At 43.9% G+C, this 238,654-nt stretch overlaps 16 protein-coding genes and 2 long non-coding RNA genes across 35 annotated transcripts; 10 read left to right on the plus strand and 8 right to left on the minus strand.

Annotated features, from left to right (window-relative positions):
* Positions 1-7,752: 7,752 nt before the first annotated feature.
* Positions 7,753-26,661, plus strand: LOC133499712 (apoptosis-inducing factor 3). Of its 4 annotated transcripts, XM_061818006.1 has the most exons (19): positions 7,753-7,933; positions 11,664-11,877; positions 13,502-13,611; positions 13,684-13,793; positions 13,879-13,923; positions 13,993-14,089; positions 17,418-17,530; positions 17,703-17,789; positions 19,045-19,136; positions 19,218-19,348; positions 20,196-20,311; positions 20,432-20,503; positions 21,486-21,549; positions 21,798-21,874; positions 23,357-23,474; positions 23,548-23,646; positions 23,723-23,798; positions 24,847-24,951; positions 26,264-26,661. In XM_061818006.1, the coding sequence occupies exons 1-19, from the start codon at positions 7,903-7,905 to the stop codon at positions 26,304-26,306; spliced, it is 1,800 nt and encodes a 599-aa protein (XP_061673990.1). In that variant the 5' UTR covers positions 7,753-7,902; the 3' UTR covers positions 26,307-26,661. The 4 variants fall into 4 exon arrangements, with proteins under 4 accessions (XP_061673990.1, XP_061673989.1, XP_061673992.1 ...); XM_061818005.1 differs by lacking the exon at positions 7,753-7,933 and having other exon boundaries at positions 11,477-11,877; XM_061818008.1 differs by lacking the exons at positions 7,753-7,933; positions 11,664-11,877 and adding an exon at positions 11,893-12,178.
* A 140-nt stretch (positions 26,662-26,801) lies between these two features.
* si:dkey-98f17.5 (uncharacterized protein LOC569123 homolog) lies at positions 26,802-42,760 on the minus strand. Its single transcript, XM_061818010.1, has 12 exons — positions 42,631-42,760; positions 41,902-42,013; positions 41,472-41,565; positions 37,914-37,968; positions 35,324-35,464; positions 35,093-35,253; positions 34,928-35,026; positions 33,319-33,464; positions 33,087-33,258; positions 31,309-31,421; positions 30,994-31,081; positions 26,802-29,870 (listed from the first exon to the last, which is right to left on the minus strand). The coding sequence occupies exons 1-12, from the start codon at positions 42,740-42,742 to the stop codon at positions 29,817-29,819; spliced, it is 1,347 nt and encodes a 448-aa protein (XP_061673994.1). The 5' UTR covers positions 42,743-42,760; the 3' UTR covers positions 26,802-29,816.
* A 6,542-nt stretch (positions 42,761-49,302) lies between these two features.
* slc2a11b (solute carrier family 2 member 11b) lies at positions 49,303-63,430 on the plus strand. Its single transcript, XM_061817501.1, has 12 exons — positions 49,303-49,407; positions 53,389-53,487; positions 53,656-53,816; positions 55,024-55,148; positions 55,856-55,985; positions 56,763-56,911; positions 57,124-57,317; positions 58,307-58,417; positions 60,454-60,555; positions 60,658-60,733; positions 60,821-60,948; positions 63,182-63,430. The coding sequence occupies exons 1-12, from the start codon at positions 49,366-49,368 to the stop codon at positions 63,377-63,379; spliced, it is 1,515 nt and encodes a 504-aa protein (XP_061673485.1). The 5' UTR covers positions 49,303-49,365; the 3' UTR covers positions 63,380-63,430.
* Positions 63,431-64,601: 1,171 nt separating this feature from the next.
* Positions 64,602-75,283, plus strand: rbm19 (RNA binding motif protein 19). Its single transcript, XM_061818264.1, has 24 exons — positions 64,602-64,761; positions 64,840-65,022; positions 65,115-65,228; positions 65,344-65,382; positions 66,398-66,614; positions 66,726-66,991; positions 67,070-67,129; positions 67,217-67,295; positions 68,623-68,694; positions 68,777-68,983; positions 69,869-69,999; positions 70,088-70,215; positions 70,301-70,397; positions 70,512-70,622; positions 70,700-70,900; positions 71,007-71,076; positions 71,985-72,160; positions 72,257-72,317; positions 72,458-72,537; positions 72,632-72,687; positions 74,246-74,362; positions 74,460-74,565; positions 74,669-74,789; positions 74,882-75,283. Exons 1-24 carry the CDS (start codon positions 64,726-64,728, stop codon positions 74,962-74,964), a joined length of 2,811 nt encoding a protein of 936 aa, XP_061674248.1. The 5' UTR covers positions 64,602-64,725; the 3' UTR covers positions 74,965-75,283.
* A 434-nt stretch (positions 75,284-75,717) lies between these two features.
* Positions 75,718-81,185, plus strand: plbd2 (phospholipase B domain containing 2). The gene is made up of 12 exons (XM_061818354.1): positions 75,718-75,969; positions 76,061-76,154; positions 76,270-76,428; positions 77,897-77,997; positions 78,075-78,289; positions 78,371-78,465; positions 79,383-79,543; positions 79,657-79,752; positions 79,848-79,919; positions 80,007-80,159; positions 80,249-80,411; positions 80,487-81,185. Exons 1-12 carry the CDS (start codon positions 75,764-75,766, stop codon positions 80,655-80,657), a joined length of 1,686 nt encoding a protein of 561 aa, XP_061674338.1. The 5' UTR covers positions 75,718-75,763; the 3' UTR covers positions 80,658-81,185.
* Positions 81,186-81,324: 139 nt separating this feature from the next.
* Positions 81,325-87,090, plus strand: zgc:158398 (uncharacterized protein LOC568894 homolog). 3 transcript variants are annotated; one of them, XM_061817355.1, is made up of 7 exons: positions 81,326-81,486; positions 81,749-81,938; positions 84,883-85,147; positions 85,249-85,342; positions 85,437-85,578; positions 86,596-86,735; positions 86,820-87,090. In XM_061817355.1, exons 2-6 carry the CDS (start codon positions 81,777-81,779, stop codon positions 86,707-86,709), a joined length of 777 nt encoding a protein of 258 aa, XP_061673339.1. In that variant the 5' UTR covers positions 81,326-81,486; positions 81,749-81,776; the 3' UTR covers positions 86,710-86,735; positions 86,820-87,090. The 3 variants fall into 3 exon arrangements, with proteins under 3 accessions (XP_061673340.1, XP_061673339.1, XP_061673341.1); XM_061817357.1 differs by lacking the exon at positions 81,326-81,486 and adding an exon at positions 82,153-82,402 and having other exon boundaries at positions 81,798-81,938; XM_061817356.1 differs by lacking the exon at positions 86,596-86,735 and having other exon boundaries at positions 81,325-81,486.
* Positions 87,091-87,607: 517 nt separating this feature from the next.
* Positions 87,608-102,987, plus strand: morc2 (MORC family CW-type zinc finger 2). Of its 2 annotated transcripts, XM_061817864.1 has the most exons (28): positions 87,608-87,696; positions 88,204-88,303; positions 89,156-89,209; positions 89,283-89,317; positions 89,389-89,457; positions 89,582-89,672; positions 89,759-89,867; positions 90,064-90,223; positions 90,640-90,751; positions 91,521-91,646; positions 91,722-91,801; positions 91,901-91,983; positions 92,069-92,154; positions 92,264-92,404; positions 92,512-92,666; positions 94,414-94,542; positions 94,622-94,727; positions 95,029-95,161; positions 95,237-95,323; positions 96,683-96,928; positions 96,996-97,241; positions 97,492-97,566; positions 97,847-97,973; positions 98,943-99,081; positions 99,164-99,331; positions 99,535-99,628; positions 100,970-101,158; positions 101,861-102,987. In XM_061817864.1, exons 2-28 carry the CDS (start codon positions 88,236-88,238, stop codon positions 101,927-101,929), a joined length of 3,177 nt encoding a protein of 1,058 aa, XP_061673848.1. In that variant the 5' UTR covers positions 87,608-87,696; positions 88,204-88,235; the 3' UTR covers positions 101,930-102,987. The 2 variants fall into 2 exon arrangements, with proteins under 2 accessions (XP_061673848.1, XP_061673847.1); XM_061817863.1 differs by lacking the exon at positions 97,492-97,566 and having other exon boundaries at positions 87,615-87,696.
* A 127-nt stretch (positions 102,988-103,114) lies between these two features.
* LOC133499964 (acyl-CoA dehydrogenase family member 11-like) lies at positions 103,115-113,154 on the plus strand. The gene is given in 16 exon segments (XM_061818447.1): positions 103,115-103,156; positions 103,931-104,235; positions 104,366-104,495; positions 104,498-104,567; positions 104,667-104,766; positions 107,019-107,136; positions 107,219-107,361; positions 107,471-107,623; positions 108,410-108,504; positions 108,583-108,682; positions 110,313-110,453; positions 110,525-110,617; positions 111,534-111,641; positions 111,741-111,912; positions 111,974-112,040; positions 112,125-113,154. Coding segments are annotated over 15 exon segments (1,884 nt in total). The 5' UTR covers positions 103,115-103,156; positions 103,931-103,962; the 3' UTR covers positions 112,246-113,154.
* A 192-nt stretch (positions 113,155-113,346) lies between these two features.
* slc8b1 (solute carrier family 8 member B1) lies at positions 113,347-126,035 on the plus strand. Of its 6 annotated transcripts, none has more exons than XM_061818449.1 (15): positions 113,355-113,742; positions 115,059-115,211; positions 115,396-115,448; positions 116,032-116,089; positions 117,554-117,659; positions 117,742-117,909; positions 117,991-118,104; positions 118,165-118,239; positions 119,731-119,861; positions 119,940-120,081; positions 120,271-120,392; positions 122,235-122,388; positions 122,472-122,552; positions 122,668-122,732; positions 124,321-126,035. In XM_061818449.1, the coding sequence occupies exons 1-15, from the start codon at positions 113,551-113,553 to the stop codon at positions 124,501-124,503; spliced, it is 1,797 nt and encodes a 598-aa protein (XP_061674433.1). In that variant the 5' UTR covers positions 113,355-113,550; the 3' UTR covers positions 124,504-126,035. The 6 variants fall into 6 exon arrangements, with proteins under 6 accessions (XP_061674436.1, XP_061674435.1, XP_061674432.1 ...); XM_061818450.1 differs by having other exon boundaries at positions 118,168-118,239; XM_061818452.1 differs by having other exon boundaries at positions 113,347-113,742; positions 117,991-118,239; positions 122,664-122,732; positions 124,321-124,459.
* LOC133499975 (uncharacterized) lies at positions 119,946-122,066 on the minus strand. 2 transcript variants are annotated; one of them, XR_009794795.1, is made up of 3 exons: positions 121,017-122,066; positions 120,189-120,443; positions 119,946-120,079 (listed from the first exon to the last, which is right to left on the minus strand). It is a non-coding gene; the product is annotated as an uncharacterized LOC133499975 (long non-coding RNA). The 2 variants fall into 2 exon arrangements; XR_009794794.1 differs by having other exon boundaries at positions 120,618-122,066.
* A 146-nt stretch (positions 126,036-126,181) lies between the features above and the next one.
* Positions 126,182-142,567, minus strand: tpcn1 (two pore segment channel 1). Of its 2 annotated transcripts, none has more exons than XM_061818443.1 (26): positions 142,023-142,567; positions 138,882-139,018; positions 137,338-137,514; positions 137,145-137,258; positions 136,306-136,436; positions 135,919-136,007; positions 134,962-134,996; positions 134,784-134,842; positions 134,604-134,703; positions 134,290-134,406; positions 134,054-134,178; positions 133,914-133,962; positions 133,777-133,840; positions 133,641-133,685; positions 133,516-133,572; positions 133,382-133,435; positions 130,739-130,811; positions 130,497-130,604; positions 130,241-130,402; positions 130,050-130,165; positions 129,149-129,195; positions 129,002-129,070; positions 128,832-128,928; positions 127,757-127,896; positions 127,580-127,666; positions 126,182-126,810 (listed from the first exon to the last, which is right to left on the minus strand). In XM_061818443.1, the coding sequence occupies exons 1-26, from the start codon at positions 142,114-142,116 to the stop codon at positions 126,679-126,681; spliced, it is 2,478 nt and encodes an 825-aa protein (XP_061674427.1). In that variant the 5' UTR covers positions 142,117-142,567; the 3' UTR covers positions 126,182-126,678. The 2 variants fall into 2 exon arrangements, with proteins under 2 accessions (XP_061674427.1, XP_061674428.1); XM_061818444.1 differs by lacking the exon at positions 142,023-142,567 and adding an exon at positions 139,302-139,424.
* A 255-nt stretch (positions 142,568-142,822) lies between these two features.
* On the plus strand, positions 142,823-148,133 carry iqcd (IQ motif containing D). The gene is made up of 5 exons (XM_061818462.1): positions 142,823-142,834; positions 143,352-144,000; positions 145,095-145,316; positions 145,425-145,496; positions 147,210-148,133. Exons 2-5 carry the CDS (start codon positions 143,359-143,361, stop codon positions 147,495-147,497), a joined length of 1,224 nt encoding a protein of 407 aa, XP_061674446.1. The 5' UTR covers positions 142,823-142,834; positions 143,352-143,358; the 3' UTR covers positions 147,498-148,133.
* A 173-nt stretch (positions 148,134-148,306) lies between these two features.
* On the minus strand, positions 148,307-152,181 carry cfap73 (cilia and flagella associated protein 73). Its single transcript, XM_061818466.1, has 6 exons — positions 151,804-152,181; positions 150,698-150,790; positions 149,122-149,307; positions 148,819-149,040; positions 148,570-148,728; positions 148,307-148,495 (listed from the first exon to the last, which is right to left on the minus strand). The coding sequence occupies exons 1-6, from the start codon at positions 151,930-151,932 to the stop codon at positions 148,415-148,417; spliced, it is 870 nt and encodes a 289-aa protein (XP_061674450.1). The 5' UTR covers positions 151,933-152,181; the 3' UTR covers positions 148,307-148,414.
* Positions 152,182-167,611: 15,430 nt separating this feature from the next.
* tbx5b (T-box transcription factor 5b) lies at positions 167,612-183,762 on the minus strand. 3 transcript variants are annotated; one of them, XM_061818454.1, is made up of 9 exons: positions 183,703-183,762; positions 180,999-181,151; positions 180,794-180,888; positions 180,484-180,603; positions 179,152-179,299; positions 177,015-177,167; positions 174,601-174,692; positions 171,245-171,492; positions 167,612-169,340 (listed from the first exon to the last, which is right to left on the minus strand). In XM_061818454.1, the coding sequence occupies exons 1-9, from the start codon at positions 183,736-183,738 to the stop codon at positions 168,763-168,765; spliced, it is 1,623 nt and encodes a 540-aa protein (XP_061674438.1). In that variant the 5' UTR covers positions 183,739-183,762; the 3' UTR covers positions 167,612-168,762. The 3 variants fall into 3 exon arrangements, with proteins under 3 accessions (XP_061674438.1, XP_061674440.1, XP_061674441.1); XM_061818456.1 differs by lacking the exon at positions 183,703-183,762 and adding an exon at positions 181,682-181,982; XM_061818457.1 differs by lacking the exon at positions 183,703-183,762 and having other exon boundaries at positions 180,989-181,081.
* On the plus strand, positions 175,823-185,401 carry LOC133499976 (uncharacterized). Its single transcript, XR_009794796.1, has 4 exons — positions 175,823-176,317; positions 177,031-177,179; positions 183,638-183,834; positions 184,083-185,401. It is a non-coding gene; the product is annotated as an uncharacterized LOC133499976 (long non-coding RNA).
* A 3,123-nt stretch (positions 185,402-188,524) lies between these two features.
* On the minus strand, positions 188,525-203,930 carry plekha2 (pleckstrin homology domain containing A2). The gene is made up of 12 exons (XM_061818461.1): positions 203,662-203,930; positions 198,557-198,710; positions 198,417-198,473; positions 195,634-195,682; positions 195,356-195,453; positions 193,572-193,703; positions 193,402-193,461; positions 193,247-193,315; positions 193,096-193,166; positions 192,790-192,853; positions 190,638-190,715; positions 188,525-189,735 (listed from the first exon to the last, which is right to left on the minus strand). Exons 2-12 carry the CDS (start codon positions 198,704-198,706, stop codon positions 189,301-189,303), a joined length of 1,263 nt encoding a protein of 420 aa, XP_061674445.1. The 5' UTR covers positions 198,707-198,710; positions 203,662-203,930; the 3' UTR covers positions 188,525-189,300.
* A 3,436-nt stretch (positions 203,931-207,366) lies between these two features.
* si:ch211-113d22.2 (uncharacterized) lies at positions 207,367-209,612 on the minus strand. The gene is made up of 2 exons (XM_061818467.1): positions 209,082-209,612; positions 207,367-207,880 (listed from the first exon to the last, which is right to left on the minus strand). Exons 1-2 carry the CDS (start codon positions 209,239-209,241, stop codon positions 207,654-207,656), a joined length of 387 nt encoding a protein of 128 aa, XP_061674451.1. The 5' UTR covers positions 209,242-209,612; the 3' UTR covers positions 207,367-207,653.
* Positions 209,613-212,746: 3,134 nt separating this feature from the next.
* Positions 212,747-236,374, minus strand: LOC133499968 (transforming acidic coiled-coil-containing protein 1-like). 3 transcript variants are annotated; one of them, XM_061818459.1, is made up of 13 exons: positions 236,133-236,374; positions 226,307-226,398; positions 222,497-222,878; positions 220,372-220,429; positions 220,212-220,290; positions 219,113-219,165; positions 216,693-216,827; positions 216,524-216,600; positions 216,419-216,462; positions 216,162-216,322; positions 214,871-214,977; positions 214,656-214,776; positions 212,747-214,573 (listed from the first exon to the last, which is right to left on the minus strand). In XM_061818459.1, the coding sequence occupies exons 1-13, from the start codon at positions 236,186-236,188 to the stop codon at positions 214,505-214,507; spliced, it is 1,434 nt and encodes a 477-aa protein (XP_061674443.1). In that variant the 5' UTR covers positions 236,189-236,374; the 3' UTR covers positions 212,747-214,504. The 3 variants fall into 3 exon arrangements, with proteins under 3 accessions (XP_061674443.1, XP_061674444.1, XP_061674442.1); XM_061818460.1 differs by lacking the exon at positions 236,133-236,374 and adding an exon at positions 228,098-228,585 and having other exon boundaries at positions 214,652-214,776; XM_061818458.1 differs by lacking the exon at positions 236,133-236,374 and adding an exon at positions 228,098-228,582.
* Between the last annotated feature and the right edge of the window lie 2,280 nt (positions 236,375-238,654).

Here is a 238,654-nt window from a genome sequence, read left to right on the forward strand (position 1 = left end):
CATAAAGACATCCGTCCACCCCATGCAATCAGTAAAAACATGGCCAAGACCAAAGAGCTGTCCAAAGACGCCAGAAACAAAATTGTACAACTCCGGAGAAATTGGCAAGCAGCTTGGTGAAAAAAGGTCCACTGTTGGAGCAATCGTTGGAAAATGGAAGAAGCTAAACATTGACGGTCAATCTCAAATCAGAGTGGAGCCCCAAGCAAGATATCACCTCATGGGGTCTCAATGATCCTTAGAAAGGTGAGGAATCAGCCCAGGACTACACTACAGGACTTGGCCAATGACATGAAAACAGAGCTGGGACGACCGTTTCCAAAGTGACTGTTGGTAATACACTAAGACGTCATGGTTTGAAATCATGCATGGCGTGCAATGTTCTCCTGCTTAAACCAGCACATGTAAAGGACCGTCTTGAGTTTACCAATGACCATTTGGATGATACAGAAGAGTCATGGGAGAAAGTTTTGCGGTCAGATGAGACCAAAAGGGGACTTTTTGGTCATAACTCCACTCACCGTGTTTGGAGGAAGTTCCATCCCAAGAACACCATCCCTACTGTGACGCATGGGGGTGGTAGCATCATGCTTTGCGGGTGTTTTTCTGCACATGGGGCAGGACGACTGCACTGTATTAAGGAGAGGATGACGGCGGCCATGTATTGTGAGTTTTTGGGGAACAACGTCTTTCCCTCAGTCAGAACATTGAAGATGGGTCGCGGCTGGGTCTTTCAACATGACGATGACCCGAAGCACACGGCCAGGAAAACCAAGGAGTGGCTCCGTAAGAAGCATATCAAGGTTCTGGCGTGGCCTAGCCAGTCTCCAAACCTAACCAAGAGAAAATCTTTGGAGGGAGCTGAAACTGTGTTTCTCGGCAAAATCGATCTAGAGAAGATCTGTGTGGAGGAGTGGTCCAAAATCCCCCCTGCAGTGTGCGCAAACCTGGTGAACAACTACAGGAAACCTTTGACCTCTGTAATTGCAAACAAAGGCTACTCTACAAAGCATTAACATTGGTTTTCTCAGGTGTTCAAATACTTATTTGCAGCTGTATCACACAAATAAATCGTTAAAAAAAAATCATACATTGTGATCTCTGGATTTTTCTTTTTAGATGATCTCACTCACAGCGGACATGCACCAGACCCCCCTGATGATTTCTAAGTGGGAGAACTTGCAATACAGCAGGGCGTTCAAATACTTCTTTCCTTCACTGTATGTGTGCGTTTGGGAACGAGGAGAGCTGGAGGGAGGTGGGCGAGAATTAAATGCTGCGTTCGCATCCCCTCAGCAACTCCCATCAATACTGCATACAGCGAAGAAACCGGCAAAGGTCTTTTGTGCTGCATTTGCGGGCTCGGCCAGCGAAAGAGAGCAACTCCCACGACCGGTCGGCTCAGTCTGCCGCCGCCGCCGCCGCTGCTGCTGGGGGGTGGGCGGGGGGGGGGCACGCACTCAGAGCCACTTTTTGCATCAAGAGGGAGCGAGGAGGGACACAAGGGCTGGGAATACTTGAAGCAGCAGCACACAGGAAACAGGATTGTTGGAGGGCCTGCCGCAAATATGCTCGCGTGTTCCGCTTTGGTCCTCTCCGTGCACCTGCTCCGTGACCGCGGCTCACGCTGGTAAGCCGCTGGACACCGTCGGCGCTTTTTAATCAGAGAGTTTTTGGGGAATAGGATGCGAGCCAGGCAAATGAAGCACGGGAGAGCGATTGATCGAGAGCTGGTAACACTTTGCCATGCCGGAGAATTTGACTTGTGTGGTGTGGAGGCAGAAACCGGGGATCCGAATGTCACGTTTTACTTTTCCGTTACGTCACACTAAGTTTGTCAGGAAAAGTTTGTCAGGAAATTATGAATCAGGATGAAAAGTGTGTGTGTGTGTTGGGGGTCATGATAATAAGTACAATGATGACAATTATTTTGAATTCAACGTTTAAGTGTTATGCTTTTGTCAACTGAAAAGACATTCGGTGTATTATTACTATAAAGTTTTGATGTGCAATTGACAAAACTGGAGTTAACGTGCAGTTGTTGCGTCGTGCATTTGTGTACGCCACCCCGATTAAGTCACGAGTACAGCAATCGTGTCGCTAAAGGTTTTCTCTCCAATTTTCTGCTTTTGTTGTCTGTCCTCCCGCCAACGGGGGGCGCTCTATTCTCGGCAGCGAAGATTGGATCCCTTTTTGGGATTTTTCCCAATCCCAAATTGTTTGGGGGGCCAATGTTGAGTTTACTTTGGTAGGTTGTGCGCTCAAATGTTGCACCTCTTTTCCGTGAAACTCCCAAGAAAACGCCAGCTTTACAGATGCCACATCTACTTCGCACGTGCTCTCGGAAAGAAGTCCACCATGACAGAGGACAGGAAAAGGTGTCATGTAGATTTGTTTGTTTTTCTTCCTCTTTTAGGAAAATTGGCTGGCATTTGTTTGCGGTGTGAGGTTAACAAACAAAAATTTGAGATACAAGTGCCGTAAAAGTGGCAGTGAACTCATCTCAGTGCACAACAAGCAGCAGTTTGACAGATTGTTCGAACTGTTTCTTGTTATTCCCATCTGAAGTTTACAGTCACACTAAAAAAAAAAAAAAGTACAGGTTGTGTGTTTTAAACAGCCACATAAATAATTTGAGTAGTTCACGAACTTAATGCTAACACAAAATGGGAAACGTCATTGACTGGCTAATGAATAACATCGGCGTCACCGCGACTTGCTAACCAACCGTTATTTGAACACAAACGGTGAAACAACACGAAGGAATAATATAATCTTCACAGGCATATCTTCTTTTTCCTCTGTAGCGAACAACTGAAAATACTGAGGAGCTGCGACATTTCCGTGTATGCACATGCTGTACGTCTTTATCATACTGCCCCCAGGCACCCAAGGCGCACAGACAAGTAGGCGCAGCACAATGTCCATTGAATTGAAGCAAAAAGTGGCCAAAAATGTTTTTCTTTTTATTATACAAACCCTAAGTCCAGCAAAGTCCGGATCTCGCGTAAAATGTAAATTCAAAACTCAGTATGATGGGCAAATCCTTTTAAAGCTGTATTCAGTTGAATATATTCCTGATTGTCATTAGCAAGGCTTGGCCACTGCCGAGAGGGGCGTCGCCACGCCACTGCTCTGGGCAGTGACACCTGTCACCACTCACAGCTGTTTCACATGGGGACTGTCAAGGGACATTTAAGTTAAAAGTTTTCGTCACTGGCATTTGCCAGTTCTTTGCCTTGAGTTAGTGAGTTGCGTTCACTGACAGTAAGAATCTCCACCACTGAGAATAGTGTACTGCTGAGCTATCCTCGTCACCTGTACCTCTGCCTTGTCGGACTGCTATGACCCAGTTTCCGGAATAAACTACATTGAACATAATGCCTATGCCTCGAAGTCCTGCATTTGCGTCCACCCCTGTATCGGATGTCCGTGACACTGATTGGTTTTTTTTTTTTTTTTTTTTTTTGCAAATAATCCTTTAAATTTGATGTCTACTACATGTTCCAAAAAAGATGGGGCAGCTGAAATAAAAGAGGGAAAAAAAGGGATGCACCAAAAAAAAACCACCTGCTCGAAACGCGCCTTTAGTCTGGCATTCGCACAACCAGGCAAACTGGAACAAATTCACGGCATTTACATTCATTTCAAAGATGAGTTCATTAATAAATTGATTAATTCATTCATAAATTATCTAGCAACAATACAATATTCACTATCTACCAAAAGAAAGGGGGGAAAAATGGCGGGGACGGGTTGAAGAATCCGCGCTAAACACTAACAGAACTTATCTGCTTAAGATAAACAATGTCTGACCATTTTAGTTTGTCGGGACAGGAACAGGAACATGAGCGTTGACTAGCGCGCCGATGTTTTCAAGCTCTTATTTGAAAGGTTAAATGACTTTGCTTAACCTGCCATTCTTCTGCCTCTCGTATTAAACCCTTAATAAACAAAAAAAAAGGGGAGTGTAGCGAGAGGGCCCGTTTGCTCAACAGATGGTTCGAGCGATCGACGGATGATTCCAGCGCCTTATCTTGCACTTCATGAGCTAATAGGGAAACACTGAGTGAGGGAAACGGGCGTGGTGCGCTATTAACAAGGTGGCTAGACTGCAAAGGAGTTTTTATGATGTCAAGCTCAGACGGTTAGGACACTAACTGAGTCTTGGACCAACATAGCAAACAACTAAAGTGCATTTCAACTCTTTAAAACGAATCATTTTAACAAATTCCCCGTTTGTTCTTCGCAAATATGAGTTTTATCCATGAAGTGACTGATAAATTTCTGATTTCACTCCATGCTGAAATCTGAACCAGAAGCCCAATGACCCGTAGATTTTTTTGTTTTACGCCCTGCTCGACTTTCCCGCTTTTCTCGATCCCAGTCAGGTTATGGATCGCCCGGCCGAGCCGCTAACGCTCCCCCCCCCCCCGACATTCCTGTAAGGGGAAACGAGCGAAAGTGACAACTTCCTTTGCGAACCGGATTATTGGCATCGCTCGGGGACAAGCCCAACCGACGGCCGGCCGCTGCCATTTGCGTCATGCGTTGTGACGGACAAATCTGCTTAGCCTACTTTACTTCGGAGGAAAATATCTCGGGCTCGCCGGAACACCCGGGTGGCGTGTTCTTCATTAGAAGGAACGACAAGTGCAGAAATCCAAAACAAAGTCATTTCTACTCCAAAAGCAAGAGCTGGTTTGGGTGATTTTCACTTGTTGATGTTTGCCGACAAAAGTGTGATATTTGTCCCGACTTTTTGGTTTCTGGGTCAAGCTTCAAGGTCAAGGCCAAAAACTGCAAAAGGAGTTGGCCACAGCTAAGAGATCCAGCCAGCCACCCCCAAGCCGTACTACTCGGTATAGAGTAGAGCCTCGGTTGTCGACCACAATCCGTTCTCGAAGGGAAACCGAAAACCGATTTGTTCGAAAGCCGAATCAACCGCCGCGCGCGTTCTGTTATTTCCGTGTTTTTTCAGTGGTGTGGGAATTCACAACAAAGCGTGTCGCAAGCCCGCTTACTAATTAGCATTAGCTAAATTCTGCTTCGCCATGTTTGCTTCAGATTCCACACCACTATTTGACCTGAGTCAGTCGATCTCAGAGCTCTCCTGGGTTTGTATTCCGTAAGCATTTCTTTCATGTATTCAGGACTAAACCATTTAGTGATTGATAGACCAGGAGCAGAACTTTATTCTAAAACTGACTGGATGCCAGTGTAACAACAATAGAGTTGGAGTTTTATGTGCCGAACTCTTTGTTCTGGTCAAAATCCTAGCTGCAACATTCTAAAAGAAATGCAGCTGTTTAATGCTCTATTTGGGGACCCCAGTCAGAAGACCATTACAATAGTCAAGTCTACTGGAGATAAAAGCACGGATGAGCTTCTCCTGGTCTGCTTGACACATACAAGACTTCACTCTGGATATGTTCTTCAGATGGTAAAAGGCAGTTTTAGTAATTGATTTGATCTGATAACCCTGTTGAAGGTCAGGTCGGAATCTATCAGAACACCAAGGTTTTGGACTTGGCCATTGCTTTTTAAAGATAGCGAATCCAGGTATTTACGAACGGCAATCCTTTTTTTTCCTTATTGGCAAAAAAATTGATCTCAGTTTTGTTGTGGTTTAGTTGAAGGAAATTTTGGCTCATCCAGTTATTTATCTGCTTTAGACAGTGGCACCACACCTCAAATGAACTGTAGTCATCCAGCGAGACTGCTACGCATAACTCTGTGTCAAAACTAAAGTTCTGGAAAATTTGACCCAAGTGTAGCCTGTACAGGCTGAACAGGAGGAGTCCAAGATCTGACCCTTGAGGGACCCCATATGTCATTACCACTTGTTGAAATTCAGCACTTGTAACCATGGTTACAAAATATCTCTGTTCCTCCAGGTAGGACCTGGACCATGTAAGGACTGTTCCATTTAGTCCTACCCAAGTTTTCAATCTGTTTAGCAGTACATCGTGGTCTACCGTATCAAAAGCCGCACTGAGATCCAACAAGGCCGAAATTGACACATTTCCTGAGTCAGAATTCAATCTAAAGTTCTAGATATTTCAGAATTGATTAAAAATAACTTTCTCAACATATTTGGCTTTGAAAGGGAGATCAGAGATGGGTCTGTAGCTTGCTAACACGGAACCGTCCAGTACTCTGTTTAGGACAAAAGACATTTATCACCAGTAACTTTGCAAAGTTCAACTCTGGCGACTCAGTCTTGGAGGTAGCGAGGCCGAGGCCAGTCACGGTGGGAATCTTTCCACATCTCATCACGCAGTCCGCACACGGTCCCCCCACCCACCTCCTGTTCCTTTTTTCCAGAAGTTCAAGGACATTAAGATGTGCTCAGAATAGCAAGTAGCTACGACCAACTTCGCTAGCGGACGGCCGCGCGCTACATGACAAACGCGCGAGTTCCTAGCGGGCCGAGCCCGGCGGGGGTAGTCGCTGTATGCACGTCAGGCCCAAATAGCTGCGAGAGATGTGGCCGCAAAACAAGCGAGACTTGGAAACTCCGGGGGCCCCTCGCTTTCCCCTTCCATGTGGACTGTGACAAGAAAGTTAATCGGTGTCGAAGTGCGGTTAAAATATAACCGTTCCGCTGTGCGATATGCAAGAACAGAACGGTAAACCGTGTGAGGACTAATCTGGTCAATTAGCGGGATTGCTTCATTTTAACAAGCACAAACATGACGCAAAACAAACGTCGGTGCACTGAAAGTACAGATAAGTGCGGAAAAAATTGGGATGTTATCCTTTATTTCATAAAGGGCTGTGGGGGAGACAAATTCAGTACTTGGTCAGTACTTGAGAATACCACCGTTTTGCCATTTTTTTCCCCCCACAACTAACAAATTAGCATGCGCAAAGAAAATGGGGGAAAAAAAAACGTTTGCAGAGGTGTGAGAAAAACAAACGTTTTAACATCGACCCTGGGAATTTATTGCAGTTGAAAGGTGCAGAGACATACAGCACAAAAACTATAGGGCAGATGTCAGGTGTTTGTTTTTTAACAACATTACTTGAAAAAATTATACATTGTAATTTTTATTAGTTATATTCTAATTTTTAGGGGGTGGCACATTTTCTGAGTGTCTTACACAGTTGTTAATGTTACTACTATGACTAATAATAATAATAACCTCCAACTTCCCCCTGAAACACTTCAAAAACATACAAGTTACAGAAAATGGATGCATGAATAAATAATAATTAAACTCATCCATATGTTTGATTTCAAATGGCACATGTTGAAAAAAGAACTAAAAGAAGTACGCACTGAACTAAATGGACTTTTCTGACTGGTGATCTTAAGCTCCGCCCCCTTCGCTACACGTCCCACAAGCTTCCAAAATGGCGACTGAACCGAGCAGGTTTGAAGTCGATTCTCGACGCATATTCCAGATAATATTGAAGGTATGTTTTTTTGCCAAATGAGCCAGACTTGTCCGAGAGAATTCTACAGAGAGGTCTCAAATATGTCACGCAAGGATATGGACACAGAATTAAGATTTTGGACGGAGCAGGACGCAATGTCAGAGTTTTTCAGGCGAAAAGTTGGCGATTGATGCAAAAAAAAAAAAAAGTTTGACGCCTCACAAACTTCATATTCATGTAATTCACATTAAAAAAAAAAATCCCAACCATAAGAACTGTAATAGCAATTTGACAAAAATGTTTCGCAGACGTGTTCGGCGGCCGCGTTCGCCGTTGACGTGATGCTTTCTTGTGTTCGTGCAGATGATGCGGCGGGACTGACGTTGCACGATGTCCGTTGCGGACGCGCAGGTTCTCGCCCCTCCACTCCCGTGACGTCGCCGCATCCGAGGATCCCGAGGCCACAGGACCTGAGCCAACGTCGCCGGCCCTCATCTCTCTCCCTGCCCCGAGCCCACCATGGGAGGATGCTTCTCCAAACCCAAACCGGGTGACTCACGCCTCTTTTTTTTTTTGTTTGTTTGTCAAATCGAGCCGAGAGTTACGGATAGGAGAGTTAGTGACGGACCATTTGAACATTGAATCATTCTGGACTCAGCTAAAGGATTTTTATTGTCTTCAGAAATAATACCGGTAGTTGCGGGGTGGGGGAATTCTTGACTAAGCGGTAAAAGACCACTGATTAAAAAAAAAAAAAAGACCACATAGCGCAGACACATCAAGCAGTATGTATGTAATTGGCCACCATTTTGGTACTCCCAAAATGTGGGGAGGACATGGTTTACAGGTTGGATTATGGCGGCGTTTTTCTTCAAAGTTTGGCATGTAAAATTAAAACTGGTCGTGTGAGCTTGACATTTTTTCCGTTCTGGTACTATGAAGGATTTTTAATTCGACTTGCTAGACCAAAAAAAAAAAAAACCAAAAGGCTATGTGCAAAGAAAAGACGTAGAACACCGTGACTAGCAAGAAATGTTGCCTATTACCTAGGGCCCGATTTCCGTGACATGTTAACTTTTCCCAAAATACGCTGTAAGGCACTATCATCCTAACATAGCAAAAAAAAAACAAAGCATATTTGTCATAAAAACATTCAATTTTAAGTCAATCAGTTAGATATATTTTTGGAAATCAAGACTCGCAATTGGAAAATAAACTAGCTCAACGCATTGTTCATTAGTTGTCTTTGTGATGTCGTATTTCAGACAGAAAATTTAAACTTGTTTCCTCACATTTGAAAATCAAATTCAATTTGCAGAGTTCTGTATTATGAAATTCATCAAAAAATTTCACAGAAAATGTGTTTTTTTGCTTATCCACTGGTGAAGTTTGGGAAAATATTGACATCGCTTTTTTTGCGAAAAACCGGCGGCCTATAAAGTTGAAGCAGAGAGTGAACGAAAACAACCATAAAGAAAACTTTGTTCACGTGAATTAAGCTAAAAAAAAAAACATCTACAAACAAACTTTAACAGTGTCAAAGTAAATCTTTCCAACTTACCTGTGGAATGTTTTCTCACAGCCACGAAACTGGCGATTAACGCAGAGGTCGGCACGGTTGTTTTGGGAGTATCAAGATGGCGGATGGATGGCGACTTCGGTTTTGGTGGCCAATGAGCCACCCAGTCTTCCTTTTTTTAGATCAATGGGCTAAACCATCAAAAAGGGTTTCTGGAGTGGTTCTTCCCCCCAACAAATAGAACAAAAAAAAATCCACTACCAGGTGACTCCATGGGTGCTAAACTGCAAATATTCGGGGGTTCACTGCGTTATCAAAGATAAAGTAAGGAAGGAAAAGGTCGCCTGTCGATCGGAGGGCATTTCCAAACAATCAATTGGATCGATGGACAATTAAAACTGCCAAAATGCCATCATGCAATATTTTTGAGGACCTTTTTATCAATTGGATACTCTTTGTACGTAGTTTTGAACGTGAGCGGGGATGCGCAACAAGTCCAGGATGTAGTTTACTTACCTCTTACTCAAAGTCAGCTGGGACCGGCTCCAGCTCACCTTTGACCCTTGTGAGGAAAGGCAGTACAGAACTTGCATGTACAATCTCTTTCAATTGCCACTTTTTTCCCCCGTTAATAATTCGCCACTTTTGCACGATATACTATATTTTTATATCCCCAATTCTGTCCCATTGAAGTCATCGCACCCGTAAAAGCGCAATAATGCTGCGCTTATTCATCCTCCTTTGCTAGCGAGACAAACAACATGACCTTGAGCGGCTAACATTATAGAGGTATGATTATAGATCTTGCGGCGCTTTTTTTTTTTTTTTTAAGAACTCCTTTTGTGAACGTGCTGAACGTTTATAAAAGAAATCACTCGTTTTGAGTGGCTGTGTCGGCAGGGAGGTCTTTTTTTTTTTCCATTTCGCAGCATTTTGTTTATTTTTTTTTAATAAATGCGAGCGACCCGCCTTCACGCGGGGTTATGTTCACCCTGCTATGTCCAACCTACTCCGCTTGCAGTGCAGTGTTACACGGAGGAGGAATTTTAATGCTATTGTGGCATCTTACTCAAGAGGATTACGTATGCATGAATACAAAAACGTGACATTGTGTGCGTGTGTTTAGCCACTTCAGTGCTTGCGTCACTGCAGCTAATAATAACGACGTTGTAGCTTTCGCATTAAACATCAGGTTAATGTGTTGCATGTAGGAGGTAAAGTCATGTGGGGGAAAAAAAAAAATATATTGACAAAAACAATGCAGGAATAAACAACTTGAGTTTCCCCTCAGCAAATTCTTCAAAATACAGTCCCATTTGGAACACAAAAGACAATTCTTTAAAAAAAAATAAAAATAAAAGTTTTTTAGTGCATCAGCGTCAAGATATTGGCCGCGACCACACTCAGCAGAGCGTTTTCTTTCGCTTCCTCGCCAATTGCCCGCACTATTCCCATTTTCCATTAGTTTTAATTAAGACTTACTCAGCGGGAGAAAATTCCAGCCAGATTATAAAACCTGGACAGTCAGCACATTTTCCCACAAAAAAAAACAGATAGACTGCTGCAGTAAGAAAAAAAAACAACAAAAAAAAACATACATATATATATATATATATATATATATCCATCCATGCATTTTCTGAGCCGCTTATCCTCAAAAGGTTCGCAGGATTGCTGTTCTGCATGTTCTCCCCGTGCCTGCGTGGGTTTTCTCGGGTCACTCCGGTTTCCTCCCACACCCCAAAGACATGCAACATTAATTGGACGCTCTAAATTGCCCCTAGGTGTGATTGTGAGTGTGTTTGGCTGGCAACCAGTTCAGGGTGTACCCCACCTCTTGCCCGTTGACAGCTGGGATAGGCTGCGGCGCCCCCCGCGACCCTCGTGAGGATAAGCGGCCAAGACTAAAGACTAAAATGCTTTTAATTCCATTTGACATGAATGGGTTTACTGTACTATATATATTTTAAAAATTCTCTATATACATTATTATATATATATATATAAATGTATATTATTTATTTTAATTTGAATAATTTTTTATTTCTTGTGCAGTAAATCTATTCACGTCAAATGGAATTAAAAGCATTTTAGTGTGTACACACCTGTTGAGGAGGTAAATTGAAAATATCACCCTAATTTGTGCCGTTTTGAGTACCATGTTTATTTACTAATTTGTCTTTATTCTTTACCTGAAAGAGAAGAAAACAAATCCATTCACGGGACGATTGTACTGTTTTACTTTAATATTCATCCACCCATTTTCCAAGCCACTTATCCTCACAAGGGTCGTCATAAGTGACTATAATTGAGCGCAAGAAGTATCGCTAAATAAAGTGTTTTTAGTGCAAAACGATTCAAATGACATTCTTCAAATGATTATTGACGAATGAAGGGAAAGGAAAGGACTCGTTTTTTTTTTTTTTTTTTTCAAATATATCATTAAGGAATGAGTTATGGCAGCCAACAGAAAGAAAAGCAAAGGAAGTAGTTGGCCAGTTTTGCCCTTTAAATGAGCCCATTCACCTTTTTTCCTGCTTTCATTTGTTCCACTCGTGGAGATGTCAGACTTGATTTGTCTTTAATTTGCTTTCAGACGGGCCCCTCTTAGCCAAAAGCTGCTCCTCAAATTAGAGAAGACGGAGGGGGAAAAAAAAAAAAAAACGTGGCACAATGCGATGTTAACCAATTGCATGAAAAATGCTAAGTCAGCGCTGTTTAGTATTTCCTCCAGTTGACGACGTGCGTCTGTGTCGCGCAGTGGAAGTCAAAGTGGAACTCTCGCTCCTGGAAAAAGAAAAAGAGGCGGACGGCCTCTCGCCCAACGGCAAGGCGAGCCCCTTTGCCGACCGCAGACCCAACGGGGCCCTCGGACACAACTCGGACGACGACTCCGCCTTGCTCCGCGTTTACCACAAGTCGCGCGACTACGTGGAAGCGTCCGTCTGTCACGTCAAAGATCTGGAGAACGGACAGTGAGCAAAGGGGAATCTCACGTTGCGTGCAAAAATTTAAAAAAATGAAAACGTGATGCAGTATTGTACAAAATCTGGTCACGTGCTGCTTTTATTTGCCAGATTATCTGCCTGAATTTCAAAAGCATTTTAGGGTCATTGACCTCAGGGTGTCGGTTCTAATCTGGAAACCAAATACCGTAATTTCCGGCCTATGAACCGCGACTTTTTTCACACGCTTTCAACCCTGCTGTTTATGCGGCGATGCGGCTAATTTGTGCATTTTTTCTAACGGCCGGAAGGGTGCAATTGAGCGGAAAATGTAAGGGTGAGACAGAGTTAGCGTAGTGTTAGCGTAAGCGCGTGACGCTAGTGTGAGTGTTAGCGTGGCGGCACTAGTGTTAAACTCTCTGTGTACTGTCTTTCTTTGTATATAGCGCTAGCGTTAGTGTTAGCGCGGCGCCGCTAGCGTTAGCATTGCGGCGCTAGCATTGAAATCTGTGTACCGTCTTCGTAAATATCTCTCGTTTCAATGTCGGTTTCAATGTGGGCACTTGCGGCTTTTACACGGCTGCGGCGTATGTATGTACCAAACGGTATTTCCTTTACAAATGTACTGGGTGAGACTTATAACCGGGTGCGCATCATAGACCGGTAATTACGGTAATATGTAATCACGAGGTAGTGGCCGCAACTCACAGTTCGGTGCTGCCTCGGTTTTAAGTTTACACTGGATGCAGTCAGGGAACAGAAAACAGACAACTTCACACATTTTGTGTACAGAGGAATAACGAGATTTTAAATGAGAGCAATAATCTTTTTTTTCAAGTCCAGCATGAATACATTTCTCTTTTTGAGGAAATGACAGTCACAACACCTTTTAACGCAGCTGCAAATTGTGTTTGTACCGTCTTGTTACTTTGAAAACAAAAACAAAAACCCCAAGGAGCTTGTGGCTAGAGCACGAAACAATTTTACGCATCTTGTCACTGAGCTAAAATAATTGTACCGTAATTTCCGGCCTATAAGTCGCTTCCAACCCTACGGTTTACGCGGTGATCCGGCTAATTTGTGCATTTTTTCTAATGGCTGCAAGGGGGCACTCGAGCGGAAAAGCTAAGAGTGAGACCGGTGGAATATATGTGCCGAGGAAGTGACTTTTATAGGTTCGGCCTTGTTAGCGCTGCGCTAGCATGTTACCGCCGTGTCCCAGTGATTTTTACCAGTATGTATTTTTTTTAACCGGCCCTGTTAGCACGGCGCTCGCGTTAGCACAGTGGTGCTAACGTTAGCGTTAGCACGGCGGTGCTAGTGTTAGCATTAGCGCGGCGGTGCTCGTGTCAAACTCTGTGTACTGTCCTCCTTTGTAAATACTTAATGTTTCAATGTGGGCACTTGCGGCTTTTATACAGCTGTGGCCTATGTATGTACCAAACGGTATTTCCTTTACAAATGTACTGGGTGAGGCTTGTAACCAGGTGCGCTCTGCAGGCCGGGAATTACGGTAATGATTTTTATGGCTGGTTTGGAAAAAGAACATTTTACAGAGCACCCAAAAATCACGCGTGAGGCCGGATCTGGTCTGGAGTTTGGCACCTGCGAAGTATAACGGAAGTGAGTACTGTGTACGACGCTCGTGTTCCAGGATGCGGGAGGTTGACCTGGGAAGCGGCAGAGCGCTGCTGATTAAAGAACACGGCGAGTTCTCAGCAATGGGCCACAAATGTCCGCATTACGGCGCACCGCTCGTCAAAGGTAACGCCGCCGCTTGAAAACCTGAATTTGATTTCTCGGGCCCTGAAAAGGAAACGTGTCGTGCCCTTAAAGGCGTGCTGTCGAAAGGACACGTGCGCTGCCCGTGGCACGGCGCCTGTTTCAACACCGCGACGGGCGACATCGAGGACTTCCCCGGCCTGGACAGCCTGCCGACCTTCCAGGTGACCTTTCGCAAATGTTCATGAACGCACGCCCCGCCTTCTCGGAGCGCGTGCGGACGCGGGGCTTATCCTTTGCTCTCTACAGGTCAGAGTTGAGAAGGACAAGGTCGTCATTCGGGCAAACAAGCAGGTGAAGCCGAATATCAACAAAGCGGGAAGCGATGCGGCGAAGTGATCGAGAGCTTTCCGACTTTTGCAGGCGCTTCAGTCGCAGAAACGCTCGAAGGCCATGGCCCGATGTTCCGCAGTCATTAACTCCAACACGGGCTTCACTCATGTTTTGATTATTGGATCAGGTCAGTGACACGCATTTATATCCATCCGTCCATTATCTACCGATTTTTCGGGTCGGGTCGCGGGGGAAGTAGCTTCAGCAGGGATACCCGGACTTCCCTTTCCCCAGCCACTTTTTCCAGTTCTTCCGGAGGGATCCCGAGGCGTTCCCAAGCCATCCGAGAGACATAGTCTCTCCGACGTGTTCTGGGTTTTTCCGCTTGGACATGCCCAGAACACCTCATCGGGGAGGCTTTGGGAGGCATCCGTATCAGATGCCCCAGCCACCTCATCTGGCAACTCTCGATGCGGAGGAGCAGCAGCTCGACACTGAGCCCCTCCCTGATGACCGAGCTTCTCACCCCGATCTCTAAGGGAGACCCCGGACACCCTGGGGAGGAAACTCATTTCGGGATCTTGTTCTTTCGGTCACAATCCACAGCTCGTGCCCATAGGTGAGGGTAGGAACGTAGATCGACTGGTGAATTGAGAGCTTCGCCATTCGACTCAGCTCGTTGTTCCCCACAACGGACCGATACAAAGTCCGCATCACTGCAGACGCTGCACCGATCCGTCTGTCGATCTCCCGCTCCATTCTTCCCTCAAGAACAAGACCCCAAGATACTCTTAACTCCTCCACTTGGGACAGGATCTCATCCCCGATCCGGAGAAGGCACGCCACCCTTTTCCCGACTGAGGACCATAGTCTCGAATTTGGAGATACTGATTCTCATCCCAGCCGCTTCAAACTCGGCTGCGAATCTCTCCAGTGAGAGAGCCGGAGATCACGGCTTGATGACTGCGACAGAACCACATCATCCGCAAAGAGCAGAGATGCGGTGCTGAGGCCACCGAACCGGACACCCTCTACGCCTCGGCTGCGCCTAGAAGTTCTGTCCATAAAAGTTCCGAACAAAATCGGTGACAAAGGACAGCCTTGGCGGAGTCCAACTCTCACCGGAAATGAGTCCGACTTGTTGCCGCCAACGCGGACCAAAACTCTTGACGGCGCTTGAACAGGGACCGAACAGCTCGCATTTATACACCACTCAAGTCAGTCTAATGGCGGAAATTACAAGTGAACTCAAATTTTGAATGCACGCGTTCCACTTTGCTCAGATGCTTTTCTGTGACTCCTCCAGTCTCACTGCTGCCGATCACCGTCGGCTTTTCAGAGCATCCAGTTTGAAAAACCTCCCACTGCGACGACGACACCCAATAATCAACTTTTAGATGTCGCTGTGGTGTCACAAACTGCGTGATGGAATGTTTTCACCAATCCGGGCAATTTATTGGTCAAGCAAATGTTGCGAACTTTGCCCTTCAGTCGACCTTTCCGATGGCGATCTTAAGCTCCGCCCCCTTAGCCATGAAACAGAACATGTTTGAAGTCGATTCTCTATCGCGTATTCCAGATAATATTGGGGTATTTTTTTTTTGCCAAATGCGTCGGACTTGTCCAAGAGAGTTCTGCAGAGAGGTCTCAACTATTTCACGCAAGGATATGGACACGGGATTAAGATTTTGGACGCGGCAGGACGCATTGTCAGAGTTACAGCGAAATGTTGGTGATCGATGCAAAAATGTTGACGCCTCACAAACTTCATATTGAAATCCAGCAGGATGAAATAGTGGAATCGTACTACGCATGTAAAGCAGAGTGAGTACGTTTTACTTGGAAAGCTCACGAGAAATATCATTGTACTATTTATAAGTGAGTGAGTGTATTCATTTGACTTGGCTCGTCATGGAACCCAGTGCTCTGTCTTGAAAGTCTGATGTGACACATATAGGCAAATAGACATTTCTCTTGCATGACATGGCGCATTTACGTATCACTAACCCGACTCTTCGGCATAAAACATGACACACTTCGTTCAGCAGGTCAGTGATACGCTAACAAAGTGAAAATTTTTCTCCTGCAATGTGTAAAGTACTGATAATAATTCAATCAAACTCAGAGAAGATACTTCTCCCTCACTTACCTTCGAACATACAGCCTCGTGTTTGTTGATGTCGTCCACATCAACGTGGAGTTACGTACGCACGTGCGCTCTTCTGCGACCCTTAATCCATCGTAGACACTTCGTCAACTGTGTTTTAGGCTTTGGAAAATGAATCAATCTAGCAGGATATATTTCATCAGAATTGCACGTTCCCCAAGCCCATCTGAGGACCATTTTCTTCGTGACATTAACTTTTCCAAGCGCCTGCTACTGACAACCAGCATTGCTTGTGGGACAATATGGCGAGAGGGGCGTGTCAAGACAATGCTGCTATCTGATTGGCTATTATTGCACGAGTGATTGACAGGTGGGAAAGGTCCATTGTTCATCTTGACATTAGATTCACAACTGTTACAGATATTTGTGCGCAGAACACATTTGGAAGTTTTGTTCAAATCCCGTTCAAATGTTACGCATTTGCAAGTCATTCTGATCCCGATGTGGGCCAAAAATGTGATCTTCAATTTTGATTAAGTTATGCCGTGTTTTCCTCATGCATTCATTGTCATTGTTACCGGGTTCGCTTGAGCTGAGCTGATTATTGATTATTTTGCACAACAACACATTTTCTTCGTAACATTAACTTTTCCAAGCGCCTGCTACTGACAACCAGCATTGCTTGTGGGACAGTACAGCGAGAGGGGCGTGTCAAGCCAGTGGTTAAGACAATGCGGCTATCTGATTGGCTATTATTGTACGAGTGATTGACAGGTCGGAAAGGTCCATTCGAGAAGAGCAAGTTGTGGACAAAAAAAAAAAAAAAAAAACTATTGGATGTGTGCATTCAAAAGTTTAGAGAAGGTCAAATTAGGTTCATCAAATGAAAGGTCATTTTCAGTTCATCGTGAAATTTCAGCCGAAAGCCAAATATTTGTTATCATTTTACTCCTGAAGTATTAGAATACACTCCACGTGTACGGTCTATTCTTCATCTCTTGTCCAGGCTGGCCTTGCTTTTGGGACAAAAAAAAAAAAAAGTGTCAAAGAAAAAGAAGAAGAGGCAGAGTTAGCACTTTGCTACTCGCTGAACTGAAGCCTCAGGAGACGCGCCGATGTCTCCGTTTGACGTCAGCCGTGACGGCGGCTCAGACTCTGAAGCGCTGTGCAAACTTTGCATGCATATTTCACATTTTTGTTTGCGTTCCAAATCGTGGAACCTCGTGCGTGTTCCCGCTTAAGACCTTGCACTATTTATAAAACGTCCCATCAGATTGCTCTGACGTCACCCTTTTACTGCTCCCAGCCACTAGGGGGCATATGTTAGAAAATCATATACCTGCACTGCACCCACAGGTGCATCTCGTAACGTTACGACCTGTGCGGTGGTCTCTGGGTGTGCGTGCAGGTCCGGCTGGTCTGGTGTGCGCCGAGACGCTGAGGCAAGAGGGCTTCGCCGACCGCGTCGTCATCTGCACCATGGACCGACATCCTCCCTACGACAGGCCTAAACTGAGTAAGGTTTGTACACAGACCCCCCCCCCCACCAAAGTCACGGGTTCCACCACAGACACCTCGATAATTAATGTTCCCACACTGTTTATGTTGGACTCCATAATAACGGGAGGGTAGTTATTCCTCTTTTTTTTTTAAACTTGAGATATGTATTTAGCGCTAACGTACTCGCCCTCAGTCCCTAGACAGCACAGCGGAGCAGCTGAGGTTGCGCTCTTTGGACTTCCTGCAGGACCACGACATCGAATTGCTCACAGAAAAAGAGGTGAGAGGTGACGGGCTCGCGACCAATTTTCATTTAATTGGCCGGCATTTATGAATTATTGACCGCGAATAATGCATCCTAGTTCCGCTATCTATGACAGCAACGTATAGCGATAGGCATGACAATTAAATGCACTTCCACTAGATGGCAGTAGTTGCGGTTAACCTGTGTAGCCGCCAGTGGATGGAAGGAAATATGTGCCACCAGGATTTGAATTTTATTTATAATGTGATCACATTTTCAATATTTCAGTGGGCGGCACGGTGGAGCAGCTGGTAAAGTGTTGGCGTCACAGTTCTGAGGTCCCGAGTTCAATCCCTGCCCCGCCTGTGTGGCATTTGCATGTTCTCCCCGTGCCTGTGTGGGGTTTCTCCAAGCACTCCGGTTTCCTCCCACATCCCCAAAACGTGCAACATTAATTGAACAATCTAAATTGCCCCTAGGTCAGCCGCACTCACAATCACACCTCGGGGCAATTTGAGTTTGCATGAGTGCGGCCGTTTGTCTCCATGTGCCCTGCGATTGGCTGGCAACCAGTTCAGAGTGTACCCCGCCTCCTCCCCGTTAACAGCTGGGACAGGCTCCAGTACTCCCCGTGACCCTTGTGAGGATAAGCGGCGAAGAAAATGGATGGATGGATGGATGGATGGATGTATTTCAGTGTAACTTTTCAATGTAAAAATTCAGCCGGCTACGATTCGCTGCCTAAATTTCACCGTCTGTGCCTCCAGGCAGGGTTACTTTAGGTCAGAAGCAAACAGCTAGCCAATCCTGTTCCGCTTTTTTAGTCACATGATGTCACACCCTAAGAAAGCGGAACAGGATTGGCTGGCTGTTCGGTTCTGACCTGAATTAACCTGCCTGGTGGCACAGACGGTGAATTTTAGGCAGCGAATCGTAGCCGGCTGAATTGTTAACATTGAAATGTTGCACAGAAATTCAAATCCTGGTGGCACATATTTCCTTCCACACCGGAGTTGAAAACCGTCAGAGTTACGGTCCCACAAATCGCTTTGAAGTGCTGAAATTGTGAATTTTCCTTTTTTGTTCATAATTGCCTTTCATGATGCTTTTGCAATTCTTTGTAAATGTTGCAAGAAGAGTAAATCAAAACAAATGATCATTAAAAGAATCAAGTTTACAAGAATGTGTGATAAGCGATATGACTTTATGTGTACTTTTGCCCTTTTTCCATTCAAATCAGATGACACCTGCAGTGTTTTAAATAGTTTTTAAAGCTGAAACCCGTTTGCAGGTTGTGGCAATAGATGTGAAAATGCGCTGCGTCACCTTCGAAGAAGGCTTGAGGATGGAATACAGAAAACTCTTCATTGCCACAGGAAACAAGTTGGGGAAAAATATGTCACCCCATTTTCATTTTTATTTTTGCTTGAAATAACCAAATGCTTTCAACTGCTCATTTAAAAGACCGAAAGCGCTGAACTACAAAGGCGGGGATGTCAGGAACGTGTTCCACCTGCGGACGCCCGAGGACGCCAACAGCATCGCCAGGCTGGCCAACAACAAGAACGCCGTGATTGTGGGAACCTCTTTTGTTGGTAAAAAAAAAAAAAATATATATATATATATATATATATATATATATGCATCCATCCATTTTCTTAGCCGCTTGTCCTCACAAGGGTCGCAGGAGTGCTTTAGCCTGTCCCAGCTGTCAACGGTCAAGAGGTGAGGTACACCCTGAACTGGTCGCCAGCCAATCGCAGGGCACATCGAGACAAAGCGCCACGCTCACAATCACACCTTGGGGCAATTTAGAGTGTCCAATTAATGTTGCATGTTTTTGGGATGTGGGAGAAAACCGGAGTGCCCACCCGGAAAAAAAGCCATGCAGGCACGGGGGAGAACATGCAAACTCCACACAGGCGGGGTAAGGATTCGAACCCGGGTCCTCAGAACTGTGAGGCCAACGCTTTCCAGCTGTTCCACCGTGCCACAGCCTATATATATATATATATATGTTATGAATCCATAAATAATGTGGGGGTGGCATGGTGACGTAGCTCTAGAGCGTTCAAATCCCGGCCCCACCTGTGTGGAGTTTGCATGTTCTCCCCCGTGCCCGCGTGGCTTTTCTCCGGGCACTCCGGTTTCCTCCCACATCCCAAAAACATGCATCAATTGCAGACTCTAAATTGCCCCTAGGTGTGATTGTGAGCGCGACTGTTTGTCTCGATGTGCCCTGCGATTGGCCGGCGACCAGTCCAGGGTGTACCCCGCCACCTGTATGTCGATAGCTGGGATTGGCTCCAGCAGTCCCGCAACCCTTGTGAGGATAAGCGGCTCAGAAAATGGACGGACGGACGGATGGATGGATAATGTGCTGAATGCTGATTCATGCATATACGATGTGATTTAATTTTTGTCCATTTGTCCCGTGCGCAGGGATGGAGGTGGCCGCAGCGCTGACCGACAAGGCCCACTCCGTCTCCGTCATCGGCATCGAGTCCATCCCGTTTAAAAAGGCCCTCGGTGACAAAGTCGGGAAAGCCATCATGAAGGTGCGTCCGCACGCTCAACAGGAAACGACCTGCTATTTAAAATGCAAAAACAATCATAATAATAATAATAATAATCCTAATTCCTTTTCTTGGCCTTGTTTCTGTCGATTGGGCCTGCAGCTCTTCGAAGCGAACGGGGTGAAGTTCTACATGCTGAACGAGGTGTCGGAGATGATCGGCCATCACGGACAGGTATTCGCAAAGTGAGCGACACGGCACGATGCTCAGACCCGCACTCGCACAAACACAAAGACTGGAACTTGAAATTCTCATACAGCAGTCACGTCATTCTCACAATTATTACCTCACCCTGCCTTTTTGTTCCGAACCTTGTTAACGCCTTAAAGTTAAGTGCAATATTTATTGTTGAAAAATATTATTAAGGGCGGGGGCACGGTGGAGCAGCTTGAAAGCGTTGGCCTCACAGTTCTGAGGACCCGGGTTCGATCCCGGCCCTCCCTGTGCGGAGTTTGCATGTTCTCCCCGTGCCTGCGTGGGATTTCTCCAGGTGGGCATTCCGGTTCCCTCCCGCATCGCCAAAACATGCAACATTAATTGGACACTCTAAATTGCCCATAGGTGTGATTGTGAGTGCGGCTGTTTGACTCCATGTGCCCTGCGATTGGCTGGCGACCAGTTCAGGGTGTACCCTGCCTCCTGCCCCTTGACAGCTGGGATAAGCTCCAGCATTCCCCGCGACCCTTCTGAGGATAAGCGGCTAAGAAAATGGATGGATTATCAAGAGTGGCGGCACGGTGACACAGCTGGAAAGCGTTGGCCTCACAGTTCCGAGGTCCCGGGTTCGATCCCAGCCCTTCCTGTGTGGAGTTTGCATGTTCTCCCCCGTGCCTGCGTGGGTTTTTTCCGGGTGGGCACTCCGGTTTCCTCCCACATCCCAAAAACATGCAACATTAATTGGACACTCTAAATTGCCCCTAGGTGTGTTTGTGAGCGTGGCTGTTTGTACCCCGCCTCCTGCCCATTGACAGTTAGGATAGGCTCCCGCGACCCTTGTGAGGATAAGCGGCCAAGAAAATGGATGTTCGATGGATGGATTATTGTGTGCATTTATTACATTGTCATCAAAATCTTGCTGCCCAGTTTTGACAAATCAAGACACGACGAGAACAAAAAAGCGGCTCGTAAAAACTTTGCCTGTGTCCCATTCCCGTAGCTGAAGGAGGTCGTACTGAAGAGCGGCAAAGTCCTGAGAGCTGACGTCTGCGTTATCGGCGCAGGTGAGCAGGTCGAAATTCTGCACCTATTTCAAGAGATCAAAAAATGAATTACTAACACGAGCGGACACCGGGGTAGCCAGCGGCAGCTCGAGTCGCCGCAAACGGGCACGTTTCGGGACGCGACGTTCATCTCTTTGCGGCCCTTCGGCCGAGTACGCGCCTCATCTCGACGTGGCAAAACTAACAGGTTGAAAATGGGAAGTATTGCGCCTGCACGTGAGCGCGCTCAGCGCTCTTCTCGCCCGCAGGATGCGTCCCCGCGACCGCTTTCCTGAAACAGAGCGGCATTCACCTGGACTCAAAGGGCTTCATCACTGTCAACAAGGTATTTTTGCGACGCGTACGTCCACCTGCTACACGGCGAAGTTCTTGAAGATATTGATTTCTCTCAAGTAATTTTTTTTTTTTTTTGTGTGTGTGTGTGTGTGTGTGTGTGTCCATCTGACTTTCACTGCTATTCATGCAGCTGGAATGTTCAATTTTTCCATGAACTGGTCTGGAATTCATCCCAGAAGCATATCGGAATAATAAAAAAATAAAATAATAATAAAATTAAAGTAAGTAAGTAAGTAAACCAATGGTCTAACCACTGAGGTATGGGGGCCTCCTCCAGAAACATTTCGGAAAAATAAAAATATAATAATAATAATAAATAATGTAATCATAAAAAATAAAAGTAAGTAAACCAATGATCTATCCATTGAGTTATGGGGGCCTCCTCCAGAAACGTTTTGGGAAAAATAAAAAATAAAATAATGTAATAATAATATAACAAATAATAAAAAATAAAAGTAAGTAAACCTATGCTCTAACCACTGAGCTATGGGGGCCTTCTCTAGAAACAGATCAGAAAAATAAAATAATAATATAATATAATAACAAGGAGTAATATAATTTAAAAAAAATGAAAAAATAAAAGTAAGTAAATAGACTAATGCTCTCACCACTCAGCTGTGGGGGCCAGCTCCAGAAACAGATCGGAAAAATAAAATAATAATATAATATAATAATAATGAATAATATAATCAAAACAAGATAAAAAATAAAAGTAAGTAAATAGACCAATGCTCTCACCACTCAGCTGTGGGGGCCACCTCCAGAAACATATCGGAAAATACATAAATAAATGAATAATAATAAAAATAAACTAAGTAAGTAAACCAATGCTCCAACCACTGAGGGGGCCACCTCCAGAAACGTATCGGAAAAATAAAAAAATGAAATAATACTAAATAATATAAATAAATAAATAATATAATAATAAAAATAAAAGTAAGTAAACAAATGTTCTAACCACTGAGCTGTGGGGGTCTCTTCCAGAAACATATTGGAAAATAAATAAATAATATAATAATAATAAAAATAAACGTAAGTAAACCAATGTTCTAACCACTGATGGGGGCCACCTCCAGAAACATATCGGAAAAATAAAAAAATAATAATATATTAATAATAATAATAATAATAAATAATATAAAAGTAAGTAAGTAAACCAATCCTCTAACCACTGAGGGTATGGGGAGCCTTTTCCAGAAACATATTGGAAAAATAATTACAGCAATTTGTTTGAGCTATAGTACTGTGTACCTAGCAATTAAACACACACACACAAAAAAAAAAAAAATCTTGTGCAACATTCGATAAGAAATCTTGGCCAGTGCAGCAACATCATAAACCGCCGTGTATGAATCAGGGTTTCCTTGGCGACGACAGATCTCCCTCTGCCCGGAATGATCGCTTTTCAATGCACCGTGAATCCGATTGTGAAGTTGTTACAAATGTACAATCTGTCGCTGGCGCCTGTGAGATGATGCAGACAAACGTGGACGGCGTCTTCGCCGGGGGAGACGCGGTGACCTTTCCTTTCCCGCCGCGCAACAATAAGAAGGTCAACATTCCTCACTGGCAAATGGCTCACGTGCACGGTGAGTGTCGCCTCGATTAGTTTGGGAGTTCATCCGTCCTTGAGAGTCGGGGCTTCGTGCTCGCCGGCGACAGGAAGAGCGGCGGCTCTCGGCATGTTGGGCCGGGTCGCGGAGATGAAAACCGTGCCTTACTTCTGGTCGGCGATGTTTGGGAAGACGATGCGCTACGCGGGTAAGTTTCTTCTCCCGAAAGCCGTAAAGGGGCATTGATTGCGCTCCTTGGAAAGTGTTTTTTTTTTTTTGACAAGGATATGGCGACGGATTCGATGATGTCATCATTCAAGGCGATCTCGACGAACTGAGATTTGTCGCATTTTACACAAGGCAAGTGTGTTATTTATTTCAGTTGTGCAGCAAATCATGAACTATAGGCCTGAAAAATGATTTATGATTATTATTCCAAAGTATAATTTTTCTTTCATTTTGCTATTTTGTTTAATACCTAATCTTATGTTAATCAGGGAATCAAGGATTACTGTAATTTACGGCCTATTTTTCTCACGCTTTCAACACTGCGGTTTATGCGGCTAATTTGTGCATTTTTTTCTAACGGCCGCAAGGGGGCACTCGAGCGGAAAAGGTCAGAGTGAGACCGGTGGAATATATGTGCCGAGGAAGTGACTTTTACCAGCCCTGTTAGTGCTGTACTAACGTGTTGCTGCTTTGTTACTAGCGTGGCTCAGTGATATTTACCGGTAAGTTTTATTTTAAGCGGCCCTGTGAGTGTTAGCGCTAGCTTTAGCATGGTGCTAACGTTAGAGTGGAACTGGTGGAATATATGTGCCGAGGAAGCAACTTTTACCGGCCCTGTTAGAGCTGTACTAGCATGTTGGTGCTTTGTTACTGGTGTGTCTCAGTTATATTTACCGGTAAGTTTTATTTTAACCGGCCCTTTTAGCGTTAGTGTTAGCTTTAGCCCGGCGCTGGCATTAGCGCGGTGCCAGTGTTAGATTGGGACCGGTGGAATATATGTGTCGAGGAAGTCACTTTTACCTGTTAGCGCTGCGCTAGCGTGTTACTGCTGTATCTCAATGATTTTTGTAGTTTTTTTTTTTTTTTTTTTTAACCAACCCTGTTAGTGTGGCGTTAACGAGGCGCTAGCGTTAAACCCTTTCTGTGTACCGTCTTTCTTTGTAAATATCTCGTGTTTTAATGTGGGCACTAGCGGCTTTTACATCGCTGCGGCGTATCTATGTACCAAATGGTATTTCCTTTACAAATGTACTCGGTGAGGCTCGTAACCAGGTGCGCTCTGTTGGCCGGGAATTACGGTAAAATAATTTGATTTCATTTACCGCCGCATGTACAGTATGAGTATATTTGTATACTGCTTTGAAAGCGCTTCTTTTGACCTCCGTCGGGTCACCCGCAGGGGCGAGGAGGCGGTTGCCGTGGCCAGCATGAACTATGACCCCATCGTGTCCCGAGTGGCCGAGGTCTTAGGATCCGGAAAGAAGATTAAGAAACGAGATGTGGAGTAAGTTGCTTCGACCCGGTCGTGCCTCCGACAACGGTCTTTGCGTGCTGTTGCGGTTCTCGGGCTTTTACTTTGAAGGGAAACATGACAAATGTTGGCGAGGGCAACACAAAAAAATGGGGGACTGAAGCTGACTTATCGAAAACATTTTGAGTTCTTTCAGTCGATGGTGCGCGACTCGATGTTATTGATCGCACTGGGTGGAAAAAAATTCCAACTACAAGTATCATAAAATATTTCTCTGGATCCAATATGTGTAGTCAAGCGTCGCCTTCGGCACTGTTACATATTTTACAGGAAATTACCGGAATATATCAGTCTTCAGGTCTGGAAAAAAAACATGATCCTGACAATCATACAATAATTCGCCTGTTGGCCAAGTGTGTAAAAACGCACAAGGAATAGATGGAATTTGGAGCAAATACAATCTGCTAATTGTCGTTCAAGTTTTGCCTCCCAATGAATTTCATCCATCCATCCATTTTCTTGGCCGCTCATCCTCACAAGGGTCGCGGGGAGCGCCGCAGCCTATCCCAGCTGTCAACGCGCAGCAGGCGGGGCACACCCTGAACCGGTTGCCAGCCAATCGCAGGGCACATCAGGACAAACATCCGCACTCACAATCACACCTATGGGCAATTTAGAGCGTCCAATTCATCTTGCGTGTTTTTGGGATGTGGGAGGAAACCGGAACGCTCCGAGAGAACCCACACAGGCATGGGGAGAACATGCAAACTACGCATAGGCAGGGCCGGTGTGACATCACACAGGGATCGAACCCTGGACCTCAGAACGGTGAAAATTGGGGAAAAAAAAGTCATGCACGAACTTGGTAATGAAGTGCTGCCTTCACATATGAAAATACAATACGTACGCTTCGCAGTTCTGATATACTTTTATGAGACTCTGTGCTCAATATGTATTCAACCCCCAAGCTCCGACCTTGGTCTGGAAGGTGATGAAAACAGTTTTCATCTTGGCTCCCCCCGCAGTCGAGGGGGTTGGGCTGTCCAGTGGCTCATTTGAATGACACAGGACCGCCCACTCAAAACAGGCTGATTTCAGAAGTGTGCTCTAAATATTAAATGTTGTTTCATGTACTTTGATGCAAGCATGTTACAAATATTTCAATATTTTTTTTTTTTTTTTAATTTCATAATAATGCACTCAAAAATTGGAGGATCTTCTTGGCAAGTATGAACAAGTAACCCATTTGTTATTTTTGGAGACTTTATTACCGGACCTCTGCTGACTATCACAAGATGGCCGACACGTAACGACATTTCGTGTGTGCCTCCGCCGACTCACGCAGGACTGGAGACATTTCCTGGTTGATCGACAAGGGCGCCCAATAACTTAATTCCGGATCCAGCCGCTACCCGGTGCCGAGACCCAAGGCAGCTAACCCTCGTGAGGCGACTTTTTCACTGTTCAAGACGTGGAAACCCGCCACTGAGACGCTCGCTGACCCGAGAGCGCCGAGTCAGCAGGACTTTGGTGACCCGCGTTGTCACGTTTCAAGCAGTAGTGGATTCAGCTGCAAGATGTCATCCACATGTACATTTTGTACTTAAAACAAGCCATGCATGGGCATTGTCGGGGTTTGAACTAATAATGTTGTATATACAGTGAAGAAAATAAGTATTTGAACACCCTGCTGTATTGCAAGATCTCCCACAATCCATAAATCACAATGTATGATTTTTTTTTTTGGGTGATTTGTGTGATACAGCTGCAAATAAGTATTTGAAGACCTGAGAAAACCAATGTTAATATTTGTACAGTAGCCTTTCTTTGCGATTACAGAGGTCAAAGGTTTCCTGTAGTTGTTCACCAGGTTTGCTCACACTGCAGGGGGGATTTTGGACCACTCCTCCACACAGATCTTCTCTAGATCAGACAGATTTCTGGGCTGTTGCTCCCTCCAACGATTTTCTCTTGGGTTTAGCTCTGGAGACTGGCTAGGCCGGGCCAGAACCCTGATACGCTTCTTACGGAGCCACTCCTTCTTCGGGTTCGGGTCATTGTCATTTTAAAAGACCCAGCCGCGACCCATCTTCAATGCTCTGACTGAGGGAAAGAGGTTGTTCCCCAAAATCACACAATACTTGGCCGCGGTCATCCTCTCCTGCGGTCGTCCTGTCCCATGTGCAGAAAACACCCCCAAAGCATGACCCTACCACCCCCATGCTTCACAGTAGGGATGGTGTTCTTGGGATGGAGCTCATCATTCGTCTTCCTCCAAAAACGGTTAGTGGAATTATCACCAAAAAGTTCAAATTTGGTCTCATCTGACCACAAAACCTTCTCCCCTGACTCGACGGGCCTTGACCCGTGCTGGTTTAAGCAGGGGAACCTTCCGTGCCGTGCGTGATTTCAAACCATGACGTCTTAGTGTATTACCAACAGTCACCTCGGAAACGGTGGACCCAGCTCTTTTTTTCAGGTCATTGGCCAAGTCCTGTCGTGTAGTCCTGGGCCGGTTCCTCAGCTTTCTAAGGATCATTCAGACCCCACGAGGTGATATCTGGCTCGGGGCTCCACTCCGATTTGAGATTGATCGTCATGTTTCGCTTCTTCCATTTTCTAATGATTGCTCCAACAAGTGGACCTTTTTGGCAATTTCTCCGTAGCCCTTTCCAGCCGTGTGGAGTTGTGCAATTTTGTCTCTGGCGTCTTTGGAGCTGCTCTCTGGTCTTGGCCACGTTACAAGTTTGAGTCTTACTGATTGTATGGGGTGGACAAGTGTCTCCATGCAGCTAACAACCTCACACAGGTGCATCTGATTCAGGATCATACATGGAGTGGAGGTGGACTTTAAAAGGTGGACTAACAGGTCTTTGAGGGTCAGAATTCTAGCTGATGGACAGGTGTTCAAGTACTTATTTGCAGCTGTATCACACAAATAAATCGTTACAAAAAATCCTGCATTGTGATTTCTGGATTTTTCTTTTTAGATCTCTCTCACAGTGGACATTTCAGACCCCTCCGTGATTTCCATATGGGAGAACTTGCAATATAGCAGGGTGTTCAAATACTTAGTTTCTTCACTGTAGCTACATTCCCAAATGCACTGTAACTAAATAGAACTACTATTTGGGATGCCTTTTTTTCCCCACCAATGTAATAATGGCGCATGATAAAATTTCAAGTTTTCTGCGTACTCCACTGAGATCCAATTGCTGGATCGAATAGCGGTGCCGATCTGAGCTGGTTGTGCAAATGTTACCGTGGCTCGTGACTGATTTGAACGAAACAAAAGATGAAAATTTACCTCTTGCTATTGGCTGCCTTACTAGATAGCACAAAAAGTTTGATCCCTTTGATTCCATATTCATGCTTGTATGCTCGATTTAAGTACTGTATTGTCAAACACAATACAGAGTGATGATTATGATGATGCTAATTGCTAATTGCGGTCTCATCCGTCGGGATTTTTTATTACTAACTCAGGGAACTGAGATTTGTGGCCTCCATGGATACCCTGTACTTCTTCAAGAAAGAAATTTCTTGCACATATATATATATATATATATTTAGTGGTTCTGTCGGCATAAATTAGAGAAAGCGGTGATGTACAGTGCTTCAGGGTAAAACAATGTTCAAAAAAATATATGTATATTGTTCCTCCGACAAAAGGAGCAAGGGTGGGATTTTTATAATGTTGAAATAAATGAAATGAATGAATAAGCTGAATCTTTCATTGTTCCACGTGCTGCTTATGCAATGCCACACAAATACTCGCTAATCAGCAAAACACAAAAAATAAAAAGGTCAGTTGGAAACATTTCATGAATTTTCAGATGTGACAAAGTTCACGTGTGCGTCTGACATGTTACAAATATTTTTTTTTGAACTCATTTGGACACCAGCACAACGTAACAAAATCCAGAACACGAATTGTTGTGCTTTTCAACACGCTGCATAATAAACGGGACTGTACAGTACATTTTACATTATATTAAAATACATATATTTTAAGCAAGCATCTTTATCTGTGGAAAATATTAAAATACATGTAATAAAATATGGCCAAAAAATGTATACAAATACAGGCCTCGATTTAAAAAAAAAAAAAAAAAAAAAAAAACGGGTTACCTGTCAGGTATATGACAAAAAAATCAACCCTTTATATTATGAGAATATACGGAAGTACTAATTTAAAAATGTAGCAGTTGTGTATAGAACAACACTGCATCGCACTGAGAGCTGTTCCTAATGTATTGTCACGTCACGGACCTCAACAAAGTAACGAAAATAATTTTTCATGAAACAGGTTTCAGGAAAATGCATCACTGCAATCTACAATCACACAAAAACATTTTTAACCAGTCTCCGAGTGTCAATGAAAACTGCGTATTATTATTCACTGCACTGTATTGTATACAATCATCGAGGTAAAACCAACTACGGTGGCGTTGCTTTGCTTTGTTGTTTGTTTTTAAATATACGTATAAAGGTTTAAAAAAAAACAAACACGTGTTAAAATAGCACATTGTGGCATCTTCCAGAGACAAAATATGGGGACGGTGCAGTCAGGTTTAAGAACACAGATTTCGTTGTTTTTTTGCAGTCGGTAATAAGTTAAGAATTAAATTTGCGAACCAGCTATATTTATGAAATAAAAGAAATAAATGACTACAATCACAGTCTCTTGGCTATAGTGAACAAAGGCACTTTCTAATAGCTAGAAAACAATAATCATCACTCTTAGCTGCATTATTTGGTGAACGATTGTCAGTATCTTCACAAACTTCCCAGTGTTTCATCGTAGATTACAGACTATCTTTTGTCCGAACATCTGAACTTTCAACGCTGTCCCGACGTACGTACATATATGAAGTACAATCGTCGAACCCGGGGGGTCAGAGGTCGTACTCTGCGGCACACTGCTGGAGGTACCAGTCATACAATTTACCCTGTGGGATGAATGAAAAGGCTTAAATTCACAAATTATCAGCAGAAATTCAAAGGAATTAGCAATGTAGTAATAGACGAGTATATATATATATATATATATATATATATATATATATACACACACAACGTAATTTCCGGCCTACAGAACGCACCTGATTATAAGCCTCACCCAGTACATTTGTAAAAGAAATACCACTTAGTACATACATAAGCCGCATCTGTGTATAAGCCGCAAGTGCCCACATTGAAACAAGACATTTACAAAGAAAGACCGTACACAGAAAGAGTTTTAATACCTTAGCTTATCTTAACATAGCAACAACACGGTAGCTCGAACAGGGCTGGTTAAAAAAAAAAACATACCAGTTAAAAAAAAAAAAAAAAAAAAAAAAAACACAGCCGCAGCAGCTACTCGGTACCAGCACAGTAGCACAGCGCAAACAGAGCCAGTTAAAAAAAAAAACATACCTAAATCACTGAGACGCGGCAGTAACACAGGAGAAACACACTAGCACGGTGGTAACGTGGCGCTAACAGGGCCGGTAAAAAAAAAAAAAACAAACAAAAAAAACATACCGATAAAAAATAGCAGATATGTGGCATTAACACAGCAGCAACACGCTAGCACAGTGCTAATGGCTGGTTAAAAAAAAAAAAAAAAAAAAACATACCGGTAAAAGTCACCGAGAGGTGGCAATAACACAGCAGTAACACGCTAGCACAGCGCTAATGCTAGCGCAGCGCTAACATAGCCGGTTAAAGGAAAAAAAAGCATACCGGTAAAAATCACTGAGACATGGCAGTACCACAGCAGCAACACGCTAGCACAGTGCTAACGCTGGTGCAGTGCTAACAGAGCCGGTTTAAAAAAAAAAAAACATACCGGTCAAAGTCACTTCCTCGGCACATATATTCCACTGGTTGTACTCATACCTTTTCTGCTTGGGTGCCCCCTTGCAGCCGCCGGAAAAAATGCACAAATTAGCCGCATCACCGCATATGCCGCAGGGTCGAAAGCGTGTGTGGGAAAAAAAGTTGCGGCTTATAGGCCGGAAATTACGGTGTGTACGTGTTTTTATAAATATATACAAAACAAGTAGCCAAAAATGGGAAGATTCTTACCTTCTTGGTTTTGACGATATCCAGGATATAATCACTGAACTCTTTCATGGCCCTCTTCTCCTTCTTGGTCAAAGTTTTGTTTGTTTGACTACAAGGATGAGACAGATTTAGAATTATTACGATACGTGATGTGGGGATTAAACAAAAAAAAAAAAAGAGGACTTGGATAGATTTGTTGACTTTACTACTACACAAATAATGTTCAGAGTATGATATCGACTAGTGGCTAATCATGTGTTTTTGGTTTAAGAAGAAATCATATATCATTTAAAAAATACATATATTTCTATTCATGATGGAGCTTGTGACACTTACCCGGAAAAATGTTTGGCTAGGAAAAGTAAGAAGTAGCAAAAGGCTCCAAAAAATATGATAAAAACAACTTGTCCGTCTTCCGGTATCCAATCCCACACGTACATGACGAGTCCCTGTGAAGCGATTTGGGAAGGGAAAGACAGTGGGACAAATATTTGAATGAGCGACTTTGCAAAACCCAAGTTTAGTCCTGATTGACAATGTCAGAGTGGTATGAATTGAACAAGATGTCGGTTATTGTGGTTGAATTGAACTGCATTGTAGCCTTCGTTTCGTCAGATTTGTATTTTATTTTTTCAAGCCCAAGTGTCACCCCTATAAACATTCTAAAGTAGATATTGAAATGAAAAATACATATAACGTTATTCACTTCAATGTCGATTCGAAAAAATAAATATGAGCGGAGAGCGCGTCATCCGTGCGCAAAGTTGCCGAAGTCTCATTCGGCTTCGGCGGCGGCTCGTCCGCCCACCTACTATGGGACACGGAAGCTCTTTTCGAAGAAGAGAACATCTCACAATCGAGTGAAGTGACTGTGGCAATATTACACTATTGTTTCGAGCCATATTTAGATGATATGCGGATCACTTCTAACTAACAACAGACTCCCAGACAGTATGTACGAGCACGGCTTCGGCGGCGGCTCGTCCGCACACCTACTATGGGACACGGAAGCTCTTTTCGAAGAAGAGAACATCTCACAATCGAGTGAAGTGACTGTGGCAATATTACACTATTGTTTCGAGCCATATTTAGATGATATGCGGATCACTTCTAACTAACAACAGACTCCCAGACAGTATGTACGAGCACGGCTTCGGCGGCGGCTCGTCCGCACACCTACTATGGGACACGGAAGCTCTTTTCGAAGAAGAGAACATCTCACAATCGAGTGAAGTGACTGTGGCAATATTACACTATTGTTTCGAGCCATATTTAGATGATATGCGGATCACTTCTAACTAACAACAGACTCCCAGACAGTATGTACGAGCACGGCTTCGGCGGCGGCTCGTCCGCCCACCTACTATGGGACACGGAAGCTCTTTTCGAAGAAGAGAACATCTCACAATCGAGGGAAGTGCCATATTGGCAATATTACACTATTGTTTCGAGCCATATTTAGATGATATGCGGATCACTTCTAACTAACAACAGACTCCCAGACAGTATGTACGAGCACGGCTTCGGCGGCGGCTCGTCTGCCCACCTACTATGGGACACAGAAGCTCTTTTCGAAGAAGAGAACATCTCACAATCGAGGGAAGTGCCATATTGGCAATATTACCCTATCGTTTCGAGCCATATTTAGATGATATGCGGATCACGGCCAAACCACCTCCCCGTCCGATCCAACTCTAGGCAGCGTAGATGAGCCAGATCAGTCAATATCCAGCAATGCAACGAGCCGGCATTTTGGCTAACATGAAGGAACAACGAGCTACCTTCCAGCAGGTAAAACGCCTATAAACAGACGACACCGCTTAAGTGCCCTGTTCCCTGTACTTCCTGCTTCTTCTCGAAACAAAACAAATCCCTCGAGAGGATTTTCATGGCAGGAGTTATAAAGAGCCACACACGTCAAAAATCATGTTTTGTGGTGGAAAAAAAAACGGATGGGTCCATACCGACTGCCGTTTTTTTTCATTAATAGCATGCTAAAAATCATGCATTTCATGACAGTGGCCCTTTAAGATACGTGACCCCGCAACTGAGGTCATTCGATTTTGTCGGCATACCCGATAAATTTTCTGTTGAATAAGAGGCCGAAGACTCACAGTGCAGATGGTCAGCGTTTGTGCAGGCCCCTCCCCCACCAGCTCACTCAGCTGCTCTTTCGAGAAGGCGCTCACTACGAAACTGAGGACGAAGAAGAGAGGGAGGAAGACTCCCAGAGCGCCGCACGCGAACGAGTTCAGACGGGCATTTTGGCTGGAAGTGGCATCGGACCTGCGGATTCGATATAAATTGGAACTTGGACCCAAACGGTTTTTCACGATGTCGTTTTACCTGTCCTGTTGCAGTCTCTTGCTGATGGTGGCGCAAATTAAATCGCAGTCTTTCTCCAACTGGTCTAAAGTCCTCTGCACGGCCTGGCCGATGGTCTTTTCGATGGTCCGACACACTCCGTCGATCTGGTTCACGCAGCGGCTTGGCTGAGGGAGGCCAAAGAAAGCCGATGACAGCGCCGGCTTGGGGGTGGGGGGTGGGGGGTGGGGGGGGTGTTCATTTGCATATGCAAAGTCACAGAGAGCCGTGTACAATTTTCACGGTCATTAGACGAGTGGTCCGGACTTGAGATGGACTACGTTCGGTGGATCTCTGTGCTTATAAATCAGCATGGAGCAAATACCTCTACTGGACGACCCGCTACGCTCTGATCCTATGGCAAAATATGAATTATCTTCTTCCGGGCATCACATGTGGACAGGAACTAGATTTTACGTTCCGGGATTATCAATGGTTGTCTGACCTCGACGACGACTGAACAATGAGACTGAGCAAGACCAGGATCTGACATTTAAACCAGCACCAAACACAAAATCAGTCCAGAATGAAAGAATACTAACAGATTCCCGATTATGCAGGTTATGTGACCGATTGGTCTAGAGTACTGTCAAAAACTATTTGCCCACTCTCTCAAATTATTTTTTTAATGTAATTTCTTTTGAAAAATTTCCAGAGTTGAATGTTTAGGGTCATCAAAGACAACCCGCTAACCTAACCCAACTCAATGGAAAATGCATTTTTTAAAATGATTTTATTTCTGAAGGAGGGAAAAGAACTGGCGCAGCTGGTAACAGCTCACAGTTCTGAGGTCCTGGGTTCAATCCCGGACCCGCCTTAAATGGACACTCTAAATTGCCCCGAGGTGTGACTGTGAGTGCGGCTGTTTGTCTCCATGTGTCCTTGCGATTGGCTGGCAACCGCTTTAGGGTGTACCCCGCCTCCTGCCCGTTGACAGCTGGGATAGGCTCCAGTACTCCCTGCGACCCTTGTGAGGATAAGCGGCGGAGAAAATGGATGGATGCGAAAATAAGTAAAGTTGAAATAATACCCCTCTTGGTTATATCAGGAATTTACTGTGGATAATACATTTTTTGGGGAAAGTTTATTTTCACTGACCACACCCAAGCCTGATGAACTCCAGGTCTGTTCAATCGAGACTCAAGATCTCAATAAGCTGCAACAAAATACCACGGTCCAAAGAAATTCGAGAACAGACAAGAAATCAAGTAATTGACATCTAAGAGTCTGGAAATGGTTTTGAAGCCATTTCTAAAGCTTTAAGACTCTAGAAAACCACAGTGAGAGCCATGATCCACAAATGGGAAAACACTGGGAAACCTTTCAAGGAGAGGCCGGCCTAGAAATAATTACCCCTAAAGCACAGCGACATTTGAATGATTCTCGAAACTTTTTGGAGAAGATTCTACAGACTGGCGAGAAGAAAGAGTAACTTTTGGGAAGGCACGACTGTAAACCAGCATTTCAGAAAAATGTACGTATGAATATCTAATGGTCAGGGGCTGCCCCGGCCTTGCTTCTTCAGCCCCTGAAGCCTCACTGCCGGTTTTAGAAAACAGACCAGTAGAGAAGAATACAGATTGAAGTTTACCTTCTGTGGGTTCGGGATGTATATCGTGGGCATTTCAAAACCACATTTGTTGAGACCCGGGCGGCGGCACAATTCCTGGACGATCTGCATCATCACTCTCTGCAAAAGAATATCGTATGTATATAATTTGCCCTGAAAACGGAGACGGGAGAACGTTCGCGATACCTGCCGATCGGTTTCCTTTCCAGCTTCATCGGCCTTGCTGAGGTAGAACAAAAGCTTGTCCCCGCATTTCTCACTCAGTCTCTCCACAATGTTGAGTGTGCGCTTGCACAGCGCCTGACCCATCGGGTCGAAGAAGACAAATATGAGATCGGACTGTTCTCCTGCGGGGGGAGCCAAACAAACGGCGTCGGCTTAAAGACACGGTGAGGACGTGCCGCTGCGCGGACTTACCCATCCATGTGATGGCGCTGTTGACGTTAAAAGGGTAAACCATGTCCCCGTCCACCAAGCCGGGTGTGTCCACAAACGTCACGAGGCTGAACTTCTTCTGCTTGGAGGTGGAGATCTCCGCCGACAGGTAGTCCATAACGCCTGCAATTTAAAATATGTAAACAGTACTATATAGATGATACACACCACAGATGGCCAGATTTGCCTCGCCACGTGACTTCATGTGTTCGATTTCATCATAATTCATGGTCAAATCTGGAGTACCAAAAGTGCAAATTATCATCACTTTTAATAACGTTAAGATATTGCACACATTTTTGTTAGACATCACCTTATTAAAATAAAAGTGATGATGACTGAAAACAATTTTGGATTTTTGATCTGGCGGCACGGTCTGTCAGCTGGAAAAACGTTGGCCTCACAGATTTGAGGTCCCGGGTTCGATCCCGGACCCGCCTGTGTGGAGTTTGCATGTTCTCCCCGTGCCTGTGTGGGTTTTCTGCGGCCACTCCGGTTTCCTCCCACGTCCCAAAATCACGCAACAATAATTGGACACGCTAAATTGCCCATAGGTGTGATTGTGAGTGCGATTGTTGTCTGTCTCCATGTGTCCTGCGATTGGGTGGAAACCAGTTCAGGGTGTACAGCTGGGATAGGCTCCAGCACTCCCCACGACCCTCGTGAGGATAAGCGGCTAAGAAAATGGATGGATAAATTGCCCCTAGGTGTGATTGTGAGTGCGGCTGTTTGTCTCCATGTGCCCTGCGGTTGGCTGGTAACCAGTTCAGGGTGTACCCCGCCTCCTGCCCGTTGACAGTTGAGATAGGCTCCAGCACTGTCGTGACTCTTGTGAGGATAAGTGGTGAAGAAAATGGATGGATGGATAAATTGCCCCTAGGTGTGATTGTGAGTGCAGCTGTTTGTCTCAATGTGCCCTGCGATTGGCTGACAACCAGTTCAGGGTGTACCCCGCCTCTTGCCCGTTGACAGCTGGGATAGGCTCCAGCACTCCCCGCGACCCTTGTGAGGATAAGCGGCAAAAAGAAAATGGACGAATGGATGAATTTCTGATCTCAAAAGTACTTTTCCACCTATGTATTGTCCATGTTTAATAACTGGATGAGGCATTCACACAATCATATGGCTTCAGTCACAACGGCCTTCTGATGGAAAACATAACTCCAGAGGATAAAAATGAGCCAAAAATGAGCCACGAAAATTTCAATTTTCATTTTGATGAATTTGCTCAGCCCCCCCCCTGTCGAGAAGTCTGTTGTCATGGTTACACACAACAGCTCTTCAACTGGCAGCTTTAGCGTAGGGCGTGGGACATAAAGCTAGCCAGTGAAGAACGACTGTGAGGCAACGCGCTGCGAGATTTCTCGACTCCCACCAGAACAGGACCACCGTTGAGACGTTACCAACCACAAACACGAACACAGCAGAGCAAAGCCACACAAATCGCATCCTTGCGCTACACACACCGGCGACGCTTGCCGTGGCACATTCACATTCCTTTATATTGATCACGTCAGTACGCCTCCTGTATCAATACATCCGTCAGCTACCCCGGAAGCAAAAGATGTATTTTGCCTGCGATATTCCTCTGATATGCGTCACGGCGAGACGATTGCGCCTCTCTAAGAAATATCATTCAAGCTGTGTCTAAAATATGAACGAAAAAAAAAAATTACAAAATATATCAGGCGGCACGGTGGGTGAGCTGGTTAAGCGTTGGCCTCACAGTTCTGAGGACCCGCGTTCAATCCCGGACCCGCCTGTGTGGAGTTTGCGTGTCCTCCCCGCCCATGCGTGGGTTTCCTCCGGGCACCCTCGTGAGGATAAGCGGTGAAGAAAATGGACGAATGGATAATAGGAGAAACCCAAAAAGGATCAACGGCCTCTACTTTTCTCGAGCGCTTGCAAGTGACGAAGTTCGCCCGCAGATCCCGGGTGCAATGGTTGCAATAACGCCGAGAAGAGAACTTCTTGGACAAGGCAAGGTCCAACAAGATCCAAACCAAACTCCCGAATTCACGATTTAAAAGAATCTCCCAAACAGAATAATCATCAGCTTCTCCCGTGAGGACCTCCGCTGCATTTCTGATGAGTCATCCACAGTCGCTCCGCAGGGCGCGCGTAACAGCGCGTTTCCGAGCGTAACGTCAAAGGCGAGCTCGTATTCCGGAGCGGATCCGCCGGCGCGGCCGAGTTCCGACCCGCGGCGCCGTCGCCCTGCCTGACATTTTTCAGCGGCTCGCCCCGTTTCTTCCGCCCAACTCCCAGCACCCTGTGAACCTTCAATCCCACCGCACGGACATACATCACCCCCCCCCCCCCCCCCGCCTTCCTTCTACCCATCCCTACCACGTCACTCCCTGACACGATCGCCTCGCCCCCCCCCTTCCCCCGGGGGGGGGGGGGGCCTCTGGACCGCCGCTGACTCACGGAGAACAATCGCCTTGATTTATTTAGATGCTAATCGGCGCTATTCTATAATCACCGCAACTCGTAAAAATCCGTCACGTCTGTCAATTTAACCAATTATCTACAGTAGGAGTTGCATTTATTAGCGCGATAAAAGGCTTACCTCTGAACTCAAGGAGCGGTCGAAAATGGGGATAGAGATGTAACGTTGCATTCCCCTGTGAAAGAAAGAAAGAGAGTGTGTGAGAGAGAGAGAGAGAGAGAGAGAGAGAGAGAGAGAGAGAGAGAGAGAGAGAGAATTGATCTTCAGTAGTTTTCTGAGCAGCCGGCCCTCTCCGCTGTGAGTGCTTGCGCAACTAATTATTCGTTTTCATCTTATAAACCGCAGCAGGAGAACACGTGCACGAAAGGAAGGTGCCTGCTGACGCGGTTTGTACAGCTCGAAGTGTGAATAAGGGTGCCCAGCCTTTTTTTTTTTTTTTTTTACCCCAAGATCTACTTCTCAAGCATCCAGCCTCTCGCAATGTATTTAATTTTATTTTTGGAATGACCAATGATGAAATAGAATGGCCAAGTCACAAAGATCTACCCACTACAAAAATCCATCCATCCATCCATTTTCTTCACCGCTTATCCTCACGAGGGTGGTAGGGAGTGGTGGAGCCTATCCCAGCTGTCAACGGGTAGGAAGCGGGGCACACCCTGAACTGGTTGCCAGCCAATCGCAGGGCACATCGAGACAAACAGCTGCACTCAGAATCACACCTATGGGCAATTTAGAGAGTCCAATTAATGTTGCATGATTTTGGGATGTGGGAGGAAACCGCAGTGCTCGGAGAAAACCCACACAGGCACGGGGAGATCACGAAAACTCCACATAGGCGGCGCCTGGATCGAACATGGGTCCTCAGAACTGTGGGGCCAACGCTTTACCAGGTGAGCCACCGTTCCACCTGAGCCAATATTACACAACATATTCAACTTTCAAACATTTTTGCAACTATCCGAGTTCATGTTGATGATCACTCAACGCCATACGCCATATTGTTATTTTCAGAATGACCAATGATGAAATAAAATGACCAAGTCACAAAAATCTACCCACTACAAAAATGTAAAACACATTTATTTTAAAGTATATTGAGGATTATTTGTGTGTAAATGTATGTTTGTGTGCCTTGCATTACCGCATGATCTAATATTACACAACATTATTAACTTGAAACATTTTTTTTGTAACTATCCGAGTTCACGTTGATTTCATTGAAGATAAAATTTCCGCCTTCTTGTCATCAGCGATGATGCGACGAACTCCGAAAACGACGTTTCGGCGGCGGCTTTCGCTGTCGAACTCTATTGCGCGAAAAGTGACGTTCGGGATTTGAGTCCGTTCACTTTTCTCATTCTCTGCTTGCTTTTCGGAGGAATGTCGGTGTCGCATTTTCCATCAACAGATCGAAAATGCCGCTCGGCATTTCACAAATTTCAAAATGACATCGTGAAAAATAAGTCCGCCTCCCATTCCGTATGAAAGTGACACGTTTTTGTCTTCTTTACCGCAGCATCCATATTCACGTTTAAGATTTCTTAAGTAGGGGGGAACTCACTGACAGCGTGTTTATTGTACTGTCGTTGTTTTCACATGCGCGGTGAGCTAAAGTTAATGTTGAAAAAAATACGGTTGATGTCTTTTTTTTTTTTTTTACTTGGCACGACATCGTCATCGACCGAAACCCCCCCCCTCGACCAGTCGATCGCCATCGACGCATTGAGCACCCCTGTTGTAAGCACACCAAACTGTTTAAATCAGCCACGCCGTGGTGATCGCCACCTTTTACGTACGCGGGGGAAATGTGTAAATCAGAAAAAAAAAAGCTTATTAAAAATTTAAAAAGGATTTGCGGTTTGTAACACTGCCTTGCAACGAGGAGAATAGCGTCGCTCTCATTTCTATGCCAACCTCAAATTGTCTCCTTTCTGACAATGACGGGCGTCAGTGATGGAAACCTTTCTTGTGGTCTTGTCGCGAGCCTCCTGAATACTGATAAGCGATGAGCATTTTTGTACAAACAGTGGCGTGCAGAAACGTAAATACATTCATTCATACAGATTACAAAAGGCAATTTGTGTAAGCATGGTTGCGCTTCACCAGAATGGAAAAAGCCATTATTCATCCTGCAATGGACACATTTCAATAACAATTTCGGTAAGAACATCATCATAAATACAAGATATGTGTATAAATCGTGGCTATGTAAATTAGGAGTTCGACAGCAAAAACAGAATGTATATAATTGATGCAACTTTGACCACTGAGTATTTCCAATTGTATGAAAAAAATTAATTGTGGCGGGGTGTGTTTGTGTTGAGATTTTTCTTGGGCTTTTTGCAGCGCATATTGCAAAATGCAAAAGATAAGAAGTCATAAAAAGTCATGCTCAAGAAGACCGAAGTCTACCTCAAGAGAGCTTCAGTTCAGTGAGCTTTGTATGACTTTTTTGGTGGTTTTCTGGCAACAAAAAACAAAACCCCACCACAACAAGGGGTGTTAAAAAATGAATCATATATATTCAAACTCACATTCAATGTAGTATTAAAACACAGACTTCACTTGCTGTTACCACAGTTATAATTGTTGTTTTTAAGATTTATATCACTGAAGTGATGCGAATGGATGAGAATCAGCACCTCCAAATCCGAGACCAAAGGGTGGCGTGTCCTCTCCGGGTCGGGGATGAGATCCTGCCCCAAGTGGAGGGGTTCAAGTATCTCGGGGTCTTGTTCACGAGTGAGGGAAGAATGGACGGATCGGTGCAGCGTCTGCAGCGATGCGGACTTTGTATCGGCCCGTTGTGGTGAAAAGGGAGCTAAGTCGAAAGGCGAAGCTCTCAATTTACCAGTCGATCTATGTTCCTGCCCTCACTTATGGGCATGAGCTGTGGGTCGTGACCGAAAGAACAAGATCCCAGATATAAGCGGCCGAAATGAGTTTCCTCCGCATTGTGTCCGAGCTCTCCCCTAGAGATAGGGTGAGAAGCTCGGTCATCAGGGAGGGGCTCAGTGTCGAGCCGCTGCTCCTCCGCATCGAGAGGTGCCAGATGAGGTGGCTGGGGCATCTGATCCGGACGCCTTCTGGACGCCTACCTGGTGAGGTGTTCCGGGCACGTCCCACCTGGAAAGAGACCCCGGGGACGACCCAGGACATGCTGGAGAGACTATGTGTCTCGGCTAGCTTGGGAACGCCACGGGATCCCTCCGGAAGAGGTGGAAGAAGTGGCTAGGGAAAGGGAAGTCTGGGTATCCCCTGCTGAAGCTACTTCCCGAGCCGGAAAAGCGGTAGAAAATGGATGGATGGATGGATGGATGGATCACTGAAGTGATTTTTACACTTGCATGACAGTTACTGTCAAAAAATATTACTAATCTGATTCTGAGGTGGATTTCCTATAGGACAAACTTTTGTTTCAGCCTCAATTAATCACACATGAACAAGCGTCCCATTGCAAACATTTGATGTCATTTTGCTTATAATTGCATGTGTGTGTGTTTAACAAAGACTCATTGGCATGATGAAATATTAAGAAATGCTTCTATACAAGCAATTATCGAATGGATCTCTTCATCGGCCTTCACACGAGACGTACACACTTCACAATAACAAGCCGGAAGCGTTCTTTCTTTCGTTCCTTTGTACTCGCGAGTGTTTGCACGTACGTCTTACCGTCAACGATTCTCTTTTCCGCCCGCTCGTGATGAATGTGAAGCCCTGCGTCTCGATGGCGACACCCGTTTTTTGGATGTGCTCTTCGACGTACCTTGAAAAGACAGCAAATAAACACATTGGGTACCGGATACACTATGCCTGCGTTGCATTTAGCAGGATTTGCAAGCATCGTGATTGAATATAAGTTCAATTTTAATTATGTATATTTTCATTCTAAATGTCAAGTTTTTTTGTTTGTTTTTGCGATTGTGTTGCACTTTTGGATGGCCGTCAGTAACATAAATTTATGTTTTAAAATTAACCCAAACAAAACTGAGGTTAATTTTCTTCTTTAATAGCAAACAAGTCGAGCATGAAACGAGAGGTTATTTTGCGTTTCGTGCTTGACTTTCAAGTTTTCATGCACGTGGTTTAACTTTAATCTTACCAATTGATGAAGGAGCTCTTTCCTGCGGAGTGGTTCCCCATGATCATCACGATAATTTTCTTCCTGGGGGGCAGCAGACGCACGCCTAAACTGCTGGCAATCTTGACCAGGCCTGGAAGATAAACGTTCAAATATTCAATCGGCATCGGGAACGCGGAGCAACAAGTGAGCGTCTCCATTGGATGCGAGCCGATCAACAGTAAAATTACAACTACATATTATTTTTTTAAGGCCATAAGTACATCCAAAATGATTTGTGTATGTGTACGAGCCAAATTTGGATTGCGAGGCCTTGGTGGACGTCTTTATTACACTGTACTAATCTGTATTTATTACATTTCAAGTGAATTTATATATTCAAATCTCTTTTATTCAATACTTTCAAAATGGCTGAATACACTTGTCTTTATGCACAAAATTCCCATAGAAGTAAAAAATAAAAATGAAAAATACAGTTACTGACAGGCGAGCCCCTGAAGAGGACCGGTATCCAATGTCAAATGTCACATGCTGGCACAGTTGCAGATATCAGGCTATAGTTTTTTTTTTTTTTTGTAATTTCATATAATAAGTACACTAGAAACTTCTGTCGTTGAATGCTTTTTTTTTTTCTTTCCCAAAATAAAATATCTAACATACCATCCTAATCCGACTACCTGTTTCTATTTATTGAGCAAATTTATCGGGAAAACTCCCGCTCGGCCACGGCGCTAATATGTTATTATTTACCGTTTTCGCTGTCGACATACAAACTGTGGCATTCTTTGAGTATCCTCTCGCTAGGTGAAGTGATAGCGGACTCCAAAGGGTTGGCCACCGAGCGAGGCTTTCTGGCCGCCATGACGAAGCGGCTCACCGGCAGGAACTTATCTTTCACGCTCGGCTCACCCCGCGAGGACCGGGGGAAGACTTTCGGTGTGACACCACCAGGAATTTTCAATAATGACACAGCGCCCCTGTGCGGTTCTAGACTCTCATTACAGCCCCCCAAAATTTGTTCCCGTGTTGCGTGACCACATTTCAGATTAATTACATTTCTACTGCTTTATTATGCCCTGGTTGTTGGAGTTTTTATGAGCCAAAAATAAAGAATCACACACAGATAGTTATCATAATAATTCATCGAATTAGTAAAATGGACGACCAATAGGTCCATTAGCACAAACGTGAACAGATGGTGAGATTTGACTCTCAATTTATATTTATTTAAAAGTTGTGGATTCAATTCATCCTCCCATTTTTTTTTTTTTATAGACAGAAATTTTCACTTTGTGTGGCACGGCAAATCAGTCTGCTTCTGGAAGTGGTCCAATTTTCAACTGTATTGAACTTTATAATAATATAATAATTAATAAAGAACATGTGTATATTTTACTCAAGATAAACTAATAATAATAACAATAATAATAACAACAACAAAGCAATTGTAACACAATGCATTTTGAACATTTGATGTCATTCTTTCATGTTCTTTATCTTTTTCTTTTTTTTTTTTACTCTGCTGTCTCCATGTAGGTCGCTATTAAAATAGAGGATCAATGTTGTCAATTATCTTATGAGCATAAAGGTTCAATAAATAAATAAATGTACGACGAGAGGAAGCCCACATGTGAGTGGTGAGAGCCGCTAAATGTATTGACTTTCATAACGTGAAGGGGAAATGTATGTATTGCGCTTTACATACTTTTCCTTTAATTCGACTGATTCTATAGCAGTCTTTATGGACAATAATGGCCTGAGATGTTAAAAAAAATGATTAAAACTAAGTTATATGTATGAGGGCAGCAGAACAGCGGCGAGATGTGCTGTAGGTGCGTCAGAAGAATTTAAGGTGGAGGTGGGACTGCATCAGGGATCCGTGCTGAGCCCCTTCCTGTTTGCGGTAGTAATGGATAGGCTGACAGATGAGGTTAGACTGGAATCCCCTTGGATCATGATGTTCACAGATGATATTGTGATCTGCAGTGAAAACAGAGAGCAGGCGGAGGAACTATTAGAAAGATGGAGGCACGCACTGGAAAGGAGAGGAATGAAGATTAGCCGAAGTAAAACAGAATACATGTGCGTGAATGTGAGGGGCAGAGGAGGAAGCGTGAAGCTCCAGGGAGAAGAGATGGTAAGGGGGGATGACTTCAAATAGTTGGGGTCAACAATACAGAGCAATCGAGAGTGTGGGAAGGAAGTGAAGAAACTGGTCCAAGCGGGGTGGAACAGTTGGCGGAAGGTGTCTGGTGTTCTATGTCACAGAAGAGTCTCCGCTTGGATGAACGGCAAAGTTTATAAAACAGTGGTGAGATGTGCCGTAGGTCTGTCAGAAGAATTTAAGGTGGATGTGGGACTGCATCAGGGATCCGCGCCAAGGCCCTTCCTGTTTGCAGTAGATATAGCGCTAGATACAGGTTAGGGATCGCAAAAAAACGCTTACTTTCATAAGCGGTTTTAACCTAACAGCTGTAGCAAAAAAAACGATTTACCGGTTTTAAAACCGGTTCCACTGTGGTGTTTACATAATTCACCCGCGGGACCTCGAGTTGGGGTGCGGGGTTCCGCACGGACTGTTTTTGTTGTTGCTCTTCCGGAGTGATGAGTTCACAGATTTCCCCCCGTTATGCGAGTAGTGTTTTGATGTCTGCCAATAAAACAAGTTTTGTTCCTGTGTCCGACACTCCGCCTCCGACTCCTTTTCTCCGGCGCTGTACCATCGATCGTTAATTTACTCCGCGGTAATGGGGTAGTTTGTATACAATATTAACAAACAAGCTCGTTGAATGTGGCTTTCAACAACGCACTCGTGTAAGTTAAATTTTTGTTATTTTTTTTGTAAAAAATGTTTTAATGTTAACATTCTTCTTTCGGACTTTCAGAAAGGGCATGCAAGTATACCGAGCGTTTCCTCGATGCCATGTTTGATGTTTCTTTGATTTAACTGAATGTTCTTTTGTGTCCAACTTTACTCTAACAGCGAAACTTGAAAAAAGTGGAAATGATGTTGAAAAAATAGCGCAATGTGGAGTACCGGAACCGGAAGAAATGATTGGAAATTTTAACCGATTTCGAAAGTCCGATTACGGTTTCGGTTTTAAAAAAACGAAAACCGGTTATAACCGGTTATTTGTAATCGGTTGCGATCCCTAATACAGGTAGATGAGAGATAGCGAGGGTGGACGACTTCAAATACTTGGGGTCAACAATACAGAGCAATGGAGAGTGTGGTAAGGAAGTGAAGAAACGGGTCCAAGCGGCGTGGAACAGTTGCCGGAAGGTGTCTGGTGTTCTATGTGACAGGAGAGTCTCCGCTAGGGTGAAGGGCAAAGTTTATAAAATATCGGTGAGGCCGGCCATGATGTACGGATTAGAGACGGGACAACAGGAAGAAGAACTTGAGGTAGCAGAAATGAAGATGTTGAGGTTGTCGCTCGGAGTGAGCAAGTTGGATAGGATTAGAAATGAGCTCATGGGAGGGACAGCCGAAGTTGGATGTTTTGGAGACGAGGTTCGAGAATCCAGACTTCGATGGTTTGGACATGTCCAGAGGCGAGAGAGTCTGAGGATGTTGGTGGAAGGGTGCTGAGGATGGAGCTGCCAGGCAAAAGAGCGAAAGAGAGGAAGACCAAAGAAAAGGTTTATGGATGTGGTGAGGGAGGACATGAGGACAGTGGGGGGGTTAGAGAGGAAGATGCACGAGATGGGCTTAGATGGAAACTGATGACACGCTGTGGCGACCCCTAATCGGGACAAGCCGAAAGGAAAGGAAGAAGTCAAAAGACTGACTAAAATTACACGAAAATCACTGAAATTGTACCATTTAGTTTTGAATGAACCGAAGATACCCGCGTTTGAAATGTGGGAATAATCCAGAATAACTGCAGAAACTCCTGAAGAGAACGTCCCATAAAAATACTCCACAGAAAGGCCAGAGCTATGATTCAATCTGTAAACCTCATTTATTGAATCAATGCTTTTATTTTTGTTAACTCGCCTTTATTATTCTTAACATTATCATCTCTGGGGGGGAAAAAAAAGTCACAAATTGGATGTCAGGGTTGGGGAATTTATTGGACACTTTGTACTTGATTAAGGAAAAACAGTAACACGAGAAGTGGCTGGAAAACAAACGCCGCAGGGAAGAGAACAAAAATGCACAAATTCCGTTGAGCTCTCGTTAGACGTCTTGTGATTCTCAGCTGTTCTTTTAGAACAGATACAATAATTTATTGTCGCTTGCGAGCTGTCGGTTAATTACTCAGTTTTCCTAAAGCTGTTTTCATCCACGAGAGTTCGTCCCTCTGATCTGCTGACGGCCCTCAAAGTCTCTTTGTTTGCGGGCAGAATCATCAGACCATTTCTAAGTAAACGTCTCTGGAAAGCGCTGCAAATGAATTTGATGCATCTTTAATATTTTGGTTTGGATTTTAATTGGAAACAATGAAATAACCGTCGGGATTTAATTATGAAATGTCCGTGTGGGTTATTTTTGTGAGCTATTTTCCAAAAAGGTAGCCATCGCAAATGCAACACAAATGATCGCAAGCTAATTCATCGACTGCTTCTCCCGTTTGTGGCCAAAAAACTAAATAACCAAACCGTCAAACTCGGGTTGAATGAAAACACAAAGAAAGTTAAACGGAAGCAGCCAGAAAACTAAATGCAGCCACTGTGATTTGACAGCCTCCGCAGTCGAACACGAAAAATCACGCGCGTCAAATTTGTTACTAGTAGAAACACATAGATATTGAAAGACGTCACTTATTTTGTGCAGTCCTGACCAATGTTACCTCTAAGCTGCGCCACTGCGCAATTGCGCACTTGTCGCACACTCCCGGCGCACATGAAAACCGATCCAGCGCAGTGAATCACAGCCTGACGTCTTTGGTTTTTTTTCAAACACGGAAGCACACGGTCTATAAGAGGTTTACCTCAAACCGGCCCCCTCTGCTCTTAAAGGGATAAGATTTAATTACAATTACAAACACAACACACACCCACAACTTTATATCCGCGGGCATGACTGGTGGAGCACACCCGTAACGTTATATCTGCGGGCGTGACTGACCACATCCCGTACGTTTTTGAAATGTGAGTGACTGGAAATGGCAACACGGGACACTGAAGTGAAAAACTTCATCATTTCTAATTCCCGTACTGCCGCCGACGAGCAGGACTTCCAGAAAGCCAACACGTCGAATCCAATTTGGGAAAACGCTTCGCATTTTTGCCAGTTTTTGGGTATGTTTTGAAATCCAACCCTGGCCCAGTCGTAGCCCAAACTTTAAAGGGCTACTGACACGTAAAGCATGATTTTTTAGTATGTTTTTAATAAAATTTGTTTTAAAAAGGCAGCCGAAATGGACCCATCTGTTTTTCACCACACGTCATGATGTTGTCATATACAGATTTTTGCATGTCCCGGCATTGAAATCCTCTTAAGGGATTTGTGTTGGAGAAGAACCAGGAAGTGACATTTTTTGCAGTAGCGGCGGTCCGGTGTTTATATTGTACCGGCGAAAAATTACTTGTTTTTTTCATCGTGTTAGCCAAAATGCCGGCTCGTCGTATTGGTGGATTGTGCTCGAACACTCGGGAGGATGGATTCACTCTTTATCAAAAGACCTGGTTCGTCATGAAAAATGGATTGCACGGGTGCAAAGGACGAGAGCTTTGTGGGTTCGAAATGAGGTGTGTATAGAACTACTAAAAAAACTAATAGCCGGGGACGACGACGTAATCCTTCTCTCAGAACGTAACAAAAGATTCGCGTCATAATAATTTAATAAAGTACGGAAGTAGAGGGGTGCTAAATGTGTTCATCGCCGGGGACGGCGTCAGCCCTGCCGCGGAGGTGGTTTGGCTGCATGCGGGAGGAGAAAAGAGCCCCCCCCACCGGCCACTGGTGTCTGGGTACCCCTGAAGTAGTTACTTCGCCAGGCATTGGTCCTCCTGAGTATGCTACATACTGTCGGGGAGTGTGTTGTTAGTTAGAAGTGATCCGCATATCATCTAAATATGGCTCAAAACAATAGGGTAATACTGCCCCAGTCACTTCACTCAATTGTTAGATATTCTCTTCTTCGAAAAGAGCGTCCGTGTCAGATGGGGTGTCGGAAAAATCCCCAAATCTCTCTTGTTCCTCTCCCATAGCTGCCATGAGCAAGGCGTGGCCACTGCAGTGGGCGGTGACACCTGTCACCGGTCACAGCTGTTTCACATTTGGACTGTAATTAGACGGGCATTTGAGTTGGAGTTTTTGTCACTGGCATTTGCCAGTTTGGTGCCTTGCGTTAGTGAGTTGATCCTGTTCTGCTGAGTTTGATAGTTTGCCCCATAGTCATCGGACCTTGCTGTACTGTATGTCTTTTGGGTCCTGCCTATCCTAGCGTTTCTGTGCCTCTGCCTTGTCGGACTGCTACACCGTGTATGACCCAGTTTCCGGAATGAACCACACTGAACATTATGCCTCTACCTCGAAGTCCAGCATTTGGGTCCGCCCCCAGTACCGGAGGTTCGTGACAAAAGCAGGTACCACTACGTGTTTTCTATGGCGACTGTCCCTTGAATACTTGTCTACACCGACTGTTGATGTGTTTCCCCAACCGATATCATCCAGGATTTCATCGGTTCGCATCCACGAGTCCATTTCATGCTCCCCTCGTTGCGCTCCAGTTGAAAAACACGTGGCGATATGAACGAAACCTCCCAAAGGATTATGGGGATTACCGGGGTAACTCGACTGCCTTGCAGAATTTTCGCTAATGGCGTCCAGATGATCGTTTAGGATTGTGGAATGTCTTTGTGAATGCTGTTTGCGTTTTTTTTTTCTTTTCGTCAGTCCTCTTGTTTTGCCAGCTATTTGCTGTTCCTTTGAATTCTTTTGTCACTAACTTATTGTCAATATTCCTGCCCTCTTGTCTGTTCTTTTATCCCATTTTGTTTTACGGCCTTGTCTTTTCTTTGTCGTTGGCTTGACTCCATCAGTTTTTGTAAATTCTTAAAGCACATAGGTTTTTTTACTGGGAAATAATTTTCAGTTTTCCGTAGATCTCCCTATGGGCTTTGCTCCACCCAAGTTTTCCACGTCTTCCATTTTTATTTTTATAATAGGAAGCAGATTGATCTTTTTTTGCTGTTGATTGTGTCTGTCCAAATAACAATTTTATTGGCATCCATCTTTCCAAATAATCTGCAGCACAGATGTTTAACATCAGGAACATCTTATTACATCCCTCCACCGCTGAAAAGTTTTGCAAAGCATCTGGTCTTGTATTGTTCCTTTTCTGGGTCAGAAATCCTGAGCCCAAATTGCAGCTTGAGGGGTTACTGAACCACTCCGCCCCCGCCGTCTCCGTGGAGCAGGGATCATATGCTGCACCTTGCGGCAGCATTCCATTACGCAAGGTTTCGGTCTGAAGCGGTACATTCATGATCTACGCTTAATTTAAAAATAGTTGCTCTTTTGGTGCTTTGACCATGGAGCTCAGTGAGGACTCGCCTGTTACATCAAACAAAAGGGTAAGTCAAAATTTCCAGATGGAGTTGCTGAATGATATTTAATTTGACGTATTTTAGACACGGTTTGCTGTTTTTAGAAGTAAAAGAATTGTAATTCACTTGACTGAAAGTTATTGATTTTTGTGGATCAGACACTTGTCCTTCCCGTGATCAGCTGACTGTAGCAATTCGTCGGGAAATATTCACCCTGCGTTCGTTTGGCAGTGATGGATTGGAAATTCCAAACGAGATCCGGTCTGTGAACAAAAATATGATATCTTTTCAAGTTGTGTGATAACAGAACGTAATAACTGCAGGCTCTGTGTTCATTTTTTTATTCAAGGAGTCGTCAATTTAACTCCTGGATGCGAAGCGCTCCAAAATGCTTTCGTAGAATTTTTTTAAGCAATTGAAAGGAATTTGATAGGATGAAGTTAAATACATATTTTGCGTGTTTGCGTGCAATTGGTTTTAAGGAGAGGTGACCTTCAAAATAAGTTGTATAAGCTAATTAGCTTTTAGCTAATAGCTAGCTAATTAACAAATAAGCTAATTAGGTAGGTCATCATGAAAAGCTATAATAAATAAAACATTTTTTAAAGAGTTGCTTTGATTAACTGGGAATTCTGTGGGAGATCCATCCATCTTTTTTGTGCTGCTGATCCTCACAAGGGTCGCAGGGAGTACTGGAGCCTGTCCCAGCTGTCAACGGGGAGGAGGCGGGGTACACTCTGAACTGGTTGCCTGCCAATCGCAGGGCACATGGAGACCAACAGTTGCACTCACACCTACGGGCAATTTAGAGTGTCCAATTAATGTTCCATGTTTTGGGGATGTGGGAGGAAACCGGAAAACCCGGAGAAAACCCAGGCAGGCACGGGGACAACATGCAAACTCCGCACAGGCGGGTCCGGGATCGAACCCGGGACCTCAGAACTGTGAATGCTTTACCAGCTGTTCCACCGTGACGCCCACGCTCCAAAATGTTTCTGTATAATTTTCAAGCGATTGAAAGGAATTTGCTAGGATGCAGTTGAATGCATATTTTGTGTGTGGGGGGTGTGGTGGGAGGGGGGCGGGTGGTTAATGTACATCCCAAATCACTTAAACCAAATAGTTTCTGCAAATTTTGTGTCAGGCAAAGACAAGAGGATCTGAAGATGTGTCCTTCAAAATAAGTGAAAAGCTAATTAGCTAATTATGTAGTTCATCATGTAAAACCATAATATAAATATTTTTTTCCAAAGAGTTGCTAAAAAAAAAATCATACAGGAAAAAAAAAAGTGTTTCCAGGACGTGGGAGTTTCCTTTGTCGGTGGTCTTCTTTAGGGATGGACTGGCGGGAGGAAAAGGTGGAGGGAGGGGGGCACCACACATTTGCCATCTGACAGCCATGTGAATTCTGCTCAATTCTGCTTCTGTATGATTTTGGAAGTTTTATTTTTTCAACAAAGGCTGAGATCAGATTTAAATTTAATTAATTAATTAATATTATTATTTTGATTTGTGTTATTATTGATTAATTTTGTATTTTTTTTACAATTAATTAATTTTATTTAAATTTACAGAATATTTCTTTATATTTCTATATATTTTCTTTATATTATGTTTCTTAATATTTCTTTCTCCTTAAGTAACAACGGATTGGACCACTCCTGACCAATTTTTTTTAGTCAGGTGTGAGTTCACTGCGGAAATACTTTTTACATTTTTTTTTTTACATTTACACCCAGTAAGATTCATCCAAAGCTGTTTTTTTTTTTTTTTTTTTAAATCTACATAATGTCATTAACTAAATTTGCAGCTATCGCTCACCCATTCAAATTCTGGCACATATTGGACTATCGCGTGACGGCGGCCGGGACGTTTCATCCAAGTTTGTTATGTACATCAAATACGAAAAGTCTTTCAAAATCATTTGTGCATGACTGTCATTAAATTGATAATAATTAAGGGTGACATAACCAAGAGACCCAAGAGGTCCAATTTTACCGGCACTCAAGCATTCCTAGACGTCCCAATTCTTGCGTTGCGTTTCGAAATATCTCAAGGTGAGCGCCACAAACTACAAATTCAGAGTCACAAAAAGAATCACTTTTTTACTCCTCAGGTCAATTCACATTTTGCATGATAGAATTTCTGAATCGGGCGGCACGGTGGCTCACCTGGTAAAGCGTTGGCCTCACGTTTCTGAGGAACCGGGTTCAATCCCGGACCCGCCTGTGTGGAGTTTGCATGTTCTCCCCGTGCCTGTGGGTTTCCTCCCACATCCCAAAAACATGCAACATTAATTGGACGCTCTAAATTGCCTGTAGGTGTGATTGTGAGTGGGGCTGTTCGTCTCCATGTGCCCTGCGATTGGCTGGCGACCAGTTTAGGGTGTACCCCGCCTCCTGTCAATTGACAGCTGGGATAGGCCCCAGCACTCCCCGCAACCCTCGTGAGGATAAGCGCCAAAAAAATGGATGGATGGATGGATGGATGGATATTAGAGTAAAACAAAAAGGTGTTGCAATCTGACTTTACTACTTGCATCAGGATTTTGGTTCGACTGTGTATGGCATTTGGGTAGAGCACAGGTGTCAATCTCGAGGCCCGGGGGCCAGATCCTGGCCCGCCGCATGATTTTATGTGGCCGGCAAAGGCAAATCATAAGAATCAACGTTCATGACTTTTGTTCAAATCTGTACCAAAATATCAACTTGTCATATCATATATGGAAGCCATGGTGGGTCTCACAGTTCTGAGGACCCGCATTCAATCCCGACCCCGCCTGTGTGGAGTTTGCATGTTCTCCCCGTGCCTGCGTTGGGTTTCCTCCGGGCACTCCGGTTTCCTCCCACATCCCAAAAACATGCAACATTAATTGGACACTCTAAATTGCCCCTAGGTGTGATTGTGAGTGGAGCTGTTCGTCTCCATGTGCCCTGCGATTGGCTGGCGACCGGTTCAGGGTGTACCCCGCCTCCTGCCCACTTTAAGCTGGGATAGGCTCCGGCACTCCCCGGAACCCTGGTGAGGATAAGCGGCAAAAGAAAATGGATGGATGGATGGAATTTCTGAATCAAAACTTGCAAATGCATATGTCAATGTTATAAATTTTACATTTTGTTGTCAAATACAATTAGTGACCGATGACTTTTATTCTGGATTTTAATGTATTATTTAGTTTTTGGCCTTCCTGGATGTCATTCTGGAATGATTATTATATGCCAGATTTTTCATTTTTTTAAATCAGAGGAAATGACACCGGTATGCAGTTTCCCAAAGGCTTTTATTCTGAAATGTTACATCAGTTCAGGATGAAACCTCGCGGGTGGTACCCTGGGATGGTCCAGTCCAAGTTGCGATACGTTGAGCGAAAATTAGGCCGATGAGGGGCAGTCAAAAGCGCACGTGGTTGGTTGTCAAACGTCGCTCATTCGGCCCAGCGGAGTACCGGAGCTAATCTTTCCGAGGAAATCCATCCACATTTCATGGCCTCGTGCGGGACATCTTCATCAAGCGGGAAGATATGTTGGATCGTTCCGTTGCGCTCGCATTTCACGCACAAGAGAACTTTGTGTTGTTGCAGGATAAAAGCGGCCCCTTGTTAGATTCAAACTCCGCATGAGGAGGGACGCTTGCGGCGGGAGCGCGGTTGATACTTTTGGATATTGCTTTTTTTTATTTTTATTTGGATACTGCCACGAAAATGAACGATCAAAACTGGGAAAATAACTCTGAATATACCCCTTTGTTAATTAAAGAGGCTGGAGAAACAAAGGTATGTGAAATATTTTGTTCCGGTATTCGAGAGTTTGCATTTTAATGCTTAACTCTGAGGAAAAAAAAAAACATATATACGCTATTCCAGTGTTATGAGAATCAATAGGGGGAATAGTTAATATTATGACAAAAAACACAGTTGAAAAAATATTCTAATAATTGTGAGCCTGTTTTTTTTTTTTTTTAAATTTGACATCTTAGTCTTCTCTCGGGTTTCTGCCCTTTCTCTGACAGGTCCCAAACAAAATCCTTCTCCTGGCTACGTTTGCCGCTTCCATCGGTGGGACCTTCCAGTACGGCTACAACGTCTCCGTCATCAGCGCACCCACCGAGGTAACCCTGCTGTAGTATTATTATTATATAACAATAATTACATTTTCACATTTTTTTTGGGGGGGATGAGGGTTTTTATCCGCATCACCTGGCTGCAACATTCATAATGAGGATGGATGTTTTTTTTTTTTTTTTAAATTTCATTTTTTTGTGCCTGGTGTTTTGTAGTATGTGGAAAGTTTCATCAACCAAACATGGACGGAGCGGTACCAAATCGACATCTCACCCAATGTTCTCACGTTAATGTGGTCCACTATTGTGTCCGTATTTACCCTTGGAGGACTCATTGGGGCTTCCGTTGGAGGAACACTGGCCATAAAGTTGGGAAGGTATGTTGTTGTTGTTTTTTTTTCTTTGTTTATTTACTTTTTTGGGGGTTGGGGGGGTTGTTGTTGCTTTTTTAAAAATGTTTACATTCACTCATTTATGTGTACCCTCAACTTGATCCCTCCGTACAATGGATCCAACTCCAGAGTCGGATAAATATTTCCACCTTTACCAGGTGAATAATGTTAACTTTTGTTTTTTTTGCGTGATTGGCAGCACGGTGGAGCAGCTGGTAAAGCGTTGGCCTCACAGTTCTGAGGACCCGGGTTCAATCCCGGACCCGCCTGTGTGGAGTTTGCATGTTCTCCCCGTGCTTGTGTTGGGTTTCCTGCGGGCACTCCGGTTTTCCTCCCACATCCTGAAAACAAGCAACATTAATTGAAGTTGATATCCATGACTTGCCCTTGCGGGCCACATAAAATCGTGCAGCGGGCCAAATCTGGCCCCTGGGCCTTGAGTTTGAAATCTGTGCTCTAAATTGAGCGGCTTGAGAGTGCGGCTGTTTGTCTCCATCTGCCCTGTGATTGGTTGGCAACCAGTTCACGGTGTACCCCGCCTCCTCCTCGTTGACAGCTGGGATAGGCTCCAGCAGTCCCCCCGACCCTCGTGAGGATAAGTGGCGAAGAAAATGGATGGATGGATGTTTCATAATTGCTCCCATCATTAGATGTATGAACAGCATATTAGGGCCACTATGGAAGTAAATATGTAATATGTATATGTATAACCCTAACCCTATGAAATAGAGCTCACAACAGAACGTCCATGTTTACGTAAATCCTCTTAATTCCTGCTACGGTAGCTTTCCGTTTTCAGATTTTGCTAGCGCCGACGGATTTGGACCTTCACACAGCTCACAGCAATTGTGACTGCAAAAAAAACAAGTTCCCACGTAGCTGCAGATGAGTCCAATCGTAATCAGGCTTCCTGCGGCTCATCAGTGGAATTTCACTTATCTGGAGGGGGGAAAAAAATGATGTGAACGGGGTAAAAAAAAAAAAAAAACCTCCAGTTTTAGAATCACATGCCAATTTTACTTTGAATCAGGATCAAAATCTGACTCAGTAGAATTAAAAAAATAAAAAATTGCATATGGTTTCACGGTCATAACAGCCCTCCGAGGGAAACCACAATTATGATTTGACCTATTTGTCGGCCATTTTTAGGCTAATTATGTCGTGTAAGGTCAAATGTCTGTGTTGTTTACAGGAAAGGGTCGTTGTTAGTCAATAATTTGCTCGCCATAGCGGCTGCCTTGCTGATGGGTTTGAGTCACCCGACCGGAACATTTGAACTCCTCATCGTCGGACGTCTTCTCATTGGATTAAATTCTGGTACGGTAAACTGTACTCACTTACTGTAGTTGGAAATCAATGTTCCCTCTAAGCTGCGCAACTGCGCATTTGCGCACTTGTCGCACGCTCTCAGCACACATGTAAAACCGATCCAGCGCAGTGAACCACAGTCTGTGATGTCTTTTTTTTTTTTTTTTTAAACACGGTTCTAACAACCAGCTGCTGCTCGGCCACTCTGGGCTACACATTCTACTTCCTAGTTTACCTGACACCACCCCCTCCGCTCTTAAAGGGGTACACTCATAAACTCTGCCCACCACCGGTGCTTTAGTAAGCAACACATTCTGGGCAACGTGAACCAAGAAGAAGAGATGGGGATATCATTGTGGGTTTAAAATAAAAAATGAAACAAAGTTGGAAGCGATCGTTCAAATTCATAGTTCATAGCTTGGTTTGGTTATCAAGGTATTTTTTTGTTTGTTGACATTTTCATTGTGAGTTTGCAAAAACACAAAATTGCTCTTAAAAATGTTCTGATGGGAATGTAAATGCTGTAATCTGAATCTGTTAATGACGCTGATCCGACCACAGTTCATACGTCCGATGTTGCTCACAGTGGTTAAAGGGGGGGCTCACGGGCTTAGTGTGTTTGCTAAGACGCGTCAAAAAATTAGAGGGAACATTGGTCGGAATGCAAACAAATGATTTTTATATGAAAATTTTATCCGTGACTTTTATTTTCACAGGTATCGGTCTTTGCGTCCAACCTTTGTACTTGGTGGAAATTGCTCCAACATCCGTCCGCGGCCTGATGGGAATGGGAACGTCTTTTTTTCTGACTGTTGGGATCTTCATCGGACAAGTGATGGGCCTCAAGTACAACATTTTGATTCAATTTTTTCTCTTCATTTTGAGTGGAATATATTTAATATGTCTTTTAAAAAGCGCGTGAGAATACAGGGGTGCCTTGAGATAAGAGTTTTCTCTAGGTGGTTTTTGTCCCCACGTTTGTATCTATAAACGCTAGGATCTCAAATCATCTCTCCCCATTAAAATGAGTGTAAATACCATCAGTCTTTCCAGCGTCCCAAAAAAAAATACATTAGTAATGTTTTTAATTGGAAAAATAACACTGTAAAATTGTCCTTAACAAAAAAACTCATTAATAATGATAATTATTATCATCTTTCTTCATCTGTTAGTCCAGCATCGGTTTTCACACATGGGTAGCTTCAGGCGTTATAATTACACGACACTGACGCTATTCATTAGCCCGTCTATGGCGTCTCCTTTTAAGTGTTCGCGTCAAGCTAGCAGACTGTCAGGAAAGTTATGTGGTTGCTGTAAATCCACAAAATGTACTGTAATATTTTTTGTTTGATATTTACTTTGACAGTAAACCTCAACTGGTAGTGGAAATAAAACCCTTGTTTGTTTTGTTTACGCTATTTTTGAAATATTTACTCATTACGAATTCAGGGGGATGAGTTCACAGCCACCCCACAGCACTCATAATTCAAATATTGGCTTGCAATTCAAAGCAAAAAAAACAATGAATTGAGCCAACTAATAGCTCGTATCTCAAGGCACCGCTTTGTGTGTGATGTAGTGATGCAAGAAGGTTGTGGCTCCAACATTTGTGTGATTGAACAGAGAGCTGCTGGGTAAAGAAGAGTACTGGCCCGTTCTGCTCAGCACCACGTGCATCCCGGCGCTCATCCAGCTCCTGATGCTGCCCTGGTTCCCGGAGAGTCCCCGTTTCCTGCTCATCGACAGAGGAGATTATGAGGGGTGCAAAAAAGGTGAACGGGACACTACAGACGCTCTGTTCGGTTCTCTCTTTGTCCTTCAAAGTTCTTATCTAGTATACATTCCTCTGGTTTGAAAGATTAGATTTAGACCTGGGGCGGCAGAGAGATGTTGTTTCCCGATCATGTGATTTGATGCAATGAGGCTTTTGTTGCAAACGATGCGGTCGGTTAGCCTTCGCCGCATCATCTGCTTGCATGCGCAGCGCTCAGGCAGCTCCACGGGGCGGCCGATTGTGATCGTGAAATGGAGGACATGGTGAAGGAGAAGAACAACCAGGACCAGGAAAGCTTCAAGGCTAAGACGCCGTGGGAGGTGATCGCCGACCGCAGCGTACGCTGGCAGCTTCTCACCATCGTGCTCCTGAATTCTGCTCAGCAGCTGAACGGAATCAACGCGGTACGTAACGGACTGCCTCTTTCACAACTCTGGGCCCGCTCCGAAATGGCCCGCAGACTTCGGACTGAGAATTAGATCTTCACTTAGCTGATGTATCCCTGAATGATGAGAGTCACTGATAATGTAGTGGTACACACTCCTTCCTTGGGTGCGGGCAGCGTGGGATCGATTCCCGCTCAATGTTGGTGTCGATATCGACAGGCGACCAGTTCAGGGTGTAGTCCGCCTTTTGTCCGAAGCTAGCGTTGGGCTCACAGATCTGAGGTCCCGGGTTCAATCCCGGACCCGTCCGTGTGGAGTTTGCATGTTCTCCCCGTGCCTTTGTGGGTTTTCTCCGGGCACTCCAGTTTCCTCCCACATCCCAAAAACATGCAACATTAATTGGACAATCTAAATCAGGGGTGTCAAACTAATTTTTCTCGCGGGCCACGTTGTAGTTACGATTCCCTCAGAGGGCAGTTCTGCCTTTGGATCCATGAAAATCTTTCGCCTCATCATATTTACACATGAAATTTACTAGTTTTGGAATCAGAAATCAAGCACAACGGGTTTTTTAACTATCGTTCACGTTTGGTAACACAAAATGTTTGCAACATCTCAATTTATCACTTATGACAATTTCAAATTTTGTTACAGATTATCACAAAAATCATGGAAGTTGATACACATGACTTGCCCTCATGGGCCTCATTAAGATCTGGCCCCGGGCCTTGAGTTTGACACCTGTGCTCTAAATTGACCCTAGGTGTGATTGTGAGTGCGGCTGTTTGTCTCTGTGTACCCTGCGATTGGCTGACAACCAGTTCAGGGTCTGCCCCGCCTCCTGCCCGTTGACAGCTGGGATAGGCTCCAGCACTCCCCGCGACCCTTGTGAGGATAAGCGGCTAGGAAAATGGATGGATGGATCCCTGAATGAAGGTCCATTTGAGGTTTTCAACTGTGGACTGTGGACTTGAACTGTGTTCAATGGAATCTGTTTTTTGTTGCAGATTTACTTCTATGCAGGTTACGTCTTTACGCAAGCGGGAATTCCCAGCGAGAGGATACCATATGCAGCAGTCGGCACCGGTGCCTGTGAATGCATCACTGCTTTGACCTGTGTAAATACCGTAATTCCCGGCATAGAGGGCGCACCCGGTTATAAGCCTCACCCAGTACATTTGTAAAGGAAATACCATTTGGTACATACTTACGCCGCAGCTGTGTAAAAGCCGCACGTGCCCACATTGAAACCCACATTGAAACACGAGATATTTACAGAGTTTAACGCTAGCGCCACGCTAACGCTACTGTCACGCAAACAGGGCCGGTAAAAAAAAACATACCAGTAAAAATCACAGTAACAAGCTAGCGCAGCGCTAACAGGGCTGGACCGGTAAAAGTCACTTCCTCGGCACATATATTCCACCGGTCTCACTCTTTGCTTTTCCGCTCGAGTGCCCCCTTCCGGCCGCGAGAAAAAAATGCACAAATTAATCGCATCACCGCGTAAACCGCAGGGTTGAAAGCGTGTGAAAAAAAGTCGCCGTTTATAGGTCGGAAATTACGGTATTTTCTTCTCCGTAGTTCCAGGTCTAATGCGCCGGCACGGAAGACGAGCAGTTAGCGCATCCGCGTCACGGTTCCGAGGTCGGGGGTTCAAATCCGGCCGACGAAGCTTCCGTTGCCATGGCAAACAATATCGTCTACTATGGTGCTCTCTATTTTTGGTGGACACCACTCGTGGCCTTAGCATTAACGTTAACGCTAAGGGTGTTGTTCGGTCTTGTGCATAATATTTGACATGACTCCATAACAGACCCATTCATTCATTCAGTATATTGATAACTAATTCAGCTTGTGACCTAAGGATGAAGTTTATTATCATTATTATTATTATTACTTAAAAGACTGACAGAGAATTATGACTGAACGAAACACTCGAAGGCAAAATGTTGGCTTTTGGCCTTTCTGCCGCATGCCTCTTGAAAGCGATTAGTCACAGCGAGTCACAAGGCATCGTTTCGGCACTCGCTCTAATATCCGGCTTAATCGCAGTTACTGTGGAGAAGCTGCGCGACAACCATTTCAAAGTCATATTTTGATATTATTGACTCAAAAACAAATATTGCTTATGTTAAAAAAGTAAGCTTCTAAGCATTTTCTCCGGTAACACCATTTTCACAATTCATTGATTCATTTCATCAATTCACTCTTAGCCTTTTTTTTTTTCAAGTGTGAGTACTTTGTAGTATTCTAACGATTCTATGAAATTTGTTTCATTTATCATGACCAAGTGAACCAGTCTGGACGTTAACGGGATTTTAAAAGTCTGGTTCCCTTCTACCGGCAAAAATACATAAATAAATGTTAAAACTGTGCATAATGTTACAGTGGATTAAACTTTTTTTTTAATTAAGCTACATTCTATTTGTGAATAAGAGTTCAGTTGAATTTTACTTTTATATACAAAACATTCCATTGAGGGGGAAAAAAAAAACAATTTTTGATAAACACTTGACCCTACTAGTCTACTGTCTTTTAATGATGGGCATTATTGTGGTGCACAAGTACTTTTTAGTTGGTACTTCATGTAAAAGGTATGATAATCACGAGTAAAAAAATAAAAAAAAAAGATTAATGACGTCATCTCATTTTGCTCTTCTTATTAGCCATTAAAGTGTAAAAAGAAGTAAACAAATCAGAATGGTAAAACATCTGACATGTCAATTTAAACTGCTTTAAATGTTACTTCACCTCAAGAATTCCAGTATACATAACAGGTATTCTTCTTCCTGTTCACGCATTCTTCTCTGCGACCGGACCGGCTCATCTGACGCGAGCCGAATTCCTCAGTTACACCGCCTTCGTTTTTTTTTTTTTTTTTTTTTTTTCCTCCTAGTTGGACTAATACGGACTTAAAATGGAAGCACTGATATCCATCGGAGAGCGAACGTAACTTTTGATTCAACGTCATTAACTAGCGTCAGCACTGACGTGGGCGGTAAAAAAATGAATTGTATCACCAAAATACGGCCCTGTAGTACAGTGGAACGACACGGATATGAGTAGTAGCACGAAAGGTCAGCGAGAGACTGCGATTAAAACCCTTTCCCGACGGGTTTTCCGGCTTGTCATGTGCTTGCGTGTCTCGCAGGGTTTGCTCATCGAGCATCTGGGACGGAAAGTGCTCATTACCGGAGGCTACACGCTCATGAGCGTCTGCTGCATTTTGTTCACTCTGACCATGACCTTTCAGGTACTGAACCGCACGTTGTAAATAAAATATATCGTACAGTATTTGTGTCATGGCGCTTTCACTCCTGTATGTGACCTCCATGACTTCTTTTATACCCCTCAGAACGTCAGTCCAGTTTTTCCCTACCTCAGCATGGTGTGCGTGTTTGCCTTTATTCTGAGTTTTGGATTAGGCCCAGGTATGAAATTGTATTTTTGTCAGTTCCGTCCTTGCCAGAAGATGTTCATAGTTTTTTTCCCTCATTTTTCTTCTTTTTTTCCCTAAGGTGGCGTGACTAATATCTTGACAATGGAACTGTTCACGCAAAACGCACGTCCTGCGGCCTACATGATCGCCGGCTCCATAAACTGGATTAGCTTCTTCTTTATTAGCATGGTGTTCCCTTTTATTGTGGTAAGTCGCCAACATGCTGTTGTTGTACTACATTGGAACCCCCGAGGTTAAGCAAAATATCGGATCTGTTCGGATTTCTTTCAAAACCATCGTAGACGCGGCAATGTTTTCGACTGAGGTCCCACACCTTCCGGTTTAGAACGCGGGCGCCATTTTGGTGGGGTGAATTCGAGTAAACAAACCGTAATTAAGAAGGAATTATTTCAAAAACAATATATGTAAGCCTCACCCAGTACATTTGTAAAGGAATTACCATTTCATACATACATACGCCGCAGCTGTGTAAAATCCACAGGTGCCCACATCTAAACCCACATTGAAACACGAGATATTTACAAAGAAAGTTTAACGCTAACGCTAGCGCCCCGCTAACAGGACCGGTTAAAAAAAAGAAAAACATACCGGTAAGTATCACCGAGACACGGCAGTAACACGCTAGCGCAGCCAGTCCGGTAAAACTCACTTCCTTGCTCTTACCTTTTCCGCTCAAGTGGCCCCATGCGGCCGTTAGAAAAAATGGACAAATTAGCCTCATCACCGCATAAACCGCAGGGTTGAAAGCGTGTGAAAAAAGTCGCGGCTTACAGGCCGGAAATTGCGGTATTTTCTTCTCCATAGTTTCAGGTCTAATGCGTGGGCACGGTTAGTGCATCCAGGAATCATTTCAGAAAGGCGTATTAACGGGGGCGCACTGCTACGTAATCGGTTGCTCAAACGAAAGTGGCCGTTGTAAAGCATCTTTCTTTCGACTGCCAGCTGTGATCAAGAACCAGTGCGAGAAAACAGAGCAGTTAGCAACCGAACGGCGACAACCGCGGCTGAGCCGATCTAGCAGCCAAGCACAATACTCGAGTGTGAATGCAATGGATGTCTCCCAAAATCTGTATTTTCTGTTTTATTATCATAAGTTTGCAAAAACGAGTTACCGCACCGCTAGCTGTTTCGTGAGTTGAGTTAAAAATGTAGCCGTGGAAGTGGGGAAAGGGGTGCGAACTCCACTTGGGACTCGTCCCGGTCGAACCTCTCTCTCTTTTCTCTCTCCCTCTCGGTAACAAAAATGTAAATAATAATCTACACCTCTTTCGTTGGTATAATCCACATAATTTAACACAACGCTGACTGTAATCACGCGGTACATATTTAAATTGCATTGTGTGGTACACTAACCTTGGCAGAATGCTTCCACTGGATACCGCCGCATGACGAACTTCGCCAGTGATGAATTGGTTGTAGGCCTCCAGACCTTTTTAATTCTTTAGTCGGTCCACGGTATAAGCGCTTGTCGAGAAGAGGAGATAGTTGACGATGTCTGGATAGGTTATCGACGCCCACATTTGTGTGCTCCATTTGTGTTTCTCCAAGGCATATGGGTCGATATTGTCGATCAAAGCGCACTTCTTGTCGTAACGGTTTCTTGAAACAACATCTAGTGAGCCCCGATAACCTTCCAAAGTCTTTTTAGCCGTCAGGCGTCACTTTTAACAGTCGTACGAACATTTGTGTAACTCCGGTCTGTATGCAAAAGCCACAGAGTGAACGGCGCGTCAGTAGCATGAACCCATCCAACATGGCCGCGTGCCCCGAATGTTGTCACGTGGTTGAAAACAGTCAATAATCTGTACTATGGCAATTGTTCATTAAAAAATGACTGAATACAGACACGGTACAGATACATTTGAATTTTCGTACGTGTCTAATAAGTGTAAAAAGACTCGTAAAGCATAAAAACAAAAGAAGAGTAACGTGTTTTAATTGTCAATGGACCTTTTGCTTGGCCAATTCTTGTTCCGGCCTCAAAAAATGTTTTTCAACAATTCTAATTTGAGTACTCGGATGTCATGTTGGTATCGGAGCTCAAAGACGAGAAATATATGTTGAAATAATATTATTTTCCATGGAAATGGGAGCACGCTGATGGAGGGCAATAACAGAGTGGATACATTTTTTTCACTAGTGTTAGCAAATTGTGAGCACATGGTGGAGCTTCACTTAGCAACATTATTAAGTTAGCACTGCTCTATATAACAAACATTTCGAATTTCAAAGTTTTTGTTACGTAGTTGTTACGTTTGTTATGTAGTGTATTGAAGAAATGGTGCCAGCCAATAACTGGATTAATAAATCTGGGTTTTACTACCACAAAGATTATTTTAGAGCTATGCGACTGTGCTCTTATTTTGCTGAATTGCTCGTGATGTAACGTTTGAAAATGAATCTCGTATTGTTTCCACAGATCGGACTGAACCAGTACTGTTTCCTGGTTTTTATGTCCATCTGCACCCTGGTAGCACTTTACATATTCTTCGTCATTCCTGAAACCAAGAACAAGACCTTTCTGGAAATCCAGAATGAGTTTAAAAGGGGGAAAGAAAAAAAGAAGGGCCAAACCACTGATGGCTCCGGTATGACGCTGTTGGCAACTTCCATGTAATTTTTATGTACTGTACCTCATTACCCTCAAGTGAAGAACCTTTTTTTTTTTATTATTTCTTACGATGGTGCCTTGTTTGTATTGTTATATAAAATTCAACTTTTTGTTACTGAAATATATTCTCGTTTACTGCAGCTTTTAAGAAGTGGACAGAGATTTGCCAATAAAGTTCTCCTTTTCAAAACGCATCAAAACTGGCAAGAGATCATTGAGTTGTTGTTTTTTTCGTGCTGAATTTAGGAAAACAAAATAGGACCCTGCTTACGAATGCATCTTCAATTTATATGAAGGAAACAAAAATCATTCTACACATGTGGAAGAGTGGAGCAACTGGAGTGAAACCTGGGACTGAAGTTTGGCGAAAGATATTACAGTTTCTAAGAGGTCCATAAATTAAAAAAAAAAAAAGATACAGCGGACACTTTATTACGTTGTGAGGTGAAATTAGGTTACATTTGAATATTGCTTGCAGTTTGGAATCAGCAGCATGCCTGGCCTTATCTCCTGCAATCTGCAATATTTGTTGTATTCAATTCTATTATTTTAAAATTGGACATTTAAAATGTCTTTATTCGTGTGTTTTAATTATTTCTTCGATCATGTCATTAAATAGTGGATTTATGACTATATTCTAAATCAGTGATTGCCAAACAGTGTGCCGGGGTACATTAGTGTGCCGTGAGTGCTCTTCAGGTGTCCAATTTTATGTAATTGCTAAAAAAAAAAACAATTATTCCAAGAAATAATGTATCTTTATTCATCTATTGATGTCAGTAAGGCACACTGACAGACAGAACAAAAAAATCCTCTTCTATTAGATAGCAGGAAGTACATACAGTAATTAATCGATCCATTTTTGGTGACATTTCTTTTTGTTGGTGTGCCGTGGGATTTTTCAATTGTAAAATATGTGCCTTGGCTCTAGAAAGGTTGGAAATCACTGTTCTAAATAATGAAATGGAACTCTTAGTCAGTTTTACACATTTCAAATTTTTATATTTAATTTATTAAATAAATACAGTAAAACATGAACTTACATGCATTATTTGGTCTTCATAAAAAGAACGATTACACATATTTTACTTACTTATTTAAACTTTTTCTGTACGAATGACCGGACCTATAGTTTCACTACATACTCAAGTCCGCTAGATGGCGTTATCACAACGAAAGGCAAAGAAGGCGAACGCGAAATAAAGGTGAATGTGAAAGTGAAGAAGAAGAAGAAGAAACAGAAGAAGAAGACTAATTCAACATGGCGACCTAGTAGGCTGTCCACGCTCGTTTGTTGACAAGTCTCCATTATCGAAGTTTTTGTTTCATTTGACGGTTTGTCGAGCCAAAGCATGTCGAGACTCATCATTAAAAACCTCCCAAATGGGGTAAGTAGTCTGCATAGATGGGGGGCGGTGACATTACGTGCGCTATTAGTCTATTTGAACGTGGAACTTTGTCCTCAGATGAAGGAGGAGAGGTTCCGAGAGATGTTCGCGGAATTTGGGACCGTCACAGACTGCACGCTCAAGTTCACCAAGGACGGCAAATTCCGCAAATTTGGATTTGTCGGGTTCAAAAGCGAAGAAGATGCGAATACTGCCTTGAAGCATTTTAACAAGAGCTTCGTGGACACATCAAGAGTGACCGTATGTTGGCAAGGGCTTGTCGTCAGCCTCACGAGCAATTTAGCTTTTCCAATCCGTGACTGTTGACGTGACACTTGTCCGTTCCGTTGTAGGTGGAAATGTGCAAGTCGTTTGGTGATCCCACCAAAGCGAGAGCCTGGAGCAAACACACGCAGAACTCTGAAGCAGACAAACCAGTCGCAAAAACTCAAACTGTTGATAAAAAGGTGGGAAATTCGTGGCGTCCAACAGTTGTGGAAGGAAAAATTGAACTGTTGCTTTAAAATATTGTTTTTTTTTCCCCATCTGTATTGTACTGTAACTTATATAATGTCATTTTAGGAGAAGAAGTTGAAAAAGAAAACCACTGCACTGGGAAATGTAAGTTGCTTTCAATTACCTCTGCTCCTTTTTTTAAATGAGGTTGTCACCAAAGCAAAATTCATTCATTCATTCATTGGGCAATATTAAGTACACCTGCACAGTCTAAAGTCCACTGAGTGATGCAACTGAACACCACTAGACTATCGTGCAATATGCACGCATTGTGGAAAAAAAATGTTTTTATATTATAAATACTTTTTGGTAATTTAAGATTGAGAAGAATAATTCCTACCTGAAATGAAGTAATCGTTACACAGGCATCTGTATTTTGGTTGGGCACCATCCATCATGTTTAACTACCGAAATCCATCAAATATTTTCTGGTCTTTTCAGCTGCTATTCCATAGAATGACCTCTTTGAATATCTGTCTTGTATGTTGTGACAACCGACAGCACAACAGCTCTCGGGTATTGTAAATATTCTGCCCCGGTTCAGTGTCCCCCACACTGTCGACGAGCTCTGTTTGACCGGAAATATGGCGCCGTGAAAACGCTGACGTCACGTGCACGAGCTCTATAGCTGCTAGGGCAATCCGTGTTTTCCTCGACAACCATGTTATGTTGCATGTGATACAATTAAATTCAATTTAAAAAAATGTAGTGGATGTGGTGCTTCAAAAACTTTGTTTCACCAATTCATATTCAGTGCCCTGGCTACATCCCACTTTAAAAAAAAAACACGCTTCCTATTTTGACGACCCTAAATTGTTGTTTTGTGACATTGTGAGCGTTGTCTTTAACGGCTTTACCCCGTTTGTATGAGCAGTGCAGTTGTCTGGCGATAGCCCGGGGTGAATCCTGGTGAGGATAAGGCATATAAAAGATGGATGTACTTGAAAGGTGTACCTAATGTTGTTTCGATGAGTGTGTTACAGAATTAAACGTTAAATCTTAAAGTTAAATGAGTTATAACCAAGTTTTGCCGAAGCATTGTTGGTTTAAACTACATCATCATCACCTACATTTGCTCTAATTAGAATTCTAATCTGTCTGTATCCTTCACGTCCGTCAGCTGGAGGAGGACGAGGGCTTCAAAGAGTTCCTGTCGGTGCATCAGAATCGAACCCAAGTGCCGACGTGGGCGAACGATACGGCGCAGCAGACCGTCGACCCGAGCGGTGTGAAGGCGAAAAGCAAGAAGCAAACGGCTGCAGATGATTACCTCAACTTTGACTCGGACCAGTCAGAGGATGAATGTGAAGAAAAAGAGGAGGGCAGCGAAGATAACTGTAAGTTTTCCCCAACTGTCATCATTTTTGTAGGCTGCGTCCTTCGTAGAGTAGTTATGATCTGCAACAGTAACGTACTGATGTAGTAGCAATGATGTCTTTTTTTTACAGGCACCGCGAAAGAAGCTCTGAAGTCCGGCTTGTCGGATATGGAGTATCTGCGCTCTAAGGTGGTGCCAACTGAGGAAGACGTGGGGGAAAGTGAAGAGGAGGATGATGAGGGAGAGGGAGAAGAAGAGGAGGAGGATCTCGGACCTGCACAGCTCAACGACAGTGCTTACGAGAGCGGAGATCGAGCTAAAACCCTCAAGGTGAAAACTCCTACTTCCCCTGAGAGCAAGACGGAGGGGAAAGCCGAGAAAAATAAGAAGCTGGAGGTAATAAATTTGTTTAATCTACCCTTACATAAATGATCTTTATATACGTCATTGTGGAGTTTTCCGTTTTGGTTCCAGATGGAACCAACAACAGAGTTCACGGTGAAACTGAGAGGAGTCCCGTTCAATGTCACCGAGGTGATTACACATTCGATATTTCCGAAAAAAGCAATCATGGCACTCTGAGATTAACGCCGCCATGCCCATGTGTGGTTACGCAAATAGCAACAAATTCGAGAGTTCATGACGCCACAGAAGCCGGCCGCCATCAGAATTGGAAGAAAAGAAAGTGGCAACAGATCAGGTATTCTATGCCAAGCAGAGTTTCTTTGCTAATAGAGCTCATGCACGTGACGTCGCCATTTTGCCATATTGCCTGTCAAAAAGAGCTGCTCGGCGGTGTGGGAGACATTGAACCGGAGCAGAATATTCACAATGGCCGAGAGTTATTCAAAGAGGTCATTCTATAGAATACCACCTGAAAAGACGAGAATAGATCGATGGATTTTGGCGATTTAACGTGAAGGATGGTGCCCAACCAAATACACACGACTGTGTAGCGATCACTTCACTTCAGTTAGGAATTATTCTTTTCAATCTCAAATTCCAAGGAAGTATTTATAATGTCAAGTTGGCTCATTTGAGAACAATGCATTTAAAAAAAAAAAAAAAAAAAAAAAACGACAGGGAGTTGTCTCCAACGTACACTGAAGCGTGTTGCGGCCACGCGTTAAACTTCGGTAAACCTCTCACCGACAGATTTTTTTTTTTTTTTTTTAAATATGCATTGTTCTCAAATGAGTCCAATGCCTTTTTAAAAAAACAAAATAAACCGTTGGTCACACAGAGGTTTACGTAGGTTAACGTGTGGCCACAACACGCTTCCGTGTACGGGGGCTGAAGCCTATCCCAGCAGTTTATTTAAAAATTATTTAAAAAAAATGTCTGTCACGGAGAGGTTTCCCGAAGTTTAACGTGTGGCCGCAACACGCTTTCTGTACAGAGGAGGTGACTTGCTGTCTTTTTTTTTTTGTTTGTTTTTCAATCATAGTTAATGAATGCGAGTTTGTGTAAAACCAGGGGACATTTATTTAAATATTGGTATTTGTATTGAAAAAATCCGAGTGGCTCCATCACTATGTGGGATTTATTCTTGATTGAGAACAGATCCAGCAATAAAGTATTTGTATGCGTCCAGACTTTTCTACACTTTCAAATTCTTCCATGTAAATCTCGGTGACTTACTCACCAGATCCACGTGTAGATCCAGTTGTCCAAGTCAAGTGGAAGCGAATTAACAGTCCAATTTCTTATCGGCGAAAACATCGACTTCTACATTAAATATGGGTCCTATTTGCCAAGTGTGTCTCATTTTTACCTTTGCTTATTATCGCCTTCTACATGTTTAACAGTATCAGACAAAAGTCTGGGAGTAGCGCTATAAGACATATTTTCGTGTCGTCTCCAACCGACTAAGCATTGAGCAATGCTTTGCTTGCCCGGCAATATGGCCAGTCATGTGACTTCGGTGACGTCGGTGCACGAGCTCTATACACATTGTTTATTTGTCTTATGTTTCCATGGATATACAAAGCACCCTTATCTACATAAAGGTCTTCTGTGTGCTTTAGGCTACGTGTATGTAGATCTTCATTCTGAAGAAGAGGTTGAAAAGGCCTTGAAGAAGAATAAAGACTATATAGGTGAGCGCTATAATCTCATGTTGCGAGGTAAAACAGTAAAACATATGGATGTGCTTTTACGCTTCCGCTCGTCCGTCTTTAGGACGGCGCTACGTTGAGGTGTTCCGTGTTGACGCGTCAGGATGGAACAGGACTAGCCGAAAGGACGACACAATTGACCGCAACTTCACCAGGAAGCTGAAGGAGGACGAGGAGGAAGAGGATGTTGCGGAGTCAGGGCGACTCTTCGTCCGAAACCTCCCGTACACCTGCACGGAAGAAGAAATCAAAGAAATGTTTTCTAAGCATGGCAAGTTAAATATCTACACAGATGACCGGTAATCAATGCTCCCTCTAATTTTTGGCGCGTGTGAGCAAACACACTAAGGCCGTGAGCGCCCCCTTTGACCACTGTGAGCAACATCAGACGTTTGGACTGTGGTTATCCATTGAAGTTACACGGCTCATTAAAAAATTCAGATCACATTCCCATCAGAACATTTTTTTAAGAACAATTTTGTGTTTTTGCAAACTTACACTGAAAATGTCAACAAACACACAAAATACATTACAATACAAATACATACCAAGCCAACTATTAACTATAAATTTGAACTGTCACTTCCAACTTTTTCTTTTTCTTTTTTTTTTTTTTTTTTTTTAAAACACACAATGATATCCCCGTCTGTTTTTCTTGGTGTAAAACTGAATTATTGCTTGCAGAATATCTTTAGCAATGCATGATGAAAGCTGAATGATGCTCCCAAACCGTTTTAGGGTTAATCTTATATTCCCTCCTATATTTAAAATACAGAATTAGCTTTTTGGGCACTGTATCATCTGTGCTTTCATCCTCAGTCAGGTTGTGCCAAGGTAGAATTTTAACATTATACACCATCTCATCCTGCACTTTCTACTTTGGCTTTTTTTACTCAAAAAAAGAGAAAATCTCGTCTGGTTTCACCACTTTTTCTTTTATTATCAGCGAGGCAGTGTGCTGCTGTGTTTAAAAAAAAAAAAAAAAAAAACACGTCAGGCTGTAGTTCACTGCGCTGGATCTGTTTTCCTCTGCGCTGAGTTTGCGACATGTGCGCAAATGCGCAGTTGCACAGCATAGAGGGAACATTGCCGGTAATAGATTTCTGTTGGCACTTTCTCTGACAAGAATATTAATGCATTTTTTAAATCATTGCAGGACCTTTATCTGAGGTGCTCTTCCCCATCGACAATCTGACAAAGAGACCCAAAGGTTTTGCTTTCGTAACATTCATGATTCCAGAGAATGCTTTGTCGGCTTTGACGGAGCTGGACGGACACGTATTTCAGGTATGTTTGATGATGATCTGTAATATTCTATTGTTGGTGAATCACAGGAAGGTTAAAAAATAACTTTTGTTTATTCTTTTTTTTTCAGGGCAGGATGCTTCACTTGCTCCCATCCACAGTGAAGAAGGAAAAGAGTGAATCTTCAGAAGCTGGCGGTCCGGGCTCCTCGTCTTACAAACGGCAAAAGGATGCGAAAAACAAAGCTTCGAGTTCCAGGTAAGCCATTTGTAATTTAAAAAAAAAAAAAAACTCTTCTGCTCTTGCGGTTTGCCATCTTTTGATTTGAATTCTTTGCCTTTAGTTCACACAACTGGAACACACTCTTTCTGGGCACGAGCGCAGTGGCTGACGCCATCGCTGAGAAATACAACACCACAAAAAGCAAAGTCTTGGACCATGTAACTCGATCCTGTTTTTTTTTCTCACAATGACACTCGAATATGTCGAACTTTTGAACCCAACCTGTGCTTAACTGTGATTTTCTTGGTCAACTTTTGCCGCCGTCCTCGCAGGAGACGAAAGGCAGCGTTGCTGTGCGAATGGCTCTGGGAGAGACCCAGATTGTCCAAGAGACTCGGCAGTTTTTGCTGGACAGCGGTGTGAGTTTGGATTCCTTTAGTCAGGTACGTTTTGTAACGTAAGCACTTGCCGGATGTCGGTCACGTTTCTTCCATTTTAAGTTGCGGTCTCTGCCGTGTAGGCGGCGGCAGAGAGGAGCACAACTGTGATTTTGGTGAAGAACCTCCCAGCCGGAGTGACCGTGTCAGAGTTGGAGGCCATCTTCTCCGCTCACGGCTCTTTGGGGCGAGTGTTGCTGCCGCCCTCTGGCCTCACCGCCATCGTCGAGTTCCTGGAGCCCACTGAAGCCAAGCGAGCGTTCACTAGATTGGCCTATAGCAAGGTGTGTTTTGATTGGTGTGTGTGTGTGTGTGTGTGTGTGTGGTGTGTGTGTGTGGGTAGCATGTGGAGAAAACGGCTGAAAGTTTGTGCGTTTGTCTCTACCGCAGTTCCAACACGTCCCGCTGTATTTGGAGTGGGCGCCCACGGGGGTGTTCGTTGCAGTCAAACCTGCACCAGGTATCATACCACACTCTCCCATGGAGACACTGTTTATAATTACAGTGATGCCTCGGTTCTTAACCACAATCCGTTCCAGAAAATGGTTCGAGAAGTGATTTGTTCGAAAACCCAATCAATGTTTCCCATTAGAATTAATGGAAAAAGAAATAATGCGTTCCAAGCCTAAAAAATTGGGCTTTTTAAAGCATTCTTTTTAGCTTTTTCCTGATAATAAACTGCATAGTAGAAATACATGTATAGTTTAAATACTTTATATAATAAAATAATTTAAGAAATGTTTTTATTTTTTGCTTAAAATGTATGCTTTAGTAGTGGAGTATGCTCGGCTGGGAGTGTATTGGCATATCTGTAGCGACTCGGCCCCCAGCCTTGTAAACCTTTTTTATTATCAAGAGTGCAGAATAACTTTAAACAAGCAATTTGCCTTCTTTGGAGCCATGATTGGGCGTTAATACTGTAATCCTCGATAAGAAAAAAAAACAACAGTCACTACCGGGACACGTCTGTGTACAGAGGCTGTTATACAGAATAACAAAAGTGCGGTAGTTGCGCTGCGCACGTTATGTCATTTCCGTTTTTTTTTTTTTTTCGGGGGCACATTAATTGACAATAACAAAAAGCATCGTAGGTGGGTCAACTGCATGTGCCGCGCGCATTATGTTATTTCCGTCTTTTTTTCAAGGAGCATTCGAATTGACAATAACAGTGCGTTGTGGGTCAGCTGGTCTTATTTCTTATCTTATTTCTTATTTCCGGGTTTTGTCGGGGGCGTTTGAGTACCGATTTTCGTTCGAAAACACAAGCAAAAAAAAATCTCAATTTTTGTTCGAAAACGGGGACGTTCGAGAACCGAGGCTTAACTGGATTTTAAATGAACATTACTCCTTTGTCTCTGCTTAACCAAGTGAAAGCAGAGAACGCAGAAGAGGAGGAGAAGAAGAAGAAACAGAAGAAAGAAAAACAAGAAAAGGAAGAAGAAGAGGAGGAGGAGGAGGAGGAGGAGGAAGATGAACCTCTTCCAGGTTCCACACTTTTCATCAAGAATTTAAATTTCAACACCACAGAGGAAACACTTCAGGAGGTACACTTTCTTTTCTTTTTTTTTTCCCCAAAGATTCATAATAGGGAAGATAATGTCAATGATACAAAATGGTGCTTCTTTGTTCGGTTCTTACAGACCTTCTCCAAATGTGGCAAGGTTAAGTCGTGCACAATCTCCAAGAAAAAACAAAAATCAGGTATTGCTTTGTTGTATACTCCTCACTGTCAAATCGAGAGAAAAAGTGGTAAAACATAAACAGACTGAACCAATAGAACAGTGTAGAAAGAAAACAAAGTTGAGGATCCGCTTGAAACAATATTTTTTTATGAATTGCAGGCACGTTGCTTTCAATGGGCTACGGTTTTGTTCAGTATCGTACGCCCGAGGCAGCGCAGAAAGCCCTGCGGCAACTTCAGGTATTTGGCCTCGCTGTCCCGTTGCCGTTGAAAAAATTTGCCATCATTGAGTCCGTAGGTCACATGACTTCTTTTTCTTCTGCACTCCAACCAGCACTGCAAAGTGGACGAACACTCGTTGGAGCTGAAGATTTCAGAGAGAGCTACCAGGTAAAAAGAAAAAGTGCCTTAAGATTTGCGCACGTGTCGGGACATGGGAGCTGATTTTGACACCAGCTGACGTAAGATTTACCCAAATAAAATGAACATGTAGACAAAATTGTTGTTACCGTTCCATTAAAAAAAAAATAGCGATGTTTTCATAAAAATGAAGGATACAAAGAAAAGAAAGATGCGTTTTGAATGAGAAACATTGAGGGTTACTGAAATGATTTGATCACTGTGATTCGTTTTCTTAATTCAATATCTTGGAGCCCACACGTTTCATTAATTGGACCCTTTTCAATTTTTCATTAATTTTGTTCGTTTCAACTTTTCAGTGAACAATTTTGAGTTCCCCTTCTTTAAACGGAGAGATTCAAACAATTTTCTTTGTGACTTTGTTATATACAGTATAAGTAATAAGATGCCCGATATACAGCTGTTGCGTTTCAACCATCGATATCAGGGGTCTCAAATTCAATTTACGTTGGGGGACGCTGAAGGCGGAGTCTGGCTGAGGCGCACATGGATTTATGTGGAATTAATATTGGAAATTAAAAACAATCCTATATTCTCAAACATCTTTTTTTTTTAAACACAAAATTAGATGAAGGATGCTGATGTTTAAAACTTGTGTATAAAACGGTGCTTGGCAACGCTGGTGTAGCTTTCTCATTGAAAATATTGTTTCTTTGCTTGCATCAAGGCCGGTCGATGTCACACGCCTGGTAGCCCTCTACCCCACCGCGATTGGTCTGCTCCGCACACAACACTGTAAAAGTGCCATCCATATAAAACTCAAAAGGCGCACCGCCATTGTACTTTAATATTAAGGTGGGGGGCGCAAAATATCATCTCGTGAGCCGCACATGGCCCGCAGGCCGCATGTTTGAGACCCACGATCTATATTAATGTAACAATAACTAAACCCATCCATTCATTTTCTTTGCCGCGTATCCTCACGAGGGTCGTGGGGAGTGCTGGAGCCTATCCCAGCTGTCAGCGGGCAGGAGGTTGGGTGTACACCCTGAATTGGTCGCCAGCCAATCGCAGGGCACATTGAGACGAGCAACAGTCGGTCACAATCACACCTAGGGGCAATTTAGAGTATCCAGTTAATGTTGTATGTTTTTGGGATGTGGAAGGAAACCGCAGTGCCCGTAGAAAACCCACGCAGGCACTGGGAGAACATGTAAACTCCACACAGGCGGGTCCGGGATTGAACCCGGGACCTCAGAACTGTGAGGACAGCGCTTTACCAGCTGAGTCACCGTGCCGGCACAATAAGTAAACCCTTTCATGAACTCCAATAAAATGTATGGCGTTCCTATACCCTTAAAAATTATGAAACAATTTATCTTATCTGAGAACCTAAAATATTCGGATGCGTAATTTTTATTTAGGATAGCACTGTCCGGTCTTTTAAATAAATAGCTACTGTTGTATACAATTCTATACAGTGCGTATAATATGGCATTAATTGTTTAGTTTGTTTTACAATTGTGTAATATTCACCCATGGCTGCTTATCAGACGTCGTCGTTGTTGTCGTCTTTGGTTTTGTGCAGGACGTCTGAAGTGTCACGCAAGAAAAAGCAGGCGGAGAAGAAGCAAACGGGATCCAAGATCCTCGTGCGAAACGTCCCCTTCCAGGCCAGCGTGAGGGAAATTCGAGAGCTCTTCTGGTAGCGGGCCACTTTCACTCCCAGCTTCTGCGAATGACTCACTTTGGAGAGGGGCCGAGGAGTTGAGCCCACTGATTGTTTTGTTTCGTCCTTTCAGTACATTCGGAGAGCTGAAGACGGTCCGCCTTCCCAAGAAAGCGGCAGGAACGGGGAAGCATAGAGGTTTTGGCTTCGTTGACTTCATCACCAAGCAGGATGCCAAGGTTACTGCCTTTATGTTTTAAAAAAAAAAAAAAATCACTCTCATAAACTGGTGTAAATGACCCTACATTATTAATAATAATATTCCGTTTTTTTTATGTTCAGAAAGCATTTGCCGCCTTGTGCCACAGCACCCATCTTTACGGGAGGCGCCTGGTCCTGGAATGGGCCGACACAGAGGAAACGGTGGAGACATTAAGACGGAAAACAGCTGAACATTTTCACGGTCAGTTTATTTTAACTACCTGCAAGGTGCGTGTGATGATTGCAATCAAAATAATTATTGTTATTACCCTTCTCGTTTATTGTCAATTTTAGTGGCCAGCAAAAAGCAACGCAAGGCTGAGGTTCTGGGGGCAATTCTGGAAAACATGGAAACGCCGGATGCCGCGGAGGACTGAAACTGCTGGTCTTGGCTAAACAGTGGACAGCAGGAATTGAGGGGTTGAGATGACTGGTTGTTGCGCAAGTTTGATTCCAGCTTCCTCACAGCCCTGTTGAGGTACCCTTGAGCAAGAACTGAGACCCTTTTTAGTTTGAAGGTTATGCCATCAGTTTGTGAGCAAGCAATTTCAGTCCATTACTTTACATGCTATGATCATAAATCATGGTATGTTACTGTGAACTTGTTTTTATTTAAAGAAAAAAAAAGTTTTTTTTGTAATACAGATGTTTTATAGAATGATTTAAAACGTGTTTAAAATAAAAATGCACAATATGTGTTCTGCGTGCTGTGTTTTTCGATCGAGTCGAGACCGGAATGTTACGTTCTGGTACCCACAGAAGTGAAAGCGCTGAAACCAAAGACATTTTCGTAGCTACCTCGTTGAACAGAATAAAAGCATCAGAAAAATAAACATTGGTTTAGTGTGTACTTTTATGTGAAACATGGAGGAAACAATCATCATCAAAAGTAGCATACGATGCTTTAGGTGCCTCTCAGTTTTCCAAATATATTAATGTGTATGAATGCATAAGGGACATTTAATAACTGCGCCCTCGCTAGATTGTCATTTATGACGTTCAGTCTGATAGTTTGTAGAACGATTTGCCACATCCAACATGGCGGTGTGTAACTTCACGCTCCACGATGTATATAGAAATAAAGGTCTATGGTTTCGTGTGGAGACGTCATTTCCTACCACTGTGGTGATCAGGTGATTGCCCCCCCTCTTACACACGTGATTTGTCCGTTCAAACATGGGTTACAGCTGCATCAACATGTCTTCATTGTGCAGGTTTTTTCTCGCTTTTACAATTAGTTGCGATTTATTCAAAAACTCAGCTGTAGCGGAAGTAAAAACGGCGGTGATCGACCAAACTACGGGGCAACTGTCTCTCTTGGATGGATATAGAGAAGATTTTGTGGCCTGGGCTAACTTCACCGACGACATTCAAACATCCGGGTAAGTTAATAGTGTTTTCAAAAACGCGTATAGTTAAAAAGAATGACATTGAATGAGGTTCTGCATTCACCGAGTCCAATGTCCTCGTCAGGTGGTCTTTCTTGGAGGTGACCACTAGTAGTCAATATAATGACAGCATCCAGGCGTATGCTGCCGGAGCAGTGGAGGCTGCAGTCACAACTCAGGTCAGCCTGGAAAAAAAACATTCATCTACAGATTCTTGATTGCTCTTAAGATGTGACATTCCGTTTGCTGTAATGGTGTTATTAATTTTTTTATTTTTTTTTTTTTTTGTCTTAGCTTATCTACAAGCACTGGATGAACACTCTGGTGGGATACTGTGGACCCTTCTCGAGAGATTCCGGTTACTGTGATCGTCTTAAAAATTTCATCACAATCAACCTGCAGTGGATTCAGGAGCAAATTGAGAAGGAGCCAAATTCCCCTTACTGGTACCAGGTATGTTACATTTTTCTTCTGTGGATAAAATGTAATGTCCTGTTGTGCTGTGTGTCAAAACTGATCAGTTTTAAAGAAGAAGGAAAAAAAAAACGAGGTAAACTTTTTCACTGTCGTGAAATCACTCTTAGTAATGACTTTTTTTTTTTTTTTTACACTTTTTCTCTACATTTTCAGACTATTAAATATACCACGTAAGATTCTTGCCATCCTTAGAAACAAATGTAAGAGGAGGGTGAAAATAAAAACCGTAGGAAATGAATAGACTGTTTTCGACTGATTCCAGTTGAGAACGCGGCTGCCATTTTGGTTGGGTGAATTCCAGTAAACAAACCGTAACTCAGCAGGAATCATTTCAGAAAGGCGTATGAACGGGGGCGCGCTGCTACGTTATCGGTTGCCCAAACGAAGGTGGGCGTTGTCAGGCGTCTTTCTTTCGACTGCCAGCTGTGATCAAAAACCGGTGCGAGAAAACGGAGCGGTTAGCAACCGAACGGCGACAACCGCGGCTGTCTCGTATTAGCAGAGCCGATCTAGAAGCCAAGTCATTCCCTGACGTCCGAGTTTGCTCTGAGCATTTTGTTCTTGGTAAGTATTGGATACCTTTTTAGAATTTCACACCTACTGAGCAAGAGCTAAGTTCGGTGAAGGAGAAATATTTTTTAAGGCCAAGGGCCTACATAATACTCGTGTGTGTGAATGCAATGCATGTCTTCCAAAATCTGCATTTTCTGTTTTATTACAAAAAGTTTGCAGAAACGAGTTACCGCACCGCTAGCTGTTTCGTGAGTTGAGTTAAAAATGTAGCCGTGGAAGTGGAGAAAGAGGTACCGGCTCCACTTGGGACTCATCCCGGTTGAACCTCTCTCGTCTCCCTCTCGGTAACAAAAAATGACAAATAATAATCTACACCTCTTTCGTTGGTATAATCAACATAATTTAACACAACGCTGACTGTAATCACGCGGTACATATTTAAATTGCTTTGTCCGATACATTAACCTGAGCAGTGTAGAGACACAGGTTGCTTACAATGGAGTCCGCCGCATGATGAATTGGTTGTAGGCCTCCAGACGTTTGTAATTCTTTAGTTGGTCCATGGTACAAACGCTTTCCGAGAAGAGGAGAAAGTCGATGTCTGGATAGGTTACCGACGCCCACAGTTCGAAATTCTTGCTCCATTTGTGTTGTTCCAAGGCATATGGGTCGATTATTGTCAATCAAAGCGCACTTCTTGTCGTAACGGTTTCTTGAAACAACATCTAATGAGTCCCGATAACTTTCCAAAGTCTTTTTAGCCGTCGTGCGTCACCTTTAACATTCGTACGAACATTTGTGTAACGGCGGTCTGTATGCAAAAGCAATAGAGTGAACCCATCCAACATGGCCGCGTGCCCCGGATGTAGTCACGTGGTCGAAAACGGTTTATAGGGCTCTTTTGAAACGACTGTTTTATTTTGCATTGCAGGTCCGTCTGGTTCTGCTTCAGCTCAAAGGTCTGGAGGACAGTTACAACGAAGACGTGGCATTTCCTTCTGGCCCAATATCCTTCAATCCATTTGGTTTCATGTAAATAGATGTCATTTAAATGAAATCCCAAATCAATTCTTGACAAATGACTTGCCACGCCTTCTGTTACCAATCAGACTCTTCCAAATGACCGGAGATCTGGAGGACTTGGAGTCAGTTCTGAATAAATCCAGACTCAGTCAACCACTAGGATCTGGCTCTTGCTCGGCTCTCATTAAGCTGCTGCCGAATAATAAGGACCTTCTGGTGTCACAAGACACTTGGAGTACCTACCAGTCAATGTTGCGCATCATCAAGAAATACTCCTTTGCCTTCAGAGTTTCACCGTTAGGTACTTCCTTCACTCCTGTTGTGTGTTTTTAGTAAGAGAAGTCATGTGAATTGTTTTCAAAAACATCATTTTTGTCCCCAGACAATCTTGTCCTTCCTGGTCAGATCCAGGCCTTCTCTTCCTACCCTGGATCTATTTATTCTGGAGATGACTTTTACATCCTTAGTAGTGGCTTGGTAAGAGCGTCGACTCGCAGTCATGACACATGATCCTTTTCCAGGGTACTGGTTTTGGGGTTGGCAGTTTAGCCAGCAATAAATGGATGTTAGTCTTCCTACTTGAATGGACCTTAAGCTCCGCCCCCTTAGCCATGTCCCACAAGCTTTCAAAATGGCGACCGAACATAACATGTTTGAAGTCGATTCTTTGTCGCGTATTCCAGATAATATTGGGGTATGTTTTTTTCCAAATGCGTCAGACTTGTCCAAGAGAGTTCTACAGAGAGGTCTCAACTATTCTACGCAAGGATGTGTACACGGAATTAAGATTTTGGACAGAGCAGGACGCAATGTCAATCGACGCAAAAACATTTGACGCCTCGCAAACTTCATATTGAAATCCAACAGGACAAAATAGTGGAATCGTACTGCGCGTGTAAAGCAGGGCGAGTACTTTTAACTTGGAAAGATCACGAGTATTATCAATGAAGTCTTTATAAGTGAGTGGGTGTATTCATTTGACTTGGCTCGTAATCGGACCTAGTCCTGTCTTAAAAGTCTGATGTGATCCAAATAGGCAAATAGACATTTCTCTTGCATGACATGGCGCATTTACGTATCCGTAACTATCCCTGTTGATATTGCTCACATTTAGTTGTACGTGCGCTCTTCCCCAAGCCTTAATCGATGGTAGCTACGTCGTCAACTGTGTTTTAGACTTTGGAAAATGAATCAATCTAGCAGGATATCTTTCATCAGAATTGCACATTCCCCAAGCGTATCTGAAGACTATTTTCTTGGTAACATTAAGTTTTCCAAGCGCACGCTACTGCCAACCAGCATTGCTTGTGGGACAACATGGCCACGTGATTGGCTGTCATTATACGAGTGACTGACAGGTCGGAAAGGTCCATTTATTCATCACGTGGCCGCAGGTTACCCTGGAAACCACCATTGGAAACAGCAACCCCGGCCTGTGGAGGTTTGTCCGACCCACAGGCACAGTAATGGAATGGCTCAGGAACATCGTGGCCAATCGTCTGGCGGTGACCGCTAAAGCCTGGGCGCAGTTGTTCAGCAAGTACAACAGCGGCACGTGAGTTTCGACAATTCTTCAGATCCTTAAATGCACAAGTCGCGAATTCCAGAATCGCACAAGTCTTAAATCTTGAATAAAGGTGTTCCATTTGGACTGTGTATGCTTGACAGCTACAACAACCAGTGGATGATTGTGGATTACAACAACTTCGCTCCGGGCAAGACGGACATCGTGGAGGACCTTTTTGTCGTGCTGGAGCAGATTCCGTAAGTCTACAAAGCTTTATTTTTTTATGCTTTTGTCATGTTTGGTTTTAAATAAGACATTACTCCTTTTTTTTTTTTTTTTTTAAACATTCCAGGGGTCAAATTGTTTATACTGATAAAACAGAAGAATTACTTCAGAAAGGATACTGGGCAAGTTACAACATACCGTAAGTGTGGATCCATAATATTTATGTTTAATGTGATTTTACTGTGTTTGGACACTTGCGTGTATTATTTTTTTAAACCTTATGTAGGTACTATGAGGACATATTTAATGCCAGTGGCTTCAACGAGCTGGTGGAAAAGTATGGCTCGTGGTTCTCCCTGCACCAGAGTCCCAGGGCTCAGATATTCAAGAGAGACCAGAAAACTGTTACAGATGTTGCCTCCATGATGCGCCTCATGAGGTCTGGATACCAGCTAATTTTTTGCACGGTTTAACATATCCTAATCTCTTTATGATTTCATTTATATATATTTTTTGTTGTCTGTTTAGATATAATAACTTTAAAGAAGACCCCATGTCACGGTGCCAAGCTTGCAATCCACACGAGAACGGCGAGAACGCCATCTCGGCTCGCTCGGACCTAAACCCGGCCAATGGCACGTACCCGTTTGGCGCCTTGCAGCAAAGATCCCACGGAGGAATAGATATGAAGGTATTTATTCGTTACACAATCTACGACTCTATTTTTAGGGCTTTCCTAAAACACAGCGGTAACTGTTTTGGGCAGCTGACCTCCTACGGGATGTTTCGCCGGTACGAGATGCTCGCCGTGAGTGGGCCGACGTGGGACCAGGTACCCCCATTCCAATGGAGCACATCTCCATACAAGGACGTGCTGCACATGGGTCAACCTGATATTTGGGCATTCAAGCCGGTTAAAGTCACCTGGGCTCCCTGATTGCAATATTGGCTTACGGGAATAAGGGTGGAAGGAAGCACTGTGGAAATTTTGGCAAAGGGAAACAATGCGATACCATAAATACTTTTTTGTTTTCTCAGGATTTTCTGTCTGAATGGAAATTGTATTCTGGATATTTTTTGCACTACAGTATTTGCTAAATAAAAGCATAGAAGGGAGATTTCAATGTTAGGTAATATGAAAGACAACACGTTGCACGTGCAATTGTAAAATCACACTATTATATTGGTTTTATGTTGGAATTATTTTATACATTTGAAATGATTGTGTAAATCTTAACTGTTTAACAGATATTTTGATAATCATATGCATCTTGAGTTTTTTTTAAACTTTTAAATAAACTGTCATTATTGCCTTGTTGTGATAAGGTTACTTTCTATTCATTCTTTTTGATTACTGTATGGTTAAAGTATATTCTGACTAGGAAATAGATCCTTCAAATTAAGATGTTATTATGATTTTATTCTGGTGATAAATTTTGGATAATAAATACAAACTGCACAGAAACAGATCGACTCTTTCCTCTTCTAAAACCCAAAAAAAGGAAAAATACCCAATAATTATTGAATCTTGATTTAATTTGCAGTACTGTTATATTGATTTGTACTGTGACGAGTTTACCACCGGTCACGTGGTTGTAATCGCCCAACCAGATCACAGCCGTAAAACGGTGAAAGTGTCGCAAAGACGTTTCAGCCTGTCAGTACCCGAACTTTTGAACTTTTTATCTAAGATTAGCAATATGCGCTTTATTGAGTACTGTATTTCGCAAAAATGACGCGTTGACGGGAACCTGCTTGATAGTGAGGTATGCAATATACTAGACATGTGTCTACATATTATCTACAATTAGCTGATACAGGCGTAATATTTTTTTTCAGAATATACTGTATTTACAGCCTCTTGCCTTTGCAAAACATGTAACTTCTTTTTTTTTTTCATTTTTTTTGCTACATCATTGCTGTATTTTATTTTATTCTGAACACTGATGAACCCGGACAAAAGTAAACATATGGTCATTTGACTAGAATCTCCATAATAAGGTGACGTGTTCTTCTTCTGTTTTTTAGCCTTTTTTCCCAGGTTTAACAGTGTTCGATGATGGCCTCTTGGCAGCCGGTTAGCAATGTAAAAGATTTTGTGTCCCAGAACCCACCGGCCGTCACATTTTTCCTGTGTCTCCTGACACTGGCAATTTCGTTCATCTGCCTCGGCTCTTACAGCAATAATCACACTCTGCCCAATCCTGACACAGTAAAGGTAAGGAGTCTTTTTTTTTTTTTTTTTTTTTTTTTTTTTTGTCGTCTGTATGCAGAATGAATCATGTCATATGGGCAAATTGCAGCTAGCATGACTGAGTGGCAAGCAATGGCATTGAGATACACAACACACAATTCATTAAAATCCTTTTAATAAAGTACTGGAGGGGGAAAAAAAGATGGAGTAATATATTGTTTTTCTGTTTCTCGCACAGTTACAATAGTGTGGAGTTTCCCACTGTGAAGGAGGCAAGTTTTTCTTTGAGCAAGGAACTAGAGGACAGTGAAATATGCAACCTGTTGCACATATTTAAAGTATGTGATGAATGGAGGAAAAGTGTGCTAGTTCACATTTCTAAGAACAAAGGCGATGTTCAGAACTGTGGAAACTACAGAGGAATAAAGATGATGAGCCACGCAATGAAGTTATGGGAAAAAGTAGTGGAGGCTCGACTCGGGACAGAAGTAAGTATCAGCGAGCAACAGTATGGTTTCATGCCTAGAAAGAGTACCACATATGTATTATTTGCCTTGAGAATGCTCGTGGAGAAGTACAGACAAGGTCAGAAGGAGCTACATTGTGTCTTTGTAAACCGAGAGAAAACCCATGACAGAGTACCAAGAGAAGAACTGTGGTACTGCATGCGCAAGTCTGGTGTGGCGGAGAAATATGTGCAAATAGTACAGGACATGTATGAGGGCAGCAGAACAGTGGCGAGATGTGCTGTAGGTGTATCAGAAGAATTTAAAGTGGAGGTGAGACTGCATCAGGGATCCGCTCTAAGCCCCTTCCTGTTTGCGGTAGTCATGGGTACGCTGACAAATGAGGTTAGACTGGAATCAGGGATCCGCTCTAAGCCCCTTCCTGTTTGCGATAGTAATGGATATGCTGACAGATGAGGTTAGACTGGAATCCCCTTGGACCGTGATGTTCGCAGATGATGCTGTGATCTGCAGTGAAAGCAGGGAGCAGGCGAAGGAACAATTGGAAAGATGGAGGTATGCACTGGAAAGGAGAGGAATGAAGATTAGCCGAAGTAAAACAGAGTATATGTGCGTGAATGAGAGGGGCAGAAGATGTTGATGTCGATGTTGTGAGGGAGGACACGAAGGCTGTCGGTGTTAGAGAGGAAGATGCACGAGATAGGCTTAGATGGAAAAAGATGACACGCTCCAGCGACCCCTAACGGGACAAGCCGAAAGGAAAAGAAGAAGAAGTTGAGTATTTAATTGAAAAAGTCTGAAGCATTAAGAGCAGTTGTCAAAATATTTTGCACCAGGTACCACCTAAAAACATACTTGATACGCAACGTAAAATTACAGCAGTTTTAGGAAGACCGGAGTGTGGCAGGCGTTTTGCTGCTTAAAAGTGTATTTCATCTTATTGTAAGACAACATTAAGGACACTTTGAACATTAACACTCTACTTAAAAAATAGGGAAACGTAAATAAATGTGCTCAGTGATTTAATCAGATTATATTTTGCGTCAAAGTTAAAATTGCACTTAAAGAAATCTTTCAAAATAATCAGTATTTTAAAGCTATAACCTGCGAGTTTTAGTCTCCCCTTCATTCAGTATTACAACAGAGCCTTCGTCGCTTTGATGTGACGTTCACTCGATGCTTGTGCTCAGTGCTCTCCACCAAGGAAATGCGAAACCAAGACAAATCTGTTTTTTGTCTAAAATGTTGGTCACTTTCCCTCTTTGCTAATAATCCTTCAGCGGGACGATAACTTGTTTTTTTTTTTTTTTTCTGTGGTAGGATCTACTACCGCAACCTTGCTGGATCTGCCCGTTCGTAGGTAAAATAAATCGTTTTAGTGCTCCATGGTGGGAATGTATTAAAAAACGTTTCCATGAACATCATCCAACTGGTGCTGAACTCAATGACAAGTTTACCAGATCCAACTTCTTTAGAAGTCCTCCGGAACTGTTGGGCATGTAAAACCCATGTCATTTCTCCCGACTGGTCAGCACACAAAACATCTGATAACGATGAAGACGTGTTAAAGGACAAACTCTAACTCTTTAGTAGACAAAAGACAGGACAAGCACTTTGAGAATAATAAGACCCGTTCAATAAAAAGCATGCGTGCAAGTAAACAGTTCAAATACAACCCGACGGCTGGTCAATAAGTGTCAATGTATTTTCCCTGAGACAAGAAATTGGTTATCATCTGCTTCATGTAACGACTGAGCAGCAGAAATATCGCTTTGTCTCGCAGCAAAGCGATAATACAACGTCAGGGAGATAGAAAGAAGTCTACTTTCTTATCCTTACTCAAAAGATCATGAGGCTGAAAGCAATATTGTTTCACAAATATATATTTTGTCAATATTGTAAATACAATATAATGTGTATGTACATATTAAGTGCTGTCTGACGCCTCTCCATTCTGTAACTTGAGTCCACTGCTGAAATCGCACGTGGACGCGACGTCATTCATACACCGTAATTCCCGGCCTACAGAGCGCACTTGGTTACAAGCCTCGCCGAGTACATTTGTAAAGGAAATACCATTTGGTACATGCATACGCGGCAGCTGTGTAAAAGCCGCAAGTGCCCACATTGAAACCCGCATTGAAAAACGAGATATTTACACAGAAAGAGTTTAACGCTTGCGTTAGCGCTGCTAAAGCTAGTGCTATCGCTAACACTAACAGGGCTGTTTAAAATAAAACTTACCGGTAAATATCACAGAGACACGCCAGCATCACGCTAGCACAACGCTAACGCCAGCGCAGCGCTAATAGGGCCGGTAAAAAGTCACTTCCTCGGCACAAATATTCCACCGGTCTCATTCTTACCTTTTCCCCTCGAGTGCCCCCTTGCGGCCCTTAGAAAAAAAATGCACAAATTAGCAGCATCACTGCATAAACTGCAGGGTTGAAAGTCGCGGCTTGTAGGCCGAAAATGAGTAACATTGCAGTTTTGTGTCTTAGGACTGGAACCATCTCCTCTCTGCTTTGGCACACTTCCATCTGTGTGTAAAAAGCAACCGGAGCTCAGATGAGCCAGTGGATCCGTTGCCGTCTCCTCTTCCACAGAAGAAAGCAGAAGTGGACGCTTCGCTCGGCTTGCCGTCGCAACCCACAACTGTCGACAGTTTGCATCTGAAGGTTCCCGTGGCGGTCACGAGCAGCAACGGCCTTCCCAAAAACGCTGACCTGTTCACAACCTTTACAGCCAGGCAGTTGAATCTTGGGGGTTGGTATCGCGTTTGAGCAATTTAGTTTGCAGATTTAAACAAAACCCCAAAAAAAACGTCTTGTATTGTTAATGTTGAGCGAGTGTTTTTTTCTCTACAGGCGATGAAATTGTGAGCGTCCACATCCATTCTGAATATGATACGTACACCTGCCTCAGCATAAAAGCGCCAACAGCTCTCTTCCCCATGAACCAGTGAGTCCAGTTCCCCTCAAGTGTCTTAACTCGTTACTTCATCAACTCATCTGTTTTCTTAATTATGCCCTTGTTTTTTTAATTTTAAATGTAGACTTCCCCCAGAGTGTCCTGCATCCGGTAATACCCTCTCATCCGTCCACGTGGAGGCAATCGACCAGACGCCACCGGCATCACGAGCCTGCTACCGCCTACTCTCCAGGAACGACCCCAGTTTCGCGGTCATGTTAACCAAGGTACCACGTGGATGAAATACAGTCAAGCTTCGGTTCTCAAACGTCCCCGTTTTCGAACAAGTCGGTTTTCGAACGAAAATTTCTAGATTATTATTATTTTTTGCTTCTGTTCTCGAACGCCCCCGACAAAACCCGGAAATAACATATCGCGCCCGGCCAGACCAGCTAACCAACGACGCGCTTTGTTGTGAATTCCCACGCTGACGAAAAATCCCGGAAATAACATAGCTGACCCACCCAAGACACGTTTTGTTATTGCGAATTCGAATGCCCCGTGAAAAAAAAAAAAAAATGGAAATGACATATTGTACCCGGTGTGACGGTTTGAGTGCTCCCCCATGCTGAAAAATCCTCTTGGGATTAATGCGCATGCTTGTAGAATTTTCGGATTTTTTCTACTTTTTCTCCATTCGTGCCAGTCTGAAACTTCCCCATCCATGTTTCTTCCGCGTTTTCATTTTCGCTCTGGTTCCGGTTTTTCATTTTCACTCCGTATGCATTTCGCTATGGACATCTCACAAAGCCGAACACAGCGAATGAAAGAATACAGAAAGAAATGCGAATCTATTGTTCGTTATTTACCAACTGGAAAGAACATTCCAGCATTGAACAAGAATCAACAGAGGATTGTTCGGGCTCAGTCATTAAGGCACAATTGGGATGGTGAAAGTAAGCGTTATATCACCCGAGCCCATACCTGAAAAATCCTCTGTTGATTCTTGTTGAAGAAATTATTTTATTATATACATTATTAAAACAATACATATATTTCTACTATTCATTTTATTCTCAAGAAAAGCTAAAAAAAAATGCCTTAGCCTAATTTTTTAGTCTCGGAACACATTATTTCTTTTTCCATTCATTGTAATGGGAAAGATTGATTTGGTTTTCGAACAAATCACTTCTCAAACAGTTTTCTGGAACGGATTGTGGTCGAGAACCGAGGCATCGCTGTATAAATAACGTGCTCTGCCAAACAACACGCTTCATCTGCCAATTTGTTTTCTTCATCTTTAGGAAGAGCAGTGGGTGGCAGTGAGACATCTCATAGAAGTCAGCGTGTGTCTCATAGGAGTTTGTTTAATACTTTGTTTAGCTGCGAGCTTGACACATTCATTGATGCGCAACTAGCACAGGAAGACAGGATCTTTGACAATGTAAATGTTTCTTTTATTACTATAATTTGTGAAGTATGCCCAACTTTGTTTTGATTCCAACACCATTATTGTTGTTTGTTACAGGAACATTTTATTGAGAGTTGAACACTTCAGATCCTGCCCAAGGTTGTAAGGAAAAACTGTTCTCCCGTCCATTTGGATCCTAATGAGAACTTTTTGTGTAATGTGTACTTCTTGACCACTTTTCTGTTAACTGTAATCCACTGTCTCAGATATTTGCACCATGCAAATGTTTGCCAGCTTTACAATAAGGTAGTAGCAATTAATTTAATATTTAATATATTGTTACATGTCCTTAAAACGATTTCATGACAAATAAAGAGTTTTTGTCAGAGTTAGCCTTTTGTTTTTAATCAGTTCATGTTCGGTCACACACACCAAACATGGACAGTAATGACATTGAAAAACAAAAATGATTATTTTTTTTTTTTTTTGCACAGGGGTGTCAATTCAAAGACTATGGCTTTCTGCTATGCAAGATAATTGCTGAGAAATCTGTTTGGGTTTTTTTTTTTTGTCTGAAATGAAGTGACTTTAAGGACTTGAGCATTAGAACCAGTGGAGGTTGATGGGTTGAGTCCCACAGCAGACATAAAAATAGCAACAAGATGTCGGAGAGATGCTATTTTCATTCTTGACCACTCTTGCGCCTTAAACAAGGCACTGACCCCATCCCCCCCAAGCTGTGCACTTTTCACACTGACATCTCTCGTTGCATTCCCACGCGAGTGAGAGATCACCCCCACCCCCCAAAAAAAATACTTTACACGGTAACTTTTGAGTCTGTAAAAAGGCTTTCTAACTCCAAAGCTGAAGGTGGCAGCAAAGCACCTTTGTCACTCGTGCCCAAGTACAGCACGACTATGAAAGTTGAAGAAGAAGAAGAAGAGTAGAGGCGTGGCTCTTGCAGGCCAGGAGGAAGCCAACTTCTAATCATTCGGTAAGCATGTACTTCCACTATTTACCGATTTACCGGAAATATGAAACACTTTATACCGGCTAAAGATAAGCCAAACGTAGCACAAGTTCATTTGTCGCCCCCTGTACAAATTGACACAACGTACAGACTATCATTCTTTTAACGCCCTTTTATACCGCTAACGTTAGCTACGAAGCTACTGCTACTTCGTAAACAATGTACAACTATGCTAACGCCGGCTAATATGCTACCTGCATATTACATGCGCGTAATAGTATGTTCCCCATCGCTGTCTGAAACATTTGAACAGCGAATGTGTTCGTTTGGCTACACATGAGAGCTGCTCACGAACCTTCTCAATGTATGTGCACAAGTACCAATCGTGTGCTCGAACATAAACCATAACAATAACTTCCCTCCGTTTTCATCGCATTGCGTGTTAGTGCGTAGCGGTTTCTGACGCTACGAAGGATGTGCAGTGTCAGTGATGAAACCATAACGAAACATTTTGCTTATTAACTGTTATAGGACTTAAGCCTGTGGAGTAGCTATCCGTGCTCATGGCCTACTCCAGCTACAGCAACCTGAGCAGGGCTCAACTTACTTTTGAATACCTGCACACTAACTCGTAAGTACACGTTCACTGGGTTACAGCGGACAGGTTTCAAAACGTCGACAGTCACTGTTCGGACTTAACATGCCATGCTATGTGGTGTCCACATTGTGATACATCAGTGATTCCCAACTACTATGACGTGCACGTTAGTGTGCTAAGAGGAAAAACATAAAGAGATGTATTATTATCCATGTATTACAGGTAGTATATCTTTGTACTTTCATCTATCCCTGCGACCCTTAGTATCTTTGTTTTCCATCCATGCCAGCAACCCTTAGCACCACGTATGACATCAGAACCCATATTTTGGAAATTTACATTATAGCATTTCATCTTTTGAAACTGACCAATTGCCGCTGATTTGTAATGTTACACTCGATTAAAGGCGTGGGTTATATCTTGATAAAATCAGTCATCATTAACCAAAAGGGGAAGCAACTTGTGATTTGATTGTATCATGATTTTTTTTTTTTTTTAAATATTGGGCTAGGGTTAGTAATTGGTTAATAGTGTTAAAAATCGCTTTGTTTTGTACCAATAACCAAGGATGACAAACATCCTTAACCTATGTCTGAGAGATGTCAGGGCTGGCAATCTTACATTAAAATCTATTATGTACTACACCCCAAAAAAATCAGGAGCACTTGATTGGTGGTGAAGCAGAATCTTTATTTATGTGGTGTGCTGTGTTGAGATTATGGGAGCACACGGTGAACAGTTAAATGGCTTGATTATTAAATGAAAACTCGTCAGAGCAGGGTACAATTTGAATCGTAGACAACATTCAACTTGAAATAACATCACAACACACTTGTGAACATTTTCATTTTTTTGATTGATAACTTGAATGACGTTTGGTTCTAGGACAACCCACGAGTTCTTATTTGGAGCCTTAGCAGAGCTCGTGGACAATTCCAGGTATTTCTGTTGATTTCATCACCATTATGAAGATCGTTGTTTTTGTAATTAATCGGGGGTCTTCCTTTCACAGAGATGCCAACGCCACGCGAATTGACATTTACACAGGTACATTTCAGCAACGAATAAACTGAAGCGTGCGCTTTGCTTTTAACTTGTCTTTCATAACTTGTTGACAGAGAAAAGGCCTGAGCTGCGAGGCGGCTACATGCTGTGTTTTCTCGATGATGGCATTGGAATGGAACCAAGTAAGTAGCAATTCACAATGCCACCGACCTTGACGTTCATGTTTAGTTCATTGTTGTTTTATGTGGAAATGCATTTTTCAAGTTTTGCAAGTATTCACATTGACTTTTCTTTTTTCTTTTTTAGGTGAAGCAACCCATGTGATCCAATTTGGAAAGTCGAGCAAACGATCCCCCGAGTCCACACAGATTGGCCAGTATGGAAATGGACTGAAATCGTAAGCTCCTTCAAAAACTTTTATGATAAAATTGCTTGCGTAATGCAGGTATTGATGAGTTTCTCTTTTATTTTATGTCTTGATAGGGGATCCATGCGAATAGGGAAAGACTTCATCCTATTTACAAAAAAGGGGAACAGTCTAACTTGCCTTTTTTTATCAAGGACTTTCCATGAAGAGGAAGGTCTTGATGAGGTTAGGCTAATGAATATCTCTATTTTGTTAGATGACACATTTAGTTATCATGGGCTTACCCGTGGGAAAACAAACTCTTCAAATATTAATGATTTGCAAAATATTTAAACTCTTAATATGTCATGTTTATGTTGTATTTACTGTGAGCTGATGTCTAAATTTATTCAAAATCACTCATGTAACTTCATGTCCACAGGTAATAGTGCCTCTCCCGTCCTGGGATTTGGTAACTAAAGAACCGCTGACATCCGACCCAGAGAAGTACGCCATCGAGACTGAGCTGATATTCAGATACTCGCCTTTTAAAACTTTACAAGAGTTGTTGGAGCAGTTCAGCAAAATCGAAAGTGTCAGCGGTGAGTAAATGTGGGCATTTGCCTATGTGACAACCTCACTATCTGCCAGTGTTCTTGGTTTTTTTGGGAGTTGATTAAACAATTTTTTTTTTTTTACACACACAAAACACCATTAAAAACTCTTGTTAGATATGTAGCCGGCCCAAAAATACATTTTCACACCCATTTGTCCTTCTGGTCATGGTATCCTATGGACAAAAAAAAAATGATACAGAAAAGGTTGAACTAGAGCTGTCCCTGTCACGTAGAGCCTCATTCAAATTATGGCCTAATAAATGTTGAACTACACTTCACCACAACATGGACTTACATGGCTTTCTGTCAGTGACTACGCAATTGAACTACTCGTGGTACCCACGTGACTTCTTATGAGCCAAGACACGTCGCTATTTTTTGTCACATTTGTATCTGTCAAGGTACCCTGGTGATCATCTATAATCTGAAGTTGATGGACAACAGAGAACCAGAGCTGGATGTAGAGACGGATCACCAAGACATACTGATGGCTGGAATCCATGCAGAAGGAGTGTGAGTCCACGCAGTTCTCATTTAATCAAAACCGGAAAGCAGGCTGGCGAAATAATTCTCAATTGATTCATACATTTCAAGAATTGATTGTTATATAGTAATATGATGGCGGAATGAAAAAAGTGTGGCTGTGGAAGTTCAACATTTGTAGGACAGACAAAAATACTGTTGTTTTTGTTATTTTTTTTATATATGAAAATGTAATGTCACTTCACGATAATGGTATTGTGAGCGAAGAGCACATACTGTACACACGTTCTTGTACTTGCACAAACCAATATTTTTGAGCACAACTATACAAACTTGTTTTTCTCGACTCCGACATGAAATCAGGTCAAGGCTTTACTGTTTTAAGTCAGTTAAAATTACCATCTCATTTTTATTTGCCAAATGGCAGTGAACAATATATTCGTGCTCAAAAATATTGCCACCCCAGGGGGTGAGACTTGAGTCTTTTTTTTTTTTTTTTTTTTTTTTATAAATCCGCTAGTTACACTCATCCACAAAATTAAAAAGACTCGGTTCAACCCACCTCCTCATAGAGTTACTCCAAGCTCGGCGCTGGATTTGCGCTCGGCACAGTAATTGAGCCCCGGGTGAGATTGAATCGCAATCAGTCCCAAGGTGTACGCAACTCCTTGTATCAGGTCAACTTGAATTGCCTCGTCCTTCCCTGTGACCCCAAACAGGATGAATGTAAGAACATGAATGGATGAAAGACGTCAGACCGTGAGCAAATGATAATGGCTCTGAGCGCCTTCACTTGCAGGAAACCAGAGAGGCGGTCATTTAGAGCATACGCTGCTGTGTTGTACATCGACCCCCGCATGAGGATTTTTATCCAGGGACATAAAGTGAGGACCAAGAGGTTGTCTTGTTGTCTTTATAAACCGAGGTAATGGAACACACGCACTTTATCAACCCTTCACCAGGTGCCAGGTTCTCATCTGTTTCCTTCCTCCGCTCGCAGGGTTTATAAGTACTCATCAACTCGTTTCAAAACACGGGCCGAACAGGAAGTCAAGAAAGCAGATCACCTTGCTAAGATTGGTAAGTGGCTGATATACTTCCAACTATTTGATAATATATCATGCCCCCTCTGCGCTCTTGTATTGATTTCCTTCCTTGGATGCCTTTTACCAATTCAAGCGGAGGAGAAAGCCAGAGAGGCGGAAAGCAAGCGGTTAGCCATGGAGGCAAGACTCGGAGACGATGTGTCGAAAGATTCTCGGGTAAGCAAATTATTGCTTCGCTTTGGCCGCATACGTCCGACAGCTGCTAGCAGCTTCCCACCACTCCCCCTTTCCTGTCTTTCAGACGATCCTGAGAAAGGTCCAGGATTCGGCTATGATGCTTAGACGGGATGCTGACATGAAGAAAAGAATTCTAGAGTCGAAACAGAAGTATGATAGCCCACTAATAGTAGCAATAGTAGCTTTTTTTTTTTGGTCCTGACAGGAGGATGGTGTGTGGAATCATAAAATCCCAAATTCCTTTTCTCTCACATCTCAGAGCATTAAAAGAGCCCAAGGAGCTGAACTTTATCTTTGGAGTGAACATTGAACAGAGGGACCTGGATGGGATGTTTGTGTACAACTGCTCTCGTCTCATTAAGATGTACGAAAAGACGGGGCCTCAGCTAGACGGAGGCATGTGAGTAGTGTCCGCACTGGTTGTCATGAGGATCAGCATGATGATCATGTTTGAGGGGTTTGACAATTGTCTCTTTTTTTTTTTTTTTTTTTTTGTTTGTTACACAGGGCCTGTGGAGGTGTTGTGGGGGTGGTGGATGTCCCTTATTTAGTTCTCGAGCCTACACACAACAAGCAAGACTTTGCAGATGCAAAAGAGTATCGACATTTGCTGAAGTCCATGGGGGAACATCTGGCTCAGTACTGGAAGGACACTGGCATTGGTGAGTAAACACCTTTCCACATTCATCTGCTCTAATTATAAATACTACAATTTATCCATTATTCTATTACATTCTATTTTATTCTATCGTAATGCTGGGGAAAAAAACGCTCTGCCTGGACAAAACCCCAGATAATTTCTACAGCTAATGTTTGACTCCTCCAGATATTTGATTTTTCCGTTTATAGACAGAATTCCGTCTTTTTAAATTGCATAGATTCAAAAAAATGAAAAAAATCAGTTTTTTTGCAATATTCTGACCGTAACCCGTGCCAGAATCCACACGCGTTCATTTTCTAATCCGACTTTTGCAAGCGAGGTGGAAAATGTGATATGCGTCTGTTGATCGGTCAAATGTGGAACAGGCAGGTAGTGGGCCCATTTTTTGCAAGTGAACAGAGTGGCGGTGCTCAAGAGGAAAGTCCTTACGCGAGTGAAAGAAATTGATAATGTCAAAAATAAGTTTGGATGGGATTGGTAGGAACGAGAAATCTTCGATACCGTTTGAAAGAATTAAGTTACCACTCTGTTAAGCGACTTGATCCGCAAAATCGATCGACCTGGTAAAGCGTTGTGCACGTGACGTGAGGATACTATTGACTGTGGATCAAGAGGTTTCAAGGCATTGGAAGTTCACGCGAAACGACAAAAACACGTCAACAACTGGAAGCAAGGAAAACGAACTTTTCCATAGCTGGTACGTTCGGATGTCAAACCAAGGCCAACAAACCTTCCGAACTTCATCTCTTGTTACACAAGCAACCCTAGTTGCAGACGGGGGCGTCAGTAACGAGGTGACGGTTCAGAAGCATTTACTTGTAAAAAATGTCTGTATTATTTACTGATAACGAAACATGATGTGAACAATTGTTGTCAAATTCGTGCGTTTCAATCATTTACGAAAACAAGAAATTAAAACGTTTTTGAATGGATCCAATAAACACGTTATGAAAGTACGCTTGCATGCCACGATGCATATCTCAATTCAATTTAGTTTCACATCTTGTAGTTTACTTAGTTGAATTTGAAAATTTTGGGGGTAAAGGTATGCACCTAAATAATGAATGATCATATTGTGTAAGTTTTGAAAACAGAATAGCATTTATTTAAAGATGTACTAGATATATTTCATTCATAATACAATTTATAAAATTTGCCCGTTAAAATTGTTGATCATCCTTTGATCACACTTGCAGCCCCCAGACCTCTGGCTATTTTTCGTTCTTTTTTCATTCAGTCAAATCACATGTCTACTCCTCCATAAATGTCAACTATATTGATTGTCTTTCCCAAAAAGCAGTTCATGATGCACTGAATTAAATGCAAGGTGACTCCTCCAATCGAATCATTTTTAACACATCAAATGCAGGTCACTACATCAAAGCAGTCACCAAAAGAGGGAGCTGCGGTGATAGACTAGTGTTTCAGATAAAGAAAAATAGTAAGTAAATGTTGCAAAGAACAAGGTTTTTCTCCCAGGAACAATCCCTCTTGGATTTTCCTCAATGTTCAATGTTGCGTTCGTGTGCTCGATATGAAATGCCGAGTACAGTATGTTCATCCGTGATGCCGTTCAGGAAGCATCCGTGTTGGGTTTTCTCTGGAAGAATGATCGATGCTAAGTGCATGCGTTTTGCGTCAAATGCTGAGTGTGTTCTTGCCTGCTGCTCAGAAAGCGTCCCTGTTGAATTTTACGAGGAAGGAACTTCAGTCATGTACAACGCTGAGTATGTGTTTGTGCAACGCAGCTCAGAAGGGCATAGTGAAGTTCTGGGATGAGTTTGGATACTTGTCCGCCAGCTGGTCTGCACCTCCGTCATCCGAGGCGAGATATAAGAGACGCCGTGCCATGGAGATCCCGATTACCATTCAGTGTGGTAAGTCGCGCGAGCATGAAGCGCTCCACCTCGTCACCCAGACCTCTTTTAACACGGCTTTTACAAATTGCGCTTTTAGATAAATGCTTGAAATGGAGAACGCTGCCATTCCAGATGGATGCCGTCGACAGACGCTACCCAGACAGCTGGGTGTGTCTTATGAACCCGGATAGCACGCAGGATAGGTACACCTATACTCAAATAGGGTTCAGTCCTTTATACACTCACTGGCCATAACATTAGGTACACCTGTACTGTACGATGAGGCCCAATACCAAAAGATTAACATGTTTGTATATCGGTGCAATTGTTTTGATGATTATCATGATGGAGGTTCTCATTTAAAAACATGTCACATACAATGGTTGTAGTTAAATCTCATCAAATAGTGCAGGTGAACCTAATAGTCGCCAGTAACCGATACTGTCAATTGCAAAGTGAGTTTAGCCAGATGAGACCTTAATGATTGTCGTCAATGCTTCACAGATGTGACGCTGCTGAAAAGAAACCCAATTTGCCCTGCGGTGTCCTGAAGAAAGAAAAGCAGACAGTTGAAGACAAACAGAAGGAGATTGCAGAAAAAATCAAACAGCAGCAGGATAAATTGGAGGCCTTGCAGGTGGCTTCTTTATTCCTCACCAGGTTGCATTCGTGCCTTGCACTGTAACTTGACATATTTGTATCACTTCTTCAGAAAACCACTACTATCAAATCTGCAGCAGATATAAAGAAGCTGCCGCTGGACGTTAGCATGAAGCCAGCAACGGAGAGCCCCTCTAAGGTGCACATGCCGTCATTGGAATTCCGCTCGTATTTCCTGTTCGTCATTTTGATATCATGTTATTCTTTTAATCACATTTTAAGCCTTCTTGATGGTAAAAGAACTTGACATGTTTTTGTTCTGTCATGTTTTCTTCTTTATTTTAGATATATTTTATCATCTTTATTTTAGATATATTTTGTCATATATTCCCTACAATAATCACTCCTTTAGTTGCAAGTACAGTGTTGCCTCGGTTCTCGACCACAACCCGTTCCAGAAAACGGTTCGAGAAGTGATTTGTCTGAAAACCGAATCAATGTTTCCCATTACAATGAATGGAAAAAGAATTAATGCATTCCAAGCCTAAAAAAAAATTGGCTTTTAAAGCATTTTTTTTACGTTTTCCTGATAATAAACTAAATAGTAGAAATCCGTGTATACTTTAAATACTTTATATAATAAAATAATTTAAGAAATATATTTGTATTTTGCTTAAAATCTATGCTTTAGTAGAGTACGTTAGGCTGGGAGTGCATTGCTGTATCCGTAGCGACAAGCCCCCCAGCCCAGCCTTGTAAACTTTTTTTTTTTTTAATTAACAAAAGTGCAGAATAACTTTAAACAAGCAACTTGCCTTCTTTGGAGCCATGATTGGTGGGGTTAATACGGTAGTCCTCGATAAGAAGAAAAACAACAGTCACTACCGGGACACGTCTGTGTACACAGGCTGCGTTATACAGGATAACAAAATTGTGCTCTTTGCGCCACATTTCCAGTTTTTTTTTCCAGGGGGCGTTCGAATTGACAATAACAAAACGCCTCGTGAGTGGGTCAAGTGATTGCGCCATGTGCGATGTTACTTCCGCGTTTTTTTGGGTGTGTGTGTGTTTGAATAGACATTAACATTTCCAGGTTTTTTTTTTCAGGGGTGTGGGAATTCACAACAAAGCATGTCGTGAGTCAGCTGGTCTGGCTGCGCGCAATACGGGGGCGTTCGAGTACTGATTTTCGTTCGAAAACAGAAGCAAAAAAATCTCAAAATCTTCATTCAAAATAGGGACGTTCGAGAACCGAGCCTTTACTGTATTATAAAGCAACAGAGCCATAGGCGATGTCCCACCTGGACCCTGAATTTTTACAGTGATGTTTGTGGAGGCAGTACAATGATGTGATTAGAACGTCTGCCGTACAGTTCTGCATTTCGAGCCTCGCCCGTGGTAATGCGACCATTTTGTAAACTGTCTAGAAGGCCATTTGAAATGTGCCTTAACTACTGTAGCACAGTGTGATAATGTTCATTCTCAATGATGATGATTTGACCATCACTTCTGTTGCCGCAACTGTTTACTTATTTATTTGCGTACTCTGTCATCAAAGGCAAGTCGGTCTTCGGAGAGGGCCGTAACGCGCCCCCGATCGCCCCCGCTGCCAGCTCATCTCAAGACTCCACAGAGTGCTCCCCCACCCCGCACCCAATCTCAGCGCCCCACTCGGACGCCTGTCCCTCCCCCTGCTCCAACTAAGGTTGAACAATCCAGGTCTAAAACCACTGTAAAGGCAGTGGCAGCAAAGCCGGCAGCCAAAGCTTCTTCCAAAACACCCCCGGCAAGCCGCACTTCAAGGGTAAATCGGCAAATCAGTATGAAATGCGGTACGAAAAAGGAAGCCTAACATCTCCTTTCTTTCTTAGTCACTTACGAAAGCAGCAGGCAAACCTGGGGCCGCTGGACAACGTAAGAGAGCCGTTGTGCAAGAGGACAGCGAGGAAGAGGAGGACGAGGAAGAGGAGGAGGAGGAGGAGGAAGAGGAAGAAGAAAGTGAGGAAAGTGAAGAAGAGCAACCCCAGACAAAGAAATCCAAGATAGACACTCCAGTTGGTAACCGGGGCAAAGCGTCGGAGAAGGCCCCAGCCACCAAACGGGGCAAGTTGGACGAGGTAAACATCAGTAAATGTTATCAGCATGAATGTCGGCAGTGGACACGCTTCAGTAACTGCACCAACCACATGCGCTATTTCTTGAATGAAACTGTTGCTTTTTGCTTAAACTCCTCCAGCATCGCTCTGCTCCCATCACCAATAATTCCCATCAGAAAGAGAGTTAGCAAAGAGAGAACTTTGTCAGTTGTTTACTTGCTGGTTAAGTCACAGAACCTCAATCGAAGCTCGTTTGCTGTTGGCCTAACAGGTTAACACACAATCACAGCCTGGAAAGAAAGGAGTTGCTACTCCTCCCCGCCAGACCTCTGTTGCTAAACCCAAGGTAGCTTTACTCATCCCGAGCTCCGTTTGGTTCTCCTCAAGCTGCCCTGCATCTGCTCTATTCAACTTTTAATATTCAAGACTTAACTTGGAACTATTACACTAACGTGATAACACCTTCATGAGCCGGAGGCAATGTTTTATTCTTCTATGTCTCATTTAGCTAGAAACTGAGCTCACTTTCACCTTTTTCACTAACATGGACTCGGCATGTCTGTACATCACTTTCCTTCTAATCTGGCTCGCTGTGGTCGTAGTATTGAGAGTTATTGTCTTTGCAGGCGCCAGAAAAGACACCGGCGAAGGCTCCAGAGAAGGCACCAGAGAAAGGGCCAGAGAAAATGACAGAGAAAGCACCAGTGAAGGCACAACAGCAGGAACTGGACAATGACAGGACTGCGCAGAAAGGTATCATTACACTCAAATCATATACACGCTGTTATATAGTCATAATGCAGCATCTTATCTAGTGCTTCAGTTCTAAATGTACATCTTCCTTAAAATGTATTTTGTACAGTGAAGAAAATAAGTATTTCAACACCCTGCTATATTGCAAGTTCTCCCACTTAGAAATTACGGAACGGTCTAAAATTTTTATCGTAGGTGCATGTCCACTTTGAGAGAGATAATCTAAAAACAAAACGCCAAAAATCAAAATGTATGATTTTTTTTTTTTTCAAAGATTTATTTGTTTGATACAGCTGCAAATAATTATTTGAACGCCTGTCTATCAGCTAGAATTCTGACCCTCAAAGACCTGTTAGTGCGCCTTTAAAAGTCCACCTCCACCCCATGTATTATCCATAAGAAGCATATCACGGTTCTGGCGTGGCCGAGCCAGTCTCCGGACCTAAACGCAATAGAAAATCTTTGGAGGGAGCTCAAACTCCGTGTTTCTCAGCGACAGCCCAGAAACCCGTCTGATCTAGAGAATATCTGTGTGGAGTGGGCCAAAATCTCTCCTGCAGTGTGCGCAATCCTGGTGAACAACTACAAGAAACTTTTGACCTCTGTAATTGCAAACAAAGGCTATTGTACCAAATATTAACATTGGTTTTCTCATGTTTTCAAACACTTATTTGCAGCTGTATGACACAAATAAATCGTTAAAAAAATCATACATTTTGATTTCTGGATTTTTCTCTCTCACAGTGGACATGCACCTACGATGAAAATTTCAGACCCCTCCATGATTTCTAAGAAGGAGAACTTGCATTACAGCAGAGGGTTCAAATACTTATCACCTTCACCATATTTTTGTGTTTTTCAGATTTCCTTCTTTTTAATCCTAAACTTTCTCATATTGCTTTTTGTAGTTGCTTCATGTCTGGTTTAATGTACAGTCCTGATTCCTTTAAAAATCTTTATTTTTTAAAGATAAGGGACTGCTAGTTGAAGTCCGTGTCAACAAGGAGTGGTTCACAGGAAAAGTCGTCTCTGTGGAGTCCAACAAACAAAGTGTTCGCTGGAAAATCAAGTTTGATTATGTCCCTCGAAACACCCCAAAGGACAGATGGTGAGATTTTTTTTTTCCATCTTGTGTCTGTCCCTACTAAATGCATTTGGTTCATGTTCCACGGAATTGTGTCTGTCTCAAGGGTGTTTAAGGGCAGCGACGAGGTCCGTCTGATGCGGCCGCCGTCTCCCATCTCCCAGACGCCCGACACCCAGCAGGAAACCGAGAAAGCAGCTGCGGCAATGGAGCCAGATACCACACAACCTGGCACCAGTCGGGAGGTGACAGAGAGCCTGGTCACCATGTTGAGGTGAGCGTGTTTGCACAGATTGGACCAAAAATTGTTTCACGTAGTTGTGGTGTTGGATTTGAAGCATTTCTCTTTAAGAACTGATGACATGCAAGACTTTTTGATTTCTTTTCCAGTTACTGCCTCGTACTCAAAACGTACTTTCAATGTCTGTCTAAACCGAAAACTAAAGTAACTGACAAGTGTGCTTCTGTTCTTTCCAGGACAATGCTGCGTTACTTCTTCCCTCCGGCTTTTCAGATTCCCAAGGATGACGTAAACAGCATGACTGCAGAGGAGTTGGTGGCCTTTCCACTCGTGAGATGAATGCAACTGGACACCGCACAGTGGACACAATCGCACTACAGTTTTTTTGGCTTACTTTTTAAATTTCAGAACCTCTTTAAAGAGCTCACGTTTACCCTTTCATCAGTATTTTACTCCAGTGGTTTTCAGACCTTTTACACCAATTACCATCTAAAAAAATACTTAGCGCAACCTATCCCGACTGACATTGGGCTTGAGGCTGAGTGCACCCAGGATCAGTTCCCAGTCAAACACAATAGGAAAAAGTTATTAACCTAGCACGTACATTTGAAGCCAAAAATTTATATAAACTGTGCAAAAACACACATTTCATTTTTTTGTCCTACTGTCTGAAATCAAATCAGACTAAATGTCTCCTGTTTCATGTCAGTCAGGATCATCAAAATTATTTAATTTTGTTAATTTGTTAATGTCTCCCCAAATGCACATACTTTAGAATTTAAAAATCTCACTGCACACCAACAAATAAAAATGTCACTAAAAGTAGATACATTAATTGCTGTACGTACTTACTGCCATCTAATAGCTGACCATGAATTTTTTTTGTCTGTCGCTATGCCTCACTGACATAAACAGATGAACAAGGATACATAATTTATTGTGAATATATGTTTTTGAGCAGTTAGGCTGACAAGTATATACCGTAAACAAACAGGTCACTTAAATAGAAATGGATGATCAGTTATCGTTTTGTTTTGTTTTTTTTAACACTGTGGTAGGCCCCAAAAATCTTCACCATGTAAAAGCCTTGTGAAATATTAAAATTTATTTATTTATTGAAGTGCACCAAAGGGCTACCATAATTCCCGGCCTACAGAGCGCACCTGATAACAAGCCTCTCACCGAGTACATTTGTAAAGGAAATATCATATGGTACATGCATAAGCCGCACCCGTGTAAAAGCTGCAAGTGCTTACATTGAAACCCATATAGAAACACACGAGATATTTACAAAGACGCTACACAAAGAGTTTAATGCTAGTGCCGCCGCGCTAACGCTAATGCTACCACCGCACTAAGAGGGCCGGTTAAGTAAAAACATACCGGTAAAAATCACTGAGACAGGGCAGTGACACGCTAGCACAGCGCTAACAGGGCTGGACCGGTAAAAGTCACTTCGTCGGTACATGTATTCCACCGATCTCACTCTTACCTTTTCCGCTCGAGTGCCTCCTTGCGGCCTTTAGAAAAATACTCAAATAAGCCACGTCACCGCATAAACCGCAGTGTTGAAAGCGTGTGAAAAAGGTCGTGGCTTTTAGGCCAGAAATTGTGGTACTTTACTGGGGTACTGCTGATTTATCTGTTTTGTGATTCTCCTGTCTATTTCAGAAAGAGTATTTCCACCAATACGAATCAGGTCTCCAATCGCTGTGCAACTCCTACCAGAGCAGAGCGGACGCTAAGGCCAAAGCTGTGGAAGAGAAAAGCAACAACACCGAGTTGAAACTGAAGGAAGCCGATGAGAAGCTGCAGAAACTACGAACCAACATTGTCGCACTCCTGCAGAAAGTTCAAGAGGTTGGCCAGTTTATTGCTAGACTTGTTTTTAAATGTACCGTAATTTCCGACCTACAAGCCCTGCGGTTTATGCAGCGATGCGGCCAATTTGTGCATTTTTTTCTAACGGCCGCAAGGGGGGCACTCGAGCGGAAAAGGTAAGAATGAGACCAGTGGAATATATATGCCAAGGAAGTGACTTTTACCGGTCCGGCCCTGTTAGGACTGCGCTAGCATTAGCGCTATGCTAGCGTGTTGCCGCTGTGATACTGGCATGTCTCAGTGATATTTACCGGTAAGTTTTATTTTAACCAGCCCTGTTAGCACTCGCTTCAGCGAGGCGCTAGCGTTAGCACTAGCTTTAGCTCTGCGCTGGCGTTAGCACTACCGTGTAGCGCTGTGCTAGCGTGTTGCTGCTGTGTTACAGCATGTCTCAGTGATATTTACCAGTAAGTTTTAGCTCTGTTAGTGTTAGCGCATTGATAGCGTTAACGCTAGCGTTAGCGTTAAAGTCTTTCTTGTACCGTCTTTCTTTGTAAATATCTCGTGTTTCAATGTAGGTACTTGCGGATTTTGCACAGCTGCGGGGTATGTATGTACCAAATGCTATTTCCTTTCAGCTTGTAACCGTGTGCGCTTTGTAGGCCGGGAATTACGGTATTCAAAATGTTCATTATTAAGTAATAATTGCTTTCACCCCCCCCCCTCCCATGACCCACTTAGGATATTGACATCAACACAGACGATGAACTCGATGCGTACATCGAAGACCTTCTCACCAAAGGAGATTAAACGGGATGGAAAGGAGAAACGTACAGAGAGAGAGAGAGAGAGAACGTGCACATTGAACGACTGACAGCCATGATACTGACTTCTCCCCGACCACTCCTACTTAAGAGTGTCATGTGAATATTTGGGGATATTTTCATCGTTTGAACTTTTCCCTCTTCCCCTCCTCCCCCCCGCCCCAATTTCACGGTAACCGTACGCTTGCGGAGCGGTGTTTATCTTTTATTTTTGTTTGTGCGTTGTTGGCGGCCATCTAGCATGTCAATTTCATTTTAGTCTTTTTTTTTTTTTTTTTATAAACCTACTTCTACTGTTTATGTTAATCAGCAGCACTAAAGCCAACCTGTCTGTGATGTTTAGGTTGAAAACTGTTTAGGGTCCCTATTTAGTCAACAAACGCAGTGACGGAAAAAGAAGTCAATTTAGCTCCATTGTCAGGTGAGACGGGGATACCAAGTGTTTTAAGAGTTTGGGTTAGCTGGACCGCACTCTGTACTGCTGTCTATATGTAAACGTAACTGTTATTTTTCTACACTCGGAACACGTCAGTGTTGCTCATTATGGTGTCCCGTCCCGATCATCTTAATTAAACTTGAGTATATCACACTAAGAAATTCATACTGGGTTTTATCAGTATAAACGTTAATACCTGTTGTGTTTAATCTGGGGATGAAAATCTGTTTGATTCAAAAGTACAGTGTTCCGACTCATCATCTTAACCTGCGTCTTTCCTTTTGAACATATTTTATCATGTCATGAAAAATGTTTTATTAAACGTTGCATGATTCGGTCTTTGTTTAAATTGGAAGAAATGGTTATGTATTTTTGAAAAATCCTTACTTAAACAATAAAACTGGGTCAACAACAATCTGTATGTCTTATTTTAGTTGCAAAAATGAGGTTGGGAAAAACATAACTTAATACAGTACATTTAAAATGATAAATTGCTGTTTATTAGCAGTGAGTGCATAAAAATTTTACACATTGTCTACACACAGTGAGCATTTTACAGTGGCTTACAATACTTTTTAAAAAATAAAACCTGTAGTTTTTTTAATGAAGGTTTTGGCTTACTGTTTGTTTTAATATGGGTTACGGTTATATTTATGTTTTTCTCCCGGCAGTACTTGGAGATAAAGGTTTAAAAACCACCGACTTGAATGAAAGGAAGTGCTTTTATTTTGAAAGTGAAAGTCTTTCAGACGCAAGCAAAGCTGGCCAATCTGATTGGTAAGAAAGCGTTTTTTTTTTTTCGTAATATCCTTTTACCTGGGACTTAATATAACATTTTATGTCAAAGTCACCACACAAAATGTGTGTAGGTCAACGTAAACGCAATAATCCAACGAAACTGAGTACTTTCTTTTACCGGAACCCTAATTGTTAGCTCGTAAGGCTCGGCTAACTATCGGCAGAGAAGCTAATATCGATAAGTTGTATGAACTTTATTGTCAATAAAATGGTGGGCTTGTTGAATAAAATGTTTTTCGGCGCCAAGAATGACGAGAAATGAACTTTGACCCAGATTTTACTTTGACCTGTTGCACATATTTGAAAAGAATTTGGCGACTTCGGCTTTTTAGTTGTCTTTTTTTTTTGTTCACCAAAACAAGTACTTCGGTCAAAAACATTACAACCTGTTGCATGAATAAATTCAGGGAAAACATGAAAGAAATGTGACACAAATAGTTGTACAGTATCACTATTGTTACTGGACAAGTTTGGTATCATATATGGTATTGTGAAAAGTGGTTTGCATGTCCGCTTCACAGTTATTAAGGTCAATGTTCGAATCTCTAACCTTTCTGTGTTGTGGTTGCATGTTCTCACCGTGGTTGTGTTTATTTTCCAAGTCTACAAGAGTATAGTTTCTCACATAAAACAATAAAACATAAATCAACTTCACACATTAGGCTGTAAGTGAAGATTGCCAGAGGGAAAAGTCAATACATGTGAATGGTTATCTCTTTTGTTTTATGTGCCCTGCAATTGACTGGCGACCAGTCCAGGGCGTTCCCCGTCTTTCTTCCAAGGCCATGACAGCTGTAAGGTGCTGCCAGGCTGCTGGCTGCTGGCTGCAGGTGCGGCGTGTTGTCACCCGATCCCCCGTCCACACCAGACGAGCCAGCAGCCTTGAAGCAGGCTCAAGACCATCTGAGGAAGAACAACTCCGGGAAACGGCAGCTGCAGGTCTGCCCGTCTCTGCGGCCGGGCTGGGGTCTTTCTTTCAGGACAGACCTGTGCTCAAGAACCCTTTTCTGGAGGATGCCCTACTGAGGGGATACTTGAGGAGGCACCTGCCTCAAGAGGTGGGCATGGAAATGTTCTCAATTTTTTATAGATAGATAGATAGAGAGATAGATCACAGAGTTCACAACTGTATAAAATGGTTTACATTCTCTTCTCCATTTGCTTGTTTTTTTTGTTTTTTTTTCTTAGGATGTCTTCACAGACTTGTGTGCCTTTGGCAACCGCGTGGTGACGGAGGTGGACACATGGGGGAGAGAGTGCGAAGTCACTCCCCCGCGACTGATCCACTTTGACCCTTGGGGTCGCAGAGTGGACCACATGAAATGAAAGCGCTGTCAGCAGAGGAGGGATTGGTCGCCATTGCCTACGAGAGGCGGTTTGGAGAGTGGAGGTTAAGGGTTGTTTTTTTTTTTCCCCACTTAGCACAATAGAATAACCATTACATAATTGACCACGTGAGTTTGATCTAAGTGTGTTTTTCATTTTTTAGCCGAGTTTATCAAATGAGCAAGTTGTACATCTTCTCCCCGTCCTCTGGCCTCTACACTTGCCCTCTGGCCATGACTGACGGGGCTGCCAAAGTCATCCAGGTGAATCACACCTCAACTCTGTGATATGTTGCATTTTCCTTGAGCACACCAGATGTTCGCTTACTAGGTTTCTAATTATTCCGCCTCTAAAGATACGGAAGCGTATTGCTGCCACACCCCAAAAAAAAAGGTCGCTACCACATTATAACGTGATATGTTTCACATTGTAATGTGGTTCGTTTCATGTTATAACGTAGATTTGTTTCATGTTATAACATAGAAAATAATAAATAAATAGATCCCCCCCCCCCCCCCAAAAAAAAAAAGGCAATTACTCCCGGTTCGGGTGGGCAGCAGACATAAGACATCATTTAGTCATTTAGTGTCACACAAAACATGGATTTGGTGAGCTTTTTGCGGAGTCGTGGTGTAAGCGAAGATTACCTCTTGCATGAAGATTAGCTCTTATGCATGGAGCAAGAACAGGTCCTATAGTTTTGTGAAACGTGTAAAAAATAAAATGAAAACATTGAAAAATGTGAAACGATTCACATTACAATGTGAAACCATTCACATTATAATGTGTAATTAACCACATTATAATGTGAAACTTATCACATTATAATGTGTGAGTGTGTGTGGCAGCAATACGCTTCTGTATAAAGACTGAAAACTTTGATTTGATCTTTTTATTTTGTTATTCAACATGAAATAGAAGCAGCTAGTCTCTACAGTTCCCGCCTCAAAAATTGGTGATGAGGTCACAGTTAAGTGTTTTGTTGCTGGCCCGTTGAACCAAACATTTTATGTATCTTGAGCATTGTGCTCAAGGCAAGATGAAGTATCTTTTTTTTCAGTGCAGTGGTATAAAAAAAACAATCAGAAGTGGAGGTGAAATAATCGTTGATTGAATTATTGACTGGCAAGGGACAGCTCAAACACGAAATTCTTGCAGAACATACCCATTCAAAACAAGATTGACGTGGGCTGGTGAAGGCTTGCTAGATATTGCGTTCGGGGATTTCCAGCCAGAGGGGAAAATGCTTTCGCTCGGTGCGCTATGCTGTTTTGAGAGCCACGTAACATTAACACAACTCGGCCAAACGGGGAAACGTTCCTCACTCCGGCCACATCACAAATGAGGTTTCCGCACAGTTGGAATTTGCATTTATGGGATTTATCGAATTTGCACATGCAAGATTAACGAGGAGAAGCGATTATGTGGTAGTGAAAAAAACGTCAGCAGGTACAATCAATGTTCCCTCTAATTTTTGACGCGTCTGAGCAAACACACTAAGCCCGTGAGCGCCCCCTTTGACCACTGTGAGCAACATCAGAAGTACGCACTGCGGTCAGATCAGTGTCATCCATTGAAATTACACGGCTCATTAAAAGGTTCAGGTAACATTCCCATCAGAACATTTTTAAGAAAAGTTACACTGAAAATGTCAACAAACAAAAAATACATTACAATCCAAATAGATACCAAGCCAACTATGAACTATAAATTTATAAACTTTATTTTTTTTTTTAACCCACAATGATATCCCCGTCTGTTTTTCTTGGCGTAAAACTAAATTATTGCTTGAAGAATATCTTTCACAATGCATGTTGAAAGCTGAATGATGCTCCCAAACAATTTTAAGGTTAATATTATGTTGCCTCCTATATTTAAAATACAAAATTAGCTTTTTGTGCACTGTATCGTCTGTGCCAAGGTGGAATTTTAACATTATCCACCATCTCATCCTGTACTTTCTACTTTGGCTTCAGACCAGACCTTTTTTACTCAAGAAAGAGAAAATCTCGTCCAGTTTCATCACTTTGTCTTCTATTATTCACATACCCCATTGTTTGTAATTATGAGTGTAACCCTTTAAAATGGAGGGGAGGGGGGGTCAGGTAAACAAGGAAGTAGCGTGTGTGGCTGAGCAGCAGCTCTTTGTGAGAGACAGTTTGCTGCCACGTTTAAAAAACAAACAGAAAACATCAAGCTATAGTTTAGTGCGCTGGATCTGTTTTCCTCTGCGCTGAGAGTGTGCAACAAGTGCGCAAATGCGCAGTTGCGCAGCTTAGAGGGAACATTGGGTACAATGACACCACGTAGTGTATACACTTGTTGCCATTCGTACGACAGCATTACAACGATTGTCATTATTTCAGTCCGCCGTACTTACTTTTTGTGAGATTTTGGTTTTGGCGGTACGGAAGATTTTTCTCACAATGGGATGTGAGAGGGCTCAATAAAGTTTGGGAAATAGGAAACACTGATTTAGATCAAGTAAATGTGATATTCGTGTGTTTATGTGAAGTCCGTAGGGGTTTCCTGGCCTGTAGAAGAAGCCTTCAGGCGACTAACCAGTCGTCAGCCTGAACATTTCTGGACATCAGGGCAGTGGATGACAGAAAGACAAGGAGGCTCAGATGTCGGTCAGTTGTAATTATAATATTTCTTTTGATGGAAAACCCACTTTTCTCTTGTTGCTTATTGCTTGTGCGCGTTGGTGTTTAGCCGGTGGCACAGAAACAGTGGCTGTACTCCAAACAGATGGTCACTACAAACTTTACGGTTTCAAGTGGTTCACATCAGCCACTGATGCAGACATGACTCTTACGTTGGCCAGAGTGAGAGATAAAACAGGAACAACAACACCGGTACTGTTTACACTGTGGTTGTCTGTGTGTGTGTGTGTGTGTGTGTGTGTGTGTGTGTGTGTGTGTTCGAGAATACCATTTCACGCATGGTTGCGTCTGTGTTTTTCAGGGCAGCCGAGGTTTGTCTCTCTTCTACGCAGAGGTGAGTCGAGACCAAGACGGCTGTTTGAGAGGGATTGAAGTTCAGAGGCTGAAGGACAAACTAGGCACCAGACAGATGCCCACGGCCGAGTTGCTGCTTGACGGCCTCCGGGCACACCGGGTCAGTCCTTTACCACATTATCTGTAATCAATTATACAATATACAGGAACTGTAAAAAGTAGTGCTTGGTGAACATAATATGTAGTTTTAATGAACATTGTTGCAAGGTATGCATTTATTATGATTATTATTATCTTTGTCGGGCGGCACGGTGGATCAGTTGGTAAAGCGTTGGCCTCACAGTTCTGAGGACCCGCGTTCAATCCCGGCCCCGCCTGTGTGGAGTTTGCATGTTCTCCCCGTGCCTGTGGGGTTTTTCTCCGAGCACTCCGGTTTCCTCCCTCATCCCAAAAACATGCAACATTAACTGGACACTCTAAATTGTCCCTAGGTGTGATTGGGAGTGCGACTGTTTGTCTCTGTGTACCCTGCGATTGGCTGGCAACCAGTTCAGGGTGTACCCCGCCTCCTGCCCGTTGACAGCTGGGATAGGCACCAGCACTCCCCGTGACCCTCGTAAGGATAAGCGCCAAAGAAAGTGGATGGGTGGATTATCTTTGTTGGGTACATACTGTAAGTGTTCAACTGCACTGCATCCTACGGAGAGGTGTGTCTGTTTTGGTCACCTGATCTAGAAATGAGAGTGAAACAAATATACGGACACACCTCTCAGAATGACCACCATATAGTTCAATGAATGTCTTTTACACTGTCTCAAAAAACTCGTAATTTCTATTGGATCTTAGTAGATTGTGCTGGTGTAGCAAATAAAATAGCTAGTGGCTAGAAAGTTCCGAATGAAATCCACATATGATTTGTCATTCATTTTCGTGTCTTTATTCCCAGCTCTCAGATGAAGGGAGAGGTGTGGCCTCCATCGCAAACATGCTGACTATAACCAGGATCCACAACAGCATCTCTGCAGCAGCAGCAATGAGAAGGCACAAGCCCTCGCTTGTCTTCCCAAATTTACTCTTTTGCTCCAAATTGGATGATTAATAATACTTCTGTTCTCACAGGGTGGTCCATTTAGCGCGTGACTACGCCACTCGCCGCTCCGCTTTCGGAAAGCTTCTTAAAGACCACCCGCTTCACATGCAGACCCTTGCCAGGATGGAGGTGAAATTTGAGCACCAGGGCAGAACCAAGCAATCAGATTCACTTGTGCGGAAATAGGAGTCAGCACACACCTGCCACAATTTCAAGTGCCCCAGATGAACCCCAAATGCATTTCAGATGTTTTTGAAGGCTTTTCCTGACATTTTTGTTGTCACATCTTATTGCACAGGTGGCTTCCCCAACATCAGAGGGATAAGATTGTTCAAAGGAGTTCAGTAAGGACGAGGGTATCAAAGAATTTCCAAGCAATTAAATATAAGTAAAGCCTCGGTTTTCGAACGAAAATTTTGGGATTTTTTTTTTTTTTTGTGCTTCTATTTTCAAATAAAAATCGGTACTCGAACGTCCCCGAAAAAACCCGGAAGTAACATATTGCGCACGGCCAGACCAGCCGACCCGCGACGCGCTTTGCTGTGAATTCCCACGCCGCCGAAAAAAAAAAACAGAAATAACATAATGCGCACAGCGCAAGCAGTTGACCCACCCACGACGCGTTTTGTTATTTTCTATTCAAACGCCTAACGAAAAAAAAACTGAAAATGACATAATGCGCGCGTCGCAACCAGCGCACTTTTGTTATTCTGTATAACGCAGCCTCTCTTCACAGACATGTCCCGGTAGTGACTGTTGTTTTTCTTCTTATCGAGGACTACCTTATTAACCCCTCCAATCATGGCTCCAAAGAGGGCAAGTTGCTTGTTTAAAGTTATTCTGCACTTTAGTTAATAAAGAAAGTTTACAAGTCTGGGGGCCGAGTCGCTACAGTCGCTACAATCCACTCCCAGCCTAGCGTACTCTAGTACTAAAGCATACATTTTAAGCAAAAAATAAATATATTTCTTAAATTATTTTATTGTATGAAGTATTTAAATTATACATGTATTTCTACTAAGCAGTTTATTATCAGGAAAAGCTAAAAAAATGCTTTAAAAAGGCAACATTTTTTGGCCTTAGAACGCATTATTTCTTTTTCCATTCGTTCTAATGGGAAACGATCGATTCGGTTCTCGAACAAATCACTTCTCGAACCGTTTTCCGGAACGGATTGTGGTCGAGAACCGAGGCATCACCGTGTACCATGGAACACAGTCAAGCAAAGAAAATATGGCACAGCATTGATGTTACCAAGAGGGAGACGTCTCTCCAAAATTGATGAAAAAACGGGAAGAAAACTGCTCAGGAGGGTTACCAAAAGCCCGACAGCAACATTTAAGGAACTGAGGAAATTTCTGGCAAGTAGTGGCTGTTTAGTATGCGTGACAACAATCTCCCATCTTCTTATGTCCTGGTGATAGGTAGGGTAGAAAGACTGAAGTCTTACCTTACAAAAAGTACTTTAGTATTTTGACATCATTCCAAAATTGATGTTCGTGGAAACTGGCGTTTTAGTCAAGGCGGAGGGAATGAAAAACTTTGGGTTAATCCGACTCCCTTTAAATGGTGGCAGTTGTGTCCTTACCCTCATTTGACTTGAGTTTGGATGTGACATGGTGGAGCGTGATGTTGTGTTTTTTCCAATTTTGTTGTACAGGTTCCAAGTCCCGTTAACTTTGGAAAATGTGTCAGAAAGATTTATCTTGGCACTCGAACAGGGGTGTGCAGACTTTTAATCTGCTTGCGACACATGCAGGTAGAGACCCGTGGGGCTTTCCTCCTGGTGATGGATGCGTGTCGCCTGCTGGGACGAGAGGAGAGCGGCATCGCCACTCAGCTCGAGACGCACCTCTTACGTCTGCTCACGCCTGTCGTCAAACTCTACACTGGGAAACAGGTAAGAACGTAAACCTTGCGTTCGCTAACGCTTATCTGACTGAGTCAGGACTCTGAGCTGGTTCATTTCAGGCGGTTGCTGTGGTGTCAGAGGGTTTGGAGAGCTTTGGCGGGCAGGGCTACATCGAGGACACGGGGCTGCCGGGACTACTTCGCGATGCACAGGTGAAAAAGGTTTTCTGATGACACTGTAATAAGCTCCTAAACATAAACAGAACAAATTACAACCGGATCCACACATCCTATTGTCCATGGGTGTGAATATGGGTGCGAATGATTGGTTTTCTATTTGTCCCCCGGCGGCACGGTGGATCAGCTGGTAAAGCGTGGGCCTCACAGTTCTGAGGTCCCGGGTTCGATCCCAGCCCCGCCTGTGTAGAGTTTGCATGTTCTCACCATGCCCTACGTGGGTTTCCTCCGGGCACTCCGGTTTCCTCCCACATCCCGAAAACATGCAACATTAATTGGACACTCTAAATTGCCCCTAGGTGTGATTGTGAAAGCGACTGTTTGTCTCCATGCGCCCTGCGATTGGCTGGCAACCGGTTCAGGGTGTACCCCGCCTCCTGCCCGTTGACAGCTGGGATAGGCTGCGGCACTCCCCGCGACCCTAGTGAGGATAAGCGACAGAGAAAATAGATGGATGGATTGACCAACCCTAATCAGGATATGCAGTGCACAAAAAGCATGGATGGATTTTTTTCCATGTAATAAAATAGTCATAATTGTAATAAGTGACAGTTGCATTTACGTTTTGGGGAATTTTGACAGCAATCAGCAGCAGTGGGCTCTTTGGAGATCTGTCGATAGCAATCACGTCATTTATTTTAATTTACAATGTGCCTCTCAATGTTTTACTTTACTCTAACTTTACTTTTGTAACTGCGTCATTATTGTCACAATTTACTCTTTCTACTCTTTGTTTGACATCATGCCTATTTGGAGTAAGACCCACATACATCTTATGAAATCGATAAGTCGATAACTTAAAATCTGTGCACAGGAACACAAATTCTCATGCCGATTAAAAATGTAACCTTCCCTATAGCCATAACGCATTGGATGTTTATTTTGTATGTAGGTGCTGAGCATATGGGAAGGAACAACAAATGTTCTGTCCCTGGACGTCCTGCGCTGCGTGGCCCGGAGCTCGGGAATGGTCCTCCATGCTTATTTCAACCACGCCAAAGTAAAATCTTGTCGGAAGAACACGCCAAACGAGTCCAAAAACTGTAAAAGGAAGGACTGAGTTGAGTGATGCTGCGTCGGTGTGCGTTTGTGCGTGAAGTCTCTACTCGCAGGCGCTTCAAGCGTTTCCTCTTTGGGCCCAGCGGTGAGAGCAGTGGACGCGGCTCTCTCTGAACTGGAAGGTTTCGTGCAGGAGGCGGCGGCCAGAGCGCCGAGCTATCTGCAGCTGGCAGCCAGAGACTTGGCGTACAGCCTCGCCCGCATCTATGCAGGTAGATGAAAAATGCAAACGCACATTAGTCCAGATTAAACTGACACCCGCTAACTGCACAGGTGCCCTTCTCGTTGACCACGCAAGTTGGGAAGGGGCGTCCCCAGCTGACATCTACGCAGCTCTCAGGTGAATCAAAAAATCACGAGAAAGATAAAACCGAACTAAGATGAAACAAGCAATTTATACATTTTTTTTTTATTGCATCATCAGGTGGTGTGAACAGGACCTGTGCATCGTGGCATCCAACAAGGGGAAAGGACGCTACGGCGCTAATTGCCAAGGACTTGATTCGGCGTTTGTGTACGACCAAGTTATGGATGCCAACACCTAATTCATACTTTTATTTTTAAATGATAAACAGTACTTCAGCTTTATTAATGACAATAATCATGCACTTTTTAGATAGTTGTTACTGAGCAAATGAAAGTCACATTTATTTGCATGGCCAATGGAAGAGGTCTGTCTGTGAAAACAATTACAATACATAATAGCCTGTCGTTATCCGAGCCGCTTATCCTCACAAGGGTGGCAGGAAAGCCCATCCCAGCTAGCTTCGGGCGAAAAGGCGGACTGCGCCCTGAACTGGTCGCCAGTCAGTCGCAGGGCAGATATGGACACCATCACTGAGTGGGAATTGATCCCCCGCTACCACTACACCATCAGTGACTTACAATCCATAATATTTCTTATATATTAATATTGTATAACCTCAGTGTGTCTTTTTAAATACATGTTTACATGTTTGATTTAGGCGGCATATTTGGTCAGCTGGTAAAGCGTTGGCCTCATAGTTCTGAGTTCTGAGTTTGATCCTGGTCCCGTCTGTGTGGAATTTGCATGTTCTCCCTGTGCCTGCATGGGTGGGTTTTCTCCGACATCCCCAAAACGCAACATTAATTGGAAACTCTAAATTGCCCATAGGTGTGATTGTGCGTGCGATTAGCTGGCGACCAGTTCAGGGTGTACCCCGCCTCCTTGCCATTGACAGCTGGGATAGGCTCCAGCACGACCCTAGTGAGGATAAGCGGCAAAGAAAGTGGATTGATGGATGTTTGATTGAAAACAAACGGTGGAGCGTGTACAGTTGGAGCGCATGATGAAGTTCAACAGCCGTGGTGCCTTCAAAAGCTTAGAAAACGTGGAAATATTAAATGGTCCTCCTGAACATAAATTTAAAAAATGTTTGACTTTTTCATTTGTATGTTGTAAATGTGTTATTCTCGTCCTCCATTGGTTATACGATAGTCTTTTTCTTCCACGGGAAACCGCGGGCTGTTAAACACAAAGCAAATAATGAATGAAGAATATTTTTTAAAATGTTTCCGTGCGTAGTTGTGGAAAACGAGCGGTAGGCATTGACTTTTCGGGAAGTCATTGAAGGAAGCACACGTCGGTGGAGGGTTGGTGGGCGGAGCTTTCGCTCAAGTATCGAGGACGTTTTTAAGCAGCGCTCGCGTGTGAAAAACTTGCGGAAGAATCGATCTGCACGTCTACGTCAATATGCAGCTATACACAATAGCAACCTTCATGTTTTAAATGTTTATCGACACTGTTTTTAGTTCCGTTGTTGCAGAAAACCTGATACCAACGAAGTCCTCTTGAGTATCACCAGAATGGACCTGGACGTGGCTCCTGGATGAAAAAAACAACAAAACAACAAGTCATGTCTGTGGCTTCTCTGTTGCCGCTCCTGGTCGGGACTTTGCTGGCCCAGCAGGAAGCCACCTCGGATTTCTCTGTCCGCAGCGATCGGACAGGTGTGGAAGTAGACGGAGGGTCCTTAAACGCATCACGAGGCGTCATGTCGGAGACAAACAAGGACGACGAGGTTGGTGAGATAACGAGTGAACGTGAACTGGCTCGCCTCTTGTCACATTCATGCGTCGCGCTGTTTTGTTTGTTGGAGGGGGGGGGGGGTAAACAAAGTCAAACTGACGCCTTGTCAGCAGGTTTTGGTGACCACAGGCACCACAAATCATGTGCGGTACTTTTTAATATGTGAACACCTCCGGAGGTGCTGCACTTTACACTCAACGTTGTGCAGTAAATTTGTTTCTGTCATAACGCGTTACAACGCAACAAATACAGTACGTCGTGTAAATAATGTCGGTATCCCCTGCTAAAGAAAAATTCAATATAATTTGTACAGAACAACTTGTTCTATAGAACTTTGGCTGTGGTTTTCTATAGAATGTCTACAGAACAATCGAATTTCTATAGAAATTCTATAGGACTTGGGTCCTCAAGTTTTATAGTTCTTTAGAAATGTTCTATAGAAAATGTTTAGCAGTCGTCCTAAAATAGTCAAAATGTAGCCATAAAAGTGAGTTCTGAATTAGGATATCTAATACACTTCCACATTAAATAACCTCCATCTTCTCCACCTTCCATTCATCCTCTTAGCCGCTTATCCTCACAAGGGTCGCAGTTAGTGCTGGAGCCTATCCCAGCTGTCAACGGGCAGGAGGCGGGGTACACCCTGAACTGGTCGCCAGCCAATTGCAGGGCACAAGGAGACAAACAGCCGCACTCACGATCACACCTAGGGGCAGTATAGAGTGTCCAGTTAATGTTGCATGTTTTTGGGATGTGGGAGGAAACCGGAGTTCCCGGATAAAATCCACGCAGGCATGGCGAGAACATGCAAACTCCACACAGGCGGGGCATCGAACCCGGGTCCTCAGAACTGTGAGGCCAATGCGTTACCAGCGGAACCACCATGCCGCCCATTAAATAACATTTTAAGTTAATTAAAAAAACGTCAAGAATATATAAATAGCATTTGTGTGGTTATTCCCTGTAAAATAAACAATAAATACATTTAAATAATAATTACTTCCATTCATGCACAAATTGTTGGTATTATTTTGTTATTATATTTAAAGTCTGCATTTTGGATAAACTGTGGATATACAGTATATTATACTGTATATATTTTACAATTATAGTTGATTTTTAATCCTTGCAAGTTCCAGCTCATTCCATTTTTTATATGCTTTTTTTTAAAGCAATATGTCATACTACACTGTTGGCATATGCAAACTATCTCAGTAATTTCCTAGCTGTACACAAGGCGAAATATGAGATTGTGCCGCCGACACGATCATGTAACTTTGAATTTGTCGTACTTGTGCGTGTCCTCAGTGCGATGACGTGATGAACGTGAGCGCCGCGGACCGCTGCGCCTTCGTCAAGGGCACGTCCGACTGCAGCATGCAAGAAGGTTTCGTCAACTATCTTCAAGTGGCCTTCTGCCTGCTTCCGCCCGACCTCACCCCCCTAACGGTCGCTCTCTGTGTAAGTGCTGACTGCGTATATTAAATTGTGTTCAAATGGAAAAACACAATGGCGACACTCCTGTGAGCTGTGTTTAAAAAAAAAAAATTTTTTTGCTCTATTGTTATGGTGGAATTTTTTTTTTTTTTTTTTTTTGCACTCTTAACACATCTGATACTTCCTCCCCGTTTATGTTCCTCCACAGATTATATGGCTGCTCTTTTTGTTCGTCATACTTGGCCTCATCGCATCGAAGTTGTGAGTGTCGTGTGTTTCTTGATCGATCATATTCATCCATATAGCAAAAAGTGAATTGCTGCTCCTTCGGTCACGTGTGCGTTTAACCGGAAAGATTTTGTTTGTTTCACTTGACTGGGTGTGACTTTGAAAGTGGACTTTGTTCTGCTTTTCGACTTCACCCCCATGACCGTGAGCTGTTGTGTCCTTTCATTTAAACAAAACAAAACAAACATCGATAATGAATTGTTACAGCACGGTGGATCAGCTGGTAAAGCGTTAGCCTTGCAGTTTCTGAGGACCCGGGTTCGATCCCGGCCCCGCCTGTGTGGAGTTTGCATGTTCTCCCCGAGCCTGCGTGGGTTTTCTCCGGGCATTCCGGTTTCCTCTCACATCCCAAAATCATGTAACAGGAATTTGACACTCTAAATTGCCCCGAGGTGGGATTGTGAGTGCGGCTCTTTGTGTCCATGTACCCCGCCTCCTGCCCGTTGACAGCTGGGATAGGCTCCGGCGCTCCACGCGACCCTAGTGAGGATAAGCGGCAAAGAAAATGGATTGATGGATGAATTGTTTACCATCTTCTGTTTCTCTTTCTTTTCAGTTTTTGTCCCAACCTGTCAGCCATCTCCACAAGTCTGCATCTGACTCACAACGTCGCCGTATCCTTAATCTCCGGCTTTGTGTCTTTTTTTTTTTTTTTTTTTTTACAACTAATCTCAAACTGTGATTTTGTTGGCCAAAGGCAGAAATCATAATTATTTTTATATTCGAAGCATGATCTTGGAATGTGGGCATAAGCAGGAGTACCTGGAGAAAATTCACACAAGCGCGGGGGCAACGTGCAAACTCACCGCAGGATGCACAAATATGTACAATTTTGTATGTGTATGTGTACGTTATTTACATTTGAGTAGTGTTTTTGTTTATTATATTGAAGAAATGTGTGAAGGTGTGGTTTGCCCTTAGATGCGACTGAAAGAGATGATATTTTTTTTATCTTATTAGTGTCCTGCAGAAGGAAAGGGGAAAAAATCTGTGGTGTCCTCACTGAGCTAAAAAAAAAAAAAAAAAGACTGGATGGAGCATACACATCGAGCGGTGTGTCGATTGGTTGAAGCCGGTTTGCCTCCATCATGGTACTCCCAAAAGGAGGCCAGGGGTTGGATAATGGCGGGATTTTCTCAAAGTTTGGCATGTAGAATTAAAAACTTTTTTCAGTTCTGGTAACATGAAAGATTTTTTAATTTGACTTGGTAAGCCAAAAAAGGCTAAGTGCAAAAGAAAGACGTAGAACACCGCGACTAGCAAGAAATCTTGCCTATTACCGAGAGCCTGATTTCCGTGACGTTAACTTTTCCCAAAATACCCCGTGAAGCACTCTCATCATAACATAGTAAAAAACTAAGCATTTTTGTCATAAAAACAGTAAAATTTTAAGTCAATCAGTTCGATATATTTTTGGAAATAAGGACTCGCAATGGGAAAATAAACTAGCTAAGCGCATTGTTCATTTGTTGTCTCTGCGACGTCCTATTTCAGACAGAAAATAAACTTGCTTCCTCGCATTTGAAAATCAAATTCAATTTGCAGAATTCTGCATTATAAAATTCATCAAAAATTTCACAGAAAATCTGTTTTCTTGCTTATCAACTGATGAAGCTTGGGATAATATTTACATCGCTTTTTCGCAAAAAAACGTTGGCCTTTAAAGGTGAAGCAGACCATGAACAGTGAACGACAACAACCGTAAACAAAACATTGTTCAAGTGAATTAAGCTAATAAAAAAATATATATATATTTACAAACCAACCTAAACAGTGTCAAAATAAATCTTTCCAACTTACCTGTGGAATGTTTTCTCACAGCCACGAAACCGGTGATCAAAACACAGGTCGGCATGGTTGTTTAGGGAGTATCAAGATGGCGGATGGCGATCCAGTCTTTTTTTTTTTTTTTTTAGATCACTGAGTGTCCTATTGTAGTTTTTTTTTTTTTTGGATATCTGAAGTATATTTCCTCAAATTGGGGCCTCATCATCCACTGTTACAAATAAGAACCTCGCAGAAATCGTTTAGCGTCCATATCTCCGAGTGGTCTCTCCTTGACTGGCGCGCGTGCGGAGGGCGTGACCTTCCTCGCGCTCGGTAACGGCGCTCCGGACATCTTCAGCGCCATCGCGGCCTTTTCCCGCCCCCACACCGCCGGGCTGGCCGTCGGAGCTTTATTCGGTACCCGGTGGGGGGGGGGCTCGCCGACGAGTTACAAATCCGGAGCGTGCAAATGACGGGCTTTGTCTGTCACCGCTCGCAGGTGCCGGTATATTTGTCACAACGGTGGTCGCGGGCAGCGTGGCCTTGGTCAAACCCTTCGCCGTAGCCTCCCGTCCTTTCTTGCGCGACGTCATCTTCTACATGGTGGCGGTGTTCTGGACTTACCTCATCCTGTACAGAGGAACCACCACGCTGGGAGAAACGCTGGGTACACGCCAAGGCCCTAACTCTTCATAATAACACATTTATGCACCTGCAACATGAATAACATTTCCATTGATGTTTCCAGGGTACCTGGGCCTCTACGTGGCGTACGTATTGACCGTAATCATCAGCGCTTACATCTACAGCCGGCAAAAACGTCTGCGCAGCGCGTCGATCGACGACGTCCCGCATATTCAAGGTTCGCCGCGCAAAGGCGCAAAGGCCGGACAAACGCATTCGTTGATCGTCTCCTCCGCAGCAGGGTTCGAGGCGTCGGACTCGTACGATAACGGCGACCCCCGTCTGCTGGCCGGGACGGATCAACGCGAATACGGTGGGAAAAGCGGAAGCTCGTCAAAACACGCGTTTAAGTTTTTACGCTTTCAGGTGAAATTTCCAGATGAAGCCGAAAGGAAGTGCAACGTCGAGTTCAACCCGATTTGAACTTCTCTAAACGTTTCACTTCGGTTTCCGAGCGCGGGTGGCTTTTCTCCGCGTACGCCGACGCGCCCCCCCCCCCCCCCCTGCAGTCCGAAACGTGCACAGTAGATTGACAAATGCGTTCAAAAGACATCCATTTTGCGTTTGTGTGACTCCTCCAGTCTGTCGTTACCTTTTTTGCAGCCCGCTGATGAAACCCTAAGCCAAACTTATTTTTCTGGCGGGCGACATCGGAGTCATGCTTATATAAATAATAATAAATAATATAAATAAAAGAAAAAAATGCTACATAATCATCTCAGATTGTTACAAATACACTACAAATGGATGGATAGCTAGTTTTTAAATCAGTGGCTAACAAATTTGATTGCTGTACTGTTCAATTTGTTATAAAAGAGGGGTTGGTTGCAAAATATGGCTGCTATGTCTTTTCTTAACATTATCATCGCGGATTATTTCCTTTCGCGGGCCACATATAATGATGTGGCGGGCCGGATCTGGCCCACGAGCCTTGAGTTTGACACCTCTACCCTAAGCCAACAAATGCAACTCAGCAAGCAGTTTGAAGCAATATTTTAGAGGTGCAACTTTTTGCTAATTGTCAGCCAATCGATTAACAAATCAACGGTCAACTATTTTAACAATTGATTCAAAGTTTAGAGACTTTAATTATTTCAGCCAATCAACGGTAAATATTCTCAGATTTCTATAGTCCTCTTTTTGAATTTTGATTTTTTTTTTAAAAGCAACTCATCAGTATAATAATTTATTCCACCCATTTTTTTTAGCATCGCTTATCCTCACTAGGATTATTAAATAAATTGTTAGTTCCAGCCCTACAGTATTTATTTAAACCCCCCCAAAAAAGAGAAAGCAAACATAGGAATAAATACAAGTAACAAAAGGTGACATTGACAAAAGATGGAAAGCTAAATAGAGTACAACACAACAAACAAAAACAGGCCGAAAGAATACAGGGGGAGGAAGACTACCAGCACCAAGGAAAATAATAATAATAATAATGAAAAAAAGCTACACAAGACGTAAGAAACAGCCGGCGAACAATCGCACTATTAATTTAACACAAGTGGCACTCGCCACCTTCCTTCTGTTTCCGCCCACTAAGACTGCCGCCACAGAAATATGTAAAACACGATTGTGACACATAAACGTTCAGCAACGACAAGTTGTCCCCCACCCCAAAAAAAAAAAAAACGTTCTGAGACATGGAACAAATTGCACATTTGATTTCAAAAGATGGGAGAAGGTGGAAAAGTTCTCATCTTTTTCATCTTCATCGTGAAATTTCACCCCAAAGCTAAAAAAGAAATCACCATCTTTTTATAAGCAGCATATTTTTTTTTTTTTTAACGTTTTCCCTCAGAGTCCGAGTACAGGCCACTCCTGCAATACACCGAGTCCACTTACCAGATCCTGCTCAGCTCCGTCAACCCAGTGGACAACAGGAAGTGGAGGAGGAAAAACTGGAAGTGGAGAGTCCTCAAAGTATTGAAGGTGCGCCAAACGCAGACGCGCAAAGTCCGAAGCGTGCCAAGGTTTTCTTCAATCGAGCCCCCCCCCCCCCCCCCTCAGACCCCCGCGGAGGTGGCGCTGCTGCTGTGCATCCCCGTCGTGGATCACGACCGAGAAGACAAGAACTGGAGACGACCTCTGAACTGTCTCCATCTGGTCACTGCCCCGCTCGCGTGTGTCTTCACCTTCCAGTCCGGAATCTGTAAGTCCAAAGAGTGCAATTTATTTACAGTAAGATTTTTCCTTGCGTATTTTGGGAAATCTCTGAATGACATTAACATTATTTACATAAGCAACTTTAACGCACACCTGTTATGCAAAGTTGCATCCCTACGTTTTTGGGGGTCGACAGTATTTTGGTCTTTTAAATCCGCTTGCTTTTTGTGTCCAGTCGGAGGTTTTTTGATTGAGGGCCAGTTTCCGCTGTGGCTGCTGACGCTGCTCCTGGGACTCTTCCTTTGCGCCATCGTCTTCTGCAGCACCACCAACGAGAGCCCCCCCACGTATCACCCAGTACGTGCTGTGTACTTATTTTGAAGAACCAACAGCAAAGCCAGTGTCCCGCTGGAAAAGAAGCCAAATATCTGAATTTCTTCTCCAACGTGTTGTGAGCTAACCTTGAATCAAACTGACAACAAGCGAACAGATCACAACTTGACGGAGCAGGAAGTGGGAGGGGAAGAGGGGGGAGGACAGTGGAATTATCTTTAGTCCATTCGGGGAACAAAAGATACTCACGTAATTCCCGGCCGACAGAGCGCACCTCATTACGAGCCTCACCCAGCACACTGCAGGAAATACCATTTGGTACATACATACGCCACGCCGGTGTAAAAGCCGCAAGTGCCCACATTAAAACCCATATTGAAACACAAAAGAAAGACGGTACACGGAAAGAGTTCAACGCAAGTGCGGCGCTAATGCTAGTGTTAATGGTATCACCGTGCTGATGCTAACAGGGATAAACAGGGCTAAAACCTACTGGTAAATATCACTGAGACGTACCAGGAACACAGCAGCAACACGCTAGCACAGCGGTACACGCTAGTGTTAATGCTAGCGCTGAGCTAAAGCTAGTGCTAACGCTAGCGCCTCGCTGAAGCGAGTGCTAACAGGGCTGGTTAAAATAAAACTTACCGGTAAATATCACTGAGACATGCCGGTATCACAGCGGCAACACGCTAGCATAGCGCTAATGCTAGCGCAGTCCTAACAGGGCCGGACCGGTAAAAGTCACTTCCTTGGCATATATATTCCACTAGCGCCAACTGGTCTAAAACTTACCGGTAAATATCACTGAGACGTAGCAGTAACACAGCAGCAAAACACTAGCATAGTGGTACATGCTAGTGTTAATGCTAGCGCTGAGTTAAAGCTACCGCTGACGTTAGCACTGCGCTAGCGCTAACAGGTCTAAAACTTACTGGTAAATATCACTGAGACGTACCAGTAACACAGCAGCGTTAGAGTTAATGCTAGCGCTGAGTTAAAGCTAGCGCTGACGTTAGCACTCCGCTAGCGCTAACAGGGCTAAAACTTGGTTAGAGCACTGGTTTGGTAAACCAGGGGTTGTGGGTTCGTATCCCACAGGGGCCTCCACTCCCTGAGAAGGGTTGCGTCAGGAAGCGCATCCGGTGTAAAAATTGTGCCAAACATATGTATGCGTTCATCTGAGATGACATGCTGTGGCGACGGCGAAAGAAACACATCACTGAGACGTGCTAGCACAGCAGTATACGCTAGTGTTAACGCTAGCGCTGATGCTAGCACCGCACTAGGGCTAACAGGGCTAAAACTTATTGGTAAATATCACTGAGACGTACCAGTAACACAGCAGCAACACACTAGCATAGCGGTACACGCTAGTGTTAATGCTAGCACTGAGCTAAAGCTAGCGCTAACAGGGCTAAAACCTACCGGTAAATATCACTGAGACGTATTAGTAACACAGCAGAAACACGCTAGCGCAGCGCTAACATGGCTAGTAAAAATCACTTCCTTGGCACAGTCTCATTCTTACCTTTTCCGCTCAAGTGCCCCCTTGCGACTGTTTGAAAAAATGCCCAAATTGTCCACATCACAGGGTTGAAAGCGTGTGAAAAAAGACGCGGCTTGTAGGTCGGAAATTACGGTCGACTATTTTAGGGTGTTTTTTTTTTTTTTTGTGTGTGTGTGTGTGTGTGTTTGTTTTTGCAGATGTAAAAAACTGCCATATAATTTGAATTTATCATCAATAGTAGTCGACGCCGTGGGGCCCCCAAAATGGACGCCAGGTTCTGTCCAAAATCCACCGGATTGCACTCCCGCTCTCCTTTCCGACAGGACGCTTGAATCCGCCCGATCTCGTTTTGGCAGGCGTTCGCTCTTTTGGGCTTCGTGGTGAGCGCCGTGTTGATCAGCGCGGCGGCGTCCGAGGTGGTCAGCGTTCTGCACATGCTCGGCGTGGTCCTGAGTCTCAGCAACACCGTGCTGGGCTTGACTCTGCTGGCGTGGGGCAACAGCATCGGAGGTGAGCGCGCTCAAAAGCTTGAGATGAAAAAAATATTGATTTAATCATCTTTAATAACCGCATCTCCTCTGTTTTTTTACTAGATTGTTTTTCAGACATCACCCTCGCACGGCAGGGTTACCCGAGGATGGCCATCTCGGCCTGCTTCGGGGGCATCATTTTCAGTATCCTTATTTTCACACCGCACGTTGCTGATGCCTCGTTTCAAAACTTGAAAAAAAAAAAAAATGGATCCGATGGAACGGTCGTTTGGGTGCCCCTTAACCGCATCGCCGTCAGACATGTTGTTTGGGGTCGGGTTGGGCTCGCTGGTGCAGAGGATCAAAACACACGCTGAGGTGCAGGTAATTCACGCGCAGCTCATATTTGCAAATAAATAATGACATCGAGTACAAGGACATGTAAAATATGTTCAATTTTGAGGTATTAATAAGTTTGACCACTGTGGTTTGTCGAATTTACGCTTCTCCACCACGGCAAACTACGCGTCCAGCCATCTTTTTTATACGAGCGCTTCTGGGCTCTTGTCAACCTGCATTTTAATCATCGGTACCAAGCCAAAAAAATCAGTACCGAACTTATCTGAGCATTTTTATCAATATGAAAAGGCAGAACATTTAATTTTACAGAATCTGGATACCATTTGTGATCGTGCTAGGTTAAAGTGCCACCGTCATGAAATGCATGATTTTTTAGTATTAAATTATACCGCTAATTTAAGAAATTATTATTATTTATTATTATTGAGAAAAACATTTTATTATTATTCTTATTATATATCATTATTAGAATATTATATATTATTTATTTACTTTATTTGAATTATTAAAGTTATTAATTAAAAAAAAGCCTGCCAGACTGGACCCATCCATTTTTTTCACCACAAAACATGATTTTGACGTATACGGCTTTATGTAACTCGCGCCGTGAAAATCCTCTCGAAGGGGATTTGTTTTCGACGAGAAGCAGGAAGTGACGTAAAGGGCAGTAGCGCACTCAGGCGGGCTCGTCTGTTTATACGCGTTTTACCTGCGGGAAGTTAGCTCGTTGTTCCTTCGTGTCAGCCAAAATGCCGGCTCGTTGCGTTGCTGTATATTGCTCGAACACTCGTGAGGATGGATTCACTCTTCGTACTTTTCCAAAAGACCCGGTTCGTCGTGAAAAATGGATTGCACAGGTGCAAGGGATGACAGCTTTGTGGGTTCCAATGTGTATACAGCTACTAAAAAAAAAAATATTGTTGGGGGGGGTGACGTAATCCTCTCGGAATGTAACAAAAGATCCGCGCACGTAAATCAGGGGTGCTAAATGTGCCGACGTAGCCGTCGGCGCCGAGCACGGCTTCGGACGAGGGGCACGGCTCCAGCCGGGCTGGCTTACACAAACTTTCTGAGAGTCTGTTATTAGTTCAAGTGTTCCGCATATCATCTAAATATGTCTCGACACGATAGGGTTTAATATTGCCCCGCTCACTTCACTCGCTTGTGAGAGGTTCTCTTCTTTGAAAAGAGCTTCCGTGGGCGGACGAGGCACGGCTTTGGCCGGGCTGGCCCATACGTACCGTCTGTTGTTAGTTCGAAGTGATCCGCATATCATCTAAATATGGGTCGAAACGATCTCGGTTGTGAGACGTTGTGGTCTTTGAAAAGAGCTTCCGTGTCCCGCAGTAGATGGCGCAGCGTGATTTCAGTGGCGAATGTCCCGGTGTGACATCACGGACAGACGATGCAGCCAATATGGCGACCACTTGGATGTCGAATGAGACTTCCGCAACTTTGCTCATATTTATTTTTTCGTATAGACATCGAAGTGAATAATGTTCTATGTATTTTTCATTGCAACATCTATTTTGGAATGTTTATCGGCATGACACTTGACCTCGAAGGGCCTTTTTTATTTTCATTTTGAAACCGCTGTCGTCGTCCTCCTTAGCTGGAACCAGAGGGACTGCTGACATGGATCCTGGCCGGTTCCCTGGGCTCGTCTTTGGTGCTGTCTTTCGTCATCGTTCCGCTGAGCCGCTTCCACTTGGGTCGCCGCTACGGCATTTTTCTCCTCACCTTCTACGGCGTTTTCCTCGTCGTCGCTCTGCTCACGGAGTTTGGCATCATCTAAGGGCCGTTGAGACGCTGGAAGCGCCGTTCTTATGCTGAACCTGACTGCCATCTACAACCATCCATCCATTTTCCTTTGCCGCTTATCCTCACGAGGGTCGCGGGGAGTGCCGGAACCTATCCCGGTTGTCACCCGGGCAGGAGGCGGGGTACACCCTGAACTGGTTGCCAGCCAATCGCAGGGCACATCGAGACAAAAAGTCGCACTCACAATCACACCTATGGGCAATTCGGAGTGAATGTTGCATGTTTTGGGGATGTGGGAGGAAACCCACGCAGGCACGGGGAGAACACGCAAACTCCACGGAAGTGGGGCCGGGGTCGAACCCGGGCTTTACCAGTTGAGCCACTGTCCTGCCCACCGACAACCATCCCCTGTTTTATTTATGAAATCACACATTTTTTATTGTAATTTTTTTAGATCTAATAACTGACACTGTGATGGGAATCTGTCCAAAAGGTGGACACAGGTGAAGTCAGTTCAGCATTTTTTGGTTTTTAAACTATGCAATAACTTTAATGTACTGTACATGACATGTTCATTTAGTGTAATCAAATATGGGGACATCATTATGCCTTTCACATTTTTACATATTTTTAATGCTCTTCAAATATGTTTCCACCAGCCAAAAATGCTTCAATGCTTGTCTGAGAAGTTAATTAAAATCTCTTTAGTAATTTCAGCAACAATGTAACTAGTTCTATCTGGGGTGAGAATTTTCCGTGGATTTGCAGAATTTCGAGTTTTTTTTTCAGCTGAAATTGTCATTTTTGTGAAATGTGTAAATACGTTCCAAAAATTTGGGGGGAAAAAAAAGTGTAACGTGTGGATAGGAACGAAAACCGTATCAACACGTCTAACCGAACGCATGCAAAAAGTGGACGTTCCCGGCCGGCAAAGTGCCGACCACTCTGTGTTCCGATATGATCAATTATGGGAAAAATATCCCAAACCGGGAAACACAAAGATAAGTTGGACGTAAATTTCTCAAATATGATATAATTGACAACTGTTAATACGATTAGGCCTATCTGTAGCACTGGCCCTGTAGATCACGCATTTTATATTTCATGATCTCTCTTGTGTACTTATTTCAGAAATATAAGTAATGTAATATAATAATAACAATAAGTAAGTGCAGTACCGTCGTATAGTTATAAATATATTTTTAATTAATGTAATAAAAATAATATGATAATATTTATTATATAGTATATTAGAAAATAATATAAATATAAATTTCACTCAGTCTACATTATTATGTCTGAAGTTTAGCAAAATTATTTGGGTTGTTTGGACTCATATTTTAAGTTTTCAAAATATGATCGCCCTTGTATTTACACTGTTAAAAGTAACCAGAGGTCACCATTTAACTGTGTTTTATAAAAAAAAATGTTTGTGCCCAAGGGGGGGGGGGGGGCGCACCCGCCTTTGAACCCCCCCCCCCCTCCCCCGACCCAAGCCGGACGTTTTTAGTGTTTTTCCAAATTGGACCTTCTCATCCCTGTTCGATAAAAGTAGAACTTTTTCAATAAGTGTTAGTGGACGGAGTTTATACTTGGTTGTTTAATCTTCATCTGTGTTTGTTAACTCTGACGTAGAAATGGCTTTAAGGCACCGGGTGGAAATACATATTTTTACAAACACCAACTCCACAGAAAGAAGTTAAGGCGCTGCGTTACAGAAATACAATATTTAATACAGTACAAACTGAGACAAATGGATCATTTTTTTTTTGTCGTTTTAGGTTAATGTACAATTCTTTTTGTGACTTAATATTTCGGAATTCGGCAATATAGTAGAACGTGGATTGGACCCCCGTAGGGTCATAATGCATCGACACATTGCATGGATATTGCTACTTGGGACTCACTTTTGGGGGAAACTGTTGCAAGTAAACGAACCGTAATTGTTCAACCATTTAGTTGTATCGTAAGTGACATTTTCCATAGCAGCTCAACTTTCTTTTAAGTCGGCGACTTGCAAAACACCGCCAGCATTAAATACCGTACGTACATTACACGCTACGAGAAATATTAACAGGCGCTTTCCGTAAGGTTAAATGCCAACCCGCTCTCGCTCGTCCTGCTGCGTCCTCACCTCGCATCAGTCCAGAAAACAACGGAACAGCTTCCTTCACACTACTGGGGGGGGTTCCAAGTCCGGCCGCGGGACTTAGTTAATGCTGTAACGTCCGCTATGAGAGTTCAGCCGAGGCGCCGGCACGAAAGGCGGATTGTCCAAGTCGTGTTCTTGACTTGGGTCTGGCTGAGGCAGGTTTTCGCTGGAATACTGTAAATACCACTCCTAGGAGAAGAGGGGACGCATCAAAACCAGCTCCAATGTTACGTCCAAGATTTGGATTAAAACAGTTTCCGTCGTCGCTTCCTGCTGGTTGACACTTGTTAAAGGCAAAATCCGCTGGTTTGTATTAAAAATGGTCACGCAATATCGACTCTATTTTGATAATGTGATGTTAAATCCTCTCTCATTTAATAATGTTTTGAGAAGATTTTTATCGACAATTACGAATTTTCAGGGGCGCTGCCATTTTCCCGAGTCACATGACCTACGTGCGCAGGTGTGACGTGTACCGTGCCGCAACAAAGGCTCGATTACGCGGGACACCGTTTATGCCCAGCGCCGATTTTTCGGATTTATCCTCATCTGATGAAGAAATAGCAGTATGGGTTGATCGGGAAGACGGAGGAAATACTTCGATAGCGTATGGAAGATGAGGATAAATCCGAAAAATCGGCGCTGGCCACGATGTAATCGAGCCTTTGTTGCGGCACCTTACACGTCACAGCCGCGCACGTGCGTCATGTGACTCGCGAAAATGGCACCGTCCCTGAAAATTCGTAATTGTCGATAAAAATCTTCTGAGACGATTTAACATCAGATTGTTAAAATAAGAGTGCATATTACATGCCTTATTGGATACATTGTAGTGGATTTCCCCTTTAACCGACATTTTGGTGCAAATGTGTATCCAGGCATCGATTAAATGTAAACAGACTGTGCACTTTGACCCCCAGCGGAGATCCAGCCGACACCGACGGATCTTTGTTCTCACCTGCATCTCCTCTTCATACATTTTCATGCTGAGGTCACACTTAGTCCTTGACCGCCGCCCTTGGTACAATTGTGACGAGTGTTCATTCTGAGGTAAAAAAGGAGAACCAGAGTTAAAAACAAAACAAAAAAAAAAAGGAGGAGGAGGAGCAGAGGGTTTGTTTGTTTGTTTTTTTACCCCACTGCGGTCCATCGCTTGCACAACCGCCACCAGAGAGCTGAGCGACGGCTGGCCGGGACACGTCTGCTTGTACAGCTCCAGAGTGGACAGAGCTTCTTGGCGGCTCACTTCGACCTCAAACACGATTCCGTTCTCATCTTGAGCGCACAGACACCGCCGCCGACACTTCAGTCTTTCATCCAACACTGTTCAACACCGCTCAACCTCATCTGTGACAATTACCCCAATTTCCAGCCTATAAGCCGCTTTCAACCCTGCGGTTCACGCCGTGATGCGAATCATTTGAGCGTGTTTTCGAACGGCCGCAAGCGGAAAAGGTCAGGGTGAGACCGGTGGAATTCATGTGCCGAGGAAGTGACTTTTACCGGCCCAGTTAGTGCTATGCTAGCGTGTTGCTACTGTGTTACTGGCGTGTCTCAAGTGATATTTACCGGTAAGTTTTATTTTAACCGGCCCTGTTAGCGTTGGCGCTAGCTTTAGCTCAGCGCTAGCGTTAGCGCCATGTCAGTGTTAAAGTCTTTCTGTGTACCATCTTACTTTGTAAATATCTCGTGTTTCAGTGTGGGTTTCAATGTGGTCACTTTGCTACCATTTTGGGGGGCCCGCATCATCTACTAGTACTGATCATAAATTCAATTTTAATGGCAGTTTTTAACATCTGCAAAGACATACACGCACACACACAAAAAAGCCCCCCCTAAACTAGTGTGCCGTAATTTGTGGCATACAACCCGCGACTTTTTTCCACACCCTTTCAACCCTGCAGTTTATGCGGTGATGCAAATCATTTGTGCATGTTTTCTAATGGCCGCAAGGGGGCACTCGAGCGGAAAAGGTAAGCGTGAGACCGGTGGAATTTATGTGCCGAGGAAATGACTTTTACCGGCCCTGTTAGCGCTACGCTAGCGTGTTGCTACCGTGTTACTGGCGCGGCTCAAGTGATATTCACCGGTAAGTTTTATTTGAACCAGCCCCGTTAGTGTTGGCGCTAGCTTTAGCTCGGCGCTCGCGTTAGCGTTAAACTCTTTCTGTGCCACACACGTACACACATAACGAGAGACTCGTGTCCCACCCTCTGGGTTCTCCAGCGTTTCCCGGTTCTTGCGGCTGTAGTTCATGCGGAAGACAAAAGCATCCAGGATGAAGGCCACAATGATGGTCATCACCACCTGGGGAAGGCGGAACGCACACGGGTAGCCATCAACAAGAAAGCCCGCCGCAAAGCGTCCGGGCGACGCTCACCATGGTGACGATGTAGAAGGTCATGAAGTAGAGACGGCTCCAGTGGCTCGTCATGGAGGTCACGCCTTCCTACAGAGCAGCGGGGAACACGGCAGCGGTCAAGCGGCGACATCCACTCGCTCGCGTCACCGTACGGCATCATCTCACCATCGTGATGTACCAGTTGTTGACGACGGTCAGCTCGAAGAGAGTCACTGGAGGAAGACGGCAGAAAAAACAAAAACAAAACAACAAACAAATAATCCATCATACTTAAAAACAAAAATTTGGGCAGATCAATCAACATGTCAAACATACACATTACACACATTTATTAAACACACAGGACAATACTTAGCTATTTTCTATTTTCAAAATCATTTTGATCTTCAGTGTTGCAAAACCAGCTAAGCGGATAAAAATCCATTCAAAATCAACCCAAATAGTTTATAAAATTGACAAAAATGAAAAGCTACCGTAATTTCCAGCCATAAGCCGCCACTTTTTTCACACGCTTTCAACCCTGCGGCTTATGCGGTGATGCGACTAATTGGTGCATTTTTTCCTAACGGCCGCAAGGGGGCACTCGAGCGGAAAAGATAAGAATGAGACCTGGGGAATATATATGCCGAGGAAATGACTTTTACCGGTCCGGCCCTGCTAGCGCTGCGCTAGCGTGTTACTGCCGTGTCTCAGTGATTTTTACCGGTATGCTTTTTTTTTTTTTTTTTTTTTTTTTTTCAAACCGGCTCTGTGAGAGCAGTGCTGGCGTTAGCATTAGCGCAGCGCTAGTGTTAGCGTTAAGACTCTCTGTGTACCTACCTTCTTTCTTTGTAAATATCTCACATTTTGTAAACAGTTATTTCTGCTATTCTTTTATGCACTCTTGTTTTTACAATTTCATTTACTCCGTTTTTTGTTGACAACTTCGTAGGTGTGAAGATCAGAGTCACCGAGTAATTTGTCTGCGATCTCGTGATGGGTTTGACGCGACATAAACCTGCAGATTAGTTTTGACACGTGACAGCAACAGATCCAAGCAAGACAACAATCAAAGAAAACTTCGTACCAAAGCTGCTGAGAATGTTGTTGAAGTTGTTGAGATAATAGTAGCCTTCTTGCAACACCGTTTTGTTGCCATGCGTGACGTTGTTCTGTTTGTAGGAGTCGGCCACTGTGCTGGTGCTGAGTATTGACACAAAGTGCAACGGACGCGCTGTCCAACGATGAGCTTTCTTCAACACTATTTCAGCGACTTACTTGCAGCAGTTGGGGAAAACGGCATCGGCGAAGAACTCCATGCCCACGATGGCAAAGGAGTAGTAGAAGATGATCAAGGTCAAACCCAGACTGGCCATCCTGGGGAAGAGCTCGAACATGGTGTCCAACACGTTGCGGTACCGCTTCTTGATCTTAAACAACCTGCGGCGATGCGTTCAATGAAAATGCTTCCGAGTCACAACATCTCTTTAAACATTTATCACTCCGCCGCTAGGAGGAGACATGAGAGTTGCACCGGAGCAGCTGGAGTGGTCTGAGCACAACGATGAAGTAGAAAGGCTCCATATTGAAGGCGAGCGCGATCAGACCCAGGAAGGCGAACACGGTGACGGAGAAGTCAAACCTGGAAGGAAAGAAGACAAGACTGGACTGTCGTCATCTTGCTTACGCCATCTTTTAATCAAACTGGCCCACAAAAGGCCTGAGCTCCAAACGCAAAGTCCTGTGCCGAGTTGAAGTTGTGCATTCAGTACTCACAGATTCCATCCGGAGCTGAAATAAGCCAACGGTCCCAAGCCAGACAGCTTTAAAAGCACCTCCACGCCATAAACTGGAAGTCAAATACGCTGAATTACAGCAGGTTGACGAAAACAACATGATGCTGATAATTACTTTCGACAGCGAAGGCCACACGCTATATGAATGATTCACGTCATATTCCGTAAACTACTGAGGAGGGAAACAGAAGCTCTAAAGTTGACTACAAAAATCAAACTAAACTGTTTCTGTATTTTGTAAATATCAGAATAATGAATTGAGATTTTTTTTTTATTTGCGACATCAGATGTTTACATACAGATATGCCTGTGGACTTTGCGTCACATCGTGTGAAAGACAAAAGAAATCAGTCAAAATTTCAGGAAGAGAATTCTGGAATTAAATCTGGTTCATCCTTGGGTGCAATTTCCCGATGCGTGATGGTACCACATTCACCTGTTCAAACAATTATAAGCAAGTATAGGTAGCATAGGGAAGTCTAACCATCATACCACTCAGGAAGAAGATAGGTTATGTGTCCTAGAGGTGAAAGGTTATTTGGTCCCAAATGTGCACAGCAACCCAAGAACAAAACCAAAATACTTTGTGAGGATGCTTGCTAAAGGGTGCACCATTTATCCACAGTCAAATGAGTATCATGAGCTGAAAAGCCACTTGCCCAAGAAAAAAAGACATCACCCCCCCACCAAAAAAAACCCCTAAAATATAAAATAAAAAAATAAAAAATAAAAAAAAAAAACAAAAAAAAAAACAGTTCACAGAAACAAGGACCTTCATTTTGGAGACAAGTCCTGTGGACTGACAAAGCTAAATTTGTTTAGCCACATTGAGCATTGTTACATTTGGAGGGAAAACGGGGAAACGTTTAAGCCCGAGAACACCGTTCCAACTGTGAAATACGGCAGTGGCAGCATCATACGGGAGGGACTCGTGCAATTGACAAAATGGCATCATGAGGAAAGAACATTATGCGGAAATGCTGAAACAACACGTTAAGACATCGGCCAAATTAAAGTTTTGATATCAGTGGATCTTCCAAGGAGACCGTGACCCAAAAAATTTTGCAAAACCGGTGACAAAGTGATCGAAGGACAACAAAGTCAATGTTTTGGAGTGGTCACCACAAAGTCCGGACCTCAGTCCTATTAAAAATGTCTGGCTGGCCGTCAAAAGGCACGTGGAGCAAAGTGGCATGCAAATGTCTTAGTTACAAATTCCTGCCGACTATTATGAGAAGCTTGTGAAGGGATATCCAAAACATCATCCAGTTTCAACGCAAAGTATTCAAGAAATGTTTTGCATGTAAAACTTCAGACTTTGAAAAGAGTCATGAAAAATTCTCTTTAAAAAAAATTCTCTCACTATTCTGGCATTTAACAAATAGAAAGTTCCAAAACAGGAAGAGTTTAGCCTGCTATTTTTCGTGTCAACGAACTTCTCGTTTCAACTCTACTAGTTTTGTTCCTGTTTTCTTTCTCGTTTCATTTATTCAGGATTAAAGTGTTCCCCTTTATAGGAATCACATTGAGTAAGATTACAAAGCGCTCATTGGAATTTCCGGATTGCATAAATATGTTGGATTGTCGCTTTTCAATCGTTACCATAACACTCCTTGTCTGCTTTGATGTAACGCGTAATTTTACTGGACAATACTGAGAATACTTTGTCCTATTCGCATCAGCTGTTTCATGGGGTATTATTATAAAGCTAAATGGGCAAAAGCCAACGTAAAAGCCCTACAATGTTTTTTTTTAAATTCCACATATTTTAATGAGTCTCCATCCTTGTTCCCTCTAAGCTGCGCAACTGCGCATTTGCGCACTTGTTGCGCACTCTCAGCGCAGAAGAAAACAGATCCAGCGCAGTGAACTACAGCCTGACGTCTTTTTTTTACTGCCTCTCACAAAGAGCTGCTACTCAGCCACACCAGGCCGCACCCTCTATTTCCTAGTTTACCTGACACCCCCCCCCCCCCATTTTAAAGGGGTACACTCATAATCACAAACACCGGGGTATGTGAATAATTGAAGAAAAAGTGGTGAAACTGGACGTTTGAGTAAAAAAGGTCTGGTCTGAAGCCAAAGTACAAAGTGCAGGATGAGATGGTGTATAATGTTAAAATTCCACCTCGGCACAGTGCACAAAAAGCTAATTCTTTATTTTAAAAATAGGAGGCAACATAATATTAACCTTAAAACTGTTTTGCAGCATCATTCAGCTTTCAACATGCATTGCGAAAGGTATTCTGCAAGCAATAATTCAGTTTTACACCAAGAAAAACAGACGGGGATATAATTGTGGGTTTAAAAAAATTTCGAATTTATTTTTAATAATTGGGTTGGTATGTATTTGTATTGTAATGTATTTTTTTGTTTGTTGACATATTCAGTGTAAGTTTTCAAAAACACAAAAATGTTCTAATGGGAATGTAATCTGAACCTTTTAACGAGCTATGCAGCCATATACCAATGGATGACCACAGTGCATGCGTCTGATGTTGCTTATAGTGGTCAAAGGGGGCGTCATGGCCTTAGTCTGCTTGCTCAGAGACATCAAAAATTCGAGGGAACATTGGTGTCCATAAAGGTTTAATTTACGAATGAGCCCGTGCGGCCTACTCACTGGTAAGGAAGACGATATAACTCCACGGCACCAACCGAGACCAGGAAAAGCCACCTGCAGATGAAAATTATGATATATATTCAAATTGATTTTCTCGAGTCTGACGTATTTGAATCGGAGGAAAAACGTCTTACTGTTAAGCGTGTACGTCTCCACGAGGATCCACACCCCGTTGATGGCCACAACCACGTCTGTAGCGCGAAGGGAGAACGTTTTGCTACATGCGTGTGCCGTATGAATTCAATGCACAAAAACTTACACATGGTGTACTGGAAGGCCTTCGACTTCACCAGCAGGTTGATGCCTGTAAACATAGCAAGTTAAAAGTAGAGCACGCGGGACGGCAAGTCCGAGGAGGAGATTTTGGAAAGATAAAAGGAGTATCGAGAGCGCGCCTTTTAGAATAATGTAGGCCGTGTGCGGGAGGTCGTCGAACCAGTGTTCTCCGCTGCGCCGCGCCTACGCGACACATACGGGATGTTTACATCGCTCGACGCAATTCCGGGACGCAGGCTGCGCGTTTTATCGATACCTTCCATTTAAGTCCCGTCACCTCGTAGAATTTATAGAAGTCCTGCAGGCTAGAAGAGAGACAAATACACACACGCAAAGATGCACTGAACTGCAACAGAACAAAACCAGGTTTGGAGTGATGGAAGGGGAGTCCCCAACCTGAGCATGGGAGCGTCCGAGGCGTTGAGCGCTTTAAAGGTGAGGAAGCGGTCCCTCGCAGACAATCTCGGCCTGTAAAACCGCATCAGGCCATCAAACTGTTTCAGCGAGACGCCCGTCGGCCTCTGAAGGGAAACGACAAAGCGGCACGTCATCAGTGGTCATATTGTGGCTCTGGATGTTCCGCCGCTTGGAGCGGTGAGCACAATCCTCTCTTATTACGATTACGAACTTACCTGGCGGCTGACCAGCAGCTGGAAGGCGTGATCGACGGCGGAGCGCTTGTGAAGCAACAGAGACTTGAACTTCATCTTCTCCACGTCATTGAACGTGTCAAACACCACCGCCAGCAGCTGGAGGTAAGAAAAGAGTGCAGGGCAAGTCAAGACAATGCGACGCTTGCAAGTCAGCGAATCAGCACAACTCCATTATTATTGGGGATTTAAAAAAAAAAAAAAAAACGCTTTGGCACCATCTTGTGGAATATTGCTGCTGTTAAAATGACTTCATCTGCTTTTCAGATGTTTTGTTGGTGGCCTCAAAACTGTACCAGGTTCATGATGAAGTAGAGCTCAATGGAGAGGTACACGATGAAGAACACGCAGGACCAGCGATTCTTCGAGTACGCCGGCATCATCACATCGGGGAAACTACGACGACAAAAGGCAGCTGAGACTCACGTTTGCTGGTTTGTGCGTCACGTGATCGCGCCCGACGCCGCTGCCCTTACTTTGCCGTGGTCAGCAGCACGAAGAGACTGACCATGCTGTTCTCCAGAGTACTGAAGTACTGTGGCGGTGACAGGCAACACAACAAGTCGGGAAATGTGGACGTAACACACACGCACGCGAACGAGTCTCACAAGTAAGAACAATAAAAAAAAAAAAAACAACAAATCTTCAACTTACAGGATCGGATGCGTTTGTAGAGAAGAGGCAGAAACCTGTGTTGAAAAAAAAAAAAAGATGGCAAATTCACTAAGCTTAAAAAGGTAAACTGTACATACAGTAAAAAATTTTAAGTAAACTTGTGTTCTTTCCTCAACGTGAAATTGAAGCAATTTTGGACAGTCATGATATGTTTTCAAGCTTGTCATCATACAGCCATCCATTTTCTTAGCCGCTTATCCTCACAAGGGTCACGGGGAGTGCCGGAGCCTATCCCAGCTGTCAACGGGGAGGAGGCGGGGTACACCCTGAACTGGTTGCCAGCCAATCGCAGGGCACATGGAGACAAACAGCTGCACTCACAATCACACCTATGGGCAATTTAGAGTGTGCAATTTATGTTGCACGTTTTTGGAATGTGGGAGGAATCTGGAGTGCCCGGAGGAAACCCAACGCAGGCACGGGGACAACATGCAAACTCCGCACAGGCGGGTCCGGGATTGAACCCGGGACCTCAGAACTGTGAGGCCAACGCTTTACCAGCGAATCCACCGTCCCGCCAATGTCATTCTACAGCTGTGGTAAATTACTTTGTGAAAACAAAAATGTAATTTTTGAACATGAGCTTCATATACATTTTTATATTCACATGCATTACAGTTATGTAGCTATGAAATAAGGACTACAGTGGTAAATTTTACTTCAATTTTTTCGCCTTAGTCTTTGTTCCTAATTGTAAATTATTGTGCAATTATTAGTTGACAATAATTATTATTAAACAATAATTTTCGTCTGAATAATATTATAATAAATCATTTACAATTTCAAACTTAAGAAACATGACTACAGACAAGCATGACTACAACATTGCACATTTTAGATAATATATTGTTTTCTTACAGGTGTATGTATAATCTACTCTACGTATGAGTTATTATGACCGTACGAGCGGCACTTTTCAAAATAAACGACGCTCACCCAAGATAGCAAATATGACCATGAAGAAGAGCAGAAGTAGGAGGATGTCAATGAATGGCGGGAGGGACTGGAAGATCTGCCGTAAATTTCTGATTGGGTGAAAAAAAATGTCAAGTGTCTTTTCATGTACACTCCCGTTCAAAAGTTTGGGGTTACTTAAAAATGTTTTTCTTTCATAAAGCACTATTTTTTTTTTTTCAAATTAAATGTACATTATCAGAAATGTATTTCTACAAGAACAAATGCGGTAATAAGGACTAATAAAATAAGGACAAAGTGATTCCCAAACTTTTGCACACTTGTGGGTTTTGTTTTTTTTTTTTTTTTTTTTTTTCCATGAAAAACTAAATTTTCAAAGTGACACCAAACCAACGAAGTGTTGTGCACCTGCGTACAGCGCCGCAGTATCTACAGTCCACCAGAAATATTGGCCTGAGGGCTCGGGTCACTCGCACGTGCGACGTCTGTCGGACCAGAACCACGATGGCCTCCACAAACTGCAGCAGCAACACGCACGCCTGGAAACAGATGCGGGCCAGAGATGACATCTGAAACCCGGCCACGAATGCACTGCACTGGGGGTGACGTTTGCAAGTAAGGCATCCATCCATCCATCCATCCATTTTCTTAGCTGCTTATCCTCACACGGGCCACGGGGAGTGCTGGAGCCTATCCCAGCTGTCAACGGGGAGGAGGCGGGGTACACCCTGAACTGGTTTCCAGCCAATCGGAGGACACACGGAGACAAACAGCCACACTCACAATCACACCTAGGGGCAATTTAGTGTCCAATTAATGTTGCATGTTTTCGGGATGTGGAAGGAAACCGGAATGCCCGGATAAAACCCACGCAGGAACGGGGGAGAACATGCAAACTCCACAGAGGTGGGTCTGGGATTGAAACCGGGACCTCAGAACTGTGAGGCCAACGCTTTACCAGCTGCTCCACCGTGCCGCCCGCAAGTAAAGCAACTCCAGTGAAAGCTTAACTTTTTGGATTTGGTCCTTCCTTTTTTTGCTCTGATGTGAGCCAAAATGTATTTTTTATGGAGCATTTTACATAAAATATTGTGGGTTTTTTTTTCTTTCATCAAACGTAACAAAAATAAATTTACACAGGCAAATGGGCTCTTTGCAAATCATCTAAAATTAAACTTTTAAGTCAAGGTACAGCTGTATTTGTTCAGGCGTTTTATGACAGCACTCCAAAAGTCTTTGTCACTTACCTTCACCATGGTCCTCTTGTGTCGTATGAAGGTGTGGAAGCCCAGCCAGCGGAGCTTCATGCACAGCTCAAACGCCACGGTAACCAGGGCGAGCAGCTCCAGCGTGGCGTGAACCTGCACGGGAGGGAGGGGGAATCGAACACGCTCAGTCAACGTTTCGCATTCTCGCCGGCGTGCGCGCGTCTCCGCTCACGTAGACGTCCAGGCGCAGCGAGGGCACCGCGGGAGCTTCGCACAGCGACAGCGTCATGAGCAGGAGGCCCGTGAACAGCTCCATCATGTAGAAGAGGTGGTTGTGGGCGAAGAGGTACGCCGCCAGCGCCTTGGGGTTTCGGGGGTGGGTGAAGAACTTGTCGTTGTTCTCTCCCTCCTGGCGGTTGATGTTCAGATGAAACAAGGGACACTTCAAATTAGAACATTTTAGAACTACACAAGGTTTCAGCTCACACAAATATTCAAGTCAATACTCTATCCTTACAGTAAATTTATAAGCAGCCCATAAGGACAAACAGAAACATTCAGAAACAACTGCAGCAATGATAAACCTCCATCCATGAAAAAAAGGAATCATAGAATAAAAATCGATAATGTAGATGTAGAGGACGCTGTTCGTAGCACTTCCAAGGTCAGTTTTCAAGTTTATGCGGCGGCCTGAGACTGCGCGAGACAAGACATTTGAGGATGATGTTTCAGCAATGCTAAAAATCAGGGGCGCCCAGACTTTTTTACCCCAAGATCTACTTTTCAAGCAGTCAGTCTCTCGCGAACTACCGACGACGGGGAGGGGGGCGATGACGAAGATGCTCCCAAACCATTTTAAGGTTAATGTTATGTTGCTTCCTATATTGAAAATACAGAATTAGCTTTTTGTGCACTGCATTGTCTGTGCGTTCATCCCGAATCAGGCTGTGCCAAGGTGGAATTTTAACATTATACACCATCTCATCCTGCACTTTCTACTCTGACTTCAGACCAGACCTTTCCCACTCTGAAAAGAGAAAATCTCGTCCAGTGTAACCACTTTTTCTTCGATTATTCACATACTGCGACAGTCACTCCATGTTAAAACAACACCATTTATTTTTTTAACTTTCTCCATTAATATCGAAAGTGAACATAAGCAGCATGTCTAGCTCGTCTTTCCTCTTCGTTGCCCAGACTGTGTTGCTAACTAAAGCAGGGGTGGTGGACGCTGTCATTATAAAATACATTGATAGGGGTGCGTAAGTACTCTAACATTTGTAATTCTGAGTGTACGTCTTTAAGAGCGGCGGAGGGCTTGGGTTGTAAGGTAAACTAGGAAAAACAGAGTGTGGCGGACCACCGGTCGTTGTCAGAGAAAGTTCCGTGTGCTGCCTAAATGAAACCAGTGGCTTCTTCGTGTGCTTCCTAAAAGAAAGCAGCGGCTTCTTCTTTTTTACAGTACGTGTGTGAATTGTGCCGTTGGATGTAACAACCAGTCATTCCTCACTCATTGAATCACATTTCAAAATGCCACAAACTGAATAGCTGGATGTTATACTTTCATTTTGCCATGAATGCAACTTAGAATAGGTTGGAAGCATTGAGCACCCCTGCAGTAAATGATCACATCAAACTAAAATGTCACTCTGAAAAAGGAGTCACCAAAAGTCAATTTAAGAAAAAAAAAAGTGGCCAGGCATGACAAGTGAAATTAAATCAGAACCATGTGACCCCACGGCTTTGCTTGCAAATTGTACTCTCGCATGTGAATACCTGCAAGTAGATGGCCGCCTCCTGGTAGTTCATCTCCCAGCTTTGCCGTAAAGATGGATTGTGTGTTCTGTGAGTTTGAGGTCCTGGTGTTGACACCACAGAACTATTACCTATGCCGTAGTTTCCTACACCGCCATCTGGAAAAAAAAAAACACAAGAAGAAAGAGATTTATAAAAAAAAAAAGAAAAAGAAAGCATAAGAGGGTTAAGATAAAAATAGGTCTTAAACACAGTACACAGCTGCTTCTAACATAGAAGTCCAATTGGATCTGCAAGCAATAGGACGGGACCACTAAGGCAGGTCATTACTCGTCACATCTTGACGTATAAAGCAGCTTTGTGGCTGTTAAACACTCCATTGAGCCTTCTGGAGCTCGGCATGTGTGTGTGTGCGTATACACATGGTGGAAGTCTACACACCCAATCTCATTCTCAGTGTTACGGTTCGGTATCAGCTTCCACACAGATGGGGATACAGATGGGCCGACATTCCACAGGCCTGATGTGAACTGCAGAAAAAATGGACGGCTGTGATGCGTGAGTGTCTAGGACGAACGAGTGAAGGACGCAAAGGGTGCTGGATCCTTTCAAAACAAGGCTTGGGAAGTACAACGCAATAAAATAAAGTCGATGATCCCAACTTTCAAAGGAACTCCGAGATCCCTTTTTGTGCCTCAGCACTAACATGTGAAGTTTGAGCACATTGCAAATCAGTAAAGTCACCAAAATATCTTCCAGATGAGTAAATCGAGGAAGCAAAACATGCTATCCTATACATAATTCTCCACCTGCACACATGTAACCTCGTTCTAGTCTTTAAGTGCTCGTCTAACGCATTGTGCATGAGCCCATGATTCAAGCGTAATTGCTTGGTGTTAACGTCTTTAAAATGTTGCCACAACCATGGATACAAAGTAAATCTGGAAAAAAATGTAGGCACAGCAGTTTGCTATCCACTGCGACATTGCAATGTGAAACTCAAATTGCATTCCGGGACCTATGCAGACAGGACGACAGGCAGAGTCCAATCACTCATTTGTCAAAACAAAAACAATAAAAAATGACTTTATATGACTGGCTTTCACTGGTTTCTAGTCAACTAAAGAATCATAAACAAGAGCTATGAGCACATAACTCCACCCCTCAATCCAATCATGTGACCTGTCATATGATGTGGAACAAATGTCTTGAAAGAATTCCGCTTCCAGGACTTTCCTGGATCCAGGCACGTCTCCCAAGGTTACTCCCGAGTAACAAAATGTTTCCTTCGTATCGGACAATCCCGACATCCGGGAAAACAATTGCTACTCTTCCTGTTGGCTTCGATCGAGACCACGTGCACCCAAGCACAAATGACACTTTGCACACCGCTCGATTTCACACACATGCGACACATGAACACCAAGGCGGGGCTGAGGGTTCTGCTGGGGCAGCATTTTCTCTTTGATGACTCACGATATGGGGGGGGGGGGGCTAAATGGATGCTTGGGACTTTGAGCTCATTCCAGCTGACCCAGGCTCCGACTACGTGCTGGCAAAATTGGAAACAATTGGAGAAGGTCGTACATTAACTGATGAACCCATCGAGTGTTCACAGTTACGGAACACTTATAGGTTACGGTGTTTACCAAGCAATGACAAAAAGAAGCTCCTGTCAACATCCAAGACATCCGCTCCATATTTTGGGCATGCATTAATGTACGTCCTGAAGTGAACATAAAAAAAAAAAAAAAAAAAAATCGCCTGCTAAACTACTCATCAGAACTCGGTCAGCAGATATCAACAGCTAAGCAACAAAGCGCCAACTAACAACATGTGACATTGTGTAAATCTGTGTGTCCGTGTGTGTGTGTAGATGCTATTATGTAATGGAAATTAGGACAGGAAGAGATAGAAAAAAAATGAAAAGGCAGTTGGAGCTGAAAAGTATCACTTCTGATTATATGAGAAATATTAGTTGTGCAGGTCACTTTCTCTACTAAACAAATTGTTGTGCTCTGTTCAAATAATGTAATACTTCATCTTTTAAAATTGTGTCATCTAAGAGGAAAATTATGAATATATTTGGAAGCATATCATATTTTGTTTAGCCCACACAGTTACGTTATGTTAATAACACAGTGACGTCACTGTATTTGTCAAAAACATTGATATTGCAGCGGGAGTAAGAAGCATGATTATCCAAGTATTATACAATTTTGTTTTACTCCAACATCCATCCATCCATACATTTTTTTGCCGCTTATCCTCACGAGGGTCGCAGGGAGTGCTGGAGTCTATCCCAGCTGTCAACGGGCAGGAGGCAGGGTACACCCTGAACCGGTTGCCAGCCAATCGCAGGGCACATCGAGGCACTCACAATCATACCTAGGGGCAATTTAGAGTGTCCAATTAATGTTGCATGTTTTTGGAACGTGGGAGGAAACCGATGTCCCCGGAGGAAACCCACACAGGCACGGGGAGAACATGCAAACTCCACACAGACGGGGGCGGGATTGAACCCAGGACCTCAGAACTGTGAGACCAATGCTTTACCAGCTGATTCACCGTGCCACTTACACTAATAATGGTATTCACATTTTTTTTTTTAAATAAGAGGCTTTACCCAACTTACGTTTCATATTTCATAACCAAGATAGCAACATTGACCGAAGAAGAATGATGACTATATCCGTAATCATAACACACTATCTAAATTAACCAGTGATGTCACTCCTTCGGTCCAAAATAAGTGACACCGCATGACTATCCAAAGATTTTACAGTTGTTTATTTACTGTATACGCCAATAGTACTAATACGTAATTTTTAACTGCAGTTTCTTCAAAGGGGCTTTACCGAATCAAAGTAGTTTTGATGTACTTTAGCTACTTTGGTCTTTTAAATCCCCTGGGTGGCAAGCCCCTCATCCAGACACCGACAACTATTATAATATTGCTTCATACGATAAACATTCCACAGATGTTTTTTTTTTTTTTTGTAAGGACTATGCTATTAATCAGTATACAAGACGCAACACAGCAATGTTGTTGGTTTTGGTGTTTCTTTCTTGCACACACACTTTCGAAATTACTTTTTTTGTTTTTTACACACTTAAACTAAAGGCGAGTTCAAATAATTAAAGGCAGAGAGCCGTACTTACTCTCGTCGCCCCTCTCTTGGTCCTCGTTGAGTAAACCGCTGTTTGCATCGTCCCAGGTGAGAATGAGAGGCACGTCATCGTCGTCGACCTCCATTCTTGATCCAAATAAAATAGTCTGGAACGACCGTCGTCCTACTTGGACATAAACAGTCCCAAGAACAAAGCTAGCTAGCTGCACAGCACCATGTCGTGTAATGAGCTAACGCCAAGTTGTTAGCCAACAAACACCCCGAGTACTTCAAAGTATGGAGTGCTAAATTAAGCAATGTGGGAGAAAAAAAATGTATTGGAGTCGACAAGCATTGAAGTGATTACAAAGTTAGTTTGCAAAAGGCGCTGTTTACAGCTTCAGTGTCGTCCTCGCACGCAGGGGACATCGCTGTCACTGAATGCCCGCCTCTGTCCACATAGCGCCATTTTCAAATTCTCAAGATTCCAACTGCAAAACTATTCATCTTTTTATTTTATTTTTAAATTGCAGAGTAGTTTTCCTCATAGGCAACAACGCGAACGTACGTAGGGGACTTAAAACCAGATCGAACGCAGGGTGGATTTTGGTGGGGCGGAGTTGTTTACGACATTTTCGGCGATTCACGGCAGGTATGTTGTGTTTTCAAAATAAAAGTCTTCAACGGTATTTCGATACGATACGAAAATACCAACAATACGTATTTTAATGGGCCCGTTAATATATTGCACTATTGATAAACATGAGTATTTTAAGAATTGCAAACGGAGAAAAAATATTGTAATTTTATTCTGTCGCTGTTGTTGATAGTATCCTAGCAACAGTACACGTTTGAAGGCTCCGTGTAAGTAACGTTTCTGATTTTCAACATTACTTGTGTCAGTAATATACATTGATTTTTTTAATTTGGTAATTGTCGATGGCTGTTTTGTTTTTACAATGTGCGACAACGTATGCAGCAAAACAAAATAAAGGGAAAAAAATGCACAAATTGGGAAGTTTTCATATGCCGTTTTTTAAAAAACGTGGTCAGGATAAAATGTCAACAACGTGAAATCTGTTGAATAAATAAATAACCGGAGGAAAACATGCAGTATGCAGAGTGTTTTAGAGAGGTTGTAATGTGACGTCATCACATGGCGTAATAAGGCTCAGGTTGGGGGCGTTGTCACATTGCCGTATTATTTTAGGAGAAGGGTATTTATTTTATGATTTCATTTTTTCCCCACATGTAGATTGATTTTGCTGTCCAGCAGCCCCCAACAACACGTGTACTTATCTGACTGTAAACTCCAATAAATGTGTACTTATCTGATTATAAACTGACATCTCACATGTCACGGTTCCTTTCTCACCATCAGCGACGACATGTCCGAAGTTCCGCTGACCGAGACGGACAGCAGTCAGGTCCTGTCCCCGAGTCTGCAGCAAGACGACGACTGGGAGGCCGCTCTGATCCACGAGGTGCCGCAGCAGAGGCTCCTCTCTGCCGAGGCCCAGACCATCTCCAACATACTGGAGAACTGCATCGGCCAAATCGAGATCGCGGCATCCCTGCCCGCCCTCCGCCAATTAATCTTCCCGTGTGCTGACGTGCAAGAGGAGTTCACGGGGACTCTCGGGGTGTATCAGATGTTAACCGAGAGGCTGGAAACGTCAAATGACCTCCAGGAGGTGCGAGGTGGACCGGCTGGGGAAGAAAGCGCCAGAAGGAAAAGGAAGGCCCAGCTCCAGAGAGACTTTAAATACTCCGTCAGGGATCTGCTCAGGTTTTTCCGGACCCACCCTGATGCAATTTTGGGTTTAAAACAAGAGGTTGGCATGGAGGTTGGAGAGACCGAGTACACGCTCGTCGTAGGCCTGAAGAAATTCCATGTACACATGATTGAGAGGTTGCAGACCAGCCCGGAAGAGGAAATACTGTTAGCCCTCGAGACTGTGTCGCCCGACACCGAGCTAATTGTCAAACTGGAAGAAACAGCTGCAGCTATCATACAAAAAGATGTAGAGGTGAGCAGTTCTATAAACACGCATCTACGTGGCGGAAGTCATCCATTGGGCTGCTCTGGGTCATTCTAAAAATCTTTTTCTATGTGATGCGGGAGTGTCAAACTTATTTTCCACATCGGAGTCATGCTTTCCCTCGGAGGCCCGCTATGATAAAATAAAAGAATAAATGTATATAGTACTTTATACAGTGTATAATCGTCTCAAATTGTTTGAAATACATGACAAATGGATGGCTAGCTAGTTTTGAAATCAGAGGCTAACAAATTGATTGCTATACTGTTCAATTTGTCGTAAAAGAGGGATTGGTGGCAAAATATGGCTACTATATCCATCCATCCATTTTCTTGGCCGCTTATCCTCGCAAGGGTCGTGCTGGAGCCTATCCCAGCTGTCAACGAGCAGGAGGCCTCACCCTAACCCTAACCCTGAGCTGGTTGCCAGCCAATCGCAGGGCACATAGAGGCAAACAGCCACACCCACAATCACACCTAGGGGCAATTTAGAGTGTCTAATTAATGTTACATGTTTTGGGGGATTTGGGAGGAAACCGCAGTGCCCGGAGAAAACCCACGCAGTGCACGGGGAGAACACGCAAACTCCACACAGACGGGGTTAGGATCGAACTCGGGACCTCAGAACTGTGAGGCCAATGCTTTACCAGCTGAACCACCATGCTATATATTCCTACGATTACCAACGCGGGATGATTTGCTTTCACAGGCCACATTAAATGATGTCGTGGGCCAGATCTGGCCCCCGGGCCTTGAGTTTGACACCTGTGATTTAATGTATACTTGGGCTCAAGATTTGGAGCAATTTTGTGCAGTCAAATATTATCAAGTCAACTTCTGATACAATCCTACCCCAAAAACATTCAATCCTGTCATTGCAGAAAAATATTAGATATTACAGTATTAGTTATACACATTTATTTTATGATTCGGTCTCACATTATTTTTAATGCATGTTTTTATATCAGGAAAAACCTGGTATTTCACCCGGGGTGTGTGCACTTTACAGTCGTCATAAAAGAAACCCTGTGACTCAGAACGTTTGACGTCCGACCCCTCCCAAACGTTGGATGCGGTTCTTAGATTTCCCAGAAAAAAGACGACATCGAAACCTTGGAGCGTCTTCTGAAAGAGAACCAGATCGAAGTCGTGGACTGGCAGCTCCTCGCCGACGAACAGTGCCAGACCCTCATCAAGGAGTCGCAGGTGAAGCAGGCCGGCGTCCAGCAGGAGATAGACCGGCTCAACATCCGCATCCACACGTCCATACTTAAGTTCAGAGAAGGCGAGAAAACGCTCCAAGAGGTGCGTTTCATTTTTTTTTTTTTTGGGGGGGGGGTAGTTTTATTACTCATTTATGCGGCGGTGATGAAATAAACCCTCGTGTTTTTTTTTTTTTTCCTTCTTTGGCAGATCAACGAAAATGTGGAGATGGAAATAGAATACTTGCTCCAAAAGTTTGATGATGAAATAGAAGAGCACCAGGTACAAACTTTTGAAGCGATTCTTTGTTTCGCTGTACTCGTCTGCATCTCGGTAACCGTATGTAGACTTGAGTACTGAATAGAATAGAATAGAATAGAATAGAATAGAATAGAATAGAATAGAATAGAACCTTTATTCTGGCGAGTGTGTTTTGGACACCAAGGGGCAGTTTAATACATAGACATACAAGACATAGATTTTGCTAATGAAGCACAAAAAGTTGATTGTGGGAATTAAGGTGGAATAATATTAGTTGGGCGGAAAGGTGGATAAGCTGGTGAAGCATTGGCCTCACAGGTCTGAGGTGCCTGGTTCGATTCCGGACCCGCCTGTGTGGAGTTTTTGCATGTTCTCCCCGTGCACTGCGTGGATTTTCCTCCGGTTTCCTCCCACATCCCAACAACAAGCAACATTAATTGGACGCTCTAAATTGCCCTTAGGTGTGATTGCGAGTGCGACTCTCGTCCGTCTCCATGTGCCCTGCGATAGATACTTTTCACTGACGTCATGCCGACCACGTGGTTTTCGTTTACATCGCCATTTTGGACGTACAGGTCGTGCCTACTTATCACGGCGAACTCGTCGTTGTTGGACCTAAACGCGGCAGTTTTATCAGATATTGCACAACGGTTGAACAGTTATCATAAACAACGGTATACAGAAAAGACACAAGCAACCGGTATCGATCCCTGTTGCATACCTTTACACAGTTTTACTAGTTTTATTGATTTCGTTCGCAAGCCAGATCTACGTTACATTGACATTTTGAACTACCTGATCAGCACCCCATCCAAGTATGACCCTTGTGAGGATAAGCAGCTAAGAAAATGGATGAATGGATAATACTAGTTGGTTTTTGCTGAGGATAAAGAATATAAGCTTGTGTTTATGGGTATATGCTCAGTCTAATGTGTCGCAACCGCTTGAGTTCAAATACACATTATTGCGAATTACATTACCCCGTTTCTGCCGTTTTGTATTGTCCATCCATCCATTATCTACCGTTTTTCCGGGTCGGGTCGCAGGGGAAGTAGCTTCAGCAGGGGATACCCAGACTTCCCTTTCCCCAGCCACTTCTTCCAACACTTCCGGAGGGATCCCGAGGCGTTCCCAAGCCAGCCGAGAGACATAGTCTCTCCGGCGTGTCCTGGGTCGTCCTCGTGGTCCCTTTCTGGTTGGACATGCCCAGAACACCTCACCAGGGAGGCGTCCGGGAGGCATCTGGATCAGATCCCCCAGCCACCTCATCTGGCTCCTCTCAATGCGGAGGAGTAGCGGCTCGACACTGAGCCCCTCCCGGATGACCAAGCTTCTCACCCGTTCTCTCAGGGAGAGCCCGGACACCCTGCGGAGAAAACTAATTTCGGCCGCTTGTACCTGGGTTATTTTGTATTGTGTTAGTATTTAACAGAAACCGTAGGATGAAATTAACGTGGTTTTGAATTTTTAAATTGGATTTAGTGTTCCCATAAACTGGTAACTAACTTGATTGCATGAAAGAAGTGCTTGGCTCTGTTTGGGAAGAATTGTTCACGATATGCCTTAACTCCTGCTTGTTGTGAAGTTTGCTGTCACCATTAACTCGTTTTTGCTTGCAACACATAACGAAAAATAATAATCCAGCCAAGCAACAGCACGTATATTGAAAAACGTTGCCCAAGGCAAACCCCAACTCGATCAAACTGCGTCACTAACTCTGTTTTCACCCCCTAGGCTGATTTGGAGTTATGCCAGAAGGATGTTGAAAGGGAGGAAGGGGAACGCATAAGACTGGAGAAGCCTTACGCCGACCTGGAGAAAGAGTACAACCACATCATGGAGAAGCGGCGGCTCGCGGAAGAGAAGCGGGTTTCGGAATTGAAGCTTAAGGTTGCTCTTTACTGTCAGTCGTGGTGGAGGGGCTACTGTACTCGCAAGATGTTGGCCAGCAACCCCATCACACCGGGTAAGGGAGGCAAAAAGAAGGGCAAGGGCAAAGGCAAAGGCAAGAAGAAGAAATAGTGCAGTGGGAGATTGTTCTAATGTGACCACATGGTGGCAGTATAGGAGCGCTCAATAACGCGGAATAAGGTGAACCACTTTCTGCTCCAGATGAAGTACAGTACAGTACAGTACTTGATTTTGAAGACGGCATACCACAGAGCCTCAACATCCATGAAAATACGTGCATAAAATTTGACATTTCCGAAATGTCCTTTGCGTCACCGCACCCCGATCCCGATTTGTCCGAAATGATCAGCTCTCACGCGTGGGCTCAGCTGTCTCCCTGGCGGCTCTCGACCAGACGGAAGGGTTAAAGGTCACGCGCAGCGACAGGAGTCGTTCAACATGAATGAGCGTCATGGAAAACCAATACTGTACATTACGGTAGTTACATTTTTGATTTCAGAGTTAAAAACTTTGTTTCTCTGCCACGCTTACCAGTTCTGGGAAAAAAAAAATGCTTATTTTGCAGTGCCCATATTTGGACATACGTCTGTTAGCACAGTTGTGAGGTTTTCATGGAAAATGCATTTTAATTTTTTTTGTGTGTAAATTCATCCCGCAGACTACTGGTCAGAGATCCATTAAATAAATGTTATGCAAACTATGTTTTTTTTCCTCAAAATGTTAAATTTAATTTCTTTTGTTTTTTAGCTGCGGGCCTTTTGGAGATCTTGTCAGAATTCTGTAATCTCTGGATGAGAAGATTATGTAATTGTGAGACAAAAACAAATCTGATTTGCGAAGCAAAATCTTCGTCTTGTCCTGTTTTTATAAGTTGTGAAAAATTCAACATTTTTTTGGTAATAAAAAAAATTATGTGAGCAAGTGCAGCATATTTTCCCTTATACGTTACTGTACATTTGGAAATCTAACACATGAATAATATAGTCCATATTTAAAGGCAAAATGAAACGTTTAATGTTTTGTTAACGTCAACACGGCTTTGGATTTCTGTCCGAGCGACTCGGGAGTTGCCTTGCGATGTCTTTGTGGTCCTCCATGAACATCTTGATCTCCAAAAAAACAAACACAAAGACCGGTTGATTGTCGGCCGGGGATTCTGCCGTCACCCCGTCGGCGTACAAACCTTGTCCAGTTGCGCGCGGGTGTCACTCAGAGGGACGCCTCCCTCGCCCCCGGCGTCACCGCCCGTCAACTCGTAGAGGTTCAGCGTTGCCATCTTGATCAGTCCCAGCGGGAGCGTTTCCTGCGCCGCTTCGTCCTGAATGTGTTTCCACTTTTGCTCCTGTTTGAAGTAAACCAGAAGATGACGAGAAATCTCGATGTGACCTCCAAATGCGGACTTCGTCTTGGTCGGGGTTTATATTCCGCGTACCCAGCGCTCCACTTCAAGCCGTGCCGCGTCCAAACTGCGGTGCAGCCGCGACAGCCGGTCGCCGCGCTGCAGAAGGACGGCGCGGCGCCGGCCGCGGAAGCTCAGCAGTTCTTTCCTCCGCCGGTCCACCTGCTCCTCCGCCGACCTCTGCTTCTCGCAGAGTCGCTCCCTGATGCCGAGGAGACTCTCCAGGTGGCCTGCCAGAGACGCGTCATCTTCAAACTGTTCACAAACATGACGCGGGGCCAAAATATTTTATGATTGTGTCCTATGTCAAATAAATATGCGATTATCTCCTCTTACCTGTGTTATTTTTAACACCTGCCGCATGAAGTCGCAATACGTGGCGTCCTCGCTAATGCGACGCACGAGCTCCCGTTTCCTGTGCTGCAGCTGAGCGTGCTCTTCCTCCAGCGTCTTCTTCTCGAGCTCTTTCTCCCCGGCCTCTTTCCTCTCCTCCTCTGCCTTTTCAACGTTGGGATCTTGTTCCTGCACGCGGCGGTACGTTGAATTTCGGGGACGGAGATGCAAAAAGCCACGATTGAGAGTTTGCTGTCGTCATTCGCTTCGGGACTCTCCTGTACTGCGTTGTGTGTTTTGTGACTTTAACAGTTTTTCTTAAACGATCGTCTCAATAATGGGCAGTTTTTCTAACGCAAGGCACCGAAGCACCCAAGAGTATCCCCCCCACCCCACCCCCCAAATCTGTACTCCATGCTATCCTCGATGTATTTTACACCAAGGCAGACTAACTTATAGGTTAGTCTCACTAAGAGGCAACAAGGAATGCTTCATCTTGACACAAATATAGATAAAGTAAGCGTGATGTTGGCGTACATTTCATGAAGGAAAGGCTAAATGTATATCTTAAACTCATGTATTGATTTTTTTTTTTTGTGTGGGTGTGACTTCTTGTCTCAAGATGCAGGGATGAGAATGACCAATTTGAAAAAATGCTGAAAATGTCTGCCTTGGGTGGGGGAGGGGGGTGGGGGGGGTTTCAAAGGCGGGTGCGCCTCCCTTTGGGCACAAATTTTTTTTTATAAATAACACTGCTAAATACTTCGAACAGTGTAAATACGGGGCAATCGTAATATTTTGAAAACTTAAAATATGATTCCAAACAACCAAAAGTAATTTTGCCAAACTTCAGACATAAAAATATGGACACACATATATGTATAAGATCAAATCCGTGGAAAATTCTCATCCCTGAAGCTGTCCCATGGTCACATTTATATTCATCCCAGTTTGGTTCATTCATATCAAAATAATGTTCCTTTCAAAACACTCCCAAGTTATCTTGTCAAAGTTCATGTATGCATACAGAAAATCTGTTTTACGTCCATATCTGCAAAAACATCACTTTGAACCCCAAAACTTCCACGCCAAATCGTGAAAATTTGATTTTTTTAGGGACCGTCAGTCATCAGCCCTGACAATCGTTGTCGCTTTCCCTCCTCCTGTGCCGCCTCTGCAAGTCCATCCATCTATCCATGTTCTTAGCCGCTTATCCTCACAAGGGTCATCGGGCAGTGCTGGAGCCTATCCCAGATGTCAACGGGCAGGAGGCGGCATACACCCTGAACTGGTTGCCAGCCAATCGCAGGGCACGTGGAGACAAACATTCGCACTCACAATCACACCGAGGGTCAATTTAGAGTCCAATTAATGTTGCATGTTTTTGGGATGTGGGTAGAAACCGGAGTGCCCGGGGGAAACCCACGCAGGCACGGGGAGAACGTGCAAACTCCACACAGGGGGGGCCGGGATCACACCCGGGTCCTCAGAACTGTGTGGCCAACGCTTTACCAACTGACCCACCGTGTCGCCGTTCTATATTAAAAATACTTCAGTGCGATATTATCATTTCCTGTACCTTTGGAGAACGATTGACGTTGGAGAGTAATTCCTCGACCTTCTTCGCCTCCCTGAGCAGCTCGTCTTCCCACCGCCGCAAACTCTCCAACTTCTAGAAAAAAACACAACAGGGATGTGAGTGAGGGGATCTTGTCGCTGTTTTGATGACAAATATGTACCACATTTTGGTCATCTGCAAGGATAACAGTAGCAAATACAAAGTTGACGTCATAAACAGCAAAGAAGGAATGTCGGTAATGACCCAGTATCGATTAGATTTATTGTTTGTACATTATGAAATTTTATCTGTTAGGGACATTTGAGAGTATTTATTGTTGTTGTTGCGAGAGTTGAAATCCATTAAGACACAGATGTCAAACTCAAGGCCCGGGGGGCCAGATCTGGCCCACCACAGGATTTTATGTGGCCCGCGATCTAGAGTGTCAATGTCCATGATTCTTGTAAAAATCTGTACCAAAATTTCAAATTGTCATATATCATAAATGATAAAGTTGAGATATCTCAAGCGTTTTTGTGTTACCAAACGTGAATAGTTGAAAAACACATTACCCTTGATTTCTGATTCCAAAACTAGTTTGTAAATTGATGATGTAAATATGGTGAAATTTTTGTTTTACAGTCATAATGGCCATCTGACGGAAACCGGAACGACAACGTGGCCCGCGAGAAAAAATGAGTTTCTGTTCTTCAAAACTTTCAATAGAAACATTTTGTTCTATACAAAAGTCAGAACCAAAGTTCTGTAGAACAAGTTGTTCTGTACAAGTTCTGTAGAAATTTGAGCTCAAAGACAGTGCCCCTTTCTCTTCTTCAAACCTTTCTATAGAAACATTTTGTTCTGTAGAAATTCTATAGAAAATCACAGCCAAAGTTCTATTGAACAAGTTGTTTTGTACAAATTCTATAGATTTTCTACAGAACATTTTTAGCAGGGATAGTCTGTCTAAACTACAAAAAACAATGAAATCCAGAGATTCGGAGAGGCAAGATATTCCCCACCCATAATCTTGTGTTTATTTGTTGTTTTGTGCATGTTTTTCCCCCACCTTATCCTTGTCTAATTTGTCAATGTTTTTGTTTCGTCAGCAAATTGTGCACGCGCACCTGGACGCGCTGCTCCAGCTCGGCCGCGAGACGTTCCTGCTCCCGTCGGTCCTTGAAGATCTCGACCAGAGTGTCGGTCCTGTCTCGGTACCACATCGCGCCCACCACGGAGCCTTCACCGTCGGACATGCTCCGCTTTGTCCTCGGCGACGTTGATAGTTGACAGACGCGCGAGGATCGCACAGCTTCCGGAAACTTTTTTTGTGAAATATTCTTCTCGGGGAGGCTCGGAGATGATTCATAAATGGTGTCGAACACGCGCGACTTGTTCGGTTTTAAGGTTGACGGTGACGCTTCAGGTTTGCATTGTTGTCACTTTTCCGAGTTTTTGCCGGGAATTGAGTTGACGTGGGGTACTTCCGGTCGTTGCTATGGTAACTTGTCGAAAAGTCGCTAGCTTGTTCACGTAAACAAGAATTATTAGCCAATTTTGAAGTGATTTTAACAATAGATAAGGTAGCTAAAAAAACTTTGCCCATAAAGTGTGCACACATGAGGAAACACATTTTTAAAAAACGTGTAAATTTTATATAATATATAAATCAGGGGTCACCAACGCAGTGACCGCGGGCCGCAAGGACCACATAAGGCGCCCGCGACGTATGTTCTAAAAATACCATAGGCCACAAATTGTTACGATTATTTGTGCATTAAATGTGAATCTTGCTTACGTGAATTCAAATTTTAAAATACATGTAATGTCATTTACTACAATAAATTAAAATGAAAATTATTTTATGTACGTGTAATGAACCGAGTCTGAAATTTGCTGCAAACAAGTCACGTAGCCCTTCATACGATCGGTGTTCATGAAGTAGCCCTCAGCCTCAAAAATCTTGCTGAGCCCTGATATAAATAATATCTAGTAAAAAATATATATATAATATTAACAAACAGCATCTTCAACAGCAGATTTGCTTTAGCATTTTACACTAAATAGCCTACCACCTCAAAATAAATTAATTAATACAATCTATTTTTAAATACGTTGCTCGCAATGTCTGTGGCTAACAATAGAAAAAGAAGGGCAGTAGGTCTAAGTGTTCATCAGAAACAACGCTGACTGACACTTAGAAAATGTGGGCCCAGTGTGACGACAACAGTTGTAGCGGAGCACTCTTTGGAAATAATTTTTCAGTAGTATTTCCAACATTTGTCAAGCAAAGTTTGAAGTGAAAATGATGCAAGGCCTCCCTCCACATGTCCAGACTTTAGGAACCCCCTTGGACATTCCTCCCCTTTAGTTCCATTTTCGAATGTGACAAAAACCGGAAGCTGCATTTTGAAACTTTAATGACAACGGACCTCACTGGTCTGCCTGATTGCCGAGTGTTACAAATGTGAAATGTGTCAGGTTTTTTTTTTCTTTTCCACATGTAACACACAAGTCACACTTGATCTCACGCTTTCGACTCGCCGATGCTTTGACCACGGCGGCCGCCGCACGCTACGGCGCTTGACAACGCAACACGCTCGCGTCACGCTGACACAATGACATTTGGCATCATGGCTACAAGCTACTAGCGCGAACATTTTGATTGTGGACGACACTTTCTTGGATACAGTAGTACACGTTAATAAGATTCAATACAACCTGCTGTCATGCCGCCATTAAACTGTCTCATTTTGACACTAAATAACTGTGCATGACATCCATGAAAATGAAACCTAAAATAAAGAACGATATATTTCAAGAAAAGCGGCACGGTGGAGCAGCTGGTAAAGCGTTGGCCTCACAGTTCTTGGACCCGGGTCAATCCCGACCCCGCCTGTGTAGGGTTTGCATGTTCTCCCCGTGCCTGCATGGGTTTACTCCGGGCGCTCCGGTTTCCTCCCACATCCCAAAAACATGCAACATGAATTGGACAGTTTACATTAAATCACAGGTGTCAAACTCAAGGCCCGGGGGCTGGATCTGGCCCACCACATCATTGTATGTGACCCACGAAAGCAAATTATCCCGCGTTTATAATAGTAAGAAAAGATATAGAAGCCATGGGGCACAGTGGATCAGCTGGTAAAGCGTTAGCCTCACAGTTCTGAGGTCCCGGGTTCGATACCTGTCCCACCTGTGTGGAGTTTGCATGTTTTCCCCGTGCCTGTGTGAGTTTTCTCCGGGCGCTCCGGTTTCCTCCTACATCCCAAAAAACATGCAACAATTGAACACTCTAGATCAAGGGTGTCAAACTCATTTTTGTCACGGGCCACATTGTAGTTACGGTTCCCCTCAGAGGGCCGTTACGATTGTGAAACCATAAAAATCTTTAATCACATTCAATCATCATATTCATACATGAAATTTTAAATTTTGGTACAGATTTTAGCAAGAATCACAGAAGTTAGAAGCACACGTGATTTGCCTTCGTGGGCCACATAAAACTGTGTGGTGGACCAGATGTGGCCCCATGGCCTCGAGTTTGACACCTGTGCTCTCGATTGCCCGTAGGTGTGATTGTGAGTGCGGCTGTTTGTCTCGATGTGCCCTGCGATTGGCTGGCGACCAGTTCAGGGTGTATCCCGCTTCCTGCCCATTGACAGCTGGGATAGGCTCCAGCAATCCCCGCGACCATCGTGAGGATAAGCGGCAGAGAAAATGGATGGATGGACGGACATTTCAAGACTTGTCGTCGTCGCCTCTCGGGGGAGCGTGCGGTGCTCTCAGCTTACACGGCTGCAACATACAAGACGAGGCGACGGTGGCATTAGCACGCGTAATGGAAATGTTATGTGCTGCTCTTTTGGCGAATAACAATTGGCGGGCGAGGCGCAGATGACGATGCGGACAGGAGCCGCGGAGAAGAACCAGGAAAACGCATCTGCTGATTTCAAATGATTTAAATAACTACACACACATGCACTGAATGCGCTTTACAGGGCGCAATGAAGAGGAAAAACAAAAACACAGCGAGATGCCTCTGCATCTATATTTAATGAATGCACAGCTTCCTGCGCACACAAATTCATAGAGAGTGCTATTATAATAAAAAGCATATCGTGTGAATTGACGGGCCGAGTGCGAGGCTGAGCAGGTGGCGACATCGCGGCCGTGTTAACACCGGCAGACCTTTTTACTGTAATTACCGGAGAAGAACAGGAGAAGAAGATACCACAGTTGCCACAGTTGATGACGTTTTAGCAGCCGTCCAGCAACATTTCCCCGGTTTTTGAAGGTCATTTTTTTCCGGTTTTGTACAAAAAACAAAACAAAAAAAACGGTACCTTTTGACACATATGTACAGGTTATTGATTTGGAAATAATTGCATAAAGATGCTAAAATAGAGCCAAAGAAAAGTCCTTCATACAGCTTCTGAGTGTTATTGTTTGCTCTTTGTCACATCACTCACTTTGTAACAAAAGACTCATTAAAAACCTGTTACCGTCGTAGATGATAGCAAGAGTGATAATGTCTAGCATTGCCATAAATCCATTGAAAATTATATGAAACAAACGGGAGGAAAAAAAAAGTTTACCCAGCTCTCGACATTCCAACAATCACAAGAGTCAATTGGGAACAATGTTACCGGCCAGCAACGTGCACGACAGCACTCAATTTCATTTTATCCATCCGTTGTCAACTCATTCCAAGTCACTTTTCATTGGGTTTCGGTCTGGACCACATTCCTTGTGCATTAAAACGACCCAACAGAACCCCTTATGATCAAACACTTTGGCCAGGAAAAAAAAACAAAAACCCTAACTAGCCGAATCCCCTCAGGCTTTATTAAATGACTTTGTCATAATAATACAGAATTTAATGGGGCACGCTATTCTGACAGTGCCGGACAAGCCGCAAAGCAAAAACAGGTCTTAAAAGAGGCAAAGGTGAGGTCAGTGGTAGTTTCGTGGCATACTCGGCCGACTCTTTTATGGCCTGGGGTCGATTTTCGTTCAGTGCCTGTAAGTATTAAAGAGTCCAGTCTCAAACTCATTGACTGCCAGGCCTCCATGTTAACGTGTATAGCCGTCAATGGCAGTGAGTGAATTTTTTTTTTGGAATGTGTGTGTGACTAATTGTCCGTCCATACATGCCCCCGTGAGCGACTGGAAACTGGTCCAGGGCGCGGTCACACGCTTAGTCCAAAGTCAGCTGGGGTAGGCTCTGACTCAGATGTGACCTGGAATAGGATAAACGCAAGGAAATGGATGGATGGTTCCAAAAGCGGGCCTGCAGGGGGTGTGTCGACATTGGCCACAGCATTGAATGACAAACCGCTTTACATCAACCTCTTATAATTCACAGATATCTCACCAGACGCGAACCAAGAAAAATATCACGAAAACTTTGGAGTTAACCGAAATAAGGATGAGCTCGTCTCAATTTATCCGCAAATTTATTTACTTCATGTAAGATGTGAGCCTATTTAGTTAGACACAGAGGTGATATACTTTCAGGAATTCAAAAAAAGATCTTAAAGGGGAAGTCCAGTCATTGAATTAACAATGTATCAGATAGGTCATGTCATATGTACTGTACCTTGAAAATTTAAGGTTAATCTGATATCATTTAATGGTGTTCTGAGAATATTTTTTATCACCAATTACAAATACTGCAATTTCTTCATCAGATGAGGAAAAATCCGAGAAATCAGCGCTGGCCATAACTAATTGTGTCACAATGTAAGCGAGCCTTTGTCGGGGATGTAATACGTCACATCCACGCACGTAGGTCATGTGACTCGCCAAAATGGCAGCGCCCATGAAAATTCGTAGTAATAAAAATCTTAATTTTATTAAATGATATCGGATTAACCTCAAATTTCCAAGGTACGGTACATAAAACATGACCTATCTGATACATTGTTAATTCAATGACCGGACTTCCCCTTTAAATATTAATTATAAAAAAAATATTTACAACAGATTTTTTTTAAGTAAGAGTACTATAATTCTAAAATATAATGATTCATGAAAATGTACAATAATGACATCATTAAATAAATTTTTCAAGAATCTCACACTTTTTGTCACACTTTCTACTCCACCGCATTTTGTGCTGCTCATACCAAAGGTAACAGAAAATGAAATAGCAATTAAAATGGTGAATAATGTAGAAAACGATCAAATGAACAGCCAGTGCGCAACTGGTGCGTCTTAGGTTGGAAGAAACTTAAAGGGGAAGTCCGGTTGTTTGGATTAACAATTCTGATAGGTCTTGTCATATGTACTGTACCTTGAAAATGTGAGGCTAATTCAATATCATTTAATGGTGTTTTGAGAAGATTTTTATCAGCAATTACGAATTTTCATGGCCGCCGCCATTTTGGCGAGTCACGTGACCTCCATGCGCATATGTGACGTATTACGTGCCCCAACAAAGGCTCGCTTATGTTGTGACACAATTATGGCCAGCGCTGATTTCTCTGATTTATTCTCATCTGATGAAGAAATCGCTGTATCGGTTGATCGGGAATTGTTAATCCAAACGACCGGACTTCCCCTTTGATGAGTCCAAGTTTCAGACGTACGGCGGGGTGGTACATTAACCACTTTTGTGGAAAAACGCAATAAAAATGAAATCATTCAAATAAAAACAGTAAGTCAGCTGTGCGTGCAACGTGACCGCATATTCCTTCTCACGCCACTTCATCGTGTGCCATTTGCAGCCTCAAAACATCGCACGTCGCTTCCCTCAAGGACCCCCTGTCGTTTTTTTTTTTTTACTACCTGTAAACCACCCATTATGGCCCCATGAAATGTTTTCACGTCCCGACTCGCCAGTTGAGAGTCGTTGCGCTCGAGTCTTAAAGTCAGAGTCAGAAAGTGGGAGGAAGCAAGGCAACTTGGAGAAAACGCACAAAAGTGTGGCGGAAAACATTCTGACCACCGACACAACACCGAACTTCAGGAACTGTCAAATGAAAAAACTTTTTTTTTGTAAGGCATGTACAGTAAGCAAAGCTAATTTATTTGTATAGCGCATTTCATACACGCGGTAACTCAATGTGCTTTACATGATTAAAGGCATTTGAAAACAAAGAGATAAAACATTTAAAACGGGATAAAAACAATAAAAACAAACAAAATATTAAAACGACAGTTAAAACTGCATACAGTGCAAGAAATATGATCAAAAAGTAGATACATTCTAAAAAGTATGAGAAAAAAGAAGAGTTTTCAACCTGGATTTAAAAACATAATCAACGTAATCAGGACCTAAATCATTTAGTGATTTCTTGACCAGTAGCAGAACTTTCAAATCTATTCTCAAGCTGACTGGAAGCCAGTGCAAGGACTTCAGGATTGGAGTTCTTTGCTCTGACCGCTTTGTTTTGGTCAGAATGCGAGCTGCAGCATTCAGAATGAGCTGCAGCTTTTTAATACTGTTTTTTGGGGGGAGAGTCCGGTCAGAAGACCATTACAATAGTCAAGTCGATTGGCGATAAAAGCCCGGATGAGCTTTTGCTGCTCTGCTTGACACATACAAGACTTCACTCTGGATATGTTTTTGTAATTGATTTGATATGACTGTTGAAAGTCAGGTCGGAATCAATCAGAACACCAAAGTTTCGGACTTGGTCTTTGGTTTTTAAAGATAGAGAGTCCAGGTGTTTACTAACAGCAATTCTTTATTGCCAAAAAAAAATTGCCTAAGTTTTGTTGTGATTTAGTCGAAGAAAATTTTTGGCTCATCCAGTTATTTATCTGATTTTGACACTCTCGATATGTAGACAGTGAGTTCACTTTTACTGCACAAATTAATTCACAATTGAAAATTCTCATTTTTATTTTGTTTGTCACTTTGTTGGTTGAATTTCTAAAATCAAGAAAAAAATGCCATTGTTGAAAGTGTCAGCCAAACAATTTCATGGCTATTCAGCAAGCCAACACACACACACACACATATGCAAACAGTCGGCGGTAATAAACATTTAGGCATCCATAATTCACAGTTAACAGTGTGTTGCAAAGCGATATTGAGAGGAAGTCCGTGTTAATGCAAATGCATTGTCAGAAAGGGCGGCCGGCCCGTCCGCGACGCCATCTTTTAATAATGAGCCACCACAATGGCAAAGACCCAAACAGCGTTGCTGCTGCTGCCCCGCAAACAAAAGGGAGGCTGACAGCGGGCTGAGTGAGTGCAACGGAATCGGGCCGCGTGCGCACTCAAGGGAGCCGAGCGCAAGAATAGTGAGAATGATTTGTTTTTTGTATTGATGTTTGTGTTTGGTGTTTGTCTCACAGCGGTGGTCGTGTCTTTGCTGTTTTGTAAACATGCTCCAACACGAGCGGGAACAAGAGGAGCTGCGTGGCGAAAGGAAGCCTGCCACGGGGGAGGCTAACAAGGCCACAATTCCATATGTCGCATATGTTTTCTTATCACGTCTCAAAACACAAACGTGTGGGGTTTTCTAAAATGCGCTGAAAATAAAAAAAAAAATAACTACGCTGTGTGTTATTTTGCTGTTTTCTGATATGAGTTGAGACAATAAGGTGGTGCACCAAATCTAAACAGCATAGCCAGGATTGTGCGTGTACATTTTAAAAGTAATATTTTCTATAAATACAGTGCTGTCCTCACGGCATGTTACTACGTTACTATATGACCTATGGGGTCCCTCAAGGGTCAGTACTTGGACCTCTCCTTTTCAGCCTGTATATGCTACTCTTGGGTCAAATTCTACCATAGCTATACGGATGACATACAGTTATATTTAGCAGTGCCTCCAGATGACTACAGTTCAATTGAGGTATTGTGCCACTGTCTAAATCAGATACATAACTGGATGAGCCAAAATTTTCTTCGACTAAACCACAAAAAAACTGAGACAATTGTTTTTGGCAATAACGAAAAGAGAAGTGCTGTTGGTAAACACCTGGACTCTCTAGCTTTAAAAACCAAAAACGAAGTCCAAAACCTTGGTGTTCTAATTTGATTCCGACGTGACTTTCAACAATCATATCAAATCAATCACAAAAACTGCCTTCTACCATCTGAAAAACATATCAAGACTGAAGTCTTGTATGTGTCAAGCAGACCAGGAAAAGCTCATCCATGCTTTTATCTCAAGTCAACTTGACGATTGTAATGGTCTTCTGGCCGAACTCCCAAAAAAGTATTAAACAGTTGCAGCTCGTGTTCTGTCCAAAACAAAGTGGTCAGAGCAGAGAACTCCAATCCTGAAGTCCTTGCACTGGCTTCCAGTCAGCTTGAGAATAGATTTGAAAGTTCAGCTACTGGTCTATAAATCACTAAATAATTCAGGTCCTGATTACATGAAAGAAATGTTTACGGAATACAAACCCAGTAGAGCGCTGTCTGACTCAGGTCAAATAATGGAGTGCAGAGTCCAAAGCAAACACGGTGAAGCAGCATTTAGCTATTATCCTGCACACAAATGGAATAAGTTGCCAACCGAGGTGAGGTCAGCCCCAACTTTGTGAATGTTTTTAAATCCAGGTTGAAAACTCTACTTTTTTTTCTCATGCTTTTTTGAATATTTAATACATTTTCATCATATTACTTGTACTGTATGCAGTTTTAACGGTCTTTTTAAAAATATTTTGTTCGTCATTTTTATTGTTTTTATCCCATTTTAAACGTTTTATCTCTTTGTTTTCAAATGCCTTTAATCATGTAGAGCACATTGAGTTACCTCGTGTATCAAATGCGCTTTTCAAATAAACTTGCTTTGCGATGTGAAGCTCGACAGCCAGCCAACTTATAAAGAAACTCCGTACACAAGGCGTTCTTTTCTTGCTTTTATGGAGGTCTCTTGTGGTAAATGAATGACTAAATGTAACTGAAAGATACGGAAAAATATACATTACACTGTGTGCCATTGTGCAAAGTACAGGTAGCTAGCTTATTTATGCTAAACACAACAATAGCAATCAGTCGTTTACGTCGAGCTTTCAAATAAAATATAATTGTGACCTCAACCTAATGTCTGTGAACATACAATACTTACAAAGACGAAATTTCCCCAATGTTTAAACGTTTAGAACACATTCAGCGTAGTTATGAGTTGTTCTCAGACTTAATGTTTAACATGCTAATATTTTCACGGAAATACGTCAAAGATCCTCCATAAATTTACTGAGCACTCACTCCGCATAGAAACTGAATGATCCTCACTAGTCAAGAGGTATCATTCTGACGCTTTTTCTTTTAAAACATTTTAACAAACAAATAAACATGTTGTTAACCTTTTAACTAACATATTCGTCTTGTGAAATATACAAATCTTTTTTTTTTTTTTTTTTTACTAAGGACATTATAAATACAGAGACACACACAAAAAAAGGAAAAAGGCATGTCCCGGCTGGTCCACCAATATTAAACAGTACACCACTTGGAGTTGCTGTGAGCCCATTAAAAGAGACCAAACAATCCAAATCATTCCAAAGTTGCGATTGCAAGTTATATCTGTGTGGATTTAAAGTCGATTAACGTACCGTGCATGTTTTGGTGACGTAGGAAAACGGAGTACCAGGAGAGAAAAAAAAAACACAGGTAGAACAGGCACGCTCCACACAAGAGAACCAACCTACAAAAATGTGGACTTAAACAATTTTGTCATTTGCCCCACACACTGTGTGAACATAAAATCGTCACTGTGACAAAATGCAGACTTCCCATTGGCTTGGCTCGGACATGTGAAAAGGCGTCCACGCAAAACTAACTCAACAAGACGAGCAATAGAATTGGTAAAGTGTGCCCGTCGAATCATTCAGAAGTCCGGGAATGGTTTTAATTTGTGGGGGGGTGCATAATATGTCATGTCATTATCCAAGCTGCTTATCCTCACAAGGGGTGCCGGAAAGCTGTAGCCTATCTATCCCAGCTAGCTTCGGGCGAAAGGCGGACTACATCCTGAACTGGTCGTCGGTCAGTCGCAGGGCAGATATTGACACCATCACTGAGCAGGAATCGATTCCACGCTGCCCGCATCAAACCAGGCGTGTGTGTACCACTACACCGTCAGTGACGTGGTTCATAATATCCATCCATCCATTTTCTTTGCCGCTTATCCTCACGAGGGTCACGGGAGTGCTGGAGCCTATCCCAGCTGTCAACGGGCAGGAGGGGGGGGTACACCCTGAACTGGTTGCCAACCAATCACAGGGCGCATTGAGACAAACAGCCGCACTCACAATTTAGAGTGTGCAATTAATGTTGCATGTTTTTGGGATGTGGGAGGAAACCGGAGTGCCCGGAGAAAACCACACAGGCACGGCGAGAACATGCAAACTCCACACAGGGGGGGCTGGGATCGAACCCGGGTCCTTAGAACTGTGAGGCCAGCGCTTTACAAGCTGCCTGGTGCATAATATGTCTCCTTTCATACTTTGAAAATGTATTCATTATAAAAACCCAACCCTCCATTTTCCAAGCCGCTTATCCTCACAAGGGTCTCAGCCGGAGCCTATCTCCGGGCAGGAGGCGGGGCACGCCCCGAACCGTTCGCCAGCCGATCACAGGCCAGAGAATCGTCTATTTGCGGATTCGCTTTGCGCGGCTTTCTAACAAGGACGGGCTCTCCCGACCCGACCCGAGCGTTCAGCCTCGGCAGCCACGCTTTTCTCTGTATTGTAAGCAGCGCCGTGACGTCCTGCTGCTATGATATCATTGTGTGCTGTCTGGACATGTGGGCCGACATGGTGGCTGTCTCTCTCTCTCTCTCTCTCTCGGCTCAGCACGCCTGTCTCTGTCTCGCTGGCTTGTCTTCCTTTGTCTCCCATTGTGTGTGTGCACGTGTGGCGGATTAGCGTGCATCTCCAGTTCTCTGGCCGTAATCAGATGGGACACTGGCTCCGTGACGGCCCGCAAACCCCCCCCCCACCCCCAAATCCACCCAGCGAGGGAGCAGCTCCGCCGTTACGTGTCTTTGCCTCGCAGTCGAAGACCTGAGCAGTATGTCGGGAGCTCCAGCAATTAATCCCGAGCGCATCAGCAACCAAGCGGGTGCGGATACGCTTGAAACGCCTCAATCGGGCCGAGTAGAACCACACACAACAAAAAAAAAAAAGTGAGAGTCCGGCATTAAAGAAAAGGATAAAGCGGCTCAGTAAGGCAGATAAACTTCCCTCGGTCATTAGGTTAGTCTGACCCTTTTTGACCCTCCACTGGGCCGTCTGCTGTCACTTTGACCCGCGACCTCTGACCCTTCGCTCTTTCCGACAACACGCACACACGCGTGCCTCTCGCTCTCTTTTTCCTTGACAGCCGTCGTGCTCATATTAAGATCTACACGGCCGATTTCAAGGCAATTTCAGCCATAAACTCTCATTTGGGAGCGGAATTAGCTTCCCCCCTCCTCGGACTCTCGCGGCCGCTCTGCGCTTAACGGCATTAACCTCGTTCTTGCGGCTTTTACATTATAGCGAGGATGGATTGTCCCATTCTCATCAACTCGCTTTTTATTGGTGAACATCAACAGACTTTCATTGTTGCTGTCCTTGTCAACTGGATCGGAAAGCGTCTCACAAGTTGCTTTCGAGGTCCGTTCGGCAACGCGGCCGCTTTCACAAATAAGATGCAACGGGCTTTTGATGCCGTTTTGCAATTTCCGGGCCAGACGGAAAGATTTTAATCTTCGTAATAACGGATTTAGTTGCGCCGCGCTGGCCCGCGCTTGACGCAGACAGAAGCGCGCCATCGGCAGAGAAAGATGAACCATAATGAACGTTTTCAGCAATTACACTCCATCCCGGCCCACTTATTGCGCGCGGAATGGCATCATTAATGGCGGCCGTCGCACAAATGTCCCTTAGTGGGCCTGTCGTCCCTAATAAAATAAAGATCGGACCTTGTTGCCGATTTAATACGGCTTTGTGTGCATGCCGTGGAAGTATTTTTTGTGTATATTGAATGTATTGATCTTTTTTTTTTTATCTACGGTCTTGTTGTTACTAACGTAATCATTTGTATTAGCATATTTGTATATAGGGAAAAAAAGATGTGTAAATAGGAATATTTCTCTCTTATTATGTTGTCATATTATTATAATATTGATGCACTACAGGACTGTAAGAAAGTTGAGATAAGGGCAGGCGTTAATATTTTTTTTAATATAATTGAAATGTTTTAAATTTTTGTTCAAAATCTTGTTTCTTTTGTTGATTTCCTGTCATTTTTTCATATGTTCAAAACAAATAATTCAATTTCAAATTCACAACTTTTGCACGAGCACACAACCTTAATATTCACAGTGGATGCTGTAAAAAAATGTATTTTTTAAAATAAGAATTTTCAATGTTTTTGTTCTCGCATTCTTTTACATTTTCCCTGATATTTAAAATAAATGTAGGATTATATTTATTACAGCTGGTAATAACTTTGATCTATTATTAGATGATAAGTTTTTAGAATTGCAACACTTGATAAATAAATAATAGAGATATAGCTATAAATAAGCATCTACGCATTGTTCATCCATCCTTATATTTTGAGAGCCGCTTATCCTCACAACTTCTTTTTATACACATATTAAGATAGTCTCATTGTGAAAAAATATAATCCCATTTTATTTTAATTTTGAGAGAAGAGCATGCAAGAAGCTGGTGGTGTGTGTCAGTGTGTGTGACAGAGAGAGCGAGAGAGAGGGATAGAGAGAGAGAGAGAGAGAGAGAGGGATAGAGAGAGCGATAACGATAAGCACCACTTAAGCTCTTTGATCGTGAATGTTCATCAATCTGCTGTTCAAGCAGCGTGCATGAGAAAGTCCTCCGCTGATTGATTACGCATCCAAACACAGCACCACCCGATGCACTTCTGCACTTGCGTGGACCTTAACTTAAAAAAAAAAAAACGTTACCCGTTGTCACAAAGTGAATAGCGCACAGCATTTTATAAAGTGAACCCAAATCCAATATGTCCCCGAAAAACCAGTTCGCAATTCTGGATGGTTCAGAATATCGGAATGTCCAAAATATGTCCTGCCTCTGCGCGCTTAAATCTCATCCGTCCATCCAGGCATTTTCTTTGCCGCTTATCCTCACAAGTGTCGCAGGAGTGTTGGAGCCTATCCCAGCTCTCAACGAGCAGGAGGTGGGGTACACCCAGAACTGGTTGCCAGTCAATCGCAGGTCACACAGTCGGACTCACAAACACACCTATGGGCAATTTAGAGTGTCCAATTAATGTTGCATGTTTTTGGGATGAGGGAGGAAACCGGAGTGCTCGGAGAAAACCCACGCAGGAGAACGTGCAAACTCCACTGAGGCGGGGCCGGGATTGAACCTGAGACCTCAGAACTGTGAGGCCAACGCTTTCCAGCTGCTCCACCGTGCCGCATTATTTTCAATTTACTGGCCGCCAAACGGGTGTCACACCAGACGTCTGATACTGTACAAGCATGCGGACCCAGATCTAATCCGTCTTTAAAGAGTTGGAGCCCCCCCAAAACCCCCACCCCACCCTCGAGCTCTCATATTTTCTCCACCTCCTCTCCCCCTGTTGCCCCCTCCTCGTCCCAGCCTGCCATTGAAGGGTTAAGGAGGAACAGAATCTCTGAAGAGCTGCCTGCTTAACCTTTGACCTCAATGTGTACCCGCAAAAAAAAAAAAAAAAACAAACATATATCAAAAGAAGACATATGTAATATGCCATTAAAGGACTTCAAAAAAAAAAAAGAAGCATCATGTTTTTTTCCATCAAGTGGGCTTGACCACATATTATTACATTAAAGTTCATATACGCGTACAGGTTTAGGCGGCCCACGGAGCCCCGGCACCCCTCCCTGGTATTTCTTGGCCCCCCCCCCCCAGGAAACTCCTCCCCTCTGCGGGCAGCAGGTTGTCAGTGAGGGGGCCCAGCTGCTGGAGACTGGAGATGCCAAACAACGTGTCAGAGATAAGACAAGGCCGAGAAGGTATGCGCAGCGACCACTCTTGGGGGGGGGGGGGGGGTGTCGATGAGTGCGAGGGTTGGGTGGGGTCCTCTCGTGCGTCTGATAAGACCGCATCGCAGCCGACGATACCCCGCACCGATGAAAACGTGATTGTGGGACACTTTACGAGAACACTTATAGAGAAAGGCCTGCAAGCTCGTGTTGTTATCACGACTTTTATGACGCTTCACATTAAACTGAACGCTCTGAAACGGTGAATATGAATAACTTACTCACCCCGGTGTACTTGCGCAGTACGATTCCACGATCTTATCCTGTTGGATTTCAATATGAAGATTGTGAGGCGTCAAACATTTTTGCATCGATCGCCAACATTTCGCCGTAACTCTGACGTTGCGTCCTGCTCCGTCCAAAATCTTAATTCCGTGTACATATCCTTGCGTGAAATAGTTGAGACCTCTCTGTAGAACTCTCTTGGACAAGTCCGACGCATTTGGGAAAAAAAACATATCGCAAATATTATCTGGAATACGCGATAGAGAATCCACTTCAGACCTGTTCTATTCAGTCGCCATTTTGAAAGCTTGTGGGGCACTGCAAATGTAACTAAGGGGGGCGGAGCTTAGGATCGCCAGTCGGAAAGGTCCACTGATTGCGATTTACGGTGAAATCGCTCAAACTGGATTTAGATTCATTCAAGTGACACATTTTGTACTTTTTTTTTTTTTTTTTTTTGCACCCATGTGGCCCAAATCGAATCCGGGTCATGCCAGCACACAGTAACTCGGTTTAGTGGCAGCAAGTATAAAATTAATATAAAATGGAGGGGGGGTTGGGCATGGTTATGAGGTCCCGAGTTCAATCCCGGACCCACCTGTGTTGGAGTTTGCATGTTCTCCCTGTGCCTGCGTGGATTACCTCCGCTTTCCTCCCACATCCCAAAAACATGCAACATTAATTAGACACTCTAAATTGCCCCTAGGTGTGATTTTGAGTGCAACTGTTGTTTGTTTCTATGTGCACTGCGATTGGTTGGCAACCAGTTTAGAGTGTACCCCACATCTTGCCTGATAATACCTGGGACTGGCACCAGCACCACCGCGACCCTGGTGTGGATAAGCGGCAAAGAAAATGGACAGATGGATTGATTGATTGATTGGACAGTCTAAATTGCCCTTAGGTGTGATTGTGAGTGCGACTGTTGTTTGTTTCTATGTGCACTGTGATTAGCTAGCAACCAGTTTAGAGTGTACACCACATCTTGCCTGATGATACCTGGGATTGGCACCAGCACCACCACGACCCTGGTGAGGATAAGCGGCAAAGAAAATGGATGGATGGATTGATTTGACACTCTAAATTGCCCTTAGGTGTGATTGTGAGTGCGACTGTTGTTTGTCTCTATGTGCACTGTGATTGGCTAGCAACCAGTTTAGAGTGTACCCCACATCTTGCCTGACGATACCTGGGATTGGCACCAGCACCACCGCGACCCTGGTGTGGATAAGCAGCAAAAAAAATGGATAGATGGATTGATTAATTGGACACTCTAAATTGCCCTTAGGTGTGATTTTGAGCCCGACTGTTGTTTGTCTCTATGTGCACTGCGATTGCCCGGCGACCAGTTCAGGGTGTACCCCGCCTCCTGCCCGTTGACAGCCGGGATAGGCTCCAGCCCTCCCGCGACCCTCGTGTGGATAAGCGACGAGAAAAATGGATGGCTGGATTTTTTTTTCACTTGCACCCAACTCTTGGCAAAATTCTCAAAAGCTTTATTCAGTTCTGTATATAAATCAATTGAACGGATTGTTTCCCAAACACCAGAACTATTTATCACCATGTGGAAATAGAGTGTGAAGCCAACTTCTGAAGAAATCTCTGCACAACAGCGTCTTGTTTCACAAGAATGACAACAAATGAAGAGTAATAAATACTAAAAAAAAAAAAAAAAAAAAAAAAAACACACACAAAAACGGTTTTCAACTTTCATTCCGTCTCAGACGCGCACACACACACACACACACACACACACAAGTGCACATTGAGGGCGCAAACTGAGCACCTTCTCATGTTACTGCATATAAAACCCGGGTGGAAGTGTGACAAAAAAAAAAAAAAAGAGAGAAGAAAATCTCAACTCAGTTCGCTTTCCGCACAGAGCCACAGTTGTCGTTTTACAGTCGGCACCGGCAGGAAGTAACGCTATCCAGATGTGGAGGGAAATGGGTTTCCTGTGGAACTACAGTAAACGCGGGACTAACGAGGACCGATTGGGACGCCAAATCGCAGACTAATACGCGACGTGTATTCACCTGAGCGGAGAGAACATCTCATTTACAGCACTGTGTTTTACAACCCTCACGAGTCAAAGGTCAACATTTGATGACGACTGATTCAAAGGAGGAGGGAAAAACTTGCACTCCAACCCCCCCAAAAAAAGGGAAACAAAATTGAGCTTGGAGTGGTCAGCTCAGGACGAGGGTGCGGCCAAAGCTCCTTTGAGATGATGGCTCAGCTGGGGGGTGACAGCGAGGACAGCGGCGACAGATGTGTGACCCCGGGATCTGCATTTACCCAAAAACGCGGTGGGAAAAGTTGTTTACAGGTCCGCCGGGCCCGAAGCGCCGCCGAATCCAACTGTTTTATCTCGTCGCCGCGGCACCCGCAGCTACGACCGCCTGCTTCGTCGCAAATGAGCTCGTGGCGTTCTTGAGCTGAGCTGACACGGGCTTTGCGCAAAACACCGCGTCACGGGGCGGGGGTGGGGGCCACGAGATCTAAAAAATCAAATCAAATAAAAGGCTACACCCCTCGGGCTCGTGCCGTGAGATTATTTTGGTTCGCGGATGTCTGGCGACGGGTCACAATTTTCACATCTTTCACGATGACGCAAAGTGGAGGGGGGGGGAGAAAAAAAAAAAAAAAAAAGAGAGAGCCCGGTTCTGTTCGGGCTTCGCTCACGGTGCAAACATTTGGTCGACATCAGTCATCGGCTTACGGAAAAGACAATAAAATAGCACTTTTGATGTTCCCCGCGCTGCTCAAAAGTGGGGCCTTTTGTGGGGAATTTGGGCGCCCGAGCCCAGTTTTTAATGGCGCGGCGCTCTGAGCGGCGCAGGGGACGCGACACAAAATGACACAGCGGTGATTCCGTGGTTTGCATCTTTAGGAGGCGGCGGTCCATTCGGGGACGCCGCACCTGATGTGCGCGTGGGTCTCTAGTGTGTGGTAGAGCGGGGGGGACAGGTTGGGGCTGAAGTGAGGGTACTCCCTGCGGAGAGGGGGGCTGTGCTGCCTGCTTTGAATGTTCTCCGAGCGCTGCCTCTGGTAGGGGTCGTGAACGACGGCTTCCCCCAGCGGGGGCGAGCCGTGGTGGACCGCGGCGCTGAGGCGGGAGCCCTGCGGGCTGGAGCCGTAGGGAGGGTGGGGGTTAAAGGGCGGGTAGGGCTCCACGGGGGTCATGGCGGAGGGCAGCGGGCAGGGGTACGACCAGGACGCGCAGCCGCGGTCGTCGAGTCTGCTCTCCGAGCCCGCAAACATGCACGCCTGGCGCTGACCCACGTCGGAGGTGTAGGGGGCGTCCGCTAGGCCCGGGCCGGGCCTGCCGGACAGCGCGGGCGTCGGGGGCGGGGCGAAGGGGGGGCCGTGGTAGTAGGAGTCGCCCGGGCCCCGACCGGCCGAGCTACCGGGGAAGACTCTCTTGAACGGGTGCTGGCAGTTTCCCGTGGCGCGGTTCTCCTCCACTGCACAGAGAAAAATGTCGCGACGTTAAATCAGCGCGGAGAAAGTTGCTGCTACTTTAAGACGCTTTTACTGCCGAGCCGAGCACCAAAAGTGCACATAAAAGAAACTCGCATTCGTTTTGCGGCTCGACATTTATTGAGGCGCAAAATAAAGCGGGGGCCTGATTCACGTTCGTCGGACGATCTTAATGGAGCGCGCGCATTATGCTGCGGTTGGCACTCGGCTTATGGCGAGCACTTCGTCTTGTTGTGGAATTTAGACATAAACAATCTTTGCCGTGTTTAGACTATTCAGGAAACTTCTGTGCGGCTTAATTGCGCTTGTATGATGTTTAACCACAGCGTGGACAGTGTACAGTAGAAGCACAATTAGCCTAAATACAAACAAGGTACTGTGTTTATTTATTAATAATCAAGTTTTTAATACTGACATCTCGAGAAGTATGAATCAATTTTGAGCATTATCATCTTTTTAAAGCCAGGTTAGCGAGACAAGCGTTGTGGTATTCTTTTGATGACCGTGTACTTTGCATGTACACAACCATGAACCTATGTTACATCAATGAATTATTAAATGTTATATTATTGAATACAAACAAACACACCAACACCTGAAGCTCATCGATAACCTTAACGAGACTAAATTACAAAATGGCACAAGATGTGATATTTATGGAAGCAAATATGTGCCGCCGGGATTTGCATTAAAAATTTTACGTTGTAAAATTCACATTGTGATTTCAAAGTGGTCATATTTTCAATAGCTGTATTTCAGTTTAAACGTTAACAAATTCGCCATATAAAAAAAAAATTCAACTGGCTACAATTCGCTGTCTGAAATTCACCGTCTAAATTCAGGGTTAAGAAGGCGGGGTTACTTCAGGTCGGAACCAAACAGCCAGCCAATCCAGTTATGCTTTCTCAGTCTTCTTCTTCTTTTTTTTTCCTTTCGGCTTGTCCCGATTAGGGGTCGCCACAGCGTGTCATCTTTTTCCATCTGAGCCCATCTCGTGCATCTTCCTCTCTAACCCCCCCCACTGTCCTCATGTCCTCCCTCACCACATCCATCCACCTTTTCTTTGGTCTTCCTCTCCCTCTTTTGCCTGGCAGCTCCATCCTCAGCACCCTCCAACCAATATCCTCAGACTCTCTCGCCTCTGGACATGTCCAAACCATCGAAGTCTGCTCTCTCGGACCTTGTCTCCAAAACATCCAACTTCGGCTGTCCCTCCCATGAGCTCATTTCTAATCCTGTCCAAGCGAGAACCTCAACATCTTCATTTCTGCCACCTCCAGTTCTGCTTCCTGTTGTTTCTTCAGTCCCACCATCTCTAATCTAGGGTTTATAAACTTTGCCCTTCACCCTAGCGGAGACTCTCCTGTCACATAGAACACCAGACACCTTCCGCCAACTGTTCCACCCCGTTTGGACCCGTTTCTTCACTTCCTTACCACACGCACCATTGCTCTGGATTGTTGACCCCAACTATTTGAAGTCGTCCACCCTCGCTATCTCTTATCTACCTGTATCTACTGCAAACAGGAAGGTGCTTAGCGCAGATCCCTGATGCAGTCAAACCTCCACCTTAAATTCTTCTGACACACATACGGCACATCTCACCACTGTTTTACAAACTTTGCCCTTCATCCTAGTGGAGAATCCTCTGCCACATAGAACACCAGACACCTTCCGCCAACTGTTCCACCCCGCTTGGACCCGTTTCTTCACTTCCTTATACGCAAAAATATATGTTTGTGAATACAGGCAAGTTGTAACATATATAAATAGATGCATCGAGAGAGAATAACTTTCACGTTCACTTTCGAGAACCACGAACCAGACGGGACAACTCAAATGCCCGTCGATCTGAGATTTACGACGTGACCCCGCGAACATTTCTGACCTTTCCTTTTGGCGCAATGGTAAAGCTGAGGCTGCTGGACGTGCTGAGGATGAGCCAAAGCGTAGTGCGCGGACGGAGCCCCCAGCGGCGTCTGCGGGCTGCCGCTGCTCGGGCCGTTCTCGCAGCCGTAGGGCGACGCGGCCGCTTCGGGCGAGCCCCTCAGAACCCGGATTTCCCCGCCGAAGGGACTCCCGCTGGAGCACGCTCTCGGGCGCCCGGCGCTGCGCGGGACCACCGGGTAGTCCTTCCTGCAAACGGAAAGAATCCTCAAAAAGGTCACATTTGAATCAAATTGCGTTTTTGACTAGATACATGTATTTTTGCCCGATTCTACAGTATTGTTCACACTTCTGTCCCAGTCCCCCGCCCCCCGCCCCCTCCGTTCCGTCTCTCTCTTTCAAGTCTACTTAAGCGCTCTCCATCCTTTCAGCTCTGATCTCCCTCTGTAAACACAGCCCTCTCGGTGAACTCTGCGGTATGTAGGGGACAGCGGGCCACATCTCGCCGACTGGCGCTGAGATACTGACACGCACAAGCAGACGCACGCACGCACATACCGCGGCCGGGGCCGCTGTGAGATAATTTGCCGCGCTAAAAATAAACGCCCGGCCGTGTGTCACTTCGGATGTCGGCCCGTTTCCGCAAAAACCAAAGCAGCGCAATAACACAAAGGCAGGGGGTGGGGGGAGGACAGCGCCGCGTCGCTCTGCACCGCCATTCCCTCCTTCCAGTAAGGCGATCTCTCATTGGCTCGCCGACGCCGCCCAAACTGCCCCACGCGGAGCGGAGTTCAGCTGGCAGAGCGGAGATCGGCCCGGCTCGCGCTGATTAGCGGTGACAGCGTGATTCACAAGCAGCAGTGCGCCATCATTGGTCCGTCACTGGGTTGTTAATGCTGTGCTGTGCCGACCAGCTACGGGGTCAAACCCGATCTTCACGTGACAGCGGCGCACATGTTTTTTTTTTTTTTTTTTTTTGTGGTGGTGATGATGGTGGTGGTGGTGGTGGTGGTGGTGGTGGGGGGGGGGGGGTTTAACCACTTGGCTCAACACATGCACACTCACACCATATGTACACCATCGTAATAGTGTAGGAAGGAGGAGGAGGAGGGCCGAAAAGCTCCATATACAATGGACGCAAAGTTGACCTCAACCTTCTGGAAAAGCCTTCTACCTATGTATAACGCATTTTGACGATGCACGATTTTCCTTCGACCCATGTGATCAAAACAAGAACTATTATCTGTATTCTGTTTGTTTTCTCAAAGAATTATTCTGAAATTAAGCGCTTTGTTCAAACTGGTAATACGTCCTTTTTATTGACTTGCTCTTATTTTGAATTCCACAGACGTACTTTTATTTAGTGAAAGACCAAAAACAGTTGTGCTCATATGTGTGAATATTCATGCAGAATTTGTGAGATGGGTACATTTCTTTCAAGAAAACTTGAAAGGACAGGTGAAACACGTTTGATTTTAATTTATAGGGATTCAAATTTGTCTGTGCAAAGTTGACCTCAACATTCTGGAAAACCCTTCTACCTATGTATAACGCATTTTGACAATGCACGATTTTGCTTCGACCCTCGTGATCAAAACAAGAACTATTATCTGTATTCTGTTTGTTTTCTCAAAGAATTATTCTGAAATTAAGCATTTTGTTCAAACTGGTAATACTTCCTTTTTATTGACTTGCTCTTATTTTGAATTCCACAGACGTACTTTTATTTAGTGAAGGACCAAAAACAGTTGTGCTCATATGTGTGAATATTCATGCAGAATTTGTGAGATGGGTACAATTCTTTCAGGAAAACTTGAAGGGACAAGAGTGAAAGCCTAACCCTAACCCTATATGCAGTTATATTTGCATGAAAGTGTAGAATACACCTTTCTGATAACCACTAGATGACGGCATACATTTATAAAATATGATTTAATGTATTTATTTATTTAGTTATTTCCCCCTATACCCATGTATAATGCGCACTTAATGACATTTGACGTTTTTTTGGGGGGGGGAGGGGGCATTTTGTACATGAGAAATTACGGTATGCCTGCAAACCAATCCATCCATTTTGCAAGTTGCTTATCCTCCCAAGAGTCACGATTAAAAATCTACCACAGCTGCTGTTAGATTTGTGATTGGATGAGCCTTCTACCGCAGACGTTTGCTTGAGCTGACAACTAGTTTGTTGGTATTTTTGGCACAGTTACAACCAGTTGTTCATTGTCTCAGTCAAGGTTGTGCTTTACTATTTTTATGCTTTAATATGAACAGTGGTTATCATCTTTTTGCACTTAAATAAATACATTTAGTTGTCAAAGTTATTAAGTTGAATTATGCAATTGCAACAATTAATTCTTAAATTAACATTAGGAGTGTTACATTTTTACTTTAGCTGTGGAAAAATATTAAGACTATTTTGAGAAAAAGTATATAGTAGACATAAATGGGCGACAATTAAATTGACAACTATTTTGATCATTGATTATCAATTAAAATTGTCCAAATTTCCTCAAATTCAGCTTCTCAACAATAAATATTATCTGATTTCTGAAGTCCAGCGTGTAAGCTGATTGATTATCGTTGAATCCAATGAAGACATTTGCAAACATCTGCTTTTAATTTGGAAAACAACGATCAATATCTGACATCTGACGTGTCACGGCCCATACTCGTAACAGAATCCCAATAATTATACGTTTGTGCATTTTCTGCAATCTTCATTTGTAATCATGCCGTTTGTGAATAAAGAGATGGATATCCAAAATGTGTTTTCCCCTCTGATCAAACAATCGAAAGAAAAATGGACATATTAATCGAAAATTACAACAATCTTTAGTTGCAGCCCTAATTTTATATTTTCATTTGCATAATTTTCCCGTGGGGAAAAGACGAGTTAGCGGTTGGTCCACGTCCCAGAACACTTTGCGTTGGACCTTAGCGGTTCCACAGTGGTGAGCCTATCTGAATTCCATTTTCCTCTTTTGCCCCTTTGTCTTATTACGCATCATTTTTCAACAATCGTACATAACCGCAGCTCACGGAGACCTTTGGATGACACAATAAAAAAATTAAAATAGCCAAGAGTGCTTAGAAAGACAACAAAGTCAAACAGGCGCTTGTACTAGAGCGCACACGTTGTAGGAAGTGATTCTGCCTTTTGGAAAATGTCATTGGTGACTTGGGGGAAAAAAGAAGCGAATTTATGACTTCACGAAAGACAAATATTTAAACTTGTTAGGTTGCATGCGCTCGTTGCAAAGTGATACAGCAGGAAGGACGATCCGCTGCACGGTTGAACGCAGTGAGTTTGATTTGATTTGACCGATTGACACCCACACAGCATTTACTCACCCTTGCAGTTTGGCCATGCGGTGCAGCTCGTTGTCGTCACTGCCTCTGAAGCCCTTCGCGAAGGGATTGTTCTCTATCTTTAACTGAGTAATCTGAGGACAAAAACAAAAGGATCTCTTTTATAGACCGCTGCTGACATTAAAGCGCAGCACATCCACAGGACCATACATGCGCACGGGGCGCAGCTCTTAAAGCTCCTCTCGACCCGAATGAAAGGCGACGGTTTATTATTTGCAGGGGGCCCCGCGGACGTTAAAAGCGGTCCCGCCGAAGCGCGCCGCGGCCAACATTCCTCAGCCGCTGACGTTTCTGACGGAGAGGACGGCGTTCTCGCCAGCTGACGCTGGATAAACTGTTTAGCCGAACAGTCGCCAGGTTTAAGCGTTTTCGGGCCAAAGCTTTTAGAGGGCCGGCGCTTTGATGTGAGGTCTTCAAACTTTTCCCATGCAGGGAGGCTCGCGTTTGGCTGCGGGACCGCGTGAGAACGCGTGCGAGCTGCTAGTAGCTGAAGAAACGGAGATAGCGACTGCGGCCTGGGCGGAGGTGAAGTACAATCACCGAGGCGACGGCTGTTTATCAAAAACAGACGAGGTGGCTTTTTTTTTCACTGAAACAAGAAAACTGTTTGAATGCGGTATTTATTTTATACGAACAACAATTAAATGACTGGATATCAAAGGCTAAATATTACAATACAGAGTACTAAGAAGAGGGACTGTGGTACTGCATGCGCGAGTCCGGTGTGGCGGAGAAATATGTTAGAATAGTACAGGACATGTATGAGGGCAGCAGAACAGCGGTGAGATGTGCCGTAGGTGTGTCAGAAGAATTTAAAGTGGAGGTGGGAGTGCATCAGGGATCCGCCCTGAGCCCCTTCCTGTTTGCGGTAGTAATGGATAGGCTGACAGACGAGGTTAGACTGGAATCCCCTTGGGCTATGATGTTCGCAGATGATATTGTGAAAGCAGGGAGCAGGTGGAGGAACAATTAGAAAGATGGAGACACGCACTGGAAAAGAGAGGAATGAAGATTAGCCGAAGTAAAACAGAATATATGTGCATGAACGTGAGGGGCGGAGGAGGAGGAGGAGTGAAGCTCCAGGGAGAAGAGATAGCGAGGGTGGATGACTTCAAATACTTGGGGTCAACAATACAGAGAAGTGGTGAGTGTGGTAAGGAAGTGAAGAAACGGGTCCAAGTGGGGTAGAACAGATGGCGGAAGGTGTCTGGTGTTCTATGTGACAGAAGAGTCTCCGCGAGGATGAAGGGCAAAATTTATAAAAACAGTGGTGAGGCCGGCCATGATGTACGAATTAGAGACGGTGGCATTGAAGAGACAACAGGAAGCGGAACTGGGAGGTGGCAGAAATGAAGATGCTGAGGTTCTCGGTTGGATCGGATTAGAAATGAGCTCATTAGAGGGACAGCCAAAGTTGGATGTTTTGGAGACAAGGCCCGAGAGAGCAGACTTCGATGGTTTGGACATGTTCAGAGACGAGAGAGTGAGTATATTGGTAAAAAGGTTCTGAGGATGGAGATTCCGAGCAAAAGAGCGAGAGGAAGACCAAAGAAAAGGTGGATGGATGTGGTGTGCGAGGACTTGATGACTGGATGTTAGTGAGGAAGATGCACGAGATAGGCTTAGAGGGAAAAAGATGACACGCTGTGGCGACCCTTAATCGGGACAAGCCGAAGGGAAAAGAAGAAGATATCAAAGGGTAAATATTACTTGAAGAATTTGCTATGAAAATGCACATGGCTTCTAAAGATCGCGTGAAGCCAACATGAGCAAAGAGGCTTCAAGTTCAGTGTTTTGAGTGTAAAATGGGTGAGATCAAGTCACTGGAGTGACGTGCCTCCCTCCCCACCCAAGACACACACACACTTTTCACATAGTGTACATTTTTCAAAACAAACTCATTACTTGTACGTGCAAAGATGATGCAAGCGATCTTTTTTTGTGTGCAAATAAATAATGACATAGGCAAACGTTTGCGAGTGTAATTATGATCTTCGCGGGGACTGGGAAACAATGCGGTGAGAACATTGCGCACTAAACTTTTTGTTCAGCGTTAGAATTGGGTCAAAAAGTGTACATTTGGGGATTAGGAACCCTCTCATAATGGTTACGGTTTGGACACGAGGCTCGGGTATTATGCAAATGGATCTCCTCGTGGCAACATAAAAGTACAAATGCTTTCTGTGAGCCATTGAACTTGACATTTAATGTCCACACGCAAAGTTTCCGAGGTCACTTCAGGACTTTCAGGCGAGGAGGAAAATACAGCTGCGGCGGGTCCATCGCTGCAAAGTACAAACACGAATGCGTTTCCAGTATTTCCTTTGTGATGTGTTCTCATCTTGGCAAGAGTTTAGGGTGTACGCGGTGGCCGGCGGACCCTCGCTAAAACTGACCTTGTGGTTCTGGTAGGAGGTCACCGCGATGAAGGCGGTCTCAGAGAAGACCTGAGTGCAGAAGGCCGTGTTCTTGGAGCCGAAGCCGTTGTTCTCGTCCGCCTTGACGATGTGGACGCGGGGCTGGTATTTGTGCATGGAGTTGAGGATTATCTGCGCACGGGGGTGAGAGCGCCAACGTGAGGACGAGGTCGGTAGGGCACCGGCCCGCCCCGAAAAATTATGAATACGCAAAGGAAATCCGACATGTATTGCCTTACTTCTTTTTTTTTTTTTTAACTTCTGCTAGTTATAACTTTGCAAGTGCTTCTCTATATAAAATATAATTTAGCTACTTACGAAATTCCTTGCATCATAATGACAAATATGTTTTTTTATCATTTGACATGCTCAGAGCGAACTGTTCAAAGTAGCCAAAACATTATTGCAATCCCTGACAACAATGATAAAATATATTCATTCAATACCTCTCTGACAGTGTCGATCAAAATGTAGCGTTATTACTTTTGTCAAGGCAGAAGGTTTGATATATTACTGTAATTCTCAAAAATGTGCCACAGGTACACATAGAGGTCCGTGTGCTCCCTCTAGTGGTACGTGAAAGAATCACTGCCCAAGTACTGTTCAGTTGTATTTAACTTTCCGGCTAAACGTGATTGAATTTACTCATTAAGACGTGGTTTATTTAAAAAAATCATTCATCCATCCATCCATTTTCTTCACCGCTTATCCTCACGAGGGTCGTGGGGAGTGCTGGAGATTATCCCAGCGGTCATCGTGCAAAAGGCGGGGTACACCCTAAACTGGTTGCCAGCCAATCGCCGTTAATCATTTATTTTAGACTTTTTTTTAATGATTAAACTTAATTTACAGTGCATTTTAAACATATTTTTATTTGCGTAGATCCCAGCATAACATAAGTGGCTGACAATAATAAATAGACTTTAAGGAATAAAAACTGGTTGTTTTTTTGGTGAAGTTTTTCTGTGCTATGCGATTTTAACGTCGGTCATGGGTGTGAAAAGTTTTCCAACACTGTCTTATATCATTTATACCGTATATGCATGTACTGTATCGTACATATGCAGTATTTTGCGCAGGCGGTCGCAGTGTGGCTGGTGTTGGTACCAGCACAATCTAATGAGATCCACTGTGAGAAATGTTTTTAAAAATAATCTGATTTTATAAGAAAAACTACATACTTGAATGACAATGTCAGGGAGGAAGTATTCTGCCAATTATGTATTAGTGCATTTTGCTTGCGAAAACTATTTAGCTAATCAGCACACACACAACAATGTTGATATTGTTACATTTTCATTTTGACAATGGGATGGCTAGTATTCATATTTACATAATATTTTGCCACTTGAGCATTTATCTTTATCATCACAGTAATGCAGCCCTGCACTGTACATTTCTATTATTTTCGTGAATAAGTTGCTCATGATGTTTTTAAAAATATTGTGTGGCACACAACATTAACTTTTCCCCGATTTTGAGCAGCCATGCGGACAGCACTTCGGACACCCCCCCCCCCCTACCCGACCCTACCCCCACCCTATACAATGAAAACCACACACGATTTTTTTGTGTTCTTCTTCCCACGGAATCGCTGGCCTTTTTTCCCCCCTGCGCGTGCACTCGAGGGCCTGGGCGCCCGCCTTCATCCAGGGGGGCTCAATTTAATCGCAGTGACGTGTCCGCCGGTGACTTGCCTCAACTAATGGACTTGACGAGTCTCCGGGATCATTACTCAGGGGCCTGGAAACGTGATGTTTTTGTGTTTGTTTCAAACAATCGGCGTCGAGCCGCTGCTCGCCTAATTGGCGACGCGCGGGGAGGGAACCGGTGCGCGCACTCGTGTGGCCCCCGCACGGCTGATTTGGGCTCTGTTATGACGGATGCTGACTTTCTATTCGAGACGAACCGAGCCCAGTTGCAGTTGTGTGTGCGTGTTTTTTTTTTCAAGCAACAGAATCACTCTTCCCAAATCAAAAACACATCTCGTTAGTTTTAAATGCACCCCCTCCCCCAATGGTTTTGTCCTAAATTAACACTCTCGCCCCCCCCTTTAAAAATAAAAGCCACATTATGATGGTACCCGCTGTAAATATAATTAGGCGGCAAATCTCACGTGTCCAAATGGGTCCAGGTGGTTGTTGGTGAGTTTGAGCTTCTGGAAAGACACCAGCTGGCGGCTCCAATGGGCCCCCGTGGCAGGAGAGTCCGGGTGGACGTAGAGCCTGCCCGGCATCGCCGGTTCGGCCTTACCGGTTACCGACCTGCGCGAGTAACAAACGTTATGAATATGAATAAGCGCACCATGGGGGGAGGGGGGAGGGGACATCGACGTGCAGTGGCTCGCAGTGGTTGGTCTGACCCGGTCGGTCGTGCACCAGCACTTTGCTCCACTGCACACACACAAAAAAATAAAAATAAATTTTCAAAATGCAGCTCATGCTTTAAATATACCCACGCATCCATATTTTAAACGATCTCAATTCGGACCCGACGAGATGTTACGCTTTCAAATTAGCGGCACTTTTCTGGATGGTGCATGATGCAATTTTGTGGATACAGGATGATCCGTGCACGTTTTGTTCCACTTGTATGTTTATTTTAGTCTATATAAAAGGATATCTTTGGAGACTGGAGATGTTAAGGTTCATAAGTGGAGCCCTGCACCGCTCATAAGAAGAAAAAAAATACAAGATTTGAAAGGTGATACGTTCAATTTATAATAATGGAAAATGAAGCAAAGTAACAGAATTGGGTCTACTATTGACTTTAAAATTGTAATTAAATGTGGGTTTGGCTGCCTGGTCACTTCCCCATGCAATGCACACCTTTCACATTTCCTCTTGCACGCGTGCAAAAATCGGGAATTAATGCGTTATTACACAGCATTTAACTCCATGCTCCTGCGTGGTCGCGGGGGTCCAAAGACCGAGACGCGAAGAGCCGAACGCTGACGGGACTCAGCGTGTTCCGAGGCGGGCGCGCGTGTCCGCCCGGTGAACCCTCCACAGACTGATTTCACCGGCGGGGAGACCGAGGGAAGGGGGCTGGGAGTGGGGGCAGACCGGTCTGGAAGGAGGCCCTCTCCCGTTTACGAAGCAGCTTCACCGCATTACACACACACACACACACACACACACACACACACACACACACACACACACACACACACACACACTTTGGCCTATATATATATATATATATATATATATATATATATATATATATATATATATATATATATATATATATATAATTTTTTTAAATAGTTATCATCTCAATCATGTAAATGTTTGATCATTTTTATGACAGTACAGTATGTAAATCATCATATTGCAAGCAAAAACCAACATTGTGGAATGCTGATAGTGATATATATATATATATATATATATATATATAATATATATATATTTTTTTTTTTTTAATAAAAAAAAAAATAAGCCACCATTTGTTGTCAGCAAACTTGTAGCGGTGGTCGTCCCCGGGCACGACGTCCATGAGGAGGATGTATTTGGTTTTGGGGTTGAGTCCGGTGACCTTCACCTTGTAACTGGGGAACATCCTCCTTTTGAAAACAATGAAAGAAAAATTAAAATAGAGAAAGGCTAGCACCTATGTCATATTTGATGGAGGAGGGAAATATTTTCATATTTTGGGTGGGTGTCATAAAACGCTTCCACGTTGTTTTGCAAAAAAAAAAAAAAGCTACAATATGACTTCTTTTTTCAATTTCGTCAATACAACTTCCTCCTCACCTTCCAGCCTTGGTGATGATCATTTCAGTTCCCACCTCATCGAACCTGCTCCAAAGTTCCCTGTCGTGAAGGAACACTTTGATGCCCTCCATGCCCTGCACGCCGCAAAAACACACCAATAAACACATTAACTATTAATTTCACCGTCGTCTGACGATTTGAGTCATTAAAGAATGAAAAAAAAAAACCACACACACACACACACCAGCTGGGTGGAATTTGACGTCTGTGGTGAAGCAGGTGATTTGAAATTGTAGCTGCTCAGATTGTCCTTTTTCTTCTCCTTGGGAGAATCCAAGTTGGAGTCTGCAGGACGCTCAGCGAGGCCGAACTGGTCGCCTCCGTTCGCCATGTCCCCCTAAACACAAATATCGCCTTCACGCATTTGGCAAAAATACACCACTCCGACAATAGGAATTTAGTGACGTATAAAGATATGTTTTTGTACAATTTTTGTTGATTTTTACAGTTCCTTCCCATCAAAATATAAAGAGCAATTGTGTAATATAAACAAACAGCCTACAGGCATCTTGCGTGCGACGAACGCGTGCAATGCTCAGTAGTAGCATCCAAAACTCAAATCCGACACAAAGAGAGGAAAGTACACAAATAATAATAATTTCGTGAAGCGTTTTTTTGTGTGTGTGTGTGTGTGTTATAAATGATTTTTCCGAGTTGTGCGCGCCGAGCAAAATGAGACAACGATTTCCTTTGCAAATGCATTGCGTAACCTAATGATTAGCTTTCACGAAAAAGGAGATTAAAAGGAACACGCACTTGACCTTTCATATTGTTTTGGACTGCGCGGGCTTTTGCCACGGAACGTTTTTCCACGCGCTGTTGCATTCCCGACGGCCCGCGCCGAGTGAAATTGTTCGGTGCACGTACCTCACGCGGTCCACCCTGCAAAAATCCCGCACATCCTCCCGCCGCCCTCCAACTTGCTTTAATTTCCAACTCCAGGAGCCCCAAGCGAAGCGGTCCACGTGTTTCGGCGAGACCTTGTCAGGAATTCAACAGAATCCGCGGCGCGCATCGCTCGTGGCTTGCGTGTCCGTGGGGCGGGCGGGCGCTCGCGCGCGCACGAGCCGCGGTGCAATCAGATCATAATTTGCGTCGCTCCTCTCGCGGTCGTTGCCCTCGCCGACTCGGTGCCAGCCCGGATCTGGACGCCGCTCATCACGTCCTTCATCGCAAATGGACTCGAGTCCGGCCCCGCCCCCTCGGTGGCTCTCCTGCGCGCTCATTGGCCAGCGCCCGCGTTGGCACCGCGTCCGTGCCCTCCCATCCCGCGGCTTTGTTTTTATTTTCAAAGACAATAGTTATTATTTACATTTACCCGAACGGACCTTTTGAGCGCTGCCATTTTAAACCGAAATATAAAAGGAACGACAAGTTTAATGACACCTATGGAAACGCTCATAATTCCGATATGATAATTGCATAATAGAGACAACAAAGGAGTCGGTCCGTGACGTCACTTTCGGAGGTCGTGGATGTGACGTCACACGACAATCATGTTTAATCTCGTCGGCGATTCACGAGGATCATCGCAGCGAGCGGATTAGCGGGCGACCTCATCACCCTTGGGGCAAACACGGAAGGGGTCATCGGGAGGTCACGTCCAGCCTGCCGACTCCATTCGGGCTCGGACGGGAGACATTTACGCATCGTCGGCTATTGACTGGACGTGATATGATCTTATTATGGCGTCTTTTGTTGACATTAAAGGGGGTCACGTGACCTGAACATCCTCATACAAAGTATTATTTGGGGGGTTATGGTTGTGAAAACTTGCATGTTGAAATTCCATAAGCAAGCAAATGAAACGTGCGTGAGACACACGCGCTCCAGTAAGAGTCAAATATATTATTATTATTATTATTTTGAAGGATGTATTATTTCTGAAAGACTGCAAATTTGTAAAATAATGTCAAGGTTTTTTTTTTGTAACTCATGTGAAATTAGTTCAAGGGCAAGATTAGACAAATTTAAGGTGACAAACTCTGAACGTTGTGATTCATTTATCAGCAAAAAATTAAGAACACACAACAAAACAATTATGTTGTTGTTTTTTACATAACTGTAAACAACACGCAAATTGTATGTGTGTGTGTGTGTGTGGGGAGGGGGCATCAAACTATTTCATAACTGGAATAACTCCATATTTATCACCAGAGGACCTACATATTTTAAATATCAGGTTCAAAAAAACAAAACTTGCCAAATTCTAGTGAGTGCAAACATTGAATAAACATTTTTTGTTGCCAAAATCAAGGTTATGCTCTTCTAAATATTTATCAGTTGTGCATAATAATAAATGTCGTAAACTGTACACGAACCGTTTATTTGTGTGATGGTTTGTTAGTTTTTGGAAGATGTACATGAACAAAATAAGGCTCCAGTTAAAAGAAAACATTTGTCTAAATGGACGCCGTGGTGGGTCATGCCATTTTTTGTGAACTGAAATATAAATTGTACTTATGAAAAAAATAAGATGTGAAAAAGTCCTATACATTTAAAAAAAAAACAGACATGCTGGATTTTCATAAGCACACAATTTACTTTTTACTATTGACGTCTAAAAGTCATAAAACGTTGCGATTTCTGAAGAGGCACATGTTTTGATGTTACTAATTTTTTGATGCACTAAAAATAATATTGTACACATTAAAGCTATATGTTGTGCCCTAAACGTCTACATTATATATATATATAAAAAATAGTAACGTCATTGAATGGCTGGTTGTTTTTGCAAATTGCAGACGTGCCCAAGTTGGAACTAAATGTTTCTCCATTTTGAGTTGCTTTACATATACATATATTTTTTTTTTTTTTTTTAAGAGATGCAGCTGCGTGTCCTGCGAGGCTGCAAGACGAAAAGTGAGACGAGAAGGTTTCAATCATACCTGAAACGAGGTGGCGCTGGCGGCTGGACGGCTCATTATCGTCGTCCCATCCGGACTCCGGGCTGACTGGATCCTCTGTTCTCCGTCTGCAGGAAGTGGCGAAGGGGGTCCCAGACCTCCTGCACTCAGCAGGTCCGTCTCACACACCTTGCGTTCGGCCACAGCCAGCCCGTGTGTGTGTGTGTGTGTGTGTGTGTGTGTGTGGCATCAGAGGGCGAGGTCAAGCCATTTCTCTGCAAACAATCACATCACACAGGGCCAAATACATTCCACAAGCCCCCCCCCCAACCCCCTCCCTGCCTGCATCCAGTCTGTGCGGTGGTCTCATGTGGGAATTACACTTCTTACTCGCCCCCCCCCCTTTTTTTCTTTTTTGGCAGTGCTCCAAGGCGAGACCTGCGTCCGTGCAGCTGAAGGAAAAACCTGGTCCGCATTAATATGACTTTATTGCCGTTGTACATGCGAGGAAACCAAGCCCTCGGCCGCTTTACAAGAATGAGCTGCTCTTCTTCAGAGACTTAACACAAAGATGAGTGGTCCACATTTGGAGGCGAGACCCCTTCAATTGAGAATATGGAAAAAAATGTGATCATAATTATAATATTAAAGTTCTCAAACATTTTTTTCGTGTAATAATCTCATAACGTGCCTTTGAAATGTCCCAATTTCATGCCTCCCCCGACAAATGAATATTTTCCATTGAACTTCATTTTCTCTGTATTATGTGAACGTTACGCAGTACGAAATTCATTTTGCCGAAGCTCCCATATTTTAAAAAGTAAAAAATGAAAAGATAGCAGACACCGTCAATGAAAAAGCAACATGTGTGAGCTTGCTGACTGGGTGGATATTTTTTTTCTAATGTTATTAAAATAAAATTAAATTAAGATGCACTTATGATTCAGTGAGCAAACTGACAACGTGCAATGTTTGACAAATACATTTTGAATTTTTTTTGAAAGTTTCTTTTTACGTCTGTTGGTGTTTTCACAATGACATGCCTGGCATTCAAAATGAAGTAAAGTAAACAAGTTTAGACTGACCATACTGGAGCCATCTTAATTTATTGATCAGATGTGGATGGATCATGTTAAAGAAAACACCCAATTTATTGATCAATTAATTTATTGTTATTCAAGTAGATTTTGTGTGGGTGTGTGTGTGGGGGGGGGTTGTGTGTGATTTGTTAGGTGTTTTTTTGCAGCCTTATTAGAAATTAATTACAACAAATGCCATCTAACGTGAATGTCCTGCTAAAAAAATTCTATCGAACATTTCTAAATAATTTCTAAAGAACTATACTTGGTATACTTTAGGACCCAAGTCCTGTAGAAATTATATTTTTATGTAGAAATTCTATAGAAAATCACTGCCAAAGTTCTATAGAACAAGTTGTTCTGTACAAATTCTATAGAATTCTATATATTTCTATAGAATTTCAATAGAAAATTTTAAGCATAGTGCTGTAACTTGAGTGACTACAGAGACTCAAGTTTAATTATTGAATATAATGTTTCAGTCTTTGCAACAGACATTAAAAGTTTATTTTATTTTAAGTGCATATGACCAAAAAAAAAACCAACAAAAAAAAAAATAAAAACAACAAAACAACTATTGACCGTTAGGTACAGTTTTACCTTCAAATGAGTTCTGAAGATGAACAATTGTTGCTCGCCGTGGGCTGTAACTTGTGAAGAATTGTAGCGCCATCTGGTGGATAGTTTTTAATAAGCGAGAGCGCAACAGGAACTGTAGGAAAGAAAAAGAAAAGAAACAAGTGACAAAGTTAAAAAAGAATAAAATTAAAAACAACCAAGAGGAGCGTGACTTCCTCAAATACTTGAAGTGGTTCGCGCACGTTGGGGTCAACATTTAACATTTATTAAAAAAAAAAAAAAAAAATGGAAAGAAAGAAAGTCCCAGTGAGGGCGCGCTGGCCTGGTGCTGCTTATTCATGTGGCAACATTAACATTTGTCTGGCCGCCTTGAGAGATGCTGTCACTCAAAGGCGTTAAAGTGAAGTGCCAAGTGACCTTTTGCGTTGGGGGGGGGGGGATAGCACAAAAGAAAGAAAAGCGATTCACTCTCAAAAGGCTCAAAGGGCTCCTTTCTAGTACTGTATATTTTTAAACAAACTTCAGCAGTGCGCTTGCGTCTGCGGCCGGGATTTGCCTCACGGTACCGAGAGGAGCGTCGTCGTTACCAGACTGAAAAGTCATTTTAACGCAGCTGACATTTCGCGGGCGCTCGGGGCATCCGCCGCCACGATGTAAAGTGTTCCTCGGAGACATTTGACGCCAGGCGGGCCTGCCAACGCCGACGAGGTCAGAGGTCAGGGCGCAGTTTTGGGCCCTTTACCGCGCTGGACGTGTGAAACATTTCGCTTATCACGAGCGTCAGGCCTCAACTCGAGACGTTGCTTTCGTGTCTTCGCCACGTGCGTCTCCGGGGCGACGGGCCGAAAGGGCAAACAAGTTGACCTCTGCCACGTTGGCCTCAAGGAAGACAAATCTCAAACTCGGAAGTTCTGACCAAGCGAGCGTTGCTGCTGTGCTGAGTTATTTGTTGGTGTTTGTGAATTGTGTTTTGGACTCTAAGGCCACCGTTGTAGAGGTTAGAGTTGGGTTGTGGACCACAGATCTAAAAAAAAAAAAAAAAGAAAGACTGGATAGCGCATACACGTGAAGCCAGTTGGCCGCCATCTTGGTACTCCCAAAACGTGTGAAGGACATAATCTACATGTTGGATTGTGGTGGGGGTTTTTCCTCAAAGTTTGGTCGTGTGACCTTGACATTTTTTCAATTCCGTTTACATGAAGAATTTTTAATTCATCTTAGATGCAAAGGAAAGACGTATAACACCATGACTACTTAGGACCTGATTTCCATGACGTTAACTTTTCCCAAAATACGCTGTGAAGCACTATCATCACAACATCAGAAAAAAAAACTAAGCATTTTTTTGTCATAAAAAAAACTACATTTTAAGTCAATCAGTTTGATATATTTTTGGAAATAAGGACTCGCAATGGGAAATTAAACTAGCTAAACGCATTGTTCGTTCGTTGTCTTGGCGCCATCTGATTTCAGACAGAAAATTTCAACTTGTTTCCTCGCATTTGAAAATCATATTCAATTTGCAGAGTTCTGTATTATGAAATTCATCAAAAAAAAAAATCGCAGAAAATGTGTTTTCTTGCTTATCCACTTAATGAAGTTTGGGAAAATATTTGACATCACTTTTACGCGAAAAACGATCGGCCTATAAAGGTGAAGCAGAGAGCGAACAGTGAAGAACAACAATCGTAAAAAAAAACTCTGTTCAAGTGAATTAAGCTAATCAGAAATTAAAAAAAAAACATTTACAAAGTTTAACAGTGTCAAAATAAATCTTTCTAACTTACCTGTGGGATGTTTTCTCATCTCGGTCGTCGCACAGGTCGGCATGGTTGTTTTGGGAGTATCAAGATGGCGGATAGCGAGTTCAGTTTTGGTGGCCAATGAACCATCCAGTCTTTTTTTGTTTTTGTTTGTTTTTTTAAATCCGTGCTGTGGACGTGGGCTGTCAAAAGTCCCTACATTTGGATTCAGTCACTAAATCTAGGCTGGAAACAGGCCGACATCTGGTGGTCAAAAAGCGGTACTGAAATGGCTTTAACAAATTCCAAATGTACAATATTGTGTATGACAAGACGAATAAAAATAGGGTTTATTATACAGAAAAGGAAGGCAATATGAGTGAACACGGCATTCAAGCATGGGTTGAAGTCTCAGGTGTTACAACACAAAGTAGTTGAGACATCTTCGAGGAAGTTGGGAAAGTGGTGAAGCTTAAAAAAAAATAGTAAAAAATAAAGTAAGTGCAAAATTGTTAATAAACTCACAAAAAGTGGCAGCGTGTGGAACCACCGTAATGCTCCGAGGGGAAACAAATCACATTTACGCAGCTGTAAAACTGCTGCTGTATTCTTCATCAAGTACCATAAACGGCGGCTGGCTGTCTTATTATTATTATTATTATTATTATTACGATGGCATCGTTGCTTCCTGTGCACTGCGCCCAGATGGTTCGATTTCTTTTCATTTTTTTTCAAGTGTGAGGTTGGCGGAACACTTTCAGTCGTTTCGTTTGTGGTCAGGAAACGCTCGCTGAGTGTTAATCAAGGTTGCTGCATGACCTTTGTGTCTCGTCTCTCTCGCGCAAAGAATGCTAAAACGGGGGGCTTAACCATCCATCCATCCGTTTTTTTTTTTGCTGCTTATCCTCACGAGGGGAGCCTATCCCAGCTGTCAACGGGCAGGAGGCGGCATCTTCGGGAAAGTAAATGTACGGCATGACAGAGTGGGAATTTTCACAGAAATATCGTAATTTCGCATTTGTTAAAAAATGTAATGTGTCTGAGTCGATAGTTTTGATAATTCACAGGCCGACATCGCGTGACAACAACATCTTGACGTACGAGTTTCTGATTCGCTGTCGCTCGACTGAACGAGCCAACGTGCCGCCTTCTTCTACGGCGTAATGGCCGCCTCGTGCTTTGGTCAAGAATAGTTGAACATCGAAATACATCCATCTTTTCATTATATTTTGCCGCTGATCCTCACGAGGGTCGCGGGGAAGCGCTGGAGCCTATCCCAGCTGTCAACGGGAAGGAGGTACACCCTGAACAGGTCGCCAGCCAATCGCAGGGCACATCGAGTCAAACAGCCGCACTCACAATCACACCTACGGGCAATTTAGAGTGTCCAATTTTTGTTGCATGTTTTTGGGATGTGGGAGGAAACCGGAGTGCCCCCCCGGAGAAAAGCCACGCAGGCACGGGGAGGACATGCAGTTTTTTAGTTTTCCACCTTGTTAAATCCATCCATCCATCCATTTTCTGTGCCGCTTATCCTCACAAGGGTCGCCGGAGTGCTGGAGCCTATCCCAGCTGTCAACGAGCAGGAGGCGGGGTACACCCTGAACTGGTCGCCGGCCAGTCGCAGGGCACATAGTCAGACTCACAATCACACCTATGGGCAATTTAGAGTGTCCGATTAATGTTGCATGTTTTTGGGATGGGGGAGGAAACCGGCGTGCCCGGAGAAAACCCACGAAGGCACGGCGAGAACATGCAAACTCCACACAGGATCGAACGCGGGTCGTCAGAAATGCGAGGCCGACGCTTTACCAGCTGAGGCACCGTGCCGCCAGCGCTTAATCAATTAAAAAGAAACAAGAAAGTCCACGCCTGAGAACTTGTAGCATGTTATTTTTGTGCCGAGAACGCGTCTCACCGAAGACAAGTGCAAAGGGTTAAAAGCATGTGCCATCGTCGTTTGTAGCCCTGCAAGAACAACTCAACGTTATAATTCAAGTTTTTAGAGGAAGCTGCACAAAACATCGACAACAAAATGCTTCATCCTATTTTTTTTTTGTTTGTTTGTTTTTTTACCAGCCCTTTTATAAACTACACTATTGTTCCCCATAACGTGTGCAGCGCAACTTCAGTCATGACATTGACGCAGGGTCACCTGATCAGCGGGGAACACTTCAATGACCGGTCGCGTTCACGTCAAAGCAGGTCACGAGAAGCATCCCGGAACCGCACGGAACCTTTTAGACGTCAGTGGTGCGGATGCTGTCGTCATCCAGGAAGGGGAACACGGAGCCCGTGCGGGACTGCGGCTGCGAGCGGTGCCGCCGACGGCCGCACGCCGCGTCTCCGGACGCCGCGAGGAGGCCCAGGCCGATGCCACTGGGCGCGCCGGGGCAGGGGGCCGGGATCGACAGGGAGTTAGAGGAGGAGGACGTGGACGAAGAGTTGGGGGAGGACGAGAGCGAGGCCGACGTGGGGACGGCGCTGAACGCGCTGTCGTCCTCGCCGTCTAAGATGGAGGGCTCGTTCGCGGGGATGGGCGTCCACGGCTGCCAGCCCGGCGCCACGGAGCACGACTTGACCAGAGTCGGGCGCGGCTGCGCGGCTCGGTGGCCGCCGCTTGCCGAGGCGTTGTGACTTCGATAGGCAGAAGCGGCTCTTTTGAACGGAGGTCCCTGGAATGGACAAATGACGGGGTAAGAGGGATGGACTAGATAGATAGATAGATAGACAGATAGATAGATAGATACTGTAATTTCCGCGACTATTTTCACACGCTTTCAACCCTGCGGTTTATGCGGCGATGCGGGTAATTTGTGCATTTTTCTCTATCGGCTGCAAGGGGGCACTCGAGCGCAAAAGGTAAGAGTTTGAGACGGGAATATACGTGCCAAGGAAGTGACTTTTACCGTCCATGTTAGTGCTGCGCTAGCGTCAGCACTGTGCTAGCGTGTTGCTGCTGTGGTACTCGCAGTGATTTTTACCGGTAAGGGTTTCTTTTTTTACGCTAGCTGTAGCATTAGCGCCACGCTTGCTAACGCTAGCGCTGTAGGCCAGTAATTACGGTTGGTAGGTTTGTAGATAGATAGAATTTTTGCGCAAGATGAAATCTTGTTATTAAAACTCGATCCACAAGGTGAACTCCACATTCTACACCGCTTGCCATCATTCAGCTGACCAGGGTGCACGCTGGACCGGCGGCCGGCCAAGCGTAAGGAAAAAGTTCACACCGATGGGAGAATTTTAGTTTTCTATCAACCTGACATGCTGGAGAAAACCCACGCAAAGAGGACGAGCGCTTGCATCCATCAATCGTTTTTATCCAGATTTGCACTGCAAATAAAACTCGTGGGGTGTTGCCATCGGCGGCACGGTGGAGCACAGTTCTGAGGACCCGGGTTCTATCCCGGCCCCGGCTGTGTGGAGGTTGCATGTTCTCCCCGTGCCTGCGTGGGTTTTCTCCGGGCACTCCGGTTTCCTCCCACATCCCAAAAAACACGCAACATTAATTGGACAGTAAATTACCCCGTCGGTGTGATTGCGAGTGCGGCTGTTTGTCTCCACGTGCCTACGTTACCTTGGGGGGGCCTCTGAAGTCCTGAATCTTCACGTCAATGTCCCTGATCCAGCCGTGCATGTCTTCCGGGGAGTCTGTCTGTGAACAAAAGTGGTGGCACATCGCATCGTTTCGCAAACACCACATCAGAAGTAACGAAAGTTCAAAGAGCTGCCGACACGCGATGTACTTGACGTACTTTCGCGAGACCACCGCCAACGCAGTGGCTGAAACTACTTTGCTTCCTCCAAACTCTGACTACAAGGACGAGGGGAGATACCGGCATGAATAAAGGTACAGTGAAGAAAATAAGTATTTGAACACTATGCTATATTGCAAGTTCTCCCACTTAGAAATCATGGAGGGGTCTGAAATTTTCATCGTAGGTGCATGTCCGCTCTGAGAGAGATCTTCTAAAAAGAAATTTCCAGAAATCATCATGTATGATTTTTTTTTTTAAATGATTTATTTGTGTGATACAGCTGCAAATAAGTATTTGAACACCTGAGAAAACCAATGTTAATATTTGCTACAGTAGCCTTTGTTTGCAATTACAGAGGTCAAAGGTTTCCTGTAGTTGTTCACCAGTTTTGCACACACTGCAGGAGGGATTTTGGACCACCCCTCCACACAGATCTCCTCTAGATCAGACGGGTTTCTGGGCTGGTGCTGAGAAACACAGAGTTTCAGCTCCCTCCAAAGATTTTCTATTGGGTTTAGATGTAGAGACTGGCTAGGCCACACCAGAACCTTGATGTGCTTCTTACGGAGCCAGTCCTTGGTTTTCCTGGCTGTGTGTTTCGGGTCATTGTCATGTTGAAAGACCCAGCCGTGACCCATCTTCAATGCTCTGACTGAGGGTAAGAGGTTGTCCCCCAAAATCTCACAATGCATGGTCGCGGTAATCCTCTCCTGAATACAGTGCGGTGGTCCTGTCCCACGTGCAGAAAAACACCCCCAAAGCATGATGCTACCACCCCCATGCTTCACAGTAGGGATGGTGTTCTTGGGATGGAACTCATCATTCGTCTTCCTCCAAACACGGTTAGTGGAATTATGACCAAAAAGTTCCATTTTGGTCTCATCTGACCACAAAACTTTCTCCCATGACTCCTCTGTATCATCCAAATGGTCAGTGGCAAACTTAAGACGAGCTTTGACATATAGTCGGGAAACTTTCCGTGCCATGCATGATTTCAAACCATGACGTCTTAGTGTACTACCAACAGTCACCTCGGAAACGGTGGTCCCAGCTCTTTTCAGGTCATTGACCAAGTCCTGTCGTGTCGTCCTGGGTTGATCCCTCACCTTTCTAAGGATCAACGAGACCCCACGAGGTGATGTCTTGCACGGGGCTCCACTCCAATTGAGATTGACCGTCATGTTTCGCTTCTTCCATTTTTTCTACTGATTGCTCGAACAGTGAACCTTTTTCCACCAAGCTGCTTGGCAATTTCTCCGTCGCCCTCTCCAGCCGTGTGGAGTTGTACAATTTTGTCTCTGGCAACTTTGGACAGCTCTTTGGTCTTGGCCATGTTACAAGTTTGAGTCTTACTGAGTTTATGAGGTGGAGGTCAGAATTCTAGCCGACAGACAGGTGTTCAAATACTTATTTGCAGCTGCAAATAAAGCTTGAAACAAAAATCATACATTGTGATTTTTTGATTTTTCTTTTTAGATGATCTCTCTCAGGGTGGACATGCACCTACGATGAAAATTTCAGACCCCTCCATGATTTCTAAGTAACAGAACTTGCAATATAGCAGGCTGTTCAAATACTTATTTTCTTCACTGTAGATTGCACTGTAATCCGAGTCATCGTAAAAAAAAAAAATTCTATTCGCTTTATTGCTGTAAACAAGGTTCTCTGTTCACTTTTTCAAGCGCCAAAACAAAACGTGCATTTGCTTGCCATTTCTCTCAGCTGTCCTCCCGAGGGAAGGAATCAACAGGATGTTGTTGTTGTTATGGTAACAGATGGCCGCCGATCGCTTCACGGAAAAAAACAAACTTTACAGCGTGGGGAAAACAAGTTTATGCTACACTTAAGCAGCGAAGCGTTTCAAGAAAACGGCCGCCGCGCACCTGCCGGGTGCGTCGCAATAACTTCTCGGCGCGGGGAAAAAAAAAACATCACCCTGACGATTTGATTGAAAGGAGATCCGAGGTCCACCTGGATGTAGAAGGTCCGGGATCCGGTGATGATCGCAAATAGGTTGTCTCGCTGCAGGAGATCACTGATGGAAACAAATTGCGAAAGGGCATTAAAAAGCATTCCGTATTCATATAATTGTTCTCATAAACATTTCTAAGGAGTGGGATTCACAACGTTGGATCAGAAAAGTATGAGACTAGGCACCAAAAACAGTCCAAACATTTGTTGAGATGACATCTGGCAGAGCACACACCGCCATGTGTTTATAATCAATTACAAGTGTACGAGAGAGCAAGTCGGACCTCCGCGGTCACGCTGACTCACCCCGACTTGACCAGACATTCGTGGACTTTCTGAATGTCCCGGAGTGGAATGGCTCGCAGAGGCTCTTTGTCCTGATCCGCACACAAACAACACAGTTAAGCGGAACGACGGGCAGACCGCCGACGAAAATCCGCCAGAGGCGCCTCCTCACCGTCTCGGATTTGTAGTAGCTGACCGCGTTGTTGTCCAGGGTGAAAAAGCGTCTCTTCCAGCTTTTTCTCTGAAACCGACACCACGCGACATTTCAGCTCCCCGTGCGGCGACTGCGTTAAAACGTCACGCTTCCGAAGCAGCCGCGTTACTCACCAGATCGCCTTGTTTGACACAGTAACCGAACCGGAGCACGCCAGGTTTGATGCCCTCGTTCTGCAAGGTTACGATCGTGTTGTTATACCGATGATTGCCTCACAAAACACCAAATGCATACATATTTTTGGAGAGACCGTGTCACATTTGCCGACATTGTGCCGCTATACCTGGATGGGGGTGTGCACCACCACGCCCCCGTGGATCTCCGTCTTGTACGCCTGCTGCTTGCCACCTCCGTAAACGTCGCTGATAACCGCGGCCACGTCAGATCTCGGCGGCGCGGGACCAGACTTAGGAACCTGTCAGCAAACGATAAAAATTTGCACTCACGCACAAACACACGCAGGACATGCTTATGACAAGTGCGATTTCTAATTGTTTACACTGAAGCCGAAGTCGAGCGTCGTGGAGCATCTGAAGTCGGAAAAATCAAGAAAAAAATTTCAGGTGGAAAAGAGCAGGCGTCAAAATCATGAAAATGTTGCACAAATTACCGTAATTTCCGTCCTACAGAGCGCAACGGATTATAAGCCTCACCCAGTGCATTTGTAAAGGAAATACCATTTGGTACATACATACGCCGCACCTTGTGAAACCCGCCAGTGCCCATATTGAAATCCACATTGGAACACGAGATATTTACAAAGAAAGACGGTACACAGAAAGAGTTTTCAAAGTTTTAATACCTTAGCTTAGCTTAACATAGCATTAACACGGTAGCATGAACAGGGCTGGTAAAAATAGAAAAAAACAGACCGCTTTAAAAACAAAACAAAAAAAAAAAAAACACAGCAGCAGCGGTAGGACAGCACTAGCAGCCGGTTAAAAAAAAAAAAAAACATAGCTAAATCACTGAGACGTGGCAGGAACACAGCAGACACACGCTAGTGCGGTGCTAACAGGGCCGGTTAAAAAAACAAACATACCGTTAAAAATCACTGACACCCGGCAGTAACACACCAGCAACACACTAGCGCGGCGCTGACACTTGTGCACCACTAACAGTGCTGGTTAAAGAAAAAAAAAAAAAACCTAAATCACTGAGACGCGGCAGTAGCACAGCAACCACACGCTAGCGCAGCGCTAATGCTAGCGCAGCACTAACAGAGCCGGTTAAAAAAAACAAAAAACATTACTAAATCCTTGAGACGCGACAGTAACACAACAGAAACACGCTAGCGCGATGCTAAGGCAGCGCGAACAGGGCTGGTTCAAAAAAAAAAAAAAAAACAAAAAACATTACTAAATCCTTGAGACGCGACAGTAACACAACAGAAACACGCTAGCGCGATGCTAAGGCAGCGCGAACAGGGCTGGTTCAAAAAAAAAAAAAAAAAAACATACCAGTAAAAATCACTGAGACCCAGCAGTAACACACCAGCAACACGCTGGCGCATCAATAATGCGCCGCTATCAGGGCCGGTTAAAAAATAACACTGGTAAATATTACCGAGACCCGGCAGTAACACAGCAGCCACAAGCTAGCGCAGCGCTAACGCAGCACTAATAGAGCCGGTAAAAAAAAAAAAAAAATCCCTAAATCAATGAGACGCAGCAGTAACACATCAGAAACACGCTAGCGCAGTGCTAAGGCGGCGCTAACAGGGCCGGGTAAAAAAAAACAAAACATATCAGTAAAAGTCACTTCCTCGGCACATATATTACACCTTTTCCACTTGCGGCCGTTAGAAAAAGTGCACAAATTAGCCGCATCACCGCATAATTCGCAGGGTTGAAAGCGTTTTAATTCTACAACTAGAAACTGCGTCACGCTACAATGATTTATTATATAATCTGTGCAAAGGTAAGGTTAGTTGAAAATTGTGAGGTGTTCTTAACAAATTGGACAAATTCCCGAAATCTGAAGACGATCACTGGAATAAACTGTGAGGCTCTTGTAAGAAAAATGAATTATGTATTGTGTGTGTGTGTGTGTGTGTGTTGGACTCACAGTTATCTTGCTGGCCTGGTTGAGAGCAGTGACCCAGTCCCGCATGTCAGTCACGTCGTTGGCTTGGAGGAAGTACCTTCGGGACACTGCGTTGATGACTGTGGGGAAGAAAGGAAAAAAAAAAAAAAAAAAAAAAAAGAAATGAAATATCGCACTTCCATACCTCCCTCCCCACAATCACCGTTTTATCTCAGTTTAGCACAAGCATAAATACATTTTTGTTTTTTGTTTTTTTTGACAGTGTGTGACTGTGACTCAGCGTCTCCCCGAAGACTCACCAAAGCAGAACTCTGTCTTGGGCTTCTGCTTCCCTGTCGCTTCGTTCACCTGACGGCAGACCAGACTGAACGTCAAAGGCATGCATGACTTGTTTTTTTTTTTTTTTTTTTTTGGGGGGGGGCAGGAATGGATATATTTACAGATTCGATTTTCTCTTTTACTCTCTCTAAAGTGATTTTGGGATTTAGGAAAAGTGCCTATAAAAAAAAAGTGGTATTATCATTACACACTAATGCAAACTTTTTTTTTCCCCCTATCCATCCATTATCTAAGCCGCTTATCCTCACAAGGGTGGCGGCAGTGCCGGACTATCCCGTCTAACGTAGGACCGGAGGCAGGGTACACCCTGAACTGGTCGCCATAGAAACAAGCATTTGGGCTCACACCTACGGGCAATTTAGGGTATCCAATGAATGCAGGTTATTTTTGGGGATGTGGGAGGAAACCGGAGTGCCCAGAGGAAACCCACCCACGCAGGCACGGGGAGAACATGCAAACGCCACACAGGCGGGGCCGAGAATGGAACCCCGGTCCTCAGAACTGTGAAGCCAACGGTCTAACCAGTTCCTCCAACGTGCTGCCTACCTTTTGGAATTACAAATGTGAAATTCTTGACCAGAGGTTCCAAAACTTTTTTTATGGCCTGCTCACCTATAAAACTTTTAATGAGCTTGTGCAACATGCAAAAGAGAAAGATGCAGAATGCACAGTAGCGCTACAGATTTATTGTTGTAGCTTTGATATAGTCAATATAATAATAAACGCGTATAAACTCAAAGGGAAATTAATAAGTAAATGAATTTACTTGAAATCAGATCCACAGTTTGCAGCATTATTCTCCACCCATCCATCCATTTTCTTTGCCGCTTATCCTTACTAGGATCGCGGGGAGTGGCGGAGCCTATCCCAGCTGTCAAAGGGCAGGAGGCGGGGTTACACCCTGAACTGGTCGCCAGCCAATCGCAGGGCACATAGAGACAAACAACCACACTCACAATCACACCTGGGGGCAATTTAAAGTGTCCGATTAATGTTGCATGTTTTTGGGATGTGGGAGGAAGCCGGAGTGCCCCCCCCGGAGAAAAGCCACGCAGGCACGGGGAGAACATGCAAACTCCACACAGGGAGGGCTGGAATTGAACCCGGGACCTCAGAACTGTGAGGCCAATGCTTTCCAGCTGCTCCACAGTGCCGCCCATTATTCCCCCCCCCCTTTTTTTTTTTTTTTTCAAAAAATAATATGTGATTCCGGAGTTAGGAGGTCATATCTCTGCCTTTGACTGTCCAAAGAGAAGATGTCAGCACCGGGGGGGAGCAGAAGCGATTATCTGCGCATCTGGAATTCGTCAGCAACCCCCGCTGCAGCTCGACTCTGCACGCGAGGCCTGGCTCGACTGCGTTGTTTATCTGCGGGACTGCACCGAGGCTGCCCCCTTCATGAGGTTTCTTCGGAGACGGCCAGTACTCAAGGGCAGCAAAACTTTCTGTCCTCAAACCGAGATTAAAAACTAGAAGGAAAACCTTCACTGCGTGTCTCCGCAGTCGGCAAAACCTCAATGAATTCACACACGGAAATAGTTTGGAGCCAGTTTGTGGACCGGCTTCTGAACTCCTGTTCCTGAGCAAAATAAAGCTTGTAGCTTGTGTAGTGGTACACACGCCTGCGATTAACTAACAATTTTGGCACATTACCATAATTTCCGGCCGACAAGCCGCAACTTTTTTCCACACGCTTTCAAACCTGCGGTTTATGCGGTGATGCGCCCAATTTGTGCATTTTTTTTTTTTTTTTTAAACGGCCGCAAGGGGGCACTCGAGCGGAAAAGGTTCTTACTGGTGGAATATATGTGCTGAGGAAGTGACTTTTACCGGTCCTGGTAGCGCTGTGCTAGCGTGTTGCTGCTGTGTTACTCGCGTGCCGGTGATATTTACTGGTAATTTTTATTTTAACCAACCCTGTTAGTGTTAGAGCAGCTCTTCTGTGTACCATCTTTCTTTGTAAATATCTCGTGTTTCAATGTGGCTTTCAATGTGGGCACTGGCGGGTTTTACAAAGCTGCAACGTATGTATGTACAGTACCAAATAGTATTTTCTTTACAAATTTCTACATTTCTTCCAACGGCTGCAAGGGTTACTTGAGCAGGAAAGGTAAGAATGTGACCGATGGAATATATGTGCCGAGAAAGTGACATTTACCTGCCCTGTTAGCGCTGTGCTAGCGTGATCCTGCTGTGTTACTGGTGTGTCTCAGTGATATTTACCGGTAAGTTTTATTTGAACCACCCCTGTTAGCGTGGCGCTAGCGTTAGCACTGTGCTAGCATGTTGCTGCTGTTACTGGCGTGTCTCAGTGATTTTTACCGGCCCTGTCAGCCCCAAGGTAGCGTTAGCGTCGGGCTAGTGCTGCGCTAGCGTTAAATGCTTTCTGTGTACAGTCCTCCTTTGTAAATACTTAATGTTTCAATGTGGGCACTTGCGGCTTGTACACAGCTGCGGCTGTATGTACCAAATGGTATTTCCTTTACAAATGTACTCGGTGAGGCTTGTAATCAGGTGTACTCTGAAGGCCGGGAATTACGGCAATTTAAACTCTCACGTACTGCTCCGCTTGCAAAAGCAGATATGCGAGCAAGTACAAATCTAGTGAGTCCCGGTTTTTGGTTGCCATTATACACCGTTCGGGCAGAACCTTTGTTACCACTATCGTACTGGAACTCATTGTGCAGGTGTGCCTACTTTCGTGACTAGCAAGCGTATTTGTATACACCACACGCGGGGTTACCTTGGAGATGTAGGTTAGTTTCAGGCTGCCGACAAAGCTCGCTCCACTGGGCAGGTTCTGCATGACAAACACACACAAACACATTTGTGTCATAGAAGCGCAGTCCGAGGTCATTTTGGGGCTCATTTTGCACCACACACCAGAGGGTTGTCCATGTACCACAGGAGAACGTTCCTCTTGGTGTCCAGGATGAAGTAGCGCCTCTGGAAACGGCAGCTGTTCTCTTTCTCTTCGATATCCAGGAAGCCACACACGCGGTTCAGACGGTCCTCGTACGGCATGCTGCTCATATCACTGCGACGCACGCAAACACGCGCACGTTCAACCGGGATGCGTGTAAAGAAGAAGATCTGGAGGAAACGCGCGTATAAAAAGCGAGGCCATCTTTAATGCACAAACGCATGCACGCACACGCACAGGAAGCGAGAGAGAGAGCATGTCGCACTCAGCAGTTTTTCATGAGGCTGAGCAGCGGCTAAAGCTTCAGGCCGAGCCGGGGCCCTCCATCAAAGCCAAAAATTACAGACTGCGCTCAAGATCTGCACACATTTCCACTGGCCAGACACCAAGCTGGCGGTGACCGCGAAGGTGGCGGCGGCGGCGCCGGCGATGGTGGGTGCGGGGTGGGCAAAGACGCCAAAGTGGATTCACGCCGTGCGTGCGAATCAGTCGGTACGCCGAAGGTGTTGAGCGCTACGGCGTCAATGTCGTGCGTTCCCACGGGCCGACGCGCGCACGCGAGCATCCGCGATCGCACGATTTGAGCGAGTCAGATGAGCGGCAGGAGTTGATTCTTGACTCGTGCCGTCATCCTCCTTAAGTTCCTCCACTCAGTCCAACGTTCCCGCTGCGTCAGTGTAAACCAAAATGAGAAATTAGACGCTGACATTTTGCGCCCAAACAGATGAAACCAAAAGAACGGAAAGACTTCTGAATACTTTGCAGATGATGTACTGTGGGGAACTTGGCCACCGATTAGTTTAATTCTCACAACACAAAAACAGGTGTACCTTTACTAATACACCAAAATTTGATTGATCTTGGCTTATTGGTAGTTGTAGTAGTATACTATATCCTATATACCATAATTTCCGGCCTACAAGCCGCGACTTTTTTCCACACGCTTTCAACCCTGCGGTCTATGCGGTGTTAATGCAGCACTGGCGCTTGCCGGCTGCTAACGTTAGCGCGGTGCTAGCGTTAGCGCCATGCGAACATTAGCGGGGGCCCTAGCATTAGAGAGGCGCTAGCGTTAGCACTGCGCTAGCATTGGCGCACCTGGTTATAAGCCTCGGTACACAGAAAGAGTTTAACGCTAGCGCCCTCGCTTGCGTGAAACTCTGTGTACCGAGGCTTATAACCAGGTGTGCTCTGTCGGCCGGGAATTACGGTATTTAGAAATGCAACAAAAAAATGTAATGAAAAACTGACTTCGCATAATCATACAAACTTTGTAGATTTTGTATTAAGACACATTAGATGGCCAAAGTATTAGAAACAGTGCTCGGTGTCATGCAGCGCAAACTAGAGTTGGCTTAACTTGTATCAGCACCAAATAGCGATCAATTTCACTTCATTTACATGCCTGAATCCAGAAAAAAAATTAATCTACTTTTAATAAATACCCGTTTCCCGTCACGTACACGGCCTAAAGCTGTGTAAAACAAAATCCAGTTTGTACATCCAGCGGGGTACGTGGTGGTTATCTCAATATGATGCAGTCACACCAATCGAAATCCATCCATCCATTTTCTCCGCCGCTTATCCTCACGAGGGTCACGGGGCGTGCCGGAGCCTATCCCAGCTGTCAACGGGGAGGAGGCGGGGTACACCCTGAACTGGTCGCCAGCCAATCGCGGGCCACATCGAGACAAACAGCCGCACTCACAATCACACCTAGGAGCAATTAATGTTGCATGTTTTTGGGATGTGGGAGGAAACCGGAGTGCCCGGAGAAAAGCCACCCAGGCATGGGGAGAACATGCAAACTCCACACAGGCAGTTCCGGGATCAAACCCGGGTCCTCAGAACTGTGAGGCCAACGCTTTACCAGCTAAATTCATCCCTCTTAAAATGTCAAACTTTAAGACAGAATTTGGAACGCAGCTCCCGTGTCACACGTAATTAAATTCAACCTTAAGTCGGGGCCCAACGAGCGCTCTCAAAGAACGAGACACCAAAGTAAAAATTCAAACGCGCAACCCCCCGGCCAAGTGGAACTCTCGTATAAATAGCTTTTAAATAATGGAAATGCGGCTTCGATGCTTCTCAGATGACACGCGAACAGACGAGAAACTCAGCGTGGCTTTGCAGTACTCGTACGCACAAGGACAGCGGCCCGCGGGCACGCCACACAAGCACACGCGACGAGCTTTGGGGATCATAAAACATCTGGTTCCACTGGGGGGGGGACGAGGTTGCGGCATTTTCGGTCCACGCGGGGGAATGACACGCGTATATTTCATCCAAACAGTGATAATAGCCGCAAGCGTCGGGTTTATCGAAGGACTCGCTCGAGCTCGCCAAAGATTCGGTTCAAACTTCTGACTGGAAGCACATGTGACCTCGTCGAAGGGCTGGGACTAATCGGAATAACGACAGGAAGGCCCAAAAGTGATGCAACGGTGGCACAGATGAAATGTCATCAAATGCAACTTACCGTCATCATTTAAAAAAAAAAAAAAAAAAAACGCTTAAAGCACAAGCATTAAGGTACAATTGATTAGTGCGTTTGTCAGCTAAAGTAGCAGTAAAAACGTTATCAGCCATTTTATCCATCCATCCATGTTCTTTGCAGCTTATCCTCACAAGGGTCGCGGGGAGCGCTGGAGCCTATCCCAGCTGTCAACGGGTAGGAGGCGGGGCACACCCTGAACTGCTTGCCAGCCAATCGCGGAGCACATAGAGACAAACAGCCGCACTCACAATCACACCTACGGGCAATTTAGAGTGTCCAATTAATGTTGCATGTTTTTTGGGATGTTTCAGGAAACCGGAGTGCCTGGAGAAAACCCACGTAGGTCACGGGGAGGACATGCAAACGCCACACGGGTGGGTTCGAGATTGAACCCGGGACCTCAGAACTGTGAGGCCAACGCTTTGCCAGCTGAGCCACCGTACCGTCCTCCATTTTAATAACTGACTAATTGCTTTTCAGACAAATATATCGGAGACCAAATTGGTTTGAAACGCAGATTTTGTCACTCGTCTTTCGGAACGTTTGTCCATTCCTTACTCTCGAAGAGCAGAGGTTAAAGGTCACTTGGGCGAGAAGCGAGGGGCGAATTCCCAATTACCCGTCCGCAAGCACCCACACAAAAACACACACAAGGCAACATGGCATCCTATATGACATCCCCTCCCCCATGTTCATCTTCATCTCTCAACTAACGTGCTGACTGATTTTACACAGCACCACCTAGTGTTCGGACTACGACACCACACAACAGAATCCCATGTGTGCCAGGCTACATTTAGTCCATTCAGTAACGGGACAAGCCGAAAGGAAAAGAAGAAGAGCAATGAGTAAGTTGTCACTGTCAGTGTTCTACTCGAGTGAAATTGACGCCGTGTTCGACAAAACTTTGTGTTTTCAAGCAACACACCACGATAGTCAAACATTTTCGGTAAACCGGGGGTTGTGAGTTCGGATCCCACCGGGGCCTCCACTCCCCGAGAGGGGTTGCGTCTGGAAGGGCAAAAAAAACTCTGGCAAACAGATATGAGCGTTCATCCGAGACGGGACAAGCTGAAAGAAACTTACCTAGCAAAACATTTTCATCACAGCTGAAAGCCATAACGGCATTATATCAAATATCTGTACTTGGTATCGGCGAGCAGATGTACGGACTCGTACTCCGGATGAAAAAGTTGCCAAATAATGCCTCAGGTCCCGATACAAGATGGCTAGACAAGATGTTATCTTTTTTTAACAAAACTCCAGTATTTTAATATACCACAAAGTCAATCAGTTTCACCGGCCATCTCATGTCATGTCATGGTCCAAGCCGCTTATCCTCACAAGGGTAATGTGCCAAAATTGTATCTCCGTCAGTTGTGACAGGGGCCAAAGAGGTGGTGGTATAGTTACTTTTCATAATCCATCCATTATCCAACCCGCTTATCCTCACAAGGGTCACGAAAGAGCTGGAGCCTACCCCAGTTAGCTTCGAGCGAAAGGCCGGACTACACCCTGAACTGGTCGCCAGTCAGTCGCAGGGCGGATATCGACACCGTCACTGAGCGGGAATCCATCCCACGCTGCACCGCACCAAAGGCAGGCAGGCGTGTGTACCACTACACAATCAGTGACTAATATTTCATCGCCCATCTCATTTATTTTAATTATCTTTTTCAGACTATGCTTTTTTTTTTTTTTTTTTGCTCACGGGAAATATTGTCTGGAGAAGGGCAGGTGGGACATATTTGCTATCTTTGATGTGAAGCACTTTGAGTGGTATGAAGTGTTCTATAAAGAAATAATAAACGATATCCCTGCTAAAAAAAAAATGTCAATAGAATATTTCAAAATAATTTCTAAAAAACTATAGAACTTTAGGAAGTTCTATAGAATTTCTATTGTTCTGTGGAAATTCTATACAAAATCACAGCCACAGTTCTATAGAACAAGTTGTTCTATACAAATTGATAGATTTCTGTAGAATTTATATATATATATATATATATTATATATATATATATATATATATATATATTATATATATATATATTTGGGCGGGGATTATATTAGATATAAGAATGAAGTCCAACATGAGCAAGTGGAGCCAAACTCACACAATCGTGCCTTTGTGGACCTTGTTGTGTATGACTGAAAAATGTGCTCCCATGACAGTGTCCAACATAAAAAAAAAATAAATTAAAAAAAAAAAAGGACTAGCAAGAGTATCGACTGCTTCACTTATTGATGAGCAGATGCGTTCTAAATAATGACTATAACCATGAGATCAATGAATAATCGTCGGGTTCTGACTCGTCCCTAACTCGATTTTCATGCACGAAGTTCGATCGGCACTAAAAGTGACGATCAGCAAGTTGTGTGCGAACAGGAAGTACGAGTCGGCCCATCTTGGCGCGTGCGTGCATAACGTGACGACGGCGGCGATGATGATGATGACGACCACCCAGACTTGTTCCTCAGCGGCACCTGACATCGTTACGTGTCAACAAGTTTGTTTTGTTTGTTTGTTTGTTTTTTTGTTTTGTTTCTGCAGCTGCGTGGACTCACCCGCCTCGCCGAGTCTCGTTCCCAACACGACCAGCGACCAGAACCGCTCGCTACCAAGCACGCTTGTGACAGCGGAGCAGCATGACGGAAGCCTCAACTCAATTGTTGCAAAAAAAAATAAATTAATTAAAAAAAAAATTAAAAACTTTTTCAGGCACGTCCAGCGTGCACCCACCGCTCCCCCCACTCCCAATTTCCCGCCCTGCCTTTTCTCATTAAAATGATAATTACGATTGCTATTGTCCTTGCGAGCGGTTAACAGAACCGTCTTCGTCTTCTTCGTCTTCTTTCCGGGTTGGACGTTTTTGTTATTAGAATAAAACCAACCCCGGATGTGATCCTCCGCCTCCGCCTCCTTCTTTTTTTTTTTTTTTTTTTTTTTTTTTGGCCTGCACAGAAGAGGAACTTTACCACATTAAAAAAAAAAAAAAAAGTTCGATTAAACTGCGCCATCTTTCGCGTCCACTGACCTTGGAAACGGTTGCAAATGGGCATTATTATTATTTTTTTGTTTGTTTGTTAAATTTATGACGAGCAAGTGTGCGGAATGTTTGTTATCTGTCGCCTGTTGACGCTGCCCAAGTAGGTCAAGCGCAAGCACGCACGCGCGCGCGCGCACGCCGTCCTGGCCTTTCACAACCTTTATTGAGCTAAAGCGCATATTGAACAACTCTTAAAACAAAAACATTTTTTTTTACAAAAGTGGATCCATCTTGTACCTGACCTCTGCCATCTAGTAGAAGGAGAGCATCTAATTACAGTATTATGACGTCACTATACGTCGGTGGCATTGACTGCTAAAAAAAAATTCTACAGAACATTTCTAAAGAATTTCCAAAGACCTACAGAACTTTAGTACCCGAGTCCTGTAGAATTTCCATCGAAATTCTATTGTTCTGTAGAATTTCTACAGAAATATTTTTAGCAGGGAAACATTTTACAATTTGTCATTTTTTTCAATAGTTCAATTAAAAAAAACTGAAACCTATAGATTTATGACACAGCGTGAAAAAAATGTCCTCTATATTAGATTCCAGCTATATTAAAAATAAACATCTTGAGAAATTTGAACATCACATAAATAATTTGGAGCCGGCACGGTGGAGCAGCCGGAAAACAGTTCTGAGGTCCCGGGTTCGATCCCGGCCCCGCCTGTGTAGAGTTTGCATGTTCTCCCCCGTGCCTGTGTGGCTTTTCTCCGGGCACTCCAGTTTCCTCCCACACGCCCAAAAACGTGCAACATCAACTGGACACTCCAAATTGCCCATAGGTGTGATTGTGAGTCTGACTATGTTCCCTGCGATTGGCCGGCGACCAGTTCAGGGTGTACTCCGCCTCCTGCCCGTTGACAGCTGGGATAGGCTCCAGCACTCCAGCGACCCTTGTGAGGATAATCGGCACAGAAAATGGGTGGATGGATTTAACAAGGTGGAAAACTAGTAAATATCAACAGCTGGGATAGGCTCCAGCACTCCAGTGACCCTCGTGAGGATAAGCGGCACAGAAAATAGATGGATGTTTTAAATGTACAAATTAGGTCGGAATTGGATTTCTGAAGAATATTTTTCAGTGCGTGTTTAGCGACTCGTTTTCAGGTCCCATCACGATCCAAAAGGACAAGCACGATGGAATATTCCGGATTAGACAGGGACTTTATTGCAAGATTGCCTACACAAAACATCTAACGCACAGAAATGGTCGTTATTATTCCAAAACGACTCTTTACGTTGTGGCCATACTGTGACTCATTACCTGCCGCATTGACTTGCTTGAATTACGAAGACGACAGTGAATTACATTGTAATAACCGTTTCCCCCCCCCCCCGCGCGCATGCTTCATATCAAGATAAAAGCGTGAGTGAAGCAATGGCAGACTTTTGGCGCGAGGAGGGAGGCCCCTTGTCTGGAATGAATGCCTACAAGTGAGCTCCACTCGAGCTGCCTTCCACATCCTCGTCTCTTGCTTAGCGAAGAGCTAGCTGTGACCTCCTGTAAAGAGGAAGTGGTAGCTAGCGCACCGTGACCCGATTGGGCCCTGAGATCCACCTCGCCGACTTCGTATCCTGTCGCGTCAACTTTAGGCCGCATCCTCGAGTTTCCTCTGACATTTTGTCTCTGCCGCGTTGTCTTCACCCTTTTCTCTCCTCGGGCCTTCTTTGCTCCGAGCGTCGGGGTCGTAAATGTCACACGAGCGCAACGCCGTCGAGTGCGTTAATGAAGTCAAATGTGTGTGGAGGGGGACAGCAAATAATAATCATCATCAGAATAATAATTACCCAAAGACCTGTGCAAAGGCTTGAATATTAGCCAAACGCTAATTCTATAATCGTAGACACAAAAAAAACAGTCCCAGAGAAGCACATGAAATTACAGATTTAATTTTTAATGATGATTGATTGACAGAAATAAAATGTGGTTCCCTCCTCCCGCCCCGCCCGACATTTTACACTCAAATATGGATCCAAAATAGTTTGAAATTGTGATTCGTGTTGTTGTTTTTTTTTTTTTTTACCAACCTTTTTGAAACTGAGAATTACTTCTTGGGTACTGATTGATGCAAAAGGATTACTACTTTGATACACAATTCTCAAATCACATATCTGCTCTAATGACATTTAATTACATGATTATTAATGATTAATGATAGTAATCTAAGGGCACTGCATGTCAATGATTTCTTTCTATGTGCCCTGCGATTGGCTGAGGATAGCCTCCAGCGCTACGCGCGAACCTCGTGAGGATAAGCGGCAAAGAAAACGGATGGATCAATCGATGGATTTAACTAGGTGGAAACCTGGTAAATATCAACATGCAACGCTTTATTTCTATAAATCTCTGCGATTGTTTACATTTTCAAATCATCACTTCTACAGAATTGAGGAAATCGCAATGTGCCAAAACTGGTGAGCTATTTTTAGAACAGACCAGCAGGCCGTGTAATCGTGTGTTCCTTGGGGCCACTTGATGCCCACGGGCACCGTGTTGGTGACCGATACAGACCGTACAAGATTTGAAAATCATATGCTATTTAAATAATGTATCAATATTATGTACGCTAGTGTATTTCCGGCCTTTAAACCGCGACTTTTTTCACACGCTTTCAACCCTGCGGTTTATGCGGTGATGCGGCTAATTTGTGCATTTTTTGTAACGGCCGCAAGGGGGCACTCGAGCGGAAAAGGTAAGCGTGAGACCGGTGGATTATATTTGCCCAGGAAGTGACTTTTACCGGTCTGGCCCTGTTAGCGCTGCGCTAGCGTGTTACTACCGTGTCTCGGTGATTTTCACCGGTATTTTTTTTTTTAACCGGCCCTTTTAGCGCGGCGCTAGTGTTAGTGTTAGCGCGATGCTACCGTGAGCGTTAGCACGGTGCTAGCATTAGCGTTAGCACGGCGGTGTTCGCGTTAAACTCTCTGTGTACCGTCTTTGTAACTATCTCGTGTTTCAACGTGGGTTTCAATGCGGCTTTTACACACTTGCGGCGTATGTTCTGTATTTACCAAATGGTATTTCCTTTACAAATGTACTGGGTGAGACTTTTAACTAGTTGCGCTCTGTAGGCCGGGAATTACGGTAATCTACCATACACAATTGAAATCCAATTAAAATAGTGTTAAAGTGTTTTAAAAAATAATAATTGTGAATGTTTCATTTTATGAATGCATCGATTATTATTACATTGTAATGGCAAAATTTTTTATTCAAATAAGAATCCAGGTTAGCGTGTTTAAAAATAAAATGCGGAAAGAAAGAAAGCAACAAAGATGGATGTGAAGGGGTCACACTAGAACTGGATTTGGAAGGCTGTCGTTAAAAATAACGTTTCATAGACCATACACTCCTCAAAAAAAAACCTAAACACATAGATGCAACAACTCAATCTAACATTAATAATAATAATCATACAAATCTCAGTGGGGCACAGCAGAAACGGTTGCAGGGTGGCTGTGTGAAAAGAAGTTTAGGCGAATACAATAAAGATGCGGCGGCGTTTACATGTGGCCACAGGCGGCGAGACGCAGGACGACGGCGCCGAGCAGCAGGACGTGGCGGCCGCGGGACAGCGCCGGCGAGCCGTTGCGGTGCGGGTCCCCTTGGCTGTGGCTCCTGTGCGGACCGTTACAGTTGTCGCCGTAGCAACACTCCATCTTGGCCGCCGAGTTGCTGCCGTGAGCTTTGTCGCAGAAAGCCTTGTAGGTGCACGACTTCAGCACCGTATCTGAAAGACAAGTCGCACCCGAGTTCACGGTTCGAGTTCCATCTAAAAAAAAAAAAAAAAAAAAAAAGCGGCACCGTTTGCGACATTTTGGGGAAATTTCAGCTTCAGCTCGAACCAGGCCGGCGCTCACCGATCCAAACAGAAAATGGAAAAAAAAAAAAGATGATGTTGTGGTCGTGGCCCATGAGGCAAATTTAAAATCTGATTGATAAAATAAAATAATCTCAACATCGTAATAGATAAAGTTACATCTTAGCTCCCTCTTCGCCACAACGGACCGATACAAATTCCGCACCACTGCAGACGCTGCACCGATCCGTCTGCCGATCTCCCGCTGCACCTTAACGGGAGAATCTCGGTTTAAAACGGTGAAAAACATAACAAGAGCAGGCTAGTTAGAGAGCAGGCGAGCTGGAAAGGGCGCAGCTCGTTCCGGGACAAGCGGTGGATTTACGACCCTTCATGTCTTCTACTTCTGGCCGAGGCACAGCGAGGGATCCTGGTTAAAGTGAGCCATTTCAAACCAAAACTTAAAAAACTTTCCAGATGCCGACACAGGGGCGTCAAACTCATTTTCATCGTGGGCCACCATGTAGTTACCGTTTCTGTCAGAGGGCCAACCGTGAAAATCTTGAATTGACCCATCAAATTCACGCATAAATTATTAATTTACCAACGACTTTTGGAATCAGAAATTAAGAGTAATGGGGTTTTTCAACCATTTGTTGATGTTTGGTAAAACACAAAAATGCTTGTCATCATTTATGACATGACCACTTGAATTTTTGGTCCGGATTTGAACAAAAAGTGGAAGTTGATCCACATGATTTGCCTTCGCGGGCCACATAAAATCACGCGGGGGGCTGCATCTGGCCCCCGGGCCTTGAGTTTGACGCCCGTGAGCTAAACCACGTCTCCCAAAACGTACCGATGTACTGCTTCAATATATATATTTTTTCCTCAAATAATCACATTTTTCATTTGTTTGACTATTCTTTTCAAAATACCACAAGCAGTAATGAGTCGATTCGTTATGGTCAGTAGAAATGGCAAATGGTTCTTTTAGAGCGCGAGTCCGAGTCCGAGCATTCGGCCAAGCAGGGAAGGCCTCGCCGCTGACGTTCCAGCGTTCTGCCGACCTCTCGGAAGTAACGCCTCCGACTGCGACGTGCAAGTGGGCGTGTTTTGTGTATTTACTGACGGGGTCCGGTGATGGTGGCGCAGGCGTCGGCGTACTGCGGGCAGGAGGCGGAGCCCTGCTTGTTGCAGTCGTCCTCGCTGGATGCGGCGCAGGTGTGGCACCTGAGGGCGCCGCCTTTGCAGACAGAACAGGGGACAACGCCTGATTTGAGAGGAAGCATTGCACGCTCAACGGCCACTTTATTAGGTACAAGTGCACAATTGACATCCAGCACATGACGATGAAGTTTCTGGTTTTTTTGAATTTTTTTTTTTTTTTTTTTGTGGCAAACTATAACCTAGAGAATTATTAATGAGAATGATCACCTTTGTAAAGGATGACTTGGTATACCTCTTATTAGTCATCATTGTCATGGGTGCATGTGTACCCAATCAAGTGGCCGGTGTATGTTTACAGGCTAATTGCGCGCATACACACGGAAATATTTGGAAATTAATAGAAATATACAGGAGGCACGGTACAGTTCTGAGGTCCCGGGTGCAATCCCGGACCCGCCTGTGTGGAGTTTGCATGTTCTCCCCGTGCCTGTGGGTTTCCTCCCACATCCCGAAAACATGCAACATTAATTGGACACTCTAAATTGCCCCTAGGTGTGATTGTGAGAGCGGCTGTTTGTCTCTAAGTGCCCTGCGATTGGCTGGCAACCAGTTCAGGGTGTACCCCTCCTCCTGCCCGTTGACAGCTGGGATAGGCTCCAGCACTAACTGCGACCCTCGTGAGGATAAGCGGCTAAGAGGATGAATGGATGGATGGATGGATGGATGGATGGATGGATAGCAATATAGGACATGTTGAGTCATTTTGTAATATAAGCAAACTAAATATTTGACACCAAAATTACGATTATTTGTGTCAGACTGGGAAAAAAAAAGTACAAGGTTGCATGGACGTCCCCTCATTACTACACACAGACAAGTACAATATCTATCCATCCATTTTCTTCTCTGCTTATCCTCACGAGGGTCGCGGGGAGTGCTGGAGCCTATCCCAGCTGTCAACAGGCAGGAGGCAGGGTACACCCTAAACTGGTCACCAGCCAAACGAAGAACACATAGAAACAAACAACGCACTCACAATCACACCTAGGGGCAATTTACCTATCCATCCATCCATCCATCCATCCATCCATTTTCTTCTCCCCTTATCCTCACAAGGGTCACAGGGAGTGCCGGAGCCTATCCCAGCTGTCAACAGGTAGGAGGTGGGGTACACCCTGAACCGGTTGCCAGCTAACTGCAGGGCACATAGAGACAAACAGCCGCACTCACAATCACACCTACGGGCAATTTAGAGTGTCCGATTAATGTTGCATGTTTTAAGGATGTGGGAGGAACCCGGAATCCCCGCAGGAAAGTCACGCAGGAACTACGGGGAGAACATGCAAACTCCACACAGGAGGGTCCGGGATCGAACCTGGGACCTCAGAACTGTCAGGCCAACGCTTTACCAGGTGAGCCACCGTGCCGCCCACACACAAGTACACTTCTCACATAAAAAAAAAAAAAAAAAAATTATATATCTTTTCATGGGACAACGCTGATGAAATTATATTTTACAAGAATATCGTCAGTGTCCGGCTTGTATACGTGTAAATTTACTGTCCTTGTACTGTTTTTATTGTTGCTCTACGTAACGACGGCTTTGGCTATAAGAAGATTGGCAAGACCCTGAAGCGGAGTTTCCGCGAATGGGCCACGACCATGCGGCGGTTTAATTCCACGCAGAGCGGGCCTCGCCTCACCCCGGCTGAACAAAGAATCTGAGTTTGTGTTCTCACTGCTCAGCGGTTTTCTTTGGAAAGTAGATGGTGGACGGGGTCCGCCAGTCAGGATTCAGAACATAGAACACAAAATCCATCCAGTCGGTCTGCTTGGAAGTCTACCGGTACGAGTGTGCCTTGCTAAAGAAGCCGAGGGTAACGGTGACAAACTGTTCAAGCGTATCTCCAGACCTAAACCCTACTGAGAATCTGTGGGGCGTCCTCACACAGAATTGCCCTATTTTCTATTTTTGATTCGGTTATCCCATGAAGAGATGCAATTGTTACAAAAAATGAAATCTCATACACTTGTAAATAAAAAGCTTCCTTTCCCAGAAATGTTCTGGCCCTTAACCCCCCCCCCCCCCGCTAAAGGGAATCAGCGAGTTATGCTCCCCACCAGTGTGAAGAGAACTTACTGTGGCCAGCCAAAGCGAGGACCAGCAGGAGCGCAAGAAGAACCTTCATGGCAGCAGAAAACAGGTCCAGAGAACTTGTGGACGAGACCAAGCAGCGACGGAGAGGCGAGGGGGGGGGGGGGGGCGTCCGAGATGGGCGCTCGAGACCTTGGAACGCGACTCGTGGGATTAAAGTCTAATCTCTCTAATCTCCATTTATGCTGCACAGCCAGAAGCCTGCGCTAATTGACTTAGCAAAACAAGCTTTAATTAACACTTTTCTTTTTTTTTTTTTCTTGTGGATTTCGTGATCGTTTTCAAAGATGGATAACGTTCCAAACAACTCAAGGTTCCGTCAGACAAGACGTGCGTGTAAGGGGGCGCGTGTTGACGTCACACAACCCTCTACTCCCACTGTAGCGAAAACACGCAGCGGGAATCCAAAAAAAGCAAAACAAACTTTTTAAAGACCTTTTCGAGACATGGAATTAATTATAAATAGAAAAATGTTCATCACCTTGCAATACTGTATTTTTACCAGCCATTTTTTTGGTATTATTTAATCTTTAACACCACCAAAATTGTATGCATGCTACTTAATTCCAAGTTGTCTCATGTTTCATATAATTTCTGTTTTACAAATCACAACTTTTTCCACACGCTTTCAACCCTGCGGCTTATGCGGTGATGCGGCTAATTTGCGCATTTTTTCTAACGGTCGCAAGGGAGGCACTCAAATGGAAAAAGTAAGAGTGAGACTGGTGGAATACATGTACCGAGGAAGTGACTTTTACCGGTATGTTTTTTTTTTGTTTGTTTTTTTACTGGCCCTGTTAGCGCTGCTCTAGCGTTAGCGCGTAGCCGCTGTGTTACTGCCGCGTCTCAGTGATTTAGGTATGTTTTTTTTTTAATTGGCTCTGTTAGCGCTGTGCTACCGTGTTCGTGATAACGTGTTGTTGCTATGTTAAGCTAAACTAAGGTACTAAAACTTTTAAAACTCTTTGTGTACCATCTTTCTTTGTAAATAAATATCCCGTGTTTCAATGTGGGCACTTGCGCCTTTTACACAGGTGCGGCTCATGTAAGTACCAAATGGTATTTCCTTTACAAATGTACTGGTTGATGCCTATAATCCGGTGTGCTCTGTAGGCTGAAAATTACAGTAGTTACCATTTTATCAATATTGTATCGATATTTATATGTACAGTATTGGATAGCGCACGTCTGTCAAGTTCCCTGCTTTTGCTGTACCACAACAAATGTGACTTGCCACAAATGTGAATTAATACATTTAAAATTTGATTGTTTTTTTTTTTACAATTCTTGCACTAAGGAACTACACATTAACATTGATTCATTTAAAATTCCCTTAATAGAACAAATTATCTGTTTTTTTTATTTTTCCAGGCACAAGGTTATTTTAACCTTCAATGTGCAAAGATTCCAGAATTGTGTGTTGAATATTTGAGGTTCAGCCTATGAATGAATTTACAAGGCTTGCTCAAAAGTCTGATTAGTCCTTTTATTCAAACAAATATAATTTCATTTCATGTTAGGTACTTTTTGTAGATCTTCCACATTTACATTCATTTAAAAAAAAAAAAACAGCCAATAAACAAAACGAGTGAGTCTGAGACGATATAAAAACAGCTAAAATATGGTTGTGAGAGTGGAGTTGTAAACATGGTGTAAGCATAAAGAACAGAGACAGGTAAATCGACAAAAATGTTCAATGTGTGTGTATATATATATATATATATATATATATAATTTTTTTTATATAAAACGCTGCAACGTGGTTAGAATAATTTAATAATTTGCTCTTTCAGTCCCATCGGAACTTTTCGTTACAAGCTCAACCGTGGTGTAGGTCTTTGCCCAACTCAGTGGTGTTGTGGTTGTTTATGAAAAAATTGCGTGATTTATCTTTTGCTTTAATTCCACTGACAACATTAAGCCATATAGGTAAATATTTATGAGGGCGCAAATTTGGTCCTGATCCAAATTTGGATTTTTCGGACTCTATTGTGGCCAAGGAGGCTGCAGTGACAAATGGGAAAACAAAATGGACGCGTTAATCCGGGGAGTCCTCGGGTTAAGACGGTCTCCACCTAAGACGTTTCGACTTTACGTCCCCCGAGCGCCATTTTGTCTGGCTAAAGCTCGTCCGTGTTTGTGCGCTGGGAGTATCTTTGCATTTTTCACCCTCCTTTTACGACATTATCGCCCCAAAAAAGCCAGCTGTGTCTTTTATCAATGGTTCTGCAGCCAAAAGAAAATCCGTAACCGCGGAAACGACGCTCAAGACCATAAAAAGATTTGAGAAAGGAGAGACATCGACACCACCGAGGCTTCAGGCGGTCGACCGCCGTGACAATTACGAAAGAAAAATCCCGTATTTTACCGCATGCGCTGAAGGGTTCCGTTCCGATGTCGGATACGACGATCGCAAAACACGGTTCTTCGATACTTGTCGAGATGGAGCGGATTGAGGAGCAGGTTCCTTGGCAATAGCCAAGCACCACCTCCCCTTCTTCTTCTTCTCCACCTCTCAGCAGTCATGCTAAGTACGCCATCTTGTTTATTTCAATGGATTTGTTTTTTATACAAACTATTTTGATGTAAATTCTGACTTTAACGGTGGAATCTGACTTAAGTCGAAATTCGAGTAGGAACGGATCTCAGCCGTAGACCGAGGACTCCCTGTACTGCATAATCACAGTGGACTCACTGATTGTCTGTGTTTTTATTTTTAAGATCAAATAATGTGCAATTTCAACGCTGTAGTGAAGTTGCGATAGATTTGTAGCAGCGGTAAGCGGTCCAAAGCCACTCAGACGCTCCTGAACTACTCCAACTTGAACTGTTCCCAGAGTAAGGACACATTATTCGGATTGTTGCGTAATACAAAACAAAACTCGTGTAAGCTTCTCCGGGCGTACTTCTGACTGTGAGTCAAAATTGACCTCGTTCTGCCTTCAATTTGATGTCACACCGCTCGGAGGAGTTGCGTGACCATCCCGCGGTTTAATCTGCCGGGAATTTCACATGGACCACGGGCGCGTCATTGTCGTTGTCCGCCGGCGGGACGGCCGAAAGCACGAGGGGTCCACGAAAATGCAATCAAAAAACGGACGACGGCGTGTAAAAAGTCCCGATGGAGGGCGGGAAGCGGTGGGAGACACCTTTGCGGAAGGAGCTGCGGGAGAGGACTGTCGGCATCTCGTCGGATGGAGGCATGCACGGGGAGTCAGTGGCTGAGCCGCTCAGTCGACTTTTCCCATTTTGGCGATGAGCTCGTCACAGATCTTCGTGAGCTCCTCAATCTCTTGATTCTGCGGAACAAACAGGAAGCAATGACGGTGTGCTCGTTTGACGGAACCAAAAAAAAGTCATTCGTTCTCCGGCCCCACTCGCTTTGTGCTGCAGGGCTTGTTCCAGAGACTCGTTCTTCATCTGCTCCTTCCGCAGGCCGGCGGTCAGCGCCAAGCTCTCGGAGCTCGCCTTTGAGCGCACCTGGGCGATCTCCTCGTTGGCCCTGATCGGGGCGGACCGTGAAAAACGGGGGGGATTTTTCCACAGCGGTGTCTCAAATTTTTTCAATAGCAGATTTTGTTTCAGGCGGGTCTTACTTGTCAAGCTTTTCCTCTGCGTGGACTTTCAGGGTTTGGTATCGCTGTTCCTCCTGCTTGACTCTGGCCAGATATTCCTGAGCACATTTCTTCAGCACCTCTTCATTCTGTGGACAAATGGCAAGAAAAGATTGATTTGCTTAAAGGTCAAGTGCCATGCATAAACATTCTAAAATTGATATTATAATGAAAAATACATATAACATTATTCACTTCAATGTCTGATATGAGCAGAAAGCACGTCATCGATGCCCAAAGTTGCGGAAGTCTCATTCGACGTCCAAGTGGTCGCCATATTGGCTGCATCTTCTGTCCGTGACGTCACATTTCGAGACATATTTAGATGATATGTGGATCACGAGCAAACCGCATGCAGCCAAGCCACCTCCCCGTCTGATCCACTTCCGCGGCGGTGATAAACAACACCGATTACGTCCCCCCCCCCCCGCACCGCCCAAATATTATTTTTTTTTTTGAGTAGCTGTATTACACACCTACTTGCCATTTGTAATCCACAAAGCTCTCCTCCTTTGCACCTGTGCAATCCATTTTCAACGACGAACCGGGTCTTTTGGAAAAGTATGAAGACCGAATCCATCCTCCCGAGTGTTCGCGGGATATCCAGCAATACAACGAGCCGGCATTTTGGCTAACACGAAGGAACAACGAGCTACTTTCCAGCACTTAAAGCTAGTATAAACAGACGAGACCGCTTGAGTGCGCTCCTGCCCCGCACGTCACTTCCTGCTTCTCCTCGAAAACAAATCCCCCGAGAGGATTTTCATGGCTGGAGTTACAAAAATCCATATCCGTCAAAATCATGTTTTGTGGTGAAAAAACGCATGGGTCCTTACCGGCTGCTGTTTATTTCATTAATAACATACTAAAAATTGTGAATTTCAAATCATGACAGTGGCCCTTTAAGTGTTCCTCCCACCACTCGCTGCTCTTTATTTGCTGTGCGGAGAAACGAAGCCCTCCGCTCCAATGGAAAGCTGAGCCAAGTGTGTAATTTTTTACTTTGCGTCACGGAACAGATGATTCATCGCGAGGAAAATCATCTTGTCGAGGAAAAAAAAGAATTCCCGGGACACAAATTTGTGGCGGGACACATGGGGGAAAAGTGCTCTCCAAACCTGAGGTGTGGAGTGGGTTGCCAGCGTGCGGCCGAAATATTTTCATCCTGGTGTTTTTTTGGCCACAGCGGCGACGCGAATACAAATATAGATTATGTTGGGATATGATATATGAAGATCGCTACACAGAAGAACGGACAAATGTGAGCTTTTACCTTCTTGAAGCCTTCCAGGGTTTTCTTCATATTCTCATAGCGCCGAAAAACGTCAGACAGCGAGCGTTCCACCGAGTTGAGATCTGCCAGGGCGGCCTCCTTCTCCATGGTGACGGCACGCAAAGCCTTCTGGGAGCTCAGGCTGTTCCTCTGCTCGTCCTCTTAAGAGAAGTACAAACAATAACAATATTAATAACAAAGAATACATGATTCCCACAGACAAAATACAAGCGGGAAATAACAATTTGGTTACTCACCGATCATCTGAGCAATTGTCTTCTCATATTCTGAGACAATCTTCCTATAAAATCACCAAAAACATTATTTGTATGTCTGCCTGCCTGCCTTGTCATCATCTTCACCTCATCTCATTGAGTTCCTGTCTGCTGTCGTCATACTTCCTCTTCCAGTCGTTCACTTCCGCCTCTTTTGTGATGATCTAAAAAAAAATTTAAAAAAATGGATGAGACGTGGAACGTCTAGACGCACAGAAGCAAACGTGATCGATTCTAAATTGATCAATGTTTGCACCTCCTCTCTGATTAGCGTCAAAACGGCCTTTTTCTCCTCCTCGTTGATGCAGATGGAGTCCAGGACCTTGCTGCCCGTTTTCTGCAGTCCACTTCCTTCCGATTTGGTCTTCCACCGACTCGGGTCGTCATTGTGCTGAAAGGGGAAGAGGAAAAGCAAACAGTTGCTTAAGTCATCACACACTGTACCTAAACACCGTGTCGTGCGTGGATTACACTTTTGAGTGCGTGTGAATAGAGAGTCGACTCATTTCAGGTGCCGTTATTTGGATAAGTGTGTGTATAAACAGCAAAAAAATGATTTTTAATTTCTTTTTACTGTAAACAAAACTCGTCTCGCCTCTCGAACATTTCTGCTTCTCTTCAAACCTTCTTCAGCTCTCAGCCCTCGTCCTCCCCTCCTCCACGCCGTGCCACCTTCTGCCCTTCCTCAGATTATAAATGGCCCGTTCTAATCTCCCAGATGATAATCATAATCCATCTGTCACACGAGGAGAGGAACGCGGTAGCCGCCGTGAGAAATGCAGGGTCATCGGGCTGCAGCGTCAACGGAACAATGGAGGAGTATGCGAAGGCTAATGGAGTCTGCTCGTGAAACAGTCATCTGCAGTGTTCGTTATTTAACCACATTTGCTGGTAGAGACAAGGGGATATGGATGTTATAATACTAAGAAGAAAACAAGTATTTGAACACCCTGCTATATTGCAAGTTCTCCCACTTAGAAATCATGGAGGGCTCTGAAATTTTCATCGTAGGTGCATGTCCACTGCGAGAGAGATCATCTAAAAACGCAGAAATCACAATGTTTGATTTTATAAACGATTTATTTGTGTGATACAGCTGCAAATAAGTATTTGAACACCTGAGAAAACCAATGTTAATATTGGGTACAGTCGCCTTTGTTTTCACTTGCCGAGGTCAAACGTTTCCTGTAGTTGTTCACCAGGGTTACACACACTGCAGGAGGGATTTTGGCCCACCCCTCCACTCAGATCTTCTCTAGATCAGACAGGTTTCTGGGCTGTCGCTGAGAAACATGGAATTTCAGCTCTCTGCAAAGATTTTCTATTGGGTTTAGGTCTGGAGACTGGCTAGGCCACGCCAGAACCTTGATGTGCTTCTTACGGAGCCACTCCTTGGTTTTCATGGCTGTGTGCGTCGGGTCATTGTTAGTGGAATTATGACCAAAAAATTCCATTTTGGTCTCATCTGACCACAAAACTTTCTCCCATGACTCCTCTGTATCATCCAAATGCTCAGTGGCAAACTTAAGACGAGCTCTGACATATTTTAAGTCGGGAAACTTTCCGTGCCATGCATGATTTCAAACCGCGACGTCTTAGTGTATTACCAACAGTCACCTCGGAAACGGTGGTCCCAGCTCTTTTCAGGTCATTGAACAAGTCCTGTAGTGTAGTCCTGGGCTGATTCCTCACCTTTCTAAGGATCATTGAGACCCCACGAGGTGATGTCTCGCACGGGCCTCCACTCCGATTGAGATTGACCGTCATGTTTCGCTTCTTCCATTTTCTAATGATTGCTCGAACAGTGAACCTTTTTTCACCAAGCTGCTTGGCAATTTCTCCGTAGCCCTTTCCAGCCGTGTGGAGTTGTACAATTTTGTCTCTGATGTCTTTGGACGGCCCTTTGGTCTTAGCCATGTTCCAAGTTTGAGTCTTACTGATTGTATGGGGTGGACAGGTGTCATTATGCAGCGAACGACCTCACACAGGTGCATCTGATTCAGGATCATACATGGAGTGGAGGTGGACTTTTAGAGGCGGACTAACAGGTCCTTGAGGGTCAGAATTCTAGCTGAGAGACGGGTGTTCAAATACTTATTTGCAGCTGTATCACACAAATAAATCGTTAAAAAAAAATCATACATTGTGATCTCTCACAGTGGACATGAACCTACGATGAAAATTTCAAACCCCTTCATGATTTCTAAGTGGGAGAACTTGCAATATAGCAGGGTGTTCAAACACTTATTTCCTTCACTGTATGCCATTACTATCAAAGCAATGATAATAACAAAATACATTAACCAAAGAAAGCACATTAGTGCCCTATAAATAGTCGAACAAATGTTCATAAATTACTGTAGGCTACGGTCACTACAATTTTCTGGTTGTAAAATGTGATGTAGGACTTGTTGTTTATTCATGAGCTAATGATTTGGTGCAAAATATAATTCACTGTAATTAACAGGAAACTGGCATTTATGAGTGACGAATGGAAACGGTTCATAACCCCAAGTCTTTTTTTAAGCACTTAAAAATATATCGGCCATGTAAAGTGTGCCATCTTGTGCAACACAACAAAGTAAGACAAAGCTCATATTTGGTGCTAAGGCCATGCGACTTTTGACTACATTCTGAAACCAAACAAATGAATAACTTGGGCGGAGTTGTTCTCACCAGATTGGAGATGTCTGGCTCGTCTGGTGTGGAAGTCACATGGCAGACTTGGACTGGAAGAAATAAATTCACTTTAGATACAATTTAAAAAAAAAAACTGTGACCCGGTTGACGGTCTGGGCGCTCCCCCGTGCTGAGAAGTCTCCTTGTGATTAATGCGCATGCGTTACAAACAGGGGAATTCTGGGTACGTAGCAGAAGCTTACTGGGAAATCCCCCTGTCTCATAGTTCCCCTTCTTCTACTTAACCTAAAAAGAAAAGTTGATAAAAAGATACACACACATATGTACGTTCGCTGCGTTCGTCTTTCTGAGACGTCCGTAGCGAACACGAACACCCGGCGACTAGTTGTCGAACGGCGCACGGTGAAGCACGGACGGGGATGTTTCAGACTGGCCGGAAGTTTACAAAATATACGCGCATGCCCGTTAATCACAAGAAGACTTTTCAGCACCGGGAGCGCTCAGACCGTCACACCTATAAAGAAAAAATCATCCTAACAAAATGGTAACAAGCTCTCGACTGTAATTACATGACTTAATATGTTCCTAACAAATGTTTGCAGATGATAGGTAACATATTTGGATTTTTCTTGAAACCTGATGTCTCCCTCCCCCCCCATAGGGCAAAGGGATCTTATCTATGTCATCTTGTGAGTGAATACGTTTACATGGCAAGACACGGATTGTTTGTCTTCTCAAGCAGATAAGCTCCGACTGTACTGTACGGTGGCAGCGCACATGACTAACAGTCCAGCACCACATGGCAGCTCCCAGTTAATGATTTACTTTGAATGTATACGTAACGGTACGTACTAATGACCTCCACACTGTCCTGGCTTGATCGACTGACTGTTTGCTCCAGAATGTTATGGTGGGGTGGGGGGACGTTGAAGCATGTTGACTAAACTTTAGCAGTTATCTGATCCTGGGAAAATACTGTCCTCCCACGTCCCCTGTCCTCTATTACACAGTAATAACTGAGCTATTACCAGTGTGGCCATACAAATGTACTGGGACCACTCACTGGTCATGACATCTACAGAAACTGAAAATTAAAGAAGAAATTAAGTGATAACGAATTGATTGATTTGCTCACTGCTTTGTTCCTTGTCTGCTTTGACACACGAGCTGCTGGCCAACTTCTCCTCATCGGTAGCGTGGCCATCGTGATCATCCTTCACCGAGAGCAAATCCCATCAGCGACACAAAAGTACAACCTAGAAATGTTGCTACCGCTAAGCACAGCCGTTCCTCACCTGCCCGCTGAGGTCCTTTTGCGTCGGCTGCTCCGGCTTTGGTCCTTTACATGAGTTGCTGAACGTGAACATAGAGGGGGAAAAAGCAGAGTGAAAGGTGAAAACAACATTTGGTAGGATCACATGGAGGTTGACAGGCGGCGATCATTTTTCACGTATGCGCTCAGTTGAAAATGCTCAATTGTCCAGACATATTGTGTGAACATTTTATGTAATGGCAAGTCCAGCACATGCACTTGCTCTGTTCAGGAAATGCAAAAAAAAAAATATATATATATATATATATATATATATATATATTGAATAAGTAGTGAACGTGTTCCTAATTTTCTTCAAATAGGATACAAAATTCTCTTTGTTGAACTTGAGGTCTACCTAAATCAAGAGCAGTTTATATACATAATTCTAATAAACTTGGATTATATTGTACTGGGGCGGCACGGTGGAGCAGCTGTAGAGAGCGTTGGCCTCACAGTTCTGAGGACCCGGGTTTGATCCAGGCCATGCCTCTGTGTAGTTTGCGTGTTCTACCCGTGCCTGCGTGGGTTTTCCCCGGGCACTCCGGTTGCCTCCGACATCCCAAAAACATGCAACATTAATTAGACACTCTAAATTGCCCCGAGGTGTGATTGCGAGTGTGAATGGTTGTCTGTCTCCGTGTGCCCTGTGATGGCTGGTGACCATTTCAGGGTGTACCCTGCCTCCTGCCCCTCAACTCTCCCCGCGATCCTCAATCAGCGGCTAAGAAAATGGATGGATGGATAAATGTATTGTACTGTAAAATGGCTCCCTCTTGTGGTGTGTATTGCATTGTAGTCTTGTTTTGAAGATAAACTCTGGTTGACTGGATTATGAAGCTATTCTAAAGAGCAATATTTATTTTTCATTGGAGAAATTATGCTTTGCATGAGCGCCACGTAATCGCAGCACAAGACAATCTATATGTTAACTGCCACCCACCGCTATACTTGTGTTATTACATATTATTTACTACTGTATTACTATATAATATTTCCAATGATATGAATTGAGTAAATATGATACAATGATTGTTGAAAATTTGGCAATTTTTAATACTTCTGGAGAGCATTTGTTTGGAGTTCTACGTAGTGCATCCAACACTCTTCCACTACCATAAACCTATACAAAATCAGTTGCAGTTTCCAAAAAATTATAGATTGAAACTTTGTGGTTGCATTAGAATTACAATGTACCATACTAACTAATCTTTCTTAAAACTGAGCCGCGTTCATGAAAGACGAATCTTTTTTAAATAAAACTATTCCTGCCACTAGTCACTTGTGATGGTTCGCTCGCACGAATTGCATGAAGGTGTTAGCATGGAACGTGTTCCCACTTATGATGGTGTGAATGTGAGTGTGGACTGTTCTTTCGCTGAGTGCCCCGTGAGTGACGGGCAACCGATACGGGGTGTAGGTTGCCTTTTGCGAGGTCATGTGGGATAGACTCCACTTCCACCAACCCTCAACGAGATAACCGGCATTCAAATTGGATGTATGCAGTCACTCACAGGACCAGAAACCAGGAAGTAGAAGTAGGCTGAGCAGCAGCTCGTTGTTAGAGACCGTGTGCAAAAAAAAAAAAGACGTCAGGCTGTGGTTCACAGCGCTGGATTGGTTTTCATCTGCGCTGAGAGTGCGCGACAAGTGCGCAATTGGGCAGTAGCGCAGCTTAGAGGGAACATTGGTCAAGACGACACAAAATATGCGACGCCTTTCAGTATCTATGTATTTATACTCAACAAATTTCACGCGCGTGATTTTTTCGTGATCGACTGTGCAGATTTGCTAGTGCGATGGTCAAATCACAGTGACTGATGTATGAATGGATGGATGCTGTTTTAGTTATTGTTGATTGTGCAGGAAGTGTCCATCCAGTGGACTGATGGACGTGGAAGGCCTTCAGAGATACGCAAAAAGCAAACACACACTTTGATGTGCTCAGGTTCACTGCGCACAATAGCGCGCATTCACTGTTGTTCCCTTCATCCAATGGAGACAAAGGTGTGTTTGTTCAGCTTGAAAATGTGAGTCACAGTCCAGCTGGAGGAGTCTGCAGTAACTGGAAGTCAGCACAATGCCAACATTTCCATTTCTTCACTCACGTGATAACGCTGCTGCTGACCACACTTCCCTCCGGGTAGCAGGCCGCTTTTGCGCAGTCAGAGGTCACGTTGCCATTTAGCAAGTCGTGATGCACGGCGAGGTCACGGCCGGGAAAGAGGTTCGAGTCTGGGCTCGGGTTACAGGTCACGGGCGCCTCATCGTCCACCTCCGAAGGATCTGGTGTGCTGAGCGGGGAGTGGACTGGCAGAGACGGAGGTCGTCGTGGTTGAGATGCGGCGTTTGACTGGGATGAGGCCTTTGGTGTCAGAGTCAGATTGAGGTTCTGGTTCAGACCAAAGTTGCTGTTGTTGGGGGATGAGCCAGTCAGGTTGTTGAGGGCAGAATCTTCATCCTGGTTGGAATTCTTCTGGACAAATTCGTCTATAACATCAGCAGAGAGAAAAATGGTTCTTATATGTTATGCACTCACTGTCCAGTTCATTCGAAATACCTTTACTGAACTAGAATACGGTGATGCCTCAGTTCTCGACCACAGTCCGTTCCAGAAAACGGTTCGAGAAGTGATTTGTTCAAAAACTGAATTGATGTTTCCCATTACAATGAATGGAAAAAGAAATAATGCGTTCCAAGCCTAAAAAATTGGGCTTTTTAAAGCATTTTTTTAGCTTTCCCTGATCATAAACTCAATAGTAGAAATACATGTATAGTTCAAATACTTTATATAGTAGAATAATTTAAGAAATATGTTTATTTTTTGCTTAAATTGTATGCTTTAGTAGTAGGCTGGGAGTGCATTGCCATATCTGTAGCGACTCGGCCCCCGGCCTTGTAAAAAATTTTTACTAACAAAAGTGCAGGATAACTTTAAAGCACCAACTTGCCTCCTTTAGAACCATGATTGGGGGTTAATACGGTAGTCCTCCATAAGAAGAAAAACAACAGTCACGACCGGGACACGTCTGTGTACACAGGCTGCGTTATACAGAATAACAAAAGTGTGCTGGTTGCACCGCGCGTCTTATGTCATTTCCAGTTTGTTTTTTTTGGAGGGGGCGTTTGAATAGACAATAACAAAACGCGTCGTGGGTGGATAAACTGCTTGCGCCACGCATTATGTTATTTATGGGATTTTTCGGGGGGGGGGGGGGTGTTTGAATGGACAATAACAAAAGGCGTCGTGGGTGGGTCGTCCGATAACAGAAGCAAAAAAAAAAAAAAATCGCAATATTTTCGTTCGAAAACTCATTTTTTGAAAATGGGGATGTTCGAGAACCAAGGCTTTACTGTATATTCAACACGAGAGCTGCATTAAAATGTTGCATTTAAAATCCAGTTTCCTTTTGTTTACTGTTTTTTTTATGCAGTGTTAAACTGCATATTTGAAAACTATAATACAAATAAACTCGGTAAAAATTCTGCAGTGTACAACTCCAATGCATCACATTGAGAGCTGTTTCCAATATTTAGGTGTTATCTCTGACAGTTTCATGCAAAACTGAGCATTCTTCATCTAACTGGATCTGCTATGTAATGTTATTGCCGTTGAGTTTATATCCATAAACATCCTGGTCCACTACCTATTGCACTTTTATTTGTTATCCAGGCATTTAACGCTGAAGCGGTGACCCTCCCCTCGCCTGTTAGAACACTTAAAATGGCCGCAAGCGTCCTCCAATACAGCCGTCACATCCGGTTAACAGCGAGCTAAAAACCACAACAGCAGACCGAGCTCTGTTGAGTCATACTTTTCATGCGTGGAACATACAAACCTGGTAAAAAATACTCGCGCCCTCATTCCCGCTGATCGAAAGTGTACATGGCAATAAAACTATAATATCCTGTCACATTCAATGTGCGTGAATCATCTCAACATGTCACAGCTGAAGGTTCATTAATGCGTGACTGACTTCGTGTGCATCCGAGAGTTTGGGCGGCGTTTGAGAGGGAACAGCTGTGGAGGAGCCCCACCCAGTCAGACAAGTTCACACCATGTGGCCCAGCAGAACCAACACTGGGCTTTATTGCCTCCTTTCAGAGGCCCTACAAAAATAGAAAATAATGTTCCCATTCTGATGCATTCAATGGACCCTCCGAGGCATCCATGTACTGCAATTATAGTACATTAGTATTTCATAACAAAGTAAATCATCTTATTCACCAAAGTAGTGCATATTGAAGTACATGTGACAGAAAGGCAGACTGCTGGATCAAACTCGAAAGATTCCTTTTAGGATCTAGTATAGTAGGTGTGGCCCAATTCTACAAATCTAGAGAAAACAAGACAATATAGTAAAGCCTCGGTTCTCAAACGTCCCCGTTTTCGAACGAAAATTTCAAGACTTTTGTGCTTCTGTTTTCCGACTAAAATCAGTACTCGGGACGCCCCAGACAAAACCCGGAAATAACATATTGCGTGCGGCCAGACCAGCTGACCCAGCTTTGTTGTGAATTCCCACGCCCCTGAAAAAAACATTGCGTGCAGCCCAAGCAGCTGATCCGCCCACAACACGCTTTGTTATTATTGTCAATTCAAATGCCCACCGAAAAGTACTCCGGATATGACATAACGTGCGCGGCGCAACCACCGGACTTTTGTTATTCTATATAACGTAGCCTCTGTACAGAGATGTGTCCCGGTAGTGACTGTTGTTTTTCTTCTTATCGAGGATTACAGTATTAACCCCCAATCATGGCTCCAAAGAAGGCAGCAAGTTGCTTGTTTAAAGTTATTCTGCACTTTTGTTAATAAAAAAAGTTTACAAGGCTGGGGGCCGAGTCGCAACAGATACGGCAATGCGCTGCCTCCCTAGCGTACTCTACTACTAAAGAATACATTTTAAGCAAAAAATAAATATATTTCTTAAATTATTTTATTATATAAAGTATTTAAACAATACATGTATTACTAGTATGCAGTTTATTACCAGGAAAAGCTAAAAAAAATGCCAAATTTTGTAGGCTTGGAACGCATTATTTCTTTTTCCATTCATTGTAATGGGAAACATCGATTCGGTTTTCGGACAAATCACTTCTCAAACCGTTTTCTGGAACGGATTGTGGTCGAGAACCGAGGCATCAGTGCATAATTCATCTGAAGAGCATTTGCTTCATCATTCAAGTCTTCCCATTGGGGGACAATCTTTTTTCATATGAGACAGTTTACTAAATACACTGAACATAGAATAGGTACAACTGCCCAACCCCATTTCCTCAAATAATGGATAATGCTCTTCTGGAGTAATAGTTTATTCCTGACCGTGTCCTTTCAACCCTTGTCAGTACAGTACTCGTTTCACTGTGAATAACGACAATCTCACCTGCTTCAACCACTATCTTCACAACCCCTTTTGTATCCGTCCTTGTGTTTATACAGGCACATTTCGGAAAATAATATTTTGATTTTTGGGACACTAAAGTGTTCTCCTTCTTGAGGGTTATGATGATTGGAAATTCCCATGGTGTTTTTATTTGGGTATAATTGTTGGAATAAATGAGCATGTCACCTTCGGGCATCTGGAAATTGCACCCAAGGATAAATCAGACTTGTGCAAATCCACAATTCTTATCCTGGTATCTTGGCCGATTTCTTTTTGACTTTCCCACGATCTTATAGAAGCCATGAGAAAACATAAATGGGTAAAGGAGATGTTGCCTTTTCTACACCCTCAAATGCTTTATTTGTTAAAGAGTACTTGTAAATACCAACCAAAGCTGCACATCTCAAAATATTAAGGGGAATAGAAATGTAAACAAATGAATCATCATAGCGAATAATCACTGTAGATGTAGTGCAGAGAAGTGATAAATTAGAAAAGTGAGTTAAGAACAGCTGAGTAATACAATATTACCTGCATCCGTGGGGTTGTCCAGTTGACTCAGCAGTTTCGCAACACCCGGAGACTCCGCCTCTGGGGTCTCGAAGGTCCCCTCGGAGTCTGAACTATATGGAAAGAAATTATCAATTATTTGCTGAGGCCTGTGTTGGTCATAATGTGGAAAATAATCAATCCCTCAAATCTCTCACTCACTTCACTATTGAGCAAAAGTCAGAAGCTGAAGATCTGTTAGTGATAGTTTTAGTTTTAGCAACGCCAATATAATGATATTCCATCCATCCGTTTTCTTAGCCGCTTATCCTCACGAGGGTTGAGGGTAGTGCTGGAGCCTATCCCAGCTGTCAACGGGCAGGAGGCGGGGTTACACCCTGAACTGGTTGCCAACCAATCGCAGAGCACACGCAGACAAATAGCCGCACTCACAATCACACCTTGGGGCAATTTAGAGTCTCCAATTAATGTCGCATGTTTTTGGGATGTGGTAGTAAACCGGAGCGCCCGGAGAAAACCCACGCAAGCACGGGGAGAACATGCAAACTTCACACAGGCGGGCCCGGGATTGAACCCGGGACCTCACAATGGTGACGCCAACGCTTTCCCAGCTGAAGCACCGTGCCGCCCATGACGACATTAAATGACTTCTTATTTCCTTTATAATCCGACAAAAACATAAAAGCTCAGAAAAATAACTACGCATTTAACTGTTACTTACATAGGAACACATGTAATGGGCATTAGTCTAGAACCTACATTTCTGCTGTAATTTAACAAAACAAATGGAAATGTAAAAAAATTTAAGCATATCGCAGAAAAATACATTAAGTCGTTTCTTTTTTTAATTCTAAGTGAATTAATAGTGTTCGGCCTTGGCTCTCTTGGTTTTCTTGGAATGAGAAGGGAAAAAAAACACCAGACAGCGGTGTTTAAAATTAAAAAAAAAATGTGGATTTCCTCTTAAGTTGGACGCCAGAAAAAGGGGGAGTACAGGAAGTCAGGCCAAGTGTCCAAGGAAAGGAGACCACCTGCATCCTTTGACCTTCAATCAGGACACACTGTCCCAACACTTGCAGCCTTTTTGGTGGTGGGTGTTGAAAAGAAGGGAGGGGAAGAGCGAGAGTCGATGTGGCAAAGCGCGAGCGAGTGCGCCCACGCGTGAAAGTACATCAAAACACCCGCACTTTAATGAAAAACAGTACTCGGGGCTGAGCGGCCGGAAAACAGAACCCGACCACGCTCCTTCTGGTACGAGCTTGCAGGCCCCCGTCAACCCACCCACCCCCACCCCACTCTTCTCTCACATACTGGAGCCCGTCCCAGTGATGGCCCCAATGGCCGCGATCTTGGATGGTTACTTAGAAACTGAAAGTGGGTGGAAAAAAAACTAAAGGATTGGAAACTGTGGCTCCCTCATCAACACCCCCCCCCCCCCCACCCCCAATATTCTCCAACCAAAACTAAGAAGCCGCACACCTCCCCTTTTGCACACATGATAACAAGAGATACACACATCCACTTTTAAGTTTGAATTGGAAAGACGAATAGGGCAAAATGGCAATTTCTAGTCATCCAGGTAAGGTTTAAAAGTAATAACTTGGAATATAAAGTTGGAAACAATCTGCTTTCAGACCTCAGCATCCGTGTGTGTGTGTCCACGTTTCAGGGTGACTCAGCCATAACAAAAACACCAGCAGTGAAATTTATTATCAATCCAGAGATGAGATATTTTTCTTCCCCATGCCTACCTGTTGCTCATCGATGTCTATTTTTTTTAGGTCATTGCAATTCTAAGTGCGAGTCTCTTACTTGTCATCAGCGTCATCTCCCGAGCCCCCCGTCACCGCTGACCACGTCCATTTGGCCCACTGGACCGGAGACAGCCAGGACATTGCTGCACGAGGTGATGTAAATCAAAAAATAAAAATAAAAAAATATGACCGCCTCTGAGGTTCCTCTTCCGCTTTGACTCCTATTGGGCTTTTCTTCCGCTTTCAAACAATGGGCCCTGCTAAAAATATGCAGCTGATGCTTTCTCCCTTCCGAACACTTCTGTCACTTCGTTCCCCGTCGTCCCATCGTGTGCGGGGGAAAAGGTGCCTTGCCCCACCGCTGCTTGCTGGGGTTTCTGTTTTTGCTCTCCGACGCAGATTAGCGGCGCATCAGTGGTCACCCCTCCCGTCCTCGCCTTCCCTCCCTCTCGCTGGCACGAACGATCAGCTGGTCGGACGGACGCAGCTCGCTCTGCTGCTCCCTCGTGTTTGCGTGACTTTCCTCAGAAGTCTGCCTCTCGCCCCCTTCCTAGTGGTGCCGCGTCCCCCCTCCCTGTAAAGGGCGAGAGCTTCCTTTTTTTATGAGGCGATGGGACGGCCGACTCGGGTTACTCCGGGAGAGACGACCGAACGGGATGGAAAAGACGTCAAATCTAAATTTATGAAGCAAACAGTTTTAGTGTGCAGACGTGGACGTCGACATCTTTTATATGATGGCTCTTAAAAGCAAGCTCTGAGAAACCACATTAAATATGTTTATTGTATCTGGCCTCAAGGAAATAATATGAAACAATATGCGAGTGTTTAATCAAACATATCAATGATACCTTTTATCGTGTGAATACAGTAAGTGTAATGTAGCTGTGAAGGCTTTAAAAGAGGAAAATGGTGGACTTTTTCAGCAAGCTGATCAAAGGTGAAATCATAAGCAGAAAAGCACTGATGATGCAGCGATGTCATGGCATCGCCACCACCTGACTAAACGTCCAATAAGATTGCTCAGATGGGATCCCTGTCGTGGTCACAACTTCCGGGCGGGATTCCCTAACACTTATTGTCACGAGCAAGGCTGGACCACAGCCGAGAAGGGCGTGGCCTGACCACCGCTCTGAGCGGTTTCATCTCTGACACCCGACGCCGGTCACAGCTGTTTCACACTAGGGACTGTGATTAAAGCATGTATTTAAGTTGGAGTTTTGTCACTGGCATTTGCCAGTTCGTTGAGTATGCTTTACCGCATCCTGGGTTACTCTGCCACTGCGCCGTTATAGTCCAGTGACTCGTAGTTATCGGACCTCGTTTTTTGTTTTGTGGAACCTGCCTTCTTGGACTGTGTTGTCGTGCACAACTTAGTTTATAATAATGCCCATTGTACATCATGCCTTTGCCTGGGAGTCCTGCATTTGCGTCCGCCGGCCTGTGACACTTATGCTGTGAGAGATCATAAAGTGTACCGCAGGATGTTATCTAGTTTCACATCATGGGTTGAAATTAATCTTTTTTTTAAATTACATATAAGGTATCCTTGTTTTTCTACGCCAGTGACATATAGTGACAGACACAACAATTAAATGCTCATGCACTCGATGGCAGGAGGTATAAATAACCAGTATATCCACATGCTGCCACTCAAAATAAAATATTAGCTTTGGATTCAATGAAACGGGGACAGATGTTATACTACATAAGTATATTTGTGTGTAAATAGTGACAAGCTCAGCATTATTTCAGTATTGATACTTTTGGTGGCATGTTTGTGTGGTGGCGGCCTGTGAGATTTTTCAAGATAAAACAGATGCATTAATGCAACAATTGCTGGCAAGCACTTCCCGAAGGGCGCACAGTGGACCTCTTCATGCACATACTGCCAGCATCTTGTAATTTGGATGTCGACCAAAATTTAGGAGGTAAAACATGCCTCTAGAAAAATGATAAAAACGGCTGGAATCACTATCATCCAGAACGTCATGTGAGTGGCTAGCACAGAACAAGACCTCACAAGACCTCAAAGCAAAGCTTGTGCGACATCAGCTCAACAAGGAACAAAGATGTCTTTTGCTATCTTGGCCATCGATAGGCTATTTGTTCCCAAAGTGTTGTTGTTGTTATGTTTAACAGTTGTTCTTTCTTACAGTCTCACCTCATCTGTCAGCCTATCCATTACTAACAAACAGGAAGGGGCTCAGAGCAGATCCCTGATGCAGTCCCACCTCCACCTTAAATTCTTCTGACACACCTACGGCACACCTCACCGCTGTTCTGCTGCCCTCATACATGTCCTGGATTATTCTAACATATTTTCCGCCACACCAGACTTGCGCATGCAGTACCACAGTTCTTCTCTTGGTAGTCTGTCATGATTTTTCTCTCGGTTTACAAAGACACAATGTAGCTACTTCTGACCTTCTCTGCACTTTTCCACGAGCATCATCAAGGCAAATAATGCATCTGTGGTACTCTTTCTCGGCGAGAAACCATAAAGTTGCTCGCAGATACTTACTTCTGTCCTGAGTCTAGCCTCCACTACTCTTTCCCATAACTTCATTGTGTGGCTCATCAACTTTATTCCTCTATAATTCCCACAGCTCTGAACATCGCCTTCGTTCTTAAAAATGGGAACTAGCACACATTCCCTCCATTCTTGTTTTGTTTATCAGTTAAAGGGGACATATTGCAGAAAAGTGTATTTTTGATTGCTTTAATGCAAGAGTCTACCAATCAAGCATGAAATTTAACAACCAAGTAAATCATTTGATCTGTGATCTGCTGTTCTGTATTTCCACCCCACTGTTACGTAACGGTTTCTAGTAATTTACACAACAACCACCTCCAAAGAGCTCCACCCATGACTCAGCCTGAGGCACTTTTGCTCACCAGCCTATATTCACTTGAATACACTTGTTCTTTTCCTTTCAGCTTGTCCCACAGCGTGTCATCTTTTTCCATCTAAGCCTATCTCGTGCATCTTCTTCTCAAACATCCACTGTCCTCATATCCTCAATCACCACATCCATCAACCTTTTCTTTGGTTTTCCTCTTGTTTGTTTGCCTGGCAGCTCCATCCTCAGCACCCTACTACCAATATACTCACTCTCTTGCCTCTGGACATGTCCAAACCATCGAAGTCTGGATTCTCAAACCTTGTCTCCAAAACATCCAACTTTGGTTGTCCCTCTAATGAGCTCATTTCTAATCCTATCCAACTTGCTCGAGAACCTCAACATCTTCATTTCGATCGATTCCCGCTCAGTGATGGTATTGATACTTGCCCTGTGACTGACTGGCAACCAGTTCAGGGTGTACCCTGCCTACTGCCTGTTGTTGCTGGGTTGGCTCCCGCACTCCCATAACCCCTGTGAGTATAAGCAGCTAAGAAAATGGATGGATAGACTGATAAAGTGGAATTGTGAAATTTGTCTTGTAGTCTGAACTGTGCATTACGTGTTGTCTGTCTTTTGTTGACGGCTTCTCTCGTGCGTTTTTTTTTTTTTTTGTAGCTATTGGTCATGAAATATTTACAGTACTACGTCAAAAGACATGGGAAAAAAAGTATAAACACTTGGATATAAAAATTAATTTGCTTTTGGATTCAGATATATCATTGATCGGCGAACGATGAGATTAAAGCCGATCTGCCGATTAGCATAAAATGACAATTATATTAGCTGATCCCGATCGCCACCAACAATTCATATTTAAAACAAAACTGCAAACCAAAACAATTGCTTTAACATTATTACTTGCTCGTGTTGTAACATGCTAACATTTCCCAGCCGAGTCTGTCTGAAATGCTAATGAAGTCCTTTCATTTGGCAGGGATGTGCGGCCACAGCCACAGAGGGTCTATTGTCCATATCTAGGCCAGACACCAAACATGTCAATAAAGAAAGGCCACATTTTAACACCAACGGCGCGTCACATGCCCGCACACTCACTGATCATAGCTCACTTATGTAAGTGGCGCCTTTTACGCGTTTGCATCATGTACACGCGCACAGAAGCAGAAACTAGGCCAGATGAAACCCACTTTTAGAAAAAGAACCCATTGCCAACCGACAAAACCAAAGCAAAATCTTTTAAGTGTCGATCGGAACAACAATTTAATTGAGGTTAACAGCATAAATATGAGACAAGTAATATTTAAAAAGGAGCTATGAGGGCAAGGGAGGGTCGGGCATTGTCGTATTTGTGTGCCAACGCGCTCACAAATAATGCCACACACTGGTGAACGCGGAGAAAGTGCCCTTGTTCAATTTGTGATGTGCAAAGAACGAAATTGCACAGATAGGGGTTATTACCCACAATGAAAGTGAGGTCCCTTCCAAAATGTCCGACATTGTCCACTTTCTCTCTTTTCGTCATTCCATCAGATGTGTCTGTGGAGAAAAGCGCCAAAAGACCCTTATTAATGTCAGATGGGCTGACGAGGATGGAATTTGCCTCCGGACACACAAAGTTAACATTTCATACACACAACAACAAAAAAAGCAGAATGTGCTTTACTGCGCTTCTCTAAACTGAAAAAAAAAAAGATAATAAATGCAGCAAGGCAGCAGAAAATGCTCTTATGTAAGACCGTGAGACCACAAATAGCTCACAGAGGGGGAAAAAAAATGAAACAGTCGTGCATACAATGCTTTCTTACATTCATACACATATACATGCAGTATGAGAGAACCCCAAATTACATTATGACTGATAGCAACATGTGTGCTTATTACGAGCTAATAATAAAGCAGGAATGACAGATGTTAGTCACCTAAGATATGAGATTTTGGATGTGATCATTTTGTGCGTGCATGGACTGTGCAGAGAATTAGAGAAGCTTCTCAAATGTCAAAGATTGTTTATCTCCACATCCCACGGTGATGACAGAAGATGGACCCGCCTGGTATCAGCCCCGTCTTGTAGCGCCACCTTCAGGTCATTGATGGGTATGTCGCTCATTAACTCAAATGTCCACAAATCTTATCAGAAGTTTCCATCTGTATTATCGCTCAGGCATAATAATCTTGGTACTGCATATGTAAACTTCTGATTTAGAAGAAAATGTATAATTGCTTGAAAATAATTATCTGGAATTAAGCAAATAGAAATAATTTGAGTAATCCTAATTAGCTATTCGCATATGAATTATGAATTCATCCTGTTACTTTATTATCAGGCAGATTACATTTGAGAAGGAGACTGAGATCCCAGTTTGTTTTGATTATTTGACTGGTAAGCTTGTAAAGTGTTGGCCTCACAGTTCTGAGGTCCCGGGTTCAATCCCGGACCCACCTGTGTGGAGTTTGCATGTTCTCCCCGTGCCTGCGTGGGTTTTCTGCGGGCACTTCGGTTTCCTCCCACATCCCAAAATCACGCAACAATAATTGGACACGCTAAATTGCCCGTAGGTGTGATTGTGAGTGCGCCTGTTTGTCTCCGTGTGCCCTGCGATTGGCTGGCGACCAGTTCAGGGTGTACCCTGCCTCCTGCCCATTGACAGCTGGGATAGGCGCCAGCGCTCCCCGTGACCCTCGTGAGGATAAGTAGCAAAGAAAATGGATGGATGGATGGATGATTTGATTTAAAGTATTGCAGCCTGCTGCTCTCTAGTGGCCGTGCATTTCCACTACATGCACGAATGTGAAAGTAAATAATATGTTGTCAATTAACTAAAAAAAAAATTAGAGTAGAGGCCACGGATGGAGAAGTGATGGATAAACAAACATTAACTTAAACACAGATTCATTTTTTCATGTTCGAGACTAAACAGGAAGTTCACCAAACAACAACTCGCTGGGGGGAAAGTCCTCCAAGAGTATTCCCCGTGATTTCAAACAAAGGTCTCGTTCAGATTCACTGGGTGAGTCGACAGGAAGTAATGTCGCAAACTGACATTTTGAACCCCAAAAAAGAGGCTCATCAATATAAAGACACCAACTGAGCTTTTGTCTGCGACTACAACAGGAACCAACAGAGCACTCAGCTCGTAGACAATAGCGCTCATGCATTGCGCACGCATGCATACACAAAGCACTCAAGCAACGCGCCTCCTGTCCTGCTCTACTTTAAAGACTTCATTCCCCTTCTGCTCGGCCTCTAAATTTAGCTCACCAAGAATCCATTTCTAGTTGACATATTTAACTCCATTTAATATCGTGAAATCCTCACCATTTCTACCATAATTTTGTGGAAGAAGTAATAATTGGTTTGTTTCACTTTCCTTTCAGCAAGATTCATCAGTCCCTAAATATGCATAATTCAACAATCGGGCTTGTCCTCATATATTCATAATGTTCATTTTATTTTAGGCCATGCAATAATGCTTGCCACAGTAATGAGCTCCAAATCCAGGTCACTTCCCTCCGTGATGAAAGTTTATATAAACATAGCAAAAAATAGCATATAAAAGTATAAATAGTGTATAAAGAATGAGTATGACTGAAGAATTATTTTTTTAGGTGCAATATCTGAAGCAAGTATTCCATTTATGGCATAACCCTAAAAATCTAAATAAAAACTAACTAAAATAAACCCAAAAAAATAAACTGAACTAAAATAACACCAGAATCTTATTTTTGCCAGACCTCGGCAAGTACTAACCCAAAATAGGAGAGGACATTTGCTCTTTCAAGTAAAACAAACAAATAAATGCTCCTCAATGACTGAAACTGTCAACAAAATATCCATCCATCCATTTTCTAAGCCGCTTATCCTCACAAGGGTCGCGGGATTGCTGGAGCCTATCCCGGTTGTCAACGGGCAGGAGGCGGGGTACACCCTGAACTGGTTGCCAGCCAATCGCAAGGCACAAAGAAACACAATCACACCTATGAGCAATTTAGAGTGTCCAATTAATGTTGCATGTTTTGGGGATGTGGGAGGAAACCGGAGTGCCCAGGAGAAAACCCACGCAGGCACGGGGAGAACATGCAAATTCCGCACAGGTGGGGCCAGGATCGAACCTGGGTACTCAGAACTGTGAGGCCAACGCTTTACCAGCTGAGCCACCGTGCCGCCCAATAATAAACATATTTTTCAAATTGATACCTCTGTGACCTTAGGAAAACGTGCAAAATCATCTTGCTGTAGAGATCTATTTTATTAGTTATGCCTCTTACTGGGACCGCGACTTTTATCACACACTGCGCTTTCATATGGAGAAATACATCCAACCATCCATTTTCTCTGCCGCTTATCCTCACGAGGGTCGTGGGATTGCTGGAGCCTATCCCAGCTGTCAACGGGCAGGAGGCGGGGTACACCCTGAACTGGTTGCCAGCCAATCGCAGGGCACATCGAGACAGACACTCACAATCACACCTAGGGGCAATTTAGAGAGTCCAATTAATGTTGCGTGTTTTTGGGATATGGGAGGAAACCGGTCTACCCGGAGAAAAACCACGCAGGCATGGGGAGAACACGCAGGCGGGTCCGGGATTGAACCAGAGACCTCAGAAATGTGAGGCCAACGTTTTCCATCTTATCCACCGTGCCGTATTGACCAAATATGACTATGATATTCCATAACGTGAGGTTTAACTATCTCAATACAATGTCACAGAAGGGTGAACGGCATGGTTTACAGTTAAAAGCACTGCTGGGATTAGTTGTGGTGGGACAAAACGAAAGGATTCAAGCATTAAAGACACGAGAGAGCATAGCGCTTTGATGCCTTTACAATCTTTTCAGCGGGTTTTAAAACCAATAGAATCAACTGTTTTTCTTCACAAAGAAGTAAACAAACACACGGAGTATGATTAAAAGTCAGGAACGAGGGTCTAAATTGCATAACTCATCACCAACGGCAGCGGTTTTTGCACAAACTGTTCTAAAAAAAAAAAAAAAAAAAAAGTACTCGGTGCACAGGGAAGGAATCACAAGGTGTGTTAATGCAGAAAGCATGACAGCCAACTCGAAGCTGACCGATTCCTCCGCCCTACGAGTAGCTCGAAACAAGTCACCGGGCATAAACATCTCCCGCTCCTGCTGCGTCAACCGCATCCTCCCGTGATTCAGCAATTCGTGCGCATCCTCATCAAGGTCACCGAAAAAAAGAAAATGAAGAAAACGGTGGTGGCTCTTACATGCTGCTTTTCTTGCGAGGCGAAACCTTCCCGTGCTGGCTGAGGGAGCCCCCCATGCCGTCCGACGAGGAGACTGCTGGATTTAGGATGTACTCCCGAAATTCGCAAAGTCCTCACTTCAGCTCTCCTCCAGAAGATCTGAACTGCGCCCGGCGCTGGTTATCATGTCAGCTCAAGTAACCGCTCCTCGTCTGTGTTCCGTACGGATCAAACATAAACAACCAGTGACGGTCCCGCCTCCTCCCTCGCTCATTATCCTCATTCTCTCTCCCTCCCTCGCTCTCTCTGGGGCAGATTACAGTCGCTAAGAAGAAAAGCACAGAGGCGGGGAGTGTAAAAAGAGAGAGGTGGTCATGGATGAATGTCATGGGGGGGTGGGGTCGTCTTCCCTTAAAAAAAAAAAAAAAAAAAAAAAACCTCCTCCATTTTTAGGCAGCTGCACATGAGGCCCACGAGGGGAAGGGAAGGGCAGCCACAACTCAGTCATCGTTGTGCCACTTAACTAACTCACTACCTGTCGGGACGAGATGGAGCACACACTGGGCCCAGAAACTTGACATATCTTGACAATATACTCATAACGTGTGGTAAGGCAGCACACATTAAAGAGCCACTGTAATGCAATGCATGATTTTTAGTATGTTATTAATGTAAAAAACGGAAGCCGTTATGGACCCATCCGTTTTTTCACCACAAAACATGATTTTGACGGATATGGCTTTTTGTAACTCCCACCATGAAAATTTGTTTACAAGAAGAAGCAGGAAGTGATGTACAGGGCAGTAGCGCACTCAAGCGGTCTCCTCTGTTTAGACTAGTTTGTGGTTTGGCCGTGATCCGCATATCATCTAAATATGGCTCGAAACGATAGGGTAATATTGCCCCGGTCACTTCACTCGGCTTCTGTGTCAGAAGGGGCGTGTTTGTCTCCCATAGTAGGTGGCACAGGGTGTTTTCAATGGCGAATGTCCGGGGTGACGTCACGGGCAGAAGATGCAGCCAATATGGCGACCACTTGGATGTCGAATGAGACTTCTGCAACTTTGCACAAGGATGACACGCACTCCGCTCATATTTATTTTTTCGTATAGCTATTGAAGTGAATAATGTTCTATGTATTTTTGATTACAATATCTATTTTAGAATGTTTATAGGGATGACACTTGACCTTTAAGCTCAGTGCATTTGCATCCAAGCAAAAGCAGTTTGGCGCCGAGTGTCGCTTAAGAGCAGAGCAATATTTAACTCTTTTACTGGAAAGCTGTAGAAAGCCAAAACATTTTCTTTCAGGAAGCTAAAAGAATATGTAATGTCTCTTTTATCATACCATGTTAGTCGGCTATAGAAGAAGTACAGAGAGTTCTCGGTCTACGACTGAGATCCGTTCCTACGGTGGCGACTTAACTCGAATTTCGACTTAAGACGGATTCCATCATTAAAGTCAGAATTTACATCAAAATACTTTGTATAAAAAACAAATACATTGAAATAAACAAGATGATGTACTTAGCATTAGTGCTAAGAGGTGGATGGAGAAGAAGAAGAAGGGGAGGCTGTCCTTAGCTCGTGCGAAGGAACCTGGTCCTCAATCCGCTCCATCTCGACAAGTATCAAAAACCTTGTTTTGCGATCATTGTATCCGACGTCGGAACGGAACCCTTCACATGCGCAAAAATACAGGTTTTGTCTTTCATAATTGTCATCACGGTCGACCGACTGAAGCCTTGGTGGTGTTGGCATCTCTCTCCAATTTTTTTATGATCTTGAGCTTCGTTTCCATGGTAACGGATTTTTTTTTGGCTGCAGAACCATTGATAAAAGACACAGCTTTCTTCTTGGGGCAATAATGTCTTAAAAAAAAAAAAAGGGGGGCGAAAAATGCGAAGATACTCCCGGCGCACAAACAGGGACAAGCATTTAGCCAAACAAAATGGCGGACGGGAGATGGGTTTTGTAAAGTCGAAACGTCTTAGGTCGAGACAGTCTTAACCTGAGGACTCCCTGTACTTGGACAGGGATGGCCAAACTGCATCCAGAAAAATCAAAAGGTTGAGGGTCCACTTTGACACTCTCCAACTTGGCAACACCAATCAAAGCAATTGTAGTACAAAATCTGTACCTGTGAGTGGTTGGCTGTGTAGGGCAGGTCTAGTGACTCGCATCCACACAGATGGAAAATGCTTGCTTGTCTCGCTGCTGTTATCGCTTCTCCAGCCATCCATTTTCTTTTGCCGCTTATCCTCACGAGGTTTGCGGGGAGTGCTGGAGCCTATCCCAGCTGTCAACAGGCAGGAGGCAAGGTACACCCTGAACTGGTCGCCAGCGAGTCGCAGGGCACATAGAGACAAACAGCTGCACCCACAATCACACCTAGGGGCAATTTACAGTCTCCAATTAATGTTGCATGTTTTGGGGATGTGGGAGGAAACCAGAGTACCCGGAGAAAAGCCACACAGGCACAGGGAAAACATGCAAACTCCACATGGGCGGGTCCAGGATCGAATCTAGGACCTAACGCTTTA

The sequence above is a fragment of the Syngnathoides biaculeatus genome, chromosome 4 (genome assembly GCF_019802595.1).
Source record: "Syngnathoides biaculeatus isolate LvHL_M chromosome 4, ASM1980259v1, whole genome shotgun sequence".
NCBI classification, from domain to species: Eukaryota; Metazoa; Chordata; class Actinopteri; order Syngnathiformes; family Syngnathidae; genus Syngnathoides; species Syngnathoides biaculeatus.

What these genes read in the sequence shown, in the direction of transcription:
- LOC133499712 (XM_061818005.1), top strand. Translation starts at nt 11,603, where the DNA reads ATGCTAAGTCAGCGCTGTTTAGTATTTCCTCCAGTTGACGACGTGCGT. An exon ending in TTCATTGCCACAGGAAACAA is followed by an intron (nt 19,137 to 19,217) that starts GTTGGGGAAAAA and finishes CTCATTTAAAAG; the next exon opens with ACCGAAAGCGCTGAACTACA. An exon ending in TGTGGGAACCTCTTTTGTTG is followed by an intron (nt 19,349 to 20,195) that starts GTAAAAAAAAAA and finishes TCCCGTGCGCAG; the next exon opens with GGATGGAGGTGGCCGCAGCG.
- si:dkey-98f17.5 (XM_061818010.1), bottom strand. Translation starts at nt 42,742, where the DNA reads ATGGCGGCCAGAAAGCCTCGCTCGGTGGCCAACCCTTTGGAGTCCGCT. An exon ending in CAGCGCCATCACATGGATGG is followed by an intron (nt 35,254 to 35,323) that starts GTAAGTCCGCGC and finishes CTCCCCCCGCAG; the next exon opens with GAGAACAGTCCGATCTCATA. An exon ending in CTAGCCAAACATTTTTCCGG is followed by an intron (nt 31,082 to 31,308) that starts GTAAGTGTCACA and finishes TCATCCTTGTAG; the next exon opens with TCAAACAAACAAAACTTTGA.
- slc2a11b (XM_061817501.1), top strand. Translation starts at nt 49,366, where the DNA reads ATGGAGCTCAGTGAGGACTCGCCTGTTACATCAAACAAAAGG. An exon ending in CTGTTACATCAAACAAAAGG is followed by an intron (nt 49,408 to 53,388) that starts GTAAGTCAAAAT and finishes TTTCTCTGACAG; the next exon opens with GTCCCAAACAAAATCCTTCT. An exon ending in CTGGCCATAAAGTTGGGAAG is followed by an intron (nt 53,817 to 55,023) that starts GTATGTTGTTGT and finishes TGTTGTTTACAG; the next exon opens with GAAAGGGTCGTTGTTAGTCA.
- rbm19 (XM_061818264.1), top strand. Translation starts at nt 64,726, where the DNA reads ATGTCGAGACTCATCATTAAAAACCTCCCAAATGGG. An exon ending in TGGACACATCAAGAGTGACC is followed by an intron (nt 65,023 to 65,114) that starts GTATGTTGGCAA and finishes GTTCCGTTGTAG; the next exon opens with GTGGAAATGTGCAAGTCGTT. An exon ending in TGCAGTCAAACCTGCACCAG is followed by an intron (nt 71,077 to 71,984) that starts GTATCATACCAC and finishes TGCTTAACCAAG; the next exon opens with TGAAAGCAGAGAACGCAGAA.
- plbd2 (XM_061818354.1), top strand. Translation starts at nt 75,764, where the DNA reads ATGGGTTACAGCTGCATCAACATGTCTTCATTGTGCAGGTTTTTTCTC. An exon ending in AGGCTGCAGTCACAACTCAG is followed by an intron (nt 76,155 to 76,269) that starts GTCAGCCTGGAA and finishes TTTTTGTCTTAG; the next exon opens with CTTATCTACAAGCACTGGAT. An exon ending in TTCAATCCATTTGGTTTCAT is followed by an intron (nt 77,998 to 78,074) that starts GTAAATAGATGT and finishes GTTACCAATCAG; the next exon opens with ACTCTTCCAAATGACCGGAG.
- zgc:158398 (XM_061817355.1), top strand. Translation starts at nt 81,777, where the DNA reads ATGATGGCCTCTTGGCAGCCGGTTAGCAATGTAAAAGATTTTGTGTCC. An exon ending in CAGGCAGTTGAATCTTGGGG is followed by an intron (nt 85,148 to 85,248) that starts GTTGGTATCGCG and finishes TTTTCTCTACAG; the next exon opens with GCGATGAAATTGTGAGCGTC. An exon ending in GCTCTCTTCCCCATGAACCA is followed by an intron (nt 85,343 to 85,436) that starts GTGAGTCCAGTT and finishes TTTTAAATGTAG; the next exon opens with ACTTCCCCCAGAGTGTCCTG.
- morc2 (XM_061817864.1), top strand. Translation starts at nt 88,236, where the DNA reads ATGGCCTACTCCAGCTACAGCAACCTGAGCAGGGCTCAACTTACTTTT. An exon ending in AACGGGGCAAGTTGGACGAG is followed by an intron (nt 97,242 to 97,491) that starts GTAAACATCAGT and finishes TTGGCCTAACAG; the next exon opens with GTTAACACACAATCACAGCC. An exon ending in CCTCTGTTGCTAAACCCAAG is followed by an intron (nt 97,567 to 97,846) that starts GTAGCTTTACTC and finishes TTGTCTTTGCAG; the next exon opens with GCGCCAGAAAAGACACCGGC.
- slc8b1 (XM_061818448.1), top strand. Translation starts at nt 113,551, where the DNA reads ATGAAAAAAACAACAAAACAACAAGTCATGTCTGTGGCTTCTCTGTTG. An exon ending in AGACAAACAAGGACGACGAG is followed by an intron (nt 113,743 to 115,058) that starts GTTGGTGAGATA and finishes GCGTGTCCTCAG; the next exon opens with TGCGATGACGTGATGAACGT. An exon ending in CCCTAACGGTCGCTCTCTGT is followed by an intron (nt 115,212 to 115,395) that starts GTAAGTGCTGAC and finishes GTTCCTCCACAG; the next exon opens with ATTATATGGCTGCTCTTTTT.
- tpcn1 (XM_061818443.1), bottom strand. Translation starts at nt 142,116, where the DNA reads ATGGAGGTCGACGACGATGACGTGCCTCTCATTCTCACCTGGGACGAT. An exon ending in TACTGCGGCGCTGTACGCAG is followed by an intron (nt 136,008 to 136,305) that starts GTGCACAACACT and finishes TCACCCAATCAG; the next exon opens with AAATTTACGGCAGATCTTCC. An exon ending in TGTATGAAGAGGAGATGCAG is followed by an intron (nt 126,811 to 127,579) that starts GTGAGAACAAAG and finishes CTCTTCTCCTAG; the next exon opens with GAGTGGTATTTACAGTATTC.
- iqcd (XM_061818462.1), top strand. Translation starts at nt 143,359, where the DNA reads ATGTCCGAAGTTCCGCTGACCGAGACGGACAGCAGTCAGGTCCTGTCC. An exon ending in GCGAGAAAACGCTCCAAGAG is followed by an intron (nt 145,317 to 145,424) that starts GTGCGTTTCATT and finishes CTTCTTTGGCAG; the next exon opens with ATCAACGAAAATGTGGAGAT. An exon ending in ATGAAATAGAAGAGCACCAG is followed by an intron (nt 145,497 to 147,209) that starts GTACAAACTTTT and finishes TTCACCCCCTAG; the next exon opens with GCTGATTTGGAGTTATGCCA.
- cfap73 (XM_061818466.1), bottom strand. Translation starts at nt 151,932, where the DNA reads ATGTCCGACGGTGAAGGCTCCGTGGTGGGCGCGATGTGGTACCGAGAC. An exon ending in AGCTGGAGCAGCGCGTCCAG is followed by an intron (nt 150,791 to 151,803) that starts GTGCGCGTGCAC and finishes GTTTTTTTCTAG; the next exon opens with AAGTTGGAGAGTTTGCGGCG. An exon ending in ACGTCAATCGTTCTCCAAAG is followed by an intron (nt 149,308 to 150,697) that starts GTACAGGAAATG and finishes CGCCGCGTGCAG; the next exon opens with GAACAAGATCCCAACGTTGA.
- tbx5b (XM_061818454.1), bottom strand. Translation starts at nt 183,738, where the DNA reads ATGAGCCGTCCAGCCGCCAGCGCCACCTCGTTTCAG. An exon ending in CCAGCGCCACCTCGTTTCAG is followed by an intron (nt 181,152 to 183,702) that starts GTATGATTGAAA and finishes ATTTGTGTTTAG; the next exon opens with GGGGACATGGCGAACGGAGG. An exon ending in CCATTGCGCCAAAAGGAAAG is followed by an intron (nt 169,341 to 171,244) that starts GTCAGAAATGTT and finishes TTCTCTGTGCAG; the next exon opens with TGGAGGAGAACCGCGCCACG.
- plekha2 (XM_061818461.1), bottom strand. Translation starts at nt 198,706, where the DNA reads ATGAGCAGCATGCCGTACGAGGACCGTCTGAACCGCGTGTGTGGCTTC. An exon ending in GGTACATGGACAACCCTCTG is followed by an intron (nt 198,474 to 198,556) that starts GTGTGTGGTGCA and finishes TTTGTCATGCAG; the next exon opens with AACCTGCCCAGTGGAGCGAG. An exon ending in GCTACTACAAATCCGAGACG is followed by an intron (nt 193,167 to 193,246) that starts GTGAGGAGGCGC and finishes TGTGCGGATCAG; the next exon opens with GACAAAGAGCCTCTGCGAGC.
- si:ch211-113d22.2 (XM_061818467.1), bottom strand. Translation starts at nt 209,241, where the DNA reads ATGCTTCCTCTCAAATCAGGCGTTGTCCCCTGTTCTGTCTGCAAAGGC. An exon ending in CGCCACCATCACCGGACCCC is followed by an intron (nt 207,881 to 209,081) that starts GTCAGTAAATAC and finishes CTTGTCTTTCAG; the next exon opens with ATACGGTGCTGAAGTCGTGC.
- LOC133499968 (XM_061818458.1), bottom strand. Translation starts at nt 228,180, where the DNA reads ATGTCCTGGCTGTCTCCGGTCCAGTGGGCCAAATGGACGTGGTCAGCG. An exon ending in GGACAACCCCACGGATGCAG is followed by an intron (nt 222,879 to 226,306) that starts GTAATATTGTAT and finishes CTGATGTTATAG; the next exon opens with ACGAATTTGTCCAGAAGAAT. An exon ending in GACAATTGCTCAGATGATCG is followed by an intron (nt 216,323 to 216,418) that starts GTGAGTAACCAA and finishes ACTTCTCTTAAG; the next exon opens with AGGACGAGCAGAGGAACAGC.